Consider the following 276,988-nt stretch of genomic DNA (forward strand, 5'->3'; position numbering starts at 1 on the left):
TGACTATTTTAGATAACTCATCTAAGTGAACTCGTGCAGAATATGTCCTTCTGTGACTGGCTGATTTCATTTAGCATAATGTCTTCCAGGTCCATCCACATTATTGCAAATGGTAGGATTTCCTTCCTTTTTCAAGGCTGAATAATATTCCATTGTATGGATGTACCACATTTCTTTATCCCGTCATCTGTTGATGGACATTTGGGTTGTTTCTATATGTCGGCTATTGTGAATAAATACGTGGTCTTTTGTGTACAGCTTCTTTCACTCAGTATAATGTTTTCAAGGTTCATCCACGTTGTAGCACGTGTCAGTACTTCATTCCTTTTTATTGTTGAATAATATTCCACTGTATGGATGTCCCACATTTTATTTATCCGTGCATCAATGGATGGACATTTAGATTGTTTTTACTTTTTGGTTATCATGAATATTATGCTCCATTTTTTTCTAGATTGCAAACATTTTCTTGGTCCCCCAAGAAGCTCTGACCTTACTCTGAGCCTCAGTTTCCACTTTGTAAAATAAGGGAAAGGGTCCTAACGGCTGCATTAATTTAGCGCCAACTGCATGCCAAGTACCGAGCTCCCAAGGATTCACTCAGTGCCCCTTCTCAACAAACTTGCAGACTTGGAAACAGAGGCCCAGATGGGGGAAGGAATGCCACCAAAGTCACCAACCAACAAGTGCTGGGGGCAGGACCACTCCAGGCTCTTACAGCAGCCACCGCTCAGAGCAAGCGGGCTGGGAGGGCTCAGCAAGGAGGCGATGTGAGGCGCTCGTCATAGGTCCCGACCCACGGGAAGAGCTTGGAAAACGTTAGCTGTTTGGACTCAGAGGGAGGTGACTTCAAATCCCAACCGCTTTTCTGGCTGCGGGAGTGGGGCGGGGTTACAGCTGTTTATCGGGCGTCTGTTCTGTGTGAGGTGCTTCCTGAGTGGGTCCTACATGCACAGTATCTCATAGCACTGTCCCCCGGGGCCCTGGGAAGAGGGACTGTTCATCTCAGGCGGGAAGCTGGCTCGGAAGATTAAGCATCAGCTGAGGGACAGTATGTTAGAGGCAGTGGCCGGGAATCGAACCCCAATCAGATAGACCCCAAGAGCTCTCAGCCGCTGCCTACCCGGTGGCATCTATACTGAACACGTATACTATTTTCCCTGTCATTATTCCATAAATAAAATAGTAAAACAACTATTTGCATAGCATTTGCCTTGTATCAGGTATTACAAGTAATCGAGAGATGATTTAAAGTAGACGGGAGGATGTGTGTTAGATGATATGCAAATACTATGCCATTTTATATAAGGGACTTGAACATCCTCGGATTTCAATATCCGAGGGGGGGGGGTCCTGGAACCAATCCCCCGAGAATACCGAGGGACTGTTGTAATCGGAATCACACATTATAACTACTTCCGTTTCTGTCTTCTTTCGAGCAACGTTGTATTCGTTAGATTCATCCACGTTGTGCAAAGCAGCCGTGTGCCCGTTCTCCTTACCCTGCAGGATCCCATTGGAGCAAGTGGCCAGAATTTATTGATCCATTCTGTTGTTGATGGAGGTTTGAGTTATTTCCAGTTTGGTGCCAGACAGGGGGTGTTCCACATCGACCAACACTTGGTATTGTCAGTATTTATTTTATTTTATTAATTAATTAATTAATTAACTGAGGAAGATTGGCCCTGCACTAACATCTGTTGCCAATCTTCCTCTTTTTTCTTTTTTCTCCCCAAAGCCCCAGTACATAGCTGTGTATCATAGTTGTAGAGTTGTAGCTCTTTTATATGGAATGCTGCCTCAGCATGGCTTGATGAGCGGTAAGTACATTCGAGCCCAGGATCCGAACCTGAGAACCTCGGGCAGCCGAAGTGGAACACGCAAACTCAACCGATGCGTCACCGGCTGGGCCCTCTCAGTCTTTTTAATTTTAGCTGTTCTAGTGGGTGTGTAGTGGTATTTCACTGTGGTTTTGTTTCCCTAATGTTTAAAAATATTGAACATCTTTTCATGAGCTTATTAGCCATTCATATGTCTTCTTTGGTTAAGTGTTTAAGGCTTTTGCCTATTTTTTGTTGGGTTGTTTGTCTTTTAATTAATTATTGAGTTCTTTGTATATCCTAGAGACAAGTTCTTCATAAAATATATGTATTGCAAATATTTTCTTCAGTTTTTCGCTTGATTTTTAATTCTTCTGATGTTGCCTTTTGAAGAGCAGAAGTTTTAAATTTTAACGAAATCCAATTTATTGATTTTTTTTTCTTTTAGGATTAATGCTTTTTGTGTCCTAAGAAATCTTTGCCTTTCCTAAGTGTGCAAATATTTTCTCCTACGGTTTCTTCTAGATGTTTTATAAAGTTTAGCTTTTACATTTAGGTCTAGGCTCCATTTTGAGTTGATTTTTTTCTGTGTGTGTGTGAGGAAGATTAGCCCTGAGCTAACATCTGTTGCCAACCCTCCTCTTTTTGTTGAGGAAGACTGGCCCTGGGCTAACATCCATGCCCGTCTTCCTCTATTATATATGGGACACCTGCCACAGCATGGCTTGACAAGCGGTGCATATGTCTGAGCCCAGGATCCGAACCCATGAACCCCGGGCCGCTGAAGCAGAGCACACGAACTTAACCACTACACCACCAGGCTGGCCTCCATTTTGAGTTGATCTTTGTGCATGGTGTAAGGTAGGGGTTCAAGTTAATTTTTTCTGATGTAGCTATCACATTGAATTACACTGATACCTTTGTAGAAGATCAGTGACCTTATACGTGTGGGTCTGTTTCTGGACTCTGTATTCTGTCCCACTGATCTATATTTACGCCTACACCAATATCACACTATCTTGATTAGTGTAACTTTATAGTAAACCTTAAAATCAGCAAGTTCTCCAATTTTGTTCTCCTTTTACAAAATTACATCAATTCTAAATCCTTAATTTTTCCACACACATTTTAGAATCAAATGGTTAATTTCTACAGAAAACATTTGCTGGGATTTTGATTGGGATTTCATTGTGTCTGATAAATTTGGGGAAAGTTGACTTCTTAACATTACTGAGTCTTCTGATCCAAGAATAAGGTATAACTGTCGATTTATTTAGATTGTCTTTAATTTCTCTTTGCAATATTTTGTAACTTTTAGTGTACAAGTCTTCCATAAATTTTGCTAAATTTATTTCTTAGTATTTTATATTGTAAATTGTGTTGGCTTTTAGACCTCATTTTCCAGTCATTTATTGCTTGTATGTAGAAATTCAACTTTTTTTACTGGCCTTCTATCCTGCATCCTTGATAAATTCACTTCATAGTTCTGGTTTTTGATTTTTTTCTTTTTGTAGATTCCTTAGGATTTCTACATAGACTGTTAGATCTTTTGCAAATAAAGACTGTTTTATTCCTTCCTGTCCAATACATGTGAGTTTTTTTTTTCTTGTCATATTGCACTGGCTGAATCCTTTAGTACAACATTGAATAGAAATATTAAGAACAGATGTCCTGTTTTATTCCCCAGCTTAAAGGGGAAACATTTAGTCTTTCACTATTAAGTATCATGTTAACTGTAGGTTTTTCATAGATGCTCTGTATCAGAATGAAGAAGATCCCTTCTATTCCTAGTTTGATGAGAGTTTTTATGAAGAATAAGTGATGAAATTTGCTTAATGCATTTTCTGCGTATTTTATGGTAATAAAACTATGTTCTTCTTTATTCTGTTGGTAGCATAGATTACTTAGACTGTTTTTGATTGTTAAGACAATGTTGAATTTTTTAGGTTAAACCCAATTGATCATGATGTTTGATCATGATTATATATTGTTTGTTTTGCTAAAATTTTATTATTTTTACATTCATGTCCATGGGGGACATGAAAAGAATTAGACAAAATTCAACACCTTTCATGATGAAAGCCACTCAATAAACTAGGAATAGAAGGGAAATTCCTCAACATGATAAAGGCCATATGTCAAAAAGCCATAGGTAACATCATACACAATGGAGACAGGCTGAAAGTTTTCTCCCTAAGATTAGAATCAAAACAAGGATGTCTGCTCTCACCACTTCTATTCAACATAGTACTGGAAGTTCTAGCCAGAGCAATTAGGCAAGAAAAAGAAATCATGGGAAAGTAAGAAATAAAATTATCTCTGTTCGTAATGACATGATCTTGTATGTAGAAACTCCTAAGGAATCAACAATGACAATAACTCTGTCTGAGCTACAAATGAATTCAGCAGTGTTGCAAGATATAAAATCAACACACGAAAATCAGTTGTATTTCTATATACTAGCAATGAACAATCTGAAAAGGACATTAAGAAAACGAGAATAAAATAATTAGGAGTAAATTTAACCTAATCTCTTTGATAAGAGACAAAGAGAACTAAAAGACACTGAAAACTAAAAAACATTGCTGAAAGAAATTACACAAGACCTGGGCCAGCCTGGTCGTGTAGCAGTTAAGTGCGCGTACTCTGCTGTGGTGGCCCAGGGTTCGCAGGTTCAGATCCCGGGCGTGCACAGACGCACTGCTTCTGCTTGTCAAGCCATGCTGTGGCGGTGTCCCATATAAAGTAGAGGAAGATAGGCAGGATGTTAGCCCAGGGCCAATCTTCCTCAGCAAAAAGAGGAGGACTGGCATCAGATGTTAGCTCGGGTCTAGCTTCCTCACCAAAAAAAAAAAGAAAAGAAAAGAAAAAAGAAATTAAACCAGACCCAAATAAATGGAAAGACATCCATTTGGAAGAATTAATATTAGTAACATGACAGTTCTCCCCAAAGAGATCTACAGATGCAATGCAATGTCTATCAAAATCCCAACAGTGTTTGTTGCAGAAATAGAAAAATCCAATCTAAAACTCATATGGAATTTCAAGGAACCCTGAATAGTCAGAACAATCTTGAAAAAGAAGAGCAAGATGGGAGGACTCACACTTCTTGATTTCAAAACTTACCACAAAGCTACAGTAATCAAAACAGTGCAGTATTGGCATAAGGACAGACATATAGACCAATGGAAAAGAATAGAGAGTTCAGAACTAAGCCCTCACATATATGATGAGAATTTTTTTTTGACAAGGATGCCAAGACCATTCAATGGAGATCAGAAAGTCTTTTCGGCAAATGATGCCAGGAAAATTGGATATCCACATGCAAAAGCATGAAGTTGGACCCTTACCTTACACAATATATAAAAATTAGGATTGGAGACCCAAATTAAGAGCTAAAACTATAAAACTATTAGAAGAAAACATCGCGTAAAATCTTCATGACCCTGGATTTGGCAATGGTTTCTTAAGTATGACGCCAAAATCACAGGCAATCAAAGAAAAAAATAGATAAATTAGACTTTATCTAAATTAAAAACTTTGTGCATCGAAGAACACTATGAAGAGTGAAAAGACAACCGACAGAATGGAAGTAAATATTCACAAATCATACATCTGATCGGGGTCTAATATCCAGCATAGAAAAAGAACCGTAACTCAACAACAAAATAGCAAACAACTCAATTCAAAAATGGGCAAAAGATTCTCATAGACATTTCTCCAAAGAAGATACACAAATGGCCAATAAACCCATGAAAAGATGCACATTAGGGAAATGCAAATAAAAGCACAATGAGATAGCACTTCACTCCCATTAGGGTGGCTGTTATTTAAAAAAAAAAAAGTAAAATAAGTGTTGGCAAGGATGTGGAGAAACTGGAACCCCGTGCATCACTGGTTGGAATGTAAAATGGCACAGCTACTATGGAAAACGGTATGGAGGTTCCTCAAAAAATTGAACATAGAATTACCATATGATCCAGCAACTCCACTTCCAGGTATATACCCCAAAGAATTGAAAGCAAGGACTCAAACAGATATTGGTACACCCATATTCAGAGCAGCATTGCTTGCAATAGCCAAAAGGTGAAATAACCCAAGTGTCCATCGACAGATGAATGGATAAACAAAATGCGGTATGTCCATACAATGGAATATTATTCAGCCTTGAACAGGAAGAAGATTGTGATACATGCTATAACATGGATGAACCTTGAAAACATTATGTTAAGCAAAATAGGCTAGTCACAAAAGGACAAATACTATATGATTCCACTTATATGAGGTAGATAGAGTAGTCAAATTCATAGAGACAGAAAATAGAATAGTATTGCCAGGAGCTGGGGGTAGGAGGGGCTGGGGATTTAACATTTAATGTGTACAGAGTTTCAGTTTGGGATGACGAAAAAGTTCTGGAGATGGATGGTGGTGATGGTTGCACAGCAATGTAAATCAACTTAATGCTACTGAATTCTGCACTTAAAAATGCTTAAGACAGTCAATTTTATGTTATGTATATTTTACCGCAATTTAAAAAAGTTTTAAAACTCTAAGAAACTGAGGGCAAAAAGGAGTTTTTTGACATTCTGAAGCTTGAAGAGTTTATCAGCAGTAGACTTGTGTGCACAACAGGAAATGTTACAGGGAGCCCTTCAGGCAGAAGGAAAAAGATACCAGATGGAAAGCTGGGTCTACGCAAAGGAATGAAGAGCGTCAGAAATGGTAACTCTTTGGGTAAATATACAAGCTCTTTTTCTTACTATTCAAGTCTCTTTAAAAGAAAATTGACTGTTTAAGCAAAAATCATTATGATGTGTTGTGAAGTATATAACATATGTAAAAGTAATATGCATGATCATAGCACAAACGCTGGGAAGGAGGAAATGCAAATGCACCAGCAAGGTTCTTCCACCATATGTGAATTGCTAGTAGACCATTTGAAGATAGTCTGCGATAAGTTAAAGATGAATAACATGAACTCTAGAGCAAACCTAAAATAACAAAGCAAAGAGCTATAGCTAATAAAACTACAAAGAGAAAATGGAATCATAAAAAAATACTTGATTAGTCCAAAAGAAGGTGGAAAAAGAAAATAAAGATCAAATGAGACATTTTTTATTTTTATTTTTTTATAATTTTATTTATTTATTTTTTTTTCCCCAAAGCCCCAGTAGATAGTTGTACGTCATAGTTGCACATCCTTCTAGTTGCTGTATGTGGGACGCGGCCTCAGCATGGCGGGAGAAGCAGTGCGTCGGTGTGCGCCCAGGATCCGAACCTGGGCCGCCAGCAGCGGAGTCCGAGCACTTAACCGCTAAGCCACCGGGCCGGTCCAAATGAGACATTTTAAAAAAATCAAGATGATAGATTTCTGCCTAACCATACTAATAATCACAATGAACCTAAATTAGGTGAACACCCAATAATAAGACAGACATGGGGGCCGGCCCTGTGGCGTAGCGGTTAAGCGCGTGCGCTCTGCTGCTGGGGGCCCTGGTTCGGATCCCGGGCGCGCACCGATGCACCACTTGTCAGGCCATGCTGTGGCAGCATCCCATATAAAGTGGAGGAAGATGGGCACAGATGTTAGCCCAGGGCCAGTCTTACTCAGCAAAAAGGAGGAGGATTGGCATGGATGTTAGCCCAGGGCCAGTCTTCCTCAGCAAAAAAGAGGAGGATTGGCATGGATGTTAGCTCAGGGCTGATCTTCCTCACACACACATACACAAAAGACACAGAAGGTCAGGCTGGACTATCTGTTGTGGATTATATGCTGCCCATAAGAAATGCGCTTTAAATATAAAGATCATATACAAAATTTAACTCAAAATGGAAATTTATATATTTAAATGTTTATATTAGAAAAGAATAGAGTTTAAAGTCAATGATCTAAGCTTCCGCTGTAAGAGGCTAGGACAAGAAGAGCAAATTAAACTCAAAGTAAATAGAAGGAAAGAAATAAACTTAATAATGGACACCAATTATATAGGAAATTGACCCAAAATAAGGAAATTCAGTTTTTTAAAAATTGGGTCCTTGGAAAGGTTAATAAAATCGATAAATTTCTTACTAGATTAAATCAAGAAAGTAAACGAAAAAAATTACTAAATTCTGGAATGAAAGAAGGGACTTCATTGCATTTCCTAAAGAAATTAAAAGAATAAAAATAGAACATTATGAACAATATTATGCCAATGAATTTGGCAACTTAGTTTAAATGGACAAATTCCCTGAAACACCCAAATTACCAAAATTGATACAAGAAGAAATAGGATATCTGAATAGCACTATCACTATTAAAGAAATCAATTCATAATTAAAAAACCTTTCCACAAAGAAAATGTAAGGGCCAGACAGCTTCACAGTTGAATTCTATTAAACATTTTGGAAAGATATCAATCCTACATAAACTTTTTCAGAGCAGAGAGGAGGAAAGAATGCTTACTAACTCATTTAACAAAGCCAACATTACCCTGAATAAAAAAAAAAAAAAACCCATGAGACAAAAGCATTACAATAAAAGAACAGTACCACCTATATCCCTCATGAACATGGATACAAAAGTCCTTAACAAGATATTAACAAATCTGCTACAGCAATATATACAAGGAAAATACCTCTTGACCAAGCGGGATTTATTCCCGATTGCAAGATGGATTTAACCATCATAAATCTATCAATGAAATTCACCACATTAGTGGAATTTTGGAGAAAAATAATATCATTTCAATAAATGAAGAAAACAACTTGACATAGTTCAACACACATTCATGATAAAAATTCTTGGCAAACTAGAAATAGAATGAAATCTCCTCAACTTCGTAAAAGGCATTTACGAAGACTTCCACTAACATTTTACTTGATGGTAAAAGACTGAACACTCTCCCTCTAGGATCAAAAACAGGATAAGGAGGTCCACTGTCACTACCTTTATTCAATATTGTAATGGAGATTCCAGCTGGGGCAATAAGGCGGGAAAAAGGAAATAAAAGGTAACAGATTGGAAAAGAAGAAGTAAAATTCTCTTTATTTGTGGATGACATGATTATGTGCATAGAAAATCCTAAGTAGTCTAACCAAAAAGAAACTAGCACTAATAAGTGTTTTAATAAGGTTGCAAGATACAAGGTCAATATAAGAAATTAATTGTATTTCTAGATACTACTAACAAACAATTGGAAAATAACATTAAAAATATCATTTCCAATAGCATATAAAATACTTATATATAAAGCTAATGAAATAGGTGCAGGATATGGGCACTGAAAACTATAAAACATTGATGAGAGAATTTAATAAAAACCTAAATAAACGGAGAGATAACCATATTCATGAATTGGAAAGCTCACATTGTTAAGATGTCAGTTCTCCTCAAATTCACCTATAGATTCAATGTAATCCAAATCAAAATCCCAGCTATCTTTTTTTGTAGAAATTGACAAGCTGATACTCAAAGTCACATAGAAAGGCAAAGGACCAAGAGTGGCTGAGGGAACTTCAAAAAATAACAATGTTGCAAAGCTAACACTATCTGATTTCAAGATTTATTATACAACTAGAGTAACCAGTGTGTTATTGGTATAAAGACAGACAAATAGATCAGTGGTATAGAATAAAAGGTCCAGAAATAAAACCAATCAAAATCCCAGCAAACTCTTATAGAAAACGACAAGCTGATTCTAAAGGTTGTAAAGAAATTCATGGACTTACAATATCAAAGATGGAGGGCTTGACTATCTGATTTCAAGACTTTCTATAAAGCTACAGTAATCAAGAAAGTGTGATATTGGTGTAAGCATATGTGTCACACAGAACAGAGAGCCCAGAAATAGAGCCACAATTGCTCTTCTATAAATATGTCTACATAATTCTATAGGAAGAAAAGATCATCTTTTCAATAAATGGTGCTGGGAACAACTAGATATTTGCATGAACAAAACTGAAACTAACACAACACACTCAAAAATTATCTCAAAATGAATCATAGACTTAAACGTAAAGGCTAAAAATATAAAACTCCTAGAAAAAAACATAGGAGAAAATCTTCATTAACTTGGAGTAGGCAAAGATTTTTTAGACAAGACACTAAAAGCGCTAACTATAAAAAAAAAAAAAAGATAAATGGGACTTCATCAAAATTAAAAGCTTCTGTTCTTCAAAAGACATAATTAGGAAAATGTAAGCCAAAACCTGGGAGGAAATATTTTCAATATGTATTTTGCAAAAGAAGTTGAATCCAGAATATATAAGTACCCTTACAACTCAATAATCAAAAGATTAAAAAATCCAACTTTAAAATGGGCAAAAGCCTTGAAAGTTTCCAAAAAGAAGACATATGAATGGCCAAGAAACACATGAAGATATTCAACATTTACAATCACCAGGGAAATTCAAATTAATACCACAAAGAGATATCACTACAGATCTTCTAGAAAGGCTAAAATTTTAAAAGACTGACAATACCAAACATTGGCAAAAATGTGGAGCAAGAGAACTCGTACATATTGTTGAAGGGAGTGTAAAATGGTACCCACACTTTGGAAAACAGGTTGGGAGTTTCTTGTCAAATTGAACATACATTTAACCTATGACTCAGAAATCCCTTTTGGGTATTTACCTAAGAGAAATGAAAACATGTGTCTACAAAAAGACTTGACACAAATGTTCACGGAAGCTTTATTCATAATATCAAAACACTGGAAACAACCCAAATGTTCATTAACAGTTAATTGCAGTATATTCATACAATGGATTACCGCTCGTGGATTAAAAGGAATATGCTACATCCATGCAACATGGATGAATCCAAAACCATCATGTGGAAAGAAAGAAGCCAGTCCCAAAAGTGTACAGATGATATGAATTCATTTGTATGAAATTCTAGAATAGGCAAAGCTAATCAGTTGTGATATAAATCAGATCCGTGATGGCCTGGAGGAGTTAAGATTGGCTGGAAAGAGGCTCAAAAGACCTTCTGGGATAATAAATATGTTCTATACCTTGATTTGTATGGTGATTACACAAGTGTATATATTTTTCAGAAGTCAATGAACCGTACACTTACAGTGTACATTTTATTATATGTAAATTATACATAAAAGAACTCATTTGAAGGATTTAACAGCAGACTGCTGATAACAGAAGGGAAGAGCAGTAATCTTGAAGACAGGTTCATAGGAATTACCCACAACAAAGCTCTAAGACAAAAGAATGGTAGGAAAAAACCCACAAAAGATGCACATGAAAGATGTGGGCACCACCAAATGATCTATCACATGTATAACTGGGGTAGCATAAGGAGAGAAGAGAGAGCGTGGGTCCAGAAGCCATTTTTAAGAAGCATTTTTTGAAGAAATTTCCAAAATGAGGGAAGAACATCAACTCAACAGATTAAAGAATCTCAGTGAACCCCAAGTAGTATAAAAAAGGGGGGGGGGACCACTGCCGAGGCATTTCATGGTAGAATTGCTGAAACCAAAGCAAACTGAAAATCATAGCATCCAGAGAGGAAGAGATACACCACTTTCAAGGGGAAAACAAATAAGTGGCCGACTTTTCCACAGAAACTAGGGAGGCTGCCTCAGTTTCCTAGGGCTGCCATAACAAAGTGCAACCAACTACGTGGTTTAAAGCAAGAATTTCTTGTCTCATAGTTCTGAAGGCTAAAAGTCTGAAATCAAGGTGTGAGCAGGGCCCTGCTCTCTCTGAAGCCTGTAGCGAAATCCTTCCTTGCCTCCTTCTGGCTTTCCAACAGCACCAGCCATTCCTTGGCTCACAGCTGCATAATTCCAGTCTCTGCCTCCATCTTCACATGACATTCTCTTGTGTCTCTGTCTCCACATGGCCATCTTCTTATAAGGACACCAGTCATATTGGATTAGAGATGCACCTTATTCCAGTATGACCTCTTCTTATCTAATTACATCTGCAACGACTCTATTCCAAATAAGGTCACATTCTGAGGTATGGGAGACTAGGATTTCTATGTATCTTTTTGTGCGGGACACCATTCAACCCATAATACATGCCAACAGACAATGGAATAACATGTTTAAAGCACTGAATGAAAAAATGAATTGTTAACCTAGAATTCTATACCAGTGGTAAAAGCCTTTAGAAATGGAGATGAACAAAAGGAGAAATAGGTAAGGTGGACTTCATTAAAATTAAAAAGTTTTGTGCTTCAAAAGATAGCACATAGAGGGCCAGCGCCGGTGGCCTAGTGGTTAGCTTTGGCGTGCTCCACTTCGGTGGCCCAGCTTTGGTTCCCGGGGGCAGAGCTACACCACTCGTCTGTCAGTGGCCATGCTGTGGTGGCAGCTCACATACAAAAAAAAAGAGGAGGATTGGCAACAGATGTTAGCTCAGGGTGACTCTTCCTCAGCAAAAAAAAAAAAAAAAAAAGATAACAGGGCTGGCCCCGTGGCTTAGTGGTTAAGTGCACACGCTCCGCTACTGGGGGCCTGGGTTCAGATCCTGGGCGCGCACCGACGCACCGCTTCTCCAGCCATGCTGAGGCCGCGTCCCACACACAGCAACTAGAAGGATGTGCAGCTATGACATACAACTATCTACTGGGGCTTTGGGGGATAAAAAAAGGAGGAGGATTGGCAATAGATGTTAGCTCAGAGCCGGTCTTCCCCCGCAAAAAGAGGAGGATTAGCATGGATGTTAGCTCAGGGATGATCTTCCTCACAAAACAATAAATAAATAAATAAAAAGAAAAAAAAGATAACATATGGAAAGTGAAAAGACAACTCTCGGAATGAAAGAAAATATTTGTAAATCACGGATCAGATAAGAAATTTGTATCTAGAATATACAAAGAACTTTTACAATTCAATAATAAAAAGACAACCCAATTTTAAAGTGGGCAAAAGATCTGAGTAGACATTTCTCAAAGAATATATGGAAGTATCCAAAAAGCACATGAAAAGATGCTCGAGATCATTAGTTTTTAGGAAAATGCAAATGAAAACCACAATGAGATACCACTTCAACCCAGTAGGATGGCTATAATAAAACAGACAGACAAGAACAAGCGTTGGCAAGGATGTAGAGAATTTTGAACTATCATACAGACGAGCCACTCATGAATTCCTAACCTACAGAAACTGAGATATAATAAATGGTTGCTGATGTCTTAAGCCAGTAAATTTTGGGGGTGATTTGTTACGCAGCAATAGATAACTAACACAGTAATCTTAAACACAACTATATCACCAAATATATTAAATGTAAATGAAAATAAACTCTGGAGTGAAAGGAAAATACTGACAGGCTAGATGAAAAACAAGATCCTATTATATACTCTTTATTAGAAACACACTTTAAATATAAAATCATAGATGGATTTAGACTAAAGAAACGGAGAAGATGTACAATGCAGACACTAACCAAAAGTCAAAAAAGCTAGTGTGGCCGTATTAATATCAGAGTCAACTTTAGATAAGTGTATAACAAGAGTGGCCGGCCCAGCGGCACAAGCGGTTAAGTGCGCGCACTCCACTGCGGTGGCCCGGGGTTTTGTGGGTTCAGATCCTGGGCACGCACCGACGCACTGCTTGTCGAGCCATGCTGTGGCGGCGTCACGTATAAAGTAGAGGAAGATGGGCACGGATGTTAGCCCAGGGCCAGTCTTCCTCAGCAAAAAAGAGGAGGATTGGCACCGGATGTTTGCTCAGGGCTGATCTTCCTCACGAAAAAAAAAAAAGGAGTATAACAAGAGTTAAAAAGGGACCGTTCATAATTTAAGATGGGTTAATTAGGAACGTACAATAATCCTAAACATGCATGCACCTAATAACATCCTCAAAAGCGTCAAGCAAAAGTTGACAGAACTAAAAGGAGAAGTAGACAAACCCATAATCACAGTTGGAAATTTTAACATGCTTCATGCAGTAACTGATACAACAAGCAAAAAATATATATATCAGAAAGAATATAGATTTGAACAATACAATTAATCAACTTGAACTAACTGACACATATAGAACACTACATCCAACAACCACAGAATATACATTCTCTTCAAGTGTATATGGCCCGTTTAGATAGCTTCTGGTTTCCAGTTCTACCCGTAGGAGCTTTTGCCACTCAGTCTTAACAACAAGTAAAAAGCTGAACAGAGGTGAGGATACAGGGTAAACCACTGCCTCCAAGATTGGAGAGACAGAGAGCCAAACACAGGCAATTACAACTTTCCAGAGCAGATACTCACCAGCAGACCCTGCTGCAGAACCAGCGCCCAGGTAGGAAAACCGGAACTGTAATTGACGCAGCTCAGTGCGGACAACTCTGAGAGTTAAAAACTCCAGGGGGACCCAGTCATAGGAAGACATCCACAATTTTGTGGTTTACCTCCAGGACCTCAAGCAGGTTCCCACAGTAAATATTAGAGAGAATCCCCTTGTGCTTCTGGCAGGGAAAGTGGGAAAAGGACCATTTTGAAATTCATCAGAGCGTTCTGTTCTTCTTAACAAAGACTGCCCCGAGGAAAGACTAGTTGACCAGAACCTGACCTGCTTGGGTATTATCAGAGCATAACTGACCAGGGTGTGGGGGAAGGGAAATATACAATCCCTACCCACACTAGCACCGGATCCACTTAAAAGAGAGAAAAAAATTAAAAACACTTGTGAAGTTCACAGTCTAGAGGCATAAGCTTACTAAAAGACTGAGACCTAATCATGGGACTACAGAATGCTTCCCACCCCCTACCCCCTACCTCACCACCAGATCACTAAAGGCCTCTTCAGTTTCTCTTCCCCAGTACATCATGTCCAGCTATCAAGAAAAAATTACAAGGCATACCAAAAGGCAAGAAACACAATTCAAAGAGACAGAGCAAGCATCAGAGCCAGACATGGTAGGAGTGTTGGAATTATCAGACCAGGAATTTAAAGCAACTATGATTAAGGGCTCTAATGGATAAAGTAGACAGCAAGCAAGAGAAGATGAGCAAGGCAAGCAGACAGATGGAAAATCTTAAGAAAGAACCAAAGAGAAACACTAGAGATGAAAAACACTGTAATAAAAATGAAGAATGCCTTTGATGGGCTTACTAAGTAGGCACAGCTGAGGAAAGAATCTCTGAGATTGAGGCTATCTCAATAGAAACCTCCAGAACTGAAAAAGCAAAGAGAACAAAGACTGAAAAAAAAAAAAAAAAAGAAGAAGAAGAACAGAATGTCCAAGGACTGTAGGACAACTACAGAAAGTCTAACATGCATAGTGGAAATGCCAGAAGTAAGAGAGAAAGGAACAGAAGAAATATTGGAAACAATGACTGAGAATTTCCCCCAAATTAATGTCAGACACCAAACTACAGATCCAGGAAGCTCAGAGAACACCAAGCAGGATAAATATGAAAAAAAAAAAAAAAAAGACACCTAGGCATATCATATTCAAATCATGAAAAAAATCACAGATAAAGGAAAAGTCCCAAAAGAAGCCAGAGAAAAAAAGACACCTTACCTACAGAGGAACAAAGGTAAGAATTACATCTGACTTCTCTCCAGAAACCATGCAAACAAGAAGAGAGTGAAGTTGAGCATTTTTTCGTATAGTTAAGGACTGTTTGCCTTTGTTTCTCTGTGAACTGTCTGTTTACTTCTTTTACACATTTGAAACATTGAGCTTTTAGTCTTTTTCTTATATATTAAGGAGATAAACGTTTCGTGTGTCATGTAAGTTGTAAACAAAAATTTTCTCTGAGATTGTCACACTTTTACTTTGCTTATGGAATCATCTTTTCTAAAGTAATTTCTAAAGCTGCTTAAGTAGTTTTATTTATAAATTTTATTTTATTGCTGCTCGATTTCCCCCAGCATTTTATTATGAAAATTTTCAAACACATAGAAAAATTGAAAGAAATGTACAGTGAACACTCATGTATCTACCACTTAGATTCTCTTACTAACATTTTACCAGACTCATCTTATCTCTATCTGCTCAATCCCTCCCTCTATCCATCCATGAATTCATCTCACTTTTCAATGCATTACAGGGTAAGTTGCAGACACTTTCCCCAAAGAATTCAGCCTGCGTGTCATTAACCACAGTTCAATATTTGTTAGTGATTCTTTTTGCTGTTGTTTTTAATTTTCGGTATTAGTTAGATTCTCCCACTCCCAAGATGGGAAGGAATTCATTCCTGTGTGCTTCTAGTTGTTGTGTTTCCCTTTTACATGGGGATTTCTGATCCATTTGGAGTTTATGCAGGTGTATGGTGTGACGAATGGATCCAATTATATATACTTAAGGGGTCTCTATTTTTAAAATTATATATATACTTACATAAAAATTATATATTATATAAAATTATGTATATAACATAGATTATATATGTATATGTACTTATAAAAATATATATACACATAAATACACTTAGGAGGGTCTCTATTTTAAAAATTATTTTTATTGCGATATAATTCACATATCATAAAATTCACCCTTTAAATGTGTACAATTCAGTGGTTTTTAGGATATTCACAAAGTTTTGCAACCATCGCCACTACAATTATGTATATAAGTTTTCTTTTTCCCCAAATGGCCATCTAGTTGACTCAGCGCCACATATTAAAAACTCCATCTTCCTGTCAGAGGTTTGAGAGGCTGAGTTGTCACTAAATGTCCAGGTGTTCGGGGGTCCAGTTCTGTTCCATCGCCCGCTTGTCCATCTGTTCTCACGGGTGGCACATCTTTGCTAACATCAACAGCCCCGGCCCAGGACTGGGGGGTGGGAGATGAGAATCAAGCGGCTACGCCTCTTCAACGCCTTTATTTCCCGAATTTCGCATTGTACTTGCTCGCCCACAGAGATGCTAACTTCACTCCCCAGCGACTGAGAGAAAACCAGTTGGGCACGAAAAACACCAGGAAAGTCTGAGAAGGAGAGGTACAAGGGATCAGGATGGGCCCCATCTTTGGGTGCCTCATCTCCTCTCCTGTCTCCCCAGCCCAGGGTGGGGGCCCTCCCCTCCTCTGGATGTCTCCCCCCTTGAGGACTAGTGGACCGGGGCCAGGGAATGTTACATCCGGCTCTCTGCCCATGATTGCCCCGTGAAGGCACCTGCAAAGTGTGGCTGAGGCACCCAGGGGTGTGGGAGGTGAGGCCAAGGGTGTCCAGCGCCTGCCGAGCAAAGTCTTCGGCATTCACTCCCCAGTGAGAGTTTTGGGTCATGTTCGTGGAGACCATGTAGGGGCTCACTGTCTGCAGGAAGGAAGAGGGTAAAGGAGAGAAGTCCCCTCCTATCCCAGCCTACGCTCCCAGGCCCTCTCTGAGGATCCCAGAGGCCCACCCTCTCGCTGCGGTCCCACGTGGGTCTCCGAGCGCCTGCCCCTGAGACCACGCCCCTAGATAGCACGTCCCAAGAGACCAAGCCCCCAGGAGACCAAGCCCTCGGGAGACCACGCCTCCTGCAGACCACGCCCCGGTGACCACGCCCCATAGGCGGCACGCCCCGGGAGGCCACCCCCCAGGTGCCACGCCCCTGGTGGACCACGCCCCCGAGACCACGCCCACCATGCAAACCCAGGGCTCTGAGCGCTGCTCAACTCCAGCTCTTCGGAAGCACTGTACTCTCTCAGACAGGTCGCGGCTGCTAGGAGCCTCCACTGTCCCTTAGCTCCTACCTCCTGTCCGAGCCCCTCCCCTTCTGAGCTGCCACTGTCGCCACGTCCCTTATGAGCCCCGCCCCCGCGGAGTCAGGTACCTGCACGTCGACCCCCTGAGAGAAGTACTCTGCGCCCACCGCCATGGAGAAGCTTCGCACAAAGGCCTGTGGAGGAAGGAGAGGGAGGGTCCCAGGACCCAGAGCCTTCCCTGTGCAGAACACTCCATGGCTCCTAGGCCCCCGGGGCTCGCCGCCCAAGTCCTCACCTTAACACCTGAACGCTTCCGTGTTCTAAGCCCTCCCTCTGTTCCCATACACCCACTCTCCATTCCAGCCAGGCCAGTCTCTGAATTCCCTGACTCCTTCCCACCTCACGTGTTGTCTTGACCCCTAGCCTCCCTTTCTCTTAAAAACAAACAAAAATTCTGGCTTGCCTACTGGATTGTGCCCCAGATGTCTGTTTGACATTTTCATAGCCCCAGACTCAGGTGGCACATCTTACACACACACACACACACACACACACACACAGAGGACTTTTCCCCCATAACTTTCAGTGCCAGAATAAAGGGCTACAGCAGGCATTTCAGCATGGCAGGACAGCCCTCGCCCCAGGTCTGTGGGTCCAGGTACCTTAGTGGCCGCGTACACTGCTAAAAGTGGACAAGGTCTCGCTTCAGATCCTGAAGAGATGTTGATGATGATGCCTTTGCCCCTAGGGGAGAAAGCATTAGTTGGAAGGTGGTCACTGCCAGTGGGAGAGAGGGTCCAGGTGACTCCCCCACCGCCAACCCTTAGCCCAAGCCCTTATCTGAGAAACATCAGGGGGACAGGGAAGAGTTGGAACCGTGGGTGGGACCGCTGGGGAATGGAGAAGGCCTGGGGGTTGGATGGGGAGGATCCAGAGTGGAAGAGAAAGAGATTGACTCTCACCTGGTGACCATTTGGGGCAGGACAATTCCAGTCATCTGTAGAGAAGAGTGGGGAGGACCCATCATTCCCCTTTACAATCCTTTCACCCACCCAGAGACTCCCACCCCCTCCTCAAGTTCACTCCTCTCCCCCTGCCTTCCCTCAGGGAATACTCCCCTAGCGTCTTCTCCACACCAGACCCAGCACTGGGGGATGCTGGGGACCACCCAGAGTAGTCAGAGTTACACTGACCTCGGACCCAGTCCCTCCTAGCCCAGCCTCACCTGGACCACAGACAGTATGTTGCAGTTTATAATATCCAGGAGTCTCTGGAGAAGAAAACGAAACAAATCACTCCTTCCCTTTACCAGCCCTGCCATAACTCCCACCTGTCTTATTTCCTAGCTTAGTTTTCTTTTAACATGGAACACATTTTTTTTAAAGTAGCACCTACTAAAATTTAAAGTGCACACACCCTTTGACCCATCAACTCCACTTCCGCAAATTTATTCTTTTCCAGGATACTCACACATGTGGGAAGCAATATGTCCAGAGATATTCGTTGCAACCCTATTTCTAGTCACACATAATAGGAAACATCCCTAATGCTCATCAATGGCAGAATGACTAAATGAATACAGTGTAGCCAATGGATGGATCGTTGTGCCACAAGTAAAAAGAATGGGTCAGTGATTTATTCTGATTAGAATGATCCACAAGACATATGCCTACTTGTAAAAGGTGAAGTGCAGAATAGTAGACTGCCTGCCATCTGGATTAAAAAATATACATACCTGCTTCCATAAGCATAAAGAAAAAAAAATACCTCGCACATTTTTAATTGGGCGTCACTTTTGGGGAATGGGATTGGACGGTGAAGGGAAATTTTCACCTTCATTTCATAAACTTCTCCCTTTGGATTTTTTTTCTTTTTTCCTGAGAAAGATTCACCCTGAGCTAACATCCATGCCAATCTTCCTCTATTTTGTATGTGGGTCAGCACCACAGCATGGCTGCCAATGAGTGGTGTAGGTCCACGCCCGGGATCCAAACCTGGGTTGCCGAAGCAGAGCCTGCCAAACCTAACCACTAGGCAACAGGGCCAGCCCCCTCAATTTCTTTAACAGATAGAACACTAGTCAGGTATTCTACTTCTTCTTGTATTTGGACGTTTTCTAGGAAATGGCTCAAGTAATCTAAAATTTCAAATTTTTGCCATTAAGTCTCAGTAGGACCTTCTTATATTTTTAATATCTCCAGTGACAGCCTCATTTTCATGTCTGACATTAGTCATCTGTGCCTTCTCTCTCTCTTTTCTTGATCCACGTTATAGAATTTTGTCAATTTTATTAGACTTTCAGCTCAGATTTTTGACTTTCTAAATCCTCTATTTTGAAAGTTTGTATTCTATTGCATTAATTCTTGCTCTTATCCTTCTTATTTCCATCTTTTTGTTCTTTGATGTTCTTTTTCTAACCTCCTCAGATGAGTACTTAAATAACTGATTTTCAACTTTCTTTTTTCAATGCATGCACTTAAGGGCATATATTTTCCTTGCATCCCGCAAATTTTGATGTGTACTCTTTTATTATCATTCAGTTCAAAATATTTCCTAGCTTTTATTGTTATTTGTGACCAAGAGATTTTTCTATAAGTGTATTATTTGATTTCCAAACACGTAGGTGTCTCCCAATTTTTAAAATAATTTATATCTAGCTTAATTTCACTTTGGAAAGAGAACAAACTGTATCATTTGGAGCCTCTGAAATTTGTTGAAAATTGCTTTATGGTCCAGCAAATGATCAATTTTGTGAAATGTTCCATAGGTTCAAGAAAATAATTCATAATCTGCATTTGCTGTGTGTTGTTAAGATTTTCCCTGTGACTTTAGTTTTCAGCATTTTACTCGGACATGCCTGATGTGGTTTTGTTTTTAAACTGCTTGGGGGTCATAGTGATTCTGGAATTTGATTGGTGCTTGATATCTTTTGTCAGGAGTGCACAATATTTAGCTATTAGGATTTTAAACCTCACTTCATCCCCATTTTCCCTCTTCTCTCCTCTGGGACTCCAGTTACACACATTAGGCATTTTCACAAAACCCTACATATCTCTTTTCCCTTTCTATATTTTGTATCCTTTTGCCTTTCCGTGCAAGTGCCAGATATCTACTTCTGTCCTCACTTTCAGTTCACCTATTCTCTTTTCAACTGTGTCTGTTTCATTATTAAATCTATCCATAAAGTTGCTTTTTGATAATCATGTTTTTCAATCCTAGAATTTGCATTTTTAAAATTTCCAGTTTTCTGAGTAAATTCTCAATTATGATTTTTAATATGTTGACTATATTAATCATAGTTATTTCAACAAATATTTGGAAAGAAGAAGGAAAGGATGGCCCATACACAGCAAAAAATAATAATTTCATGGAAACCATCTCTGAGAAAACCCAGACATTGAAATTACTAGTCAACTATGTTTAGTCAACTGTCTTAAATATACTCCATGAACTAAAGGAAACTATAGAAAATGAACTAATAGAAATCAAGAAAGTGGTATATGAACAAAATGAGAATATCAAGCAAGAGAGAGCAATTATAAAAAAGAACCAAACAGGGCCAGCCCTGTGGCTTAGCGGTTAAGTGCGTGCACTCCGCTACTGGCGGCCCAGGGTTCGGATCCCGGGCACGCACTGATGCACCGCTTCTCCGGCCATGCTGAGGCCGTGTCCCACATACAGCAACCAGAAGGATGTGCAACTATGACATACAACTATCTACTGGGGCTTTGGGGAAAAAAACGGAGGAGGATTGGCAATAGATGTCAGCTCAGAGCTGGTCTTCCTCAGCAAAAAGAGGAGGATTAGCATGGATGTTAGCTCAGGGCTGATCTTCCTCACAAAAATAAATAAATAAATACAAATAGCTTAAAAAAAAAAAAAAAGAACCAAACAGAAATTCTGCAGCTGAAAGTTCAATAACTGAAATGAAAAATTTACTAGGGGGGTTCAACAGCATACTTGAGCAAGTGGGAAAAAAGATCAGCATTGTTGAAGATAAGACAAGTGAAAGTATCCAGCCTGAAGAGCAAAAAAGAAAAAAAAGAAGGAGAAAAATGAACAAAGCCTGAGGAATCTGGGGGACATCAAACATACTAGTCTACATGTCACAGAGTCTCTAGAAAGGAGGGAGAAGAGAGAGAAAAGAGAAGAAATAAATTTGAAGAAATAAAGACTGAAAACTTCTCAAATCCAATGAAACATACATACCCAAGAAGCCTAACAAACACCAAGTAGGATAAACTCAAGGAGATCTGCACCATGACACATTATGGTCAAATTCTCAAAACCCAAAGACAACGAGAATTTTGAAAGCAGCAAGAGAGAAGCAACTCATCATGAACAAATGATTCTTAATAGGATTAATAGCTGATTTCACATCAGAAACCATGGAGGCCAGAAAGCAGTGGGATAGCATATTTAAAGTCCTAAAAACAAAAAACCTTTCAACCAAGAATTCTATGTCCAGCAAAACTATCCTTCAAGAATGAGGGAAAAAGTAAGACATTCCTATATAAACAAAGGGTAAGGGATATCATTACCAGTAGACCTGCCCTACAAGAAATGCTAAAGGGAGTCTTTCAGGCTGAAATGCAAAAACACTAGAAAATAATCAAAGCCATAAGAAGAAATAAAGAAACAGATTAAGATAACTACATAGATAAATAGACAAGCCAGCACTATTTTACTTTTGGTTTGTAACGCCTGTTTTCTCTATATGATTTAAAAGGCAAATGTATAAAGCAATCATTATAAATTTATGTTATCTATGTTAATGGACACACAATGTACGAAGATGTGACCTTGTGCATCTTGTACGTGTAATATGACAATAATAGTATAAACGAGGAGGGAAGATATGTATAGGAGCAGAGTGTTTGTATACAACTGAAAATAAGTTGGTATTATTAAAACTAGTTTGTTATAAGTTTAAGATGTTAACTGTAATACCCTAGGTAACCACTAAGAAACTTTAAAAATATACAGAAAAGGAAAGAAGAAGGAAATCAAAATGGTACACTCTAAAAATTCAACTAAATAAAAAAAGTTATCAGGAATAGAGGGGAAAAATATGACATACAGAAAACAAATAGCTGAATGGCAGAGGTAAATCCTTCCTTACCAGTACTTTTTACAAATGGATTAAACCCTTCTATTAAAAGACAGAACTTGGCAGTTTGAATTTAAAAACATCATCTAACTGTATGCTGTCTACAAGGAATTCACTTTGGATACGAAGACATAAAGATATTGAAAATAAGAAGACAGAAAAAGATATCCTGTGCAAATAGTGATGAAAAGAGAGCTGAGGTGGCTATAAATTTGTCAGACAATATAGACATTAAGTTTAAAAAAGATTACAAAAGACAAAGAAAGGCATTATATTTTTAAAAAGTTAAATTCAGCAAGATGATATAACAATTATAAACATATACAGACATAACAACAGAGCCCCAAAATATATGAAGCAAAACACCATATACAAAAAAACTCAAAATGGATCAAAGCTCTAAATATAAGGGCTAAAATTATAAAACTCTTGAAAGAAAATGCAGCAGAAAAGCTTCAAGACATGAGGTTGGCAATGATTTCTTGGATATGACACCAAAAGCACAAGCAACAAAAGAAAAATAGATAAACTGTACTTCATCAAAATTAAAACCTTTTGTACATTAAAAGATACCATCAACAGGGGGCCGGCTCGGTGGCGCAAGCAGTTAAGTGAGCGCGCTCCGCTGCGGTGGCCTGGGGTTCGCTGGTTCGGATCCCGGGCGCGCACCGATGCGCCACTTGTCAAGCCGTGCTGTAGCGGCGTCCCATATAAAGTAGAGGAAGATGGCATGGATGTTAGCCCAGGGCCAGTCTTCCTCAGCAAAAAGGCTCAGGGCCAATCTTCCTCGCACACAAATAAAAGATACAATCAACAGAGTGAAAAGACAACTCACAAAATGGCAGAAAATATTTGCAAATCATACTTTTGATAATGGATTAATATACATATTACATAAAGAACTTCTGCAATTCTTAAATACCAATGGATCAAAGAAAAAAATCACAAAGGAAATTTTAAAAATACTTAGAGACAAATACAAATGAAAGTGAAAACACAGCACAGCAAAACTTAGGGCATGCAGGGAAAGTAGTGCTAAGGGGAAATTTTATAGCTGTAAATGCTTCCATTAAAAAAGAAAAAATAGGGGCTGGCCCCATGGCTTAGTTGTGAAGTGCGCATGCTCCGCTACTGGCGGCCCAGGTTCGGATCCCAGGCGCGCACCAACACACCGCTTCTCCAGCCATGCAGAGGCCGTGTCCCACATACAGCAACTAGAAGGATGTGCAACTATGACACACAACTATCTGCTGGGGTTTTGGAGGAAAAAAAAAGGAGGAGGATTGGCAATAGATGTTAGCTCAGAGCCGGTCTTCCTCAGCAAAAAGAGGAGGATTAGCATGGATGTTAGCTCAGGGCTGATCTTCCTCACAAAAAAAAAAAGAAAAAAAAAGAAAAAATAGGGTGGCATAGTGGTTAAGTTCACGTGCTCTGTTTCGGCAGCCTGGAGTTTGCAGTTTCAGATCCCAGGCATGGACCTATGCATTGTTTATCAAGCCATGCTGTGGCAGTGTCCCACATATAAAGTAGAGGAAGATGGGCACAGATGTTAGCCCAGGGCCAATCTTCCGCAGCAAAGAGAGGAGGATTGGCAACAGATGTTAGCTCAGGGCTAATCTTCCTCACCAAAACAAAAAAGAAAGAAAGAAAGAAAAAATAGCCCAAATCAACAACTTAACTCTATAACTTAAGGAACTAGAAAAAAAAAGAGCAAACTAAACCCATAGTTAACAGAAGAAAATAAATTATAAATATTAGAGCAGGGAAAAATAAAAGAGAGAATAGAGAAATAACAAAGAAAATCAATGAAACCAGAAATTGGTTCTTTGAAAAGATTAACAAAATTGACATTTATCTAGATTGACTAAGAATAAAAGAAAAACACTGAAATTACTAAAATCGGAAATGAAAGTGGGACATTACTACTGATTCTACAGACGCAAAAAAGATTGTAAGAGAGCACTGTGAACAATCGTATGCCAACAAATTGGATAATCTAGATAAAATTCCTAGAAACACAAAACCTACTACAACTAAATCAGAAAGAGATAGAAAACTTGACTAGACCCATAACTAGTAAGGAGATTGAATCAGTAATCAAAAACTTTTCAAGAAAGAAAGTCCCTGGACAGATGGCTTCACTGGCGAATTCTACCAAACACTTAAAGAAGAACTAATGCGAATCCTTCTCAAACTCTTCCAAAAAATTGCAGAGGAGGGAACGTTTCCTAACTTCTATGAGGCCAGCATTGCCTTGATACCAATGCCAGACAAAGACACCACAGGAAAAGAAATCTACAAACCAATATCCCTTATGAACATTGACACAAAAATCCTCAACAAAATACTAGCAGACTGAATTCATCAGCATAGTAAAAGGATTATACACCATGACCAAGTGGGATTCATTCCTGGAATGCAAGGATGGTTCAACATACAAAAATTGATTAATGTACTACAACCCATTAACAGAAAAGGAAAGGAAAAAAGCCACATGGTCATCTCAATTGATGTAGAAAAAGCATTTGACAAAATTCAACACCCTTTCATGATTAAAAGACTCAACAAACCAAGAATAGAAGGAAACTACCTCAACATAAGAAAAATATGAAGAATAAACATGAAAAGCTCACAGCTAATGTCATACTCAATGGTGAAATACTGAAAGCATTTCCTGCTTTCACCATTTCTATTCAGCATAGCATTGGAAGTTCTAGCCAGAGCAATTAGGCGAGAAAAAAAAATCAAAGGCATCTAAATTGGAAAGGAAGAAGCAAAGTTATCTCTGTTTGCAGATGATCTCATATGTAGAAAATCCTAAAGTTTCACAAAAAAATGTGAGAAATAATAAATGAATTCACAAAGCAGAAAGATACAAAATCAACACACAAAAAAATCAGTTGTGTTTCTTTACACTAACAATGAACAATTCAAAAGGGAAGTTATGAAAACAATTCCATTTACCATAACAGCAAAAAGAATAAACATACTTAGGGGCCAGCCCCCTGGTGAAGTGGTTAAGTGTATGCACTCCGCTGCTGGGGGCCCGGGTTCGGATCCCGGGGCACCACTTGTCAGGCCATGTTGTGGCGGCGTCCCATATAAAGTGGAGGAAGATAGGCACAGATGTTAGCCCAGGGCCAGTCTTCCTCAGCAAAAAGAGGAGGATTGGCATGGATGTTAGCTCAGGGCTGATCTTCCTCACACACACAAAAATGAATAAAGACACTTAGGAATTAACTTAACCAAGGAGGAAAGACTCATTCATATACTGAAAACTACAAAACATTACTGAAATATACTAAAGAAGAGACAAATAATTGGAAAGGCATCCCATGTACGTGGATTGGAAGACTTAATATTGCTAACATGTCATTACTACCCAAAATGATCTACAGATTCAATGCAATCTCTATCAAAATGCTAACAGCATTTTTTTTGCAGAAATAGTAAAATTCAACCTAAAATTCATATGGAATCTCAAAGGACCCTGAATATCCAAACAAATCTTGCATCCATCATTTCCACTTCTGGGTATATGCCCAAAAGAACTAAAATCAGGGACAAAAACAGATATTTGTACACCAATGTTCACAGCAGCATTATTCACAATAGCCAAAAAGTGGAAACAACCCAAGTGTCCATCAACAGATGAACGGATAAACAAAATGTGGTGTGTACATACAAAGGAATACTATTCAGCCTTTAAAAAGCAAGGAAATTGTGACACTTGCTACAACAGAGATGAACCTTGAAAATATTATGCTACATGAAATAAGCCAGGCACAAAAGGACAGATACAACATGATTCCACTTACATGATGAGGTACCTAGTGTAGTCAAATTCATAGAGACAGAAAGTAGAATGGTGATTTCCAGCAGCAGGGGATAGGGAGGACTGGGAAGTAATTGTTTAATGGGTACAGAATTTCAGTAGGGGATACTGACAAAGTCCTAGAGATGGATGGTGGCGACGGGTTCACAATAATGTGAATGTACAAAATGCCACTGAATTGTACACTTAAATGTAGTTAAAACGGCAAATTTTATGTTATGTCTATTTGCCACAATTGAAAAATAAAGAAAATAGGGGCTGGCCTGGTGGCACAGCGGTTAAGTTCATGTACTCCAATTTGGCGGTCCCAGGGTTCACAGGTTCGGATCCCCAGCTCAGACCAGTGCACTGCTCATCAAGCCACGCTGTGGCGGCATCTCATATAAAGTAGAGGAAGATGGGCAAGGATGTTAGCCCAGAGCCAATCTTCCACAGCAAAAAGAGGAAGATTGACAATGGTTGTTAGCTCAGGGCTAATCTTCCTCACAAAAAAATAGTAAAGAAAGAAAGAAAAGAAAAGGAATGAAGTTCTTATCCTTGCTACAACATGGATGAAAGTGAAAACATTACGCTGAAATAAGCCAGACACAAAAGGAAAAATATTCTATGATTCCACTTGTATGAAGTATCTAGAATCAGCAAATTCGTAAAGACAGAAAGGAGAAGAGAGGTTACCAGGGGTTGAGAGTAGGGAAGAATGGAGAGTTATTGCTTAATAGGTCCAGAGTTCCTGTTTGGATATTATATAAATCTTATCACTATTTTTTAAAAAATCTATGCTGATATTTCCATTATCTTGGTCACATGTGGACCTATTTACATGATCTATTATTTCTTCTGTTTTCAGTCATGATTTTTTCCTAATATCCCCGGTTATATTTTATTGAGTGCTTGATATTTAATATAAAAAAATTGTGTTGCTAATTGGAGGTTCTGAACTACTTCGTTTTCCTCTAACGATGACATGTTTGGTTTTTTCGCTTCCAGGCAGCTAAACTAGGGGGCGCTAAAATGTCAAGTCATCTTCATCCCAACCGGGACCAAGTTCATTTGAAACACGGTTTCAGTTCCTGTAAAACTTAGTCTATTCTACTTGACCATAACTCCTAGATTATAATTCTTCAGAGTACCAACCTAAAGCCTGGGATATTTTTCAAAGCTTTGAAAAATTACATTATTGAAATGTAATTTTGAAATAATTTGTAAATTTGTAAATTTGAAATAATTACATTATTCGTTGGAGCACCAACAGTATGTTGAAAGCTCTGCATGGCTTCTTAAACTCTCAGCCACCTTGAAGGGAAATGTTGCTCCAAACGTCAAATTCCTCTCTGTTGGATTCTCTCCTCCCTCAAATCTTGGTGCTACAATTCTTCATTGCCTTCCTAGTTCTATGATGTCTCCAAACAGTTATTCTTAAAACTTTGTATCCAGTTTTCCTAATCGTTCTCATTTGCAGGGTTGGTCTCAAACAACTTCCTCTAATACCAGAGGCAGAATACCCAGCTAGCCTCTCTTTAAATTTTATAAAATGAGCATATGCCTTACTTTTGAAATAATAATGTTTAAAATAAAAAATTTTTAAACCATCCTGATCTTCTGTTTTGTCTAATAATAATAGCCAACATTTACAGAGCACACAACTTACGTTTATGTGCATTATTTCATTCCATCATGATAACAGCTCTGTGAGACCAGCAAAAATATTTATTCCCATTTTATAGATATGAAACTGAGGCTCAGACAAATGAAGTTATGTATCCAAAGTCACATAACTGATAGAAAACAGAGCTGAACATTTTACCATCCATGCATCCTCTCTCAGGAGGCTACTGGAGGATACGCTCCAACAAAATGAGGAAGTAAACCAAAAAATGCTATAACATGATAGAGAAAACAGGGGCTTCCTAGGAGAAAGATAAAGGGAGGTCACAGGATTTGCAGCATAGAGGGTAACCAGTCCAGACAGGAGCAGGACAGAGGGATCTTGGAGAGATTTCTTCAGGAAGATGAAATTGCTTGAACTTTTTTATAGTTTTGGATTATAGTTCAGAGTTGAAGTAGCGATAAGTATATAGCAACACAAGCAAATGAAAAATCAAGGCAATGACTAACTCCAGGGAAAATAAAAAGTTGTTAAAGAAAGGAAAAATAATCATAGTCCACTACATGGCTCATCTGTGGACAGTGTTTTCATATGCACAGTAATGTGATTCTGTAGCCACATCTATGAAATCTTATCCTGGGGGATGGGAGGCCTGGGGTGTGTGTTTGTGGTGTCGGCACTAGGTCTATGAATGAGAAATAATCCTCCTCTTCCATTGGAGGTAGTTACCAGATAATGGCTAAAACTGAAAAATCAAGATGTACACTATAAACAGATTATTTAAAAGTATGAGTTATATATTTTGTAAAGTTGAAAGTAGGGGGCCAGCCCCGTGGCTTAGCGGTTAAATGCACCGGCTCTGCTACTGGAGGCCCGGGTTCGGATCCCGGGCGCACACCGATGCACTACTTATTGGGCCATGCTGAGGCGGTGTCCCACATAGAGCAACTACAAGGATGTGCAACTATGACATACAACTATCTACTGGGGCTTTGGGGAGAAAAAAGGGAAAGAAAAAAAAAAGAAGGAGGATTGGCAATAGATGTTAGCTCAGGGCCAGTCTTCCTCAGCAAAAAGAGGAGGATTAGCATGGATGTTAGCTCAGGGCTGATCTTCCTCACACACACACACACACACACACACACAAATATTTTAAAATAATTGAAAGTGATAGTTTCTAGGGCAGTGGTCCTCAGCCAGGTGGGATTCGCTCCTCAGGGGATTTTTGGGCATAGGTGGAGACATTTTTGGTTATCACAGCTGGAGGGCAGATGCTATTGGCATATAGTGGGTAGAGACCACGGATGCTGCTAAACATCCTACATGCGCAGAACAGCACCCATGACAAGGAATCATCAGCCCCAAATGTCAGTAGGGTGAATATTGAGAAACCCCGCTCTGCAGAATAGGAAATGAGAATGGGGTAGGCCGTTTTCTTTAACAACCCTTGTAGAACTATTTGACTCTTTATAACTTTGATTTAACCAAAAAAAAATGAAGAAAATAATTAATTTAACAAAAAAGGTTGGCAGCTGAAATGGAAGTACAACGGACCATGTAACTCTCATCAGAAGCAGTATGGGGCTATATGTACAGGTGATTAAGAGAAAAAACCCCATAGGTTCAAGAATGACCCCGAATAAAAATTTGGAAAACCACACGCTGCAAATGGCAGGCACTGGTTTTCCTATGTGGGTCCCCCTTTCCCACGTGGGTCCCCTTAGTTAGCACCAGGGAACAGGAAAGGGCAGAAGCAGACTCAACTTGAACAGTTGTACCGGTTGGGCACTTCACAAGGGCGCCCCATGGAAGGGGATCGCCTTCACGTCCCAGACATCAGAGATTTGCAGCTTTTAAAACAATTTCCCAGGGCCCGCCCCGTGGCTTAGCGGTTAAGTGCACGCGCTCCGCTGCTGGCGGCCCAGGTTCAGATCCCGGGTGCGCACTGTGCACTGCTTCTCCCGCCATGCTGAGGCCGAGTCCCACATACAGCAACTAGAAGGACGTGCAGCTATGACATACAACTGTCTACTGGGGCTTTGGGAGAAATTAATTAATTAATTAATTAACAAAAAAAAAACAATTTTCCAGCGGAGGCAGCAGAGTGCCTTGTTCTAACAAAGCTAGCGTACTGCGTGAGTTTTCCAACAGAGGGCAGTAGTGGGAGAAAGAGATGCTGGGCAGGCTAACCCTGTCCTCGGTCTCACTCACTTTGGCGACGTTGTCACAGTCGAGCAGTTTCTTCAAGCCTTGTGTATATTGCATGCCCACATTGTTCACTGATAAGAGAGGGGGCAAATTGCGTCACTCCAACAGTCCCAGGGAGACCAGGTGGGGGCAGAGGGAGGGCCACCACAAGAGGGTCGCCGGTCAGGGTGAGCATGGGGCAGTGGAGGGCATGGCTCCCCAGAGCAGGCAAGGGGACTCACCCAGTATTCCGATCTCCAGGTCCTTCAGTCCTGCCTCAATGGCCCCGTAGATCTCCAAGCCCCCGGTGAAGTCGGCCTGGATGATCCGTGTGATCTTTCCATGAAGCCGCTCTGGGAAGGGGGGACAGTGGGAGCCGGCCCTTAGCTGGAACACAGTCCCACATCTGCCTCCACCCCACCCCTGTCCCTGTGCAGCCCAAGCCTCTGCCCCATCCCTTCCCTGGCCCCCGCAGCAGCCAGAGCCCCGCCTCCGCCCTGGCCACGCCCCTGGCCACGCCCCCAACCTAGCTCTGGTCTAGCCCCATCCGCTGTCCCAAACTTTCCTGGCCCAGCCCCCGGGCGCTCACCTATCTCCTTTGCCTCGTGCTCCAGCTTGCTCAGGCTTCTACTGATGAGGACGATGTTCAGACCTCTCCGGGCGAGCTGCAGAGAATTCATTGATTGATTGATTCCACAAATACTTACTGTGCTGACTGCACGTTGCATAGTGTGGTAGGCACTGTAGATGCAGAAGCGAACAAAAGAGAAAAACACTCATGCGTTCTGGGGAAGGAGTATTCTAGGCAGGTGGAACAGTAAATGCAAAGGCCCTTGCACACAGGCTGGCAGCTCGGAGGACAGCGTGGAGTCCCGCGTGCACGGAGGGAAGTGGCTGGTTGTGCAGGAGCCAAGTGAAGTGGACAGGGGACCAGATACAGGGCCTCGAATGCCCCAGTAAAGACTTGGGCTTATTCGCAGTGATATAAGAATCCAATAATTCAAGTGTTTGTTCCTTCCTTCCTCCAAACATTTATTCAAAATGTGTCTACGGAACACTTACTCTTTGCTGGGTGATGCTGGGGACACAAGGTGCCCAAGGCAGACTCAGTCCCATCCCCTCTTCTCCACCGTCCACTCAGCAGCCGGAGGGCTCTTTCTAAAGCATGAACCTGCCCCTGCCTCTCCTGCTCAGAACCTGCCTTGACTCCCCAGGGCCCTTGGGAAAAAAACCATGCTCCTCACCCTGGCTCCAGCCTGAGTCTTCAGCTGAACTTCCTGCCAGCGGCCCTCTATGGGAGTCCAGGCACAGCAGATGGTTCATCTAGCCCCAGGAACACCCCCTGGATTTTCCTGCCTCTGGGCCTTTGCATATACTGTCCTTCTGCCCTGAATGCCCTCCCCCTTGAAACAGAGTTAGCAAATATTTGTGGAATGGGTGCCAAGTAGCATTTTGGTGCATGTCTGACCCTCTCAACCTGCATGTCTGAGGGTGATGTGTTATGTGGAACTGAGTGTCCATCAGCTCTGGGGGGAGGCTGGGCACAAACATCTCAACAACTCTGTGCATCAGAGAGGCTGATGCTGTGAAGGGCATTCATTCATTCAACAAACACTTGCCTAGCGTCTGCTTGTGCCTGGCCCTGTGCCAGGTGGCACTGACAAAGACAGCCCCAGCTCTGCCCTCATGGGGCTCAGAGGGCAGTGGTGGCACAGACCAGTCCCCAGCCAGTGATGACCCAGAGTGGCCATCACTACCCGCCAACTTGCATCTAGACGCAATACGCTCCCTTTCCCCCAGGGTTGCCCTTCTACTCACGCCCTAGCTTTCCCAACATTCTTGCCCACTCAAGGACATTGCTCCAGCTTTTCTCCCATCTTCTCCTGCATCACAACTTCTCCCTCTTCTGGATTATTCCCATCAGCATGCAAACCTGCTGTAATCTCTCCCACCTTCCCTGTCTAGGGGTTGCCCCATTTCTTACTACCTCCCTCTCCCCCTTCACTCAACATTCCTAGAAAGGATTGTCTACACTCGTTCTCCTCCCATACCCTCTCATACCCACTCCAGTCGGGCTCCTGTCCCCTCCATGCCACCCAAACCACTTTGGTCGCCAATAACTTCCATGTGGGTAAACCCAATGCTATGTTCTCAGCACTCCAGCAGCAACTGGCAAAGTGATCACCTTCTCTTCCTGTAAACATTCTTTATCTGGCTTCCAAGACCTCTCCTCCATCCCTGGTGTTCTTTGTACTCTGTCTCATTTCTTGCTCCTCCTCATCTTCTGTACTTCTTGACTTTGGGTGCTCCAGGGAGCGTTTTGGGGTGATTCAGACTGCTCCCCTCCTCTATCTACACCCACTCCCATGGTCTTCTCATCTAGTCTCACGACTTCAAATGGCATCATTATGTTGATGATGCTTAAATTTATATTTCCACCCAGACTTCCCTTCTGAACTCCACAGTGGTATACCCAATTGCAGACTTCTCAACTTGGACACCTAATTGGTATCTCAAACTTAAAATGTCCAAAATTAAACTCCTGCCTGTTTTCCCCAAACCTGGTCCTCCCTCAGTTCAACCCCATCTCGGTAAGGGCAGCTCCATTCTTTCAGGTATTCTGGTCAAAAATCTTGTAGTAATTTATTTTATGAGGCCAGCATTACCCTAATATCAAAAACCAAACAAAGATATTACAAGAAAAGAAACTCATAAACTTACACACAAAACCCTCAACGAAATATTAGTAAATCTAATGGGGGAATATATAAAAAGGACCAAGTGGGGTTTATCCCAGGAATGCAAGGTTGGTTCAACATTCACAAAATCAATCAATATAATTGACCACATAAACAGACTAAAGGAGAAAAACAATATGATTGTTTCAATAGATACTGAAAAATTACTTGACAAAAGCCAACCTTCATTCATGATAAAAAACTCTCAGCAAGCTAGGTATAGAAGGGACCTTCTTAACCTTATAAAGGGCACATAAATAAATAAACAAATAAAACATAAAACCTACAGCTAACATTATATTTAATGGTAAAAGACTGAATGCCTTTCCCCTAAGATCAGGAACACGGCAAGGATCTTCACTCTTCCCGCGCTTTTCAACATCATATCGAAGTTCCTAGCCAGTGCAGTAAGGCAAGAAAAAGAAATAAAAGGTGTATGGATTGAAAACGAAGAAATGATCTCTATTCACAGGTGACATAGAAAATCCCAATAAATCTACAAAAAAATTACAATAAGTAAGAAGAGAGTTTAGCAAGGTTTCAGGTTACAAGGTAAAAACATTGGAGTCACACTCCACATCCAAACTTTCAGTAAGTCTTGTCAGCTCTACCTTCAAAATAACCTAGAATCCAAGTACTTCTCACACCTCTAGTTTTGTCACGCTGGTCTAAATCATCAGCATCTCCTGCTTAGATTTTGCAAGAGCATCTTAGCTGATCTCTCTGCTTCCACCCTCACCCCCTATAGCATCATATCTCCCTTTTGCTCAGAACTCTCCCAGGATCCCATCTCACTCAGTAAATATTAATGTCCCCACAATAACCTACCAGATTCTCCATGATATGCCCTGAAATTGCATCTCTGTTTTCAACTCCTACTCCTCCATTCTCCTTCTCACTCTGATACAATCACAGTGGCCACCTCCCGGCTTCTCCAACAAGCAATGCTCCCTACCTCAGGACCTTTGTACTGGCTGTTTCTTCTCCCTGGAAATCCCTTTATCCACATAACTCCCTCCCTCACCTCCTTAAAGTCTTTTCTCAACATCACCATCTCAGTGACGTCTTCTCTGATCATCCTATATAAAAATCAGAACCCTCACATCCCCAGGGCTCCCTGTTCCCCTTTCTTGATTGATTTTTCTGCTTAACACTTGCCGCGTTTTGACACACTCTGTATTTTATTTGTTAATTTTGTTTACCCTGTCTCCCCTCACTAGAACATAAGCTCTGAGAGGGCAAGGTCTTTTGATTTTTTAAATCTATTTTGTTCACTGCTGTACCCCCAGGACCTGGAAGATGCCTGGCACACAGAGGTGGTCAACAAACATGTTTTGAATGACTGAATCAGGGTGATGTTGGGAGAATGTTGAGGGGCGGTAGAAGCCCATTGTAAACAGCTGCCCCCAGTCTGGGGACCAGAGGGAAGGCTTCCTGGAGGAGAGGACATCCGAGGGAACCAGATAAAGCATGCAATTTTCAGTCTAGCAGGGGAAGCTGACAGCAGGCCAACAGACAGAAGCTCCCCTCACCCCGTAGGCTCCAAGATCTCGTGACTCACCTCGTGTGCGTAGGCCCTGCCGATGCCGCTGGTGGCACCTGTCACCACTACAGACGAGAGGAGGAGGGGCAGGAGGAGGCAGCCTGAGACTTTGCCCCAGCCCACCCTCAGCCTTCCCCAGATCCTTCCCCCTGCCAGGTCCTCCACTCCCTCCTGGCCCTTCTTGTGCCTTTTCTGGGTGCCCCCTTGTCCTGGTCACTGCAGCCTTCACATGCCTTGCTTCCAGGAGTGCCCCCGCCTCTGCCCTGATTGGGGGTCCTCACCTGTCGTCTGTCTCATTCCTGCGGCCCCCACCCCTACCCACCTGGCGCAGAGCCATTGCGCCTCACCTGCCCAGGCTCCATGCGCCCGGAGCCAGGGGGCGCCCCGGCGTGCCTGGGGCAGCAGGTAGACGTACACTGTGTGGCCCACCACCCAAGTCGCCCACAGCAGCAGGCACACGGCGGTAACCACCCCCAGCGTCCTCAGAGGGTCCCACTCCGACTCCATCGCAGCCTGCACCAACAGGTCACCAGACCCAAGGTCAAAACTAGGAAGCTGTCTTCCGGAGCAGCTATTTCAACCCTGGCCTGCCAACTCGGCATAGCCCCGCCCCCACTGCCAGTCAAGCATTCGGTCCCGCCCCTCACTCTAGCCACGCCCCCTGCTTTATTCTAAGCGACGAGCCACGCCCATCAGCCCTAGCATCGCCCCTTATCATCAAATTAGGCCGCATCTGGGCATAATACCAAGGTACCTCTGCAGACCTGACGGTCTTATCTCCGCTCACCCCACAGGGCTGGGCAAAGGGCGCCCACAGACGCCCTTTGTTTGGGTCGCTGAACTCAGCTGCAGGGGGCGCCTGATCTGATAATACCAATCACGAGGAGTTTTGTCAATAACACGGTTTTTCAGAAAAACTTGACCTACAGATTTTCTGCTCAGGCAGAGTACAAGTCAAAGCCCTTACAATGGCCTTACATGACCTTGCTCTTCAGTCCTCCCTTACAAATTATTTCTTTTTTTTTTCACTTGTTCTTAGTGTTTATTATTATTATTTTTATTATTATTATTATGGTAAAATATACACAACCACATTTACCATTTCAACCCTTTTTAAGTGTGCAATTTAGCGACGTAAAGTATGTTCACAATGCTGTGCAACCATTACCGCTATCCATTCCCAGAACTATTCCATCATCCCAAACAGAAACTCTGGATCCATTAAACAATATTTCCCCGTCCTTCCTTCCCTCAACCCCTGGTAACCTCTATCCTACTTTCTTTCTCGATGAATTTGTGTGTTCTAGATGCCTCTTATAAGGGAAACCATACATATTTGTCCTTTAGTGTCTGGCTTATTTCACTTAGCATGTTTTCAACATTCATGCATGTTGCAGCTTGTATCAGAACTTCATTCCCTTTTAAAGCTGAACACTATTCTATTGTCCGGATGTACCATGTGTTGTTTATTCAGTCATCCGTTGATGGACATTTGGTTTGCTTCCACCTTTTGGCTATTGTGACCAATGCTACTATGAACATTCTTGTGCAGGTATCTGTTTGAGTCCTTGCTTTTGATTCCTTTGGGTATATACCTAGAAGTGGAATTGCTGGATCTTGTGGTAATTCTATAGTTAACTTTTTGAAGAACCATCATACGGGTCTCTACATCGGCTGTACCATTTTGCATTCCCGTCAGCAATGCACAAGGGTTGCAATTTCTCTGCATCCTTGCCAACACTGTTATTTTCTGTTGTTTTTTTAGATAACAGCCACCCTAATGGCAGTGAGGTGGTATCTCATTGTGGTTTTGATTTGCATTTTCCTAATGAGCATCTTTTCATGAGTTTATTGGCCATCTGTATATCTTCTTTGGAGAAATGGCTGTTCAAGTCTTTTGCCCATATTTGAATTGGGTTGTTTGCTTTTTTGTCGTTGGGTTGTAGGAGTTCTTATATATTATGGATAGTAATCCTCTATCATATATATGATTTGTGAATATTTTCTTCATTCTGTGGGTTGCCTTTTCACTCTGTTGATAGTGTCATTTGATACACAAAAGTTTTTAATTTTGATAAAGTCCAATTTATCTATTTTTTATCGTTGCCTGTGCTTTTAGTGTTATATCTGTGAAATCCTCACAAAATCCAATGTCATGAAGATTTTCCCCTATGTTTTCTTCTAATAATTTTTTTTAACTTTGATTTTTCTCCTGTCATCACAGTGATTTCTTCTAAGAATTGTGTAGTTTTAGCTCTTACATTAGGTCTTTGATTCATTTTAATTTTTGTACTAAAATAGTAAAATTTTGTATTAAAATGGTATAAAAAGGTAAGGGATCAATTTCATTTTTTTGCATGTGAATATCTAGTGTTCCTAGCACCATTTGCTGAAAAGACCACCCTTTTCCCATTGCAATCTCTTGGCACCCCTGTTGAAAATAACTTACCAAATACCTGAGGGTTTATTTCTAGGCTCTCTATTCTATTCCATTGGTCTCTATGTCTGTTCATATGCCAGTACCATGCTGTTTTGATTACTGTAGCTTTATGGCAAGTTTTGAAATCAGGAAATGTGAGTCCTCCAGCTTTGTTCTTCTTTTTCAAGATTGTTTTGGCTATTCAGGATCCCTTGAGATTCCATATGAATTTTAGGATGTATTTTTCTATTTCTGCAAAAAACACTGTTGGGATTAGATGGGGATTACATTCAATCTGTAGATTGCTTTGGGTAATATTGATATCTTAACAATATTAAGTCTTCCAATCCATGCACATGGGATGTCTTTCTATTTATTTGTATCTTCTTTAATGTCTTTCAGCAATGTTTTATAGTTTTCAGTGTACAAATCTGTCACCTCCTCGGTTAAGTTTATTCCATTTTTTATTATTTTTGATGCTATTGTAAATGAAATTGTTTTCTTAATTTCTTTTTTGGTTTGTTCATTGTTGTTGTATAGAAACACAACTGATTTTTGTGTGTCTATTCTGAATCCTGTAACTTTGTGAACTTGTTTATTAGTTCTAACAGGTTTCTTTGTGTGCTTGTGTACTCTTGAGGATTTTCTACATATAAGATCATATTGTCTGAAAACACAAGAATTCTTCTTCTTCCTTTCCAATTTGGATGCCTTTAATTTCTTCTTCTTGTGTAATTGCTCTGGCTAGAACTTCCAATACTGCCTTAAAAAGAAGTGGTAACGCTGGCATCCTTGTCGTGTTCCTGATCTTAGAGGAAAAGCGTTCAGTCCTTCACCATTGAGTATAATGTCAGCTGTGGGCCTGTCTTATATGGCCTTATTACATTAAGGTAGTTTCCTTCTATTCCTAATTTGTTGAGTGTTTTTATCATGAAAGAGTGTTTAATTTTTCAAATAATTTTTCTGCATCAATTAAGATAATCATGTGTTTTTTCCTTCATTCTGTTAATGTGTTGTATTACATTCATAATTTATAATTTATAAATAATTAACATATGCACTTATCTTTTAAATTCTGTAGAAAATTAAAAGTGGAGTTACCAACCAAGATTACAATAACACTGGCTTTCATATTTGCCAATGTGTTATCTTTGTTAGAGGACTTTGTATCTTTGTACGGCTTCAAGTTACTGTTTAACATTTCAACCTGAAGGACTCACTTTAGCATTTCTTGTAGGGCGGTATAGCGGTAATGAACTTCCTCAATTTTTGTTTCTCAGGGTGATGGTGACCCCTCCGCCCTAGGGGAGAAGAGGGAAGGGTGCTTGGAGAGTGGGTGCTGGCATATGGATTATTTTGAGCTGAGGATACTTGAGAATCAACAAATGTGTGACAGGCTTTCTCTGAACTCTCTCTATGTGCCTAAAAACAAATCTTCCAGAAAAAAGAACTCATTTGTAATAAGTTGCCTCCCAAGGAGTTTCATCAACCAGGGAAGACTGACTCTTATCCCAGGAGAGGAGACTATAAGTTGACACCACACCCAAACATTGACACAAACTATCAAATCGCCTCTCTCTTCTGTTAGGGCCTCGTTTATCTTTCACAAAAATAATTTGCTCTTTATCCAGCCCTGATGGCCTAGCAGTTAAAGTTCAGCACACTCCGCTTCAGCGGCCTGGGTTCGGTTCCTGGTCGTGGAACCACACCACTCATCTGTCAGTTGCCATGCTGTGGCAGTGGCTCACATAGAACTAGAAAGACTTACAATTAGAATATACAACCATGCACTGGGCCTTTGGGGAGGAAAAAAAAAGAGAGAGAGAGGAAGATTGGAAACAGATGTTAGCTCAGGGCAAATCTTTCCCAGCAAAAAACAAACAAAATAAAATGACAATAATAATTATAATAATAAATAAATAAATAGAAGTAATTTGCCCTCTCCTCTCTTTCCCCATTAAGAGGTATATAAGCTCTAAAGTCTCTCTGCTTTTTTGAGTATTCCCTTTTTTTCCTTGTACCCCCATGCATATGAAATTAAAAATTAATAAATTTGGGGGCTGGCACTGTGGCGTAGTGGTTAAGTTTGGCACACTCTGCTTCAGTGGCCCAGGTGATGGGTTTGGATCCTGGGCACAGACCTACACCACTCGTCAGCCACGCTGTGGTGGCAACCCACGTACAAAATAGAGGAAGACTGGCACAGATATTAGCACAGGGCAAATCTTCACCAAAAAAAAATTAATAAATTTGTATGCCTTTTCTCCTTTTAATCTGCCTGTTGTCAGTTTATTTTGTGGACCTAGCCATTGAACATAGGAGGGTAGAAGGGAAGTCCTCCCTCCACTGTGGTTTCTGGTGACAGGGATGGGATATCATTGCTGGAAGGTTCTGCCCACCCTGGAGGCTACAGTGGAGACATCCTGGGGCCTCACAAAGGCAGCAAAAGGTAAGGATCCTTTCCAGTCTCCTGGACCTCTGCGTGGGGGACCAAGCCCAGCAGTATTAGTCTCTACTGTCTTTTCTCTTTCTAAATTTACATTAGCCAGAAGAAACGTTTGTATGAACTAGTCTTTTGGGTATCACAACTCTTGTGATTTTTGTTTTGAGTACTTTTGGTTTTCACTGATCTTTTCCCTCCCAGAGATGGGTCATCATGTTCCTTTGCCTCTGTCCCTTGTGTTGTTTGTCATAAGGAGTGTCACAGGGTAGAACAAAGGCTTAGGTCCTATGAGCCTGTTGTTCAAGCCAGCCTCACAGCCCGGTGAGTTTACAGATCTCCCAGACTGGATTCTATCTGGACAAACTTTGTAGTGGGTCACCCAATAAAAACCAAAACAGATGAGATCTCTCATTCCATCTCCTTTTGTGTCCTGAGAGCTTGTCCAGTGAGAATACTGTTTCTGGTTTCCACCAGCCAAGGGGCGGATGTCGTCAGACTTGCCTCCAGTGGCTAGCTAGCAGGCTAGGAACTGAGATGCAAAGTGACAAGTAGCATTTTCTTTGTCTGACAGTGCCAGCTCTCAGGGGACTTCGTCTTAATAAGGGGTCCCAGTCCAATAAGGGGCTGTGTTGTCTCTCCCCTTGTTGCCTTGTCAGTGCTCAGAAAGTCCCATCCCAGTATCACCTGCCTGCTGTCACACATTATTGGGTCTGTGACTAGAGGTGTCTCATTTCTGTAGGTGATCAGAGACACTTATTTTCACAAACACTATTTTTACCACCTGTGGCAACGAGGATCTTTGCTTTCTTTGGCTAGCTTTGGGAATGGCCTGTAGGATCAGGGGCTACATCTTCTGCACCCTGTTTGGGGATGCCTCTTGTATCCATGGTAAACATTTGTTCTAAGCTAGGAAAATTACCTCTGTGTCTTTCCATGAGAAGGCTTATTGGATTGAGTCGCTATTGGAATGGTATACCTTTGAAGATCCTACTCATCAGTGGCCAGACGAGGGATCCTTTGATTTGGAAAAACATTTGAAAAAGATTTTAGAGAGCTCTCATCCAAAACTCATGTCTTATTGGTACCTAAGATCAAATTGAAAGAAGGATACAAAATGGCATTCTGGTTAGCCTTAGGGACTTTCTCAACAAGTTTAAAAAATAGAAATCAGACTTAGAACAAAAATTCAACAGATTCCTTTAATCCCCAAAACTCCTCTGGCTTCCCCAGAAAATCCCTCAAACACCCAGCTGCCAGCTTAACTTCCCTTTTCCTGCAAGAATTCCAGAAAGTACTCTGGCCTGATCTCCAGGCCCAGGAGACACAGGTTACTTATGTAAATGCTGATAGTGAGGAAGAAAATTTAGCAGAGGCTCTGGGAACACCAGCCTTGTCATCCCTGACGACTCCTCCTACTTCCCAGGGCCCTGTAACTAAAACCCACCAGCTTCAGGCCTTCCCATGCAAGGCACTTTGTGAACGTATCCTGGACCCCGCCGCAAAAAGTTCACGTCCCCTGGACAGCCGCATATCTCTTATTTATTTATTTATTTATTTATTTATTTATTTATTTATTTATTTATTTATGTTGAGGAAGACTGGCTCTGAGCTAACATCTATTGCCAATCCTCCTCCTTTTTTTCTCCCCTCAAAGCCCCAGCAGATAGTTGTATGTCATAGTTGCACATCCTTCTAGTTGCTGTATGTGGGACGCGGCCTCAGCATGGCTGGAGAAGCAGTGCGTCGGTGCGCGCCCGGGATCCGAACCCGGGCCGCCAGTAGCAGAGCGCGCGCACTCAACCGCTAAGCCAGGGGGCTGGCCCCTGCATGTCTTTTAAATTACAAAGCTCTTTTGCTCTCACTTTCAGAAGATCCCACCAAATCTAGAGAAGAGTTAGAAAGATGAGTGGCCATTTATAACCCCGCTCATAGGGATCTTGACTGGCTTTTAAGGAGGGTCCTTCCCACCAATGATTATACTGCAGTTATATGCCAATTCCCACACTGGGGAAACTGGTGGCCAGAAGCCCTCCCCAACCCTCCTGCAAATGACCAGCATGGACAGATTTTTGGGGCCCCCTCCTCCCTGGTCTAACAGGTGGGCGAATCTAGCAAGCAAACCGCACAGGTTAAGTCAGTACAATAAAATCCATGCTGTCCTGTGAAGCAGCCATGCAGGCCATCTTCAGCCCATGTCAAAATGACCTTGCAACCCCACACCTCATGACTGAAGAAGCCAGCTAGAGAAATCAGCAACAGGAAAAGATAAATAACACCTCGCTCCTACATCCCCAGCTGCATTTCTTGGAGGTTAAGGGAATAAACAACAGCCTTGGTCTTTGCCTACCTCCACACGTAGGTACTGTTACTATCTCTGAACTCGTTTGATGTATAACTGTTATTGCGCAAAATTGGGGTTCTCTTGCCTGATGCGCATAAGCAGCGAGATCGACCTGAAGGGAGACAGGGAGTGTGTGCCCTCAGATCTGTCTCCCGGATTCAGGATTTGGGGCAAAGTTTAAGAGATGAGGGAGAACAGGCTGGCACACGAAAACACTGGTGGGACAAGTCTTAACTGGTGGGCTTCAAACATTTATGAGAAGGTTTTAAACCTTTGTGATGAAGTAGGGAAGGAATTTTAACACCGGATCTTCCTGAATGAGGGACCCCCAGCTTCTGATAAGAGTCCGACTTTTGTGTGTGTGTGTGTGTGTGTGTGTGTGTGTGTGTGAGGAAGATCAGCCCTGAGCTAAAATCTGTTGCCAATCCTCCTCTTTTTGCTGAGGAAGACTGGCCCCGGGCTAACATCTGTGCCAATCCTCCTCCACTTTATATGGGACGCTGCCACAGCATGGCCTGACAAGCGGTGCATTGGTGCGCGCCTGGGATCCTAACCCAGGCCGCCAACAGTGGAGCACACGCACTTAACCACTACGCCACAGGGCCAGCCCCTAAGAGTCCGACTTTCAAATTCCAGTCATATCCCCGTCCTTGGGTTCTGGGGGAAGGAGGATCTTTGGTTCCATAGTCATTTCAGGTCACGATTTCTTCTTCTGCACGTGCTCTGGCTGAGTGACTTTGCACATTCTCTGAAAGGCAATTCTCAATCACTCTGTTGATAAGAGATGGGGTCAGCTGAACTGGTCCTGGAGGGCCCACAGTTACATAACCAGGGGATGTTTTCTTATGTTATCTTTAATGTATAATCTAAAGAAAAGCCCAGGTTCACTCTATCCCTTTTTTGACGCATATGAAATCTGATTGTAAGTTTTTTTCCCTCTTCCCTGCACGTGCACTGTTTTGTGAAAGAGATATAAGCTGCACCTCAACCCACACACCTCGGAGCAGCTCTGTAGAGCACTCTGTTGGACTGTTTCCTGGGATTCGAATTCCTCATCTTGATTACAAAATAGACTCATTTAACTAACCTTTGCCCAGAATCTTTATTTCAGTCGACACCAGGAAATGACCCAGGTGGAGGCCGATAGACAAGGCCCGAACGGAGCGATCCTAGAGGCCTTTCCGCCAAAAGTGAACTGGCCCCGGGTGGAATTGTGCACTCAGAAAGTAGGCAAGCACCCCCAAGCCTTTGTGGGACGCATTATACAGGCTTTCCAGACAAGCTGAATCACACCTGGAAGCCCCAGAACATAGAAACCTCTTCACTTCTGCTTTAGTTGGAAATCTTCTCCCTGATATAAAGAGGCAAATCCAAAATAGTGGGGTTGGCTGGGCTGGACAATCTCTCAGCGTTATTACAGAAACTGCTTCTCAATTCTTTGAGAACAGCTTGCGGGAAAGCAGGAGGAAAAAGGAATTAAACTCAACAGTTCTGGCCTTGCAAGTTGAGTCTTCAGAAAAACAGAAGTTGACTCTTGGAGTAATTCAGAGTCCACCCATTTTTCTCGCCAACCGCAGAACCTCAACTGTTGTTTCAAGATGATTGCAGATACTGTGAAGAGCCAAGATATTGGGCAAACCATTGTTCTGTACCTCAAAGAAAGTGTCAATGCAAATAATCAATAACCAATCTAGAGATAGGAAAGATAGAGTCATATTTATTGAGTCAAGCTGAGGACTAGCCCGGAAGTGCAATCTCCACCAGTAAGACGGGACTCTGGAGAAGCGTGGTTTACAGAGTGGTTATATACCATTTCAGAACAAAGAACGTACACCAAACCTGACAGGAATATCATTTTTTTCTCCCCAAAGTCACAAGGTGATGTTTTGGGGCCGTTTAGCATATACACAGCTGGTCAACTTGACCTTGGTTCTCTGGGAAGAAAAGCTTATCTTCCAAGAAGTACTGGTATCAGTGTCAGAGAGAGGGAGAGACATTCATCCCTATCTTTAACGAGTGCATTCTTTGCTTCGGGAAAATGTTTGAAGCAGATGTACTGTGCATGTTTGGTGGGCTGTAAATCAGGCTGCTCCGGGAAAAACAAGTTTTAGGCTGCATCAGATTTAAACCACAATGGCTTCCCCATATACTTCAATAGGTGAACAATTCTTATTATTTTTATTAAAAGGAGAGCTTAAATAACAATCTCCCTAGACCCTAGCCCACTCAGAGGGTCTGTTTTGCCCCTTCTGTGGGGCAATTCCCCACCAAGGACAGAGTCGGTCAACCCTCAGTCACACCCCAGCACCCACCATCAAATTCAAATAGAGGGTCGGGACTGGATTCCTTTTTTTTTTTTTTGCCTGAGGAAGACTGGCCCTGAGCTAAGATCTGTGCCCATCTTCCTCCACTTTATATGGGACGCCGCCACAGCATGGCTGAACAAGCAGTGCGTCGGTGCGTGCCCGGGATCCGAACCAGTGAACCCCGGGCCGCGGCTGTGGAGTGCGCGCACTTAACCGCTTGTGCCACCGGGCCGGCCCCGGGACTGGATTTCTTAAGTGACACTGATGCAACTTTTTCTACCATCGGCTCGGAGGATTCCTCTCTGCCCCTCGCCTCTAATTCCATGCAAGCTGTGGAGTCTCTGGGCGGCCTGTTCTGCTGCCTCCATCTCAGGCCACCCTGACATCCTCAGGCCCTCCCCACACTCACCGTGTCTTTCTAGTTTCTGATTCCTCACCAGCAAATCTTTTAGGTAGAGATGTGTTATGTAAATTTAATGCCATTATACAACATAAGAAAAAGTGCTTTTTTAAATGTCCCTGCCCTCAAACCAAACCTCAAACATCCTACTTTCCCTAATGGAGACCCATCTCGATTTAAATTCCTCTGAAGAGTATCCACCCTTAAAATATGTCCCGATTGGTTTTGGGGCCTCATATGCAAATAGGGCTAGATTGCTACTAAGAGCAGAACCCATATGCGTTGCCTGGGAAAGAAAGAACCTCTCCCATTGGTAGCCCAATTCTCATTCTCTCTCTCTCTCTCTCTCTCTCTCTCTCTCTCTCTCTCTCTCTCTCTCTCTCTCTCTCTCTCTCTCTCACACACACACACACACACACACACACACACATGCGCGTGCACACACACAGGTGTGCTCTTGTTACCTGACCCAAACACAGGTTCTTTACCCGCCACACAAGAGGGGCCAGATAAAACTGGAACGCCAGGCTTATGACAAGGAAAGAGTTTTTATTTCAGGTGACATCAGCCGGGAGATGAGAGCTCTCAAATTTGTCCTGTCTTCCCGAAAGATGGGAGGCACGGGGTTTTAAAGGTTGAGAGGAATGCGACTGCCTGCTGGTTGGTGCTTTCTCACCAGCCTGCCTTTGGCTTTGCGAGGCCACTGGCAGGGAGGAGGATGGTGGGATAGGGGAATCACAGGTGGGGGTGTCCTTGGCTGTCTGTCTCTGTGGTGGAGGGTGGATTCTGGAGCCAGGAAGCTAAGGAGTTGACGTCTGAGAAGCTTTACCTTCTTCATATTCCCTGGATATCAGTTTCCCTGTAACAAACCTCAAGCACTGGTCATTAGCCGAAACTTCAGTGTGAGCCCAGCTTGAGGCCACCTGGGCTTTTAACAATTAGTAACTTCTATTTGCCTTGTGAAGTTCAGGGATACAAAGGTTTAAAAAACGATATTTATATATGAATGTGACTTAGAGAAGCAGGGAGACGGAATGAGTGCATTTGGTTTTAACCCCATCCATGCTGGGTTTAACATAAGGGACCTGAGATCAGGGCCGGCATCACTCTCACAATGCAGAATAGGGAACTGACCTCGCGATGGACATTTCTTTTACACCAGGGTGTTCTTATCTTCGCTTCCTCACCCTGCAATATTCCAATCTCGCCTGTAATAAAAGAAAGGAAGTTTGGCTGAAAAGGGAATCAAATCTACCGGCATGTACAAGATCCAAGAGCTGTAAACTCGTGTAATTCCTCGCCACCCTGCGGTCCCTAACCCAGCCACTATTCACGCTCAGCTCCTGCAGACGGCAGCCTGCTCTACAGGAATCGGCCTCTGCTTAGCTTCCTTTCCCATCCATCATATCCTGATTCGCAATTTCTCTTGGCATTTATGTTTAGAGGGAGGCTGTCAACATGGACTCGCACACGTCAGGGATGTTGCAAGTCTCCCTCGATATTTTCCCAAGTCCTTAAAGCTGACTGAGACTTTAGCCCAGGCCCCACCCTTGTTCAATATATTAATGACCTCTCATTCTGTAACTCGACTAGGCAGGGGCTCTTACAGACTCCTTTGTTTTCCTTAAGGCACTGGCTGAACGAGGCCATAAAGCCTCCAGATCTAAACTTCAGTGGGTGCAAACCACTGTCCCCTACTTAGGACATGAGCTATCTCAGGACACTCAAATACTCACCCCAGGATGCCTTGAATCAATTCTGTCCATCCTTCTACCCCAAACAAAAACGCAGCTGTGTAAATTTCCAGGGGCAACTGGCTACTGCCGCCTGGATTCCTATTTTTGCTGCCCTTGCTAAACCTTTACACGCTCTCCTTCCAGATGCTACTCAGAGCCCACTTCTTGGCCCTCAGAGGTATTAACCTCCTTTGAGACTTTAAGATGAGCATTATCCACACCCCCAGTTCTTGGCTTACCTAATTTTGACAGAGCTTTTCACCTATATCACCATCAAGATGGTGGAATTACTGCAGGTATTCTAGGACAATCTTTTGCCTCTCAGATACGTCCTATGGCATATTTCTCACGTCAATTAGACTCTGTGGCATCCCATGCCTTTGTGCAGTGGCCCCAGCTGCCACCCTAATTGACAAGGCTGGTGCTCCCACATTAGGCTCCCCAGTCACCTCCGTGCTCCCATGCTGTGTCTGCTCTCTTACAGGTTCGTAAGAGATCACCTACGAACAGGCCCTATTAACCCACCGCTCCATCATCTTACGTTGCAGTAACTCTTTCCCTCTGGTTACTCCAGGATCCCTCCTTCACGGTGGAGAGCCCGCTCCATCCACATGACTGCCTTGCAATGGCAGAAATGGTCTCAGAGAGCCAGCCCTGATGGCCTAGCGGTTAAAGTTTGGTGTGCTCCACTTCGACAGCCTGGGTCCACTTCCCAGGTGCAGAACCACACCACTCATGTGTCAGTTGCCATGCTGTGGCAGTGACTCACATAGAAGAACTAGTAGGACTTACAGCTATACACAACTAAGTGCTGGGGCTTTGGGGAGGGGGGAAGAAAAGAGAGGAAGATTGGCAATAGATGTTAGCTCAGGGCAACTCTTTCCCAGCATAAAAAAAAAAAAAAAAGGAATGGTCTCAGAGCCATGAGAGGACCTCTTATACACCCCCCGGACAACCCAGACTCATTGCCGTTGTGTGGCGGCTCCTGTAGATGAGATTTCCAGGGAAACGTAATAACTGGTCGTGCCATCATTTCCCCACATGAAACACTGAGGCATCCTCTTCGCCCACTATAGAGTCAGCCCAAGTGGCTGGGCTCGTAGCTTATACTAGAGCTTGAACACTGGCACGGAAAAAAACTGCCACTATTTCCCCCGACTCTAGATATGCTTTTGGAGTTGGCCAGGCTGCTGGCACAGCCAGAAATCCCGTGGTTTCTTGACCTCTGCCAGGAGCCGTATCTCCAAGGGGACATCATTGCTGCCCTGTCACAGGCTGTTCACCTCCCTGCCAACATTGCCACTGTTCACTGTGGAGTCCACACGGAGGAGACTGACACTGTATCTCTAGGGAAGGACAGGGCTCATGAGGCTGGTAAATCACGCAGCCCATAAAGGACCCCTTATCCTTTCTCCACCCAATGTATAAACCTGCCTTCATCCCTGACCGATATTTTTAACAGTCAGGCAAATGCCCCACAATCTGAAAAACACAAATGATACAAACGGGTGCCAGACACTATCGGGCGGATGATACATTGCGCCCCTGTGGCCCCTTTCCTTTGACCTGTTGGCTTGGACTCATCTCCCATCAGATGGGACCTGCGTGCAGATGGGGGAGAGCGGAGGAACTAAAGGACGATTGGTTCCACCCTGGTACCCACAAAATGTCTTACCAAAGTATCTCCCAAGGCACTGCTTGTGAATCTCACCAAGTCTCTGGAGAACAGCATAGCTCAGGAAATCCTCCAGGGGCCACACCGCCCCTCAGAGCATTCCAAATGGATTCCATAGATTTACTTCCAGCTTAAGGCTATTCCCGCCGTTTGCCGATTGTCTACGTGCTCAGTGGATGGACTGAATGTTATCCAACTAGATGGGTCGACGCCATGACAGCGGGAAAGAAATGAATAACTGAGGCTATCCCTCAGTTGGGCATTCCCCTATGGATTGAATCAGAACAAGGAAGAGCGGAAATAAACAAACAAATAAATACCATAGTCCCCTCTTATCCGTGAGGGATACATTGCAAGACCCCCAGTGGCTGCCTGCACCGCGGATAGTACGGAGCCCTCTATATACAATGTTTTCCTATATGTTCATACTGATGATCAAGTTTAATTTATAAAGTAGGCACAGGGCCGGCGCCGTGGCTTAGCGGTTAGGTGCACGCGCTCCGCTACTGGCGGCCCGGGTTCAGATCCCGGGTGCGCACCAACACACTGCTTCTCTGGCCATGCTGAGGCCGCGTCCCACATGCAGCAACTAGGAGGATGTGCAGCTATGACATACAACTGTCTACTGGGGCTTTGGGGGAACAATAAATAAACAAAAAAAAATATAAAGTAGGCACAGTAAGAGATTAACAACAATAACTAGTAATAAAATAAGACAATTACAACAATATACTGTAATAAAAGTTACTGTAGATATTAGCAACCTCAGCACAAGATTATTTTTTTCCTTATTAAGTTGAGAACTTTGCACTTTTTCACTTAAAGGAAGCACTTTACGGCTTCTTTGCCATATCCGAACTGCCAGCATCACTCCTCTTGTGCGCTGGGGCCATTATTAAGTAAAATAAGGGTTACTTGAACACAAGCACTGTGATACTGTGACAATCGATCTGATAACCGAGATGGCTACTAAGTAACTAATGGGCGGTAACGTGTACAGTGTGGATACACTGGACAGAGGGGTGATTCACATCCGGGGCGGGATGGAGCAGGATGGCTTGAGATTTCATCATGCTATTCAGAATGGCACGCAATTTAAAACTTACATGAACTGTTTATTTGTGGAATTTTCCATTTAATGTTTTCAGACCGTGGTTGACCGTGGATAACCAAAGCCTCGGAAAGCAAAACCATGGATGAAGGCGGGACTACTGTAAATAAATATAAACAAATACAGCAGGAACAAACCACTTGCTTGCAAAAACTCTGGGGTACTCATGATAATTTCATGTCTCCTAACATCCTCAATCTTGACATCCAAAGGAGTTGAGGAAAAATCTGTCAAGAAACTGGACTTTAATGGCCAGAAGCATTACCCTTGGTCCTTATAAAAATCCAGAATACTCCAAAAATCCAGAATACTCCAAATAGGAGACTCAAGTTAACTCCTTCCAAAACAGTTTTTGGTCGCCCTATGTCTACTGGCATCTCTTAACCTTCCGTTCCTGCACTGGGTGAGCATCATGGGGACCCCAGTGAGCAATTTGATGCGATGACAGGCTATATGCAAGAATTAACTGGTGTACTTGGAGCGTGTTGTCGACAGGTCTCCACCGACCAACAAGCCTCATCATCCCTTTCGACCAGGAGACCGGGTGTACCTCAAGGTTTTTAGAAGAAAGCTCGCAGTGTCACCTTGCTGGGAAGGACCTTACAAAGCATTGCTGACCACCTACACTGCCGTCAGAATGAAAGGGACATCCTGCTGGATTCACGCAAGCCACGCCAAACTGGACCTAGATGAGCCCTCCTAGGACGCTTGGAAGACCTTCCTTACAGGTGACGTCAGACGAAGGATTTCCAGAGCAAATTCCCAGGCTCCTGAAGCAGACAATGCCAAGAAGTGACAACTTTCCCCCAAGATCACAGATCAACAACTTCGTCTCCACCTTTTTAATTTTTTCCTTTTCTTCTCCCCTTGAACTCCTCTTCCCAGAGCAGGGGGAAAACAAAACAAAACAAAACGCCTTTGACTTCTTAAATGAAAGTTTCCCCTTTTCTCCTGTTTATTGAAAGGCTGATTGGAAACCGCCCGTCTCAATCTGTCCTGTTCTCTCTCTGATTCTTCGCTGTGGGCTCCCTTTTGTCAACTTAGAAAGCAAATTCACCTGTTTCAAATTCAAAACGAGTTTATTTGGGAATAGCCAAAAGAATTGCAATTCAGGTGCGTGCTGTGACTAAACCATAGGCAAATCCAGAAAACAAAGGAGGGGAGCTGCTTTAATAGAGAAAAAGGGGGAGTAGGGAGGGGCTGCTCTAAAGGAAAGTCCATTGGGGGAAAGTGACAGTTCAGGGCGGCAGCGGCTTCTCATTGGCTGAGCTGCAGTTTTTCATTGGCTGGGCTGCGCCGTTTCTCGTTGGCGGAGCTGTTGCCAAGCGGGGAGAGAAGTCTTCCTTCAGTAGTGACGTAGTTTTACTTCCTCTTGAAGATGCAAACCTTTGTCTCTTCCTGTTTGGTGTAATTGACAGATGTGTGATAGAGCGCGCGAGCTCCCCTACAGGCCTCCCCCACTCCAATTTAGTCAAGGTTTCTTTTATTAATTTCCACACTTTCAAACTGTAAATTGCTCCTATTAACCCTGACTCCTTTTTCAATATGCCAAGGACAAAGCCACCTCAGCTACTAACCGGAATCTTCTCTCCACTACTTTTAATATGTGAAACTTTATGCAAAGTTTCAGACGGGGGAAATATAGGAGATCCAAATCTGCCACACTGGCATGAGGATTATTTCGAGCTGAAGACATTTGAGAACCAAAAAATGTGGGAGAGGCTTTCTCTGAACTCCCCTTATCTGCCTAAAAATAGATCCTCTGAAAAATAAGAATTCAGTTGCCATAAATTGCCTCCCCAGAAATTTTATCAACCAGGGAAGATTGACTCTTATCCCAGGAGAGGAGACTAGAAGTTGACACCATACCCAGACAGACATTGTCACAAACTATCAACTTTCCCATCTTCCCCTGAGGGCCCCTTTATCTTTATAGAAATCATTGTTCTCCCATAGGTGGCCTCTCTCCCTCCCTTTCCCCTATTAAGATGGTATATAAGATCTCAAATCTCACTGCTTTTTGGAGTATTCACTTTTTTTCTGATACCCCTGTGCACATAAAATTGAAAATTAATAAATTTCTATGCCTTTTCTCCTCTTAATTTGTCTGTTGTCAGTTTATTTCGAAGACCCAACCATTGAATCTACGAGGGCAGAAGGAAAGTCCCTCCTCCCCTATAGAAATATCCAGATGTCCCCAACCCCCCAGCACACACATAATTTATGTCACAAACAAAAGATTTAAAAGGTTGCCTGATCAAACACTACTGTATTAACTATTGCAGGCAAGATCTACTGATGGATGCTAAAATCAGTGGGTAAAAGTTTGAAGAGAAACAGTATATTTGTATAGTCTTAAAGTGTCTCTCCCAAGAGATTTTTTTATTACAATGGGAAAAATAGTAACCTCATGCTGAAGAAACCTGGCGGACACCACCTTAAGCAAGTGATCAAGGTGAATATTACCTATAATAGGACATAACATTATGCTCTCCGGCTATAGTGCACTGAGGCGCAAAACATCACTTCTGTGGTACTCTTGACAAAAATGCACACCATTAATCTAATCACAGAGAAACCTCAGACAAACCCAAATTGAGGGATATTCCACATAATAACTGATCAATAGTCTTTAAAAGTGCCAAGGCCATGAAAGGTAAGGAAAGACTGAGGAGCTGTCACAGATCGAAGGAAATTCAGAAGAAAGAATAACTAAATGCTATGTTGGATCTCGAATTGGCTTCTGGGACAGAAAAAGGACAGGAATGGGAAAACTGCTGAATTCAACTAAGATCTGGAGTTTACTCAATGGTATGGGAGCAATGTTAATTTCTTGCCTTCGCTAATTGGAATATAGTTAGGTAAGATGCTAACATTAGGGGAAGCTGGGTGAACGGTTATGCAGGTACCTCGGTACAATTTTTGCAACTTTTCTGTAAGTCTAAAAGTTTCAAAATAACAAGTTCTTCTTTTTTGAAAATAAAGACAACTCGGGGCTGGCCCCGTGGCGTAGCAGTTAAGTGCGCGCGCTCCGCTGCTGGCGGCCCGGGTTCGGATCCCGGGCGCGCACCGACACACCACTTGTCGGGCCATGCTGAGGCGGCGACCCACATAAAGTGGAGGAAGATGGGCACGGATGTTAGCTCAGGGCCAGTCTTCCTCAGCAAAAAAAAAGAGGAGGATGGGCATGGAGATCAGCTCAGGGCTGATCCTCCTCACAAAAAAATAAATAAAAAATAAAGACAGCCTGGTGAAATAAGTGTTAATTTCCTTCACCTGAAAGGCACTTTGAGTGTGCAGAAGGGGAGAGAAAAATACTAAGCTGTGGGGCCCTTGAAGAAGGCTCCCGGAACCTCGCCTGCTTCCACAGGATGGCAGTATCGCCCCCACATGGCTTGAGCCCTGCTTTCTATCAAAAAGCCCTAAGCGAATGTGAGCTCCGTGAGGCAAGGATCTTCATCTGTGTGGTGACCAGTTTCCACAGATGGCCTCCAATGAACTCCTTTTCCCAGGATTCCCACCTTGTGTGTGCCTTCCCGCGTAGAATCTAGCCTTGGTCATGGCCTTGCTTTGGCCCACAGAATGGGACGGAAGTGGCACTGTGTAACTTCCGAGGCTGCTCTTAAAATACCTGCAGTGTCTGCTCTCCATGCACTTGGAACGCCCCCTCCTACAGCCCAGCTGCCACAGGGAGGAGCCACAAGGAGGGGACCGAGGTGCTCTGGTTGATGCCCCAGCGGAGCTCCCAGCCAACAGCCACGGGAGTGAGCCACGTGGGGCATTCAAGTCTAGTCAAGCATCTGGATGACTGCAGCCCCAGCTGTCACCACGTGGAGCAGAACAGCCGAGCTGAGCCCAATAAACCCAGGACAGGCAATAAATGGATGCTGTTGTTTTCATTCACTAAGTTTCAGGGTGTCTTGTCATGCAGATAACCCAAACAGTCTGCTTGTTCACTGTGTTCCCAACACCTAGTACACTGAATAAAATGAATGGCGGCCCTACCTACGTGCTAAGCACTTGAAACATTTATAACAACCCTAGGAGCTGGATAATATTCTTATCCTGATTTAATAGATGTATTAGTCTGCTAGGGCTGTCATAGCAAAATACCACAGACTGGGCAGCTTAAACATAGAAATTTGTTCCTCACGGTTCTGGAGGCTGGAAGTCTGAGATCAAGGTGTCGGCAGGGTTGGTTCCTCCTGAGGCCTCTCTCCTTGGCTTGCAGATGGCCACCTTCTCGCTGGGTCCTCACATGGTCTTTCCTCATGCGTGCACCCCTGGTGTCTCTCTGTGTGTCCAAATTTCCTCTTCTTATGAGGATACCAGTCAGATTGGATCAGAGGCTACCCTCATGGCCTCATTTGAACTTAATCACCTCTTTAAAGGCCCTGTCTCCAAATACAGTCACATTCTGAGGGACTGGGGGCTAGGGCTTCAACACATGAGTTTTGAGAAGACACAAGTCAGTTCATAACACTAGATAAGGAAATTAATGCACAGGGAAGTTCAGTAACTTTCCCAAAGTCACACAGCTCCGAGGTGGCAAAGCTCAGACATGAACCCAAGCAGGCTGCCTCCGGAGGCCATGCTTTGAACCTCGGGGCTCCACCACCTCAAGAAGCAGGAACTGAGTTGCCCTCAGCCAGCATGCATTCTCCCCGCAGACCAGAGCTGGGCAAGGGCTTAGCCAGAGCTAGAGCGAAGAGGGATCTGAGACCAGCTAAGATCACGTTAAGGATCTTGAGATGGGGGATTGCCCTGGATTATCCATATGGGCTCTAAATGTAATCACGAGTGTACTTGTAAGAGGGAAGCAGAGGGAGATTTGACGGAAGGAAGAAGGCGATGTGACAACCTCAGCAGAGACTGAGAGGAAGCTGAAGGTGCTGTGGGCTTTGAAGACAGAGGAAGGAGCCATGAGCCAAGGAATGCAGGCAGCCTCCCGAAGCTGGAAGAGGCAAGGAAATGGATTATCCCCTAGAGCCTCCAGAAGGAAGGCACTCCTGTTGACACCATGATTTAGGACTTCTGACCTCCAGAACTATAAGATAATGAATCTGTGTTAAGTTACTAAGTTTGCAGTAATTTGTGACAGCGACAATAGGAAACCAATACACACCTCTATCCATGCAGGGGCCCAAGCCAGGAGGCTAGGAGTTGTCCCTGACTTATTCCTCCCCTCCCTCACCCACAAGCCGCTCTGTTGACTCCACTTCCTGGACAGCTCTTGGCTCCATCCACTTGTCTCCATACCCCTTCTCCTGGCAAGATTGGAAGGCAGTCCAAGCCGCCATTTTGCCTCACCTGGATCCTTGCACCATCCTCCCAACTGGGTTACCAGCCCCACTCTTCCTCCCATCTGCTCTTCACCTAGTAGCCAAAATGATCATTTCAGCAAATCTGATCGTGTAATTTACTGCTTAAACTCTTTCCAGGACTCCCCATGGTTCTCAGGAGAAAGGAACAGAATTCTTAGGGGGGCTCCATGGCTGGTCTGGCCCCTGCTGACTGCTCCAATCACATTTCACCCCCTGCATCCCGGCTCTCTGCTCTTCAAGCCTCCAGCCTCAGGACCTTTACGCCTGCTGTTCCCTCTGCCCAGGACACCTACCTTCATTTCTTATTTGCATTATGAAATATTTAAGACATGCAAATGCTACAAGGAACAATATGATGAACACCCCCGTCTTGACCAGCCACTTCAAGAGCAAACCACCACCAGTTTAGGTGAAACCTGCTAATTATCCCTCCCTGATAACACCCTTCTCCATTGCCCACTAGAAGCAACCAATATCCTGATTTGGGAGGATTTCATTGCTCCTGCTTTCTATGAAATTTATAGCGCACGTGCTTATAAACCCAACAATCCATGCTGATCATTTGCTTGTTATTTCACTTTACATGAGGGATGACATCCTGCATATACTCTTCTGCAACTGGCTGTCATCTTCTGAATTTATGTTGTGGGGATTTATCCACGTTCATACTGGTACCTTTAGTTAATTCATTTTCACGGCTGTATAGCATTTTAGCCTATCAATATACCAAACTGTATATCTTCATTCTCCTGTTAATGGGCATTTCATTACCAGTGTTTCTATGAACAAAGAGCGTGCGCTGGGTCGTGGGGTGGGTGCCTCTGCAGCTGCACCAGGCGTGGCTAAGTTGCCTCCCCCAGAACTCATGTCAATGTGCATTCTTACCCACAGAGTGTAAACATTCTGTTGTTCCACCCCGACACCAACCATCGGTATTGTTAGACTTTTAAAATGTTGCCAATCTGATAGGCGTGAAACGGCATCTCATTATGGTTTTCATATCATTTCCTGCCATTTAAAACCACCCTGACTACCATTTTTCACCTCTCACATTGGCAGAGATAAACCCCGTTGCTGGTGCTGCGTTGGCCGTGCTGAGGGAAGCAGGCACTTTCCGTGGAGCTGGGGTGGGGGTGGGGCTGTGAGCTGGCACAGGTTGATGCAGGGCAACTGCCAACTCTTCTAATTATTTAGGTATTTTCCTCCATCGCTCTACATAGGAAGCTTATGCCTCTATCTCTTCATTTTCCAGTTGTAGGTCAGAGAGAGGAAGAGGGCTTGAGATGTCACCAACGTACATCCATTCTCTCAATCCCCGTTTCCAGAATGGACCAGTCTGCCCACCCCAGGCCAGTGTCCTCTCTTATCTCCTCCAGACGATGATGCCCCAGGCTTTTTCCAGAACACGGGGGAGGGGGTGCCTCACTTGCTGTTAGGAAAGACTTTCAGTCAACTCTTCTTGCCTCCCCGCTTCCACTGTAGCTGTTTCAAACAACTCCTAAAACTTGGGGGAATTTTGGTGCTTAAACTGGTTGGTTCTCGGCTTTCCCAGCTTCTGTGTTGTGATCCATTTTTCTCAGGACTGCTGAGATCTCCACCGCTCGTCTGTGTGTTTTCCAGCTTCCCAAGTGTTGCTGCTGTGGCATCTTCTTCTGTTCTTTCAAAACTTGTAGGATTTTGCCCTCTAAAAGTCCCTTTTAGAGAAAACTAGAATGAACCTGTGACGTTGGATTGGAATATAAAGAAATACAAAAAATGTTTATGAGGGGGCGGCCATGGGGCGTAGTGGTTAAGTTCGGCATGCTCTGCTTCAGTGGCCTGGGTTCGTGGATTCAGATCCCGGGCAAGGACTCATCAGCCATGCTGTGGCGGCAACCCACATATAAAATAGAGGAAGATGGGCACAGATGTTAGTTCAGGGCTAATCTTCCTCAAGCAAAAAAAGAGGAAGACTGGCCACAGATGTGAGCTCAGAGTGAATCCTCCTCAGCAAAAAAAAAAAAAAAGTTTATGTCTACACAAAACCCTGCACATGGATGTTTATAGCAGCTTTATTCATAACTGCCAAGACTTGGAGGCAACCAAGATGTCCTTCAGCAGGTGAATGGATAAATAAACCAGCACATCCAGTCAATGGGATATTATTCAGTGCTAAAAAGAAACGAGCTATCAAGCTATGAAAAGACATGAGGAAACTTAAATGCATATTATTAAGTGAAGGAAGCCAATCTGAAAAGGCTACGTACTGCATGATTCCAACTATATGACATTCTGGAAAAGGCACAACTGTAGAGATGGTAGAAAGATCAGTGGTTGTGAGTCAGCCCTGATGGCCTAGTGGCTAAAGTTCAGTGTGCTCCACTTCAGTGGCCCAGGTTCGGTTCCCAGGTGCAGAACCACACCCCTCATTGTCAGTGGCCATCCATGCTGTGGCAGCAGCTCACATTTAAAAAAGAGAGAGAGAGAGAGGAATATTGGGAACAGATGTTAGCTCAGGGTGAATCTTCCCCAGCGAAAAAAAAAGATCCGTGGTTGCCTGGAATTCAGGGTGGGGAGGGGAGGGATGAACAGGTGGAGCATAGAAGATTTTTAGGGCAGTAAACCATTCTGTAGGATACGGATAGTTTCGAGTTAATGGTGGCTACATGTCATTATTATACACTACACATTTGTCCAAACTCATAGAATGTACAACAAGAGTGAACTCTAATGTAAACTATGGACTTTGGGTGGTAACGATGTATCAATGTAGGTTCATCAATTGTAACAAATGTCCCACTCTAGTGGAGGATGTTGATGGGGGGGAGACTGTGTGTGTCAGGGGGGCAGGGGGTGTATGAGAATTCTCCATACTTTCCGCTCACCTTTGCGGTGAACCGAAAACAGCTCTAAAAATAAAGTCTATTTAAAATGTGTGTATGGTGTGGGGATTAGATAGATATATATATTTTTTTCCTCGAGGTCTGTGCACTGAGAGGGCCTGGGACTAGCAACATCTCACTGGCAATGAGCACCCCCAGCACCCACATCTTGGCTTCTAAACACCATTTTCCACTAAAAGGAACCAGAGATCCTTGCAGAGGATGGCTGATTCCAAGGCTGAGGCAGAGAAAATATGAGATGAGCCCAGATCATCTTGTGCTGGAGAGCAAGAAAGTGTTCAAAGAGTGGTGGAGAAATGCCAACAGGACACGGAAGCCAGCTTGAATGGGATGCTACTGGCCAAATTGGAGATAATTTGAGCCTCAAAATAATGAGGGTAATATATTATAAACCAATTAATAAAATAGGAATCTGGAGCATCCCTGATGTGACTCCACCATCCCCACAGGGTCTGATGTCTCAGGCGATCATCTACCCAAGGCAACGTGAAAGTGAGGATCCAAAAAAGTCCAAGGCACATCCCCCATCCACTCCCCCACCTACCTGCAGTGATTGCAAAGTACATTCACAAATTCTGACACTTTCATCCATCAAGAGTCAATGTCTCCTCCCCCCTTGAACCGTGGCTGGACTTAGCGACTTGCTAAAGACTGACAGAACACAGAAGAAACGATGCTGCACGACTCCTGAGGGCTTCCGCTTTGTCTGCTGAAATGCGTGTGGAGCCCCGAGCCGCCATGTAAGGAGTCTGATTACTCTGGGGCTGCCATGCTAGGAGGGAGCTCAAGCCACATGAGGAGGCCACATGTACACACTCCAGTCAGCAATCCTAGTCTTCAAGTCATCCCAGCCCAGCCACCAGAGTGAAGTCATGTGGGTCCCTCGATGCCAGTCCTTGCCAGCTGAAGACCTGAGTGACCTCAGTCATCACTACAAGAAGCCAAAGAAACCTCCAGCTGAGACTTGCCGAAATGACTGACCCACACGATCTGTGGGCATAATAAAACAGTTGTTTCAAGCCACTAGGTTTGGGGTCATTTGTCACAAAGAGAGGAATCAGAACACTACGTCAGATCACCTCCTTGTCCCTGGGAATTTCTCAACATTTTACATTTTTTCTCAGATCAAGGCTTTTTTTTTTTTTTTTTTTTGCTTGAGGAAGATTAGCCCTGAGCTAACATCTGTGCCAGTCTTCCTCTATTTTGTATATGGGACACTGTCACAGCATGCGTCATGAATGGTGTAGGGCCATGTCTGGGATCCAAACCCGCAAACCCGGGCTGCTGAAGCAGAGCGTGCTGAACTTAACCACTAGGCCACGGGGCTAGCCCGCCAGGCTTCTTTCTTTCAGTTTCTCCAAGGTTAAATTCGGAGGAGGGAACTAGTAGCCCATGCTAGTTCATCATTTTATCCTTTGGTGTGCTTTGCAGTTTTCGATTGTGAGCTTAAATTTGGTTGATCTTAATCTGCTGTAATTCTGCATGAAGCCAGCTGAGAGTGGATTCCTTGGCTTCGGCCGGAGCCTACTTTCCGTTCATTTCTATGCTTGGGGTTTCCTGGAACACTCCACAAGGGTCAATCCAAACCCCAATCTGGCCTGAAGAAAGGCCTCTGGTCATGAATTCCCTGGGGAAACATTTCCTCCACCCAGAGCCCAAGTCGAGGTGGACGAGTTTCCTAGGTGTGCCCTGATGGTATCAATCAGCTTTTTATCTACCACATTCTTTCACTGAAGGGGTGGCTCTTCAAGGGACCAAGTTTTATGCACGGGCCTCCGCTTCTCTCGACACCCTGGCCCAAGGCCTGGCAGCTGTTAAAATCTAAGGCCTTAGGTCTCTGGTATTGGCAAACGCTGTCAGGGCATCTATGGTTTGAAGTCACCTCTTCAAACCTATGGACCCAGATTTCCCAGGTTCTCTTCTGAGCTCAGCTGTACATTTAACAGGATGCTCTTTGATTTGTGTGTGTGTGTGTGTGTGTGTGTGTGTGTGTGTGTGAGGAAGATCGGCTTTGAGCTAACATCCGCCAATCCTCCTCTTTTTGCTGAGGAAGACTGGCCCTGGCCTAACATCCACGCCCATCTTCCTCCACTTTATACGGGACGCCACCACAGTATGGCCTGACAAGCGGTGTGTCCGTGCGCACCCGGGATCCGAACCGGCGAACCCCAGGCCGCCAGAGTGGAGTGCGCGCACTTAACCGCTTGCACCACCGGGCTGGTCCCGTGCTCCTTGATTTTTAAACCGGTATTTCTGGGTATTTTTCAGAGGCAACCACACTGTAGAAGCACCAGCCTCAGAGTGTCCTTTACAAAAGACACATCTAATGACATTCTTCTCTGCTTACCAGTTGTTCAATAAAGGCCAGGAATCTTTACCTGGTTTAAAAGCCCAGCTTCATCTGGCCCCTGCTGGTACCACACTCAGCGCCCCGTCCAGCCGCTGCCCCATCTCCACTGCTCTTTCCACTGCAGGTGGAGAACAGAAGATGTCACCTTCTTCTGCTACTTCATTAGGCCATGCTCCCTTCTGACTCAGGACCTTTGCACATGCTGTTCCCCCTGCCTGCAACTCTTCTCCACCCCACTCCAGTTTCACCTACTTACACCTTCAGGGCTCGGCTCAAACTCACTCGTCACCTCCTCAGGGAAGCCATGTGACCCACCCCCAACCCCCCAAGATCAGACAGATCTCAGTTACACCTTCACAAAACTCCTGCACTGCTTTATGGCACTAATCACAGTGCCAGGAAAATGATCAAGTTATAATTGTTAAAACTATCCATTGATTGATGAAACTATTTTATTAATGTCTGTCTCCCTCAGTGGACCATCAGCTCTGTCAGGGCCCGGCCTGGTGTGGCACCCCCATTGCCCAGCACAGGACAGGCACAGCACAGGCGCCCCATAAATGCGTGCTGAAACACAAATAAATGCAGGGCCAGGGCAAAAAACTCAGGGCCCTAACTTCCCAGCTACAGCTTCACCTTCAAGAGGCCCGGCACAAAGGAGCCCTCTCTTCGGACCCCTGTTCTCAAAATCACCAACCAACCCACCCTCAGCTGAGGCGAGGAGATAAGAGGAATTGGCCATATCAGTAATGGTTTTAAGTTTTAATGAGTCCGCTATAGAGCGCTCTTCCTCACCTCTCCATCCTGGGGGCTCAGATCTCAGCTTCAGGCTGGGATAACAGAGTGGGGGCGGGAAAGAAATGTGAGTGGGACCAGAAGAGGGAGCAGGTGAGAAGGAGCAGAAAGGAGCTAAGCCCAGACCCTGAGACGAGCCAGGAATCCAAGTCCTTTTAGCATCCAGGGGCCAACACAGTGCATGAACACCATATGTGTGGCCCTCATCTGCAAAGTGGTGTCATCTTGTGTCCCAAGTACCAGGTCAGGGCTCTACTGGGCCCTAAGTGCCTGAAGGGTGCCACCATCGGCCTGGAGAGTCAGGAGGAGGCCCATCCTGTATCTGGAGCTTGGGCAGAAGGTGCCACCTTGGCCTGGAGGATGAGGAGGACACACTAACTTGGGTCTGGAGGGTCTGGAGGAGATGCCCTCTTGGGCCTGGAGAGTCAGGAGGTGGACCCCTGTGGGTCAGTAGGGGCCTCATCTGGGGTCTGACGAAGGACACCAACCGTAGGGGGTCTTCAGAGCCCAGGATCAGGTAGGTAGTACAAACAGGATGGGAAAAGCACAAAGAAGCAAAACTAATCCTAAGGGGACAGCTGGATCCAGGATACCAGATCAGGCCAAGGGACTGGATGGAGCCAAGCCCAGGGAGGAGGACCCAGGAGACGGCAGAGCAAGAACTAGAACCAGGAGACGGAAACAGGGGCCTGGGGAGCAGAAAAAGGGCCCAGCCTCGGGGGACAAAATTCCAGAAGTGGAGCTAGGACCAAAACCGGAGCCCAGGGAGTGAAGGAGGATGCCAGGGAATGTGCAGCAGATTCTGGGGCTCCTGTGGGAAGAGGCAGGAGCAGCCTCTGGGAACAGAAGGCAAACTCAGAAAAGGCAGAGAGCACAGAGCTCCCAGGAGGCAGACAGATCAAAGAGCAGCTAGTTACATAAGGGCTGGAGCCAGGCCTTAGAGACAGGCTCGCAACCAGGGAGCAGCGCCAGGACCAGAAGGAGGAACCAGATGCAAGGGGCAGGGCAGGACTACACACCAGAGGATGAACCCATTACCCACCCGACGCACAGCATCATCCAGGTGGCAGGGTTAGCCCTGAAGGTGACAGCAAGCTGGGAGGCGGCTACACAGGGTACAGAGACAGGTCCCAGAGGCCCCAAGGCCTACCCCCAAGGCGCAGAGTCAGGCGGTGCAGTGGGTCATGGCTAGGCCCGCGGTCCCGGGTCTTGCTCCAGCTCGGTCCCCGGCACGCCGCGGATGTCGGGCAGCAGGCGGCAGCTGGCCACGATGTCCAGGCGCTCGGCCAGCGCGCAGAGGTCCCCCCGCGCCAGGCGCACGCTGTGGGCCGCCGCCAGCCCCGCCGCCTGGGCGGCCGCCAGCCTACCGGCCAGGGCGGCCACGTCGCGGCCCGCGCGCCGGTACACGCCGCTCACCGCGGCCGCCACGTCGTGGTCCAGCCGCGCCTGGCTCTCGGCCAGCCGGAGCTGCAGCAGCGAGCGCGCGGGGGCGGGCGCCGGGACCTCCTCCGCGCCCCAGGCCTCCCCGGCCGTTTCCCGCTGCACGACGAGCGGGGGCAGGTCCCTCGGCGCGGTCGTCGGCTCCGGCTCCGGCTCCGAGTCGGTCTCCGCGGCCTCCCCGGCCACCCGCAGCCCCGTGGGGCGGCCGCGCGTCGGGCCCGAGGGGCCCAGGTACAGCTCCTCCTCCGACGAGGACGCGGAGAGCTCCGAGTCCGTCTCGGCCGCCTCCCCCGGCACCACCGTCTCGGGCCTCCGCGGGGGCCTCCGCCGACGACCCTGGGACGCCATGCGCCGAGCTAGGGGGAAGGGGGGCGGAGGCATGGCATGAGGGGCGAAGCGCGCAGCTGCTGGATTCCCAGCCCCTCCACTGACTACCTCAGCGATGTGGGGCCCTCTGCTTCCCCTGCCTGGGCCTCAGTTTCCTCTTCTGTGCACGGGGCTCATCGTGCCTGCCGGTGATGGTGGGGGCTACTGGCCCCAGCCTCTTCAGTGTACGCACGGGGAAACTGAGGACCAGCTCAATTAAGGCTCCGAGGCGCGACCTCCCAGAGTCCCAAACTGAGCTCTTTCCGCTTCTGCCTCTCGCAGAGGCCACACCCACAACACCGTCCTCCAAGCCGGTGTCAGATCCGGAAGCACACGGGCCCCCTGGCTGCCCAGGAGCCAGTGCCAGGGTCACAGAAAGGGTGACAGTCCGGCTGGACTCTGGGGAGGGCGCACTAGTGGGGGCGAGGGGAAAGCGCTATCCCCGAAGGCCATACCGGGTCACCGAAGCTCCGAGTCCCCGGGATCCGCTACCCAGCAGAAGCGCGGCGTCTTCACCGAGGGAGGTGCAGGGAGGCAGCCCCACCCAATCGGGGAGCAGGGGAGGCGGGCGGGGGCGGCCAATCACGTGTGCCGCTCGGCTACCGACCAGGAAGCAAGCCCTCAGGACCAACTTCGAGGGCGTATGCGAAGAGTCACGTGAATGTAAGGACGGCCAATAGGAAAGTGGCTGGGCGGGCGCTTCCGGGTTGTGCTGCTAAGCGAGCGGACAAATAGGGATTTTATAAAACGAGTTATGTCACGTGTCACCAGCGACTCGGCCAATGGAAATGCTCGAAGACCCGGAAACAGGGAAGAGACGGAGGGGAAAGGCGGAGATGCTGTCACGTGTGGCCAATGAAAGAAGTAGATCCGCCCCCTAATCTCCCGCGTTCACGCGCGCACCGCGTGAGAGGAGGGGGGCGGGACTAGTCTGAAACACCAATGGAAGTGGGAGTAGGCGGGGTCGCGCCTAGGTGCAGGAGGCGGGGCTTACACAGCTGGGCCAATGAGAGCGCGAAGCGCCGGGCGTTCTTTAGGCGCGGGAGGCCGGCGCATGGCGGACGCGGTGCTGTTCGAGTTTCTGCACACGGAGATGGTGGCGGAGCTGTGGGCGCGTGACCCGGACCCCGGCCCCGGGGTGAGCGCCGGGGCTGCGGGGGAGGACGCGCGGGCCGCGGCGGGAAGGCCGGGTCGAGGCCCCGGGGAGCGCGGAACCCTGACCCCGGCGCTGCCTCGCTGGGCGACCTCGGGGGCTGGCGCCGTCCGCTGTGAAGCGGGCTCGCCGCAGGGCCGGCCTCGCGGTCACTTCTAGGACCGAGCGAGACAGCTCGGGGGAAGGCTCTTAGCCCAGGCCTGGCCCAGGGTAAGCGGGCGGTAGTGACAGTTATTACTATTACCGGACGTGTACTGAGGACTTAACTGTCTGGGTTGAATCCCGCCCGCGCCAGTAGGTGTGAGAGCCGATGACTCAATCGCTGTGTGCCTCAGTGTCCCCCTTTGTCAAATGGGATCAGAACAGCACCTAAGACTCAGAGTGAGACATTTATTCATTCAACAAACTTACTGAGCGCCTAGTGTATTCCAGGCACTGTTTCCGTGTCTTCGCGAAGCTTATATTTCAGTAGGAGAGTCAAACAAATAAAAATATACTCTGCTACCAGCTAGAGAGAAGTTCTACAAAGAAAACTTCAGTAGAGTCAGGGAAAGAAAAGAGATGGAGTGGGGGATGGTGGAGAAAAGCCTTTCTAGGAAGAGAATGGAGGAAGCAAACCTCATGGATAAGTGGGGGGCAGAGCATTCCATTCCAGGAAGAGGGAAAAACAGGTGCAAAGCCCTGAGGTAGGGGCATGCTTGGCATTTTGGAAGTCAGCCCTCAGAAAGAATAAATGAGCTCAGACTTGAAAGCACTTCATGCCGTGTCTGGCACATAATGGCCCTCAAAACATGGGAGCTTTTGTTATAAAATCAGTTACCAAGAAGAAAGGGGAAGAAGGAGTAGGTACTTTATAAACAGGGGCTGAGGTCACTTCTTTCTTTATTCTTACATCATCATCTATATGTAAGACATTTTTTTAAAATTTTTATTTATTTTTCCCCCAAAGCCCCAGTAGATAGTTGCATGTCATAGTTGCACAGCCTTCTAGTTGCTGTACGTGGGACGCGGCCTCAGCACCTCCGGAGAAGCGGTGTGTCGGTGCGCGCCCGGGATCCGAACCCGGGCCGCCAGCAGCGGAGCGCGCGCACTTAACCGCTAAGCCACCGGGTCGGCCCTGTAAGACATTTTTATTGGCTTAGGTTTTCTTCCCAAGTTAGGAGCCCTAATGGGGGTGTTGCCTGTTACCGTCTCAACATAGTTTCTTCCTGAGTTCATTCATTCAACAAACTGTAACAAAAAGCTGGAAGGTGCCGGTGGTACTGTAGGCTCTGGGGATTCCTCAGTGAACTGTACAAAAATCCTTGCCCTTCTGGAGCTCCTGTTGCAGTGTGGGAGACAGACAACTGAGATAAATGAGTCAAGTGTATAGACGTCGGGAAAATGCTGGGAGAAAGCTAAAGCATGGAGAGGGAGCGTCTGTTAGGCTGTGTGTTGGGGAGGGGGTTGCGGTGTCTCAGCAGCCCATCCATCCTGGCTTCCTACTCAGAAAGCCAGGAGCCCCTGAAATCTGCCTTTTCTCCTTCCCCTCCAGCTTTCAACCAGGCCCTGCCCGGTCCGCTGTCTAAATAGGTTTCCATCTGTCCCTGCCCCTGCCTTAGCCCAGGTCCCCTCCTCTCTGCCCCTGTACCAGCCTCCTCCCTCATCTCTCAGCTCATTTCACCTGTCACACCTTCACTGCGTTCACACCTATTAATCCTTTGGATCTTGGCTCAAATGCCCTTCCTCAGGGAAGCCTCCTCTGAGGCCCCAGTGGAAGTCAGGCATCCTTGTTACCTTCTCACAGCCCCCTCCCCAGCTTCTCCTTGGTAGCCCTCATCACACTTGATAAGTATGTATCTGAATTATGTATCTGTATGATCCTTTGATCCATATCCGTCTCCCCTGCCAGACTGCGCGCTGTGTGGGCCTGGACCAGGTCTGTGTGGATCACCACATAGTAGGTCCTGTGCACACAGTAGGTCCGGCATGGATTTGTTGAAGATGCAGCCCCTATGCCGTGGAGGGTGGCGGTGGGGACTGGGATTACTGAGTACTGTGACCAGTGATAGCATCTACGTGTATAAGTCTTGCCATGCGCTCTCATGGGTTTCCCACTCCTGGGTTCACTTGATCCTCCTAACAGCCCATAGAAGTCAGCAGGGTGCTCCCCACTTTGTAGATGAAGCAACAGAGGCTTTGATGGAGGGGGTGCTTGCTCTAAAGTGGCAGGGTCAGGAATGTACCCAGGCCTCCCGCTTCTGAGCCTGTGCTATAACCTCCCACAGTGTGTCTTAACTCTACCCCTCTCCAGGAGGATTTCAATGGGTTTCTGTGGTCAAGCCAGCGTGGGAAACACTCGATTGCTGGGTGTGCTCACCCAGGGCTTTTGGCGCACACAAACAGGACTGTGACTGTAGGGCAGTGGCTCTCCTCGGCTGCCCCTGGAATCCGATGCTGAGGGCCAGAGACTCCGCTGGAGCAGAACGGGGAGGACGGGCCTCAGAGAGCTCCCGGTGGCTCCAGGGGCAGCCCGGCATGGGGGCCGTGGCAGCTCCCTCACACGCCTTGACCCGGGGAGCCCCGTTTTTCAGGGGCCTGGTGCGGGAAACAGCTCCGTTGTCTCCCAGTCCTTTCTCTCCCGCTCCTGGCCCCTCCTCCACTCTCTGTTCCTTCTCTTTGGTCCAACAAGTGTCCTGTTTCAACCAAACGCAGGCCTCCTGTTTCTTGGGAACTTATTGTGTCCCCAGCACCATATCTCATCTGATTTAGTCCTCAGAACAGCCTTATGAGGTAAACATTGTCCCACTTCACAGGAGGGACTGAGGCGCCAGACAGGGCGGGCTTTCCCCAGGCCGCACAGCCACCATCAGAGGCAAAATCAGGACCCGGGTGTCTGGCTCCAGAGCTCCTCGAGGACAGGGATGGTGGCCCGTTCATCTTTGTGCCCACGGCACAGGTGCCCAGGAGCCACAGTCATCACTTAGTGATGGCTCTGGTGATCTCCATCTCCTGCCTGGTATGCTGGTTATTCGTGGCTGTTGGATGGATGCTCCTGGATGGTTACAGGTTGAGTGGAAGACTGGCCAGAGCGAAAAGATCCTTTGACCTTTGTTATCAAAGCAATAAAATCTCCTCTGAGAGTAGGAGGCTGTGGTTTCTCCACCTCAGAAGCTGGGAAGATAAAGGGAGCCCATGGGCAAAGGAGTGAATTCCTCTGCCGCATCTAGGCATATAGCGAGCATCATCCACTACTGTGAGCCTGCAGGTGGCCAGGCCTTTGTCCACCAAAGCCCCTGAGCGCCCACGCCAGCCCCTTCTCTCAAGAGGCCCAGGGTGGTGCAGCAGCTGTCACATACAGTCCTTGCGCTCGGGCACGAGCGGGGGAAACCCACCTGTTCCTGGCAGAGTAGACAGTGGGGGCAGAGCCCTAGAGGGGATGCAGTGCATCTGAGGCCAGGGGGCCAGGGGCAGGGTCTCCGTGGGCCGGCCCTGGAACCGGGGCCCTGTCCCAAGGGTGGTGGGAGCCACAGAAGGTGTGAACTGAGATTTTAGCAAGACCTCCCTGGGCACATGAATGAGACTGGATGAGGGCGAGGAAGGGCCCTCCTGCTGCAGGAGCGCAGAGCAGAGGCCAGGGTGGAGAGGGAGGGAGGACTGGGCGGGCTCTGAGACTGTAGGGGAGAAGGGGGGATTCCGGATTCGGGGTTGTTTGGGACCGCCTGGGTGGATGAGGGGGGAGAGTCCAGGGCGACAGGGTGGGGTGGGAGGCGTGCTGGCTCCTCCCTCGCTCATCCTCACTCACCTGTTCACTCTCTGCTTCTTTTGGGTCTTCCAAGGCCATTCGCTTTGGGGAGGCGGAGAACTCGAGGCCCCTCTCCCTGTGCCTAAGGCAGGAACCAGGCCTGCCCCTTCCCCGGTGCCCACCCCGGGCCTGCGCGCAGTGGCTCTGCGGGTGGGGGTTGAACCTCACAGATAAGCAGGGACCAGGCAGGCACACAGCGCCCCCACCCCCGACGCCCTCCTGCTTCAGCCCTGGACGCCCTCTCCCAGTCACTCAGGATGTGTGGGGTGCAGGTCCGGTTTGCTCGTCCTCTCCTCGTCCTCCTCGGAGCCCTGTGGCCCTTCCCAGTCTGGCACTTGAACCCTCCTTGGGCTCTGCACATTTGTTTCCTATCACCTCTGAGCGTTTCTTCTCCTGCATCCTTCCCTATGTGTCTTTTTGACACTCAGATGAATATTAGACTTACTGGATCTCTTAGCGTGTCTTATAACTTTTCTCTCATTTTTTCTACCTCGTGTTTTGTTCCTGACGATCTGGGAGGCTTTATCTACCACACAGATTTGTCCATCTTCAGCTCCCTTGTTAACAGATGTTTATTTTGGCTGCCATATTTTTCATTTCCCAGACTTTCCTCCATCAGCTCGTGTCTTCCTCCTAGCGCTGATGCCATTAGTGCCCGAGGCTGATAAGCCTTCTCCGCGGGGTTCCCCTCTGGCCTGCCTTATCTCGTTTCCTCTTGCTGGGCTGTTGTGTAAACTCAGCTGAGCCCAGAAGTGCTGTGACTCTGGGCTGGGCCTGAGGATTCAGACGGAGGGGAGAGTCCGGCCTTGCCCTCCCAGAGATGATAAAGCCCTCATCCCTGACGAGCTCCTGCAGGGACCCGGGGATGGGCGAGCAGGTGAGGCGTCCCCTCCCCTCCTCCTCCACCCTCTTCCCTGCACCTGCTCATCCTCGCCTCTTCCCTTCCTCCCCCCGCCCTTCTCATGAGTCCATCTCCCCAGCCCCTGTCTTTCTGTTCAGCAGATCTTAACTGGCCCCTGTCAAGGGCTGGTACAGAGGGGCCAGCAGCAACAACAGCTGTGGATCCAGCTGTTGCCAGGTGCCGGTCACACCGCCACAGTGAGGTAGCGACTGCTCTCAGCCCCATTTCACACATGGGGAAACTGAGGCCCGGGGCCATTAGATAGCTTGCCCGAGGTCACACACCTGGGTAGTCAGCAGTGGAGCCAGGATTCAAACCCAGGCCACCTGAAGTTCCCTGAAGGGAAACCTGAGCTTGTGGAAACCTTTCCAGACCCCCCTCAGAGCTCCCCACTGACTCTCGAGCTGTCCCCTCTCAGGGCCGCTGGCCTGGGGTGCCTGCCCTCCCTTGCCCCCTCCCCTGCTTAGCTCCTCTTCCTTCAGACTCCCAGCAGACTCGGCACATCCCGGAGCCCTATCACAGCTCAGCGTGTCTCCCTCCTGGCACTTCGTGATTGTAATGAAACCGTTAATCGCTCCCCTGCTAGGAGGCCCGCTCCATCAGGGCAGGGGCTCTCTGCCTTGTCCCCCCATGGCCCACATCGAGAACATCCAGGCAGCATTTGTCACACGGGGGACATACACCCTCCTTAGCCTGGATGACCGGGGCCCCTTCCGCACCTTTCCCCACTGTCCCCGCAGTGGCCTAAGCTGCATTCTCCCTCCAGCCAGCCCGCTCTCTCCTGCATCCTTGCCCTTGCGCACAGCGTCTGCTTGGAACTCCCCCTCCCTGCTCCCCACCCTCCTGGTGGAGCTGGCCCTGTCTGTCTGCTCTGTGCTGCCCTTGTCCCCCCTTGCAGGTGGGTTGCCATCACCTGGGCCCCGTCACCCCTATCTCGGTCGGGAAGCCCCTAAAGGCCAGCCAGGAGATGTCTGTGGGATGAACGAGGGAGCCCTGGCTTCTCCTTGTCACACTGGGAAGTCCTCAGGGACACAGACGCCCTGGGTCAGAGTGGAGCCTGGCCGTGCCTCCTCCAGGGGCTCTCCTCTAGAAGGGAGGTGACACAGGAGCGGCAGCCACCGGGTGGAGAGGCAGAGAAGGTCCATCAGCCCAGAGAACAGAGCCCCTCCCTCGTGGGGTCCTTCTCCCAGCCCAGGGCTTCATCCCCCGTCCCCCAGGGGGCCCGTCCCCCAGGTTGACAGACCCGAGGCTGTGAATGACAATGACAAGAACACTGCCCGAGCCGACTCAGTGCTTAGCTTGCGTTTACCAACTTCTTTACTCCTCATAGGATCCCTGGGCAATAATGCTGTTAACACGAGGAAGCCACTGCCCCAGTCCCACAGCTGGTGGGTGTCAGGGCTGGCCTGGCTCCAGATCCTGCACTCAGCCACCAGGCATGGGGCCCCTCACTGTCTCACACCCCGAGCTCGTCGCCTGCACATCCTTAGTCATCAGACCCCACCCGGAGCAGCCCCCTCACCCCGTGCAGCCCACCCCACCATGCTTGAGGAAACCAGGACCGCCAGAAAACCGAGGGCGGTCCCAGAGAGCACTGTCACCCAGGCCCGGTCTCGCAGGAGGAGCGTGGAATGGCGGGCGGGGACCCGGGTGCCAGGTGGCCTGGCAGAGGAGAGGGGCGCCTTGCTCTGAAACACCGGCTGCCTCTACTGGGGCCTCCCTGCTCCCGGCAGCCCCCGCCAGGCAGGCCGCCGCCTGTGCCACCTCACTGAGGCTGGGACAGCTGCAGGTGTTGTCTGGCCACCCGCCCACCTGGCCGTCCAGGCTCGGGAGCCGGACCTGCTCGGGTGGAGAGACAGCTCCGCAGCTGAGGGTGTGTGTGGCAGGCTTACCTCACCCCTCTGAGCCCCGGGTGCCGGTGTGAAAGATGGCCTGATTTATGAGGTTGTTAAATTAGATGGGAGTGTGCACAGAGCACGCGGACAGCGTCTGTTCAAATCCCCACCTTCGCTTGTTCAGCATCCGTTTCCCAAGTGCCTCCTGGGGGCCAGGCCCTCTGTGTGCCGAGGGTCAGCCTGGGCCCCACCCTCACCGAGCTGCCTCCCTCCTGGGCTCTGCATCTGCCTCTCTGCTGTCCCACCTCAGTCTGCCAGATCTTCTCCGAGACATACAGCCGCAGGCTGCAGGCCGTGATGTGCCCTGTCGGGCCCTCCCTCCCTCCCTCGGCTCTCTCCAGGTCACCCAAGTGAAAAATACATATGAGTCGGCTCCTCCAGCCCTGCCGTCCGCACTCTTGGGCGTGTGGACAGACACCAAGTGCAGCCCTCCTGCTGTCCCCCTCCCCAGGCCTCAGCCCCTCCCACCGTGGGACCCTGGCCTGCCCCCCAGAATGCCGTCTGGGCCACGCCTTCCCCAAGCGCCCAAGGGAGCATCTCCCTTGGCTGAGCCCGTGTGTCCCTCCCTGGGTTCTTGGCTGAGTTTTAAGGCGTGACGATCATTGTTGACTTTTACAGCCCCCTGCTGGCCAGGCTGGGAGAGTGGGGCCCACGCCTGTGGCCCCTCACCGTGCTTGCTGCCACTTGAGCCTCTGGGGGATCAGAGCGCTTCCTCACAGGGTGTTGTAAGGGTGGAAGTGCTGACGGTACGTGATGGGTGTTATCAGGAGAGAGCTGACAGGCAGGGGTGCAGCTGAGCCTGGGGAAGGTGCCCATTTTTCCTGGAGCAAGAGGGGGCTGGTCCCGAGGGCTGATGGGATAGGAGTGTGGGGATTCAGAGGGTCCAGGAGGAGGCGTGTGAGGGAATGGAGGTGTCACGCGGCAGAGGGGCAAGGCAAGGCCAGCCTGCCACTGCGAAGGCCTGAGCTGTCCTGGTCAGATGGCGCAGGAAGGTGCTCCCTCGCGGGTCTCCTCGCCCCTCAACTGGCAGGGAAGGGCACGTTGGTCTTGTGTCCCCTTTGTAGCCACTACACCAGGTGGCTCCTGGTTGGAGGTGGCTGAGGGTCCCTGAGCCTCTCTTCCTTGACCTTCTAGGGACAGAAGATGAACCTGTCTGTCCTAGAGGGCATGGGCTTCCGTGTGGGCCAGGCCCTGGGTGAGAGGTGAGAGCCGGCCCCTCCTGTCCTTCCCCGGCCCTGCCTGGCTGCAGGTGGGCAGGACCAAGGTTGGGCCCCTTCCTGGGCACGCCTGGGCGAGGAGGGTGGCATTGCTCCATGCAGGAACCTGGCCTGGCTTCCTCTTCTTCCTCACCCGGGGCTCCCCAACCCTGGCCTGGCCGACCCCACAGCATCAGCCTGGCCCAAGTGTCTGCCACTGCCCTGCAGGCTGCCCCGGGAGATGCTGGCCTTCAGGGAGGAGCTGGACGTCCTCAAGTTCCTGTGCAAAGACCTGTGGGTGGCCGTGTTCCAAAAGCAGATGGACAGCCTCCGCACCAATCACCAGGTGTGTGCACACACCCGGCCCCGGCTTCCTGACTGCAGGCAGAGGCTGAAACGCAGGAGAGCCCACAGAGAGGGGTTGCAGCAGGCCCAGCCCACCAGTGGGGCCTGCCCAAAGCTGGGAGGCAGGAACTGGGTATCCCATCGGCAGCCACAGCCCTTCTTGGCACCTCTGTGCATCGTCTGAGGGAAGCCAGGAGGCTACAACGGGGTGTCGAGGCTATTTCCAGAATTTCCACAAGCCTCCCAGGTTGGGGCCCCAGAGTGGGCAGAGGCGCTCTCGTGGCTGCAGCATCTTGCCTCAGCGTGACGCTGCTTGTCGCAGCCTGGGTCAGGTTCCCATTAGACGCCCACGCTGCGCCCAGCCCCACACTGGCCGCTTCTCGGGCCGGGTCTGCAGCTTCTCCCCCGGAAAGTCATGCAGCCAGGGGGGCAGGGCCAACACACTGCGTGGGCAGACACCAGGCCCAGGGTGGGAAGCCCTGGCCCTGCTGCAGCTCTGAAGGATGGGCCCTGACCACAGTGGTTTTGAGGGAGGGGTCCTTCCAGACCTCAGCCCAGCGGGGCGGGGGCGCTGGGTCCTGGCTTCCCCTCCCCCCACGACAAAGGCACAGGCGCCACCCCAGCCCCCTGGGCCACTTCTCTGCCCCAGGGGACCTACGTCCTGCAGGACAACAGCTTCCCCCTCCTCGTCCGGATGGCCTCGGGCCTGCAGTATCTGGAGGAAGCACCCAAGGTATGGGGGTGCTAGGACCCCACCTACACTTCACTCCTGCTATTTACCCAGCCCCCACCCCCAGATGGGCCTCTCCCCCAGCTGAGGGGCCGGCCCACAGCCCACGGCCCGGGGAAAGGGTTGACCCCACTGCGAAGCCCGAAGCCCAGCATGGCCCCAGTCCTGGGTGTCGGCCTCCCTCTTCCACAGTGACCTGTGCCCCCACTTTCCCCCCCCAGTTCCTGGCCTTCACCTGCGGCCTCCTGCGTGGCACCCTCAGCACCTTGGGCGTCAAGAGCCTGGTCACCGCCTCCGTGGCAGCCCTGCCCACCTGTGAGTCGTGGAGGGGGGATTCTGCCCATCCCTTGAGAGAGGCAACAGATCCGGAGCTCTCCTTTCCCTGCTCCCGCGTGCCGGGGAGGTGGGCCCGGGCTGTGGAGCCCCATTTTACAGATGGGGAATTGAGGCCCAGAGAGATTAAGTCACATGCTCAGGCCACACAGCTGGTGCAGCCCATCAGTGCCCCTGGCCCTGTGGTGTCCCCCAGCCTGCTTCCCTGGGGCGAGCCAGTCCAGTAGTTTCAAACGTTCTTCGAATGCGGGTACCCAGGTGAACATAACAGAAGTCATTCTGGTTGAAGCTCTGATGAGGGACTCCAAAGGCGGCTGGGCCCCGTGGAACTTGCACCCCACCTGGCGGGGTGTCCTGCCCTCCACTGCCCCTCCCCCCAGGTGTCTTCCCCTCTGCTGGCCCCCGAGGTCCACTCATGGGGGGACCTGGGGTCCAAGTGGGCAGGCCCTGAGCAGTACGTGCCACAGAAGCCCGTGCTGGGCCCCTCCCCTCGGCCCACATGCTTGGCCCTCGTGCCCTTGGTCACCCACACAGCCCTGGATGCAGGCCAGGCGGGTGGGGAGCATCACCCCCTTGACCAGTGAGGGAACTGAGGCCCAGCCTAAGGGACGAACAGCTCTGAGCTGTTGGGGTGCTTTCTGCCTCTCCCCTCAGGTCCCAGCCTCAGGCTAAAGCCAGCCCTTCTCTTCCAGGTAAGTTCCAGGTGGTGATCCAGAAATCCTGAGGAGCCCCAGGCCCCACTCCCGGCTGAGCCTCACAGCCACCTCTGGCCCAGGGACCCCAGGCCACTGCCTTTGGGGGTGGCCAGAGGGTGCTGGGGATCCCAGGCTCTGGGGGTGACAAGCAAGGCAGGCGCTCCAGCCACTTCAGGGTGTCACACGTGCTCAACAAGTGGGTGTCAGAGGGAGGTGGGGGCATCCATGGGGCAAGGTGGTCCTGGCAGCAGTTGGGGCTGGTGTGGCAGGCTCCCCCCATCGGATCACTCTGCATGGTAGATGCTCAATAAAGGTTCTGTATGTGGAGCCATCTAAAGTGGAATGTGGGGGTCACTCTGAGAGCGCTGGGAGGAGGGGGTGTCTGTGAAGTGACTGTGTCACAGGTCCTGCACGAGGTGGGGGAGCAGAGCACCATGTGGCTGCCCACCCCTTATTCCCTCCCCTCCCGGGCCCCCTCCACGCCCTGGAGCATGCTGCCTCCCACCCTGCACACCTGGCAGGGGGATGGTGGCCCCCGACACCGGCGGCCCCAGCAGTGTCAACAAGTCTGGGGCTGCTCTGTGCCCAGCGGGGCACACAGAACGGACCTCTCTCCAGGGAGAAGGGCGGGGGGCTGCCGGGAGCGAGGATGGACGGAGCGGGGACACGGGCCATACATCCTCGTTCCCCACATACTTATGTACACACTTCACATGCTGGCAGACCCGAGTCCTACCAGAACAGCTGATCGGTCCCTCAGCCTCCCTGCCTCCCCCGCCCCTTTACATTCATAGCATCTGGGGGCATCGTGCACCTGGACTCTGCCCCCTGCTGCCTGACGTGGGTAAGTACTTCCCCCTCAGAGCTGTAAACCAAGACGAGAGTGAGGAAGGGTCTCCTTGCTTAAAACACCCCCACGGTGGCTCCTCACCCTCTGCAGAGTCTGGTGCAGACACCCCATCCGGCCCTGCCTGGGCCTGCCCCTCAGCCCACACAGCTGGTCCGCCTTCCCTGGCCGGCCTCATGTGTTCTCTGCCTGGGCTGCCCGCCCCCGCCTGCTCCCCAGACTCCTGCTCCCTCTCATCTCCGGTAGCCGCCCGGCCTCTGCTGACCGCCACGCCCACTGGAGCGGTTCCTCACTGGTCTCTGCGCCTGCAGCCCTGGGCGGGCTCCTGGACAACCTCCCTCTGCCCTGTGGTGTTTACTTGTTTATGTTCCACACACTTCCTCTTGGGTCCCTCCCGACCCCTCCTCTGGTGGTGGCACTGCCCAGCGCAGAGCCTGGCAGATGTTTCCCGAATGAATTGCAGCCACTCAGCGACACTGTGTGCGGACGGCAGCGGGAGTGGGCGACTGTCCCAGCCCTGCCCTCAAGAAGCTCATGGGACTGTCCTGGAGGTTCCCCCACTCAGACAGACCAGCCCCGCCGAGGGCCGGGGTGGTGGTGGGGTGCTTGGCATGGGGGCACAGTCCCACATTGGTGGAGGACAGGGAGGAGAAGCGGCTTGAAAGCCTGGGGAAGGAGAGACAGGCCTGGCCCCGGGTGGAGGGGGGGACAGAGCTCTGGCTACAGGGTGCTGTGTTTGGCCACCCAGGCGGAACCCCTAGAGGGGTGCCCTGCAGGGCCGGGTGGGTTCCCGTCTCCTGTCCTGAACCCTTGTCCTGGGCACTATTCCGTGGTTGCCTCCCCTATCCCCATCAGGCCAGCCCTCTCCCCGGGCAGTCACAGTTGTCCCCATTGCTCCAGCAGTGCAGAGACAGGACCCTGGGGGGCGAAGGGCCCCCGTGGCATCTAAGGCCCCCCTTGCTCAGCCCCACCCCGCCCTCACCTCTGGAAGAAGGGCTGCAGGGAGCCCTCCACCTGCCCAGCCAGCAGCAGGCAGAGCACCACCCCAGCCTTTCAAAGCCCCCTCTGCTTCCCTGTGACCCGGGTCAGGGACTTCACCTCTCCACACCTCGGTTTCCTCATCTGTAAAGTGGGCATCACACCCACACCACTGGGGTATGGCGAGAAGGACGGGGTTACTGTAGGAAAAGCACGTCCATCGCGTGTGACTCCTGGAAGCCTTTGTCGTGTGTGTATTGTCGTGACATGTGAAGCATTTTGAGCAACCCGGTAAGTGGGTCAGTCAGCCGAGCAGGCGTAGCTGCTGTCGGTGCCCAGTGCCAGCCCTGTGCTCTGTGGACTCCTCCTGACAACCATGAGAGGCAGGTGCCGACACTGGCACCTCGTTGCTCAGCAACGAGGAAGCCAGGGCTCAGACAGGTGAAGTCACTTGCCCAAGATCACACAGCTGGGCCCAGGAGGAACTGGCATCCGAACCCGGGATTGCGTCTTCTCCCGGTCCCAGGCTCTTCATCCGCATCCCAGCCTCCTGCCCTCCCACAGCAGAAGTGCGCCGGGGCTGGCCCCATAGACCCTCTGGCAGGTCCCGCCCCAGGCAGCACGGAGGCCTGCCATCCCCATCCCTTGCCTGGGGTACCGCGTGGAGGCAGCCTCCCAGTCCTTGAGAGCAGACAGCACTGGACAGGGCGGGCAAACCGGTCGGGCGGCTCGGCTCCCAGCTCCGGGGCCTCACCAGTCGGGCCTGCGCTGACAGCAGAGGGCTGGCACAGCAGCTCGGCCGAGGCTGCCATCAGGTACGGGGGACCCAGGCCGGGGGGGAGGGCGGCAGGCAGGGGCCACAAACCTGGCCCTCAGCCCCCACTGAGCCCTGACTCGCACCACCCGAGTTTCCCCTGCCCCTCGGCTTCACCTGTCCCGCCCTCCAGACAGCATCTTTCCTCCGGTCTGCTCTCGGCTATTCGCATTTTAAACCCGGTGCACCCCATCTCGCCCCGAGTTTGCTGAGCCTCTCCCCAAATTGCACCACCTGATTCCATTTGCTCCCCCAGAATTCCCCTCCCACCAACCCCTCATTCAGTTCCTGAATGTCCCCAGCCCTGAAATTTCAGCCACTCCATTGCTCGCTGCCCACCCCCCACCCTCCCCCGCACCCCCACCCTCAGTGCGCTGGTTTCCTCTTTTCAAAAGGCACGCTCCCACTCCCACAGCGCACACCCCCAATACCTAGTCCCCCCTAGTTTCACCCAGCCACCCGCCAGCTCCCACGGTACCCCAGCCCACGTCTGCTCAGCACCCCATTGTCCTGGCTTCTTGGAAACTCCCAGAGGCTCCCAAACAGTCACCCGCCCCTCAGGAATCTCACCCACCCCAAATTAGCCCCCAACCGTTCTCCATCCTCCATCCCTCCCTGTCCCGCCCTCTCGCTTTTACTCCGAAGGCACCTCCGCCCCACCTGGGGGACCAGGACCCCACCTGGCAGACATGGTCTCTCACTGCCGAGGTCACAGGGAGTGGGCTCTCTGCTGCTGGCGCCTGAGGGGCCTGGGCGCCGAGCCCACCCTCTCCCTGCCCCCTCAGCAGGCCCCTGCTGCCATGCAGAAGCGCTACACCGTCCACTTCGCCAAGGGCGCCCTGCCCCCTGGGACCCCCAACGAGTGCTACTTCTTGGACCCAGAGTTGGGGCACCAAAAAGGTAAGGGTTCAGTTTGGGGGGGTCCCGGCAGGGAGAGAGGCCAGTGACTGGGGGCTCGAGTGGAAGGAGACCCTGAGACCCCAGGAAGGAAGCACCACTAGCACCTCCATACAGGCTTCTGCACAAGGGTTGTGGGGGGACCACCCTGGAATGGGGACACCCACTGGCCTGCCCCTCCCCCAGCGTGGGAAGAATTCCCCCTCCCCAAATTGCCAGGTCTGTGGGGACTGCCCCCCAACCTGGGGGAGCAGTGTGGTGGGAAGGAGGAGTGGGAGAGGGAGCCCCCCGACTGAGTGTGTATGAATGAGGCTGTGACTGCTCGGGGTGGGGAGGGGGCAGTCACCTCCCGTTAGAGCCAATTCAGCCTTCTAGGGGTGGGTACCTGTGCCTCCCAAGGCAGCCCCCTTCCCGCCAGCCTGGGGCCAGGGGCCAGGCCCACCCTCCTTCTTCCCACTCCCCACCCTGTCTCCTCTCCACGGCCACCTCCCATCACTCTGGCCTCCTCCGGACCAAGCAGGCCAGCTCCCGATGGATTCCTCTCAGTCTGCCCCACTAGGGACCCCTCGAGGACTGAGGAATTTGGGGTGGCTGGGGCATCGCCCCTCTCCAGCTCCTGCACCTCTTCTCCCACCATGGGAAAGCACAGAGCCCCCCTCTGCCCACGCTCCCTTCTCATTTTCTCTTTGACTATTTGAAGACCTGACCTGGTTCCTGCCAGTGCCCTTCAGGGGTCAGAGACCCAGGCCCAGTCACCCCCACTTCCTTCCTTCCAGGATGCTGTCACCCGAGGTGCCATGACCCAGCGGCCCCTCGAGCCCACAGGCCCTGTCGACCACCCCCCCAGGTGTGCTGGCAGCTGGCTTACCACGGCCACTCGGGGTGTGTCAGGGGCTGTTGCCGGGGCCCCCAGCACCCCATCCTGCAGCAGCAGCGGCAGCCCCAGCCCCCACCTCCCAGCCCCCTGCGGCAGCAGCTCTGCTCCATTCACCAGGCCCAGCAGGGGCCGCCTGCAACCGCCGCTGCCCCCATGGGACCGGCCAGCGCCCCCCAGCTGCCTCCCGCGCCCACCACCTCACTCACCATGGCACCCGCCACAGCCAGCAGCGGTCCAGCCCTGCCCTCCGCAGCCGGCACCCTCCTGGAGCCCAGCGGGCCCTCTGGCGCCCGGCCCCTGCCTGCCCCCGCAGCCTTCAGCCTCTTCACCTCCTACAGCTCCGGTGCTCACCCAGTCTCCCCGGGGGCTCTGTCCCTGCCGCCTCACTTCCCGCCTGGGCCCGGGCCTGCCTTCCTCATCCCTGCCTCTGGGTCCTTGTCTGGGCCGTGATCAGCCCTGACCCTGGGCTGGGTGGCCGCCTCTGCTTCCCTGTGGGAGCTGAGGCTTCCTCCCCAGGCCTGTCCACAGGCCGGGCCCGCAGTCTCCCTCTGCTGACACCCTGGCTCTGCTCGCTCTCTTCCTGGCCCGCCCTCCCTCCCTGGCCCGCTGGGTGGGTGATAAGCGCCAGCTTGCTGGCCAGCTCTGCTGTGGGGGAGACAGGTCAGGAGAGCAGCTGCAGCAGCGGGTAGGGAGCAGCCTGGGGGAGGAAGCGAGCAGCGCAGCGATGGGAGGGACCCACCCACTCATTCATTCATTCATTCGTTCATTCATTCATTCTGGGACTGGGTACTGGACGCCTGCAGTGGGCGCCAGGCTCTGTTGTGGGGGGGCCACAGGGCACAGGCAGACAGATGCCTGCCCTCATGGAGCTCACGTTCAACAGGCAGTGGGGGGAGGCGGGGACAGGAAACAAATACGGAAAGTTTAAGTGTGTCACCCGGTGTTAATCACAGTGGGGAAAATAAAGCAGGAAGGGGGGTAGGGAGCATTAGGGTTTGCAAATTAAATAGGGTCATCAGGTGAGGCCTCATTAAGGCGACAGTTGAGCAAAGATGGGGCGGTTCTCTCGAGTAAGTGGCAGCAGGGTCAGCAAATGCAGACTCTGAGGTGGCCTGTTGAAGGTCGGCAAGGAGGTCGGCATGGCTGCAGCGGAGGGAGTGAGGGGCAGAGGGCCAGATGGGGTCAGATCCTGCGGGGCCTGTGACTGGGGTGAGGTTGGGCTTCTGGGGGAGGCGGGGGCCACGAGGGCCGGGAGCTGATTGGGATCTATCAGGAGAGTGGACTGTGGGAGGCGAGGGCAGGAAGCCGGAGTCCAGGGGAGAGGTGCTGGTGGCCTGACCAGGGAGGCCGCAGTGAAGGCGGGACACGCGGCTGGTTTCTAGGTCTGGTTGGAAGGCAGCAACCGCTGAGCGGGGACTCCGGCTCCAGGTCAGGCCCAGCCTTGTTCTGGAGCCTCTGGGCCACGGAGCCCATTTCACACACACAGAAGTAGAGGCTGGAGCAGGCCAAGTCCGCCAGTGATCAGGCAGCGTGGGGTCAGATCCGCCCTGGCCGCCACCTCAGCCCACCTTGGGCCGGGTCCTCCTCCTGCCCTCCCGGCTGTGCCCCCAGGCCCAGCACTGGCCCTCAGCGAGGGCTGGATCCTGCAGCCCACCATGCCCCAGGAGGCTGGCCTGGCGCCCCCCACACCGGGCTCCAAGTCCAGAGAGTAGAGCTCAGTGGGGGCCTGGGGCAGGGCGCCCTCTGCAGAAGGGATGCGGTAGTGCTTGCACATGGTGCTGGGACTTAAACGAGAATCTGCATGCTAAACAGCCATTCCAGACCAGGGCATTGACTGAGGGCCCGCCCCTGGGCAGACCCTTTGGCACCCACGCTTCCCAGCATCTCTGCACCCCACCTTTCAGAGGAGGGGACTTGGCGTCCCAGAGGCATCGCTCTGCCCGGGTCATGCAGAGCAAGCTGCGGGGAGCAGGAGCAGAAGGAGGGTCTGCCTGGGCTCGGGGCAGGATTACTGACTTGTGGGCATGGGGTCATGGAGAGCGAGAGAGGTCAGGGTAAGGGGTGGATGGGAGCTGGGAGGAGCCCGAGGTCGTCGGGGCCGGTCCACACTGGAGCCAGGCTAGCGGAGCAGGCAGGAGCTGACATGCGCAGCTTTTGAGCATGGAACGTGGTGTTCCAGGCACGTCAGGGCGTCAAGTTCCAAGAAAAGCCTGTGCGACTTTCCCAAGGAAACCACGGGCTGTGGCTGAGCCTGGTGACCTAGGGCCAGGGCAGCCAACTTCCCACAGGCCTCTTGGCAGGAGCCGGGGGGAGCCTCCCAGCCTTTACCTGGCAGATCTGGGCTCAGCTCCCCTGGGGGATCCAGAGAGCACAGCTGGCCCTGGAGGAGGGGCTGCCTGCGGCCACAGAAACCCCCATCTATCCAAGCTTTGACCCTAGTCACCTCTGGGAGTCAGGGAGGGGACAGCTGGTGCGGGGAGGGGCTGAGGGTGGGCGCTCTGGAGGGCAGATGGGAGGAGGGTGGTGCCTGGCCAGCCTCATTGACTCAGTTTCCCCACCTCCACCCCCTCCTCAACCTGGGCCCCCAGATATCCTGACAGAGGATGACGTGTACTGCAGCTGCCTGGCCAAGACCCTCTGCCACGTGCCTGTCCCCGTGACCGTGGGTTTCTACGCCCCCTTCGGCTGCCGCCTGCATATGATGCTGGACAAGATCACTTGTGAGGATCTGCGTGCGTTGGGGGAGGGGGCAGTAAAAGGAACTGGGCCTCTGGTCCCTCCCAGCCCCAGGCTTCCCCAAGGCCCGCTCACCCCAGTCCCGGTGCCCATAAGTCAGCAGTAGCCAGGTCCCTCCCCACACCCACAGCCTCTGCCCCGGGTCCCTGCCCGTTTCCCCTCTGGCCTCCTGGGCTCCAGTCTCACCTCTCTCCGCCAATTCCAAGGAATCTTTCTAAGATGCAGCTCTGGCCCTGTCCTTCCCCTGCTCAAAAGCCTTCTCCATGGCTCCCCAGCACCCTAGGGAGGAAGCCCAGGTTCCTCACTGAGGCTGCCGACTCCTGCCAAGTCCCTGCTGGCCTCTGTGCCCCCCAGACCCCTCTCTTCAGCCCTGGCCCAGGGCCTGGCACCCACAAGACCCCTAACAGAGAGGTTTTCATTGAGGACATGAGCTGAAACCTGGCCGGGTTCCAAAGCTGGGTGGACCTGGCTCAGACCCCAGCCCCAATCGCAGCCAGAGGGGCTGGAGGTGACTCATTTCCATGTGCCCAGCCCTGGGGAGCACCTGCTAAACGAGCCCACGTCTGCCCCTGTGTTGTCACAGAACAAGAAACAGGGTCGTGGGAGGGGAAAGATTTGGCTATAAGGAAAAAGGAAACAGCGTCAGTCAGGAGCTCTTCTGTGCTTGCTGGCTCCCACGCATTCCCACTCATTCACTGCCCTCAGAGCAGGCAGATCTGGCCCCCAGCCTCTCAGGATCCATCCTTCAGACATTTGCCAGCACTTCCTCTCTGCCCAGGGGACACAGGTTAACCAAGACGACCAGGGACCTGCCCTTCCTGGACTCACAGTCCGTCGGGGAAGACAGACCTGTCTCCAGACAGTGACGACCCAGAGTGGGCAGGGCTGGGACAGGGGAGCCCAGAGGGCTCCGGATCCAGCCTGGGGATCAGGGAGGGCTTCCTGGAGGAGGAGCAGTAAGCCAGAAAAATCAGACCAGCACTATGTAGCACCTTGCTGCCCCGCGTTTCTCTTCCTCAGCACCTCGCGTGCATCCTTTAAATTCTTAGAGCCTTCCCTGCCCCTTTCTGTCCCCTCTCCCCGATTTCTGCCCACCCCTGACCCTCGGCCTCGCCCTCAGAGCTCTTCTGGTCCAAGCCCAGCTCCAGCCTCTCCTTGCGCACCCGCCCCGGGCTCCCCGTCTCATACCCAGGCCCTGCCCCGCGCGCGCCGCGCTCACGCGTGCGTCCCCGCGCCCCCCCCCTCCCCGCAGCGCTGATGCAGCAGGAGGCGGCGCAGTGCGAGGCCGAGGAGCTGCAGCGCGTGCAGTGGCGGCCGCGGCCCGTGAGCGGCTGGGGCCTCCCGCAGCTGCTGTGGTACCTGGTGTTCCTGCGGCCCATCATCACCGAGGTGCACCTGCGGCGCAAGAACGTGCAGTTCCTCTTCATCCGCTTCAGCGCCTGGCAGTACGCGGGCACCGACAAGCTGTGGGCCGGCCTGGTGACCACGCTGTGCGAGGGCATCCGCCGCCACTACGGCGCGCTGCCCTTCAGCGTGTACTCGGTGCTGGGCAACAAGCCGGCCACGTCGCCGGGCTTCTACCAGCGCGAGTGGCACTGCCGGCTCCGCGTGTGCCTGGCGCTGCTGGCGCTGCTGGCGGCGCTCTGCCTGGGCGTGGGCCTGCTCTACCTGTCGGTGGGCGCCCGTGGGCTGGGCCGCGGCGGCCCCAGCGGCAGCGTGCTCCGCGCATTGGGCAGCGCGGCCACCACGCTGTCGGGCTCGGGGCTGCTCATGGCCGTGTACTCGGTGGGCAAGCACCTGGTCGTGAGCCAGCGCAAGAAGATCGAGCGGCTGGTGTCGCACGAGAAGTTCGGCAGCCAGCTGGGCTTCATGTGCGAGGTGAAGAAGGAGGTGGAGCTGCTCACCGACTTCCTGTGCTTCCTGGAGATCTACCAGCGGCGCCGGCTGCGCGTCGTGCTCGAGGTCACCGGGCTGGACACGTGCTACCCCGAGCGCGTGGTGGGCGTGCTCAACGCCATGAACACGCTGCTGTCGGACAGCCACGCGCCCTTCATCTTCATCCTGGTGGTGGACCCCAGCATCCTGGCCGCGTGCCTCGAGAGCGCCGGCTCCATGAAGGGCACGGCCGACAACGGCTACCTCTTCCTCAACCGCACCGTCACGCTGCCCTTCTCCGTGCCCATCATGGGCCGCCGCACCAAGCTGCGCTTCCTGCACGACGCCGTGCAGAGCCGCGACGACCTGCTCTACCGCGAGCTGACGCGCAACCTGCGGCCGCCGGGCCGGGGTGCGGGCGGGGGCGGCGAGGGCGCGCAGCTCCTGGAGGTGGAGACGCAGGCGGGGGCCCAGCGCGCGCAGGGCCGCGGGGACGCCGAGGCGGCGCGCCACATCCAGGAGGCACTCTTCTGCCTGCACGACGAGCGCGACTGCCTCTACGAGTACGTGCCCGACAACGTGGTGTCCATGCGGCGCATCGTCAACACCGTGCCCATCACCGTGCGCCTGCTACAGCAGCAGCAGGGCAGCTTCGGCGGCCCCACGCCGCGCCAGGCCGTGGCGTGGGTCGTGCTGGCCAACCAGTGGCCCTGCCGCCTCAGCTGGGTGCTGCAGTGCCTGGAGGACCGGCAGCAGGCCGGGGGCGCGCCCGAGGCCAGCGCGCGCCTCTGGGACGTGTTCTGCGACAACAGCTCCGAGCTGCACACCATGACCAAGGCGTTGCAGAACGTGCTCGACCTGGATGGCGACCCCGAGCTTTTCGAGCGCTTTCTGGGTGCCGACTTCCCTTTCACCGTGGCCGAGGCGCAGAGCCTGCTGCACTGCACGGTCAACCTGGACCACTCCATCCGCCGCCGCATGGGCCTCATCCGGGCTGTCAGCGCGCTCAAGCCGCCCATCCCACCCAAGTCCCTTGCCGGCAACGACCCCCACGCCGCCACTGGAGCCAACAACTCCCCCCAGGCGGCCCCATCAGGCCACACCGCAGGGCACGCCCCTGCGCATGGCAGGGAAGCCGGCCACCCCCGGACCGGGCGCACAGGGGCAAGCCGAGCCCCACGGCCTGAGCGCCCTTCCCCTGGGGGGACTCCACCCCAGGTGGGCCTTGAATGGAGGACTCAGGCAGCAGCAGGAGGCCACAGCTCTGTTCCCCCAAACGAGGGTGTAGGGGGCCAAGGTCCAGTGACTGGAACCTCTGGTGGCCACATTCCCCAGGGGAATTTGTGAGCCGGAGAGAGCTGTTGGCAGCTGCCACCAGGAGCCGGGCCATGTGTCAGTGCCACGTCTGAGAGCCACTCAGAAGGACCAGTGAGGAACTCAGGGTTCAAGTGTAATAAATGAAGGTGTGAAAGCCCCTGAGTGGTCTTCAGGCCCTGTCTTGCAGGCTCAGCGAGGACTGGGAACCAGGCTCCCCGTCCTGGCAAGCCCGTTTCATCCCCAGAGAGTTGCACCGCCTCAGGTGGCATCCCTGGTGGCAGGAGGGGCTGCGGGGGTGGTGGGCGAGGCCACGGGGGTGGGGGAGATGAAGGACAGACGGATGTGCGGGTTGACTCAGGCGATGGAGAGCACCCAGGCCTCGGGGGATCCAGGTCCTTGTCCCCATGCCCTAGCCCGCCCCTCTGTGGGCAGGGCAGGAGCTGGCATTTCCGAGGGTGGTGTCCCCAGTGACCTCAGCAGGCTGCTCCACTCTCGGGTGGCTCCACCCCGGCATAATGGGTTAATTAGGACTCACTGGCACCTCAGGCAGTGAGGCAAGCAGACAAGTCACTGTCCAGAGGATGCCTACCCTACGGGTCACTCCAGGGCTGCCTAAGGGCCCCCTGATGTGCCCTTGGTGAGGACAGGTAAGTGAGGAGGAGGGGGCACATGCAGGATGTACAGAGCTGGAGGGAGAGCCAGGCTGAGCTGGGGCTTCTCCCAGGGCTGCACTCACGGCTCACCACCTTCCCCGTCCACCAGCAGGACAGAGACCTAGGATGGGGTGTCCCTCCTCCCGGCGGCTTCCCATTCCTCACTGCTCAAATCCACACACTCAGGCCCGAGGTGTGCCAGGCCCAGCCCAGGGGGAAAAGGGGGGCCCACACTAAAGATACTCTGTGTGACCCCAGGTCGAGGGCATGACTTCTGAGCCAGGGCCCTGAGGGCTGAGGGGAAAACCCAGAGCGAGCTGAGAGCTCTGCGAAGGCACCCAGCCTCAGGCCACGCCACCTGGTGCGGGTACTGAGCTCACATGCCTTGGCTCCAAGGCTGCGCACAGCACCCCAACGCCCCGGCCATGACTGCTTCACAGGGGATGCAGGGCAGAGCCAACCTGTGACTGGGAGCTGCCAGGACGGAGGCTGGTCTTCAGTCCTGGCGTGGCTGAGCTGGGGGGCTAACCCTGGACCTGCGGGGGGACGTTTTCCAACAGTGGGGAGAGCCCACCCCAAAAGCAGCCCCCACAGAGACACCCTCAGGTCCTCGTGGCACTCTCTGTAGACGTGCTGTTGGAGCCATCGTGCCTTCCCTTGCGCCTCCCTTAAGCCTGTGACTTGGGCTTCTGTTTCTTAGCACCTGGAGTCCACGCTGAAAACAAACTGGCGCCAGGAGTGGGTGCTACCAGACGGGACCAACCGTGGACTTGGCTGGAGGTTAGGAGGGGACTGAGGACTCCCAGCCCCAGGAGGAAGCTGTGGTCCTCATTACGTGGTGCCCAGCCGTGGCCAAACTGTTGCCTGTTTCTCTGACTCTGACCACGGGCCTGCCAAAGCTCGAGTTCTTGGAGACTGTTAAACAACAAAACAAAAGAGGAAGTTGGAGTGGCTGGGGGAGGCCAAGACGCTCCCTGTCCCCCAGCGCTTGCAGCCCCTCGAGAGTGGGGGGCTTCTGCTGGGAAGCTGCACCCAGCTGAGGCCTGGGGCTGGTTCTCACCGACAAAAGGGAGCGGAAATGTGTGTCCCTTCCCACCCTGGCAAGGAGTTACGAGGTCTGCCCTCTGCCCGCTCCTCCTCCCATCTGCCTGCTGGGTGCAGGGACGCCTGAGCCCTAGGGGGTGGCAGAGCTACAGGGGGGAGGGGCCCACTTCGTGGAGAACAGCTGCCTGCCCCCTGAACACCCACGTGCTTGAAAATAAACGTCTCCTGCGTTAGGATGTCGAGATCTCTAAGATCTGGTACAGCATCTAGCCAAGCAATAAGACAGACTCCTTGTGCCTTCACAACAAGCTCCGGCAATGCTTGGGTGGCCGAAGGCAAAGGAAAGAAAATACCTGGCCGAGGGGATCCACCCGTGATCCAGGACCCCTCAGACCTGGAAAACTAGGAGCACGGCAGAGTTGCTGTCTCCTGGGGCTGCTGTAACAAAGGCCCACACACGGGGTGGCTGAGAACAACAGAAGGTTATTCTCTCACACTCCTGGAGGCCAGAAGTCCAAAATCAAGGTGTCGGCAGGGCCGTGCTCCCCCTGAAACCTGCAGGGCAGTCCTTCCCGGCCTCTTCCAGCTTCTGGCGCTCTGCTGGCAGTCTGGCGTCCTGGGCTCGTGGCTGCGTCACTCCCGTCCTCCGCCGTCACAGGATGCTCTGTGTCTTCACATCATCTTCCCCCCCGTGCATGTCTGTCTCTGTGTCCTCATCTCCCCTCTTTACAAGGACACCAGTCATATTGGATCAGGGGCCACCCTCTGACCTCATTTTAACTCGATACCTCTGTAAAGACCCTATTTCCAAAGAAGGTCCCATTCTGAGATCTGTGGGGGTCAGGACTTCATGTATCTGTGTGTGAGTGTAGGGGACACAGTTCAACCCTGAGGGTTGGAAAGGCCTAATTCCTCACCCCATCTAAATTTAGTGCAAGGGCAGGGACAGGCTGGGAGCAGGACCCCAGCCCCTCACAGGCCCCACATGAGGGACAGGTAAGCTGAGCCCCGCCCCACTCCCCCAGCCCAGCCTGTTGACCACCCAGCCTGGAGGTGGAGGCAGAGGGCAAAGGGGATGGGCGAGCAGCCAACACTGCCACCCACAGTCCCCACTGGGGCTGGTTCCTGGGCAACGGCTAAAACTGACCAAAGGCCTACTCAGCTTTGGGGGCTGTTCTGACAGATGCCAGCCTGGCACAGGACTGTGGTTTCTCAGCATCCTGAGACAAACCTCACACTCCCCCATCTCCCAAGAAGGGGGCTGAAGTAAGGGAAGCCTAGGGGAGCCCTGTCCAACCCCACCTCACATGCGGCCACAGCGGGCACCAGCTGGAGGACGCTGCTGCCCACAGGGCAGGACTAGGACACAGGATGGGCCAGGGCGGGTGGCTGATGTGCGTGGCTCCCCGGAACCCCTTGCCCAGACGGGACTCGTAACTGGCTGTCCTGGGAGCAGTTAGGACACGGGTAGCCGCCTGTGACTGAAGAGCAAACCGACCGTGGCTGAAGCAGGAAGGTGTCCACCCCGACGCCCAGGCAGCTGAGGGCAGGCTCCTGGGTCTGTGCAGGAGCCGAGCGGTCCCAGGGCTCCGAGTCAGCGACACTGTCATCCTCACGACCTTTCCACTGCACCTCTGCCCACCCCGGGTCGGCCTCCCACGCAGGAGAAGCGGTGGGTGAAAGGGCCTCGCCCCTTGGGTGGCTCTTGTTTTCTGATTTCCCAGAAATGCCCACAGCCCTCCCGCTGCGCCCTCCAGGGCCGGGGGCGCCCTCCCGCCTGAACGTCTGGGGCCACCGGGACAGGCTGTGTCTGTTCCCGAGCCAGAGGTGACCGGGCAGAGGAATGGCCTTCTGAACCCGAGCGCTGTATCCATCACCCTGAGAACCTAGACCTAAAGCTGGAAGGCGTCTGAGGGTGGTTTCCCTCTGAAAGAAGGCGAGTGTTGACTGGACTGGACGTGAGGCAGCTGTTATCAGATACAAGAGCGCAGACACACACAGAGAAGGGGCTCCTTGGAGAAGGCGGGGATGTGGTGGGAAGACGTGGCTTTTGCCCGCCCAGCCTCCCGGTATTCCTTTGGGGGACGCCTGGTTCATGTCCCAACAGATGCTCTGGAACTGGGAGCTGTCTGGACCCTGGCCGCCCCGCTCCCTGTGCCCCAAACCCCCGCAGGGGCTCCCAGGACCAGCACAAGCAGAGAGCAGGCGAAGGGTGAACTCAGCTCTGGTTTATTAGAAAAGGTGTGAACAGAGTTGCACCGACAGGAGTAGCCCTCCCCACCCCCCCACCACCCCTCCCCCGGCTGTAGTGCCTCTCAGGGCGCAGCCTCAGTGGCCTGGACATCAGGGTCTCCAGATCCCGGCTGCTCCCCACCCGAGCTCCCTGATAGATTTATTGCACTTAAGAAAAAGAAAGCTCTGATCCTCTGCCCCGATCTCCCCCCCGCCACCCTAGCCCCGGCCCGCACCCTGTCGAGGGCTGCTCTGCCAATGTCAACCACCACCGTCCCTCACCGCCCGACCGCACCACGCCTCCTGCCTGGGCCTGTGCCCGGGCCACCGGGGACCATCCCACCACCACCCAGGACTCCTGCCCCGGACAGGCAAGCCTGGCCCGACAGGCCCCTCCGGAAAAGGCGCCTGGCCTGTGGCCAAAGTCCTTGGAGACCTCCTCCCCCTCCTCCAATCCACCCCCCAGCCAGAGTCTTCGAGTGCTGGACACATAGACAGAAGTGCTTAAGTCAGGGCGGGGAGGCCCCTGTAGCTCCTGCACCCCATGTAGTGTTGCTGTGGGGGGTGGGGGTCCCCAGAAAGGCCCCCACACCCCTGGCGTCCCGGGCCTCAGGAAGACTGGGGTGAGGGTGAGCAGATTCTCATGGCTCTGGCCTCAGCTCATCGAAGACCGAAGGGAAAAAAAGAACTTGGGGAGGAGATTGAGGCCCGTCAGAGCCAGGGCTCTATCACAGCCCCCAACCCCCAGCCCGGCCCTCGCTCACCTAAAGTGTCACAGTGTCTCCTGCCCAGATTCCTGACTGGCTTCCAGAAGCAGCTCCTCGAGCTCCTTCTCGTTCTTGGAGCAGCTCAGTTCTGCAAGGGGAGAGCGGGCAGGTGGCCTCCAGTCAGGGCGGTGGGGATCAGGGGCCCAGCCCGTCCCCACCAGCCCTGCTCAAGCCAGACCCCCAGGGCAGCACAGGCCCCGGGGACCACTGAGACCATCAGACTCTAGCTGACAAACCTCACAAGCCCCTCCCCCAGGGAGCACTCCCAGGATCCACAGGAAGCAAGGTGGGGACCGAGAATCATGTCCCATTCATCTTGTCCCTTCAAGGGCCATTTTAAAGATTTTATTTATTTATTTTTCCCCCAAAGCCCCAGTAGATAGCTGTCTGTCGTAGCTGCACATCCTTCTAGTTGCTGTATGTGGGACGCGGCCTCAGCATGGCCAGAGAAGCGGTGCGTTGGTGCGCGCCCGGGATCCGAACCCGGGCCGCCAGCAGCGGAGCGCGCGCACCTAACCGCCAAGCCACGGGGCCGGCCCCAAGGGCCATTTTAAAGAGGGGGAAACAGGCCTAGCCACGGGCAGGTGCTTGCCTGGGCTCACACTCAGCGCCTAGGGGCCCCTTGTCCCCCAGCCTCAGAGCTCTTCTCACCATGTTCCAGGCCACAGCTGCCTGTCTTGGTCTCAGGCCCCGGGGGTGGCTCTGGGGGCAGTGCGAGGGCAAACTCGGGCTTCAGGCCGTTGGGCAGGGGTGGCCCTGGCTGAGGTGGCTCTGCCAGTGGCTGAGGCTCTGATGACCCCAGGTCCCGAGTGTTGACGGCTTCAGCTGGCAGTAGGGCAGGCGAGGGGGGTGGGGAGGATGAGGCAGGGGGAAAGGGCGGAAAAGGAGGGGTGGGTGGGGATGGCGGGGAGGGGGGCACGGGGGGCTCTGCCCTCTCGGGTGGACTCTCCACCCGGGTCACCACAAACACTTTGTGACCCCGGCCTGGGCTGGACACGGAAATGCGCTGCTCGCTGAGGGAGGACGGGCTGCCAGGGGGGCTCCTGTCCCCAGGGCACAGGGAGTCCGTGGGGGGCACCAGGGCGGGGCAGGGGGCCTGCGCCCTCTCCCCATCCTCCTCCCGGTCCTCGCCCTCGGAGTCTGAGTCTGAGTCCGAATCCGGGCCAGGCCCAGGCCCCGGGGCCCCGTTCTCCCGAGCCGGGGCGGGCTGGTCGGCGGGCTCCTCGTGGGACGGGGGCTCGGTGACGGTGATCTCGGGCATGGAGGCTGACTGCTGCAGCCGCTGCTCCTTCTCCTCCCGCTCCCGCGCCAGCACGAAGTTCCGCTTGCAGCCATTCTGGATCTCGGTGAGCAGCGCCTTCTGTGTCTCGATGAAACTCTTCACCTGCGGGCGGGCGGAGCGGCCTGCTAGGGCTCTGGGCGCCCGTCCCTGAGGGGCCCGGGGCTGCCCCCCACCACCCGTGGCAAGCCCGCAGGGAGAGCCCGCTCACCGCCTCTTTCTTGGGCTCTCGGTCGAGGTCCAGGCGCAGCAGGGAGTGGTTCACCTTGAGGGCCAACGACAGTGCCATGAGCCCGCCCGTCTTGATCTCGTTCTCCCGAAGGTCCAGTCTCAGGAGGCGGGGGCTCTCGGCGATGAACTCCGCCACCGCCACCGCGCCTGGGAGGGGGACCGCAGGGGCTGGCCAAGGGCCCATGCCCGCCTGGCCGCCCCCAGCCCGGCCCCTGCCCACCCGCGCCCTACCCTCGCACGTGAGCTTGGTGGAGGCCAGGCCAAGGCGCAGCACGCTGCGGTTGCTGATGAGGCCGTTCTTGAGGTTCCGCACGCCCTCGTTCCCGATGGGGTTGTGGCCCAGGTTCAGCGTCTCCAGGCTCTGAGTGTGCGGCTGGAGGGGCAGCATGTGAGAGTCAGGAAAGGCCCAGAAGGCCAGTCAGAAGAGAGGCCAACCCGCAGGCTCACTGCTCAGCAGTGCCGCCAGGTCAGAGCGCCGGCACGTTCCTGCTCAAGGCCGAAGCCCTCATGCTGTCAGCAGTCTCCCCAGGGCCAGCTGCCCTGTCCACGCCCCAGCCTCCACATGTCCAGCCAGGTCCCACGTCCACAGCCCGGGCCCGCCCCCGCAGCATCCCGAGGACTCGGCACAGGCCCGGCGTGGGCCATTCTTAACCTGGGTGGGAGTCTTTGCACCCTGCAGACTGGCTTTAAACACTGCACTATAAAAACACCTAAGCCTTACTGAAGGCTTCCAGAAATATTAAATCTCTATGCAAAACATTGTCACCGCTACAAAGCACAGTTCTAGGCTACAGTGCTGAATGCAGAGAGACAAGGAAAGAAGGGCTACTCTCCTCAGGGCAGAGACGGCGTGGGGCTGAAGGAAAGACATGAGGGCTGACGACAGCATTTAAAGGTTCCAGAAGCTGCAGGATGAGCACGGCCGGGAGCCGGGTCGGATGGAAGAGGATGGTGTTGAGAGCCAGGCCCGGGGTGCCTCCCTCCCCTCTCCACTGCACTCACCAGTGTCACGCCCAGGAAGGCCATGCCCGTGTGTGTGAGCTGGTTGTTCCACAGCACCAGGGTCGCCAGCCCCTTCCTCTGCTCCTTGAGGCCCTCGCAGATGTAGGCCAGACCTGGGGGAGGCCCATGGCAAGTCCCATCTAGGGTCCAGGCGCCTCCCCAGGGGACACCAGTGTGGGCACAACTGCCCCCTCCCCCCAGCACTCAGAACCTCTGCTCCCCCTCCCGGGGCTCCGCCCTCACCGCAGTCTGCCCTGGCGGCCCAATGCTCTGGCCTGCCGCCTCCTGCAGCCACACCCCTGCCTCAGGCCAAACACGGCTCCCTTGATCCCTGGGATCCCTGGGCGGGGAACATTCCTCCCTGCCACTTCAGATCTTTGCTCAAATGTTGCCCTCTCACGTGACAGCCCTCCGAGCCCACCATCGCTGCTTTATTTTCCTCCAGAGCACCTCTCACCAGAGACACCTGATTAACTTATCTTAGCTTCCTCTCCCTGAGGCAGAGATCTCTGTCCCACAGCTGTGAGCATAGGTGGCAGGTGCTCAGCAAATGTGGGGACTGGGCCTGGCCGCCCGGGGGGAAGGCACTGGCCTCGCTGTCCCACTCTGCCCATCCCCTTTCTTCACTGAGGCCAGGGGACCTGCCCAATAGCGCCCCAGGTCCCAGCGCCCTCCCAGGGTGGAATCCAATTCCTCCGCTGAGGGGCTGGCCTGGTGCCGTAGGGGTTAAGTGCGCACGCTCCACTGCCCGGGGTTCGGATCCTGGGCGCGCAACAACGCACCGCTTGTCACGCCACGCTGTGGCGGCGTCCCAGATAAAGTGGAGGAAGATGGGCACAGCTATTAGCCCAGGGCCAGTCTTCCTCAGCAAAAAGAGGAGGATTGGCGGCAGATGTCAGCTCAGGGCTGATCTTCCTCACAAAAAAAACAAAACAAAAAAAAACCATTCCTGCGCTGACAGGCCCCACTGACAGCTCCCTCTTCTCTTCTTACTCACCTCCTGGCTCACCAGGGCTTCTCCCCAAAGACCCGACATCTAAGCTCCTTCCCACCTCTGGGCCTTGGCACTTGCTCCTCCCTCTGCCTGGATTCTCCCCACAGGCTTCTCACAAGGCTGGCTCTGCTCTCAGCCTCTGCAGGGCTGCCCAGAGGCCCCTCCCAGCACCATCTTACATCGCCACCGGCTGACCCTGTATCCCAACAATCTTGTCTCCTCCAGGGCACTTTTCCCAGAGTGTAATTACTTTATCTGCTCAACACCGCACCTCATCCTGCAGGTCTCCACTGAGCTGTCCCCTCCTCTAGGAAGCCCTCCCTGGCCTCACGGCTGGGTTGCACACCCCCCTGGGCTCCTGCAGCCCAGCCCTGCCCAGTCTGGGTCACCACTGCCTGAGGATGGTCCGTGTCCCCCACTGGGCTGTGAGGCCCATGAGGGCAGGGCTGGGATGGTCTCGGCCACTACCGTGTCTCCAGCACCATGGAGCACCCGGCCGGGACCACAGTGCTGGGGTGGGGTGGGCGGACCCCTCACACACCTGAGTCCAGCACGTGGTTGTTGCGGAGGTCCAGGATCTGCAGGGAGCAGTTGAACTTGAGCAGGTTGCCCAGCTGGGCTGAGTCCTGCAGGCCGTTGAGCTTGTTGTCAGCCAAGTAGAGCTCCCGCAGGTTCATGTTCATCTTCAGGGCCGTGGCTGGGGGAGCAGGGGAGGGGCTGTGACGGGGCAGGCCCCAGGGACCCAGGCAACAGCCCCGGCCCACCAGCGGGCTGCGCGTCACAGCTCAGCCTCCCCCAGGCCTGGGGCTCACCGAGCAGCATGAGGGGCCGGCCCGACAGGCTGGCGTTCTCCAGATGTAGCACGGCCAGACTGCTGCGAATGCGCAGGGCACGGGCCACGAAGGGAGCCGAGTGGTCCAGCAGGGGCGTGTTGCGGGCGTCCAGGTACTGCAGGCAGCTTGTCTTGGGGGTGGGGGCAGGCCGGGTCAGGCTGGCCCCCTCCCTCCCTGAGCAGGGGGGCTCCCATCCCGCGTCCCTGTGGCTGGTGAGGGAAGCCCCAGGCTGGGGTCCCAGGGTGAGCGAGGCAGCACAGGTGACAGCCAAGCTCCCTGACAGCTGTGTGGCAGAGAAGCCCTGCATGGGAGTGCAATGGGGTCGACTACAGCCGCCTCTAAGGGACACGATCCGGGCAGGGGAGGGAGGAAGGAGAGCGTTTGTAGGGAGAGAACGGGCCAGGGCACCTCTGGCCACCGCTTTCCCACCCGCCTGAAGCTGGGGCCCAGCACCCCCAATGGCCCACACTCCTAGGGCTCCTGGAGCCAGGCCCTAAGGGCGCAGTGCCCTGGGAAAGCGCTGGACCCCTCTGTGCCCGAGCCCCCTCCACCCTGGAGCCTGCGGGCAGAGGTGCCCACCTTGCGCATCATGTGGGCGGCGGCTTGCCAGCCCCGCGTGCCGATGTGCTTGTTGAAGGAGATGTTGAGGTGGGTGGCCGACTCGTAGTACTCGATCATGTCGAAGAGTGCAGAGGCTCCCTGGGGGCGAGCAACAGGGCTCGGGCTCAGGTCGAGGCCCGGGGGAGGCCAGGAGGTTGGGCTGAGTGATGGGGGGTTGGGGAGAGCCCTGAGGCTGCTCCAGGACCTCCAGGTTACGGGACCACCCTTCCCCTTTCCTGCTGGAGTCAACCTGCCTTCTCTCACCCCTCCCACTCGTGGTCCTGACCAATGTGCTGTGTGACCAGGACAGGCGTTTGGCGGCCCTGGGTCTGGGCCTCAGTTCTCCAGGACCCCTCTCCCTGGGTTCCTGGTGGTCTCCGAATGTGAGAAGGTGAGGACACCTAGGCCTCCATGGGGAGGCTGCTTTCAGAACATTTCTCAAACTTCCCCCTGCAGACACTGTGATCCCCAGGGGGGGTCCTGGAAAGCCTCCTGGTGGCCCATGCCTCCCTAAGTCTCTCCCTTGCTCACAAAGCCCCTGCCTGTGGGTCTAGGAGACCCTTCTCTGGGCCCCACCCCGGAGCCCCAACATTCCCCCATCCACTCAGGTCACACTGCACGTTATCTCCGTTCTATCCTTCAAGAGGTCCACCCAGTCTTCGTCCTTGGGGCTTCCCTCCCCAAGCGCCCCTCCCCTGCAACCCTCAAAAGGGCCAGGGAGCTCAGAGAGAGAGCATGGCCGTGGCAGGGGCTGCTCACATCTTCGTCCAGGTTCGTCTGCTCCAGATCCACGACCTTGAACTGCAGCCTCTTGAAGACCTCCTCCAGGGCCTCGCAGGCCTTGTAGTCGAGCTTCTCACCTGGGATGAGATGGAGCATGTGCATACCTGTGAGTGTGCTTCTGCGCGTGTGTGCACATGCTCAAGTGTGTGGTGGGGGGTGGGTGGAAACATGGGCTCCAGGCCAAGGGAGGGAGGAAGCGCCCTCGCCCCACCCCCGCCCCTCCCCTCGGCGGCTGCACCCACCTCACCTGGTGGGGGGTACCCACTCCTCTCAGGCCCTGCCCCTGCCCCGCCCAGCTCCTCTTTTGGCAGGACCTACCGCCTCCAGGCAGGCCCAGGCCCACGCTCCCACGCTCCAGGGAGACTCAGCCCTGCCCACAACCCCAGGGCTCCCGGCATCTGTCTAGACACATACCTTTCAGGTCCAGACAGTCAATGCGGTGCCCGAGGTCCGTGAACTCCTAGGAAAGCAGAGTGGACGGGTGGTAAGGCAGGAGGACACCTGCAGTGGCCAGGTTGGACCCCGACAGTGGGGCAGGTGGGGTTCTGACCTGGCTCTGTTATTTCTGAGGTGAGGCAGTGTTCTGGCGTAGGGGTAGGGGCGCAGGCCTCACAGAACAGGGCAGCTCTGCCCTCACAGGCTCTGGGGCCAGGTAGGCCTGGGTGCAGCCCCTCTGCCCAGCTGAATGAAGTGTAGGAGTGGGTCCTGGGCATCTCTGGGGTGGACGTTCCAGGCAGAGGGAACAGCCAGTGCAAAGGCTGTGAGGCAAGTGCTAAGGCCAGAAAGGCTGGGCTGACAGCTTGGGGCCTGAGAGGCCTGAGGGTGACGGCAAGGCATCCAGCATGGCACACAACGTGTGCTCCATAAAGAGGAGCAAAGACATGGATCAGACATCTTCCCAGGCCTCTCCCAGCTCTGAGCCCTACCTCATCCCCCACGGTGCCAGGTCCTATTCTCTGCGCTCCACACACGCCATGGGGTGTGGGCTGGGATGAATCCATGTACAGACAAGAGGCTAAGGCCCGGCCTTGCCTAAGGTCACTCACTAGTAAGGGGCAGGCTGGGTCTGAACCAGGCCAGCAGGCTCCAAGGCCTACACTGTTGGCCCCCACCCTGAGCGGCCATCTTTCCCTGGACGTGGCAACAAGCCCTTCTGGAATACCCCACAGAACCCCTAACCCAGGTGTGCAGAGATGGACAGTGAGCATGACTGCTCACAGCAGCGCTACAGGAGCAACAACCCTAGAAACAAGCAACCTTGGTACATTCTAGAATGACCCATCCAGAGAGAAGGCACTAAGGCAGTGCATTACCAGCACAGCCAGGCTGGGCGGGCACGCCACAGGTACAGTAACACCCTCTTCATATAAAAACAGAAACTACTCTGTGTCTGTGTACCTCTGGGGAGTGACCTGCCCTCTTACAAGCCCACAGGAGAGACCAGAGCATGAAAACCCCATGCTGTCGACAGTGGGCGCTCCTTGGAACCAGGACTTGGGCAAGAAGTGAGAAGTGGATTTGCTTTTCACGTCTGTAGTATTTTAATTTTTAAAAGATTAGAGAATATATATTACTTTTGTAATTTAGACTTTAAGAATAAATATCAGATACATGGCCTGGGGAACAGAATTTCTTCGAGGAGTGCAAGATACTTGAAATTCTTACTTTATATAGTTCTACAGTGTTGAAATCTTCATGAGGAGCCTGACTACTTTCACAACTGAACAGAGGATTTTCAGAGCCGTCATCTGCATGGCCCTGGCGGGGTGGCCAGGCCTCGTGCGCCCTCTCCTGCTCAGGGAGACAGCAGAGGCCCAGCTTCGCCCCGGGGCCCCCCGCCCCCCGCCCGGCGCACCTGCAGCTGCCTGAGCAGTTTGGGGATCTGTCTGCAGTTCAGTTTCTGGCAGGCCTGCTTGTAGGCGCCGACGACCTCATCCACGGTCACGTTCTGGGCTGCAGCACAGAGAGCGGACCCCAGCCCGTGACTCTCCACACCCGGGCCCTTCACCCCCTCCTGCCCCCGGGCCCCAGCCAGCACCCCTCCCCCTCAGCCTCCACGACAAATGCCCCCTCCAACAACCCACTGAGCTCTGGCCTCCCGCCTGCCCAGGCCCCTCGCTGCCGCTGTGACCCTGGAGAAGTGCCCCAGGCACCCCCAAAACAAGGCAGCCCCCCCCGACATCTTCCCCAGCACCTTCACACAAACATCACACAACGAACATCACACGACTGTTCTACTTGTCAGCTGTCTCCCCCACTAGGAGTCCCTGAAAGGCACGGCTGGGGCTGTCTTGGTCACCACCATGTCCCCAACCGCTGTCCAGCCCAGGGCCAGGCCCAGAGCAGGCATTTGATTTGTTTTTTTTGGATGAGAGAATGAATCTGCACTTCGACCCTACAAGGAAGCTGAGCTCAGAGGGGTGAAGCACTTGCCCAAGGCCACACAGCTGGTAAGTAGGGGAGCCCGGATTCGAACTCCGCTCTTGACTGCGATGCCACGTGACCCCGCCCCACTCCAGAAACACCCTCAACAGTGAAACCTTCCCCGGGGCTGGGCCTCCTGTCTCAGGGACACAGCAGCAGTGAGAGGAGACCGGGTGCGGCCCCGGGGCCCCAGGGCAATAGGCAACAGCTCACAGAACCAAGGAAGACATGCAGCCCAGACCCAAGAGCTGCACGGCGCCCGTCCTTGGGGAGCCCAGCGCCCATCACCGTGGGGAGGGCTAGGCTGGCCTCTCTGTCTGCCCAGATTTGTCTTCTTGGGACAGTGCATACAAATGCCGATAAACAGAAAGTCCGTGGCCTCCGGCGGCTGGCTTCTCCCCAGAGCATGAGGGTCTGAGTTCTGGTCCCGTTCCAGCTGAACAGTAACTGTGTGACGCGCTCTCCGGGAGACACATCTGCACTGTTCTCAGTTTTGGCATTTAGATCTTGGATTTTGCCCCAGGGCAACCAGGAGAACGCGAAGGAAAGGCTCTGAGCAGGGGAGGGACAGGGTCAGGCCTGGTATAGAAGGCTCTTGGGGCCAGCAGAGGGAGGGGCACCGGGGGACAGGGAATGGCCAGGAAAGGGCCTTCTGGCAGCCCCTCTCGGCCGACCCTCACCCTGCTGGCCACCCTGGCCTGGTCCTTGGGGGCCAGCAGGAGCCCCCACAGAACTTCTGGGTAAGCATGTCCAGTGGAGCCTCCCTCCAGCCGTCACCCTGGCAGGGGCCCTGCAGCCCTGATCTCATCCAGGCGAGGAGAGAACCGAGGTCCAGGGACGGGAAGCTGCCTCCCTGGGGCCAGGCGGCTGGTGCGGGGCAGAGGTGAACACTCTCCACTGTGCTGGAGGAAAGAGGCCGACAGAGGCCCAGCCTCCCAGAGGTCAGGCCTGGTCCTCTGCCCTCAAGGCCTCCTCGGGCGGAGCTGCAGGCGATCAGCAGCCCACCCGGGTGTCGGCTGCCCACCTGCAGAGCTAGGGAGGGGGCTCTCCAATATAAGCCCGTGTGCCTGGGGGTCCCCAGCTCTGGGGGGACAGGACCTGGCCCTGCCCGTGAGATTCAAGCAGCTGCCTCAGTGAGTCCAACCAAGCAGGGCCAACTGACCCCCAAGGAGTCCAGATGGGGAAAAACGACCTCTTTATTTTCACTAACTGCACTGAAATGAAATTTAGCATTTCCTTCTTATTAACATAGGCAAAAAAAAGAGAGAGAAAAGATAGAGTGTTTAGCAGACCCTGCAACTCTGTCACCAACAGAAACGGCAGGTGTTTTCGTATCCTGTGACAGTGACTGCAGACTGAGTGCCCACTGCTACCGTGAGAGCTGTCGCCATCAGAGCTGCACTATATCCTCTTATTTCATGTGTCAGTGAGGAAGGACGAGCACACACACTAGACTACAACTTAGAAACAAATTTAGCTAACTGTATTTAGACTGGTACCCTTTGTAATCCTATCTTTTGCCTTTAAAAGTCATCACTCTGAGAAAGGGTCCACAGGCTTTATCAGATGGCCAAAGGAGAAAACACCGCTCCCGAGAGACACGCTGGCTTCAGGAAAGGCCCCCAGGCCCAGGATGGGCTGTCCTGGTCACATCAGATGAGGATGAAGTAGGGACTGGGCCCACGTGGGCTGCTATGTACCATTAGTAGCAGTTCTTGGCATCCTAAACAGTCCAAAGGGAACGAGACTCCTAAGCCACCTCTCAAACTTCGATCAGTCCTTCAGGTATTCAGCTCTGACGTCCCTTCCTCCAGGAAGCCCTCCCTGACTGCCCAAGCTGGGCTTCTGAAGTCCCCTGGGATCTGTCAACCCAGCCCTGCCCACTGGGTTGGCTTTTGTTCCTAGAAGCCTCCTGGTGAGCCAAGGCCCAGGTCTCTAACCTGGCCACCTACACACCATCCACGCTGCCATCTGGCCAACCCTTCAGCCAGGTGTCCATGGAGTCTGGACACAGGCACAACCTCACAGAAGGTCACAGCCAGAGGTCAGGGAGGTCACATCCGCCCAGCCCTTCACAGAAGGGGAAACAGAGCCGGGGGGGGGGTGGGTAGACATACTCAGAGAAGGGGAGGGCCCAAGGCCCTGAGCAACCTGGTGACTCCTGGAGACAAGGACAACTGCATCTTGTCACTTTCCTCTGACGCCGAGACACACTTCTGAGGTGGGGGCAGTGCTGGGGAAAGATACTAATGGAACAAGAGCAGGGCTCAGTCCACTGCAGCGCGGGCTCTGCAGCCTGAGTGCACCCCAGCCCTCGATGTCCCCAGCAGCACCCCGAGCCTGGCAGTGGGGACGCAGGAGTGTCAGGTGGCTCGGGAACGACCTGCTAGCAATCATGGTGTACGTGTGTTTCATTAGTGTATTAAGAAAAAAGAACTGTCACATCAAAACCAGCATTTCGCATCAATTATCGCTTGGGAGTGAGATGAAACATATTCAAATAAAAAAAAAAAAGGAACGGATTTAAGAAAGAACAGCGAGAACGCGGCAGTCCGGGTGGTTCAGAGAACTAACAGGCAGCGTTTACACAGCACTTACGCTGCGCCAGGTGCCACCCCGGCTCCAGGACCAGCCCCAACACACACCATTCATCTGTGATGCTGTGACAAAACGATCAAGGGGAGAACGCCGCGGAGGTCTGGGGTCTGGGACCTTGAGAGAGACTGCTCCTCAGACCCCCCAGGAGGCCCCTAGCCTCGGCTCATACACCCTCGGCTTCTCCGGCTTTAACCACACGGGCCGTGGCCACGGCCGCTGCAGCAAACGGGGCTCGAGTCCACGAGCCGCTCCCCCAGCCCACTACGCTGGAGGCCGCCCGGCACCCACAGCTGCGCACCCCCGGGGCGGGGGGAGAGAGGTGGGGCGGGAGGAGAGCTGGGGAAGAGGAAGCCCTGCAGTCTGTGCACTGGACTAGGGATGGGCCGGGGAGTGCAAAGCAAGGAAGACCGAGAAGGGCAGAGGCCCTGAGGCACCGGGCCGAGGTGAGAGGCCCGGGTTGGAGCTCTGGGTCAGGTTCCAAAGGGCACAGCTCCGGCCTGAAGTGACTGGGGCCTGAACCCTGGTGGACCCCCTCTCGTACTCTGTGACCCCACGCAGGGCACCTCGAGTTCTCCCCACCCAAGACGTGGGGTCTCGCCAAGTGGCTAAGGGCTCTGCAGCCACAGTGCCTGGGGTCGAATCCTGTCTCCCAACCGAAACTCTGTGACCCTGAGCAAAGTGTGAACTTCGGGCCTCAGCCACCCTGTCCCTGAAATGGGACTAGTGTGGTAACTCCCAGGGGAACTGTGGTGACTGAGTCAGGACGAGGCCGCCCTCAGATCAGGACTGAGCACACACGCTCACTGAACGAGTTGACTCGTTCAGTGAGCGTGTGCTTGGTGAGGCTGGGGACACGTGTGAGTGCGTGCCTCAGGTCAGGGCTCGACCGTGTTCGCTCTGCTCCCCAGTCTAACGCCCTGCGAGTCTGATATAAGCAGGGGCTGGAGTTGCAGTGGCCGTCAGAGAGGAGGGGGGCGGCGGTATGAGTGGGAGAGAGAAGGTCATGAGCTAGGGTGGGATGTCAGAGGGGATGGCTCAGAATAACTGGACGGAGTTCCAATCCTTCTCCCCAGGAGGCTGAGACACGGTCACGGTGACCTCTCTCCCTCTGAAAGGGACCTCTGCAGGGTCTCAGGAGGTGAGGGACACATGGGCACCCACTAAGTAGCCGCACCATGCCGGATGTGACTCAGCAGGAGACACAAGTGGAGAAAAAGGTGACGCTGATGGCAGGGGTCACCACCTGCAGGGAGGGGAACTGACTCTGTGTAAGGCACAACGCTAGCACTTGCTGTGCACAGAAAGTAGCTTCACGTAGCCAGCTCCGTGACCCTGAGACTGGCATGGTTACATCTCCATTCTATAAGGGGCAGCACGTGCAGAGAGGGCCAACTGTCTGTCCAAGGTCCCCGAGCCAGGAGTGGCAGGGTTGGAACACACACCCAGAGCCGACTCGCTCTGACACTGGAGCTCGGCTTAATTCTCACACGACCCTGACTGCCTGAGGAGGCGGCAGGGCCGGGGCAGAGGCAGGCTGAGGGGAGCCCTGGCCTCCGGGTGGGGCTGAGGGGAGGTGTGCGCTCTGCAGAGGGGTGCTGCTGTGTGGCAGCTGGCAGGCCGGGCCTCCTCGGGGATGAGGCTCTGCAGCTCGCCCCAGCAGCTGGCACGGGTTCCCAGGCACTGGCTGTGGGGCACACAGAGCCTGCACCCCCACCTCTGGCTATGGCCCTACAAAGGGACAGAGAGAAACCCAATGCCAGGCATCAGGTGACAGGCACAGAGACGCACACAGGTGCAAGGGCACCCACGAGATGCAAGGACAGGTTGGGTACCAGGGGACGGCAATGATTCAGGCCATGCCTGCCAGCCTGGAGCTGGCGGCAGAGACAGACACAGTCACCCAAGTGGGAGTCAAAAACCAGGAAGCACCAGTGGGGGGTTGGGGGGAGGGACCAGCTCTCACTGCTGGGGCTTCAACAGACACACACAAATAGAGAGCGGGTAGCGGCCCCTGGGAGGAGGTAGATGTGGACCGGGGCGGCGGGCGGGGGGCGGGAGGTGAGGGGGGACACAGTGGTGTTTGGTGAGGACTCTGCTCTCCCGCATGAGACGGGAGCCACTGGAGCAGGGTTCTGGGTCATTCTGCAGGAATGGGGGTGTCCCTTATCCCATAATCCCCTCCATCAGCTAAGAGCACGTGGCCCTGGCCTCTGGGGCCCGGCCGCTGCAATGGCAGAGCCCACAGCAAGAGGGCGCAGAAGCCCCCACGGCTCCAGCCGTTGCCACCACTCCGCCTGCCACGCCCCTCCTGCCCCCACCCGACAGACAAGAACCGAGTCTCGTGGCAGCTGGGTGACCTGAACCCGGCTCTCGGGGCTCTTTCCTGCAGGCTCCCTGGGCCTGTGCCCCCACGACTGGAGGTCTGCGGAACATCACCCCCTAACCAGGCTGCTTGCACTTGGGCTCACAGTGCGGGGCAGAAGGCTGGCTCAGAGGGGACCCGGCCGGTGCTCAAGACACAGGGAAGCCAGGAGGCTGAAGCCTGCACGCCTGCAGCGGCCCCACAGGTAGACTTCGTGTCAGGTGCACAACCCGTCCCCGCAGTGAGCGATGAATTGGCCATGACGCCAGTGCAAGTACCGACTGCCCACGTCCCCTTCGCCCACCCTGGGTACACCAGCACAGTCCCCACCTCCCTCACGGCGCCATCCCAGCACCCTGGGTGGGACCGTTCACATTACCTCCACTCCCTGCTGTCCTCCCCAAAGCTTGCAGGAGTGACAGACGCTCTGTCCACAGCCCCTGTCACAGTGATTGGCTGAGGACAGGAAGTTGACCCTTGTAGAACCAGCCACAGCCACTCCCAGGGCCTGTGCTGGAACCATCGGGAAAGAAGAGCGCTCTTCCCTGGCTAAGGCGGCCTCCCATTTCCTGAGCTGCTGGCGGCCATCCTGGCACCCACCAGGAGGAGAAAGCCTCCCGAGAACAAAGCTGACTCAGGTAAAGAGAGAGTCCCGATGACGCTGTTTGAGACTCTGGATCCAGCCAGTCCTGAAGCCAAACTATTCAGGACTCCTCAGGCACATAAACCAACAAATTCCCCCTTTCTGCTTCAGCCCCTCTGAGTTGGACTTCTAACCCAGGACAATTCCAACTTAGGTACCATCTGGCTCTTCATTCAGTAAACATGCCCCAGGCCTGCTGCATGCCGAGCTCTGTGTGGGCGCCAAGGGGACAGGGATAGCTCTGAGCTGGTCCCTGCCCTCCAGGGGTTCTTGTCTGGGGAGGGGTATGCAGACGATCCCTAGAAGCCCTAGGGGAGCACTGTGAAGGCTCTGGACTGAGCCGAGACAAGGCGGTCAGGAGGGAGCCCACTCTCAGAGGCCCCTTGTTAGCCCTGTTGATGAACTGGAACCTTCCCTCCCCGCTGGGTGCTGGGCTCTACCCACACCCCAAACTCCTCCCCTTCCCAGAGCGGCCAAGTGCTTCATTGCACCTCAAACTCTCCCCCATCTTATGTAGTACACTCTCTCATTTCAACTCTTGGCTCAGGTGTCCCCTTCTCCAGGAAGCCCTCCCTGATTCCCCGGCTGGGTCAGGCCCCCTCTCTGGGCTCCCCCATCTCAGCCCTGCCCACTTTGAGTTGTCACTGTCTGGAGGCCAGTCTGTCTCCCTTGCTGGACTGGGAGCCCCAGGAAGACAGCCCAGGGTTTCTGGTCCATGATGTGTCCCCAGCACCGCCCAGCATGGGGCCAGGCACAGAAAAGGCACCAAGACAGCGTGAGGGAGTGACCGACAGGCAGAGGGGCTCCCATCTGGCCACTGTGCTAGGGGCATTCTGATGAGAGCGGGGGCGTCTGTGCCCTGGGTAGAAAGACTCCAAGGCCCACTGAACAACGGGGAAGCCTGGAGGGAGGCGAGAGGGAGGCCAGGGCCCAGACCCTGCCAGAAACTACTCACTCTGAAACATGTGCTAAAATTCCGGGCACTCCCTGCCCAGAACAGCGCGAGCTGCTCTTGATCTAACCTGATTCCCTATCAGGCATTTTGCCAGGGGCTTCGCTCCAGAATCGTTAATCCTCGTCACAATGTTACCGAGCAGAGACCTGGAGCCCATGTACACAGGACACTGCTCTAGACACTGAACCATCTCCTAAGGTCACGCAGCTGGGAAGGGCAGAGGGGGTTCACAGCCAGGTTCCCATCTCTTCTTGGTGCCCTGAGCTCCTCAGGCCCCTTGGCTTTAGCCTGGACAGACGGGTTTGGGGGGTTCAGAAATGCAGCCGTCTCTAATATCAGGACAGGGAGGTTGCCAGAGGGGTTCCTCTTTCTCTCTGGAGTTTCCGGGATCTGGAGAGCAGGTCCTGCCCCTCAGCAGAGCCGCCCTCAGGGGTTTCCTCCAGAGGACCTCCCCAGGCGCCAGGGCTGGGCCTGAGAGGTGTGGGTGCGAGGCCAGCCTGCTGCACTCTCACCCCGGAACAGCCCTCTGCCCTCCCCCAAGGTCCCCCATAAGCAGCCACCGACCCCCCACATGCCAGCCCTGTCCCAGAGCCCCCTGCGTGGTCAGGGAGACAAACCAGGAAGCAGTCGCAGAGCAGCATGACGAGGCCATAAGGAGGGTGGGGGCGAACGTGGAGGCGGGGAGGATGGGCAGGCTGGGATCTGCTGGGAAGGGAGCATCTGGAAGAATCTCACAGAGAAGGTCTTGAAGAGAGAGACAGCAGAGGGAAAGGCATCCTCGCAGTGGGAATTTCGTGAACAAAGTACAGGGCGGAGACTGCACCACGCGTCTGGGCAGCGATCGAGCTGAGCTGCAGATCAAGATGGTCTAGGGTGAGAGGAGAGGGGTCGGCGAGGAGGTGGGGGTGCCCACAGAGGGCCTCAATCACAGAGCATGGGATGGGGGTGTCAGCCTAGAGGTGCAGGCGGCAAAGCTTGTATGCAGGACAGGCACGAGGGCAGACCCGGCTCAGGGGCTACAGTAGTCAAGGTCCCACCAGATCCTAATCAAATCTGGACACAAGACCTCAGGGCCTTTGCAGCTCTGCCTAGAGTGCTCTCCTATCCCATATCCCCACAGCTCCCTCTCTCCCTCCCTGCCTGCAGGTCTCCAATGTCACCTCCTCGGAGGCCTTCCCCAACCACTGTCTCTGGCACCACCGGGCACTCAGGCAGTGAGCGTGTGCACATGATGAGCTCACAGATGGGCGTGCTCAGCCCCGAGCAATCGCCTTCCATGCATCTTCATGGGGAGCCCAGGGCCTTCCTGCACTCCCACCATGCTACACATGTCCCTCCCACGGCCTGGGGTGCCCCACAGGTGGGGGTGGGGGCAGGAAAGGGACAGAGCAAGGCAAAGCCTCCTGGGGCCTGACATAGGGAGGAGCCAGAGGGCACCCACAAAGCTTTCTGCGGGGGCCCCACGTTCCCGAGGCCCCACCACCTCGGCAGACTCTGCGGTCCGTCCCTGCAGAGCCACGTGCTTCCCACATGTGGATCCCCCTCCTTCCCACCCAAGGCCTCACCCAGGCCACTGCAGGCACAGAATCAGAGCCCGAGAGGCAGGGGCTGCATAGGCCCAATTCAGCTGTCTTCCCCAGACCAGGCATTTCTCACAGGAGTGTCTCTACTAAAGGGGACTCCAGTTCAATCCTGGGCAGCAGCCATAGAAGGATGCCCCCGGGACACCTCTGTCCACGGCTCCCTCCAAACCCCTCAGGTCCTTGCCGTGAGAACCCTGGGGGATGGCTGTCAGTCTTCACTGTGGCACCAGTCAGTTCTTCCAGGGGTGGGAGGCGCTTGCAGCCTCTAGCCTCCTTCCCGTACTTGGGGAACTCTCTACCATCCGCTGCCCAGCCGGCCACTCCGCCTGTCCTAGGGCTCAGTCCCCCTGCCTGCTGACACCCTCCCCCACATTGCTCTGCTGCGAGTCTTGCGGGGCTCCGCTTCCAGGCATGCAACCAGGAGCCCAGACCTCACACGTGGGGAGGAGGAAAGTCCCTCGGCCCAGAGTGGGGGTTTGAAGCCAGGTCTGTGCTTCTGACCCCATCCCTCCAGCCACTGCCCTGCATTTCCAAACACCGCTCCTTCCCACCCGCTCCCTCCACCCCCAGGATCTCTGTGCACTCAGCAGAGAAGGAGCGGGGAGCGAACTTTATGGAGCCATTTTGTGTCTACTCCCAGACTAAGTGATTTACAAATCTGATTTCATTTACACCCTCAAGAGCCCAGAGAAGTAGAGATGATCGCCCTCAATTTCCAGATGAGGCCTGGAGGTGTGGAGTGACCTGCCCAAGGACACTTTTCCAGCTGAGAGCAGAGGCAGGAATTGATCCCGTCTGCTGTCTCCACATCCCGCATTCTCAGCAACTGGGGAGGCTTCTGGCGTGGGGAGGGGCCCTTCCCTGTGGGAGCTCCTCTAACTCTCCACCCCAACTCCCGGAGACGCCTTCTTTTTTTTTTTTTTTTTTTTTTTATTTTTAAAGATTTTATTTATTTTATTTTTTTCCCCCCAAAGCCCCAGCAGATAGTTGCATGTCACAGCTGCACATCCTTCTAGTTGCTGTATGTGGGACTCGGCCTCAGGATGGACGGAGAAGTGGTGCCTCGATGCGCACCCGGGATCCGAACCCGGGCCGCCAGCATTGCAGCGCGCGCACTTAACCACCAAGCCACAGGGCCGGCCCTTGGAGACGCCTTCTTGAAGTCCATTCCCCAAAGCAGGAAACTGAGGTTCAGAACTCTTAAACGCTCAGTGGTTCTCAGAATAAGAGAAGTACAGATTAAACGAAAGCACGCCGACGTAGCATTTTTCACCTTACAGACCGGCCAACACCCACAAGCTGGACAGCACACGCTGCCGGTGAGACCGGGAAGCAGGCGAACCCTCGAGCGGCTGGTGTACGCGCCAGCTGCCGCAGCCCTTTTTGAGGGCAATTTGGCAATACCAATCAAATTCCAAAATACAAATGCATATACCCTTTGACCCAACCTTTCCACTCCCGGAGCTGCATCTACAGATATACTTGCAAAGGTTCAAAATTATACACCTATAATGTTACTCATTGCAGCACTGTTTGCAAACGCAGAACTGAAACCCACACCAATATCCACACTAGGGGAGCAGTCAATAAAACCCCAGTCCACCCAGGCTCTGGAACTCTCTGCAGCCATAGAGATTGAGGACGCTCTTTCTGAGCCAACAGGGAACAACATCCAAGATATGTTAAATGAAAAAAGCGAGGTGCAGAACACCACTTCTTATGAAATAAAGGGAGAAAATGAAAGCCGGTGCTCGTTGTTAGAAAGCAAACTAACAGAGACGGAGGAGCAAGCGAAGCAGCTGAGGAACCAGGGAGTGAAGGCCGCGGCTGCCGCACCGGGCTTCCCGGCAGCCCCCAAAGCCACGTCCCAGGGTGGTGGCCCCCTTCAAGCGGGGTGCTTCTCCGAGCACCACACACAGCCACCACCGTGTGCGGGGCCACAAGAGAGCATGTTCTTGTCCTGGGCCTGGGGGCGACGACAACAGAGGACAGAAGGTGGCTGGCTTGGGGCCAAGCGTCCTCACCATTTCAGAAGCAACTCAGAAAAATTTATAGGTGAAATAATAGATATCTAGGATTTGCTGTAAAATAATGGGGGTGGGGAAACATGGAGGATAAAGACTGGCCACACAGTGCTCATTACGGAAGCTGGGAAGTGGGTTCACCAGGTTCATTATACCCCTACTTTGTGTATGTCTGAAAGTGTCCATAATAAAGAGTTCAATGGGGAAAGCCACCACCACAGGCAGCCCCTTCGAGTGCCCGAGCTCACTGACACCTCGCAGCACCCCCAGGAAGGGGACACGACGACCAAACCCTCAACGTAAGACAAAGAAAAGGAAGTCCAGAGAGGTAGCATCACCGGAGTGACCATGCACTCCAGGGCCTTCCTCTTGCACTGCTGGGCCACTACGGCCTTTGGAGTTGCCCTCCTAACTGAGACTCCAAAGTCAGCTCCATTGTACTCCCCTGCCAGGAGAAAGCGTCCTTGGACGCCCTCACCCACATCAGTTACAACCCCCGAGGCCTTGGGCTTCCCAGCCCACCACCTAGGGGGGACCCTCTCCCCTGCCAGGCGGGGAGCTCCCCCAGGCCCTGGCACAGATCAGCACACCACCTGTTCCCACAGGGTGCTCTCGGGGACGGCGGCTGGGTGCCAGGAGGCCTGGACATAGAATGAGGACAGTGACGAGGCCCAGACAGAGGGAAGGCCCAAGCAGGGATTTATTTCTATCAGCTCAGCCTGCTCTGAAAAACCTCTGCCTGTGACTCTTCAGGAAAAATGAAGGGACACTGGTCATGAGTTATTCTTCCCGATGAACAATCATTCAGGCTCCCTCCACCCCCACCAGTCTGTCAGTAACTCAGAGGGACCGAGGGAGTACGCAGATCACCACGGGGCTGGAAACTGCAGGGCCGGGAACGCCACCTTCCCCAGCTGGGGGGGGCCGTCCCACTGACACCATGTCGCCAACGGTGCTGCCAAGTACCATCTGTTCCTGAGCCACACCAACGCCAGGGGCCGCTCTAGGACCAACTCCCCTTGAAGGGAGGGGCCGCCACGCCTCACCGCAGCCTGGTCTACAAGCGCCTCTGGCTTTGGCTTTGCCAGGGCGGCCCGCTGCCTGTCCCTGCCCAGGGCGGGGAGGGCTGAGGCAACCTCAGGGGGCACATTTGGGTTTTCCACCTTCGGAACCGCACACCCAGGGCGGGCTGCACACAGGAAACCTGGTGAGGATGTGCAGGAGACTCCAAGCAGATCCCCCCAGAAAGGAAAACTCGCCGCAGTCGCAATCCCTGCCCATGAGAAGAGGCGGGCGCATGAGAAGCTTATAATGACCATGCGGTGGAACACGCCAGGCTCTGCCACTGACCTGGACCCCCCACGGTCTGCCCCTGCACTGAGACTGGAACGGCGACTCCTCACCCCAGGACGAGGCCTGACTCGGCCCTGCCACAGGCACCCCCATCCTCCACAGCTCATGCACGCTTCCCCAGCCACCCCACCCCGGCTCCTAGCTGGTGTGTTCCTGCATCCAGGCTCAGAGAGCTTCCCGCCCCCTCCCCCCTGCTATTCCTAACTTGTCATTCCCGCCTCAGCTCAAACGTCACCTCCTCGGAGAAATAGTCCCTGACCCCTTTTAAAGCAATATACACACATGCGTGCGCGCACACACACTCACACACACAGACACCATTACTCTCCACAACGTGAGGGACACACCCCAATCTGTATCTGTTTACTTGCTCACTCTCTGTCCTAGACCAAGGGCTCCCTGAGTCTAGGGACATGACTGCAATGTCTCAAGTAAATGAACGAATGAGAGGACTTGCTCTGGGAACTGAACCAAGTCTCCCTTCCCTTCTCCCCAGAGAACCACATGACGGAGGGGAAGGAACCACCCTGCGCCCTGGATGGAGGCCCCTCAGCATAGGCCGAGATGGCTGGTCCTTTCCTCTAGGCCCCTGTGGCCCTCCCCAGGCTGCTGAGGGGCCACGGCACCTGCAGCTTCCTGGTGAGAAGAATGTTCTTTCCTGCCCCTTCCTGGGAGGGAGCCATCACGGCCTCGTGGGGCAGGACGGCCAGCTGCAGGGAGCTGGCTGGGCTTATGCAACCAGCCAGGAGCTGGGCCTCCAGGCCTGGGCCCCAGGCAGGGATGTGAGGACATGCCTACTCCAGTGAAGGGCGCAGACGGCAGGTGCCTCGGGCCTGCCCCCCGCCGCCACTGTGACCTTCTAAGCTGCTTGGCCCAACTGAAGACACGTGCCATCAGAAGACGCCTAGGCATTCCAAGTCTCCTGGGCCAGAAGGAAGGAGGCGGATCACACACAACTTACCTCAGGCCCACCATGGAGCCCCCCACACAGGAGGAGCTCGATGAGGCCAGTAGCACTCTTAGATGAAGGGGGAAGTCACGGCCTTAATCCTGGGTCCCCCGGCACACAGAGCGTGCTAAGTCCCCGAGCCCCAGCTATGTGACAGGCAACTTTTAACTCTAAATGATTATTACTAACAATAGCCAACACTTACATAGCACTTTACGGTATATTACCGTATATTACGGTATATTATTTACTGCTTTCAATAACCCTATGAGGTAGGATTTATCATCCTCATTCTTCAAATGGGAGAACTGAGGCAGGGGGGAACTAAGCAGCTTGCCCGAGGTCACAGCATCACAGGGCCAATAAAGGGCAGAGCCGGGATCCAGGCCCGAGCAGTCTGGCTCCCCAGTACCTGCTCTTCACCACGCCTGACCACCTTCTTGTTCACAACTCGTCTGAGGTGCAGAGGCCCCTTCCCCACCCTTTCCAGAAGAGGAAATTGAGGCTGGGGGAGGTGGAGCACTTGCCAAAGACACACGGGCAGGACAGCGAGGACTGCGCAGGCAGGGACTCACCTCAAAGCCCAACTCAGCAGCTGGGGGTAGGGGATGACCCCATCCCCATGGAGCAGGCAGCTGCATTCCACATTCTTACCTAAGCCAGGTACCCAGCTGCCAGCCTCGCCCCCTTATTGTCTATCCCAGCCCTTGGCTCATTTCCTTCCACATCCTTCTGTCAGTCTATATCGGCCCTGCTGGCTGCTGGGCTGACTTGTCTCTCTCACCTCCCCTTCTGGACAGTGAGCCCGTGAGGCGGGGCCAGGTTTGTCTTGGCCACTGCTGTGTCCTCAGCAGAGGACTGCCACAGAGCTCAGCACTGGCTGCCTACCTGCCTGAACCACCAAGAGAACACATCCAATCCTGGGCTGAGTGGAGACTAATGACCCCCACAGAACACACGTGCCCAAGACTGTCCCACTGACTGAGGGCTTTCTGCTGAGATGTGTCTGTGTGTTTGGTGGGGGGAATCCTTTGTGGCCTCCATGAGCCCCAAGCTGGAAGGGGCTCCCCAAAGGGATGGAAGGACTGAGGACGCCAGTGACCTTCCACCTCGTGACTCGAATCCACCTTCTCACCACGTGAACAGTGCCGCATGGTGGTTGAGGGCGTGGCCTTTGGAGTCACACTGTGTGTCTGGCGGTGCCTATTGAGGGAGTCTGCAGAGCCCAGGCCCCCTTCTCTGAGAACTGCTCCCACCTCACCAGAGTGAGCCCAGTCGTCTGGCCCCACTTGACAAGAAGGATGTGGGACCTTCGTGAAGCCTGCAGGAGCCACCTGGGTCAGGGCCTTAGACCGAGCAGTCCTGCCTGGCCACCAGGATGGCCAGGCTTGTCTGGCCCACGACCAGACAGAAAGAGGAACAACACAGGAATGCATGTGGCCTGGAGAGCTGGCACCAGTCCTGGTTCTTGTTGGCTTGCAAAACCCCCGGGGAATTGGCAGAGGCCCCCGTGTCCTTCCAATGAACACCCTCATTTACCTCATGCGGCCCCAAGTGGATTCTGGCCCTGACAACTTAAACAGACCCCACCCAGCACAGGAGAGGGCCCTAATCTCTTTATGGCTGAGTCTCCTAGCTAGAAAATGGAGCCAATGAGACTAAGACACACACACACACAGAGGCTTCTAGAAGCAACCGCTGAGATCACTCGTGTAAAGCACCTGACATGGGGTTGGTGCATGGTAAACAGTAGCTGCTGTCATCACTGGTCTGGCCTGCCGCCTCGGCAACACTGCAGAGGGGGTGCCGGATGAGCACTGGGCAAACAAAGTGGTCAGCTCCCGCCGGGGGCTCCCCGAGCGCCTGCCCCCAGACCAGCTGCTTCCACCTGTCCCCCACCGCCGGGCTCGGAAATACTGTCCACACGCGCTTCTGCTCGCTGGTAGACAAATATTTACCCAGGGCCGGGCGCCAGGGGGTGCGGAAGCACAAACGTGGGGACACAGGAGCACCAACAGGGCAGCAGGAGGAAAGAGCCCTCCTAGAGGCTGTGTGAAGCGGGGGTGCAGGCTCAGGGATGGAGGAGCCCGGCCGGCTGACTCGGCCTCCCCGCTCAGATGTTCCTCAGTCTGCCCATCTGCAGAGGGGAGACCCTGCTCCCGATCTCAGAGCCCTGCCGCGAAGCGTCACGTGCACCGGAGGGAGAGCTCCAGGCAGGCCTGCTGGCCGCCGTCACGCAGCACAGGGCTGGAGGGGCCAGGCTCCCAGGGGTGACTTCCGGGCTCACCACTCACCAGCCAGTGAGCTGGACTTCACCCTCTGCACCCCAGGGTCCTCCGCCGTCTGTGAAACAGGGTGACAATCCCATCTACCTCGTGGGGTGCGACGGACAGAACCAGCAGACGCACGTAGAGCACTCAGTGTGGCACCTGGCCCGCAGCAGGCGCGCTGCAACACCAGCTGCTGTGACACCATGGCCCTGCACAGCCCCAACCGCGGCTCGGGACTGCATGACTCCTGCCTCCTCCACTTTTGTAGGGGTCTGCACAGCCTCCTCGTCCCACTGTCTTCAAGAGAACACCCACACCGTCCAGATCCCAGAGGGCTGGGCGGGCCTCACACTCTCCGAGAGGCGCCCGGCCTGCCCCACGCCCTAGGCCTGCACGCTGTTGGGGGAAGGAGCACTGGGGAGCGACTCCTGTCTAAGCTGCTTAGACAGAAGGCCGTGTCCCCCATCCACCTCAGGGCCAACCCGGGGCCCAGGCACCCTGCGTGCTCAGCCATCTGCGGAAGTGCTGGGCTTTGGGCCAGACGGGCCTGGGGCCCAGGGTGAAGTCCCACAAGTGCTGGATACTGGACTCCATTTCTCCCTCTGAATCCTACCTGCCTCAAGGGCGAGTGTCTCAGCAGGAACTCAAGAGATCCTTCACTGAACACCCGCGCTGGGTCCCACTCCGTGAGGGGTGATGCTGGGGACAGAGTAGCTAAGACAGCTCTGGTCCCTGTCCACACGGGGCTCCTAGTCCAGTGGGGAAGACAGACCTGTCCCTAGACATCCAGAATGGGCAGGGCTAAGGCAGGGGAGCCCAGGAGAGCTCCTAACCTGGTCCGGAGGTCAGGGAGGGCTTCCTAGAGGAGGGGCCACCCAACACCACTGGTCATGCGAGGGCACATGTGAGTCTCATTTACCACCACACCCCGGAACATAACTGCACCTGGTACATGGCACGTGCTCCCGAAGTATCTGCTGAAGGAAAGGAAGCAGCTGGGAAGGAGACCCTGGACAAATGAGCAGGAGTTGGCCAGCTCACGGAGGGGAGAGCCGCTTGAGCGAGTCTGGCATTACCGTGCAAGGCTGCACACATCCACCAGACCCCACCAGCAATCCCACTCTTGGTCAACACCCTGGACAAATCTTTGCTCACACCCCCGGTGACATGTACCAGACGGTTCACAGCTGTACCACTTCGTAATGCTGAAAACTGGAAACATCCCAAACACCCACGACAGCACAACAGACAATCTGAGGCACGGTCATACCACGGAAGGCTCTAGAGCATGTGCATGGAGGAAACTGGGAAATATATGCTGAGATGAAAAGCAAGACCCAGGAGTCCACTCACGACACAATGCCATTTTTATAAAACTCAAGAACAAGCGAAACTAAACACCATACTTTTCAGCATATACACACAGGTGATAAAACTTAAAAACAAACAAACAAACAAAAAAAAGGGCGGCATGCCAATCCCAACCTTCAGGAAAGCAGTCCCAGGGCTCTGCACTCCACCCCCCACCCAGGGGCAGAGGGCGTGAACAGCAGTGTTTCTCATCCCTACACTGGGAGGCAAGCTCCCAGGTCCTCATTAAATCACACCTTAACTCAGGTGTATGTTACACATACAGTCCACATGCTGAGAAGAAAATTTAATAACAATAATTTGAAGAGGGTGGGGGGGAAGAGCGTTGCAGCAGAGGGAAGAGCATGTGCAAAGACTCAGAGGAGAGAGAGCTGACAGTGTTTCTGGGGAACTGAAGGTCACTGTCAGGGTCAAATGAAGCCAACAGGCAAAGGATAGGGCTGGGGGCACCAAGGGGCTGAAAAAACGTCTGCAAGTCACTCAGTGGCTCACTGCTTCCCATCGCTGCCACCCACTAAAGTCCTAGGTAGGCGACGGACCAAGCTTGGGGCAGGGGGCCTCTGAGAAAGTCAGTGCCCATCAATTTGAGGGACAAGCAGCCCTGCTAGAAGCAGGCGGGCTATTTCAGGCTGCCCGCCTCAGGCTTCCGGTCAGGGGCACCAGATGGCCTGCTGCACTCGGAGGCGTTGGGGTAGTTTCAGTTGGGAATTTTAAAATCAAGCCACCGTGAGCTGTTTACTGGTCCAGCAAAGGCTCTGGGGATGGAAAGGGGGTGCCTGGAATTTCCCATTGCCCAACCTGACTTTCCTCATCTGTAGAAGGTGAGTAACACCACTGACCCTCGGGAGGTCTGTTTGGGAACTAAAGGACATGTTTATTCAATCGTTCTTTACCAAACAATCTGGGCTGGGCAGGCAATGGAAAACAAAACAGATCTGATCTCCAGATGGGGGAATAACTGCTAGAAAGGCAGACAAACAAGCACACAAATAAAATGACAAGTTATAAGGAAAAAACGGGGCTGGCCCTGTGGCTTAGTGGTTGGGTGTGCGCGCTCCGCTGCTGGTGGCCCAGGTTCGGATCCCCGGCGCACACCAACGCACGGCTTCTCCGGCCATGCTGAGGCCCCGTCCCACATACAGCAACTAGAAGGAAGTGCAGCTATGACATACAACTATCTACTGGGGCTTTGGGGAAAAAATAAATAAAATTATAAAAAAAAAAAAAAAGGAAAAAACGTAGCAAAAGCGAAGCAATACAAATTTAGACTGGGGGGAGTAGTTAGGAAAGACCTATAGACAAAGGAACATTTCAGCTGAGACCTAAAAGATGAGTACACGTCAGAAATTCACTCATTCCTTCAAATACTTCTCTAGCGCCTCCTCTGTGCCAGGCGCTGTTCTAGATACCAGGGCTGCCGCAGTGAACACAGCAGCCGGACATTACTCCCAAACTGCTGACATGGGAGGAGAGTGGCACAAGCCAGTCAGCAGATGCAAAGAGACAAACGGTAGCCACACACAAGTCGGGGAAACCCTCGGAGACAGAGGAAAGAGCCAGCGCAGAGGCCTGGCATGCGGATGCTTGAGCAAAACCCAGGGATAGAGGCGGGCAGCCTGAGGTGAGGCAGGAGACATGGGCGGGAGCCACAGCCTGCAGGCCCGGAGAATGTTATCCTGCAGAGATCAGGGACCCCCTCGAGGTGACGGCATCGGATACAAAGGGCCCTCACACATGGGGTGTTGACGACGACACACGGCGGCCCTAGCCGTGGGAGGAGCTACAGTCTGGGCTCCTGGGACTCACGGAGCCTCTGCAGACGTGGCAGGCAGGCTGTGTCGTTATTCATTCATTCAAAATAAAAATCAAGGGAATCAACCAAGTGCTGTTGCTCAAGGTGTCCTATGCAGGCACAGATGGTATCTGAGGTGTCAAAGGTTCCTACCCTCTGACCCGGTAAAACCAGCTTCTAAGAATTTCTTCTGAGAAAGCTACTTGTGATGAATACAAGGATTTATGGACAAGGATGATCATCACTGCATTATTTATGCAACTGAAAGCTAGAAAGGACCTAAATGCTCAGCAATGCGGAAAGGGCCAGAACAAATTACAACGGCCCAGTGATATATTTGAACCATGCTTTGTAAAAAATGGGAAAATGAAGTGAAAACACAGGATACTCAACTGTGCACAATATTCCCCCAGTAGTATTTTTTTTCTTCCCTCCCCAAAGCCCCAGTACATAGTTGCATATCCTAGTTGTAAATCCCTCTAGTTCTATGTGAGCCACCGCCACATGGCTACTGACAGACGACTGGTGTAGTTCTGCACCCAGGAACCGAACCCGGGCTGCCGAAGCAGAGCTCGACAAACTTTAACCACTAGGCCATCGGGGTGGCTCTCCCAGTTGTATTACCATCTATCTGTGGTGGGTTATCTAGCCATAGAGAGAGACGGGAAGGAAATGCTCTGGCATTTACACTGACAACACTCTCTGTGGAGAAAATCAGTTCTCAGATAAGAGTCTTGCATCTAGAATATACGTGGAATTCTTATAACTCAATAAGATAAACAACCTAATTTTAAAATGGGTAATGGATCTGAATAGACATGTCTCCAAAGAAGATACACAAGAGCCCAATAAGCACATGAAAAGATGCTTCATATCAGCAGCCATCAGGGAAATGCAGATAAAACCACAATGAGTTACCACTTCATACCCTCCAGGGTGGCTAGAATCAAAAGGACAGACAATGACAAGGATGCGAAGGGACCGGAACCCTCATACAGTGGAGGGGAATGTCAAGCGGGGCAGTCACTTGGGAATATGGTCTGGCAGTTGCTCAAATGGTTAAACAGTCACCATATGACCCAGCAATTTCACTCCTAGAGAAATGAAAACATACACCCACACAAAAATTTGTACATTAATATCCACAGCAGCATTATTCATAACAGTCAGAAAGTGGAAACAACCCAAATGTACATCAACGGATGAATGGATAAATAAAATGTGGTGTGTCCATACAATGGAACATTATTCAGCAATAACAAGGAATGAAGTACAGATACAACACAACGTGGGCAAACTTTGAAAATATTATGCTAAATGAAAGAAGCCAGACACAAAAGGCCACATATTGTATGATTCCATTCATATGAAATGTCCAGAAGCTAAAGAGACAGAAAGCAGATCAGTGGTTGCCTAGGTGAGGGGGTGGAGAGGATAGGGTTAGGGTTGATCACTAGAGGGTACAGGGGTTTTTTGGGGGGTAATGAAAATGTTCTAAAACTGACTGTGATGATAGATGTACAACTCTGAAAACTAATGAATTTTGGTACACTTTAAATGGGTGAAATGTACGTGAGTTACATCTCAATAGAGTTGTTCTAAAAAAAAATTCCAGATGGTGAGATTAACAGGTGATTTTTATTTTCTTCTTTAAACTTTCCAACTTTTTTTTTTCTTTTTACAATGAACATGCCTTACTTTTAAAGTCAGAAAAGCACCAAGGTGGGGATCCTTTCCTTAGTAACAACCATCACCAGCTTCCAGGGCGAGCCCACACCCTTCTCCCCAGCTCCCCTCACCAGCTCCATGAGGGGGAGGAGAGAAGCGAGACTCTCCATGGGGGGCTGGAGATGGAATCTCCCTTTCCCAGAGCCCAAGCCCTTTCTACTTCACACTGCAAGTAGGGGCGGGGAACCCAGGTGCACACCAAGGCAGATCTCTTCACCTGCCCCTCCCCCCTCAAGGATACAGAGGTGGCTGCAAGAGCGGCAGGAGCCCTGTCCTGAGGGCCAGGCCATCCCTCTCCGGCCTCTGCCTCGTCTGTAAAACAAGGAGGTTACCCTGATAACCCACACTCTGGAGAGGGGGAGGGGCCCTGTGCCAGCCCCAGATTCTCTTGGCTGGGTGGCAGGGAGCACAGGCATTGGGACCCAATAGCTGGTGGTGGTGCAACAAGGCAGATGGCCCCGCCTTCCGATGTCTGCTCCACCCACGGGCTCCCCGGCCCAGGACATCTTTCTCCAGGACCAGGCAGGGTCAGGCTGCCGTCAGACATGCGAGCTCTAAGCAGGGCTCCATGAAGAGCAGGGTCTCTAGGCTCTGCCTGCACTCGTCCCACCCTCTCAACTCCACCCTAACGGAGCTGTGCCTGGAACTGTGTGGGGACCCAGGAGTGATCGACGCAGTTGCAGCCCTGCCCTCCCTCGGCTCACAGTCCAGTGGGGGAGACAGAGCCGTCCCCGCAGATTCCGAAGGCTGGGCCCAGGCGCAGCAAGGAAGACGGCCCACAGGGAATGCAGCATTTCCTGGTCACTCTGATCCAAGCGGGGAGACTGGGTCCGGAAGCAAGGATCCCAAGCCCAGGAAAGAAGAGGGTTACAGGACAAGGCATGGGACGAAGGCAGAGGACAGAGGACAGAGGCCGGAGCTGGGTGGCTGGAGCCACTGACATCCTCTACCTCCTCCTGTGACACACCCTGTTTTTGGGGGGACAGAGAATCAGATCACCTGCCACAAAGGTAGAAAGGGAGATCAGTTACTGGAGCCTGGGCTCTCAGCCCCACCCCACGACAGGGGGGCATCCTGGGACCCATTCGGTTCCCTAAATGGTGGGTGACCTATGCAGAGAGACAGGGAAACACACACAGTGGGAAAGGACCTCGGACACCATCTTGCTGCACAGAGAGGGCAGTGCCTTGGCCTACGACCCACAGCAAGTCAACAGCAAAGAGGGGTCTGCACCTGAGACCTGCACTCCACTCCAGGCTGGCTAGCTCAGGAGGCTGCCGGATCCGGCAGGGGGACACCAGAGGCAGACGTGGTGCCCCCTCCTCCCCTCACACTCCCTTTTCTGGACCTGGGCTACATGAGAGCAGGGCCTGTCTAGCAGCCAAGGCCCAGCATCACACGCTGCTTCCTTCTCCACCTACCATACAAGCTCCTGCTCAGAGCCAGGCACAGAGACACGTGGTGTGGGCACCCGGGGATAGGGTGGCACCAAACCCAACCCATGCCCACCCTCACGATGCTCACAGTCTAGGGGCAAGAGAGAATACTGGCAGGCCTGCAGACAGACACATCACTGATCACCTGACGGGGAACCCACATAGAGGGCCAGGAAGGAAGGGTGTGCTGGTACTTGAGGGACGAGCTAGAGCTGTGAGAGCAAGACCTGCACTCCAGGACAGGGTGTGGGGAGCTCCTGGCACGTTCTAGGAACCGAAAGGACACCACTGCGCTTGAACCCAGAGGAGGCATGGGGAGGGGGATCCCAGTGGTGGTCGGCGAGGGTGGCATGGACTCCGATCAGGTGTGAAAGGCAGTGGGGGGAGCGGGTCACAAAGTGTGACTTGAAGCAGGGGAGTAACAAGGTCTGCTTTTTTGAGAACACAGAGGGAACACGGGAGAGCAGTCAGGACTCCTCCACCCGGCACAGGTAGGCAAAGTAGAGACAAAATAAATGTGGGTTCGCGGAGAATGAATGAATGAACGGATGCGTGAACAAATGATCCATCGAACATCTTTGTTCGCTCCTGCTCTCTTCACGGCCCCTGACTGTTCGGAGGCCCCAGCGGCTGCGTCTGGAGGGCTCAGAGGCGCCCAGCCTGGGGCATCGTTAGCAGACCCACTGTGCCCTGAGTCGCTCGGGTACCGAGGTGTGTGCAGTGGTTTGTCTCTCCCGGGGAGCCAGACGGACCAGATGCAGTCCCTCACGGAGCTCCTGGGTCCGGTGGGGGGAGATGGACCCAAACAAATAACAACAGCGTGAGGAGGCCTCCTGGGAACTGGGAGAGAACAGCAGCATCTGTCTAGGGACGAGGGAGGGCCTCGCCAAGGTGGTGACGGCCACCCAGCACAGGAAGGATGAGCAGGAGCTGGTCAGGAAAGGCCGGGCACTGGCCAGGGGCAGGTTGAGCAGCGGGAACCGGCCCCTGTGGCTCAGGAGGGAGGGCCGACATCCGCTCCAGAAGCGCCTCCCACCCGCTCAGGGTGTGGACTTTATCCTGCGGTTGTGAGGGAGCCCCAGAGGACGAGAACCCTGCCTTCTGGTTTGAAGGGTCTCCTCCCCTGACTCTCTGTGTGGCCTTGGCACCACGTGGGCCTCAGCTCCCCCCCAACAGTTGGGAAGATAAAATGAGTAAATGCCTGTGAAGAGTGCGGACTTGGCAAGTGCTCCACAAAAGTGGGCTGTGGTTATCACCACCACCAGCCGGAAGCATGACCCCTCCGCAAGGCCGCTTCCATGGGATTTGCTTTCATCTTCAGGCAGCCCCTCCCTCCCACCCACCAGCAGGAACCAGCCAGTTCAGCTGGGAAGGTGCTCTGCCCTACAGAGAGGGGAGGGCTGCACAGAACACGAGCGGCCCTCCCACTATATCACTGACAGCAGCTGGCAGGAGACTCAGCCTGTGGAGAGACGGAGGGGTGGGTGTGAAGGTGGCACACGAGTCCGACCCCAGTGGGTTCCAAGAGGGGCCCACCCACCCCACCAGGGAGGACAGCCCAGCTGGGATCCAGCAAGACCCGCAGAGCATCAGACTGAAGGGCTCCCAATCCAGGCTCCTGCTGGAAAGGGAGAGGGTGTCAGGCAAGTCACACGAGCAGAGCCGAGCTGTCAGCAGACGCTTCCAAACCACCACCCCCACCTTGAGGCAACAGCTTGGCGCCTGCGGCAGAGAGTAAGGAAGGGGTGACATAACTTTAGAGCGCCTACTGCATACCTCCATCCACCACCAATCCATCCAACGTGAGGGCCTGCGGAGTGCCAGGCAATGTGAGGGGTTCTGGGGACCCGAAGGGGCACCAAACCACAAGGGGCCCTGCCTTCGTGGAACTGCCTTCCAAATGCAGGGCAACATAACGAAGCACGATGGATGTCTGTAATTCCTGTGAGCACCCAGCCTCTGAAGCCTCTCTTCGAATTGGGGACCCCCTCTACCTCTCCCACACTAACTGAGACACCAGACCCCAGCCTCCTGTTGCAGCTCCAGCCCAGGAGCCCCACCTGGGCTCAGCCAGGATGGGGGCCGCCCCAAATCCACGCCAGCTGTGAAAGGCACCACAGGCCACCCTCACACCAGCAGCATCTGGGGCCAGGACAGGGAGCGCCAGCGGCTGCCTGGGAGCAGTGACGGCCAGGACCCAGGGGACTCTCACCAGATCGGCTCGACGCTGGACTCGGGGTGTGCTCCGGGCTCTGAGAGCCTGAGGCCTGGCTCCTCCCAGGGAGTCTGAAAGCTCTGAAATGGACCGCTTGTGTGCCAAAATGGCTTCACACACAGGGAAAACGTGGCACAAAGAGATGTCATGGGATGTGCCCATGTTCACACAGCCAAATTCCCAACCAGGCAGAGAGCTCGCCTAGCCCATCTAGCCCAGGAGAAGGGACTGTCATCTTGCTTTTAGAGAGGAAGGAGCCAGGGCAGGCTCATGGCAGGGACATGACCTCATTCAAGTCCTTCCTGAGTGCCTGTAATAGCTGGTTACTGTTCCAGTCGCTCTCCAAGGATGGAATAATCTAATCCTTGATCCTCACACAAATGGGGACACCGAGGCGGAGAAGCTGTGTGAATCACCTAAGGGCAGAGCTGAGCTGGTAGCAGTGGCTGCAAAGCCCAGGCCCCGTGCTGCCTCTCCTGTCACTACATTCCACAGATATGGAATGGGGCCCACCGGGGGCTCTGTGGTCACCTACTGGAAACCCCTGGGCCAGATGTGTTCTAGAATTCACAATGTCCTGGATTTCAGAAGAGAGGAGACCTATATTACGCTAAGCCCCCAGCAGAGCCTGGGACAGTTTTTAGAGCTTTCTGGAGCAAACTGGGAAGTGTGGGCCCTAAAGGATTTGTGCAGGTGAAGCCACTGCTGAGGTCACACGGGAGAGGTGGCGTGAGCACCCGACTGCACAGCCCAATGCCGCCCACCACCCCACCCATCACCCCAACCAGGGGCAGGATGAACTGACTGCGGAGGAGGGAGGGAGGGAGGGAGGAGCTCAGAGACCCAAGGAGAGAAGGGATGGGGGAAAACTGTACTTCAGAAGCGTTATAGAAAACACCAGCAATGGCAAACCCTTCTGGGGGAGGTTCAGATAAATCTGACAACACAGCAATGAAGTCAAACGTCAGCTATCAGCCAACACAGGGCCACTCGAAGCCAGGAGTCTTACAGGCTCCCGGCCCACGGCCACCTCCCTGGTCTCCTGGCCTCGATCTCACCCACTTCAGGCCACTGTCCCCTCCCCAGAAGGTTCTGTTAAAAACACCAAGCCCCTTCTTAATACCCTCTGCTGGCTTCCTGCTGCCCTGAGACTAACATGGCTTACGAGGCCCCACCCAGGCGGTCTTTCTGGCCTTCTCCAGCCTCACCTTCTCCAGCCTCACCTTGGACCCTCCTGCCTCCACCTCCAGACTCCCAACTCCAGTAAGACTAGCTTTTTTCTGTTCCTCAGATGCACCTCGCTCACTCTGCCCCCAACCCCTGCACACCCTTCCAGTGCTCCTCACCTGGCTAACTCCTGTGATTTCCTTAGGCCTCAGATGGCCCTTCCTCCAGGAAGCCGCCTTTGCCCTGCCCGCCCACCAGTGCACACCCCAGGAGCTCTTCCTAATCAGAGTCCTGGGCACCCTGGTTTGATGAGAATTGTTTACTGTGTGTCTCCCTCACTCCACTGTGACCTCCATGGAGGCAGGGACTGGGCCTGTCTTCTTCCCCCGCCCCTCACACTGGCATGGCCTCGCCACACTGAGTGAATGTCGGGCACGGGGCCACTGAGTCACACACCCAGCCAGGATGTACCAAGCACTACCACGTACCAGACACTGTGCAGCACGGGGAGAACTCAGGCCAAGGGTCAGAACAAGGTCTGTCCTCCATGCTGAGGACAGAGGAGCGGCACGGACCTCCCAGGGCTCTGGAGCTGTCCAAGAACCACAGTGAACCCCTCCTGAGTGCCTGCTGGGCCAGGCCCTTCCCTCGGTCCGTGTCCCATGCCTGCCACAACCCTGCAAGGCCGGAACTGCCGTCTCCATCTTAGAAAGGGTTCTGGCTTATAGGTGAAGAAACTACACGGCACACAGAAGCGACCGCAGCAGCTTGCCGAAGCTCACGGAGCCAGGACACAGGGGCTAAAGAGGGCAGGCTCCAGAGCCAGACGGCCTGGGTTTCCATCCCAGCTCAGTCACTGATGAGTAAGTCACTTCACCTCTCTGTGCCTCTATTTCCTCTTCTGCAAACTGGACAGAATGGCACCCACCTCCTGGGGTGGCCACGACATTTAACTGAGACCAGCCCAGGGAGGGGCACACGGAAGGCAGTGGGTGGTCACTATTAAGGTCATCCAGAGAGCAGGGATTACAACCAGCCCCCCTAGCTCTCCAGCAAGCAGGCTGCCTCCCAACTCGAACTGCTGTCCTTACCTCAAGTCAGACACTTCCATTTGTCCCACCAAGTCTACGAGGTCAACCCCAGCCACCCCTGAACTGAGGTCAGGAAGGCCGTCCTAGGATTGAGTGCTGAATGGCTGAGCTGAATAAGGGGCCCTGAGCAGAAGGACAGCCAAACCTGGCTGTCAGAACTGCCTGGAGAACTTTCTAGAAACACAGATTCCTGGCCCCCATTCCCAGAGGCTGCCTCAGCTCGAGCGAGACCAGCCAGGAGCATCTGGCTCCATGGCTGTTAATACTTCTGGAGCCGGATGCCTATGAGAGACCAACGAGAAGCGCAAGGCCTCGCTCACGAGACACACACACGGCCATCGACTCACTCGGTGACACTGACGGAGTGCCCACTGTGTGCTCTTTCTGGGGGCTCACAATGGAGGCCAAAGGCCGCCTGCAGATCCCTGGGGAAGAGCCCTGTCCTGGCACAGACTGCGTTAACTACTGCGAAAAGCTTTCTCCCGAATGCCACCACAGGGATTCCTCTGAGAAAACGCCTCATTCCTGACATCCGTCCAGCGCCCGAGCCCTCTCGTGTGCCAGCCAGACTGAGGTCACACAGGTAACGCGCACACAGGCTTTGCCCTTGAAGAGGGAAATCCGATGCAAACGCAAATAAAGAGGTGGAGGTGGAAAGAACGAGGGCAGCCTGCGTAAGTGTGAGTGTGCAGAGCGGGCACTCACACCGCAGGACCATCAGCTCGGCCATGTCCGGACCCGGCCGAGGGCTGGAGGGCCGCTCTACAGAGGGGACTCGGGCTCAGCGAGGAGGCGTAACTTGTGCAAGGTCATCGGCCGGCATCCAGAGAGGCCGGGACTAACAATTTGAGTCTGGAATCTTGGTACGCTTGCTGCCTCTCAGGCGGGTGGGCCAAGACAGGCTGATTTCGTTTCAGCTCAGGGAGGCTGGGCAGCTTGCCCACAGTCACCCAGCTTGTAACGATAAGATCAGGCCTGGAGCCCAAGGTCTTCCCCACGCCCAGTCAGGGAGGCTGGGGCGTTGACCTTGGAGGGCCAGCAGGCTTCTGGGGGAGACAGTACAAACACACAACAGACACAGGAGCCACACGAGAGGTGGGGGCTGTGGGCGGGGGCAGAGGCTGGCAATGACAGGCAAACACGGGAGACATCTGCTGAGCACTCACTCTGGCCTCTGTTATCTCACTTAATCCTCACCATCACCCTATGAGGAGGTACTATTGTCAGCTGCATTTCATAGACAGAAAAATCGTGGACAGAGAACAATTGCTCAAAGTCACACGGCAAAGTGCCCACAGTCACACGGCAGAGTCTATGTGCCAACGCCGGCAGCGGGAGGTGAAGTTGGGCCCAGACGGAAATCTGGGCAAAGACATCAAAGCTGCCCGCTGCAACCCCAGTCCCTACTCGCTACTCCCCAGCCACACCACCACTTACACTAAACGGAGCCAACTCTCTCTACCAATGACAGGTGCACTTCTACTTGTCAAACCAGTTTCAAGAACTACATTTTCAGCAGGGGTTTCAATGAGAACAAACAGTAAGGCCTATTTCCAACCTCTGTGATTTAAGAACACCATGGCCACTGCTGCCACTGTCCCCTCCCCCACAAAGCTCAGGTGGACAGAGGTGGCTGCACATTCGAGCCCCTTTCACCCTCCAGACATCTCTGCTTCCAATGAGGCGTTTCCTGGTGGGCAAACCCTGGCCCCCACTCCAGGCCTGACTCTCCGGGCTGGAGGTCAGGGAGTGGGAATGAGTCACTGCCGGGACTGGAGGGAGGGGGAGACAAGCCTCGCAGACTGTGGCCAGTGTCATGTGCTCTCCGACGCCTGCCTTGCAAACCCCACGTCTCCTTCCGACACTGTGTTCCACTGGGACTGGGAAGACGAGCTGGGCCTTGGATCATCCCCACAGTCTGGTCTGGCAGGGTTCCTGGCACAACTCCGGCCTTGGCCCTCAGAAGAGCTGGGACCACGAGGCCTGCCACCACGGGATGGTCCCTCCTAGCTGGTGCCCACTTCCACCCCCAGGGAGAGTGGAGCACACACGAGCCCAGCCTCGAGGTACTGAGAGAGCCTCTTCCACTCACAGTCTCCACCCCGCCTCCTCCCCCAGCTTCACTTCCCTTCCACACGCAACTGGCTTGCGGCGGAGACACTGTCCCGCGGTTCTCGCAGCCGCTCAGACAGCCTGGGTGGTCAGCGGGGCAGGGATCACCGGCCCTGTTTCACAGACGAGGAAACAAACAAGCTCAGCAAGAACAGTGGCTTGTCCGAGGCCACAGCATGCTGCTGCCGGGCTGGCCTGGAGGCCCCCTCGGCTACACAGGTCCCAGGCATGGCCCAGCCTCGCCTCTTCCAGAACGCTGCACGCGGGCCCACCAGCGCTCATTCAACCACTGTCAGTGCGTGTCTTTCGAGGGGCTGAGGAAAGTGGAAACAAGGATGCACAGTGTCTGCCCTCCCATTCCCGCGGGGGAGACACCACCAACACGAAAGCAACATGTAACAGAACATCGGATGGCCACCGGGGCAAGCAGGAAAATAAGCAGGCCCCCGGCGCTATGTGGGATGGGAGCCAGGAAGGTCCCTCTGGGTGCTGGGCAGGTTGAGCCTCTGTAGGCCTGAGACCCTCCCTCACAATCTCCCTCCCCCAGACGGTCTCCCCGCCAGGAATCCCCCAACACCTGACCTCAGGCAGACACCCCCAGAGGCCCCCACCCAGGTGGGCCTCCACTCCAGTCCAGTCCCAGTCCTCCTCCACCCTTGTTCTGGCCACACTCTCCTCCCAGGCCAAGGCTCTGCTGAACGGGCAGCCTGTGCCGGAGCCTGAGAATCCTCTAGCGCTGCCGAGTCCCAGCCCGGGGATGCTCCTGCACCTCCTGACCCACGCAACTTCTCCATCTCTACGACGGAAGAACAGCTTCTGAATGACCGCTCTCCCAATTCAGACCTGCCAACTCCTCCCTCGCCCTTGGCCTTGGGGTCACGTCACCAGCAAGCCCCAGAAAGGACTCCTCCATGACCCTGCCCACTAGGTCCACAGCGCAAATGACAGCCTCTGTGCTTTCCCAAGGCTTACCGACCAACTCCAACAAGTCTCCCGCCCCTCCTCCGAGACCGACCCTTGCCACCCCTCTCTAAACTCCCAGGAATGAGGGACTCCCCCAGCCTGTGAGCTGTCGCCACCTCCACCCTTACCCAGGGCAGACCAATGAGCAACCATCCTCTCAACTCCTCCCAGCCAGACTCTGACGGACCCTCTTTCTTGACATTCTTCCCTCCCCTCAAACTCCTTCACTGCCTCTCCGAGACTGCCCATGAAAAAACCCCAAACAAAAACACAAATCTGCTTGGATCACAGCAGATACTATTTGTGCGGCAGGAACTTACAAGGACTATTTAATCCTAGCCCACAGTAGAAATTAGCACTTCCATTTGCAGAGAAAGAAACAGGAGGCTCAGAGAGGAAAAACAGCTTACTCAAAGCCAAACAGCTGGTTACACACAGCTGTTCCTCTTCTGGGAACCTGCAGATCAGAAACTGTCCCCCACCCCCACCCCGCTAACTCGCCCACTGCCTCCATCACGACCCTCCAGCCCACAATCTCACCATCTTCCCTGCCCCTTGCCCCGTGGCCCACAAACCAACCACCATCTCTGCCCCTCTCCTGGGAGCTTGCGAAAGCAGAAACATCAGGCCCCAGTCCCATGAGCCAACTCCTCTAGACTGGCCCCAAAAATGACCAACATCACCTAACATCACCCCTAAAACGACCAAGGAAACTGCATCTTCATCAAGGCTCGTCCTGGCCAATCACCTTTCAGACAAAATCTTTTTCAGTCCTCTCTTAAACCCATGGCATGGGTATTATCACCCACTCCACAGATGGGAAAACTGAGGCTCAGAGGAGTTAGGTAACCAGCCTGCGGTCATGAAGTGGGTAAACGGGAGTCAGGATTTGAACTGGAGCCTCTGCTCTTCACCACCCTGCTCTGCCTCTCCACGTCTTTCCCCCTTCCTGCTCTGAACTCCATGGACTGGATACCGCGCTATAGCCAGGACCCATTCTGACTCTTCCCTTCCTCAGCCCAAGCCCTGCAACCCAAAAGTGACCACCTAACCCTGGAGCCTGAAGCCCAAGGACTTGGCTGGCTCCCAATATCAAGAATCTTAAATTAACCACTATCTCTTGAACAATAACCAGCCACCCCGGCACTTACGGCGGGCTCCCTGTGTGTTCACCTTCCAGTTACCACATTTCCCACTCTCACTTCAAAGCCACCAATTCCTCCACTGCCCACAGCCTACAACAGTTCCTCCTCTTTCCCCAGGGCCAACGGACCAACTTCTATAAAGCCAGGGCCACTCTGATCCCTCTCTTCGCAGGCTCCAACCCAGCAAGACTGACAGATTTCTCCAGCAGAAAAATGGACTCAACTCTGCTCCATCTCCAGAGAGACTTGCCACCTTCCCAGCCCGACCAGTACAACAGACTCTTGCAGCTGCCCTTTTAGTTCCAACACTGACCTGCCCCTCTCCAGGGGACCTATGATCCAGGGACTTGCTCCTCTCCCACCACCTCAAGCCACCAAACTTCTTCAATGCTCTCACCTTCCAGCAACTCCAATTCCCCAACTCTTAGGAAAAAAAGAGAGAGAGACCTTTCTAGAGCCAGGCCCCAAAGTTCCTCTGCTCCTGAGTGACTGACAATGTTTTGTTTCCCTTTTTCCAGAGAGGAAGAGGAGGCATGAGTGACTTTTCTCCTTCTTAACGCCAAGATCTAAGACCTCCTCTGAGCGTCTCACCTACCCCAAATCGACCACCAACTCTGCTCCTTTTCTGCGAGTGTTTTTTACCCTGACTCCCTTTTCCGAACCCCAGGATCCACCGTCTCCTCTACAGCCACAGTCCGGGTTTATTCCTCTTCCTCGTTTCAGCCAAGAAAGTGACCAACACGACCACCCGTCGCCCCAAGGCTTGGAGACGAGAAACTTAACCTCTTTCCATCCCCATGGGCCCATCAAACTTCTCAACTGCCCTTTCGGGGCCAATGTTGACCCCTTCTTCCTTCCCTGGCTACTTTCTCTATTCTTCTCTAGGGGAACTGTGAACTCGAAGGCTACCGCCCTCCCAAGCCACCAAACTTTCTTTAATTGCTCATCGTTTTAATGTCTAAAACGATCACCTTCAGCGGCCCTCGGGCCGGGGAGGAGAGGGCAGTGGGCATAAACCAACTACTTTTCACCTTCCCAACCCAACAGCCACCCCCTCTCCAACACCCTCTAGCTCTAAACTGACGACTGTCTCCTTAAATCATCATCAGGTGCAACTTATTGAACGCCACCCCTGTGCCGGGCGCTGCACCGACGCCCGGGTCCCCATCCAGCCCGCCCCCGCGCCCCGGCCGCAGCTACCGTGTCTCCAGGGGTCTTTGGGCTCCACCGCTCCGGACACGATATCCTCGTCCGAGGGGAACGTGACGCGCTTGGCCACAGCCTTGAGGCGCCCGTCGGCGGGGGGCGACGCGGGGCTGGGAGACCGGGCCTCGGCGGGGGCCTCCTCGGCGTCGCCGTCCGCGCCCGGCCCGGGCGGCGCCTCCTGCGGCGGGGTCTCCATCGCCGCCGCCGCCGCCACCTCCTCACGGGGGCCCCGGGGACATGCCCCGGGCCCCGGACTTGTCTCTCCGGGCCCGCCCGCCGTCCCGGGGCATGGGCTCCGCCGCCGCTTCAGGCGCCGCCTCCGTTCGCTCTCCTGGTCGTCGTAGTCGTCGCCGCCGGGAGCCCGAGCGCGCCTCCCCCGAGCCCCGCGCGCGCCTGCTCGTTCGCAGCCGCACTTTCGTGAAGGGCCGGCGAGCCCGCCGCGTACTAAGGAGAGCAGAAAATCAATTTAAGCCATTTGCAGGTAGAGGTGTCTCGCAGGTGGTTGAAGGGGGGAACAAAAGGTAGAAAGACCCACGAGAAAAAGAAACGTGCGCAGTGAATCTGCGAGGCCGAAACTGCAGCATGTGAGGGGCGGGGCGAGGTGGACGCCGTCTCCCAGAGCAGCGCGCAGGCGCGAACCCGAGCCGCCCCCACCCCGCCTCCCCACCTCTATCTAAATAACTGATGTTCATGCTCGCACACATTCGTCACGAGCTCAGACGAGGGAGAAGGGAGTGGGGTTGATAGAAATAACGTCTCCTTGGCGGGGCCAGGCCAACTGATAAGGAGAGAGGCAAAGGGATGGAGAACTTGAAAGGAAAGGCGATAGGACCTGTGTTCAATGTATGAGTACAGGTGACGGATGCCCAGAGGGATCCTCTGCCTGGAGGCGAAGCCTATGCCCCCTTGCTAGTTATTCTCTAGCCTTCCATTTGCAGTTTCATCAGTATTTCTCTGTATGTGGATAGCGTCGCATAAAATATAATTTAAATTTAAAAAATAAAATAAATAGGAGCCCATGAGAAGTATCAGAGCCCTGATGAAAAATAAAAAAGTGGGAGAAGGAAGAATTTCCAACAGCAAGAGACGAATCTGCCAACCTAAATACCAGTGGGCAGGTAGATCGCCAAGCCGGGAGCGAACCGGCACGCGCTCAAGCCACGCCCCCAGGGCTCAAGTCAATCGCTTAACATTCGCCTCCGCACTTTCGCTAGCCTTGCCCAACCCATCCAGCAACTTAGGGGGAAGGGCGTGGCTAAAACCAAAAAAGGAGACTTGGGGAGGAGCAAGCGACGTCGTTGCCAAGGCAACTTGAGAGCTAGGCCCGGGACTTGCCAGAGGTGGCCTTGTGAACGGTCTTGGGGAAGCCGAGGCTCTCCGCTTGCCTCATTCAACATCATTGGCCGCCACACTTTCGCGACTGAAGACGGACGAAGCCAATCTCATCTATACTTAGTGGGAGCATCACTTCCACTCTGAAGCTGATGGGACTACCAAGGGGGCAGAAGTTACTTCTTTAAAGCGAATCTGCTGATAGACTACCAGTGGCGGGGATAAGTGACGCGAGTGACATGGAGGGTCACGCCTCACTGGAGCGACATGGAGAAGGGGTGAAGCTTCACGCTGACCCCGAATCCTCAGCCTTTTCTCAGTGTCGCCGCGGCGCAGGGTCCGACCCTTCCCGCATGGGCGGGGCGGCGAACCCGCGGTCTCAGGTGTGCGCGCCACACCACCCAGACGCGGGCGGGGGGAGGAGCCGACGGCGTCACCCAGCACCAGCCACGTCCCTCGCAGTGTCCTCCCCCCACCCGAGAATCCGAGACCAGATCTCCCAGGCCCGGCAGCCAGGTCGCTCCAGCCATTCCCGGAGACTAGGGGCGATCCACTCCCCGCGCCTTTATCCGAGTTCCTCCCAGACCCTGACGTGTCCTCCCCTTCTTGGCCGAGCTCCACCGATCCAGCCCTTGGAGAGCCACCCTTCCACCCCCTAAATCTGGCTCCATCCCTGAGTGGTACGCTTAAAAAAAAACCAGGGGGCGAATTTTCCTAGGAAAATTGGTTCTTGGGCAGGAGGGGAGTATTGAGGAGTATCTTCAGGGTGTCTGAACTTTGCAACTTCTTTAATCAACAGTTAACCACTCTGCGATTTGCCTTGCCTTATTCCCCTCTCCCCCGCCCCACTCTTCAGGAACTGGCAGGAGGCCCATATTTCTGTCGAGCTTAGAGTTCTGCGAGGTAGAGCTTTCCTTTCAACACGATCTGGAACTCCTGGTGCAGAATTTTACTGACTAGACCCTGGAGGTTCCAAGGAGCCGGAGTTGCTTGGAGCTTGGCTCAAAATAACCAAGGAGTTCCGAACTCTATGGGGCCCAGAGTTCTGGGCTCAGGAACATTCGGAGGGCCGGGATCCTGTGGCCAGGCCTCAGGCAGAACATCATAGTGTCTTTACGGCTTGAAGGTGTATGCAATGATGTCACTACAGCGGAGCAGCGCCTCGGCCTGCACACCTATCGGAGTCTGCAGCTGCGAAACGTAGAAGTTGGCCACGTCCAGGTCGGTGGCCCCAAAGTAAGCAGTCACGTGCACGCCCTCGTGCAATGTGAAGCTCACAGGGCGGCCCACCATGGCCAGCAGGCTGCGGAGGTAGCGTTCCCGAAGGGCTGCTCGGGCCCGCTGTTCCTGGGATTCCTGAGATTCTTGAACCATGGGAGACTCCGGGGTTCCAGGAACCTCTGGCTTCAGGGGGGCCCTGCGTCCGCCGGGGGCAAAGCCTCGGCTCCAGCCATCAGGACCCCGGGGGAGCCGGAGCACAGGCACGGGAATGGTCAGCGGAGTCTGCATTGTCCTGGCTGTTGGGTGAAGAAGAGCAGGGAGCCGTTACGTGGGGAGCGTGGGACTGAGGGAGGAGAGAGGACTGGGAGCACAGGCTTGTCTACCGCATCTCAGCTTCACCTGCCGAAACCCCACTCCTGATTCCCCCTCTTCAACTCTGCGCCAGCCCTCTGCCAGTCCCCCCTTCCCAGGAACGGGCACCACGGTTCTCGAGGTCCAGGAGAGCAGGGACTTCTGACTGCCTTCATCACAGCTTCATCCCCAGTCCCTGGCAATAAATATTTGCTGAACGAATAAACCCCAGCCTCTTCTCCTCTCTCACACACTGCCTATCCAATCCATCAAGAAATGCCAGCTTCCAGATAAATTCCTAACCACACAGGGGCCAGCTGGAAAGGGCTCCCACTGGCAAAGTCTGGAACGATTGAACATTAAAATAATGATAGTTACAGACTGAATAAAATAGAAATCCAGGAGTCCACACTAATTATAAATAAATCAATGAATAAGTAAGTAAAGGGGAGAAGGGAAATTCTTCCTTACTGTAGAACGGCAGCTAAAACCATCAATGGATGCTAAAACTTGTGGATGAAGGTCTGATGAGGTCCAGGACATCTACATAGTCTTACAGTACCTCCTCACAAGATATTTATTCATTGTGAAGAGTGAACAGTAACTTTATGGTGGAGAAACCCACCTTAACTTAGGCATCAAAGCCAACGTGTACAGTCATGGGACAAACAGACACCAGGTGCCTCCTGATGGGATGACAGGGCACCGTTTCTGTGGTATTCCTGCCCAAAATGGATTACCTGAATCTAATCATGGGGAAACTCAAATTGAGGGACATTCCACAGGAAAATTACCCTGGGTTCTTCCAAAATATCAAAGTCAGGGGCCAGCCCAGTGGTGCAGTGGTTAAGTTCACGTGCTCCACTTCAGTGGCCCGGGGTTCACAGGTTCGGATCCTGGTTATGGACCTACACACCGCTTATCAAGCCATGCTGTGGCAGCATCCCACATATAAAGTAGAGGAAGATGGGCACGGCTGTTAGCCCAGGGCCAATCCTCCTCAGCAAAAAGAGGACTACTGGCAACAGATTTTAGCTCAGGGCTAATCTTCCTCACCAAAAAAAAAATCGAAGTCATAAAAGACAAAGAAAGGCTGAGGGGGGACATACATATATATTTATTCATTCACAACCTAACACTTCTCACCCTTTCCACTGCCAACATCTTGGTTCAGGAACCATCACTTCGTGCCTCGCCTTCACCCCCTAACCGCCGCCAGTCTGTCCCCACACACAGCCAGAGGACCTGGTAGGACTCGAGTTAGATCGCATGCCTCCCTGCTCAGAGCCCTCCCTGGCTTCCATCCCGCTCAGAGTCAAGGCAAAGTCCTCAGCACAGCTCTCAAGGCCCTGCAGGCTCTGAACCTGCCCTCGTGGCGCACCACGCTGCTCTCTCCACCCCAGACACACTGGCCTCCTCGTGGGTCCTCGAGCTCGCCTGGCACTGCCCCTTCTCAGGCCCTTGCACTTGCTGTTCCCTCTGCCTCTATCTCCTTTCCCTTTCCCTGACCACCCTGTCTTAGAGATCTACCCCTCAGCTCCCGCCACCCACTCGGTCGGCTTCGTCATTCTTTGCAGCACGCTTGTCTCCCAGACATGATTGTGTATATTTACTGTTCTGCTGATGGTCTTTCTCCCCGGCAGGACGCTGCCTCCCCACAGGCACGACCTGGCTTTTTCCCCACTGCTGTATCCCCAGCTCCCGGAACACTGAGTGGCACAGAGACCAGGCTTGGGAAATACTGTTCCTGCACCAATGAACCAAGTGAAGATCGAGCTCCAGGCCTGCTGAGCTGGGTGACCCCATCAAGAGCCAGTTTCCTCTTCATTGTGTGGAGAAATGCCACCAACTGCCACCTCTGCTTGTTATCAGGATTCAACAGGCTCGTGGAGGGCAGGACCTGGGACGTACTAGGTTCTCCATAAAGTTAGTTCCTGTTGTTATTATGAGTACGGCTGTGTGACCTGGGGTGAGTTGCTTAACCAGTCTGTGCCTCGGTTTCCTCATCTGTAAAATGGGGATGCTAAGAGGACCAACCTGACAGGGCTGTCACGGGGACTAAATGACACAACAAATAGACACTGTTGAGCGTATGCCTGGAAGACACTGAACACCACTGCAGTGATGTTGATGGCATATAGGGAAACGCTGGCTTGGTGGGTAGGAGGAGAGAGAGAAGGACCTGTTTCAGGAAGCTGCCTCTCTCCCTTGGGCTCAGTCCCCTCCTCTCTAAAGGGATTAACTGAAGTGACTGACAAGTGTTAGGCACCCAGTCTCCCATGCTGGGATGAGGGGGACTGAGATTGTCTTTTTTCTTGTTAGGCTCTTCCTGTCTTTCCAGCTCCACTGTGAGCTTCTTGCTAGAAAAGTCCCTGCAGGGAGATGGGCCACGGCTGCAAACCAGGGCTTCTCAACCTCGACGCTAGTGACATTGGGGCTGGATCATCCTTTGTCGCGTGTGGGGGCTGTCCTGTGTAGAGCTGCGGGATGTTAGCAGCATCCCCGGCCTCTACCCACTAGATGCTGGTAGCGTCCCCCACCCCCACCCCTCACTGTCACAACCAAAGACGTCTCCGAGAACAGTATGGGAGGAGAATTAGATCTCAGTAAAGCCATTTAAAAAAAAAAAAAAGTCTCCATATATTGCCACGTGTCCCCTGGGGGACAAAATAATATCGTCTCTGGTTGAGAACCACTGATGTGGACAAACAGGTGGAGGGAGGGCAAAGATGGCTGGTGAATGGTGAACATATTCACAGCCTCATCGATCCCCGAAGGGCAGTTTGACAGCATCCAAGAAAACTGCAAATACACAGGTCACTCGGCCCATGAAGACCCCGGGGCCAGAGACTCTGAAAGGTCTACCTTCTGTACCTTCTGAATTCCATACCATGTATTTGTATAACCTATCCAAAATAATTTTAAAATTATAATTTTAAAATGGAAGGGGCACAGGGCCGGCCTGGTGGCATAGCAGTTAAGTTTGTGTGCACTGCTTCGGCGGCCCGGGGTTCGTGGGTTCGGATCCCATGCGCCAATCTACACCACTCATCAGCCATGCTGTGGCGGCGACCCACATATAAAGTAGAGGAAGACTGGCATAGATGTTAGCTTAGGGCTAATCTTCCCCAGCAAAAAAAAAAAAAAAAGGAAGGGGCCTATTGTAACACTTCTATGTCCTTTAACAAATGTTAGATTCCCCCTCAGGACTCTGAACCCCCTCTCCTATCCTTACCATCACTCACTCCCCAGACCTCTTTCTGTCCCCAGCCCAGACCTTTCCCAGCCCCTGTGTAACTAGCTGTCAAGTCCTCCTGATCGGACGCCACCACAGGTGGCCTAAATCGAATCCTTATTAGCAGAATATATGGCAGAGGTCAGCAAATTTCCTCTGTAAAGTGCCCAATCATAAATATTTTAGGCCCCGTGGGCCATAGGGTCTCTGCCACAAATACCCAACTCTTCCATAGTAGCAAGAAAGCAAGTAACCGTGCTCGCTTATTTATTGTGACACTGATGTTTGAACCGTATATAATTTCACATGCCACAAAATTTTTTAAAAGTTTTCCAACCACTTAAAAATGTAAAATCCTCTCGTAGGGCCGGCCCTGTGGCTTGCGGTTAAGTGTGTGTGCTCCGCTGCCGGCGGCCCGGGTTCGGATCCCAGGCGCGCACCAACGCACCGCTTATCAAGCCATGCTGTGGCGGCGTCCCATATAAAGTGGAGGAAGATGGGCACGGATGTTAGCTCAGGGCCAGTGTTCCTCAGCAAAAAGAGGAGGATTGGCATCAGATGTCAGCTCAGGTCTCATCTTCCTCACACAAATAAATAAATATTCTTAAAAAAAAAAAATCCTCTCTTAGCTCATGGGCCATACAAGAACAGGTGGCAGGCCACAGCTCCCACCAGGCAGAGAGGATGGGGGCATGGGCTGGGGAGAGCAGGGGGTCCCAGCCCTTCTGGATCCACTACATGGATCTGGGCAGGTCACTGCCACTCTGCGAGCAGCGTCCTCGCTCTGGGTCCTCATCTGTGACATGAGGCATAAGAAAAGACTCCTAGGGTTGTCGGGAGAATCTTTTGGGGGGGGGGGTTGGTGATCACACAGGCAAAGGACACCCCACAGTGTCCTGGACTCTGACTTTCTCTCCCACACACAGCCAATCCATCAGTAAAGCTTGTCAGCTCCACCTTCGAAGACACATCCAGAATCCGGCAACTCCTCACCACCTCCACTCTGCCCCTTCCTCGGTCCAGCCACCATCACCTTCCATCTGGACTACTGCAATCACCTCTCCCTGGGCCCCAGACCTCCACCTTCACCCTACAGTCTGTTCCCCAGACGGCTATCAGAGGGATCCTGCTAGAACTAAGTCTGATCACGTCCCTCCTCTGCTCAAAGCCCTCCCATGGCTCCCACCTCACCCAGAGCAAAAGCCAAAGTCCTCACAATGGTTACAAGGCCCTATCACCTCTCTGACCTCATCTCCCACCCCTCTACCCTTTGCTCTCTGTTATAAGTCCTTGAACATGCCAAGTACCTTCCTGCCCCAGGGCCTTTGCACTTCCTGTTCTGTCTGGAACCCTCTTCCAGATGGGAGACATATATATATATTTCCAGACACATGGGTCACCTTTTTCCCTCACTTCACTCAGGTTGCTGCTCAAATATCACCTTAGTAGGGAGGGAAGCGGGAGCCTCTCCACCTGCATTATCTTTTGTTCATAGCACGATCTCCTCCTGACAGTATGCACTGACTTGTTCACCTCTGTGCTGTCTGTTCTGCCACAGAATGTAAAGCTTTAAGAGAGGCCAAGTCTGATCACTTATAACTCCACCCCCAGCCCCACTTAGGGCCTGGTCAACAGGGGGATTCCAGAAATATTTGTTGAAGGAATGTAAAGATTCACCCATCCACATTATCAACACACATTATCCGAGTGCCTGCTCGGTGCCAGCCCACGCTGGGTGGCGCTGGGGACACAGCTGTGAGTGAAACTGCCCAGCCCGGCCCGGCCCTCAGGGGCTCACAGTCCAGTGGGTGACACAGACCTGTCTCTAGACAATGATGACCCAGAGTGGGCAGGGCTGGAATGAAGGAGCCGGAGGCTTCAGGAGCCTAGAGGGGACAGGGGCTGCCTGGCCCGGCCTGGGGGGGGCAAGAGGTGGCTTCCAGGAAGGGCACTCAGGGACTATCTCTCTGATAAGGTTACACTGAGCACAGACCTAAATGAAATAAGAAACTGAGCCGTGTGGAGATCTGGGGGAAGAGCATTCCAGACAGCGGGAACAGCAAATGCAAAGCCCATGGAAGCGTGACTTTGAGGCACAGCAAGGAGGCTGGCGTGGAGGTGGGGGCAGGGGCAGATCAAGCAAGGGCCTTGAGGGCCGCAGTGAGAACTTGGGCCTCTACTCAGGGAGAGACGGGAGCCATGGGAGGTTCTGAGCAGAGGAGGGACAGGACCCAACTTCGGTTTTCACAGAATCCTCCGCCTTCCACACAGAGAATGGACTGTGGGGGACAAAGGGGAAGCAAGGAGCCCGTGAGGAAGTCACCGCAGCTGTCCGGGTGGAAGATGGTGGTGCCCGGGACAGGGTGGGGACAGTCGGGGTGGGGAGAAGTTCAGATTAGGGTTGAAGGGTTTTGAAGGCTGAGAGCCCTCACAATTTGCTGAGGGACGGAGGGAAACAGCAGAGCCAGAAGACTCCCCAGGTTTCTGCCTGATGGGGAAGACTACAGTGAATGGGATTATGCGACACATACGTTTCTTTATCTGACCACTACCCCACTAAATGGGATTAAGGGATATACACATTTTCTCATTTATCCGACCACTGCACTTCAAGCTTAGTCCAGGGTCATCAGCCCTGGGGCTCTCCCCAGCCTAGGTTAACACTTGAGCATCTTAAGAGAAACACCCGAATCTTTAGGGTTAGCACTTAATAAAGGACTGATTGAATTAAGCAAGCGGCCACAGAATGATGTTAAATCTCTGGATAAACAAAATTAAGGGTGGGTCAGTGTAGGGCCTTCTTTTCCCCACTAGGGGAAAAAAAACAAAGGGAGATTTGGTCATACCAGTGCGATCCCATTTCTGGAATAGGAAACCAGAACGGGGAGATGCCAAATCACTTACAGAGTTTAAGCTGGCGACCGGCAGGAAAAGGGGGCAAACCCAGGCCAGTCAGACAATGAGCCGAGGCCATCACCCCTGCCCTAAGCAAAGGGCAGATTTTTTTCCAGCCAGCACAGGGGAGCCCTGGCAGGTTTTGGAGCCAAGGTGTGACCAGATAAGACGCTGGTTTGAGAAAGGTCACCTAGGGTGTGCCCAAGAAGGTAAAAGCAAGCATGATCCACTCTCCCTGGTGACCAGGCCCCAGAGCCCTTTTATCCTTTCAGAATCCGAGCCAAGGACTTCCTGCCCTCATGTTTCAGGAAAAACATCCAAACCCACCCCCCACTACTTGAAAAACTAATTAATTAGACTCAAGAGCCCATCATCCCTTGGGTCAACGCCTGGGGCAGATGCCCCCACCTCCCTCCTTGGGCCTCAGTGCTCACTTTCAAGAAAATGGGACCGATCAGCGCAGTGGGCGAGCATTTAGCTGACCCTTCAGTTGCCAGGGGAGGGAACCAGCTGAGTTACCAGTTAACGGGAAGACCCCAGACCTAACTAACCAAGGTGCTGACCTGTCGGCACACACCCCAAGGGCGGCTCCTGTCTGGATGCAATTTACTCAAACGGGGTCAGAACCCCCAGCATAGACCTCTGCCCCCATCCGCCCGCTGGGCCGGTCAGTTTCCCTTCAGTTCCCCCGGCCACCCACCGCTCTCCTTTTCTTATACTAAGTGGGTCCTCCCGGCCCCCAGGCGTCCACTCCCGCTCCGCCCTGGGCTGGACCTTCTTCCCAGCTCCCGGCTCCGGTCAGGTTCCACCCCAGGAAAGGCGGGAGGCTGAGGATCTGCCCTGATTACTATTACCGCCGTCGCTATTATTTTCCCGGGCGGGAGGTCCCTGCTGCGGACGATCGGGGAGCAGAGCCTGCCTCTTCCCGCCGCTCGCGGCCTTGCAAGCCGGTGGGTGTCCCGGGCCGGGAATGGACAGGGGACGCGCTCGCCACCCCCCGCCACCACCTGGCACTCACCGAGGTCCGCGGCGGCCGGCGCCCCACTTCCGCCGGTGCCCCGCTGCACAGGCCCGGGCGGGCCGCGAGCCGCCGCGCCTGGGTTCCGCCGCCGCCGCCCCACGTGGTCGCGGGCGGGCTCGCAGGCTCGGAGGCCGGCGCAGCCCCGGGCACCACGCCGCCGGCCGCTGGGCCGGGCGCCTGGATCGGATCCGCCAGTCCGCGAGGCTGGGGCGTCCGGGATGCCCATTTTGCGGAAGAAGACACTGAGTCTCAGAGAGGGGAGGACTTCCGCCCGGCTGAGCCAAGGGCAGAGCTCGGTCTCTGCATCCCCATCGCCTATACGTGCACACTCCCACTCCTCACCTCCAGGCCGAACCCCACCTCCCCTAGCTGAAGCATTGAGATCGTGCTCGCAGCAGCCATGCACCAGGAGAACAGCAGCTGGGATGGATCAGAGGCCGTGGTTTTGTCCTGCAGCCCCATCTTACAGAGCAGCAAACTGAGGTCCTGAAAGGCAGATGCTCTGGCCTGGGATGCCGTTGGACCTGCTGCTCTGGGCTCAGACAGAATTCACTTCTTCCACACGGTTTCACTACGGCAGGGGCCTCTGCTTCCCACTAGATCGCCAGGACCTAGTGCCTGGCACACAGGCCCTGTGCAAATATCTATTGAAAGATTGTGCATAGCAGGACCTTAATACGTATTTGTTGGCTGAACTATGAACGAGTAGGGAGGGGATCTATTTGAGAACAAGATGGACTCGGCTCCTGGCCTCTCAGAACCTCCATTCCAGGGGGCTGGGAGGGGCAGAATGGGGTATACACGAGTGAACACATCAAGATCCTTCTTGATGAGTGATGTAAAAGGAATAAAATAAGGGCAATGGGATGGCGGGTGGCAGGGTTGGGGGAGATTCTCTAACTGGGTGGTCAGAAGAGGTGGCAGGGAAGAGGACGCCACCTCAGGTAACAGATGGGGAAACGGAGGCCCGGGAGGAACTGGAGACAGATGGAGGTCATGGAGTGTAAATTGTAAGGCCTTCAGCAGGGTGGGGCTACTTTAGATCCGGTGGTCAGGGAGGTCCTCTGCTCTCATGTGGACCATTGAGCTGAGACCTGAATAACAATATGAGGAACCCTCAGGCCTGGAGCAGCACTCCAGGAGATTAGCATGTGAAATTGACTCAGTGCAGGACTGGGGACACATGGGGGAGGACAGACCCTGGCCCAGACCTCAGGGGGCTTGTGTGTGTGGCCGGGGGTGGGTGGAGGGAGAGGACAGTCAACAAGCAGTTCTATATTATGATGTGGTCGGTGTCAGGAAGAGAAGAAAACTTGCAGGGGTTGGAGGGTGGGGCAGGGTGTCGATGCCACTTCAAACGGTGATCAGAGAAAGCTGCTTTGAGGAGGGAAGTTCAAGGAGGCCCGGGTGGAGGGAGGTATGACAGTTGGCTGTTGGGTTTTAATGGCGATTCCAGGTCTAGGAGCAGAATAAGTATATATGATCACACCCCTCCTCTGCACAAAACCTCCAGTCTTGAAATCCAAACGCCTTGAAAGTGGTCAAAAGACCCTCTGGGATTTGACCTCATCTTCTCACGGAACTCAGTCACCCAGCCCTGTACCCACCCGCCTTGTTATTCTTGAATACACAGGCTGGCTGGCTTACTCCCTCACCTCCCACAGGTGGCAACTCCACCTTGCCCTGCCCTGGCATGGGGGGAAAATCGAGAGCCCCCCCACCCCAGTAACCTTGTCCCTTTATAACCCTGCCTAGCTTGTTTGCTCCATGGCACTTGTCAGCCTGGAAGGCACTCTGTATTTCACGTAATCACCTTGTGGAAAGTCTGTCTCCCCAAACGAATAAACTGCGTGAGACCAGGGATTACTGTGTTTTCTTCCCTGCCGTATCCCCCAGCGCTTAGAACAGAACCTGGCACACAGTAGGTGCTCAATAAATGTCTGCCCAGTGAATTTTTATTGTAAAGCATTTAATGGAATAGTCCCGATGACTATTAGGCGCCCAGCTAGAAACGTGGCCCCTACCGTTTTCTCGCTTGGGGGTATGTGTGGCCACCCTGTGCCTCAGTTTCACCAGCCGGAAAACAGGATCAGGAACAGCTGCTACGTGTGGTGGCGTGAACTCGGTGTCGTTAAGGGCTGGTCACTGAGCCAAGGCAGTGGGCCCAGCCTTGATTGAGTTTGGCTGCTGGCGGGGCCCCTGCGGGGCCGCTCGTCCTCTCCCGTGAGGCCCCGCCCCCGGGGGCGGAGCCTGGGCCGGCCCAGCACGTGTAAGAGTTCGCGGCGAGTCGCCGCAGTCACTCACCTGAGCGTCCGGGTCTGAGCGCGCACGGCCCGCGTGTCCTCCGCCCGCCCGCCCGCCAGCCCGCCCGGCCCGTGACCCATGTCCCGCCGCAAGGCCGGCTGCACGCCCCGCCGAGTGGACCCCGCGCCCGCCGCCACCCCAGACGACGAGATGGAGATGCCGGACCTCATCATCGAAGTGAAGCCCGAGCCAGACGCGCGGCCCCTACAGGCCCCGGGGCTGGCGCCCGTCTCCCCGGAGGAAGTGCCCGCGCCGGGGCGCTTCGAGGGCGAACCCCGCCACTCCCCCGGCCCCGTGCCCGCCGGGGGCCCCCTCCACGCCCTCGGCGCGCGGAACCCGTGGGCCCTGTGGACGCCGCTGATCCCGAACCCGCACGGTGAGCGCCCCCTGCCCCTGCCCCGGGCCCCTCCTCCCTCTCCCTCCCCTCTGGCGTGGGACCCCCTCCTCCGGGCACCGACCCCCGCCCCTGCCTTATTTCCCAGGCCGGTCCTGGTCTCCAGGCCCCCTTCTGACCTGCGGGTTTCCCCTCCTCCTCGGAACCCCCAGCCCCCATCGTGGCCCCACCCCACGCTCACCGCCCGCTTCCTCCCTGCAGACCGCCAGCCCTGGACCGACAAACACCCAGATCTGTTGACCTGCGGCCGCTGCCTGCAGACCTTCCCGTTGGAGGCCATCACCGCTTTCATGGACCACAAGAAGCTGGGCTGTCAGCTCATCAGAGGCCCCAGCCCCCGCCAGGGCTCAGGTGAGGCCAGCGGGATGCAGTGCCCCTGTGAAGTTAAAGGGCCCAGCTTCCTGTGGGAGAAGAGGCTGAGCTGGACAGGCGGCGCAGAGAGCACCACTTCCCCTTTCTCGCTCCCCATCGGGTGCAGCCTAGGCGTGGCCAGGGCCTGCCCTGTCCTAGGGCCGCGGGGCGGGGGTGGGGGGGGGTGGGGTGGTGGCGGGCAGGGGCCGGGCAGGGAGGGAGGGCCGCCCACAGGGTGTGGCCAGCCCCAGAAGACTGGTCTGGGGATTTGCCACACACACACCCCCAATCTGGTTTCACTTCTCCTTCCCCTTGGCCAGAAATAACTGGCCAGGTGGCTGGACCAGTGTGGCAGTAGGGGGCACCTCTGGGGAGGGCAGCAGCCTGGGGGAGGGGGAGTGGAGGCCAGCTGGAAGGGGGGTGTTGCCACTCTCTCCCACCTCTTTGTCACTTCTGATTGAGGTGCTGGTGCATTTGCTCAGAGCCAAGGAAGGGGCTTCTGGCCTCCCTCCCTGATGGAATCTCCCAGCCCCATATGCTGGGAAGCCCCGGGTGAACCAGGTCCTGGGTGTCTGGACACCTGGGTTCCTTCTCTTGGGAGAGAATTAAACCCTTCACGTGTGCTAGGCTCATGATCAGCTTTTGCTTAGTGTGGGCTGTGGGGCTCATCCGAACCTAGGAATTTCTAGCCCCTGGCCCCTGTGCTCCTGGGGTTTTTGAGAAATGGAATTATGTTCAGGGCTGGGCCAGGGAGAGGGTCCCTGTGGTGGGAGGGGAGGATGAGCCGTGATTGAATTACCTGCAAAGTTGGAGCAGGGAGGGTGGCCTGTCCCGAGAGGGAGGGACTGTGATGGAATCATTGGAACGAAACACTCCAAGATCCCCAGGGATGCGTGGACTTGGAGAATGTGGGCCCCTCAGCCACTCGGGCTCAGCTAATGTTTACTAAGGGCTCACGTGGACCAAAACTCTCAGCTGTTCTGCATTCAAGGTCACAAGAACCCTGAAAGAGAGAGGACCCCTAGGAGCCCCATAATCTAGCAAATGAGCAAACAGGCTCAGAGACGGGTACTTCTTGCCCAAGGTCACGCAGCTAGGAGCAGGAGGGCGGGTGCTAAGTCAGGCCAGGCTGACCCTCTCCAGCCCCCGCCTCTGCTCTGGATCCTGGTGTCGCATCAGGAAAGCCACCCCCATCCGAGACTGTCTAGCCTTTGAAAAATAGACACAAGTGGACCTAAGGAAGCACCTTACTGATAGCCCCTGGAGGGTCTAGAGAAAACCTCCAGTTTAGAGGGCTGTCAATGTGGGGTCCATGCAGAGGGAGGGGGCCCTAGCTTACTCCCCCCCACCTCTCCCCCATCCTGACCCTGGTCCTCTCTTCTGTAAGGCAGGGAAACGATCATACACAGAACCCACGAGCTCTGGGCCTGGCACAGAAACCCGCTCAGTAATCAAGAGCTGGTTTTATTATCAAACCAACCACCTTTTTTTGAAAACCTGTCTCCCACTCTCCAGGCTTCTGAATCGAAACCCCTGCCCCACCCCTTGCAAGCCGTGTGACCTCAGGGAAATGTGTCTGCCTCAGTTTTCCCATCTGGAAGATGGAGGTCTTATTTCCTGTCTCAATACAAGAGCACTCCCCCATCCCTCACTCTGCTTTCGCTTTTAACTTTTTCTTCAAGATTTACAAGCACACGAAAGGAATCCTCGTGGCCTCATCCCCCACTCCACAGACCTTCCCTGCCGCTCGTCCTGCCACCTGCTTCTCTGACACCGGCTTCCCCCTGCACAGGGTTTCGCCTGTCTGCTCGCGCTGTTTTCGCCCTCGAATGGAGCCTTTCCCACGGGGGTGTCCAGCTGGCAGCTGTGCACTGTGACTGCTGTCACTCTTCCCTGTCCCACTGACACCTGGTTCTTCTCTTCCCTGCAGGAGGCAAGGACCTGAAGGCCTTGAGTTGCCTCCGCTGCGGCAGACAGTTCACGGAGGCCTGGAAGCTGCTACGCCACGCCCAGTGGGACCACGGACTGTCCATCTACCAGACGGAGCCCGAGTCCCCGGAGGCCCCGCTGCTGGGCCTGGCCGAGGTGGCGGCGGCCGTGTCGGCAGTGATGGGGCCAGAAGCCGAGGCCAAGGGCCCCCGCGTGAGCAGCCTTGCCCGACGGAGCCCCACCTGCCCCGTGTGCACCAAGACCCTCAGCTCCTTCAGCAACCTCAAGGTGCACATGCGCTCGCACACGGGCGAGCGGCCCTACGCCTGCGACCAGTGCCCCTACGCCTGCGCCCAGAGCAGCAAGCTCAACCGCCACAAGAAGACCCACCGGCAGCTGCAGCCCCAGAGCCCCTGCAGGGCCGAGGGCAGCGAGGAACAGGCCTCCGCCGCCCCTCCGGAGCCCGCCGTCCACGCGGCCGCCCCGGCCAGCACCCTCCCGTGCAGCGGTGGGGAGGGGGCTGGGGCCGCCGCCACGGCAGGTGTCCAGGAGCCTGGGGCTCCCGGCGGCGGGGCTCAGGCGGGCCCTGGCGGGGATGGTTGGGGAGCTGCCACCAAAGAACAGAGAACTGACCCCGCCAAGAGCCAGAAGACATCACCCAAGAAGGAGTCGAAGCCGGTGGGCAAGAGCCGTGGGCCGGGGGGCAGCTGCGAGTTCTGCGGGAAGCACTTCACCAACAGCAGCAACCTCACGGTGCACCGGCGCTCGCACACGGGCGAGCGGCCCTACGCTTGCCAGCTCTGCCCCTACGCCTGTGCCCAGAGCAGCAAGCTCAACCGCCACCTGCGCATGCACGGCCTGGGGCCCGGCGGCACCCGCTTCGAGTGCCCCCACTGCTGTGTGCCCTTTGGCCTGCGCGCCACCCTGGACAAACACCTGCAGCAGAAGCACCCCGAGGTGGCCGGGGAGGCCTGAGCAGCAGCAATGCCCTCTGCTGCCCCTGCGACTGTCACTTCTGTTGACTGCCTTGTTCTTCTCTCTGCTTCAAGTAAAGCCTCCCTCCCTCCCCCTAGTCACACACGGTTTGGAATCTGGCTTTCTTGGGGTGTCTGAGGTGGGGCGGGAGGCTGGCCTCCTTGGGGTGGACGGCTGGACAGACCGGTTTGGAATGTGGGGGTGAGGGGAAAGGCCAGCCCCCAGTGCCTGGGGCACAGCAAGACTGGCACAGAAAGCCGTGGTCCCGGTTCCCGGAGTGGGCGAGGCCAGGGCAGGGGCCGAGGCGAGGGTTGGGAGAGGCCTGGACCTGTCACCAGAGGCCCCTGGGCAAAGTCCTGGCCCGTCCTCCACATGCTGTGCTGGGCCCTTTTCCCACCGGATTGCACCCCTGCCCTCACGGAGCCACAGCCGGAGCGGTCCTGATCAACAGGAGCCGCCATGTAGACACGCAGACTGCGGGCAGACTTCCCACAGGGCAACGTGGCGCCTGCCCCCTGAACCCAACACGCTCCCTCCCAGCTGGCCCTGCTGTTGGTGGACACCCCCCCACGGACCACACTGAGGCCAGGTGAAGGGAATTAAATAACGTGATTTTATTTCATCCGAGAGAAAACCAGCAGCCTCACAGCTTGAGCCCTCACCCCGTCCCTCATCCCCTGGCCCCCAGGCTTCTGTCTAATGCCGGTAGTGGGGACTTCGGGACCGGGACCTTGAGCGCCTGGGGAGAGAAAGTGGAGGGGTCCCTGAGGGTTGGGCAGGAAGCAGGGTGCCCTGCCCCATGCACTCCTGTGCACATGCACCAACACGCTTGGGGATCACTGGGGCTTCCGCGATCAAAGGATGAGGCCCCCTACAACTGGCGGGGTGCAGGGTGGGGACCTCCCGCCAGAGAACAGCTAACTTCCCAGGGAGCTGGGCTGGCCTGCTTACCTTCGGGAGGAGCTGTATTCTCGACCTGGAAAGAAAGGAGGAGGTGACGACAGAGTGAGTGCCCAGGGCCAGGAGCGGGCCCTGGCCTGGGCGGCTGCTGGTGTCCACAGCTGAGGCTGCACGCGAGCGTCCACCAGTCCACTGCCCGGACAGGCACCCGCGCCCCTCAGCCCATGCCACTGCCCTGGGAACGAGCATTTCTCCTAACGCCTGCAGTTCCCGTGTGACTGAAGCACTCGTGCATGCACACATGTGCACGCGTCTCCAGCCCGGCTCTCCCATCAGGGAGGGTGGGGACACTCACTGTAACGGGGGGAGGGCGAGCGGCTCTGCCGGCTGTACTGGCGTTCCCATTCCTCTCTCTCCTTCTCTCGGCGTTCCCGCTCCCTGCAGGGGAAAAGGGGGAAGGGTGACCACGCAGCGGGGTCCCCTGCCCAGGGCTCATGCTTCCAACATCCTCATCCCAGCAGGAGAGGAGACCTAGCGGGTGGGCGCTGCGGCCACCCAAGCTTGGAGGTGAGGACACAGCGCAGAGCGGGGTCGGAATCCCAGCCTGCCTCTGTGAAAGGCTCGCTGAGCACAGAGGAGAGCTGGACAGTTCGCTCATTTCCCGTCAAACTCGGGCGCAGTCTCAGGGCACAGGGACTTACACGTTACGTGCTTAATTGGCCTTTGTCAAATGACCAGATTTGCAACCCCAGCGGCTACATTTATCGGGCGCCTTCTCTGTGCCTGGCCCTGATCTCGCTGCATCTCCCAACGAGGCTGTCAGGTGGGACAACTAGTCCACCCCGTGTAGCAGATGAGGAAACTGAGCTGAGGCAGGAGAAAGGCCCATGGCTGGGGGCGCCGCGGGCGGCATCAGAACGCGGCCTGACTGACCGCCACGCCGCGTCCCGGGGCGCTGCGCTCCTCCCTCCTGATGGAAGCACACAGCAGCAGACGGGTGTGCGATCAATGATAACACCCCACAGCAGCAGCAGCTCTGGGCATCGAGCCTCCCGCATGCCAGGCCCCACGCTGGGGCCTTAAGGCAGGGCCCTGCAGAGGCGGGTACCTTATTACCTCTGTCTCACAGAGAAAGGAGTCGGGCTCTGAAAGGTTCAGCTGCTGTCCGAGGACCCGCAGCAAGTACGGGGTGGAAGGAAAAATGAGTAACAGATGACACGGCCTGTCACTGACTGACCCCCTCCTGGCCAACACTGAGCACTATGGGCTCCAGTTCCGCCCACAGGCCCTGGGTGGGCCAGGGCCTCACAGGCGCAAATCCCCAAGCTACCCTGGGAGGTTGGCACCGAGAGGGCCACACAGAGGGAGGCAGAGCTGACAGTGGACCCCAAGTCAGTCTGACCCAGGCCCCGAGCTACTCGGCTCTGCAGTGCAGAACGGGGAGGGGAGGAGAGGAGAGGGGGAGGAGAAGGGAGAGAACAGAAGCCCTGACCCCACTGGGCCAGAGCCTGCCCCGGGGCTGCCGGGAGTTCAGTCGTTCCAGAACATTCACGGAGCACCAGCTCAGTGCTCCCGGGGCTCAGCATGGCAGGCGGCCGGCAGCCAGCCCTGCCATCTCCGTGGGGACCCCAACAGTGAACGAGTAAACGACACAGACAGTGCAGGCCAGGGAGGGTCGGTGCTATGAGGAAAATGGAGCGGGCTGGAGGACAGAGCGTGCCGGGTGCTACTCTAGACCAGGTCAGGGAGGCCTGGCGGGAGGAGCAGGCTGGGGAATCTGCGGAAGAGTGTCCTGGGCCCAGAGAACAAAGGCAAGGCGGGTTGAGGCTGGAAGAGCAGGGAAGAGAGAGGAGGCAGGGCCAGCGCGGGGGCGCGCCCTGAGGCAGGCAGGTGCTCGAGGGCTCAGGCAGGCTCCAGCCAGGAGCCCGGTGGGGGGGGCGGGGCAGGCAGCCCTGAGGCAGGCGGCTGTGGCCCCCATACAGGGAGCGGGGGACGGTCTTACTTCATCCGGATCTTGCGGGCCATGGCGCGAAGCTCGTCTTCCCGCTCCTGCGACAGAGACAGAGCCAGAGCCGGCTGTGAGAGCGCACAGCCTGAGGGCCCCACCCGAGCCCCACCCCGCCCACCCTTACCTGGCGCTCGTGCTCCTGCTGTATCATCTTCTCCTGAGCCGCCTTCTTATCCGCCTTGACTGTGGGGAGGGAGGAACATGGTGGCTGAGGGGAGCCCTCGAGAGACCCCCAGACGCAGAAGCTGAGCTCAGAGAGGCCAACCAGACCGCCAAGGCCCTCAGCACAGTGGCCAAAGAGTGGGTGCACAGCCCTCCTCCCCAGGTGCCTTGCGTGCACGCAGGCCTGTCCAGGAGAGCGCAGCCACCCAGGGCCAGGCTGGGAGGAGAGCAGCCGGGAGAAGGGGTCGGGGAGGGGCATACACTGCCTGTTCAGCGCCTTCTGCATCCTCAGCTTCAGCTTCTCCTGCGGCGTCAGCTTGGGCTGGGGAAGGGGAGCAGAGGCGGGAGAGGGGGTGGGTGTCCGGAGCTCCCACCACCCACCTCTCCAAGAGCCTGGGACTTGCGGGGGAACGTGGGAGGAGGGGCAGGCTGCGGACACCCGCCACAAGGGTGTGGGAGGCCCCGGGACAGTTGGAGCCCCAGTGGACAGTGAGGAGGGGAGGGAGACACGGCTCTCGTGGGGCCAGAGCCCGCCCAGCCCCCTCGATCCCCGGGGCTGGGTCTCTCGGCCCACCCGGGGCCCCCCTGCAGGCCCACCGGGCCCAGCTCTCGGGCACTGCTGCTGGCGGGAATTAGACGGGCGAGTTCCAAATTCTTACTGACTTTGGCAGCTCCTGTCTCTTTACCAGCGGCAGGCTCGGTCCTGGGAGAAGAAAAAGGTAGCTGCCACCGTGACCCCATGCAGCCTCAGCACCCCCTCGGACCAGAGAGCCTAGGTCACAAGCCTCAGACAGCCCAAGGAGAGACCACGCCTTCTGGGATCCCTCAGGACAGGGCCGTGTCCGCCTCTGACCACCCAGGGCAGAGCTCTGTCCCCTCAGACCCACTCTCCCAGGTCAGGGCCGTGACCCCAGACCCCCCAGGGTGAAGCTGTGTCCCCGTGAGATCCACTCTCCCAGGTCAGGGCCAATTCCCCTAGACGCCGCAGGGCAGGAATAAGTCCTCTTGCAAAGAGAACAGTGGGGTCGCCCTGCTCAGCTGAGGCCGACAACCCTCTTCCCACATCCTTGCCCCTGCTCACTTTTTCAGCTTCTCGCCCACAGCCGGGGACGCCGCCGGCCTGGTCAGCTTCTCCCTGGGGGGTGATGGCGAGTGACTCTGGCTGCGGCTACGGCTGCGGCTCTGGCTGCGGCTGCGGCTCTGGCTGGGGCTGCGGCTCCGAGTCAGGCTGCGACTGCGGGACGGGCTGAGGGACCAGCTGCTGCGGCTGCGGCTACTGCTGTGGTGCCGGGGGCCCCGGCCGCCCCGCCTGTAGCGGTCCCCTGAGCGGGAGCGGCTCCTGGGGGCACAGGGGACAGGAGTGGGGCCGTGAAGCTCCAGCGCACTCGGTTGCACACCCCTCACCCTCGCTCGGAACCTGCAGGCCTCCTTCAGGGCCCTGTGGTGGGTCCGGGAATGACTCTCCACCCCTCTCCTGCCACTTGCCGCAGGAATCCCCCTGGCCACTCCCTGGCCTCGCTCAGTCCCTCCGCAGAGACCACCCTCTAGATACAACCGCCCTGAGACGGCTCCTGACTCCTCACTCACCAGACACCCATTCACCCCCTTCCCTAGGCGCTGACTTTGGAGAGGGTGGGGCCTGGCTGGTCGGCTCCCCCCTTGACATGCTGTGCCCCGCTCCGGGCACCCAGGAGGCGGAAGCTCATCTTCACCCGCACCACCTCCTCACCTCGCAGGAGTCCAGGGTCTCAACGCCAGTGGGGTCCACCCCCTCGCCCCAGTCCCCACCAGTCTGCAGCAGAGACCCAGCAGGCCCAGCCTGGGACATGCAGCCCCACTGTTTCTCTGCTCAGGACCCCGGGGGTCCGCAGCAAGGGCTCACCACCAGGCCGGCATTCAGGTTGTGACCAGGCCCCCTCACTCCCCCAGCCTTTCTCTTGCCCTCACCCTGGATCGGGCTACAAGGGAATAACCTGGAACCAAATCTGGGCCACACACTGATCCTGTCAGGGCTGTCCCAGGTTTTCACAACATCCAAGTTTGTTGACAATATTGAGAAAATAAGAGCCGTCCTTTAAAAATCCAGACTCTCAACTTCGCTCAAGAAACCAGAAGACTGGGCAACACTGGCCTGCCACCAAGTGGCCAGTGACCCCATCGCGTGCTCCCCAGGGCCCACCTGGCCCCTCTATTTTACCTGCCAGACCCCCTGGGTTGCTGATGTTGGATCCAGGCCACAACGACACAGGTAATGATGCTGACAACACAGCACCTACCAACTGCGGGGCCCTGTGCTAAGCACTCACAAGGGTTTACTTATCAACCTCCAAAGCCACGCAATGGAGGCAATGCTACCTCTGTCTTACAGACGGAGAAATGAGGCCCCGAAGGTTCCTTAGCAGGCCTGGAATTGACACCCAGGCAGCCGCTCTGCGGTCCACGCTGCGTTCCCATGAGCAGCCCTGACCCCCTGGGGAAGAGGCTAGGAAGAATGTCCCAGGCCCTAGACGCTTTATTTCCTCCCCATCTGCAGAGCTCGCCTCAAACCCTGCCTCCTCTGCAAAGGGTGGCCTTGACTTTTCTGTCCCCTGCCAACCCCTACTCGTGAGTGCACGAGACGTCTCCCCATGGAGTGCCCCAGCCCTAAGGCCGGTCTCCCCGCACACCACACGACACCTGGAGCGTCCATGCACCCCCTGCCCCTCGGCCTGGGACCCCCAGTGAGGAGAGCAGCTCAGTCTCCTGCCCCACTGTGCCCCTGAGATGTGACTGTGCCCCACCTCATGTCACCACGCCTGGAGCTCCCTCAGAGCGGGACACCTCCCCTGCCAACCTCGTGCTTCCTCACAAAAGGGCATCGGCCCGCTCTCTTCCCTCGGAGCCTGGTGAGCTGAGATGGAGCCCTGCCCACGTCCAGGTCCCCCACCCCCTGCACACCCGGCCACACACACCTGCTTCTGCGCCGGGGCCCGTAGCCGCCACGCCGGGCAGGCGAGCGCGAGTAGCGGGGTCCGTCCCGGGAGCCCCCGCACGAGTGGCGCCGACCGCCGCTGCGGGACCGAGAGTAGCGCCGGGAGCGGGAGCGGGAGCGGGACCAGGAGCGGGAGCGGGAGCGGGCGTGGCGGCCGGAGCGGTAGTAGCCCCCGCCGCGGCGGGAGCGGGAGCTGGAACGGGAGCTGGAGCGGGAGCTGGTAGTCCTCGAGGCAGAGGAGGAGGAGGAAGAGGAAGAGGAGCGGCGGCTGCAGGCGGGGCACGGGGGGCCGGTCAGTGCCGGCCTGGGCCGAGGCCCCCCACTGCCCCGGGTCCCCCCCACGGTGGCCAGGGCCTAGGGCGGGCAGCGTGAGCGTTACCGACCGGGCGCTGGCATTACGTCCCGGTGCGGGGCCGCCAGGCTGGGGGGGTGCGGGGGGCTTCCCTGTGGCGGCCCCTGATGCGGCTGCGGCAGCCGCGGCTGCGGCGGCCTCCTCGTCGCTGCCCCCAAAACTGGTGATGAACGTGATCTTCTCCTCGCGGCCCGGGGTCGGGGAGCGGGAGCGGGAGCGGGACTCAGAGCTGGATTCGGAGGGTGACCTGCAGATTTGGGCGGGGGGGAGGAGGGGCTCAACCTCGAGCCTGTCTCCCAAAGGACCACAAACACGGCAGAGCGACACACATTCGAACAGTGTGGCCCCGAGCAAGAGCCGACACCAGCACAAATGACAGAGCCCAAGGGCAGCCAGCCAGCCAGCCAGCCAGCGACACAGGGTCTGATTCATGACCATGGGGCCTGTTCAAAATTCCGACGAACGGGACTGACAGAGAACTGTACTGATTTTACGACGCTATTAAAGAGGGATGAGCAGATCTATATACCTAATGTGGAAAAATTTCCTCAATACATATGTCAAGTAGGGGGAAAAAAAGAAAGTTCTAAATATGAAGTGTGGTACAATCCCATTTTTGTAACACAAAACCCTGACACCCCTCACAGCTCCCGTGTCTTGAGCACTAACCTGCGCCACACATCCCACCCAAGGGGATAGGCCTCACCCCACCCTCCCCCAGGAGCCCTGAGGGCAGGCCCCTCCAGCCCATTCTGAAGGGGAACTGGGGTCAGACTGAGGTCTGCCCCCTCTCCAAGCCCCGGCCCAACCCCACCACACCTGGGAGACACACGTGTGCAAGGCTGGGCCATTTCACGCCTGTTATTTCTGGGACTTCAGATTAAAGGGACTTTTGCTGTCTAAGTCACACCTTTCTGCCATGTTTGGTCATTTTTAACACAAGACTGCATTACATTTGAATCAGAAAATTAAAGGAGGTCCACATTTAAAAAAAAAAAGATTGGAAAACAGAAACCTGATTCAGACCCACAGCTGACACCGGGTGCTAAGACCCCAGGACACCGTCACCCGGTCCGTGATCTCAGGGAGGCCTACGGGGCGACCCCTCCACCCCCTCACCACCACCATCAGCTCCCTGGGCCCCTGGAACTCACCGCTTATAGGGGTCGTAGGTGGGGCTGTCTCGGCGGGCATAGCTATGGAGAAGAACAGAACAAGTGGGGCCTGGGATCCGAGCAGGCACGGAAGCACCAGGCGCGGGAGGAGGGGGCTGCCGGCCAGGTTACCGGCCGGCCTTGATCCCTCCACCTGCCCCGCCTCTCATCTGTCCAAAGCCTGAACCCTGGCCCCACCCCACAAACCATGTCCCAGACCCATCCTGACGCTGAGCTACCAAGGACCTCAGCAGCCTTCGTCCTGCTTTGCCTCCAGACCCCAGACCGGAAGCACCCCTCCTTACACTCAAGGCCCTCGGGTCTGCTAAGTGGTCCTGGCTTACTGATGATGACGATGATAAGACTAGAAGAGCTAACAGGTCCGAGATGCTTGCTGTGTGCCAGGCCCTAAGGGCTACACTTGGACGAGCTCAACTGCTCTTCCTGACAACTCTGACGTGGGCACTATGACTATTCACACTTCACAGCTGAGAAAACTGAGGCCCAGAGAGGGGAAGTCACTTGCCCAGGGTCACACAGCTCATAAACGAAGAAGCCAGATTCCAACCCAGGCCATGCGGCCCTGACCCCATGCTTTCACACACTACACTGACTTGTGCCTCCATGGCGAAGAAGACAACGGCAAGAATCAGCGCAACTCCTTAAGGAACAGTTTCCAGACCCCGTACCAAACCCTGAACCTATGGCGGGTTGTTTAAGCCTCACAGCAACCCTCAACTACTCTCCTTGAACAGAGAAGGTGTGGCAAAAAGAGGCCTGGGTTGGCACAGGGCCGCCAGTCTCAGAGGCTGCGGCAGGCTCTCCTCAAGGTTGCTCTCCACCCCACACAGCCTGCCTCATCTGAACGTGCCCAGGTCCTCGCTGTGGACATGGCACACCCCCCTCCCGGGAGGGAACGGTGCCCCTTTTCCAAAGAAGGAGACTGAAGCTCGAGAGAGGACCTCACTTGCCCAAACCCTGACACCAGGAAGTGGTCAAGCAGCAAAACCAGGTCGGAGTGCAGGGCCAGGCCCATGCCTCTCGACTCTGCCCTCAACTCTTCCAGCCCCCAACGCCGGCCCCCTGGCTCCCGGGGAGGCTGGCAATGGCCCGAGTCCAGCAGGGTGACGGAGCAGCTGGCAGGGCACGGTGTCCACATACCCCACAGCCATTCCTCCTCTAACCCTCCCCATTCAACACCCGAGAGGACTCTCTCTGCAAGCCAGACACCTGCCCCCGAAGAATCTTCCTGAGCCCCAGAGTCCTCCACCAGAGCCTGAAAGACTGACGTGGGCAGGGTGGGGCACGGGGGAAGCCGACCTACCTGGGTGGGCTGATCTTGCGGCCTCTCAGCCGCTTCTCCCGGAACTCCCTCCGCTGGCGCCGGGAGCGCCGGCCCTGGAGTGGGGTGGAGACCAGGCCGGTGAGCGGGGTCCTCCCTGAGGCACGCCCCCGCCCCTGCCCCAGCCCAGGCCTCACCGAGTACATGGCCTTCTCCTCCTCAAGGGCCTTGGCATGCTTGATGGCCTCCGCCTCCTCTTTGTCTTTCCGGAGCATCCTGTGGTGGGAGACAAGGGTCACGATGGAGGAGGGGCAGGCCACAGGCAGAGTCGTCGCAGGAGGACCCCATCCTGGGGTCTCTCATCTGTTCAGCACTATTATTGAGCACCTACTGCATGCCGGGTGCTATTTTAGGTACTGGGGACTCAGTATTGAAAAACAAAAATTCCTCACTCTCGTGGGCTTACATTCTGGGTAGCACACAGACAATGACCAATGGAATGTACCATGTGGTAGGCTAGTGAAAACCTCGACGGGAGAGTAAGTCACGGAAGGGGAAGGGAGTGCAGGGCACAGGCAGAGGCTGCTGAGCTGTCAGCAGGGAGGTCAGGGCAGCCACACAGAGAAAGCGACAGCTGGGGAGTGAGCTGCACAGACACGCAGAGCCAACAGCACAGAGTGGCCCAGAGGTCAGATGGGGCCTCGAGCACTTGAGGAGTAAGGAGGCAGTGGAGGCCGGGCGGTGGGGGGCAGAGAACAGGCGGCTAAGACCTTGAGGCCATGGCGAGGACGCTGGCTGCTCCTGAGGGAGGGAGGAGCCACAGAGGGTTCTGAGGAGAGGGTGCTGTGTTCAGAGGTCTGTTAACCAAGACTATTCTATGTGCTCTGCATGGGGCGTGACACAAGGCAGAGGCTCAACCAGCAACTGCGAGTGAATGAGCCAGTAAAGGCAGCCTCTCCACTAGAGGGTGCTGTCCACCAGGCCGGGAACCTGGGCGCTTCCAGGGGTCAGATCCCACAGGTCACACAGAGCTGGGTGGTGGCCTGAGTTTCTGCACAGGCAAAGCAGCTCATAAGTACCCACCCCATGAGCTCGGGAGCCCGTGTGTGTGAAACCCTCCACGCAGGGCCCGGCACACGAGTGCTCAGAGCAGGGTGGCCGTCAGTACTTGGGGGAGGGACAGAGACACCAGGTCCACAGAGCGGGGAGGGGTGCCAGCCAGCAGGCCTCACCTGACGAAGTCGCCATCAGCCATGCCATAGGTCGTGGCCTGTTTGTTGAGGTCGGCCACCTGCTCCTGGTTCAGTTCGTCCACATCCACCTCCACGTCTGCACCAAGAGAAAGGCTGTCAGGGGCCAAAGCTGAGCGAGGACAGGGGAAGAGGGGCAGTGCCCCAGGAGGTGAGGCGGGGGGCGCCCGCCAGACTGAGGCCTCTGCAGGGGGGAATGAGTCAGCTCATCTCGGCATCCCCAGGCCAGCACAGGGCTTGGCCAGAGGCAAGTACAACCAACAGCAGGGGCTGCGGGGTGGGGGGTGGTGTGATGGATGAGGGGCCAGTGAGCGGGCGGTGGGGTAGATGAGCAAGGCGAGTGGAGGGAGCGATGCGAGAGGGAGGAGTGAGTGGGGGACAGACAGAGGAGGTGGATGAAGACCCAGGGTGGGAGGCGGGGGTGTGGACACAGTTGTTTGGGAGCCTGACGAGTGTGAAGAATAAGTGGAGGGGGAGCCGGCCCGGTGGCGTAGCGGTTAAGTGCACGCACTCTGCTGCTGGACTGGAGGCCCGGGTTCGGATCCCGGGCGTACACCGATGCACCACTTGTCAGGCCATGCTGAGGCCACGTCCCATATAAAGTGAAGGAAGATGGGCACGGATGCTAGCCCAGGGCCGGTCTTCCTCAGCAAAAAAAAAAAGAGGAGGATTGACATGGATGGTAGCTCAGGGCCAATCTTCCTCACAAAAAAATAAATAAATAAATGGAGGGCGGGACGGACGCTCTACATATGTATGAATCAGGAGCCAGCTGGCTGCTGAGTGGGAGGCAGGTGGCGGGTGGATGGTTTGATCAATGGGTATTTAGGTAGCAGCAAACTAACAGCAGGGAGGGGATGAGGGATGGCTCTGTAACTGGATGAACACTTGTTTTCCAGAGAGAGAAGGAGGAGAGACAGAGAGCCTGCGCAGGCAGAAGAGCATGGAGCCAGAACCTAGGTGGGGATAGTATCACAAAAGCATTGTCCTAGAAGTGAGAAAGGGGAGAGGGACACAGAGGGAGGCCGGGAGCAGAGGAGCACATGAAGGAGACAGGGAGGACCGCAGGAGGCTGGACTGCCCCGGAGCAGGGGCGGGACGAGACACGGAAACGATGCCCAGGGACTGCGGGGGGGGGGAGGGCAGAGAGGGGACCCCACCGATGTCGGGGATGACCTCATCTTCGTCCGAGTTGCTCTCCTCCTCAGCTGGCGACTCCTCCTCCTCTGGCTTCTCCACCACCTTCTCCACCTCAGCCACCGTGCTGTCCTCGTAGGTGTAGCCAATGGAAGCCTTCTTCTCTGCCAGCCTGGGACGGGGGAGCCCGTGAGCCAGTGCAGTGCCCAGGGGAGAGGAAGGCCGCAGGCAGGACACACCCCACGGCCGAGCCTCGAAGGCCCGCACACGGAGTTCCCCACGCAGCAGCCTCTGGAGTTCCACGGCAGCATGGCGCCCTCACCTCCAGGCTCCCCCCACTCTCCCTCAGCCTAGAACCCTCTGCGGCACCTCCACCGGCTCCTCCCTCTTCCTCCAGGCTCCAATGCCCCCTTTTCCAGGAAGTCCTCCGAGTGGGGTCAAACACCATCCTGAGCTCCCAGCCCCACCCATGTTGGGTCATTACTGTCGGGGACAGGTCTGTCTCCCCCACCAGACTATGAGTCCCAGGAGGGCAGGGCCCAGATTTATCTTGGGTAACGACATGGCCCAGCTTTGCCCAGAACAGAGCGGGGGCCTAGTGTACGTCCACTGCTGAATTAACTTAGTCACATTCCCTGTCCCTGAAAGTGGGGTCTGGGATAAGGACCAGAGTCGCGGATCAAGGACCAAGAAGCTCCCAGTCACGTCCGTGGAAACTTGAGATGGAGGAAAGGAGGAGACACTTAGGATCCCAAAGGGGGAGCCTCAGCAGCAGGAGGAAGGAGTCAGGGCCCCAGGACCACTGCAGAACACGTGGAACAGCGGTGCTCTGGAGGAGGTGAAGGCCGTCCCCAGCAGGGGGAACAGCATGTGCCAAGGCAGAGAGGGAGCACGTCTGGCCAGACCGGGGTGGAGAAGAGAAGCGAGACTGCCCCACTGCTGCTCTTCCGAGATGCAGACGGGGTTCTCCCTGCACCGGAGGCTGCTCCCAGGGGAGGCCCCACATCTCCCAGCCACTCCTCAAGGGACACAGCCTTGAGCAGCCCTCTCCAGAGTGACAGCTGCTGCTGACTGCAAGCTGACCGCCCGCAGGCCCAAGACAAGACTTTACACTTAAGTTCCATCCCCTGTGGTCCGTGGAGCTCCAGGCAGAGGGGACTCCTGCCAGCCCGTCTCAAAGGGGAGCACCCAGGCTCAGAGAGGGCAGGCCTGTCTCCCTGGGGGCCTGCTCTCACGGCACCTCCCACCACTCTCAAGTTGAAAACACACTGTAGAGGGGCCCGCCCCGTGGCTTAGCGGTTAAGTGCGCGTGCTCCGCTGCTGGCGGCCCGGGTTCAGATCCCGGGCGCGCACCGACACACCGCGTCTCCGGCTATGCTGAGGCTGTGTCCCACATACAGCAACTAGAAGGATGTGCAACTATGACACACAACTAGCTACTGGGGCTTTGGGGGAAAAATAAATAAATAAATAAAATAAAATAAAATAAAACACACTGTAGAGGTTTCTCAGAAACCCTTCCCCTCTGGCCACTGTGTCCTCCTCTAACCATTTATTAAGTGAGCGCCTATTGTGAGCCAACACCGGCTCCAGCTTGGGGAGACCACAGTGACAGGACAGACAGGCCATGCCCTAGGGGCTCGCAGTCCTCCTGCCTCACTGAGCCCGCCGTGCCCCAGACCCAACTCACTTCTTCTTCTCGTCCTCACTGGGTCTCTGCAGGCCTCCGTACAGCTCGTCAATGTAGATCTGGTACAGGCACTGCTCCTCCGAGACTGCTCAGGGCAACAGGCATGAGGGTCAGAGTGGGGCGGGGACACTGGGAATTCCGGGGGGGACATGAGAATGCAGTAGGGCAGGAGAGTGGCTGTAACCCAACTGCAGCTGGGGACAGGGTCACCGATTTCCTGACAATCACAAACTGCAGGAGGGCCCTGGCTCCACCACTGACTTGCCATGCAACTCTGGTCACGGGACTTAACCTCTGTGCCTCAGTTTCCTTTTCTGTAGAATGGGACCCCAGTAGAGTGAGCATTTGGTACTCGGGCTCCCAGTGGAAGGAGGCCTTTGGCTGGAGCCTCTGGAACCATACACCTATCCTGAGTGCTGGCCGTCCCCCGGACCCCATGGGCCACCCCACTGTGTGCCTCTCTGGCTCAGTTTCAAGTAAGTGGTTTGGGGCCACCTGGGCTCTCATTCACCCACAACAGCCAACTCAGGGGGCTCAGCAATGTACCAGAGCCCTCCCCAATCCTCCCCTCGTGAGACATGTGCCCCTGACTTGCCGTGGGCCCCTGGGCAAGTCCCCCTCCCTTCGTGAGCCTCCTTTTCTATCTATAGGGCGAGCTGGCTGGGCCAGGTGAGCCCAGAGGTGACACAGCAGGGCCCTCATGCTCCAGCAGCCATTCTGGTTCTGGCCCGCGGCTACAAAGCCCTGGAGGAGAGGGCCCTGCTGACCTGTCTCACACCAGCGGCCTCGCTCTCCCGGCCCCAGGCACACAGGCCTCCTCCCCCACAGGGCTGTTCTCGTGGCCGGGGGTCCTGCGGCATACCTCTCCCCACTGGGGCGCTGCTATGCACCCTTCACTGACCCAGCCTCAGTCTAGCGCCTCAGAGAACAGCGCACAGCCTGTCTGACTGCCTTAGTTGGTACTAACCATCCACTTTTGTGATTACGTGGCTACTGCTCTCTCCCCTCTAGACCCCTGATCCCACAACAGCACCTGACACACCACAGGTGCTCAGGAATTGTGGGGATGAATGGATAAACAGTCAGACAGAACGATGGGCCACTCTGGCTCCATCACCAGGAATCCACGTGGCCTTGGATGAAGGCAAGAACGACAGCATCAGTGATGATGACTCCCCTGATTCTAAGGCCTCACTGATGGCTAGAGTTCTGGCCACCTCTGACTTGAGAGGTGCTAAAACGCCTATCTCAGAAACAAAGAAATGTGGGAATAGTGACCCACAGGGAGGCCTACTGTGCCAGGCTCAGTGCCGGGGTGTTATGCAGCCCTCACTGAACCCTCACCACCACCTTCTCCAGAAGGGCACCGAGACCCACCAGGCTAAGGGACTCATGAGTGGCCCGCTCCCCCTAAACTGCACGGGGAAGCCCTGGGCGGGGGAGTCTCAGAGTCCTCGGCAGGCGAGCCGGAGTTTGGAGCCGTCCGTGAGGAGGCAGCAGTGGTTGAGAACACGGTGCTCCCCCCAAACCCTGAGCCTCAACATCCTCATCTGTAAAATGCGGTATCATCACCCCCAAGCCACTGGGTGGCTGTGCAGATGTAATGAGATAACACAGACAAAAGATCCCAAGTCTGTCGGGGTCCGAGCACCTCCCGGGGCAAGCCCAGAGTGGGGAAGGCCTCTCTGAGCCTCCGTTTTCTCATTTGTGAAGTGGCAATGGAGAAAAATCCAGGACATACATGAACACTTGGCAAATTGTCAAACTCTGTCTAAATATTCACTTAAATATCGTCTTCAGGGCTGACGTTCTGACCCATGCAAGCAGGGGAAAATGCACAGAGGAACAAAGTATGTTCTTGCCATTTTCCCCAAATTTTTAGGAAAAAAGACCATCGAGTCAGAGGGCATGGGCTGTGGACGGGACCGTGGCAGGACCAGTGAGTTCAGCAGACAACTCCCATACCAAGTCCAGAGCTGGAGGCCCTGAGACAGAGAGGTGTGGACGGGGCAAGGCCATGACAGCGCTGGGACAAACGCAGGGTCCCTTAGGAGAAAGCACTGGGGGACACCTTCCTTCCCAAACGTGCCTAGTCTTCCCGTCTCCAGGGACCCCCAAACCCGCCCTCTACCCCGACCACTCACTGCCGGCAAAGTCGTTCTGCACCAGGCCACGGTAGCGCTCGTAGTTACACTTCCGCTCGTCCGACTCCTGCTCTGGGGAGCTTTGGGGAGGGCGAGGTCTTGAGATCAGAGGGAGAGGGCAGATCCCACCCAAGCCAGCAGGAGGGGGATGAGGGACCTGGCTCAGGTTGGAGGTGGGGGGACCCCCACTTGCACGCCTCCTTCCTTGTCAGGCAGGGGCCAGGCGGGGAAGGGCTCGGGAAAGAAGCGGTGCTGCTGGGTCGGACCCCCTCGCCTGGCAACCCCATGGGGAGGCGGCTTACATGGTGGTGAGCAGTGGGGGCGTGTAGTCGGGGATGTGGTCCAGGTGGGCGCGGACGTCGAAGCGGTCAATCATGTTGTTGGTGTCTCCCTGCCAGGGCATCCTGAAGTGGGGAGCAGGGGAGCAAGGAGCTTAGGGTCGCCACTGCCTAGGACACAAAGTGCCCGTTCCCTGCCACCTCAAGCTCGGGAGCCTGGCCCCCCACCCCCATCTGACCCCCATGCCAGGGCCTCCTCCCAACCCCCGCTCAATCCCTTATGCAGCAAGCCCCTGAATCCACATTCAGGGTCCTGGTCTGAATGGAGCCCCGGGAAAACTGAGGCCCTACTTCTCAGAACCAAGCAAGAGTGGGGAACTTGAACCAGGTCCTAGGGGCCACTTGCTCAGCCCCAGTCACATCAAAACATCCCCTCTGACAACCTACTCCCTGCTTCGTCTGGGCCTCTGGCCCCGGCCCCGGCCATTCCCCTCTAAGTCCCCCAACCACCACTGCCCCCTGGGGCCTCCATTTCAACCCCTGCCGGCTCTCCTCAGCCAGTGACTGTCACCTTCCCATGCAGGCCAACCCTTCCTTGCCTGAGTCCCTGAAGGTCTGTCCACACCCCACTCTCAGTCACAGACACCACCCTGCCCCCCCAAATTCAGTCTTACATGTTAACGGGGCTCTCGGCAGCCAGGGCGACTGCTGAATCCAGGTGCACCTTGCAAGCTCGGCCGTGCACCTGCAGGAACTGGGCCGGGTCCTTCTTCTGTAGGGACGGACAGGACGGCGGTCACCACCCAACTGAGCCCCAAGCCTGCCACCCCCCGCACCCCCAAGCTCAGCAGCGACTCACCTCTGATGTCAAGCAGGCCACACTTCAGAGGTAAACCAGCCCATACAGGGGTGGCGGCACTAATGGGGCCACCTAACCTCTGGGAACAAAGCGGTGCCAAGAGGCTCTCCGCCCGCACGGCCAGTACTGACACCTCCCTCCCTAAAACGTTACCCCCAGCTCATCACCCCACCCACCCCAGGGCTGCTCATTCAGAGCCCAGTGTGAACACATTCGCCTGGAGCGGCCTCTGAGACACCAGGCCTGCATAAGCACATGAGAAGATGATCATGTCACTGCTCCTCAGAGAAATACCCGTCAGAACCACCAGACAGCCGTCACACTCAGCAGGACGGCTAAAAGGGAAAGGACAGACAGCACAGAGCACTGACAAGAACGTGGAGAGAGGAGCTTCTTCAAACAGTTAAAGAAATGCCACCTGCCCCAGCAAGTCCACTCCTAGGTCTCTCCCCACAGACCTGAGAGCAGATCCTCCACACTGCACAAACGTTCCCAGCAGCGCTACGCACAAGAGCCCAAGGTGCAGCCACCCAAAGCTCCGACAGTGCACGACAGAGAAACAAAACGCGGTGCCGCCAGACAATGCAATACTGTTTGGCAATAAAAAGGAAGGGAGTACGATCCAGGCCACGACACGGATAAACCCTGAGAACACTATGCGAGGTGAAAGCAGCCAGGCACAGAAGGCCACATGGCGGATGATTCCATTAACGTGAGATGTCCAGAACTAGGAAACCCAGAAACAGAAAGCAGATGAGTGGTTACCCAGGCCTGAGAAGTTGGGGGGCGGGGAGCAAGGGGACTGACTGCTAATGGGTCCAGGGTTTCTTTTTGGGGTCATGAAAATTTTCTAAAATTAGATTGTGGGGACAGTTGCACAACCCTGTGGAAATACTGAAAACCACTGAATCGTACGGTATGTGAATTATATCTCAATAAGGCTGTTTAAAAAAAGGCACCAAGATGGAGACGAATGTCGCCTGAGTCTACGCCCCTCAGGCCTGAGCCCTCGGGGGTCACAATTCCCGGTCACCACAACCGCAGCAGGAGAGGATAAAATCCAGCAGCAGCTGCAGCTCCCACCGCTGAGCTTCCAAGTGCGGGCCCGGGCTGAGCTCCAGGTGCGTGCCACGTCAGGCACCCACAGGAGCCACGAGACGGGCTGCTGGTGCCGTCCACTAAATCCCGGCCAAGCGCCGGCAACGCCTCCCCAGAGTCCACCCCCACCCACCCCGGGTCCACCCAGCACCCCTCTCGCCTGCACCCCTGGCCAGCCTCCTTGCAGCTCCCCGCTGCCCCCGTGCCCTCTGCAGTCCATTCCCCACACAGCGGCTGGGGGTCCTGCTAAAACCTGTGAGGCCACGTCCCTCTCTGCCTTCTCTCCCCACTCTCTCCAGGCACCCCGGCCTCCACGACACGCCTCGAACACGCCGGGCCCGCCCCACGCTCCGCTCAGGACCTCTGCGCTTGCCCTTCCCTTGGCCTGCAACGCTCCTGTGTGTGGCTGCCCCTCACTTATTCCAGACTTCCTTCTGGAAGCCTTCCCTGTCAACTCTATCTAAGTGGCTCCCCCACCCCTCATGTCCTCTCACTCCTTAACCCCACCTGTTTTCCTCAGAGCACACCCCCCCAGTACCTGAGATTACACCTTACACCCACGGACCACCCGTCTCCCACACTGGAACGTAACCTCCGTGAGGCAGAGGGCTCTGCTCTGTTCCCTGTGGTATCCCCGGCACCTAGAACAGGCCTGGCCCGCAGCAGGCGGGCGCTAGGGGACACTGACTGAAGGAAGACAGGGTGACTTCTCACTGACACAGGGGGAGACAGAGCCCCTGCAGGAAAACCCGCCAGCTTCAGGTGTCCGAGAGCCTTCCCTTCCTCACTGTCCCCAAGTCCCACCCCAACCCCAGCCAGCAGATGAGCAGCCGTACCAGCCACCGCCAGGAGCTGAGCGGACACTCAGCAGTGACCACAGCCAATGTGGGGCCCCTGTCCACCCCGCGCCCCCCACGCGCCGGGTGCTGGCCGTCCTCATTCTCATCTCACACCTCTTGAAGAAGCTAGGAGGACACCCCCCAGACCCAGGGGCCGGCCGGGGGCGCTGCTGGAACCCACTCCTCCCCTGCACCTCGCCCGCTGCCTCAGCGCCTCCTCTCAGGCCACACAGCTCCTGCAGCCCAGTGAGGGCCGCTGGCCAAGGCCCCCACCCCTGAGGCTGCTGGAGGCCCAGTGCCCAGCTCCCGCAGCCAGGAGTCATGGGACAGACTGCAAGTGGACTTTGGCCGGCACTGGCCCCACAGAGTGGAAACAGCCCTGGGCTGGGAGCACAAAGCTGAGCCCAGGGCCTGGCTCTGTGGGGAGATTCTGGAGAAGCAACGAACCGCAGTAAACCCCGGCACGAAACTACGTGTTCTATGTACATTTTTTCACTCAAACTTCTCACCCGTGGGAGCAAGGTGCTACTCTTAGCCCCCTGTTCCAGATGAGGAAACTGAGGCTCAGAGGGCCGAGGCCCACTTGCTCGAGATACACCAGCAACAAACAGAACCAGGATCTGAACCCAAACGGGCCTTACTCCAAAATCCACTCCTTTTTTTTTAAGAGTAATATTTTCTTATTATGGTAAAAGACATGAAATTTACTATCTTAATCACTTTCAAGTGTTCATACAGTAGCTTTAACTACGTGCACCTTGTTGTGCAACAGACCTCTAGAACTTTTCCATCTTGCAAAACTGAAACTCTCTGCCCACTGAACAACAGCTCCTCTTTCCCGTCCCCACGGCCCCTGGCAACCCCCGTGCTATTTTCTGTTTCTACCGGCTTGACGACTTCAGATATCTCATATACCTGGAAACCCGCAGAATCTGTCTTTCTGTGACGGCCTCTTTCACTAGGCCTGATGTCCTCACCCTTCCTCCTTGTTACAACACGTGTCAGAATTTCCTTCCCTTTGAAGGCTGACTGACATCCCACCATACGGACATGCCGCGTCTTCTTTATCCATCCCTCAGTCCACTGACATTTAGTTTATTTCCACGTCTTGGCTATTGTGAATAATATTGCAATGAACGTAGGTGTACAATCATCTCTTCAAGATCCCAAATCCATTCTTAACCACTGACTACTCGCCCTCCAAGATCAGACGGGTCAGAAGAGTTCACGGAGTCACTCATTCAGTCAGTCAGCCGTTAAGCAGGCACCTGTGTGTGTCAGGGCCTGTGCTAGGGACACGGCAGTGACTGAGACAGCCAGCCCTGCCCTCACGGCTCACAGTCCAGTGTGGAAGAGAGAGCCGGCACACACAGGGATGACCCTGAGTCAGCAGCACTGGGATGGGGGACCTCAGGGGGATGCCTGTCTCAGCCTGGGGTGCAGAGTTGCCTGGGGCTGCCTGGAGGAAGAGACACCTCAATTGATTTAACCTATCTCCCACTTTCCTATCAACAGGGAATTCTGGTTTTTTACCCAAACCACTGATTAAAGAAGAAAAGTTGACTAGGCCAGGAGCAATGACAGAGTCAGGTCACCTAGGGAGAGAGAGCAGGCACCAAGGACAAATGAGGAGCAGAGAAGCCAGCTCTGTGTGGACACAGCCATTTGGCCACATCTACCTCAGCCTCTTCAACCCTCGCCCCACAGCCTCCTCTCTTGGCCCAAGAATGAGATGAGAGACCCTTGGTTGCAGCCCCGTCCCCTCCTCAAAACAAAGCGGCCATCAGCCCCTGCCCAGCCACTGTGCACAGCTTGGCGGCTCTGATTTGAATGCTGATCACGTCCAGGTCGGGGACAAGGGCTGCTTGTACAGGCCTGCGCCACGAAGCTCCCAAAGACACTGGTTCTCGTTCTTGCAGCCCTTCCCCGTCACCCAGTGAGAGCGGCTGGTCATCAGCACTGCCCCCAAAGGGAGAAGACAGCCTGGGGAGCTACCCCGCTCACAGAGATGAGAGCCTGGAGTCCCAGGCCCTGCGAGTGACCCAACTCCAGCCTTCCCTCCTCGACATCATCCACTGACCTGCATGCACATTCCAGCTCTACCCGGGAATAACTTCAACAACAGTAAGAGCCAGCATTTACTGAGCAAGGGACCGGGGCCGGCCTCCGCTCAGTGGTCTCCGTGCCCAGTTTCACTGAAGACTCCAAGGGCCCTGTGAGGGGGGGCTCTTGCCCCCACCACTGGTGGCAGACCATTAACTGGCAACCAACATCCATTCCCCCGCCTTCGACAGTAACAGGACTCCTAATACATCTGGCACAAAGCCACCCAGAACCAAGTCTACGCCTCAGCCTTCCTCGCAGCTGTATACAGGTGACCAGGGGACCAGTTTCTGGCCAGTGGAAATGAACGCAATTGTCACGGGCAAACATCTAGAAACTTCAACAACTGGCATGAGCACGTTGGCCCCTTTCCCTCCCTTCCTCCTCCCTGCTGGATGGAATGAAGACACAATGGCCAGAGCTTGAGCAGCCCTCCTAGACCTTGAGATGACACTGGGAAGGAAGCCACGTGCAGCTGAACAAGAAAATGGTCCCTGAGCAGCAGGGACCATCTCTGGACTTGTATGTGAAAAGGAAATGACGTTCTCTCTTGTTTAAGCCACTGAGGTTTTAGGTCTCTGTTACTCACAGCCAAACCTCATTCTACATGCCCCATCACTGCACACACAGAAGAAACCAGGCTCAGGTAGACAGCCACTCGCCCAAGGCCACACTGTATCTAAGAGGAAGAGCTGGAATTTGAACCCAGAGCCCCACAACTCCAAACTCTAAGCACCTAACCATTTTGGTATTTTGCTCCCATCTGTGTCACCTTGGACAACTTGCTGCACCTCTCTGAACTTCTATTTCTGCAGCAGAAAGCCCAAGTGAAAAGCTAAAGGAAGTCAAAGGTTGGAGAGTCTGGGTCAGAATGCCAGCGCTGCCCTCTTGCTATGTGACTGTAGGCCAGGACTCGCTGAGCCTCAGTTTGCTCGTCTGTAACATGGAGATAATAAGAAGCACCTCCCAGGCCGGGGTGAGGATGCGATGACGCGGAGAGGCATGTCCAGTGCTTGGCACAGTGGTTAATGCACAAATGCTCAATAGCGTTAGCTGCTATTATCAGCATCACCTCTACCACAGGGATCAACACCAAACCCGCCGGCCTGCTGAAAGGACTAGAAAGAATGTGCCCAAGCAGCGAGCACTGGGCCTGGCACACCACGGGCCCTTATAACAGGCAGCTACTCACTCCGGAGCACTGACTGTGTTCCTGGCCCACCGGTGGGGCCTCACCGATGACCCACACAGACCCAGGCCCCGTCTCTGTGGTCCTGCTGTAGTTATTCTCGCACCACCAGAGACAGCTCTCCCTCCAGCCCAGTGGTCCCTTGCTGGGTGACACAAGAAGGGAGGAGCTCTCAGAGATCCTTCTCCTGGGGTAAGAGCAGCCTCTGTCCCCTGGGTGACTACGGGGACTCAAAGAAATCATGCATCTAAAGCTCTTCTCACATAGCCTGGGCCCTGAGAAACATCAATTAAGATGGTAACTGCTATTGTTAATACTATTTTATTCCTCTATTCTTTCCAACCGTATTTATTGGGCCCAAGCTTGGGACGCAAATGTGACCCAAATACACCTCGCCCCCAGTCTTACAGAGCTGGATGTGTGTGTGTTAAATTCCACAAAGGGGAAGGACAGCATTTATAGGGGGACACCTGAGTATGGGGCCTGAAGGAAGACTTCCCTGAGGATTGAGATCTGACTGATGAGGAGGAGTTAAGCAGGTATGGGAGGAGCTCATGCAAAGGCCGTGTAGCTGGAGAGGGCTATATGATTCTGGGAGGTAAGCATACTCCTATACATCTTTTGGGTTAGAGAAAGTTGCCGTAGGAAGCAAGGAGGCCAGATGGCTTGAGCAAAGGGACGAGGTAGAGAGCAGGGTGGTGTGAGTCTGGAGCCGGGGCAAAAGCCAGACCATGCAGGGCCTTGAAGGCTGTGCTGAGGACCCTGGGCTTTCTCTCAAGGGCACTAGGGAGCCATGGAGGAGCTCTGAGCAACGGAAGGACACGTCAGCTTTGTGCTTTAGAAAGACCTCTCTGGCCCCCTTGAGGAGGGGAGATTGAGGCATGACTGGACACTGGGACAACAGTGCAGGAGTAAACGGGAACATCTATATAAATATCATCTACCCGGAGAACACACCCTAGTAAACGAGTGTCATTGCAAGCTGGGGTCTCACGAACAGGGAGGAGTTAAACAGGTGAGAGGAGACAGTACAGGCACAGTGCCCTGTGGTGGCACAGATGCAAAGAAGGACAACAGAGCCGCCCAGGGACGACGCTGAGATGCTGGTAGAGGCCAGAACATAAGGACCTTTTAGGTCACGGGACAGAGTTCAGTCTTCTCTCCAAAAGCAACGGAAGCATCAAAGCATCAAACAGGAGAGGGAAGCGGTCAGCGTTCACCTAATGAACACCGACGGCACTCCTACAGGGTGCCCAGCCAAACCCCACGACGACTGAGCTCTGCTAGGCACTGTGATCACAGCAATAAGCAAGACAGACAACGTTCTAGAGGCCAGTCTGTCTGGCCTGCTCTGAGTGTGACAATGACCTTCCCCCTTCCTGCTAACACCAGCTCTGCACTCTGAGGCCACACCAAACAACACGGGAGGCTGCGACAAACAGAATGCCTCGGGTGGTCACCAGTGATTATGCTCAAGAAATGAATGAGCAGTCTCCTGAGGAAACAGGGCTCTTGCCTCCGCATATTGCCCAGCCCAGATTTTCCCAGGGTGACCTGGGCCCCACCTTCGGGGGAGCCCCCACCTCCGATGAAAGGCCCGGTACTCACGATCTTTTCATAGTACTCGCGCCTCCGCTCCGCCCTCTTCTTGTAGTCCACCATCATGCCTCGAAGCTTCCGCTCATGCTTCCGAGCCTCGTGCCACATCGTGGTGAGGCCAAGCCTGGGGCCTCCACCTGGGGGACGAGGGGAGGGGAGGGGAGAGTCAGACGGGCTGTAAAAACCATATGGGCAGAACCAAAGTCACCTAACAAGTTGGTGACAGAGCGGATCCTAAATGCCGGCCTCAGGGACGGGAAGTGAGGCTGAGGCTGCAGAACTGCACGCCAGATGCTCAGCAGGATCCCTGACGTCTCTAATTCCGAAAATTCCCCCGGGGGATTCTGGAGTGAGCATCCCCGGGAAAGGAGGCTCCTGGGCTCAAGGAGCTGGAATCCAGGATGAAAAGTTTTGGAATGGATGGAGTGAGCGTTTGAAGATCTGGAGGCAGCTGGGGCCGTCGCTCAAGGGAAGCGGAGGAGCTGAGCGGCTCCCACCCGGGGCCATCCGACGGGGTGGGAATGGGTTGCGGGGGAATGCAAATGAAGGCAAATGGAGGAAGAGGACGAAGGCTTTACGGGAACAGAGTAGTGGCACGTAGGTGGGGGTTGAGGGCAGGTGAAGGGCGCGGAGGGAAAACGACAACGCTTGGGGGAGGAGGGGGAACATGGGGCAGCGCCGCAAAGAAAGACCAGAACGGGGCTGAGGTCCAAAGAACGAATCTGAAGGCGGGGAAGGGAGCACAGGCTGGGGGGAGGCGGAGCTGGCAGGCGGGGGGGTGGGGGGGTGCTGAGTTTAGGGGCCAGGCTTGTGGACAGGGGCGGAGCACGAGGGTTTAGCAGGGCCCGAGGACCGGGTCCGGGCCGGAGGGCTCGGGCTGCTGCTTTAACAAGGGGGCGGGGACCGCGGCAGGCGGCGGGGTCTACGCCGCGAGTTCGGGCCCGCAGCGGCGGCAGGGGCGCGGCCTGAGGCGCGCAGGCCGGAGGGGGTGCGGGGCGCGCGGCCGTCGGGGCCGGGGCCGAGCGGAGGCTCGCAGCAGCCCGGGGAGAGGCAGAGGCACGGACGAAGCCGGGCTGACGCCCCCCCGAAGGCCAGGAGGTCGGGGCCAGCCACCCGCACTCACCGGCTCGTCGCCGCCTCCCACCGCTGCGCCCGCGCGCCGCCCGCACCGGAAGCGGAAGTGGGAGGCCGCGCGAAGGGGGACTGAGCGCGCTTCCGCCGACGCGGGGGGCGTGGCCTGGTGGAGGGGCGTGGCCGGGAGGAGGGAACGGTGGCGCGGAGGAGATTCTGGAGCGTCCGTGCGCGCGGGCCTGCGGTGTTCCCCCAGCGGAGAAGAGACGGGACTCCCAAGGCTCAAAAACTCATCTTTATTAGGAAGACTCTGAACAAACAACCCACCCCCACCGTCAGGCCTGGGGAAGGAGGGCCGCGGCTCTGTACCCTCCTCCCGTCTGTACACTTTTTAGAATCCGTCTGGAGAAGGTGCCCCTCGGTTGTCGGGCGAGGCGGCTTTCACAAGCTGGGGCATGGGCGCCACGCCCCTTCCCCCCCCCTCTCCGGACTCAGTTTTCTCATTTGTAAAATGGGCTCACGGGAAACCCGTGCTACGGAGCTTCTCGCCAGCGCTGAAGATGTCCAAGTGAGAAGGATGAGGAGGTCGGGAGACGGACTGGGGGCGGCCCAAGGGGATGCGGGTGCTGGACATCCCGGCTGGGTCCGCAAGGCCCCTTCCACCTCCCTCCCCACCCAGCGCCTCTCCTCTGCGCCCGCGGGGGCTACGTGGCCTCAGGCCCCGGGGACAGGAGGCCGCCCCCAAAGCTGGCCTCGCGGTACTGGTTGGGGAACATGTTGCTGCCCACGAGGCTGGCAGTGCCCCCGTCCCCGGAGCCCGGGGTCTGGTAGGAGTCCAGCATGAGCGGCTCGGGGCCGGGGGGCTCCCCAACCGCAGCCCCTGCACCCCCGTTGCCCGCAACAGCGCTGGCAAGTGGCGGCGCCGGGGGCAGCATGTCCAGCATGGTGAAGAGCGTGGGGGGGGTGGTTTCGTAGGCAAAGCTGTTGTCGTCCAGGAGGTCCGGCCCGCCGGGGGGCTCCAGGCCGGGGAGGGACACGGTCCCAGGGAAGAAGTCTGCGTCTGGCAGCAGTGCTGACGGTGGTAGGAACGGGCCTGCAGGAAGGAGGAGAGAGAGAAGGAAATATGGGGGACTTTAGGGCCAGCTTCTGGCCAGGTCCTAACTCCTAAGTCCTGCCCCATACTAAATGTGTTATCAGTGTGGTCTCCTTTATAATTTTTTATTTATTTATTTTTTTCCCCCAAAGCCCCAGTAGATAGTTGTATGTCATAGTTGCACATTCTTCTAGTTGCTGTATGTGGGACACCGTCTCAGCATGGCGGGAGAAAGCGGTGCGTCAGTGTGAACCCAGGATCCGAACCCGGGCCGCCAGCAGTGGAGCGCATGCACTTAACCGCTAGGCCATGGGGCCGGCCCCAGTGTGGTCTCCTTTAATCCCAAGAAGAACCTCTGAGTAACGACTATCACCATGCTCATTTAATAAGCAAATTGAGGCAAAATAATTCACAGTCACACACAGCCGGCGAGTTGTGGAACTAGGGTTGAAACCACACTCCTGCAGTGCTGGGGAATCTTCCTCAAGAATGAGGAAGCTCCCCAACCCCAAAAGTGAAATCTCCACACCATCGGAGACCCAAGTGAGAAGTCATGAGTCCACAAATGGGAATGTCAAATGATAAGTGTCATTAGAGGAGAGTGTCTCTTTTTGAGACAAGACAAATCTCATCAGCAAAAGCTGGTGACGTTTATCTCAGAAAGAGACATAGGGCTGCTGGGACTCTATTTCCCAGCCTCTCTTGCAGCTTGATGTGCTCTGAGACTAAGTTCTGCTGGCTGGAATGTGGGCATGATAGCTGGAGCTGCAGCAGCCATTTTGGACCATGAGATGGAAATTGTGAGTTGAAAATGGCAGGATCCTGGGAATCAGAAGATCATGCAACCACCAAACCATCCCCGGACCACCCTACCTCTGGACTGTGTTTATGTGAGAGGAGAAATAAAAATTCTGTCCTGTTGAAGCCCCTGTTCTTTTGTGTTTTGCTGTGAATGCAGTTAAATGTGATCATAACAAATGCAGGTGGCACTCCTGATTTCTGGCAAGTTCCTAACATCTCCTGGGCACTAACTCTGTGCAGCCACTGTGCTAAATAACTGTGTGACATGACCTCACTAACTTCTAGAAAAGACCCTGAGAGGTAGGGTTTCCATCTGACAGATGAATAAACTGAGGCCCAAAGAGATCACACGGTGGCTAAAATGTGGCCTCAGTCTGATTCCAGAGGTCATGCTCCTAACCATTATACTATGGTGCCCAGGCGGCTTTGCCCCAAGGGTGAGAGAGGGGGGCTTTAGACATTGGGAAATTGGGGTGATGGAGGAAGTTGACCAATAGCAGCTGGCTGATGAGGAGGGGCTTCCGGGACTGGGGATTGAAGGTCGGTGAAATGCGCTAGGATTGGTGGTTGCTAGGGGCGGAGCTGTTGGGCAGTGGTTACCCACTGGGGAGGCAGAAAGGACAGGGGGTACTTGAAACCTCCAGGGCAGGGTGGGACTCGCTGGAGTGGTCCAGGCTTGACAGACTCCGAGTGGTTGGTGGCTGGCTGGGAGCTGGGCACCCTGGGGTGGCTGGGGGCAGCATTCTTAGATCTAGTGGTCAGCGGGTGGGGAGTCTTCTGATGGCAACCAGGTAGGGCTGGAGTTCATGGGAACCGGAGGCTGGCATGTGAGTTGAGATGAAGGCAGGGGTAGAAAAGGCCAGAGGGTGGCTGGGATGGAGGCAGGCTCTGAATTTGAGGTTGGCTGGCTCTGACAACTGCCCCCACTTACCCACCATCCACTCCCTGCCCCCTGTGTCACATCCATCATCGCTAACCCATACAGATGCCCAGGTGCGACCCCCCACTCCACCGCGGACCAACTGTGTATCCTTAGACTAGACACTTCGCTTCTCTGGGCTTCACCAGTAAAAAGGGGGCGGAGGGATGACCGCCGGGACCCACCTGGGCCCTGGCTGGGCAGGAAGTGGTCCAGGAAGGCTGGCTTTTTCCTCCTCCGTTTGCTCTCGATGCCGTGGGGGTCTGAGGGAAGGCAGAGATAAGGACTCCGGACCCCGACAGCCCCTCCTCCCCAGCCCAGGGTGAGGCAGGGCCGGGGGTCAATCCTCCCCTCCCAGGGCCCTGGAGAGGGGTGTGGAAAGGGGCAGAGGGGACATACCAGAGCTGTTCAGTTCCCCAAGGACGTCAGGCATCCCCCGTTTCCGCTTCTTGTCTACACCGTAGCTGTCTGTTCAGGAGACACCAGGGACATACAAAGTAATCCATCAATAGTAATAATTAAGAACTATTTTTAGAGACCATTTAGGAAGTTGTTGAGCTGTTCTAGTTCTTGGCCAACCAATGCAAATAGATGTTCACACCATGATCAGAATGAAACCCAAATCCTCTCTAGCAACACTGGCCTCTTTTTGTTCCTAGAACATTCCAGGCACAATCCTGTCTCAGGGCCTTTGCGCTTGCTGTTCCAGCTGCTTCAAACATTCTTCCTCAACTCCCACCACTTCCCTAGAGAACTGCTTAGTCATCCTCCCATCCTCAGCCGTCCCCGCCTCCAGGAAGCCCTCCCTGATCCCTAAGCCTGGGTCAGATGCCCCCTCCAGGCAATCTGAGTCCCCTGAGCAATTCCATCCCAGTCCTGCCCACTCTTGCTGTCACTGTATGGGAATGGGTCTGTCCCTCCACAGGACTGTGAGACTCATGAGGGCAGGGCTGGGGCCATCTCGGTCACTGCTGTGTCCCCAGCACTACCAAACACAAGGCCAGGCATGAACAGGCGTGCTGAGGGGAGAGATGATTAAATACTCCCCAAACGCCATGAGATGGGTGCAATTATTATTTCCATTTTGCACAGGAGGACAATGAGGCTGGGAGAGGCCAAGGTCGCACAGCCAGGAAGCGGCAAAGCCAGGATTTGAACCCCAGTCTGTGCCGCTCCTAGCCTCTTCCCCTTTCCCCTCTGGGTAGCCCCAAGCAAGGCCAAAGTCCTGGTCTCAGGGGCGAGGGTGGCGGGTCACCCAGGGTTGCCGTGGTTACCATGGTCCCGAGGCAGGTACGTGAAGGGCAGAGGCTCGCTGCAGACCCCGTCGGTGAGCCGCTGCAGGAAGACATTGACTGTTACAGGCTCCACGATCTCCAGGTCCTCGTAGGGCGGCGTCTTGAACACGATGGCGATCTGGCGGTGCACGTCGGCCTGGGAGAAGTCAGCCCGGCCTTCCCAGGAGGCCCTGCTGAACACCACCGATATATCCTCTGGCGGGAAACGAAGGACAGACGTCCACTGAGCCAGGACACTGGCCCACTGGGCCCCCATCTCACTCAGCCTCCCCCCAAATCAATACTCCTAAGAATAAAACGAATCATAGCGGCAGCTCGCTTTCTGTTGAGCACATCCTGTGTGCCATTCAGTAAGTGTTTTATATATATTATCTCATTTAATCCTTTTAACAACCAGAAAGGCAGGTAGAATTAATATTCCCACGGTGTCAGGGGTCCCAAAGACCACTGTCAGAGTCAGCGGTTCACTAAGGGGACTCACAAGACTCAGCATATAGTCGCGCTCACTTCCACAAGTCCTCTCCCAGTGGCGTCACACAGGACATGCCAATTCCCCTGGGTGACAAACCGTGACAACTCATGTGAAATGCCGTCTAAGGAGGAAGCTCATTAGACACTCAGCGCCCAGGGTTTTTACTGGGGGCTAGTCACGTGGGCAGCCTCTACCTGGCACATATACAGATTCCAGATGCCCAGAAGGAAAGCAGATGTTCAGCACAAACCACTTGGCTTGTACAAGTAGTTTAGGCACGGGGAGCCACTCTTAGTGGTTAGGGAACGGTGGGGACCCTCCCAAAATCCAAGTGCCTGGAAGCCAGCCAAGGGTCGACCTTGTAAGCAGGGCTTTCAAAGGATGACAGTCTCAGATCTGCTATGTCAACTCTTTTGTACACACCCACTTTAAAGATGGGGTAACTGAGGCTTGGAGGGGTGAAGAGACTTACCCAAGGTCACAGGGCTGGTAGTGGAAGACTCAGGATTCAGTATGTTATTCTCCCTGCTATTTCTTTTTCTTGTCTTATTGCATTGTCTCTCATCACACTAACTCCATACACTGAGGCTTTCTATGTGTCAGACACACACAGATTGCCTCTAAGTCACACAACAACCCTAGGAACAGGGTACCTTTGGGAACTCCGTTACAGAGAGGAGGAAGCAAAGGCACAGAGAAGTGAAGTCACTTGTCCAAGGTCACACAGCGAGCAAGTGGTGGGAATCCAGGTGGGCTAGAGCTCTTCACCGCCAGCTCTACCAGGGCTTGGGGAAGTTACCTGATATCTCTGGGCTGAGTTTCCTCACCTTTACAGAGGGAACATCATGGTACTGACCTCACAGGTTGCTAGGAGGATTAAACGAGGCAACCCAAGTAAAGGGTTTGGAAGAAGGCTTAGTATATAACAGGTGCCGAGTCCGTGTTAAGAAGGATTGTTTCTATCAGCATTATGCAAAGTACTCGCTTCAGGCCTGGAACTCAGACCATCCTCAGCAAATGCTAACTCTTTGTAGGGTACTTCTTGGGTAGCTGGGATCCCATGTCACCCTGCCAGTGGCTCATTTCAGGGATGAAGAAACAGAGGTTCAGGGTGGTGAAGTCACCTGCCCGAGATTGGCCGGTGAATGAATGATGGTGCAGGACTCACGCCCACCTCTCATTATTCACCCACACCTAGAACAGTGTCCTGCCCTGGCCCCAACTCCCTGGTCCCTAACAATCTCCTTGGTATCCCTCAAGTCTCAGCTTAAATATCACCTCCACTGGGAAGCCTTCCCAGATGCCTGGACCATGTCTGGTCTTCCTGTTGTTCAGTCTCAGTACTTTGTCTTCTTCCTTCTTGGCATCACCCACATTCATAACTTCTATCTCTTTCTCTACTTCCCACTGAACTGAGCGCCCTGTGAGGGCAGGGCCTGGGCCTGTCTCTGTCACAGCTGTGTCCCAGCATGAGGAGCCACCCAATAACCACTTGTCCATTCATTCAACATTTCATAAGAACTTCCCACTCCTGGGTACATATGTACAAGAACTGAAGACAGCTGTCAAACAAAAACTCATATATGAATGTTCATAGCAGTACTATTCATAACAGCCAAAAGGCAGAAACAGCCCAAATGCCCATCAGCGGATGAAGGGATACACAAATTGTGGTACATCCATACAATGGACTATTACTCAGCCGTGAAAAGGAATGAAGTACTAACACATGCTACAACATGGATGTACCTCAAAAACATTACGCTGAGTGAAAGAAGCCAGCCACAAAAGGCCACATAGTGTATGACTCCATTTATAGGAAATGTCCAGAACAGGCAAATCCACAGAGACAGAAAACGGATTAGTGGTTGCCAGGGACCAGAGGAGGGGGGACTAGGGAGCGACTGCTTAATGGGTACAGGATTTCTTTTTGCAAGCGATGAAAATGTTCTGAAACTGGAGAATGGTGGTGCACAGCATTATGAATATACTAAATGCCACTGAATTATACACTTTAAAATGGTGGGAAAAAAAAAAGAGTAAACTTTGTAGCCAAAAGAGTATTAGTAAAAGAAAAGAATTTGAAAAACAAAAGTTTTTCCTGAGAACCTCATGCGTGCTTGGCCCTGGACTGGGTGGTTCTGGGGACACAGCTGCTCACCAAGACAGCCCCAGGTCCTGCTCTTATGACCAGTCAGGGAGACAGACGTTAACTATGTAATCACACAACCTGAGAAAAGATGGAGGGGATCCCTGAGGCTCTGACAGGTTCTCCCGCTCTTCTCTTCTCTCACTGCCCTCCTGCCCTATTGGCCTTGCTGTTCCTCCAACAACCAGACCTGCTGCTACCTCAGGGCCTTTGCACTTGCTGTTCCCTCTGCTGGAACACTCTTCCCCAGATGGCCACACAGATCCTTCACGGCTCCAATATCATCTCCTGAGAGGGGCATTCCCTGGCCCCTCTAAGTAAAATTGTGCCCCCCAACCCCCCCAGCCATTCCTCCCTATCCCCTTTCTCAGCATTATTTTTCTCCAAATATTACTTTTTCACCATCTTCTTGAATTGTTTTCCAACTCTCTCTCTCTATTTTTTATTGTTCTTCCCAGAAGAAACGATGAACAGCACAGATCGCCTGGATTCAAATCCTGTCTCTACCTGCCTCGCTGTGTGACCTTGAGCAAGTTACTTAATCTTGCTGTGCCTTGGTTTCCGCATCTGCAAAAGGGGTAAAATAATAATATCTACCTCTTAGAACTCTTAGGCGAATAGATGATCTAATAGATGGTGCATACACAGCACTTATGACAGAGCTTGGCATACAGCAGGAGCAAGGTCAACGTTAGCTCTTTATTACTGTTGGTGGTGATGTTATTTCTAATAGAGTAATGTGATAGAAAATGCAAAGGATACAGAAAAGATAGAGACGGTAAAAGGGAAGGCTCCCTCCTGCCCTCTCTCCAGATGGGAAATCCTGGGCGGAGGGTTTTTTTTTTTTGGTGAGGAAGATTGGCCCTGAGCTAACATCCGTGTCCATCTTCCTCTATTTTGTATGTGGGACGCTGCCACAGCATGGCTTGATGAGCGGTGCGTAGGTCCCCACCTGGGATCTGAACCTGCGAACCCCAGGCCGCTGAAGCAGAGCATGAACTTAATCGCTACGCCACCAGGCCAGCCCCGGAGGGTTTTTCTTTTTTTTAAACCCTATTTGAAGAAGGGACTTTTAAACAGACGTGAAAGAAGTAAAGGAGCTGCGTCTCCCGGCCTGTTTTCTTCATCCGTAGCCCTTGTCACAACTGTCATAAAGCCTTTATTTATGCCACCCCACGATTTTAATATCAGCGCCCCCTGGACAGTGAGCTCGCGAGGGCCAGGACCACCTGGCACCCGTGTGGTCGGCACATTCAGCCCCCCGTCTTCGTGCGTGAATGAGGGAGCGACTCAGGGAGGGAAGGAATGAATCAGCCGTCTCTGTTCGACCCCAAAACCAGATTTCTAGATCCTTCCACTCTGCAGCCTCAGTTGGTCAGCTCCTCCTCACCCTCCTGGGCTCCCCGGCTCCCCTGTGGGCAACCAGACCCCGCCCCGCCTGCCCACCTGCGGCCCCAGGCCCCTCACCTTTCTGCACCTTGTCACACAGCAGGTAGAGCTCCTCGCCACCCGTGCACGGCCCGCTCTCCTTGTTGATTCGGCAGATCCGCAGCTCTGATGTGTTCGTGGACTCTGGGAAGGAGCGAGAGGAAGGGGCATATAAGAAAATACGAGAATTCGGTCATCAAACCCTTTCCAGGTCCCCCGTGGGTGCCCGTCCTGGGACGTGGGGAGGGGGAAATGGAGATCCTCCTGGAACCCGTGGTCCGGGTGGGAAAAGAAGATGCTGAGGCTGGAGGGGTTAAGGGGCAATCGTGAGGCCCCCATGCTGAGGTCTGGTGAGTGTCCAGCCAAAAGGGGGACCCTCAGACCTCAGGGAGAGCCAGCAGGGTCAGGGGTCAGAGACGATTCTTAGACAAGGGTCAATGGCCTGAAATCTGTGGTGGATAGCTGTTGTTTTGCTCATCTGCCAGTCCCGGCTCTTCTTCTGTTAACAGCACCCCAATTTTCCTTCAAGGACCACCCCCCATCTCAGTCCTGGAGACTGGGTAGGGCTGAGCCCACTCCCAGCTCAGCAATGATCATGTGACCCAGACCTGGCCAATCAGAGCATCGCCTCCTTCTGGCCACAGCTGATTGGTCAGAGAAGAGCACATGACCAAAACCTGGCCAATGAGAGACAGCCCTGAGACTTTGAGCAAAAATACTATGTAAGACAAGCTCTCTTTGGGAGTGGGGGAGAGGTGCCAAGCTGGTAGCATAGAAGCCTAGAGCTGCACACATTTTACCCTGCACGGGAGGGCCCTGCCAAGAATGAATAAAGTAGAGGAAGCAGAGCTGAGAGGCAGAAAGAGACAGATCCCTAATGACATCACAGAGGATCTGGATGCAGCCAGACCTGAAGCACTGTGCTACCCCTGGATTTTTTTAGTTAATGGAACAAACATATTCTTCTTTTTTTCCTTATTTGAGTTGGGATTCTATCTCTTGCATCCATAAAAGCCCTGAATAAATTAATATCCCTCCCCATTTTGATGCTTGTGGCTGGCAGTCACTGTAGGCTGGCTAAAATCTAACAGCTGTTCCCAATCCCCTCTTCCATGCCTATACCCCTCTATAGAGGATGAAAAACCTAAATACTTGCTTTCCCAGACTCCCTTGCAACTAGGGGTGGCCATGGGACCAAGTTCTGGCCAATGAAACATAAACAGAGGTCTACTAGGGTGATTCTGAGGAATATATTATTTTCTCTATAAAAGAGAGAGACATTGTTACTCACGCTGCCTCTTCCCTAGGGCTGGCTAGTACAGTTGTACAGGTTGTTCATTCTATAACACTAGGAGGCCCCATTTCCATAGGCTACATAGTAAATGCTGATCCCTGGAATTGGGCAGTGTACAACATGCACACCATACAGAGTGACACTGCCCATCATGCCTTGAACACAGACATGATGTCTGGAGCTGTGGCAGCCATCTCATGACCCTGAGGGAAAAGCCAAGAGAATCACAGAGCTGCTGAAACAGTGCCCTGATTTTGCTGAGTTGAATCACCAAGAACAGACTTAATAACTGAGACAAACAAAAATAAAGAACTTGCTGTTTGCTCACACCATTGTATGTGGGGCTTCCTGGTACCTGCGGCCAAGGACAATCCTAATGGGCACAGCACCCTCGACTCACTCTTGTCATAGACGGGCTCTGAGAGCACAGGGTCCATCCGGCGCATCTGTCCCTGCTGGTCCCTATAAGAGGCCTGGAAGCAGATCCTCACGACGTTCATGTCCACTTCCTGATGGTTCTTCAGGGAGCCGGCTGTGCGAGAGATATGGAAGGCTGAGTGGGGGGAGGGGGTGGAGGCCCTGGTGGGGCATGGAGGGCAGCGAGGGAGGAGATGGTGGGGACTGGAGAAGGCGAGGGGACGGGGGTGTGCAGAGGGGGCGCAGGGTTTGGGAGGACGCGAGGATCAGGCCAGGCACTGGGACTCACCGTTGTAGGGGTCAATGCCCAGCTGAATCTTCCGCTCGATGGCGGCCTCGATCTCCTTCTTCCTCACACACTGGATGCCCAGGTTGTTAAAGCTGGATGGGGGGAGAGCGGGGAAGGGCGGTACTCAGGAGGGGGCCGGCGTAGCCCTAACTCACAGGGGGTTCCAGCACATGCAGCCCCCAGGCTCACAGTCTCAGGGGCTGAGGCGCCCCAGGCCCAGGGGTCCCAGCATTACGAGGGGTCCGGGGTTCAAGCCCCTCAGGGGGTCGAGGATTCTTGCGAGCACCTAGGAACACACCTGCTCTCACCACATGAAAACACTGGCTGACCTCATTCATCATAAGACAACTGCAAATTCACCACCAATGCAAGGCCAATTTTTTAAAACTCATCCAAACAGCAAAGATCCAAGTTTGATAATGACCTCTGCTGGTGAAGTTGTGAAGAATCGAGCGCCCTCGCACACTGCGGGGGGGCTGTAAATGGCTTCAGCAATTATACCTCGGAGGTATACTACGGCAGTAGTCATTCACGCCACAAATATTCCCTACTGTGTGCCAGGCACTGGGCTGGGTGCTGGGGGACACAGCAGGGAACAAAAGAGACAAAATCCCTGTTCTCACGGAGCCGACATTTTCACTACATTTATAAATCAGTAAAAGTATAAATGTAGAGACCTGGAGCCAGCAATTTAATTTCTAAGAGTTTACCCTAGAGAAGAAATGATGTATATGTAAAGCCATTCACTGCAGCACAGTTAGTAATGGAGCCACAAGAGAGTGGCACCATCGTAAGTGCCCATCAATAGGGGACTTGTTCAATGAATTGTGCACATCCACGCACTGGAATACTATACAGCCAATTAAAAGAATAAGGCAGCTCTCAGTGTACTGATAGAAAGATCTCTAAGACGTACTGGAACATAAAAACGAGGTGCAAATGTCTGCTACCATTTATAAGGGGAGAAAAAGATATATGCACAGCATATTTTTAATTGCCTCCAAGAAGGGGCACTGGCAGCTGGAAGACCAAAGATGGAAGGAAATTTACTTTTCACTGTACCTCCTTTCTGAGCCTTTTAATTTTTTATTTATTGAAAACATACAAATTATGAAGCTAGAGAAAGAATGGGCCTTGCAGTTAAGGCAGATCTGGAGTGAATCCAAGCTCAGCCATTGGCTGTCTGTGCTCCTTCACCTCTCTGAACCTCAGTTTCCTCCTCTGCAAAATGGGGATACATATAATGTGTGTGAACGTGAGTGTGGCAGGATTCCAGGCTGAGGGAAGACCCTCCAGCGCCCCGGAGCCTCGGTTTCCCCATCTAGGAAATGCAGTGGGGAGAGTCTGGCTAAGCTGCCTCTTGTCTTAAGGTTTCCCTGGGTGACCCTCAGCCCCTCGCAAACTCCGTGACCAAGGGCAAGGGGTCAGAGGTCAGGGGTCAGGGGTTGGGTACCTGTGCCGGGGGCTGACGTGAGGCCGGAGCCGCACCCTGCAGACGCCGTCGGTGCAGTCCTTCCCCACGAGGCTGTGGGGGTGGACTCGGTGAGGCCAGTCCTTCCACACCAGGCACGCGGTCACCTCCACCTCCCGCAGCCCTCCACAGTCTCGGAGCTGCAGGAAGACAGGGGCTCTGTGGGGGTCCCATTGCAGACACATGCGCCCATCCAGACTCCCCGGGGCCTCCCTTCCAAACTCCTCTCCCCCCAGGAGGATAGAAGGCTGTTTGCTAAGACCCTTCTGGTGGCCTGGGGGCCTCATGACACGACGGCTGCCCCACAGATGTGCTTTCTTTGGCCACTCGACTTTTCAAAATTGGATGTAGGTCGGGTCTCCAAGTATGTCCCCCGGATGACATACTGATGACAAGGGGAGAAAGGCACCTTCCCAGTGGAGAGACCTGGGCAACACCACCTTAACCAGCTGGCCAAATTCAGCATCACTAATCCTGGGCCAGAATGACTCGGGCGCCCCCTATGGGCCGCGCTGGGAAGGACACAACGTCACTTCCCTGATGGCCCCTCCGCAGAGCACCACCTGAATCTCCTCGCCAGGAAGCACCAGACAGGCCCACACTGCGGGTCACCGGGTCAAAATATCAGTGTCGTGAAAGACAGTAAAAAGATGTGTGTCATATTTTCGGTGAAAAGAGAACAAATAACGTATTTTGACCCGGCTGGTTGTTACACAGTGTCTACATATGTAAAAATGCATATAGCTGTCCACTTAAGATTTGATGAAATATACTCAATTTAAAAAAAAAAGGAGAGGGACTAGAGAGTCAGGACAATGAAATGCAACATCTGATCCCTGATTGGATCCTTGATTGAGGAGGAGGAAGCAATGATAAAACCCATTTTTGGGACAACTGGGAAATTTAAGTATGGACAGTACATTAGATGATATTGTTAATTTTCCTAGGAGCTAATTCTTAGGACATACGGGCTGACGTATCTAAAGGTGAAGTCACACGATATTTACAACTCATTTGCAACAAACAACGTGTGTATTTGTGTGTGTGTGTGTGTGTACGTGTGTGCATATGGAGAGAAAGTGACAGATACAGCAAATGTGGTAAACACAGGTGAAGGGTATATAGTAACTTTTTCCCATAATTTTAAAATATGCTGAATTTTCAAGGACTACAATCCCCATACTAATTGAGAGAAGACTAGATTTTGTTTAGAACTGGAATTGTTTGCCACTTTGGAAAATCCCGTCACCAAGAGCAACCCTGGGTGTGTGGCATTTAAGCCACCGAGTCCACCCGCTGGGTCAGGCTGCATTTGCAGCCGCTGCATTAATGAGGTCAAAACTAATTGTTACTGGGCTGGCCCGGCGGCACAGCGGTTAACTGCGCATGCGCTGCTGTGGCGGCCTGGGGTTCGCCGGTTCGGATCCCGGGCGCGCACTGTCGCACCGCTTGTCAAGACATGCTGTGGTGGCGTCCCATATCAAGTAGAGGAAGGTGGGCACGGATGTTAGCTCAGGGCCAGTCTTCCTCAGCAAAAAGAGGAGGATTGGCATCGGATGTTAGCTCAGGGCTGATCTTCCTCACCAAAAAAAAAAAAAAAAAAAACCTGCTACTTTCCTTATGTTTCCCTGGCGCTGTGCCCGAGCATTTACATTCTGAAATACATGTGCTTCTCCATGCTTATTTCTCCTTCATACTCAATTTAGGGCATTATGGATTTGGGGATGATTATGAGTAGAGGGAGGTAATATTGTCTATAAATTTCATTGAGTCAGATAGGGTTTAAATCATTCATTTAACCAGCTCCCCGTTGTAATATTAGGGGATTCTGAAAAGCTCAGAGTCAACAGTCTCAGGATTCATGAAGGCTGCAGGGCTGAAAGCTTTTCATCTTCCAGACGTCACACAAGACCGTGGATAAGACATTAAGCCTTGGAGAAAGTCAGACCTGGTACTAAAACCAGGCTCTGCCACTGGCTGCCTGCGTGATAAACCTCTCTGGTCTCACTGTCCTTATCTGTAAAATGGGTATTATTAAGTACTTGGCACACAGGAGCACTTAGTAAACGGTGGGAATTCCTAGAGAGAACTTGCTGTGTGCCCCTGAGCAAGTGACTTACCCTCTCTGGGCCTCAGTTTCCTCCTCTGAAAGATGAGGATTAAAAATCCTGAATCCAGATTCAGAGACAGGTCATCCCCTATGGTTGGACTTGTACTTTTCTAACTCTCTGAAATCAAAACCAACACTAAGCCAAAATAATTGCCCAGAAAGACTTAGAAATAAAAAGTTGGGGACAATACAGCCTCGAAGAACCATCTCGCAGATAACTCACTAATGACAAAGGGAAAGCTGGACTTTTACAGGAGAGACCAGGCTGTCACTACCTGTTATGGGCTGAATTGCAGCCCCCTAAAATTCATATGTTAAATCCCTAATGCCCAGTCACTCAGAATGTGACTGTACGTGGAGATAGACCTTTTCAAGACGTGACTGAGTTCATGAGGCCATTAGGGTGGGCTCTAATCCAACCTGCATCATGTCCTCATTTGGACCCACAGAGACACCAGACAAGAGCGGACACCGAGGAAAGACCATGTGAGGGCACAGAGAGAAAGTGGCCATCTGCAAGCCACGGAGAGGGGCCACAGAGGAAACCAGCCCGGCGACACCTTGATCTTGGCTTTCCAGCCTCCAGAACTGTGAGAAAGGAGATGTCTGTCTGAGCCACCCCATCTGTGGTATTTTGTTAGGGCAGCCCGAGCAGATGAACACACCACCTTAACCATGGGATCCGACTCAGCGTCACTGATATTGGACAAACTGCCACCCTATGTCCCTTGACGTGAGACATTGAGGAGGCCACAGCATCACCGCTGGGGTATTCCCAACAAGACGCATAACCTGATCTAATCTGGAAACCGCCAGCGAAGCCAGAATGCAAGACATTCTACAGAACACCTGTCCTGGGGCCCGCCCCGTGGCTTAGCGGTTAAGCTCGCACGCTCCGCTACTGGCAGCCCGGGTTCGGATCCCGGGCGCGCACCGACGCACCGCGTCTCCGGCTATGCTGAGGCCACGTCCCACGTACAGCAACTGGAAGGATGTGCAGCTATGACACACAACTATCTACTGGGGCTTTGGGGGAAAAAATAAATAAATAAATAAAATTAAAAAAAAAAAAAAAAGAACACCTGTCCTGTCCTCCGCAAATGTCCACGTCCCCAGACACAAAGACAGTGAGGAACTGACCCAGGTCAAAAGACATGAGAGAGACCTGTCGCAGTCCAGTCGGGCTGCTATGATGAAGACCATGAACTGGGTAGCGTGTGAACAGCAGAAACGTGTTTCTCACAGCTCCGGAGGCTGGGAGTCCGAGATCGGGGGCCAGCATAGCCGGGCTCTGATGAGGGCCCTCTTCCGGCTGCAGACTGCTGAGCTCCCATTGCGTCCTCACGTGGTGGACGGGGCAAGGAGGCTCTCCGAGTCTCTTCTATAAAAGTACTAATGCCATTCATGAGGTCTCTGCCCTGCTGACCTGAGCACCTTCTGAAGGCCCCACCTCCTAATACCATCACCTTTGTTGTTACTGCTGTTGATTCCGACTCCTAGCCACCTGTGGACAGCAGAACAGAACCCTGCCCGGTCTTTCCGTGCCATCCTCTCCCCTTCCTGCGCTATATCAGACAGTGCTCCACTGCCATTCATAGGGTGTTCATGGCCAATTTTTTTGGAAATGGGTGGCCAGGTCCTTCTTCCTAGCCTGTCTGAGTCTGGAAGCTCTGCTGAAACCTGTCCACCTTGGGGGTCCCTGCTGGTATTTGAAATATCAGTGACATAGCTTTCAACATCACAGCAACACGCAGCCACCACAGAATGACCACCGACAGACAGACAGGCGGTGTGGTTCCCTGACCGGGAAATAAATCCTAGCTGCGGCCGTGAGAGCACTGAATCTTAACCACGAGACCACCAGGGCTGGCTACCCTCACCTCGGGGGTTAGGATTTCAACATATGAATTTGCGGGGGACACAGACATTCAGGCCATGGCAAAACCTGACAACTAAGTGTAGCACGTGATCCTGGACTAGATACAAATAAGCAGACAACAAAAACAACAGCTGAAAAGGATATTTTGGGGATGACTGGGATAATTCGAAAATAGACTGAATACTAGATAATATCCTTGTATGAATATGAAGTTTCCAGAGAGTGATAACAGCGTTGTGATTAGACAGGTCCTACATTGTAGGAAAGGCCCTTGTTCTAGAGAAAGACACGACGAAACATCATGTCCCCAACTTACTTTCAAATCCCCCTCCATAAATGACTACATAGAGAGAGAGAGAAATAAAGCAAATGTGGCAGAAGGCGTACGGGTGTTCATTGGGCTATTCTTGTCTATTTTATACAGGTCTAGAATTTTTCAAAAGAAAAAGTTGAGACAAAGTTGAAAAAAATCTCCTATCAAATTGGAAAAACAGGCAAAAAGCTTAAAAATAAATAAGGGGCTATGAAATTGCCCCTCCACGCACCACACTTGCCCCATTCCTGAAAATCCAGTGACAGAATGTACATTTCAAAGTCAACCATTCTTTTAACCAGAATGTCCCGCTGACCGCATGCTACTGTTGGTCACGATGCCTGGAGACAAATCAAATAACAGCACCAACTACAACCATCCAGCTGAGGAAAGCAGGAGGGCATACCGTCTCCCTGGTTTCCTCACTGCGTCCTGTGCTGGCTGGAGCTTCAGCCCCATTTTACAGATGAGGAAACTGAGGCCAACAGAAGCACTGGACTTGCCCCAATTCACACGGCTGGTAAGTGGCAGAGCCAGGTCTCAAACTCCAGGCTTTCTGACATTAAAATCCAAACTTGGGAGGAGGACGAGGTTGTTCTGCTCATCACCCAAATAAAGCCACGAGAACAAATCCCATCGAGGGAGAGGGTGAGGGAAGCAGGAGACCTCACTCAAGGGAGCTCAGACCTGGGGCGGGGGTCAGGGAAGGTGTCCCTGAGGTGGGCTGAAGAGGAGGTGACCAGGCTGCAGGAGGAAGGCACTCCAGGCAGGAGGAACAGCATAGGCAAAGGCCCAGTGGCTAGAGGGGGCGAGTGAGGAGGGGCTGGGTGGGAACAGCAGGAGCCAGACAATGAGAGGTCTTGGAGGCCCAGGGAGGAGCTTGGGCGTCCTCCTGAGGGCACTGGGGAGCAAGGGAGGGTTCTGAGCAGGGGAGAGAGCAGACGTGTCATTTAACGGGACCTCTCGGGCTGCCTTGTGGAGGAAATCTGGAGGGGACTAGAAGCTGGTCACCAGGGAGGAGGCTGGAGGCCGGGGAGCAGCTGGGGCCGGCACCTGGGGCTAGTGGAATGGTTAATACACAATTCAGGTTCAATAAACATTTGGACAAAGATCCAAAAGCACATGAAGGCTCCGTATTGGGGAGGCGCAAGGCACCAGGCCTCTCCAACACCACTGGGAGAAACAGTCTGGGTACGACCCTCATGGAGGGCAATTTGGCAATATCCATCAAATTACCTTTGACTGGCAATTCCACTTCTGGAAGGTACTTGAGTGACACATATGAAGGAAATAATAGATGAACTGAGTGATTCTCTACAGCCCTGCTTATAATAGTAGGAGACTGGAAACAACCTACATGCCCGAGAATAGGAGACTTGCATCATAAATGATCCCACATCCACACAACGGGATATGATGGGGGAGAGAATAAGGCAGCTTCAGGCATGCTGATGTGAGCTGAGCTCCAAGACCTACTCTTAAGTTAAAAAAAGCATGGCGCAGAACAGCATATAGAACACTCCCCTGTACGTACAAAAAGGGGGATAGTATAAATGGATGTATATGTTTGCCTGTATAATCATAAAATACTCCTGGAAGGATACATACAATATTGACAACAACAGGGGAACCTCTGGGGGAACCTGGGGGTAGGGGTGGGGGACTTTCGTTCATTTTAATTAAATTTAAATTCTGTTAATTGAATACGAATGTTTATATTTTTGAACGTTTTGAACCACATCACCTGATTGAAAATTTTAAAACAAAATAAAGATGTATATAGTTAAAAATCTTGGGCCAGCCCTGGTGGCCTGGTGGTTAAGTTCGGCATGCGCCGCTTCGGCAGCCCGGGTTTGCTTCCCAGGTGTGGACCCACACCACTGGTCTGTTAGTTGCCATGCTGTGGCAGCAGCTCACATACAAAAACAAGAGGAAGATTGGCAGCAGATGTTAGCTCAGGGCGAATCTTCCTTAGCAAAAAAAAAAAAAAAAAAAAGAAAAGAAAAGAAAAGAAAAACTTACTCTATCCATTTAGCAATCCCCCCCTAAAGTAATCACCTTTATTTATTTCTGTTTTTCCTTCCAGAGTTTCCTTTTTTTTTTGTCAAGAAGACAGCATTTAAAAAATTTTCTTAAAGTATAATTGACATGCAATATCCTATTAGTTTCAGGCATACATCACAATGACTCAATATTTACATACTCTTCCAGAGTTTCTATACGCACATACTAGCAAATACAAATATAAATCTTGAGGCCAGCCCGGCGGCCTGGTGGTTAGGTAGGCGTGCTCCGCTTCGTCGGCCCAGGGTTCGCAGATTCGGATCGCGGCGCGCACCAGCGCACCACTTGTCAGGCCATGCTGTGGGGGTGTCTCATATAAAGTGGAGGAAGATGGGCACGGATGCTAGCCCAGGGCCACTCTTCCTCAGCAAAAAGAGGAGGATTGGCATTGGATGCTAGCTCAGAGCTGATCTTCCTCACACACACACACAAAATATATATATAAATCTTATCTTTCCCTCTTTTTAACACAAAAAGTAGTATATGCAGGGTCTGTGCCTCCATTTTTTTTTTTTTTTTGCTTCTTAATATGTGTTGGAGCTACTTCCACATCAGTACCTAGAGGATATCTTCATTTAAAAATGTTTCTGTATTAACTGTATGTATCTATATTTATCTGCACACATAGACTTGTTACGGCTGCAGAGGATTCCATGTGTAGGTGTTCATCAATTATTTCCCCCCCCCGTCCCTTACTGATTGACACTGACGTTCCGAATTCTTCACCATACAAACGAGGCTGCCGGGGATAACCTTTTTTGTGTGTGTGTGAGGAAGATTAGCTCTGACCTAACATCTGCTGTCAATCCTTCTCTTTTTGCTGAAGAAGATTGGCCCTGGGCTAACTTCCGTGCCCACCTTCCTCTACTTGATATGGGACGCTGCCACAGCGTGGCTTGACAAGCGGTGCGTTAGTGCGAGTGGGGATCCGAACCTGCGAACCCTCGGGCCGCCGAAGCAAGCGCGCGCGCTTAACCACTACGCCACCAGGCCGGCCCCTGCAGTGGATAACCTTGGACATCCCTCTGTTTGCCCAGATGCAGGCACAGCTATGTGATCAATTTCTAGAAGTGGAATGGCCCGGCCTACGAGTAAGGACGACAATAATAATAACACTAATAATGATTGAGCACTTACCTCCTTGGAGGTCCTTGCCATGTATAGTTAACTCCTTCACTCCTCCCAGCAACCCCAGGCGGCAGGTTATTATGACTACCCCATTTTGTCCAGGAGGAAACTGAGACCCAGAGGGACTGAGTGACCCGCCCAAGGCTGCACAGCTGGTAAATGGCAGAAGCGGGATTTGAACCCAGGCGCTCTCATTCTTAAGGCCTCGCTCGTGAACCAGGAGGCTACCCTGCCTTTACCAGCGATGGTAATTTTGATCAGCACTGCCAAATTGCCAGGAAGAAGGCCTTTCTTTGAACGCCCTTTTCAATTTGCGGCCAGGCGAGAGCATTACCGGTTCCAACAACAGCAACGGCAATAATAATACCCCCCCCATCAAATACACGCACATGAACCCGGGGGCGAGGGCAGCGCCGCGAGCCCCCCGGCCCCAGCCCCGGGCCCCACCTCGATGGCGGGCAGCGTCTTGCTGGCCTCCGTGCTGCTCTCGCCGAGGATGCTGCCGGCCGAGCGGCCCTCGCACTCGTAGCGGAAGCGCATGCCGCGCTGCTTCGGCTGCTCGGTGATGACCAGGTGCGGCCGCGGCCCGGGGCCCGGCGCGGGGGGCACGAGGCGGCCCAGCGGGCAGCCCCAGGGCGGCGGCGTGGCCGGGGGCGCGGGCGCGGCGGGGCCCAGGGTGACGGTGCTCAGGGAGGCCGCCCCGCGGGACACCAGGCGCGGCAGCCCCTCGCCCAGGCCCGGCGGCGCCCCCTCCAGGCCGAAGCCGTTCTCCTTGATGTACTCGTCGATGATCTCTGCGGGAGAAGCAGAAAGTGGGCGCGACGCTGACTCCAAAAGAAAAGCCTTGGGGACCCCCGAGCCCTGGCCCGCCGCGCCTTTTCCAATCCATCCATTTCTTCAAGACATATTTTTTGTGCGCCCAGGGCAGGGGCCTCAGCTCCCAACATAAAAAAGCCCCTGCTCTCCTTCTCGCAAACAGCCCCCCAGCATCCCGCTATTCGTGAAGCCAGAAACCTGGGGCGGCCTGGTCTCCTTCTCCTGCACCCGCTCATCCACTCCCCTGCGTCATAGCTCCCGAATCCACGCCTCCAACACCTCCCATGTGGATAAAGGCCATAGCAGGTGCGGCTGCTTCCATCTTGCCCCGATTAATAATAACAAGACCAATAGCTTGTTATTCATCTCAGAAGGCAGCACCACCAGCCACCTTCCACAAAGTGCTCGAGCTGGCAGGGTGCACGTCTCTGTCAGATGCTCAGGATCCCATATCTGCTGTGTCTGATCCATGAACTTCTGCCTCTACCTCGAATATATATGTACGTTCCCACCGCTTCTCCCCACCCTGGTCCCCCTCCATCGCCTTCCATCTGAACCACTGCTCCTGTTCCCAACCTCACCTCTTCCAGTCTGTTCCCCCCATGCAGCCAGAGGGATCTTACGTCAGACCCTGTCCCCGGACTGCTCAGAAGCCTCCGGTGGCTCCCATCTCCCTTAGAGTCCAAGTCAACGCCCTCCCCAAACTCCATTCATCTCAGAAAAACAAAACCCAAACAAAACCCCACACCTCTGGCCAGGGAGCCTTGCATGGACTGGCCCCCGCTGTCCCAGCCTGCCCCTCGCCGGGCCTCTCTCTCCCGCTCCAGCCTCCTTTCTGTTGCTTTTGCACCCACCCAGCCCGGCCCTCTTCAGGGTGCTGTACCTGCTCCCCCATCTGCCTGTTGCACACTTCCCCCCATTCAACCCATGCTGGCTCCTTCTCAGCCTTCCCGTCTCGACTCAAATGTCGCCTCTTCAGAAAGGCCCAATCTAACGTGTCTTCCCCAGGCCATCTCTCCCTCTTCCTGTTTATTTCCTTAACAGCCCTTAGCCCAAACTAACACGATCTGTTCATTTACTCCTTTTCCTACTGTCTCCACCACTGGCGTATCAGCCCTCGGTTCATGACTGAATCCCCAGTGCCTAGAAGAGTGCCGGGCACGGGACAGGTGTGCAGTGCAGTCCACTGAAGGAACGAACAACAGCCATAGTAACAGTGACACTAAAGGCAGCTGACATATGCCATCTTTGCTAAGTGTCCAGCACTGCTAAGCACCCTGGGAACGTGACTTTGTTAAAATCCCCCAACAGTCCCGAAGTCAAGCTGTGACGGCTCCTCCCCAACAAGGAAGGCCAAGACTCCCCTCTGTGAGCCCCTGGACTCCTCAGCCTCCCCCCCAACCTGCCCTGTGATACTCACCCAATTCATCTGTGGAAGGAAGAGAAAGAGACAGGTGAGATCCAGAAAGTGGTCAAGATTTTCATCTTCTAAGACAGATTCCCCAACCGCATCCCCCGCTGGAACTCTCTCCGCTTCCCCCTTCCTCCAACCCGGGAAACCCGGGGCTCTGACTCGCTGGGGTGCCAACCCCCAACCCCATCTCCCCCTCCTGGGCTGCCCTCCTCTCAGCTCCCAATGTGGGGGCCCCAGGGTCAGGGCACCCCAAAATGCCTCCCCAAAACATTTAGGCCAGAGATTAGGAAGCATTGGTGAGAATCCCAGGAAAAGTCAAGGGTCTTATCACCAGGAAAAAAATGGACGCCCAAGATTCTAGGCAAAATGCGGGCATGTTCCCTTCCCTAAAGCCCACCCTAGACCCCCGGGAGGCCATTGGCTGGTGTCTGAAGATCCATGGAGGCAGATCCTCCACCTCCAGGCAGCCACCCAGTCTGCATCCCGGCCTGGTCCCCAGCAGTGCCTACCTGCCCTCCCGGACTTGCCCCCAGTTCCTGAGGGGGGAGTGCCAGCGGTGCTGGGGAAGCCCCTCATTACCTCCTCAGGGAAGTTCAGCCCTGAAAGGGGCCATGGAGAAATCGAAACCAACCTCCTGTCACTCGGTGGACAGGACAAGGGGAAGCCCAGAGGGAGCACGCAGGCCTTGAGGTCACACAGCAAGGGAGGGCAGGCCGGGGCCAGATGCCCCGCCAGGGTGGCCTGTGCTGGCTGCTGGCTATGGGCTTATTGACGCCGACCTGTCCTGCTGCCAGACCTGTCCTCCTCCTCCACTCTCGGGGAGTGGCTCCTGGCAGCCAGACCTTTGGTCCTGGGAAGGCAGTTCTCCTACACCGCTTATCTCACGCGATCTGTGAAGTCAGCAGGGTGGGGAAGACACCCTCACTTGGTGGATGGGGACATTGAGGCTGGGAGAGATGAAGGGACACCCTGCAGATACTGGCAGGGCCTACCTCAAGTCACTGCAACTTGGAAAAACCGTCTTAGGCCTCTGTGGTGGAGGCCCCGGGGACCCGAAGATGAATTAGACTTGTCTAGGCCCTCAAGGAACTCCCAGGCTGCAGGGGGAAACTGAGGCCCAGGCAGCAGTGGCTGGAGCTTTGGACTGCCTCAGTTCAAACCCTGGCTCGGCTACTTGCCAGCTCTGTGGCCTTAGGCCCATTACTTAAGCTCTTTGAGCCTTGGTTTCTTCGTCTATAAAATGGACACAGTAATAACGCCTCCCTCGTTGGGCTATTGTGGAAATTAAATGAGCTGATAATGGGAAGCACTTAGAAACCGCCACAATAGCAGGCGCTACATAAATGCTACAGTGTTAGGAGACATTTTGTTGACTTGGGTAAACCGCTTCCCCTCTCTAGGCCTCAGTTTGTCTGTCTATAAAATGAGGAGGCTGGAATGAGGAGGTTCAGAGCGTGAGGTGTGGAGTCACAAGGATGGCGGCTTGAATCCCAGCTGTCACTCACTGGCCCATCAAAACGAGGGGAAGTTTCCCTCCCACTCTATCCCATCCCCACCCTGCTATTAGATATCATTGACCCTCAGACTTCTTCATGGCCTTTATCACATTTTATAATCAATCCCACATTTCATTTATTGTTTATGTGTCTGCCTCCACATCCAGGTAGGGAACCCCAGGAAGGCAGAACCACGGCTGTCTCAGTCACTGCTGAGTCCCCAGCACTGCCCAGCACAGGGCCAGGTACACAACAGGCGCTCAATAAATATTTATTGAATGGATGACGTCAGAAATTAGTCTCAATTGAAACCAAAGATCTAAGTCTCAGGCCAGAAAAGTCTCAGCCTTGTTCCTGCCCAGAACCAGCGCCCAGGCAGTACCTGTCCCCAGTGCCATCTCCCACCTTTCACCATCGCCCAGACCTGTCAGAGAACCCGCAGAGCCTCTGCCACAGCCAAGCCAGCACTTCTGGGGCCCACCCCCTAAGATTCTCCCCCGAGAGAGAGGCTCAGACCCAGCCCACTGGGGCCCCTGAGTTTTCATGGTGATGGGACACAATCCTGCCCTCCATAATCCCAGCGGATTTATAAGAGAGAGGATCTTGTCATTTGGCCATGATTCTGCATTTCCCTGGGCAGCACTGAATTTGGGGTGGCACAGGCTGAGGGACCTTAGAGACTAGTGGTTCTCAGCATCTCTTGGGAACTTGCTAGAAATACAAACTCTCAGGGCCCATCCTAGACCTACTGAATCAGAAGCTCCAGAGGTGGGGCCCAACAATCTGTTTTAACAATCTCTCCAGGGGACTCTGATGCACACGAAGGTTTAAGAACCACTGTTATAGCCTGTCTAATAATAATAATTATTATTGTTATTATATCACTAATAGTTAAAATTTATTGAGCCTTTACTGTGTGCCTGACACTGCTTTGAAAGTTTACCTGTATCCTCTCAATCCCCCTAAAAAGGAAGCACTGATATTATGCCCATCTTATAGATGAAGAAAACTGAGGCCCAGAGAGGGGAAGTGACTTGCAGACATTCACACAGGGAGGGGGTGGTGGCATCAGCCTGTAATTATTACCTTCTGTGCTAATATGGTGATTCTTTAAAGAGAACTCCTCTTAGAGCATGAACAGGTGGTTAGTTTACCTGTCCAGCCCCTAATCACCGCCTGGGGCCCCCATCTCAACGGGCAGGGAGGGACACAGGCCGTCAGAGGAAAGCTGAGGTGGACCTAGAGAAACCTCCAAACAGAGGCGTGCCCAACGCCGCCTGTACAGGATTCCCCCGTCCCCCCTCCTAAGCGTGCAGGTGGGCAGGGACCGTGGAGGTCTGCTCACCCGTGGTCCTGGAAACGGCGAGCGAGAGCGAGGAGAGGTCAGCGGGCCCTGCAAGGAGGGAGGCACGTCTCATGAGCTGATGGAGATGCAGCGGGAGGACCAGAGAATCCCCCAAGCCCCATCCCGTTCCCCTCCTGGCTCCGCCCCTTTGAATCAGGCCCCTCCCCCTTATCGCCCACTGAGTCTGGCCTTGCTCCCTTCCCTAACCCATGGACGCGTCCCCTAGTTTGTCATTCACCCCACCTTTCATCACACTCAGGCCTCGCTCCTTCTCCCCCTTAAGATCGGGCCTGGAGGAGCCCTTGTCAACCTGTTAGGAAAGCCCCCACCTCCTTCCTTATCTCAGGGTCAGACCCTACCCCTTCACTTTTTCAGTGTCAAGCCCGTCCCCTTCTCCCTCTCAGACCCTGCCACTTCTCTTCTGAGACCAGCTACCCCGCTTCTTCTCTGAGTCAGGCCCCGCCCTTCTTTTTTCGGAACAGGCCCTCTCCTGTCTCTGCGCCAGAGCCAGGCCCCGCCCCTCCTCCCTCTCGGAGTCTGGCCCCGCCCCCTCTCGCCCTCAGGCCCCGCCCCTTACTCTGAGCCCGACCCCGCTTCCTTCTCTGAGTCAGGCCCCGCCCTCCTCTCGCTCTCAGGGTCAGGCCCCGCCCCTCCTTGGAACCAGGCCCCTCCCTTTTCGCCCTCTCGGAGTCTGGCCACGCCCCCACCCCACAGCCGCGGCTCGCGCTCCGCCTCCTCCTCGTCAGGCCCCGCCCCTCCCCTCTCGGAGTCGGACCCCGCCCCCCTCTTTGCCTCAGGGTCAGGCCCCGCCCCCTTCTCACTCTACAGTGGGACGCCTCTCTCTTACCTTGGGCCGGACCCCGTCCCCGTCCTCTGCCTCCTTCCTTCCCTCTAATACAGTGTCCCCGGAGCCCTCACACTCTCCCGGCAAAACCCCTGGAGTCCTGTAGGAACCATCAGACTCCTCCGGGACCCGCAGACGCCCGCATCTCCAGTCCCGCCCCAGAGTCCTCCTGAACCCGGGCCCCGCTTACCCAAGGCCCCCAGCTCCGCTGGGGGTCTGGCGACGCGGCGACTCGGCATGGCCCGACCGGTGGGGTCGGACGGCCCGGAGGCCGGCCCACACCAAAACACACGCGCGGGCGGGCCGGGCGGCCGGGCGGCACGGTCCGGCGGACGATCGCGGGTCGGGCGAGCGGCTCAGGGGCTGGGGCCGCAGGCCGGGCAGGACGCGCGGCGCCCGGGGCTGCGGGGGGCGCCGGGCCGGGCCGGGCGGGCGGCGGGCGGGGGCGGGGCGGCGGAATTCCCCGGCGCCGCCGGCCTGCGCGCCCATTGGCCCGCACCCCGCCGTGACGTCACGCTAGGGGAACGGGAAAACCCCCACGCGTCACGTGGTCGCGGGGGCGGGGCCGGCCGGGAAGAGGAGGCCGGGCGCACCGGAGGGGCCGGGCGGCGTCGCTGCCCGTTGCTCTGGCGGAGACGACTGAGGCCTGCTGGGGACCACTCACGCCCCACCCAGGGAGCAAGTCGGGAAACTGAGGCCCGCCGCTCAGGTGTGCCGGCGGGATCGAACCTGCTGTTTCTCTGGCTGGAAGGGCACTTCGGGATCAGGGGCTCTATAGCTGCCATTGATAATGATTTTTACGAAACCTCCGTGGTCTCTCTACGCCTCAGTTTCTTCAACTGTAAATTGGGAGTGAACATATTTTAACGTTTAAAGCTAGAATGTCAGTTCTAGGATTCGTCTGTTTTGTTCTTTGCTGTATCCCCAGCGCCTAAAACAGCACCTGGAACACAGTAGGTGCCTAATAAATGTTTGTTGAATGAACGGAGGGATGTTTTATTCCTCCCCATAGCCCCTTCAAGTTTCCTAATAGCGCAGCGCACTTTCAGCTCAGTAACTCGGGCTGGGAATGGGTGAAGCCCCCCGTGTACGTATCCAGCTGTGTGCCTGACCGCTGAGCAGAGGGCTTACCTGGGGGCCTCAGACGCACGTGACAGAACCAGGAGGAGAGACGAGGGACTGAGGCTCAAAGAGGGGCAGCTCTTTGGTCACATCACATTCCTAAGCCTGCCCCGTCCATGAGAATGACTGGGTGACTGTTGGGTTCCAGCTGGGATGCAGGGCACCCTCGGCCCACAGAGCTGGGGTCTGGCGTCCTGTGTCTGCTTGTGTAAAACGTGAGTGTTCCACCTCTTCCCTCCGTGGCCCACGTGGACGCATTGATTCACTCCACATACACCTACAGAGCACCTGCTCTGCCCAGAGCCTGCACTGGGCACTAGGCCACAGCACTCGCCAAGCCAGGCCTGGTACCTGCTCACGGGAGGCAGGATCACGTACAACAGCAGTTCTCAGAGGGTGGCCCCCAGCTCATCAGGTGATGTGGCTGTATGCTCAAGTTGAAGAACTCCTGCCACAGAGCAAAATATCCGGCCCTTTTTTCCTGCAAACGGCCGACAGCAAATTTGTTCCACTTGAGGGTTTCAGGGCCAGACAGCCGCAACACTCGATTCTTCAGCACAAAAGCAGCCAAAGACAGTACAGAAGCTATGAGTGTGGCTGTATTCCAATAAAACATTATTTGATGGATACTGAAATTTGAATTTCACGTAATTTTCATGTGAAATGAAATCTTCTCCTTGAGGTTTGTTTCAACCACTTGAAAATGTAAAAATTACACCAGAACTAGAAAAAGCTGGATTTGGCCTGCGGACTGTAGCCTGCATATAACAAGAACATGGCAAAAGAAGTTATGATTTGAGGGTCCAGAATCAGACAGCCTGGGTTCAAATCCTAGGTCTCCTACTTACCAGCTGTGTGACCTTGGGCAACTGACTTCATCTCTCTGATCCTGTTTCCTCATCTGTAAAATGGGTCTAATGATAGGATGGTTGTGAGAATTAAATAAGATACTAGTAAGAGTTGACACTTGTATGTGGCTCTTACATGTGCTTTGCACTGATCTAAGCATTTCATGTTCTAAATCCTCATGTCACGTGACTTTGTGAGATCTTGGACAAATCACCTAATTTCTCTGGGTTTCTGTTTTCTCTGCTCTTGTGAACATCCGACTTACAGAGTTATTACACACAGAGCTGGGGACACAGCAGGCAAGGGACACAACAGACAACAGCCTGCCATCATGGAACTAAAATCCAGGTGAGGGCAACAGGTGGAAAATAGATAAGCAAATTGATGTCCGGTGGTGATGGCAGGATTAGAGAATAAAGCAGGATATGTGGATCAAGTTGGGAGAGTACTCTTTGGGTTAGGAAGCTCAGGGAGGGTCTGAGATGACATTTGAGCAGAGGGCTGAAATGATGAAAGGATCCATGTGGATATCTAGGGAAGAGTGTTCAAGACAGAGGGAACAGCAAGTGCAAAGGCCCTGAGGTGGGAACATGCATGGCATGTTCAAGGAACAGCAAGGAGGCTAGAGCGGCATGTCTGCTGGGGAAGCAGTGGAGATGATGGTAGTGATAGCTTATAAGGTGACGGGGACATTGAGTAATGCTACATTTAGTGCACGGAGCGAACCACACACAGCACCTAGACTAGAACTTGGCTCATGATAAGTAGCGTCAGTGGCTCCTATTATAAGATCAGGGGCCCACCTGATTCCCTCTGTCCTTTGCAAATGTCAGGCCTCACAACTGTCTGTTGGGTGAATAAGTGAAAGGCCATGTTGGAAACCCTCAGCGCTCAGGATTTGTCCGGCTGTGCCCCATGAGGGCAGGCCTGGGGCTGTCTTGGTCCCTGCTGTGTACCCAGAACCCCCAGCTCAGGGCAACATCCGGGGAGGGGCTCAGGGAGCATCTGTTGACTAACTGCATGTCTGTCACTCCACCAGGAGCTTAATGCGGCCCTGTCAGGGTCCACACTTCTGGATGTGTGCGTGTGTCTGTGCAAGTCGGTTGTACAAACGGGCACTCAGCACACTCCCAGAGCGCCTTCTCTGTGCCAAGGACATGGCAGTGACCAAGACAGCCCTGGCTTTGTCCTCACGGGGCTCAGTCCAGTGGAGAATGACCTGTCTCCAGATGGTGATGACCCACAGCGGGCAGGGCTGGGATGGGGGAGCCCAGGCAGCTGTGAGCGCCGAGGGGGTGGTCAGGGAGGGCTTCCTGAAGGAGTCGACATTGGCGCTGCAACCTGGAGGATACACAGGGTAAGGAGAAGAGCTGAGTGCCTGGGGGCGTGTCCCAGGTAAAGGAAGAGCATGGGCTAGAGCTGGAGGTAAGAGATCACAGCAAGTTCAAGCAGGGGGGGCTGTAGGGGTTAAGAAGTTAGGAGCCCGGGCTCTTCTCCCAAGGGTACTGGGGAGCCACGGTAGGTTCTGAGCAGGGTCAGGTTTGTGCTTTGGAAAGTTCTCTCTAGCTGCTGGATGGAGAGTGAACGGGAGGGGCAGGACTGGGCAGGAGACCAGGGAGGAGGCTGGGTGGGGACCCCAGGGGGTAAGGAGGAGCCTGGACCAGGTGGTCTCAGTGGAAGTGAAGAGGTGAGACTCCCAAGCAATTGTGGGGGACAGCAGATGGGCCCTGCCAAAGGCTTGGGTGTGTGGCTGTGGGAGGAGGAGCCAGGGGTGATGAGGCCAGCGAGCGGAGGGGGCCTGAGAGTCCACGGCCCCGGGTTCCCAGAGCCCAGCAGAGAGCAGGGGAGGGAGTGGAGCAGGTCCGTGGCTGCCTGAGGGGTGCAGGTGCCTGCAGTACCGTGTCACAGATTCCTGTGAGCCTGGCATGGTCCTCAGCCCCAGGCCTCCTGTCCCCGAGGTGTTGATGAGACCACTCCCCCAGAAAGTAAACCTGGGAACGTGGGGTCCCAACCCCTCGGTGTGCAGGGACGCCCAGAGGCCTGTCTCCTCACCTGTAAGGTGGGTGAACAGTCCCAGCACCCGGGTTGTTGGGAAGGCACACGTGCCATGCACTAAGACCCTGGCTGGGTCTCTGACACAGGCAGCCCTGGGGGTGCTGATGACACCCCCTCGGCTACAGAGTGCTATAGCTGGGCACCACTCGAGCGCGGATTCACCCCCGAGCCCCCGCAGCAACCCTGCGAGGAGGCAGGCCCATGCTCCTGCCCTGCCCGGCGGCGACGGCCGGGAGACAGTCAGTGGGCACAGGTGCGTGTGGCCTTGGGGTAAGAGCATGGGCGCAGCAAGGTCCCGGCAAGCAGGCTCCCCGTCTGTCAAGTGGGGTACAGTCATGGAGGCCCCTCAGAAGGCTGCTGGGAGGGGAGAGGGTGAGAAAGGGGCCTGGCCCCGAGGGTCGTGTCCTGCACCTGTGGGTCTCCCTCCAGACCTGGACAGGCACCCACACCTGCTCTCCCACGTGGCAGAGGAAGGAAGGCGTGAGGGGTTGTTGAGTTTAAGTTAAACACCCATATGAATTTATTAAATCCAGACTGTGTTAAAGGGCGGCGGTCTGGGAGGAGGGGGTGGGCGGGGACGAGGGACAAGATGATGGATGCCGTGGGCACCCCGCAGAGGGGCCCCGGCCCCTCCCCCGCCTGGCCCTCCCCCTGGGCAGCGCCACGTCGGCTTCGCCATGATTCCCGATGGTGCTGGGCTGGCGGGGCGAGATGGCTAGAAACACAGAGGAACAGACGGACGGACGGCACCTCCACAAACAACGTGCCCTGGCCTGCCCGGCCCCCACACCAAGCTGGGCCCTGGCCCGAGGGGGCCTCCTACCGTCCCAGCCCCATCTGTCCAGGGAAAGGGCGACAGGAGGGGAGGCGGGGGGGCCAAGGCGGCGGGGGCGGTGGTCACTGGGAGCCGGAGCGGACGAGGAGGACCAGGAGCGGTTAATCCCTTTTCTTGTCCTCTGCTGGCTTTGGAGGAGCCTCCTGGGGCTCGCTGGCAGAGCTGGCCCCCTGGGTGGGCTGGGTGGGCTTGGCGGGCCGGGGCGTGGAGGCCTCCTCCCTGGCGGCGGCGGTGGTTGTGGCGGGGGCAGGGGAGGCTGGGAGGGCCCCTGCTGCTGGCGGGGCATCGGCCACGGGGGCGGCTGCTGGCGGGGCCTCGCCGCTCATGCCAAACTCGTTCACCCGCGTGGGGTCGACGCGGTAGATCCACCGTTGGTAGAGGTAGATGAAGAAGACCACATCTGGGGGTGGGGTGAGGGGGGCAGTGTAAGGGGAGGGGGCCTGCTTGGCCCACCGCTGTGGGGAGGAGTGGTCCTGCAAAGACGGGGCCGAGCCCCCTCAGCCTGAGCCCTAAGGCGGGGCCGGGGCAGCTCCCGCAGACCAGGGCCCTGAATCCTGCCTGTGCCCAGATCTGGGGGGGGGGGCCTCCGCTGACCCACCCGCCTGCCTCCGGGCCTCACCGTCCCGCAGGCAGCCGATCCGGTACATAACGGGCATCTTGATGACAAAGGCGAACAGGTCGTCGATGAAGGTGTTGAGGGCCTTGTAGGTGAGCATGCGCCAGGGCAGGTGGGCCACAGACTTGAGCTTGTAGTTGATGAAGAGCTGGGGTGTCATGGTGATGAAGCCTGCGGTGGTGGTGAAGGAAGACCCTGACCCCGGCCTCTCTGACCGCACTTCCACCCACCCTCCCCTCACCACTCTGCTCTAGCCACAGTGGCCTCCCTGCTACTTCCAATACCCCAGGCCATCCGACCTCAGGGCCTTTGCACTTGCTCTGCCGTCCGTCCGTCACCAGATTTTTCCATGGCTCCCTCCTTGGCATCTTTCAGGCCTCAGTTTACATATCATCCCCTCAGAGAGGTCTCCCTGACCACTTGCTAATGTGTACCCCCTCATCACAGGGTGTAACTCGCCTGTCCGCTTGTTGCTCTGTGGGACCCTCTGAGAATGAGGACTAGAATGCACTGTTCATGGCCTCCCGGAAGCCCTCTCAGAACCCCAGACTGGGCCAGGCACCCCTTCGAGGCTCCTCATGGGCCACCCCTGCCCACCCCAGGCTGTCCCTGTCTGGGGGCAAGTCTGTCTCCCACACTGGGGGCCGTGAGCGCCAGGAGGGCAGGCCAGGCTGACTTGATGATTGCCGAGTTCCCAGCACGGTCTGGCGTGGGGCCAGGGGACATCTGCTGGACGCCTGCTCCCACGGGGGCGCGGGCCGGCAAGGGCCTGCTCACCAAAGGTCAGCAGGAAGCCGTAGAGCATGCTGAGCACCCAGGAGTACCAGCCCTTGTGCTCCAGGTACAGGAGGCTGTAGACAGCGTAGCAGCCCAGGAGCGGGAAGAGGATCCACGACAGGTACCGGAACGCCATCTGCGGGGCACGGGCGGGGCTGGCACCTGGCTCCTCTGCCCCACCTGGCACCCTGCTCCCTGCCCGCACCCACCCACACCTGGTTTGGCAGGCCGGGCCAGGGGAATTTCCAGGTGCCCTGGGAACTCTGGCCACAGCCAGGAAGTATCTATGGCAGGGGGACACTAGAGGGTGTGACAGAGACCATAAAGCATGGGCCTGTCAGTCAGCAGGCAGATGCCCCGGCCCCCTCGCCCATCCCCTGGTCCCCCAAGAGTGTGTGGTGCCTGGAGCCCCTCCCCAGGGCCCTGTGTGGGGGACACTCACATCGTCATACACTTTGGTCGAGGACTCGACATACGTGGACTTGTCTTTGAAGGTTGGGCGGGGGAACAGTCCTGCCACCTTGTGCTCCCGGTCCAGCTGCGGACGGGGAGGCAGGCCGTGGTCAGCTGCCGCGCTGGCTCCCGCCCCCACGCCAATTCCAGCCCTGGCCCTTCCCCACTGTTCCCAGTTCCCCTGCCCTCGTGTGACCTGAAAAATCCCCTGGTGTGAAAATCCCCTTGGTCCTGGGAGTGCGGCAGGCACTGGGAAACCCCCAGGGCTGGCTCCAGGGTCTGACTGGGCCACACGACCCCCTCCCAAACCCCGTGGCCCCCGAAACAGCACGGTGGCCGCCTTACCCGGACGTCCATGACCTTAGTGATCTTCCAGAGGTCGATGAGGACCCCGATGAAGACGCTGACCTGGACCACAAAGTTGGTCTCGTTGTCCAGAATGTAGAGAAGGACCACGAACGACTGGAACACGCCGAAGAAGACAGAGCGCACGGACAGGCCCTCCAGGGACTGCCGGCTGTTCCAGAACTGGATGTCTGTGCGTGGGAGTTGGGGGGAAGCGGGAGGTTGTGGAGCCTCCGGACCGTCCTACAGCCCCCTCGGGCCCCATCCTCCCAGACCCCGGGGCGGTGCTGGGTCTGCCGAGGGGGAGGGTGCACGCTACCCCCTCCCATGAACAGTCTGCTTCACTGGACAGGCAGGACCTCTGCAGTCCTCATGTCAGACCCCCCAGGGCACAGTCCCTACTGGCAGTGATGGTGACGGTGACCACTGCCATGTCCCGGGGGCTCACCACGTGCCAGGTGCTAAGGGCCGGTCGGGGAAGCCACTTCCCTGAGACTGCACAGCCCGGCCTGGCAGAACCTGGACAGACGCTGGGTCTGTGTGACACCAGACCTGGACTGTCCACCCCAGTGTCACGCCACCTCCCGTAGATGCGCTCGGGGCACGAGCAAGGGCCCTGGATGCTGGTCTCCAACCAGAGCCCCTTCCAGTGCCGCCCCAGGACCCGCCGCAGGGCCAGGGCAGCCCCTCTCTGAGCCCTGGAACCCCCAGCGGCCAGATGGGGACACAGCACCGTTTCAGCCTGGCTGGGCTGAGCGCCTCGTGCCTGCAGCCACAGGAGGCCGACCCACCGCAATGGCCGATTGCAGAAGCGAAGCCAGGCCCCGTGACACAGGCCCGCCCTGCGCTCAGTGAGTGAGGGCTGAGAACCCAGCCGTGCACCGGCCTGGGTCTGATTCCCGAGCTCGGCACACTCGGCAGGCTCCCTCCGCCCTGCCAGGCCACCAGACCCTGAGGGCATCTGAAGGGGACACTCACAGAAGCCCCCAGTCCTGACCAGGAAGAAGGGGTGTGGGGACGGGGTTCTGGTGGGGGCGGGTGGATCCGAGGCCCGCCTCAGACCAGGGAGCAAACACGGAGTGTGAAGCTGGGCTCACCCAGGCCCAGGCCCCTGCTGTGTGCCCTTGGGTGAGTGACCACCCGCTCTGTGCCTGCATTTCTCCTCAAGAAAAGGGACCTGAGGCAACCGGCTCACAGTCAGCAGGAGCAGCTGTGAGTGGTGCAGCCCAGGCACAGCGGGGGGTCCGTACAGCACGGCTAACAGACTCCCTCCCTACCGGTGGTGGGCACCACTTACTGTTCCGTTTTGACATTAACTCTCAATCATAGCAATACCATCTTAACAATAATAATAATAGTAACACTCATCACTACGGCCACTTCCAGAAGCTGCAGAGCAGCCAGCCTCCCTTGACTGGGTTCTCTGGGGAAGGGAGGAGTCGTCTGAAAGTGGGTGCCGCAGCCAGCTGCCCGGGCCCAGATCCCAGCTGTGCCACCTGGGAGCTGTGTGACTGCGGGCCAGTTACTGACCTCCCTGAGCCTCCACGTCCTCACCTGGAAGTGGGGAGGTAACAACAGGCTTCCTCAAGGGGCTGGGGCTGTGGGGACTCAACGAGCTAACAGGTGAGGGCGCTCAGAACAGTGCCCGGCGCACGGCCAGTCCCCGTCCAATGCTGGCCATCACCACTGTTGGCCTTTGGAACCTAGGGGCCTTCTGGGGACAGGGCTGTCACCTTCCCACTCAGGTGGGCCCCATCCACTCAACCCCGAGGGGCGTCCCCACCAGGCAGTCTGCTGGGCAGGGTGGTGGGAGCAGCTCTGGGGCTTCCCTGCTCCTGGCTGCGGAGTTCCCCGGCCCTGCTTCCTGGCTGTGCTGTTCTGGCTTCCGACCCAGCAGCAGGCCCGGCCCCTCCCCCAGCGCCACACTCGTGGATGGGAGTTTCTGGGCTGGGAGTTTTGGGGCCATTGCCCTCCCCAGCTCACCACTCCTCTGGGGAGTGGGGCTGAGAGCCCAGGAGCGGGAGGACCTATGGGGAAGGAGGGGAAGTGGGGGGCAGGCCCTATCACCCCACCATGCACCCTCCTGTCCCCAGCCCCTGTGGCCTCTCATAGGCCCGAGGGACCCACCCCTACCATTCTTGAAGGCCAGGAACTCGAAGACGCTGTGGACGATGGACACGATGATGGTGAGCGCCAGTAGGTAAGGGTTGGTCTCTAGGAGGGCAACCTGGGCGGGGTGGTGCGGGGAGATTGCTGTGAGCACCGCGGTGCCCTCACCCGTGGCTGAGCAACGCAGCACCTTCATCAGCCCGCCCCTCTCCTCTTCCCTTGGACCCCTGGAGAACCTGCAGATACTCCCCACGACCTGACCCCTGGGGCTGCTCAGGTCAGGAGACGGGGAGAGAACTGGCCAGGAGAAGAGTGGGTCGGAGATGGGCAGATGGGCACAGAGAGGCGGATGAGTGACGCACAGAGAGGGAGGGAGAGAGAAGAGGGCAGATGGGCGACAGCAAGGTGGGGACAGAGAGATGAAGGGACAGTCAGAGTGATGCAGAGAAACTCAACACCAAAGACGACCCCAGGCAAGCAGGCCGAGTCTAAACATCACGGACGTGGGCACAGGGAGATGGCGACACGGGAAGATACTCAAGGACACAGGGAGAGGGCGCAGACACGTCAGGTCGGAGCCCAGAGTCGGGGAGGCAGGCTGTGGGACAGCAGGTCCAGACCCAGAGGGCCTGGCCGAGCAAACAGAAAAGCCGTGACAGGGAGGACCACAGACGCCTCGGAGCAGGACCCCCAGAGTGAGCCAGGGCCGGAGGCGGGGGGACCTGGGAGGCTGTGAAGCTGTGGGCAGGGGCACATCGGCCGAAGGTCCCCAGGCCGCCAGCCTGGCCCACTCCCCCTTCCGTCCTGCAGCCCAGGAAGCTGCCAGGAAGCGCCCGCCCCCCGCCTCACCTTCACCGAGTCCTGCTCCTCGTCTGACTGCTCGTACAGCTCGTCCCCCAGGAAGTTCCAGGGCGACCTGGTGCTCTGGGCGGCGTAGAGCTGCCAGCGCCAGAGCGAGAGCGGGCAGAAGGAGACGCGCAGCGGCAGGCTGGCCAGGCTCTCGTTGATGGGGTAGTAGTCCTTCTGCAGGTTCCAGTAGTCGTTGAAGTAGATGATGGGGTAGTAGTCTCCGCTCACCGCGTCGAACTTCACGTCTGCGGGCATGTGGGACGGGCACCGCTTAGCCCGGGCAGGAGGCCACGGGGACCCAAGAGAGTGGGAGACCCCTCAGGCCTCGAGGACAAAGGCGGCAAATTCAGAGGTCTGCGGGGAGCTGACGGGGCCCCTCTGACAGAGTGGAGGACAGGGGACATTTCTCAGCGGCACCAGGAAGAGGTGAAGGGCCTCCTGGCCTCAGCGGAGGGGACAGGGTAGAAAGGGCCAGGCAGGGCCCAACTGAAGGCGACAGCTGCGGCTCAGCTCCAGCCCATGGCTGCCCCGTCGGTCACCACATAGCAGGGTTTGGTAAAAGAAGTCAGAAATCTGGGTTTTTAAGTGAGGCTGCCCCAATTTCAGAGTTGGCAACTGATGAATGTTTTTTGAAAACAGCTTGTGGGCTGGACGAGACTTGTCTGCAGACCAGTTCCGGCGCCCGGGTGGTCAGTGCTGGGGTCACCAGGGGGTGTGGTCGGGAGAGGGGGAGAGAAAGGGGCGTGTGTGCGGAGGGGCAGGGCAGGGAGCTCGGGAGGAGTGGAGACTTAGTCAGATCTGGGGGCTGGGGGCAGGAGACGAGGAAATGGCCCGGTTGGGAGCCTGAGGGGCTGGGGGGCTCACACTGGTCCAGGGGAGGAGGCACACTGCCCTTCACCCACGGCGTGTGGTCATCCACGATGTTGATGGTGATGTTGGGGTGCCAGTGGGAGATCACCTCCACGGGCCCATAGTCCTCGGCCCTCTGGGGGGAGACGGGGTTTAGTGGGCCTCAGAGGCACTGCTGGCTTCCTCCTGAAGGCTCTGTGACAGTCGTGACAGCGGAAAAGCAGCCACCACAGCAACCACTGGCCGAGGGCTCACCGTGGCCAGCCCCCACAGACCCCACCACCGTGGGTCCCCTGGCCACGTGACAGAGCAGGAAACCCAGGCCCGCAGATCTGTGTGGGACCATACGCCAGGCTGCAAAGTGGGGCCCCCACCCTCAGGGACCACCCCTCCCGCCTGGAACCACCTGGAGGAGAGAGGCGGGCTCTTGGCGCCCACCACAGGTTCGCACCCCAGCCCGCCCGAGAGGATTCCTACTAGAGCTCCATGATCGGTGCCTCCTCTGTGCCCCGCTGAGCCCAGGCTCCGGGGCCTGGCTGCCTGGCTGTGAATGCCCCCCTGCCACTTCCTGGCTGTGACAATTCAGGCAAGTCTCCTCACTGAACATGGGAATAGTGCGGGGCCCACCCGACAGGGCTGGCGAGAGGCTGCCAGCGTGTGCGTGCACAGCTCGCAGGGCGCCCACTCCATCAGTGCTGGCTGTCACAGCTCCCCCGAATCTCCCTCCAGTAACCCCATTCAGAGAGGGAGACTGAGGCTCAGAGAGGAGAGGCGGCTTGACCAGGCCCCCCGCCCCGCCCAGTGGCGGTGCCAGACAGGAGCCCACTGGGCTGGCCACGGGGTTTTGAATGACCGGACGCCCCCAGGGCCCGACAGGCCTGCTGTGTCTACCTTGATCATTTCTGGGTCGGCTTCCGTCTCTCCTGTCAACAGGTTCTTGGTTTTCTGAAACCGCCGGCGCTTGTACTTGTTGATCACTGCGGGAGGGGAGGCAGGAAAGGGGGTGGACAGGAGACCTGCTGGCACCTCCGGGGTCCAGATGCCAGACCTCTGCCCACCAACAGCTCTCCCACTCTTCTACCCCCAACTGATACTAATGGTAACCAGGAAGCCTGGACTGCCTTCTCCCATCTCATCCAGCCCCAGTCTCCCATCTTTACAGCGACACCAACACCCACCAAACTGCCCAGGCAGAAACCCGAGTCTTCCTTTCCCATTCCATCAGCCCGTCCTGGGGACGCCCCCTCTAGCACACGCCTCGAATCCCAGCGCTCCTCCCACCCCCGGCCAGCCACGGCGACCCCCTCCTGGGTGACCGTAGTCACCTCCCCACTGGCCTCCCGGAGGCTGCTGCTGCCCCCGTGACCTTCTCTCTGCAGGGCAGCCAGCGATCCTTTAAACCAGGTATCTGATCGTGTCATCCCGCTGCTTCGGAACCCCAGGCGGCCCCCGCTGCCCCAAGCAGGGCGCCTGCGCTGCTCCCCATGGCCCCCGACCTCAGCCCTCACCCGTCTCACTCCTCTCTCCAGCCTTGGGCCTTCGGACGTGCTGCTCGTCTCCCTGGCACCATCCACCATGGCTGGAACCTTCCTGGTTGGCTCCTTCTCACCCTCAAGTCCCTGGTGAGATGTCCCTTCTTCCACAGGGCTTCCCCACCCACTCGCTGAAGGAGGCACCCCGTCGTGCTCCTCGTGACCTTTCTACTTCCCTCACAGCACTCCATCACTACCCCACATTCACCTGCCCATTGCTTTGTTTGCTGTCTGTCCCTCAACCAGTCTGCGAACCCCAGGAGGGGCTGGCCCGTACTGGACACTATGTATCTGCTGCGCAGCAGGGACCTCCCCACAGCAGGGGCCCAGTGGCGACTAGAATACATGCCCATGAATGGTGGGCTGCTGACAGTTCTGGAGAAGGCCTAGGGCCACCAACGTGAGAAGTACTTTGGCGCTGTGAAACCCCAGCCAGGAGAGTGGACCTCACCTCCTCTCGCAGAGGCCAGGCAGGCCCTGGTCTCCCTGCCACCCTGCCCCGAACTTTGCCAAGCCTCGCCAGGGGGAAGGGGCTGGTGCTTGCTTATGCTGCCTCTCCCCTCTTCTGCCTGCGCCTGGGCACTTCGCTGTTCCTCACGCTGGGACAGAACGCAGCCTGCCCTCCTGACTTCTCCATGCTGCCCCTGAGGGCCAGGGAGAGAGGGGGAAATGGGAGAGGGAGCCAGTCAGGAGCAGGGGCCCTGGGGTCACATCCTGGTTCCCATAAGCTGAGGGGCGTTGGTGAGCTATGTCACGTCCCTGGACCCGGGTCCCTCCTCTGGAGAATGGGGATGAAAGCCCCACGTCTTCGTGGCAGGACCACTGTGAAGCGGCTCTCTGGCCCACAGAGCCCAGCCAGGCAGTGTCCCTGCACGCCACATTTACACACACCTCCGGGCCTGGAGCCTCCCACCCACTCAGAACCAGGGCTCGGGGCTTCTGGATTCTACGGATGAGCTCACGTTCAAAAACACTTGTGGGAACTGACTTGGGGTTCCAGCCCTGGGCCTGCTGCTCTTACTGTTACCACGAGTCTCGTCCCATCACTCTACCATTGTAACTCATTTCACACCCGGCCCCCACACCCTGGGAGAGCAGTAAACACCCGAGGTCGGGCATCCTGGAGAATAAAGTCCAGGGGGAGGGGCCGGCTCCGTGGCTTAGTGGTTAAGTGCGCGCGCTCTGATGCTGGCGGCCCGGGTTCGGATCCCGGGTGCGCCCGGAGGCACCACTTCTCCGTCCAACGCGAGGCCGAGTCCCACGTACAGCAACTAGAAGGATGTGGACCTGTGACATACAACTATCTACTGGGGCTTTGGGGGGAAAAAAATGAATAAATAAAATCTTTAAAAAAAAAAAAATAAAGTCCAGGGGGACATGCTCCACTGCTGTGCCACACCTGGGAGAGTCCAGGGAGGGGAGGAGCCGTGCCCGGCCGGCCCCGGAGGACCTGGAGGGGGAGGCACAGGAGACAGGCCTTGGCTCAGGTGCAGAATGTTCTGCAACTTTGCAGCATCCAGACAGGATTATACTATGGGATGGACCTGGCTTCCCTGGGGAGGAAAGAGCCCCCTTTTCTCGGAGTTAAAGCTTCTAGAATTGCACCACCCAGTGTGGTCACTGGCACATGAGCCTCTGAGCACTGACAGTGGGGCTGGTCCTGAGGTGTGCTGTGAGTGCAAAACACACACCGGATTTGAAACCCAGTGCAGAGAAGAAAAAGAATGTGCGATGCCTTGTTAATTTCTCATACTGGTTACATGTTGAATGACAAGATGCTGACCTCAGTAAAATTATTACTAACCTTAATTTTATGGTTTCTTTCAGTTTTTTTAATGTGGCCACTAGAAAACTCAAAATGGCTCTGCAGCTGGCACTGTGTCTCTATGGGACAGTGCTGCTCTAGAGAAGTGACGACCGACCCTCTGGGGAGAGAGGGGGCTTTTCTGACCCCACACTCGCATTCTATGCCCTGCAGTTGGCAGGTAGCCAGCTCCCAGTCCCTCCAAGTCCCTGCTCCAAGGGGCCCCAGCTGGGAGGCCTGCATGATCCTGGGAGGCTTCTCAGGTCCACAGCTTAGATTCCATTTTGCAGACCAGGCTGTGTGTCACATTGACCGTGAACATGACCTTATCACACAGCGACACAGATCACCACACACAAAACCACAAAAAGTATTGAAAATACCAGTGTCAACTGGGGGCAAATGGGACACAAGCAAGCAGCCACCCACCTGGGTCACATTCGAGGCCCCAGGCACATCTGACCCAGACCCCTGGCAAATCCCACTTGCGGGGACACATCCAAGGGGACTGCCCCTGCAGGCCACACTCCCTCTATCTGCATCTCTGCAGATCTCGACACACGGAAGCCAGCTGGGCGGAACATTCTGCAGAGCACATTCCACAGACACACTCACTCAGAACAGCGCTCAGGGGGGGCCGGCCCGGTGGCGCAAGTGGTTAAGTGCGTGCCCTCCACTGCGGCAGCCCAGGGTTCACCAGTTCGGATCCCGGGCGCACACCGATGCACTGCTTGGCAAGCCATGCTGTGGCGGCGTCCCATATAAAGTAGAGGAAGATGGGCAGAGATGTTAGCCCAGGGCCAGTCTTCCTTAGCAAAAAAAGAGGAGGATTGGCAGATGTTAGCACAGGGCTGATCTCCTCACAAAAAGAAAAAAGAAAAAAGAACAGTGCTCAGCGAACACAGGGGGACTTTTCCAAATCAGTTTTGGGGGCCGACATAGGGTCACCAACATTTTGTTTCATCCAGTGTAGACAATAAAAAATTATCATCCTTTGAGATATTTTTATACCAAAAGAAGTAGGGAAGACCAGACCCACACGAATAGAAGTACATCTGTTACTGTGCCACACGAAAACAGACGGGGGACCTTAACCAAATCCACAGGCGCAGCAACACAAAAGCGAGGTGGAGCACACGAAATTCACCAGAGGGGAACGGGGCTTTCTGGGGGAGCCGCGTGGCTCCAGATCTGCTGAAACGCAAGTACGGCGAGAGATTCCTACAGCTGCCCATCAGGAGACAGCGGACTTGAGGACAGAGACACCAAGAGCGAGCAAGGAGACACCCACAATGGTTAACCTCCCTGAAAACAAGAAGTCGGACAGGAAAGGAGAAATAAACTACGTTCATTGTGAGGTTCACATGCACATAAGAGCCACATACTCAACACCGAATACTGATCTAGTGAAAATTATATCACTGTATTGGGATTTTCTCCTCCAGAGTGGGAGGAGATAATGTCTAAAACGAAAAACCAAGCAAGTGCAGTATCAAGTCGTTATTGGGAGCCCGGGAGATTAAGCGGCAGAGAAACAGCTAAAGGAACTTGAAGGCAGCTGCTGTGGGGAGCAGGAACTGGGGGAGGAGGGGCAGGTGGACAGGAGACGGATGAGTTTCACTGTCTTGTTGAATTATTTGTATTTTAAACTATATATGTGCAATCAGAGATAAAACTGAAGAAGATGCCCTGGGCGGAGAAAACCTCAGTTTCAGTACGAGGCTGAGTCAGAAGCTGCGAATGGCCAGCCCGGACCCAGGGCTTCTCGGGGGCTCACAGTCCCAGGGGCTTGTCCACCGATCCGGACTCTCCTGGGGGGCACCAAGCACCAGTGGGCAGCCAGCTAGGAGGGGGGGGGGGTCCTTATCCAGTTATGCGGCCCTCGCCACCCTGCCTTTGGCAAGAAAGGGCGCTGCTCAGAGGTGCGCATCTGCGAACCAAGGGCCCACAGCACAGTCACACAGGCCACCTGGGAGCCAGGCACTGTCCCACAAGACACCCCAGGGCGGCGCATTCGTGCAGGGCCTGTTCAGGCGGGCTGGGCCGATTCAGACGTGATTAGAGATCGCACCGGATCAAACAAATCTCAAAAGTCTTCCCGTCTCCCTCTGCTCGTTCAGTCAATCCGCCGTTCATTCCCAAGCCACTCTTGAGCATCCTCTTCTACCAGGCCCAGTACTGTGCACAAGACGCCCCCCCCCCCCCTTTCTGGGAACACGTCTCCTCCCCTTCAAAAGTCTCTTTCTCCACCTGCTCTTTCTAAGCCGATTCCTCTCCTGTCTGCCCATGGGGGGTCCACAGAGACAGGAAGGGTGGGAGGGGCTGGAACCCGGCCTGCCCATCCCGGCCTCCCTGGGCGAGGGCTGCCTGCCGGCCCTTGTGCACGCAGGATTCAAGGCCTGCCACCCCAGCCTGGGGCTCTCAGGCTGCCGGACGCCTGGACGGTGGGTCTGGGCCGCTGGGAGTGACTTACTGCGAGACATGTGGACTGTGGCGAGCCGGCGGTACAGGGCCTTCTGCCGGGGGTCTGGGTGGAAGCCACTCTTGGTGAAGTAGACGTGGATGTAGATGGAGCCGTTCTGCTGGACGCTCTGCAAGGCAGGCCGACCGGGGAGAAGGAAACTGTGAGGCCCTCATGACGCTGCCCCCAGCACCTTCCCCACCCCCAGTTCTCCGGCCGGCCGGGCAGGCAGTGTGGCTGCCTGGTTAAGAGCCAAGCACTGGAGTCAGACAGACTCGGATTCAAATCCAGCCCTGCACACCATGGCTGTGTGAGCTCAGGCTGCACCTGGCTGAGCCTCAGTGCCCACCTGCAGGACCCGATGATCAGCACTGTACCCACGGCAGTGCTGTGAGGACCAGCCAGGAGCCCCCATTGCAGCCACTGAGCACAGTGGGAGCTCAGTAAACATCAGCCACCGTAATTCATGAAACAGCAGGACGACGCAGGCCAGCCTGTGCGGGCACTTCACACGGTACCCACCTGACCCAGCGGCTTCACGTCTGTGTGACCCACGTAAGCTTACGTGCAGGGGTGACAGAACGTGCAGCACCAGGGGACCCGAGCCCAGTGCATGGGCCTCTGTGCAGCTGTGCCTCTCACCGCCCAGGTGCCCCCCTCTGCTGTGCCTCTCACTTCCTGTGTCCTGAGGAGGGGATTATTCTCAGCCCACCTGACACAGACAGGAAACTGCAGCGGGGCGGCCACTTGGCTGAGGCACGGGGCGTACGGCCCCGCCGCATCCGAGCCCCCGGGCTGATCTTCGAGCAGAGCTCGGACTCACCTGGCCGCCCCATGCCCTCCTTCCTGCCTTCTGTTAATCGCGTTTTCTATAGTTTATGTCATTTTGACATCTTGGGGGACCCAGCCGGCCAGGGAAAGCTGGCCCCTCCCAGGGCTCGCCAATTCCTAGAGATAATCAACATAGCACCTGCCTGCCCACATGTATTTATACGCAAACCTACCAACCCCAGTCCACACTGCAGCTGCCCCCTTACCTGACTCTCACCCCAAGCTGCCCTAAATCACCCACGGCAGGTGCCAGACACTAGAGACCCCCTCTCTAGCCCAGAGCCGCCACATTACCCAAGCCAGCCAGTCCGAGGCTGCTTCCTCTGCCTGCCCTTCCCGTGGGAACCCCAACACAGTCTGCGGCCCAGGCTCCCCCGCTCCTTCTGCTCCTGACCGCCCTGCGTGGCGTGCTGCGCCCTCTCCTCCTGGGAAGTGCAGTAAGTTCTTCCTTCAGTGGCATCGGCCTCCCCATGTCGTCCCTCGGTCACCTCCATAAATTAAAACCTCGCAGGGGGCCGGCCCTGTGGCTTAGCAGTTAAGTGCACGTGCTCCGCTACTGGCGGCCCGGGGTTCGGATCCCGGGCGCGCACCGACACACCGCTTCTCTGGCCATGCTGAGGCCGCGTCCCACAGATAGCAACTAGAAGGATGTGCAACTATGACATACAGCTATCTATTGGGGCTTTGGGGGAAAAAAAAAAAAAGGAGGAGGATTGGCAATAGATGTTAGCTCAGAGCCAGTCTTCCTCAGTAAAAAGAGGAGGATTAGCACGGATGTTAGCTCAGGGCTGATCTTCCTCACAAAAAACAAAAAAGAAAAAAACCTCGCAGGTACAATGACACACCCTGGGAGCAGCTCTCACTGCCCAGCTCGCTGCCCCTCGGCCTGCTGGGGTCTGGGGGCTGGGCCTGAAGTCTTGCTGGGAGCTCCCCCTTGCCACGGGTCATCCTACCTGCTTCCATCATCCCAACAGACCAAGACACAGACAGACAGAAAGACACGGTCCCTCCCCACCAGGAGGCTGAGGAGGAGACCTGCTGGAGACATGAATGAGAGGGCAGCCCCAGAGAGGACAACACTCACTGATTCTGCACCTGGCCCCAAGCTGGGCAGAGCTGGGGACACAGCAGTGACCTAGATGGCCCCAGCCTTACCCTCATAGGCTTACAGTCTCGTGGGGGAGAGTGACAAGCCAGAGTGGGCAGGGCTTGGGTGGGGGAGCCTAGAGAGTGCAGCTACCTGAGCCTGACTGTCAGGGAGGGCTTCCTGGAGGAGGCAGGATTTGAACCAGGGGATGCCAGAGTCCAGAGCCAGACAGCCTGGAGTTTGAATCTCTCACTAGCTGTGTGACCTTAGGTAAGTCATTTAACCTCTCTGTACCTCAGTTTCCTCATCAGTCAAACGGAGATAACAGTTCCCACTTCACAGGGTTGCTCGGAGGTTTCCGCCAGTCGGCCCGGCTTGGTGCCCTGCACCTTGTAAGCGCCTAATCAACACCAACTATTATTTATCTTCAAACTGGGCCGCCTGACAAACTAGTGATGCCCAGACACACCAAGGACGATGGTTTAAACCACAGGCTTACACAACCCTGGAGGAAGTCAGGAGGATCCTGGGCCAAAGCCAACCCTACCCACATTTCAGATGGGGGAGGCCAAAGCCCAGAGACCTTAGGGACCTGCCTGTGGTCACACAGCATGTGAACTGAGGGCAGAGCCAGGCCTGGGGCCTGAACTCCAGACTGCAGGAGTGGGAGTGGGTGTGGGTTCAAGGAATGACCCTTCAGGGTGAGTGGCAGCCTCGCGGCCAGAAACCAGGAACTGTGCCCACCTGCGGAATGTCGAGCTCAGCGAAGTGCTCGTAGCAGCCGTCTGAGTTCTCGCCGCTCGTCCAGTCCCCGTACACGAGGTCGTGCTGCTCCCAGAAGAGTGCCGACGTGGCGTTGAAGTCTGTAAAGTGCTCGTGCTCTGAGATGTACACGTGCAGGTTCTGTCGGGAGGGGAAGCAGCAGCTTAGGGCTGCTCGTGAGAGCCTCTGCCGGCTGACGGATACAGAGCAGGTGAAGAGCTGTGCTGGTGGTCTAGCAGCCTCATGAGCGATGTTGTGGGGGAGCAGAGGGGGTGGGGGAGCAGAGCGGGGCAGCTGACAGCAGCTCATACTCCCACCACATCTGTCCTGTCTGAGTCTGTGACGTCTGTGAGCAAAAAACCCTGAAGAATGGCCAGCCTGCCAATCAGCATGTGGGGTCAGGAAGGATCAGGACCGCCCCAAATTATCTTCTTCCCTCCCGGCCTCTTACGGCCAGAGCTCTGCAGGCTCATGGATAAAGCACTGTCAAGAGCTGCGGGAGTGTCAGCCACTGAGAACACAGGGAGGTGGGCAAGCCAGGCCTCTGAGAACTCCCTCCTTCCTCAAGTCCCCATGGCTACCTTTGTCTGCAGCCCTGAAAAAGAACAGCTGAGCAGCGGTCACCCTGCCGACTAGAATTCCATGAAACTGGGAAGCCCAGAGCTGCAGAGAACCGCAAAGGTGGGAGAGGCCTAGACGACCGGGGTCTGTGCACTTGCTGTGGCTGCTCTGGAACCCAGCCCCTCCAGACCCTGCGGCGAGAGTATGCTTCTCCCTCGCTCCTGCCTCTGCCTGGCTCCTGCCCTTCCCAGCCTCTCCTGACTTCGTGCTCTCTCCTTCCCACTCCTTTCCTGCCCCCGCCCCTGCACACCTCCCTGTGCAACTTTTAAAGCCTGAATGTACTTTTGAAATAAAATATGTAAGGACTCTGTTGAGACAGTTCTTGAACAACCGAATGAAACCTCTGATGTCCCTGTTCCCCAGAGAGAGCATCACCACAAAACCAAAAGAATTTACTTTTCCTTCTGGGTGTCGCTTGAGTGACACAGGTTTCAAGGGCTGTGGATGGACCCAGAATTCCTCAACCCCAGACTTGTTCACAGACCACAGTGATCAGGGCCCGGGTCTGCCCCGACCACCCCTGTCACCCCCCAGGCCCTCCCCCACGCCCTCGTCGCCCGTGGCTGGCCTCCCAGCCGGCGGTTACCATTAAAGTGTCTTTGGGGAACAGGTTGCGGCTGGCGACGCGCGGGGCTCCTCCAGGGCCTGCCTGGTCCTGAGGGGCCGGCCCTCGGCGGAACCAGCTGCTGATGGCCCAGATGATGAAGATCCTGAGGAGGGAAGCAGGGCTGGTGGTGAGTCCCCACACCTCTTCTTTCCCACGTGGATGCAGCAGACCTCCTGACTCGGCGCCTGCTGGGGCCTGACCTGGGGCTGGTGACCACGTAGGGAGGGTCCCTGAGGGGGCAGTCGCAGGGCTTGTGAGAGGACAGCCGCCTCCACATGCCATGTCCGGGGAGATGCCCCGGCGTGCCAGTGTGAGGGCCTGGGCTGCCTGGTCTCCGTGCAGAGGCCCCACCCCGAGTCCTCCAGGAGCTCCTACTGGCCACAGGGCTGCAGGGGCGTGGACCCTCGAAACCTCGGACTAGGAACCGAATGCTCCAGTCCCCTGGAATCCCAAAGTGAGAGGAGCCTAAGAATCTGGAATCCCTGTATTTTAGAGACACAGAACTTTAGAGAGAGCAGCATTTTAGAACTTCAACTGAAAACTGGAAAAACAGACAGTAACAGGTTAGCCCCACAGGTTAGTCCCCATTGTTAGTAACAACGGGCTAGGTTATTCAGACCAATGCTGCTGCAGGAAACAACCTGGAAAAGCTTGAGGAGAATTAATACACAAAGAATACCAACACACGCTTTATACATACAATCATACATCTTGATGCAGTAAGAACATATCCTGCTCATATATGTTCTCTTTCACGTGTTTTTAATCGAGTTGATAGAAATGCTAGCCCCAGGGCCACATGAGGTGACCAAAGACCTCCCCTGGGAGCAGCTAAGACCCCACAGGGCTCCCTACCCAGGACGAGGCCGAGCCCTCCCCAGGGGTCACGCACCAGGTGGGCACGGCCAGAGCCCTGAACCTGGTGCGAGGAGACCCTGGATGGACGATGCCCCAGGCAGCCAGCAAAGCAAGTCTTCTCTGGAGGAAAATCGGTGCATCCCAGGCCTGAAATTATTCCTATAAGTAATTTTTCAAGTACAATGACCAACACACAGCCCAAGATAAGGCAGGCGCACAAGGAAACAAGACACTGAGTGAGAACCAGCAGAAACCGAAAGAACATCGGAAACGCTCAGAACCATAGAACTCTGAAGTTTCAGAATTTGTTACAAAACCTGCAAAATGTATATCGAGAGAGCTTCAGAAGTATCTATGCTCCGAATAACATGACAGAAAAAACAGAAATAAAAACAAAACAACAGGGGCCGGCCTGGTGGCATAGCAGTTCAGTGCTCGTGCTCCGCTGCGGCGGCCCGGGGTTCGCAGGTTCGGATCCCGCTTGTCAGGCCATGCTGTGGCGGCGTCCCATATCAAGTGGAGGAAGATGGGCACGGATGTTACCCCAGGGCCAATCTTCCTCAGGAAAAAGAGGAGGACTGGCATGGATGTTAGCTCAGGGCTAATCTTCCTCACAACAAAACAAAACAAAACAACACTATCTTAGTTAAAACAAATATTTTAGAGTCATTTTCTCAGTTCATAAAACTGAATAAACATCTTAGGACTGTAACTGACTTGGAGGCATTTCCAGGATCCACTGTTAAAGAGAAAGGCAAGATGAAGGAAAGTGTACAGAACACGATTCCACTTTCTAACACAGTAATAAACTATGCTAAAAAACAACAAACTTGGCTGGGGGGTGTATGGAATGGGAGTTAGTGTTTAAGGGAGACAGTTTCTGCTGGGAAAGATGAAAAGGTCCTGGAGAGGGACAGCAGTGATGGCTGCAGTCAATGTGAATGTACTTAATGCCACCGAACTGTACACTGAAAAATGGTTAATTTTATGTTACGTATATTTTACCACAATAAAAATCCAAAAAACCCAAACCAACCTGTATATGCACCTTTACACCTATTTATAAAGACACAAAAACAGAGAAAGGTGTGAAATGATACACATCAGACTTTAAAACAAATTCCTTTGGTTTGGGGAGTAGGGGATGGTGTAGGGTAAGCAAAAACAAAACAAAACATCTCCAAAGACAATATTGGCTTAAAAAATCGTGCATGATAAAAACAGCATGCACGGGAACCAACATGTGAAAGGACCACCACGAATACAGTAATGATGAATGATGGGTACCTTCAGGTGATTTTTACCATCTTCTTTATGCTTTTCTTTTTGAATTTCTTTTTAATGAAGAAAATAAAAGCCCCTCCCCCCCCAAACTGTAGCAGACTGCTAGTTGTTTCCCAATATTCATCTCCTCTTTCTTCCTCAATAAGAAAACGAATTTGTAGCTGGACCCTTTGGCCACCCAGAATAAAGACTACAATTCCAGCCTCGCTTATAGCTGAGTGTGGACACATGGTAAAGTTCTGGCCAATAAAATGAAAAAACAAGGTGTTATGCTGGGCTTTTGGGAAGTATCCTTAAAGAGAAAGAGCATCCCTCCTTGATTTCATCTTCCTTCCTGGAATGTGGAAGTGATAGCTGGATCTTCAGCAGCCATTTTTGGCCATGACGACAAAGGGCAAAACCTAGAAATGGTGGAACAAAAAGCAGGAAGGTGTCTGGGTCGCAGAAGACTACAGAAGCCTGATCTGCCTAGGTCCAGACTGGTACATGAGAGAGAAATAAACTTCTCTTGTGTTAATTCAGGTCTCCCAGATACACGCAGCTGTGCAACGATTAAATGAGACAAGTACTTATTAATTACATTTGTGAAAAGCTACACAGCAGAGGGGTTAAGTGCTCAGCCTCGAAGCTGCAGTACCTAGATCTGAAGCCCAGCTCTGCCCTTTACCAACTGTGTGACCTCGGGTGAGACTCTTAACCTCTCAGGCCTCCATTTCCTCAGCAGTTAAAATGTGGAAAATAACACTACCTACCTTGTAGGGTTGTTTACAAGAATTAAACACATGAGATATATATACACACACATGTAATTATATATATATATATATATATATATACTTACACACATATCATCTAGAACGGAGCCTGGTACATACTGCTTCAGAAGTGTTAGCTATTACTGCTGTTATTTTCATCACAGGAGAAAGACATACACAAAACTTCGGAATGGAAAAACCCTGCGAGGGAGTTCTGGTGTAGGTGGGGTCCCTCCCCACCGAGCCCTGAGCCATGCCGAGGGGCAGGATCAGGCACAGAGACTTGTCCCTGCCTGCAGGAGCCACGACGCCCTGGAGTCTGAGGTCTCAGGGGCCACGGCCCAGCTGAGCCGTCTGCCTCCCGAGAAGTCCCCGACGCGCAGGCCGGGGAAGATATGCAAGCAACGACCTCTGGGGGCCCTGCCGCCTCCAGAAGAGGCGCCCATTTCAGTAAATGTGCCAAGGGAGACTGGGGCAGGGGCACCCTGGCTTAGCGTCCCAACCCCTCTGCACTTCTGTGTCCCCACATGTCGAAGGAGACAGGCTAGACGAGACCTCTTAAGGATTCCAGATCCCCAGTCTCCTGAAGAACACCTGTGCGTACCCATACACCCACAGTTTTGTGGACCCTCTGAGGGCTCATGGACACTGCCCTCCATCCATGCATCCCAGGCCAGGAAGCCCTGTCCTGGGCCACCAGGCCTACAGGGACCAGCCCTCACCTAATGCTTTTCAACTTTCTACAGTAAGCAAATAAAAGAGACTTTCAATCCTCCCTCCCACCCCAAACAGGTATTACAGTCATGGGTTCAGAAAAATTTTAAATACATGAAAAGACATATAATGAAGACTCTCCCTCCAACCCCATCCATTTATCTGCCCAGTTCCCATCTCACCCCCCACTCCAGGTAACCACTGGCATAATCTGAGGATGTGCTGAAAACCAGACTCTACCCTCTACCCCCAAAAAAGGCCTTTCTCAGGGGGTTCACAGACCCCTGAAAACAAACCCCGAATCCCATGTTAAGAACCCCAGATGAGATGGTCTGCGGGCCCCACCCCACCCAGCCTGCTGTCTGGTGCTGCCAGTGCTGAGCAGGGAGATTAGCCCTCGCTGTGGCGGTATTAAAAACGTCCATCTGAAGGAAGGTCTCTTATGTACCGATGTAGAACGATTTCTAAGATACGCTGTTAATGAAAAAAACCAAGGTGCGGAACTGTGTGAAACAGGCTACCTCTTATGTAAAAATGAAGGGAAAGATAAAAATAATCTTTATTCATAGCTGCTTAAAGCATGAAAAAAAGAAACTGACATATAAGAAAATTCTAAGCCCTTATTGGACCCAGGGGAGGAGTGGAACAGAGAAGAGCAGGGACAGGGGTCCCACGGTCGAAGCTTGGGGTACACACGAGGAACGCCCGCCAGCGTTCGGGCTCTGCAGTGGGGACTTTCTCTCCTGCACAGCTGTGTGACGCTCTTGGAGGACACCAGGCGGGCGGGTCTGTCCCCCACCAGAATGTGATCGGTGACTGTGTTGGGGATCGTGGGCTATTTTTCAGCTGTTTCTCTTTAGAACATACTTTCTAAGTTTTTTTTTACGTTGAACAACAAAAGCAATCATGGTCAACTTTGACTTTGCGTGGGCTAGTGCCCGCACCCCCCAGTTCACAGAGTCTTATGGAATCCTTCCAACGACCTGTGAGCTGGCAGCTCTCCTATCTCTGAGGTGGAAACTCAGGCACGAGGGGCGGTCACCCGACCAGTCACACAGCTCAAGGGTGGGGGCTGAGAGGTCGGAGCAGGCCTGTGCTCTTACAGTGTTTGATGCCACCCAGCCCCTAAATTTCAGTAGCTGATCCCCTATTTTGGACAAGCAGGTTGTTCCCCACTTTTCTCTATTTTGAACAGCTCTCTCTGTAAGCATCCTTATATAATCCCATTGAAGGGCAATTACAGCTATGTGTTTCTAGGAGAGCCACCAAGACGGGTACTTCTTTATACTCTTCTGTATTGTTTGAAATGTTTTATTTTGTATAATAAGCACATATTATTTATAAGTTTAGGGAAAAAAACTAATACGACAGCACAGAAGAGACGAGTAGCTACCCCGGAAACCACCCTCCCCTTCTTCTCAGCCACAGAACCCTTGCTTTTCACAGGGTGCTCGGTTTCCCGGAATAAAGACCACATTTCCCAGGCTCCCTTGAAGCTGGCCACAGCCGTATGAGGACGTCCTAGCCAAGGGGGTGACTGTTTTAAACAACTCTGCTCTGGAATTCTTTATAGCTGATAGAGGATGGCGTGACTGCCTAACTGCATGGCCTGGTCCCGTGAACATTTTGTTAAAATACCTCTCCAGAAAGAAAAAGAAACACCCACTCGGCAGATGGGTAAACAAAGGCCCAGAGCAGAGATGAGGACAGAACCCAGCCCTGGGTGTATGCCTCTGCCCCACCAGCATCTCCGCAGGGCCTCCGTCAAAGACGGGGCTTCGAGAAGGCAGGCCCTGCGCTCCCACTGCCCAGGAACGGCCAAGTGAATTCACCTGTACAAGGAACACCACCAGCCCGTCACAAAAGGACACACCATGTGACTCACTTATCTGAGGCACCTAGATAGTGGAATTCAGAGACAGAAAGTAGAAGGGTGTTGTTGGGTGCTGGGGAGAGGGTGATGAGGAGCTAGTGTTCAATGGGGACAGAATTCCAGTTTGGGAAGATGAAAAAGTTCTGGAGACGGATGGTGGTGAGACTAAATGGTACACTTAAAAATAGTTCAAGTGGTCAATTTTAGGTAACGTGTATGTTGTGGCTGAATTGTGTCCCCCCTAACTCATATGCTGAGGTCTGAACCCTCGGGACCTTGGTGACCGTATTTAAAGAGGTGACTCAGGGGCCGGCTCCGTGGCTTGGCGGTTAAGTGTGCGCGCTCTGATGCTGGCGGCCCGGGTTCGGATCCCGGGAGCGCCCCGAGGCACCACTTCTCCATCCAACGTGAGGCCGAGTCCCACGTACAGCAACTAGAAGGATGTGAACCTATGACATACAACTATCTACTGGGGCTTTGGGGGGAAAAAACTGAATAAATAAAATCTTTAAAGAGGTGACTCAGGTCATATGGGTGGCCCGAATCCAATGACTGGTGTCGTTATGAGCAGAGACGATCAGGACACAGACACACAGAGGTAAGAGCACGTGAGGACACAGGGAGCAGGCGGCTATCTATCCACAAGCCCAGGGGAAAGATCTCAGGAGACACCAACCCTGCTGACACCCAGATCTCAGACCCCCAGACTCCAGAATTGTGAGAAGACGAATTTCTGTTGTTTAAGCCGCCCGGTCTGTGCTATTTGTTTCAGCTGCCCTAGCAAATCAATGCAGTATATTCTACCACAACAAAACAAAAACCCTGTCATACCAAGAAAAAAGTCTCCACCAACACAGCGACGATGCTCATCCTCAGGGATGTTTCCCTGTCCGCGTCACGCTTTTCTTATCTGAGTTCTCTCCAACGAACCAAACCCAGGCACCGTCTGCTCACCTGAACAGCACGCCTTTGATGACCTGCCAGGCGTTGGGGGCTGGCTGGGGTGGTGGGTTCTGGGGCTGGGTTTCCGCCGGCGGGTCCCTCCCGATGCTGCCATTGCTGGTCACCTGCAGGGGACAGAGGCCACGGTGAGGAGGGAGGATGGGGCCTGAGGCCCCGGGGCTGTCTCAGCAGCACTGTGCGCCCCGGCCCAGCACAGGGGGGGGGGCTTGAACGATAATTGGAGAATGGATCGATAAGAGCACCTAGGAAGGGGGAAGATCACTAAAAGCACCTAGGAAGGGTCTTCTTCCTTCAAGAGGAAAACACTCTGTGAGCGCTGACTCTGTGTTGGGGACACAGGGGTGACCGAGACAGCCCTGTCCTACTCTCCTGGGGCTCACAGTCCAGCGGGGGAGCCAGACACGTCCCCAGAAACGGACGACCCAGAGTGGGCAGGGCTGGGATGTAGGGACCCAGAGGGGGCACCTGGTCCAGCCTGGCGGTCAGGGTGGGCTTCCTGGAGGAGGGGACGTTGGAGTTGAGACCTAAAATACAAGAAGTTGGCCAACACAGAGGAGGCAGTGAGGGAAGCAGCAGGTGCAGAAATGAAAATGACAGACACAGTCTGACTCTGAGGACTGTCCACTGCTCCCTGGGGCCAGACGCGAGGAGGTAGTTACTGGGGACAATGCAGAAGGTGCCGGATTCTGCAAGGCCTGGGTTTACTTTTCCTTGGGCAAACAGTTCCTGAGGCCTTCTCTGTGGCCAGCCCTGTGCGGGGCCCATCCCTCCAGGGGGTCCTGACTCAGCAGGTGAGACAGATACAGAAAGACACAACCAGAGCGTGAGTGTGCGACGAACCAGCACACACCTCCCCAGGGGCCAGAACTGTGAACGTCTCCACTCAGCAACAGGGCACACAGAGGCTCAGGGAGTCCAAGTGCCCTGTCTGGGCTACTCAAGAAGGATGACAGCAGTGAGATGACAGGGGGTGGGCAGGCCGGGGAGTCAGGCAGGGCTTCCCAGAGGAAGACTCTTCGCTCAGAAGCAGAATTTCATGGTGTCAGGTTCGGAAGGCCCCGAGATGGGGAAATTCTCCCAATTTTTCCCACCTCCCTCCTTGCACGTGCTGGCTCCCTGGTGCTCCCAGCTCTGTCCCCTCACCCCTCTGCCTTCAGGAGGCAGGACAGGACTGTCACGGTCCATTAGGCGGGAGCATGGCCCAGCACAGAGCCGGCACGGAGCCAAGGCTCCATAAACACCTGTGGAGTCAACAAATGCTCCCTGAAGGGCCTCCCCGGGCACCAGGCCACCCAGATCCACTCCCCTCTGGGCCTCCACTGCCCAGCACCCTCCCCCCACCAAGCCCCGAGCCCACCCTTCTGCAATGTCTTCTGTCGGCCTCAAACACCCTGGGGAGCAGGGACAGAGGGCCCCCACAGCCAGACGGGGCTGCCACGGAGCTGAGGCCAGTGTCTGTTAAACATGTCACTTGTCACCTTCTGTCCCCTTCACCAGCAAGAGCTCTTTCCTGTCATCCCCCAGAGCGCGGAACAGCACCATGGTAAAAGGTGGGGGCTCTGGGGTCTGGGAGACCTAGGCCGTGGGCCCGGTCCCTCAGTTCCTGGTTGCGAGACCTCGGGCACGTCACCTCCCCTCTCTGACTCTTACTCTCTCTCATCCAAGGGCCAGGTTGTGAAAATACTGGTACATCCTGGACCGAAAACATTTCCTTCGTGTGTTGAAAAGGATATTTCCTGAGCACCTACTGTGCACCAGGCCCTGTGCTAGGCGGTGACAGTGGTGGTGGCCACACAGCTCTGGGCCTGTCCTCCCAGAGCTCGGGGCCTGAGGGAAACACACCTGCAGAACAGTCAACAGGATCATTAAAAATGGTAAACGGGAAAGTGCTCTGAAGGAAATGAGCCAGGGAGATGACGGCCACCAGGGTGGGGGACGGGGACCCACTTAGACCGGGGGGGCGTGGGCCTCCCCGAGGAGCTGTCTGATGTGTGGGTGAAGGGTCGGCTGGGAAAGGCAAAGGTTCAGGGAAGGGGCTGGCCGGGGGGCGGGTGAGGTCAGACAGGCGCAGGGCCCCCTCGTTCAGGGAGCACCAGGGGGCCAAGTAAGGGTTTCCAGCAGCTCTGAGCTGATTCTGGGTCAAGAAACAGAAGCATGAGGCTACGTTGGGATTTGAACCCAGGTCTGGCTGACCCCCAGGTCTGCTGCCTTACCCGCAATAGTGGACAGGCTGGCTGGAAACCCTCCCCGGGAAATGCAAACGAAACCCGCACTGAGATGCCCCTTCAGGAGGACGACCATAATCACAAAGACGGATAATCGCAAGTGTGGGCGAGTGTGTGGAGAAACCGAACGGCTGTACACCGCTGCTGGGAAGAAGGGAGCTGCCGCTTTGAAATGATGACAGATCCTTAAAAAGTTAAATGTGCCCCTGCCATACAAACCAGGAACCCCGCTCGTAGGTCTCTGCCCGGGAGAAATGAGAAGGGACGTCCACACTAAAGCTTATACGCAAATGTTCACAGCAGCGCTATTGGTAATAGCCAGAAGCGACCCAACCATCCTTCGACAAATGAATGAGTGAAGTGTGACGTATCTATGCAATGGGATAGTCCTCAGCAACCAAAAGGAACACTGCCGGGGGCAGAGCGACCGCAAAAGAGACCCAGGAGATGTTCTGAGAGGACGCAGTGTTCTCAGACCGGACCGTGGTGGCGGTAGTGGTTCTGCACGATTGCATAAATGCACCAAAAGCCACTGAACTCTATCCTGACAACAGGTGGACGTTATGGTATTGAAATTATACCTCAATAAAAAGGTAACCTTCCCGTGGCCCCCACTTCCCTTGGAGTAGAGGCAAAGTCCTCACCATGGCCCCTTCCCTGCCTCTTTGCTCTCACCCATCTCCCCTCACTCGCTGGCTCCAGCCACACCGGCCTCCTCGCTGTTCCTTCATCACACCAGGCACCTCCAACCTCAGGGCCTTTGCACTGGCTGTTCTCCTTACCTGAAAGGCTTTTCCCCCATGTATCTGCATGCCTCTCTCCCTCATGTCCTTCAAGTCTTTGTTGAAATGTCACCTCCTCAGAGAGGCCTTCCCAGACTACCCTGCTTAAATTGCAAGCCTTCTCACTTCCTAGCCCCCTTCCCAGCTTTATTTCTATCCATGGCACTTATCGCCATCTGACCCGCTATATACTTTTATCTATCTTGCTCACTGTCTCGGTGTTTCCTTCTCCCCCCACACCCAAGCCCACCCCCAGCCCTCAGCTAGGACATGAGCTCCTAGTGGGCAGGGCCTCTGTTCTGTTCCCAGGTGTACTCCCAGCATCAGCATGGGGCCCAGCACGCAGTGGGACTCAACACAGTGGCTGAAGGACTGGATGGGAGAGCTGTAGGCCCTGTGTCTGAGCCCCAGGCTGGAGGAGGAGCAGGCTGGCTGGAGCATGAGACTGAGGGTCTGTCTGCTCTGTGCCAGGCCCCGGAGGCCGGGGGAGGGTGGCGGTGGCTGGGGACACAGCAGTGACTATAAGTCACAGTTCCTGCTCTTGGACTTGCATGTTCAATCTCACACACGATCCCCAGGAACACCCGCTAAGGGGCCCAGGAAGCAGCAGAGACCATGAGGCTGGGCCCAGGAAGCAGCAGAGCGTGAAGGCAGGCTTTCCAGCATGTCCTCGCTGACGGCCTGGATCCACCACGGCAATTCCCCCTCAGCTCTCAAGATCCATTCAATCCACAAACACTGGGCACTGCCCTGTGCCGGGTCCCGAGTGGTGCTGGGGACACAGAGGTGACCAAGACAGGTCCAGTTTTACCCTCCAGGAGCTCCAGTCCAGTGGAGGAGACACACGGTGGCAGCCCAGAGTGGGCAGGGCTGGGACAGGGGAGCCCAGGGGGCTGTGGGAGCCCTGACCCCGTCTGAGAGGGTCAGAGAGGGCTTCCCAGGGAGGGACATCTGAGATGTCCAGGACTAGTAAGGATCAACCAGATAAAGAAGCGAGACACATGTGCAAAGGCTGGGGGAAGAGATAGCGAGGGACACTTGCAGAAAGAAAGCTTCAGAGCGGCTGAGGCTCCTCTTGGCCAGTGGTTCTCAAGCAGGGGCAATTCTACCCCCAGGAGACATTAAACAATGTCTGGAGACATTTTTGGTTGTCAAAACTGGGGAGGGTGTGTGTGCTACTGACATCCAGTGTGTAGAGGCCAGGGATGCTGGTAAACAGCGTACAGTGCACAGGACAGCCCCCACAACGAAAACTTATCCAACCCAAAATGTCAAGAGTGCCGAGGCTGAGAAATCCTAGTCCGGTGTGAAGAAAAGTCAGACCAAGCAAAGCCTCGGTCTGCTAAAGAATTTGGACTTTATCCTGAAGACAAAGGAGTAAGTCTGGAAAGGTTTTAAGTAGAAATAGGAAAAGAGATGATGGAGAGTCTCTGGAAGCTCAGGGCACCCTGACCTCTAGTCTCTCTGATCACCCCCCACCCAGTAATCAACAAACACTCAGAGAAGGAAAGACTGGGAAGCCTCTGAAGACAGGGACTGAGCCTTCCTTCCAGCACTAACTCAACAAACACTTCCTGAGGCGGCCCCTGGGCCCTGGGTGAAGATGCTGAACCAGGTATGCTGGGCTCTGTCATACGAATCTCATCCTGGTGTCCTCCCCAGGTGATATTATTTGCCCCTCCTCTGGGCTCCCTCAGTCCTTGACACAGACTTTTGTCACCACCCTAGTCATCCAGGATTATAATTCTTTACGTGTCAGTCTTCTCTCCCACTCCACTGAGGGCAGGGACATGGCTGGAGCTGTCTTTGTGGCCCCTCACCTGGCTGGCCCTCCTGCCCAACCGTTCCATTCACCACTGGAGAAGTGAAGGCCCGAAGAGGGGAAGGAACTTGCCCAGGTCACGCAGCAAGTCAGCTCCATCCTCCCCTCCCAGCCTGCGCTCCTCTCCCGGTGCTGCCTCCCACATGTCAGCGACATCCCAGTGGGTGGGTCGACAGCCCCTTGCTGTCACTCCATCGATTCCCTAAACGCCCGAAGGGTGGCTGCCTGAACTAGCATGTTCTGCAGCCTCAGTTTAGTTGAGACAGCAATGGGTCAGAAGTCACCAGCACCTAGACTAATTCCCCCATAGGATTGGTTTATGCCCAAAGCACACCCATCGCTGGCCTGACTACCCTGGGTCAGCGGTGTCTGGTAACTTCTACACGGAACGGATCCCAAACCCAACCTGGGTGACCTTCTGCAAGTGCCTTAGTGTCGCCGTTCCTTGGATTCCCGTCTGTAAAATGGGTCTGTCGGCCTCGACAGCCCGTGCCCTTACCCACGATGATGACCTGACTTCCCCAGAGATAGAAAACTCCCAATTAATCAACGATTGCTCACACCCTAGGCCCTGCGAGCCAAACCATTCTAGGAACAGTCTTGGAGCCTGGAACCGCGGAGTGGAGAACCCAGGGCGCCTGGGTACAAGTCTGCGCCCCTCCACGCCACTTCTCCCGGCTCGAGCACTGAGGGTGGTGGCCGCCCAGCGCGAGCGTGCAGGGACCCGGCGCGCAACAGGGGCCCGCTCCCCGCACTGTCCGGCCTCCCGGGCCGCCCGGCCTCGCCCGGGCCCGGTATTCAAGGTCCCTCTGGGCAAGGAGCCCCCGATGCACAGGATTCTGCGGAAGGGGGCAGGACACGCCCCGTGGGAGGCCCCCCGGGTGGGGAAGAACCCCTCAGGCCCTTCTCGGCCTCCGTACCTGACCGGAGCCGCCTCCTCCGGCCGCCACCACGGCGCTGCCGGCCCCGTCCGTCTCCTGCGCCGCCGCCATCTTCCCGCTCCGGGTCCCCGCCCCCGCCGCCAGCCCCGCCCCGTCCCCGACGGCGCCAGCGTGATCGCGCGAGATTTCACACTTGCCCCGACGCGCCGGCCACCGTACCGGCAAGAGCGCCTCAGCCACGCCTCTCGGGGGAGGTGCTTCCGGCTATGAAAGAGCCAACCCGGCCACCGTAGTCCTCCTCCCTTCCGCAGCTTGCTTGTTTTTGTCTGCTAGAGACGCTGCCTGCTCTGAACTCCCAGGACTTTCTCGGCCAACATATGCGCTTCCTACAGACTCCAGTCCTTCTGTCCGCTCGAATAAGCCCGCCTTATTCAGTTGTATGAGCCGTCTAGGCCGTCTTATTCTCTTTGTCCTGCGGAGTCTTTGAGTCCTTTCCGGTCCATGTTTCTTGAGCTTTCCCGGCCACCGTAACGCTTCGAAACGCTGGTTTAAGCCACGCCCCTCTTGGGTTAAAGGAACCTTCCTGGCCACCGTACCCAGATTCGGAGAGCAGGGCTTTTGGTCAACAGTCTCGGCGTGTGACCCTTGTTCCTGAAGTACCCATTTCTCCTGACCAGTCCATGTAGGTGTTAGTCTTTCTGTGCCTTCAGAATTACTATTTCAGGGTTCTCCCGGCCTCCACACCTCCAAATTGCACTCTGTGAGCGCCTCCCCAAGCCTTCGGGCCGCCTAGTTTAGCGCGCATGCGCGTTCCGCCAGTGGTCTGCTTTCTAGCAAACCTCGCCGCTTTGGACTCGGCTTCGAGCGCTCTAGGAACTCTATCCTTGTTTGTAGCTGTGTGTCTTTCTACAGCTCCCAGCCTGGACACGTGCTGAGAGACCTCTGGCCTGAGGAGGGTGTTATGATCCCGGACAAGTGACGTCTCTCTCTGAGCCGCAGTTTCTTCCTCTTTTATAAAGTAGGCGTTATCACAGAACCCGCTATTCCTCTTCCCCTTTTGCCCCGCCGGGTTTTGGGGAAGACCCAGTGAGATCACGAGTATAAAGCACGTGTCCCCCCGCCTCACGCTTGGTAAGGAATCAATATCGTGCGCCATTATTATGAACTTTTCACAATCCCTGGAAGGGTGAGCAGGTTTTGCATTGGGATATTCTAATTATTTATTATTTTAGTATTTGCTTCCACTTTCCTCTAGGTCTCAGCTCAGTAGTACTATGGTCTCTTCCAGGAAACCTTCCCTGGCCTCCCAGGCTGGGCAGGGCACCGCCTCCCAGTCCTTCTAGTTCCCTGGACTCTGCCGCCCCATCCCTGCCCACTTTGTGTCGTCACTGTCAGTGTTGGGTGTGGTGTGTCCTGCCCTGGGCGGTCATGGTCACTGCTGTGTCTCCAGCACTGCCCACGGGAGGATTGCTGGGTGAAAGGATGAAACTCTCTGAGTGCAGCAAGTGAAAGACTGACTTCTGAGGACCGACACAAGGGCAAGAAGGAACCTTAGAAAACTCGCCCAGTTCCCTTCTGTTACAGATAATAATGGTAGTGATAACGATTCTGTGAAACTGTAAGCTCAAACTTTAGGTCTAGGAATGAAATGAACATACTGATTAAGTCCCCCAGCCGGGGGTCAGATTGAGATTTTGTGGGCCTCTTTTTAAAAAGTACGGGATTACACGTACAAATTTAAATAGAAGACCACAGAAGGGCCGCCCGGTGGCGCAAGCGGTTAAGTGCGCGCGCTCTGCTGTGGCGGGGCAGCCCAGGGTTCGCCGGTTCAGATCCTGGGCGCCCACCAACCACCCGCTTGGCAAGCCATGCTGTGGTGGCGTCCCATATAAAGTAGAGGAAGATGTGCATGGATGTTAGCCCAGGGCTGGTCTTCCTCAGCAAAAAAAAATAAATAAATAAAATCAGCATTCCTTTAAAACAATAAAAAATAAATAAATAGAGGACCACAGAAAGCCCAGGCAAGTGCCGGGCTTTGAAGCTTGATCTTCTCCAGCCTCACAGTAACCCCACCTATGCTCTCAGCTTTCGATACGAAACGCTCCAATCTGTCCTCTTCCTCCGGTATACAGCAGAGTCCATCTGTTGGAGCATGAGAGGCTCTCAGATGGACTGTGACCTTAGACCGGGCCTCTGCAAAGCCCTCCCCCGTGTCTGTTGATTGACCAAATAAATTCTTCCATTCCTACTCACTGGTAAGTGAATCACAGGCCAGACCCTCTCTGCCCTCCACTAGGGGACACCCAAACACTGACCAGAGGCTGTGATTTCAGGTTCTAAGGGAGATGGGGGTTGGGGACCTGAACTTCTGGGTCCTGAGGAGAAGGAATTGGAGGTCCAGACTCCTGAGTCTGAGGGAGGAGAAGTCTGGGGTCCCAGGCTCCTGCGTTCTGGGGGAAGAGTCAGCCGCGGGCTTGGACTTGGGGTGTGGAGGAAAGTGGGCCTGGGCTGGGGGCTTGAGAAAGGAAGGAGGAGTCTGGGAAGAGCCCTGGGATTGGTTGGAAGCAGAACCGGCCTGGGCAGTGGTTTAGTTTGGCCTGAGTCCGTGGGAAACAAGTGGATAGAGCAGGGATTGTTCCTCCAGTGTCCACCCCCCCGCATCACCCCCTGGGTTTGGCAGCCTCGGCTCTTCCCAGGCCCTGGAGACTTGGGGGCATTTCCCACAACCACTCCCCATGGGCTCTGTTTTCTGCTAGACTCTCAGCTGCCCAGCCCCGGGACCTGGGAAAACTGCCCCAAGAGTGCTGAAAGGCTGGCTGGAGGTTAATGCCGAGCACATTAGGAGAAATAGAGGCTCTGAATCCTCTGGGGCTGGCAGCCCTCCTCCTGGGACTTCGGGGCCCGGGATCACCCTCTGCTCCCTCAGGTTCTAGGAGTCCAGGCCCCAGCCCTGTCCTCTCTCAGACCACAGAGCCTCTGCTCTTATTTGCACACTCTGCTTTTTGCTTGCAATCCCCACTGCCCGGATACCGTCTTGCAACCAATAACCAACCCCCAGACCTGGGGGCCAAGTGAGTGTCCCCTCCCCACCCCCCACTCTCCAAGCCCTAACACACTGCATTGTGATGTATCCCCCGTGACCAGCCCAGCCAGGTCCTCTAGAGGGCCCTCCCGGCGCAGAAACTCAGGACCTATCCGAGGTGGCCGCACCCAGGCCTCCACCTCCTCACTTCCTCTCGTCTTCGTTTGCCCGATTGCTGTTGGAAGTTGCCTTCTCCATTGGTTGTCTTGCTCATCTCTGCCTCCCCCCTCCCCCCAGCCTCTCTGTGTGTGGCCTCAGGATGGAGCAGAGCTCCTGGCCCTGAGTAGGAGCAGGAAATGTTATTTCTGTTGCTAACGAGAGCACAGCTCACAAAACATACCACAAAGTTGTAATCACTAAAACTGTCTGGAATTGGGCCAGGACCCGATCAGTAGCTTTTTGAGGGGCCACATGAAGGCAGGACTGTCTGTCTGTTCCCTGCTGTGTCCCCAGGGCCTGGTAGGGTCTCAGTAAATACATGTGGGACAAATGTATGGGGATTTTCCCGGAGCACGGCTTTTGCAGGTCTGTACTCTTGGGTCCTAGCCAACCTGTGCGTTTACTTCCTACACTCAGCAGCGACTTGTGGGCATCAGTCTCCCCTCTGTCACAGGACCGTTGGAGACCTCACGGCGATGGCACATTTAAAGTGTCAGCCCAGGGCCTGGGCACTGCCTGAGGTCACCATAGGTTAGCTGTGTCCATGGTTTGTCATTTTACAGATAAGAAAGCCGGACCTCTGTGAAGGGCGGTCTCTAATTATTGTTATGATTATTCATTGTTATTATCATTATATTATATTATTATGTATAATATATATATAGATATATAATATGAATATATTATTCACCTCTTTATTCCCACTGACCAGGTTAGGGCTGCATACCTATAGTAGGTGCTCAATAAATGTTGGCTAGACTGAATCAGTCCCTCCATCTTGGCCCCTGAGGTCTCAGAAAAGCAACCACATGGAAGAGGATAAACTTGGCATTTTTTCATTGATAAGTCAGGCTACACTTGGGAGTAGGATGCTGAGAGCTGCTAGGAAGACGGGGTGGGTCAGGGGAGCCAAGGGGTTGCTGGGGTCTGGACTCGCCCCTGCCCCACGACCAGGGGCCCAGCTGTCACTGGTCTCCCTTCAGCAGAGAGAGGAGCTGGTCAGTAAGAATCTCTGTGTAAGTGCTCACGGCTGCCGTGCTTTTGCTGTACATGTCCCTGGGGAGAAAGAACACAGGATCTGAGGAGGAGGGGCTGGGGGATGGACCCCTGGGGCTGAGGGAGGAGGGGCTGGGGCCTGGACTCCCGGGGCTGAGGGAGGAGGGGCTGGGGCCTGGACTCCCGGGGCTGAGGGAGGAGGGGCTGAGGGGCCCGGACCCCTGGGTCTGAGGGAGGAGGGCCTGGGGCCTGGAATCCCGGGGCTGAGGGAGGAGGGGCCGGGGCCTGGACTCCCGGGGCTGAGGGAGGAGGGGCTGAGGGGCCCGGACCCCTGGGTCTGAGGGAGGAGGGGCTGGGGCCTGGAATCCCGGGGCTGAGGGAGGAGGGGCTGGGGCCTGGAATCCCGGGGCTGAGGGAGGAGGGGCTGGGGCCTGGAATCCCGGGGCTGAGGGAGGAGGGGCTGGGGCCTGGAATCCCGGGGCTGAGGGAGGAGGGGCTGGGGCCTGGAATCCCGGGGCTGAGGGAGGAGGGGGCTGGAGGCCTGGACTCCTGGGGCTGAGGGAGGAGGGGCTGGGGCCTGGAATCCTGGGTTCTGGATGCAGTAGGAAGTGGGGGCCAGCCCCCTGGTGCCTGCAGGGCGGGTGGTACCTGAGTTTCTCATCCATCGTGGACAGGTATGTCTTCTTGTACAGGTCCTGGGCGGCTGCTTTGGCTGAATCCCAGTAACTGAGGAGTGATTCCTGCACCTGGGTGAGCAGGGTGGTGCTGGCGGCCTCATGTTCCTGGGCCCCCTGGACCTCTGCAGGGGGAGAGAGCGGTAAGAGAGCTGAAGGGCCTGCAGCAGGGGGAGAATGAGGCAGGGAAGGAGAGGAGGGGGCAGGGGTAGGGCCCTGCAAGAACAGGGCTGGGAAGATGCTTGGAGCTTATCCCTCCTCCCAGACCTTCCTCCCCTGCCAACCCCACTCACCGAATCCTAATACCAGGAGGATGAGAAACAGAGCCAGGAGGTATCGGGCGCGCATGGTGTCGGGAGACCTGGAACACTGAGGCGGGTGTGGGGCAGGGCCACTGGAGGCATCTCTTCCTGGGGTCCCCTGCACTCAGGCGTGGAGGGCTGGGCTCCCCTCTTCCCCCCTCCCCGCCTGAGTCAAGTTCCTAATGGGCTGGCTTAGCCTCACTGTCTAACATTCTATGATTCTTTTTTTTTTTTTTGTGAGGAAGATCGGCCCTGAGCTAACATCTGCCAATCCTCCTCCTTTTGCTGAGGAAGACTGGCCCTGAGCTAACATCCGTGCCCATCTTCCTCCACTTTATGTGGGATACAGCCACAGCATGTGTGTCGGTGCGTGCCGGGAATGGGAACCTGGGCCACCAGCAGCGGAGCACGCGCACTTCACCGCTAACCCATGGGGCCGGCCACTCATTCTGTGATTCTACTCCTGATTTAATTCTAACATCCATTCATTCACTCTAGGAGCATTTCTTGAGCACCTGCTGTATGCCAAACACAGTTCTGGGCCCAGCTGTGAACACAGCCGTGGCCCGGCCCTTAGGAAGCTGACGTGAGAGAGAACTACAATGAACAAATATTAAAAGAGTAAAATATAGAGTGTGTCACATGGTGATAAGTGCTCTGGAGGGGGAAGGATGTGAGGAAAGCCACAGCAGAGCGTGGCATTTATGCCAAGACCCAGTTGGTGCAGGGACATGCCATAGACTCAATTAGGAGCCCCCACTTAGACCTGCGTGTTTCCGCTGCACCAGGCCCTGTTCTACCACATTCCCTCAATCCTCCCCCCAACTCTATGGCGGAGGCCCTCTTGGTGACTACGGTGCTCAGCCCCCCGTACGATCATCCACATTTTGTCGATGAGCACCAGCAGTTGGAAGAGGTTGAGATCTGACCCGGGGGGGAGATCAGCACAGGTGAACATTCTCAAATCTAAGGACTGTGATTCCAGCCTGGGAATCGAACATGGGGACTCCTTCAATTTCTGCTTTAGCAATCGTTGCCCTCTCCCCGCTGACACCCCTCCCCCCGATTTCAGCCCCTCTCTTACCGGACTCTGGTGGACTGTCCTCACCCACTCTAAAGGAGAAAGGCTTTATAGCTCTCCGGATCCACCCCCTCCATGGCCGCCACCCCCTCCTCGATGCCTAGGCCAAAGTCCTGGCCAACAGGACCGCGGAGGGGGTGGGGAGGGGGCAGAGAGGGCAGTGACGTCCCCGAGGTCAAGCCACAGGCAGCTCCCACTCTGAAAATTCACTCTTGAGAGAGGCAGGCTGGGTGGGGGGCCGTGGAGAGGTTGGGGGCTCCGGGCACCCACCAGGAGTGGGTCTGGCCTCTCCATCGTGTGAGAAGGGAAGGCAGAGCGCTGAATGAGGGGTCACTGTGGGCACCTACCAACCCTGCCTGCTCTCCAGCCTTCACCCTCTGTCCCCAAGTGAGGAGCCTGTAGTCTCCCGTCCTCCTCAAGCCCACAAAGGTGGGTCTCAGGACTGGGGGAGGGAGGCATACCCCCACCGTGCCCCCCCTTCCCACTATCACTTCCCCTAGTCGTTAACTGCTGGGGGTGGGTGGGTGGCTGGGGTTATCTCCGGCCGCATTGGGGAGGGCCCGGGACAGGGACACAGAGAAGAATTTCTTTATTGTGAACAGTTTAACCCTGGTCCCTGTCCCCGCAGAGGAGCTGGGGACACATGTTGTAGGCCTTGTTCAGGAGGCTCTCCTTGGAGCTGCGGAGCCAGGCCTGGGCGCGGGGACGCAGGTCCCTCAGGTGGTCATCATAGTAGGTCTGCATGAAGTCCCGGAAGGCCGAGGGGCCCCTGTGGGAGAGGGGACATCACAGCTGAGACCCCAGCTACCCCCGAGACTTCGCCCCCGTACACCTGCCTCCCTCTGACCCAGGAGTCTCTGCTCTCTACTCCAACCCGCCACTCCTCTCAGACCCAGGGCACACAGCCCTACCCCCAGCCCCTGCCACTCCCTCGGAATTCAAGAGTCCAGGCCCCGGCCCCTCCTCCCCCAGACCCAGGAGTCCAGGCCCCCAGCCCCCTCTGCACACACTCACCAGAACCACCGCCACCTCTCTCTGGTCTTGGTCACCAGCGGCTCCATGAACTCCTTCACCTTGCCCCGCACCAGGCCCCAGAGACCACTGGCCCGCCCTGGCGGGGGACTTGGGGATCCTGTAGGCACTTCCTGCTGGCATGCTAGGTGAGACCAGAGGGCAACTTGGGTGGGCTGTGACCCCAGAGCCCTTCCTCCTCCGTCTCCCCCGATGCCCACCATCACTCTCTCGGAGGCCTAAGGGCGGCCGGTCCTCTCACCGCTGGCCCCTCCTGTCACCCCTCGGTCTGCCTGTGGTTTTCTCCCTCAGCCTGAACCCCACTTCTCTCTCCCCCCATCCTCCTCCTGATGCCTCCTTCTCTACCTGCTCTTGCACCCCCACTGTGCCCCTCACACTGTGTGAACCACCTCCACAGGCGGTGGAGGGAGGGCACAGGAGGACTTTGTGCCCCCAGTGATGGAGAGTGGCTTAGCTGTGCTGTCCCTTCCTCCTGGTGGGCCAGGGATTCTGCCACGGATCCCACTTCACTTCCTGGCACACACCTGTCTCTCCAGCACCCACCCACCTGGGCACAGCCTCACCTGTGGAGACCAGCTATCACACGGGGACATGTGTACGCGTACAGACAGAGGCACCCGTGTGAACTGTGGTGTGCCCTCGGCCCATGACTGAACCTCTTCAAGACTCAGTTCTCCCTTCTGTGGATTGGGATAATGATAGGCCCCACCTCCTAGGGTTATTGTGAGAATTCAGAGTTAACACCTAGAAGGCACTTGAAATGGTGCTTTGCACATTGTAGGCATTATATAAATGTCAGCATTTTATTTTATTTTATTTTTTTAATTTTATTTATTTATTTTTCCCCCAAAGCCCCAGTAGATAGTTGTTATGTCATAGTTGCACATCCTTCTAGTTGCTGCATGTGGGACGCGGCCTCAGCATGGCTGGAGAAGCGGTGCATCAGTGCATGCCCAGGATCCAAACCTGGACTGCCAGCAGTGAAGCGCGCGCACCCAACCACCAAGCCACGGGGCCGGCCCCCTGTCAGCATTTTAAATGTGTGGGCCTGTCCTGTGGCGCAGTGGTTAAGTTTGCATGCTCCACTTTGGCGGCCTGGGGTTCGCAGATTCAAATCTCAGGCGCGGACCGACGTACAGCTCATCAAGCCATGATGTGGCGGCATCCCACATACAAAATAGAGGAAGATGGGCACAGATGTTAGCTCAGGGCCAATCTTCCTCAGCAAAAAGAGGAGGATTGGCAACAGATGTTAGCTCAAGACCAATCTTCCTCACCAAAAAAAAAATTCTAAATGCACATGCAGAACCCAGACATACATACCAGTACACACAGACACCCTCACACGTGTCCATACACTCAAATCTTTTGCATACATACTCCACAAAGACCCACATGTGCACACAAACACACACTAGTTAACGGACACACATTTAGGACAACTGCATACTCATGCTTACACAAACACAAAGGCATGTATGTGACCACTATCACTTGTGCCAACCCCATGTTACACACTTCACACACACCAGATATGTGCACACATCTGCATACCACAGTGTGTACAAACCCACACAGACAGTCACGTACCCCACGCCACTGTGGAGTCCCCACACCCACCCACCTGCTCCTCCTCACCCACAACCCAGGCCAGGACCAGAACATAGAAGCAGAAGGAGGGCAGAGCCCAGGGCCTGCGTCCAGGGAGCGACATTTCTGGGGGCTCTGTCCCTCTGTGCTCGGCTCTCTGGGCTGAGGGAGGGCGAGGCTTCACGGAGCAGAGCCCTCCCCTGGCTGCCTCCCCACGCCCCTTGGCAGAGACTTCAGAGAGAAGGGCCCAGGTGACGGTGACAATCAGGCCATGCCCGCCCCTGCTGGCCTCCCTCCCTCCTACCCTCCCAGCACCCTCGCCTGACAGGGGAAGACAGAAGGTTCCTGCACTGAACCAGGTTCAAATCCTGGCTCTGCCTCCCATGACAGCCCCTTCTTCTGGCCTCAGTTTCCTCTTCTGTAAAATGGGCCTGCAATCCATCTTTCCTTAATTGAATATAATGACACAAGGAAGCTCTTAACACACAACCTGGCAATGTAGGTGCTCACAGATCATTGCTGTTTATTTCTGTTTCATCTCTAAAATCTCTTGGCTGCTGGGCTACAGGGCCAGACACACACTCACCGCGTGAGCTGGGTAAGTACATTCCCTTCTCTGGGCTTCCACGTTTTCATCTGTAAATGGGGATGGTGATAAGTGTCTGCCTCCCAGAGTCCCTGTGAAGGCTGGGAGAGGCCCTGCGAGGGAAGGCTCCAGGCGCTCACAGTAGGAGGTTGTCCACACCAGGCTTGGGCCCCACCCTAGACGGAAGGAAAATGAGCCTTTTCTCTTGGAGAACCCAGCCATGAGCCAGGGCACCCCGCTTGGCCAGGGAACTGTTGGCTGGATTCCTTGGTCTAGGGTTGCCAGATAAAATACAGGTCACCCAATGACGTTTGAATTTCAATAAATAATAGATTTTTCCTTTTAGTATAAGTATGTTCCATGCAATATTTGAGAATGATACTAAAAATGATTTGTTGTTTATCTGGAATTCAGATCTAACCGGGATCCTGTATTTTTTAAAATTTTTTATTTATTTATTTTTTTGCTGAGGAAGACTGGCCCTGGGCTAACATCTGTGCTCATCTTCCTCCACTTTATATGGGACGCCGCCACAGCATGGCCTGACAAGTGGTGTGTCGGCGTGTGCCCGGGATCGAACCCGGGCCTCCAGCAGCCGAGTGTGCGCACTTAACTGCTATGCCACAAGGCCAGCCCCAGGGAAACTTGTATTTTTATGTGACATTATCTGACAACCCCACCTTGGCCAATACCTAAATGACTAGACAGTACCATCCTGCCCAGAGGCTTCCAGCAGAATGTTGTCCCTCCCAGTGGCCCCAGCACAGGCTCTGACACACAGTAGCGGCTCAGCAAATGTTTCCTGGAGTTCCTCACTAACAGTCATCAGCAAAATAAAACCTCCTAGGGTTTCTGTTTGGGAAGATGAGAAAGTTCCAGAAATAGGTAGTGGTGATGGTTGCACAACATTCTGAATGTACTTAATGTCACTGAACTGTATGCCTAAACATGGTTAAAATGGTAAACTTAACATTATGTGTTTTACCATAATAAGAAAGAGAAAAGGAAAAATCCACCATGCAGTGTGTTATGAGAAGCAGCACTGTGTGGGGTTCAGAGCCTGGCTCCACATCCCTCCGGCTGTGTGACCTGGTGCAAGTTGCTTAACCTCTCTGGGCCTGTTTCTTCGTCCATGAATGGGAGTCACGGACTACTTTCCCTGGGTAAGTAAAAGGAGATTGTTTATGGAAAGTGCTGTGAGCAGCGCCAGATCCACTACAAAGGGCCTTGGTCAATGTCGCCACTGTTGGTTAAGCACACGCTGAGTACGCGCTATGCACCAGGCGCCATGGCAGGGCTTCAGCGCGTTAACTCATTGAATTAACTCACAACAGCCTGATGAAGAGGACATCTTTATCATTCCCATTTGACAGATGAGGAAACTGAGGCTGCCAGGGTGGGGGTGAGACCACTTACCAATGGCTCCTCAACCAGCAAGTGGTGAATTTGAACCGGGCCCTCTCACACTACCTAGCCAAGCCAGGACAACCTCTGCCCCACCTCCCACTGGAATCCTGGAGCGCAAGAGGGAGGTGGGAGCAGGGCCCGGGGTGGGGTGAGCCCTGGGGGAGGTCTCTGACCCCTGCTCCAGCTCCAAGGTCAGCGAGGGCTGTTTGCTTTCGCTGCTTGTGATGTTTGCTCATCTCGGGGCCAGTAACAGGCTGAAGGTCGCTCAGGGTGGGCCTCAAAAACAACTGGCAGTGAGGGGATCGGGGCAGAGAGGTCCCAGGGAGGGAGTGCAGTGTGGACTGGTGGGTCCTGAGACCCCAGTGTGTGTGTCTGGGGGCAGGGAGAATCTCATCCTGAGCCTGCAACCTTGTGTCTGCAAGATCACCAGTCCTGACTGCCAGACCCCAAAGCACTCTCTCTCTCTGTTTTCCTCGACCCCAGGGTCCCTGCCCCAGTCCGCACCCCATCCCCTCACTCCTAAATCCCTGCCCCCACCTCTCTTCTAGTGCCCCTAACCACTCACCTCCCCGGCTGCTCTGGGTCATGGCAGGGAAGTAGGAAGAAAAAGAGGTGGAAATGTCCCCTTCTTTATCTCTTCTTTCTGCCTTCTGTCTGGGAGATCTCCTTTCATTCATTTTTAATGATTGAGCTATTCACATACCATGAAATTCACCCTTTTATTTAATTTTATTTTTTTTTAATTTTTTTAATTTTTATTTTTGTGAGGAAGATCAGCCCTGAGCTAACATCCATGCTAATCCTCCTCTTTTTGCTGAGGAAGACTGGCTCTGAGCTAACATCTATTGCCAATCCTCCTCCTTTTTTTCCCCAAAGCCCCAGTAGATAGTTGTATGTCATAGTTGCACATCCTTCTAGTTGCTGTATGTGAGACGCTGCTTCAGCATGGCCAGAGAAGCGGTGCATCAGTGCGCGCCCGGGATCTGCACCTGGGCCGCCAGTAGCGGAGCGCGAGCACTTAACCGCTAAGCCACGGGGCCGGCCCCACCCTTTTAGTTTTATTTTTTGTTTTTTTGTGAGGAAGATCAGCCCTGAGCTAACATCTGTTGCCGATTCTCCTCTTTTTTGCTGAGGAAGATTGGCCCTGAACTAACATCTGTGCCCATCTTCCTCTATTTTGTATGTGGGACGCCACCACAGCATGGGCTGACAAGCAGTGCGTTGGTGCATGCCTGGGATCCGAACCCCAGGCCACCGCAGCAGAACGCACACACTTAACCGCTGCGCCACTGGGCCGGCCCCAAAATTCACCCCTTTAAAGTGCATGTTTCAATTGTTTTTAGTATATTTGCAAAGCTGTGCAACTATCACCGCCATCTAATTCCAGAACATTCTCATCACCCCAAAAGGAAGCCCCATTCCCATTAGCAGTCACTCCCCATTGCCTTCTCCCCTCAGCAGAGCAACCACTAACCTGCTTTCTGTCTCTATAGATTTCCCTTTTCTGGACATTTCGTATGAATGGAGTCATGCACTTGTGGCCATGAGAGCACAGTGTTTTCATGGTTCATCCATGCTGTAACAGGCATCAGTACTTCATTCTTTTTTATGACTGAATAATATTCCACGGTATGGATGGACATATACATACACCGGATGTACACACACTCTGTGGATTTTTTTATCCATTCATCAGTTAGTGGGCGTTTGGGATGTTTCCACTTTTGGGCTATTATGAATAATACTGCTGTGAACATTTGTGTATAAGTTTTTGTGTGGACATGTTACAGTCCTTTTGGGTAGGTGCTTAGCAGTGGAATTGCTGCATCATATGGTAATCCTGATCACCTTCTTAGGAACTGCTAAACTGTTTTTGAAAGTGGCCGCATTCGTTCATTTTTGTACTGTTTCCCATCCATGTGTTTGTACAATAAACGTTCATGGGTCAAAAAATTCTGTTGCTCGTCACACTCTTCCCCAATTCTCTTTGCGTGATTCTGAACTGTCTTTCAGGTTTCAGGTGCAATGTCCCCTCCTCGGGGAGCCCTCCCTGACCCCGTAGGCTGAGCCAGGTGCCAGCTGGTGTCCTGATCCCTGCCCTCCCCTCTGTGTGTTGTGTGTGCCACAGGTGAGACTGTCTGAATGTGCTGGGCACTCAGGGGTGTGGCAGGGAACAAGATAGCCTCCATGAACTTGACATCCTAACAGAGGGAGACACAGACAGTAAACAAGTAAGCGAATAGATATGTGATATATCAGAGGGTAATAAATACTGAAAAGAAAGGCAGATAAAGAGATAAAGGAGAGCAATATGGGGGGGGGCACGATGCGAGGGGGGATTTTTTTTGTGTGTGTGAGGAAGATCAGTCCTGAGCTAACATCCATGCCAATCCTCCTCTTTTTTGCTGAGGAAGACTGGCCCTGAGCTAATACCCGTGCTGATCTTCCTCCACTTTATTTGGGATGCCGCCACAGCATGGTCTGACAAGCAGTGCGTCGGTGCGCGCCCAGGATCCGAACCTGGGCCACCAGCAGCAGAGCACGCGCACTTCACTGCTACTCCATGGGCCTGGCCCCCAGGAGATATTTTGAACAGAGACCTGGAGGAGATGAGAGTGAACTAGGCAGATATCTGGACACCTGGGGGAAGAACATTCCAGGCAGAGAGAACAGCAAGTGCAAAGGCCCTGAGGTAGGGGCCGGCCCAGCTGTTAGAGGCGCCATGAGGAGGGAGGGGGAGAGGGATAGGGGATGAGGCCACAGAGGTGATGGGGTCAGAGACAGTAGAGCTTGTAGATCTTGGTAGGCTCTTTGGGTTTCCTCTGAGGGTGGAAGGAGGGTTCCGAGCAGAGGAGGGGCGTGATCTGACTTGTTCTAACAGGATGCCCCTGGCTGCTGAGTAGGAAGAGAGAGTAGGAGCTTAGGGGGGTTGAGGGCATTAAGTACAGAGAGTTCTATTTATTTATTTCCTACCTTTGTTCTCCATCCTTACCCCTCTTCCTCTCCCCTCCTTAAGCACTCCTCAGATGTGCTTGGAGTATGGGAGTCATGAAAGATATCAAATACACAAGGTTGTGCCATGTGGGTCTGTTCTAATTCTACATCAGTGACACCACCTAATGGATCTTCTCTGGATTCTTTTCCACTCAACGCTGCATTGTTAGATGTCTCCGTGTTGTTGCGAGAACAACTAGCTCATCCTTTCTGCCGCTCCATGGTGTTCAACATTTTTTTTCATTCCCCTAGTGATGACCCCTAGGTAACTTCCAGCTCCCGTCCCCACAAATAACGTAGCAATGAACATCCTTGTCCATCCCCATATGTTTCTCTGCCCCTGCATTGGGCCAGACGTGGGATCATGGGACACAGGACACACAAATGCTTAATGTCACTGGAAGTGTCTGGTTTCTAGAAGTTTCCAGGTTGCTCCCCATAACAGTGACCCAGGCCACAGTCCTGAGGAGTGTTGCAGCTTCCCAGGGGCCCACGTCCTCACCAACACCTGGCATTTTGCTCTTCTGCTCTCTGCCGAGTGACCGGGAGCTGACTGGTGTCTGTGGTTGTTTTCCTCTCCCTGCCCCTGAGTTGGAGGTTCTCTTCACACGCAGATGTGCACTCTCTGCAGGAGCTGCCCGTCCATCCCCTCTGTCCATGTGACTCTCTTGAGTCTCCAGCCTGAGAGCTTCCTAGGGCTGATAAAAATGACTGAAATATCAATTGACTGACTGCAAAATGCTGGGAAAATGGCCAACTAAAAATTAGTAAGTATTGGATCAAATTGATAAAAAATACATCGTCGTGCCAACCAGCCAACCGCAGTGCAACGCCTCCTCCGATTTCTATCGAGGAATGTGGGTGCACTGTAATATGCCGGATATGATGCCAGCAAGGCCTGGGGCAGGACGTGTGTGCACAGTCGCAGCCGCATGCTCAGCAGGGTGAGGAGGAAAGTGGAGTGAGAAGGTGACCCTGAACTCCTCCTCGGGTTCAAATCCTGGCTCTCCCCACTTTGGGCTTCGTGATGTCCCACACGTGACTTTAGTTTTCTCTGCCTCAGTTTCTTGACCTAATAGGGGCAGTGACTGCATCTCCCTCAGAGGGGTTTTGTGAAAATGCAGTGCTTAGGGTTTTTTTTTCAGGTTTAGTGTAATTAATTATTTTATCAGGTATCACAGTCCCGTGGGAGAGAGAGAGCTCTCTGCAGACAGTGACGACCCAGGGTGGGCAGGGCTGGGATGGAGGTGCTTGAGCCAAGGGGAGGTCAAGGAGGGCTTCCTGGAGGAGGGAACATCAAAGCTGAGACTGTAAGGATGGGGATTGTGTCAGTCTGTAGCTCATGTCCTTCCCTGGCCCTCATCCAGATCCCTTTTCCTGATCCTTTGAAGTGTAATAAACACCTCCTGTGTGCACAGTGATGAGTCAACCCAGTCCCTTCTCTTGGGCAGCCCAGCCAGGGCAGAGCAGAGCAGAGCGACAGCCCCAGGCTGGGGTCCACTCCAGTTCTGTACTTCCTAGCTGTGTGACCTTGCACGAGTGGCTTTGTTACACAACCAGGTTCGCTTTGCCTGCCACATGATTATACGAATCACCAAGACAATGAGTTTGCAAAGAAAAAGGATTTAATCACAAGGCGGCCAAGCGAGGAGGCAGGAGAATCAATCTCAGATCCACTGTCCCGAAAATGGGGACCCAGGGATATTTATGGGGTAGGAGCAGGATGGTCTGAAGTGGGAATAGATGATTGGAGGGGAGGAGAGGTGAGGTAATTGATGATCTGTGCAAGCGTAGTCAAGCTTCGTGCCTCTTCATAAGGACGCGTGTTCACAAAATGGCGGCATTAGCGTGATCTGAGGGTGGAGTCTTTACCCTCTTGACGTCAAAAGGTCACTTCTGGAGAATTTGCAGGCCCAGTTGATGGGTTGGTGGTCTCAACGAGCCTGAACTGGACGAGGGATCTCAGTTCCTGAAAAACCACTCGTAATTACTCTGTGGATAAGATGGGGTCAGTTGAACTGGTCCTGGAGGGCCCGTGGTGACACCTTCACCTCACAGGTCTTGATGCCCTCATGGGAATAATAGGGCCCAGCTCGCAAGGTTCTTGTGAGGATTCTTCTAAGATCGTGAAATTCAAAGTCCTCAGCACAGAGCAAGTAGAGAATGTTCGATACAGGTGAGTCCTTGCCTCTCTTCCCTGAAGGCGCGACCCCCACCCTGTCCCATAGCCCCCCTCCCACAGCAAAGAAGCACTCAGAATTCTCTCTAGCATTTTTATTGCTGGTGGGGGGTGGGGGGAATATGGGGCACATTGTGGGAAATCTTCTGTACAGGTGCCCAGGGTATGGAGAATTTCAGAGCCTTCTTCACGGACACGGCAGCCAGGATGGTAGCCACCCCTCCTGGTGTTTCGTGGAGTGGAGTTTTGGGGTATGCTTATCTTTTGGTACATGCTTGTGTTGTGGTGTAGGCTTGTGTTGTGGTGTAGGCTTGTGATGTAATTTCCTGGTTGGCTTCAATACGGGTGCCCTGTAGGGAGAGGTAGGGGAGAGGTCATTGTGTTTTGCCTCCCCCTAGAATGCCTAATCCCACCCCTGACCTGACTCCCTGATCTTTCCCTTCCCCCAAGACAGTTAGGAGGAGCCCCAGGCTGGGTGGCCCCACTTCTGTGCGTGTTTCTGAGGTGGACCAGAGCCACTTGAATTCGGAACACCTCACCCTGGCCTGGCTTCAAGGCCGCCCTCTCTGGCTCCCAAGACTGCTCTTGCCCTGACCGTCCCCTGCTGATTCAAGGGCACATTGCAGCCTCCCTGCCTTTGCTCAGGCTGTGCCCCTGGCCTAGATGTCACCCTCTCCTTGATTATGTGCAGATCTTCCTGCCTCAGGGCCTTTGCACTCCCCCTCCACAGGGAACATTCTCCCCAAATTCGTAGTCCCAGCTGGTTTTTCTGTCATTCAGATCTCAATTGAAAGTGTTGTCTCTTCAGAGACGATCCAGTCTCCGTGTCTACAAAAGCCCCTCCCTGTCCTTGGTTGTTCACACCCACCCTGTTATTGTCTTCTCAGTGCTCAGCTCCCTCTGGCTCATCTCCTGGAATCCCCTCATTCATGGTCTGTTCCTCCCCCTTCTGCCTCCCCCCAGAATGTCAGCTCCCCATGGGCTGAGACTTCATCTTGTTCATCATGATTATTCCCCACATTGGAACAGGTCCCGGCCCTTAGCAGATGCTCCATGAATATCTGTTCATGAATGGATGCTTTTCTCACTCCTCAGACAGAGCCACTGGGGGTGAAATGATGTATGGAGCATCTGCACTGTGCCCGGCACGACGCAAGTCCTCCAATTTCCTTCCCTCACAACCACCCATTGTACAGATGCAGGCACTGAGGGTCCTGATCACAAGGGAGGAGTGGGTCTTCCCCAGCCTGTGGACACAGGTCTGTCCAAGTCCCCAGCTTGGGTCTTTCACCACCACCCAGGACCATGCTCACAGTGAGCCTGGATGGAGTCAGGGAACCTGTTCCTCAAGTCTGAGCACCCAGAAATGCAGCTGTGTGACCACAGGGCCTTCGTCAGCCTCTCCCAGCCTCAGTTTCCCCAATGTGTTCATTCATACGCCCTAGGCCTCTCATGCCGTGGGAAGGGTCCTGACCAGGTCATTGAAGCAGAGTCGTTCTTCTTCAACTTGTCAGGACTCCCTGATCCTTGTTGCCCAGCGTGTGTGCACTCTCTTTCACGATATCCGGGATGGCATCCAGGATACTGGAGGGCTCTGGGCCCACCTGGGCCAGGGATGGGCCTGTCCACGAATAGGGGTGCAAACATTTCACTGCTGGGAGGCCTCAGGAGGAGATTCCAGGGGTGGGAAAGGAGATCCGTCAATGGGATTCTTGCGGCTCATGGTGTTAGAATGATGGGAGGGGACACCGGAGCACATGGGGCTGGAGCTACTGGGAGTTGCCTTACTCTCACCACTGGACACCTGCCCCTGGCCCCAGCCCCTTTCCAGGCTATAAAAGCAAGACAGCCAATCCTGGAGGGATGAGAGTCAGTATGTCATCAGTTGCTGGGGCTCCACTGGGCAGATTTGCTAGCCCCTGGACCACCCTGTAGAGGTGCCTGAGACCCACTTGGCAGGGGACAGGGGCAGGGGGGTGATCAGTGGACAGTAGGGGAATCAGGGCACAGGAGGGGCCCCAGAGCTCTCAAGGGTCCTCTAAGCCTGGACCCCAGGCCCGTGGCCAGCTTCGCACTCCCCCATCTCAATCTCCCAGAGTCTCCTCTCCTCTTTTACCTTCGCAGACCATCCACAGAGCCACCAGCAGGACCGGGAGGGACAGGAGGAGCCTCATGGCTGGTGGGAGGGGCACTCTGGAGGCAGAGGCAAGGATGGGGGTGATCAGTGAGACCCTTCTCCCTCCCCCAGGTCCCTCCCGGCAAGTCAGCGAGCACCTACCTGGACCAGTGAAGGACAGGACAGGTGAGCACCTGCCCGGACCAGTGAGGGACAGGTGAGCACCTACCTGGACCAGTGAGGGTCAGGACAGGTGAGCACCTACCTGGACCAGTGAGGGACAGGTGAGCACCTGCCTGGACCGGTGAGGGACAAGTGAGGTGAGAGAGCCTGGCCTGGCCTGGGCCTTTATTAGGCTGGGGAGGGGCGGGGCAGGTTGCGGCGCAGGTTGCCTTCCCTCCCCTGGGCCTCCCCTGGGCCTGCCTCCCTGTGTCCTCTCACCTTTTCCATTTGGGCCCCTTGCTGGTGGGGGTGGGTCGGGTCCCTTTGGCCCAAAGCCTCTTGCTGTTCATCGCCTGCACCTCCAAATCTCCCTGACTGTGGGGACCTCAGCCTGCTCCAGCCCCTCCCCCCAGGGGACCCTCCCTCCTGCTGCAGCCCCTTCTCCCAGCCTCAGGGGTCTCAGTCTCTCTCTGGGTGACTCAGGAATCAGTTCACACTGTACCCTCCGCCCCCTCTTCCATGCCGCCCCCTTCTTCACAAGCCTCCTCAGCCCGAACAACTCCCACTCCACACTCTGGGGTCACGCCCCCCACTCCTATCCCCTCCCCGCCACCTCCAATTTCACTCTCAGACTCACCCCTCAAGTCCCACAACTTGCATCTGGGAGCATGCAGCCCTCCCTGGATGCGCTCAGGGGTCTAACCTTCACAGCCCTCACTTTCCCTTCTGGGGAGGGGTCTTCTCAGCCTGTCTAAATCACAAAACCTCAGCTGCAAGGCTCCAGTGTGTGTCCCTCCATCCATCCCACCAGGTCCCCTCTTCCACTGCTCCCCCATCTCCAAGCCTTCAGGGCCCCTGTAAACACTCCATCTGCTCTTCTTCCCCCTCTCAGGCCCCTCCAGGCACGATGACCCCCCATCTCCCCTCCCAGCACCCCATCAGCCTCCCAGGGCTGGGTCCGGTGCTTCCCCCTCTTCTCAGCTGCCTCTGACCGCCAGTGACCCCTGGCAGCTGCGGGTTGGGTCCTGGCCCTGGACTCTAGCTCCGCTGGCCTCCAGCCCCCACAACCACATGTCAGCCTGGAGATGAAAGGGACACACAGTCACTACCCTGGCAGGATTGCAACACCCCTCTGGGCAGCTCAGCACTTCCGCTCCCTGTCAGCCCCCAGCCGCCTTCCCTGACATCTGCTCCCCTCCCTGCCCCGCCCCAAAGGAAGAGAATGACAGCTTGGTTTTTCCAGTCCCATCTTCATCTCAGCTATAGGGGTTTCTTTTTACCCTGGGGAAACTGAGGCTCAGCCAAGAACATTCAGTGGCTCAGAGAGAGGCTAAGTGGGGGGGGGGGGGCTTCTTTATCCCTCTCTTTCCCGGACTTCAGGCTGTGTCTCTGGATCCCTGCTCGGATCAGCCTCCACCCTACAGCACCCCTGCCGGCCTGTGTTCCCCTGAGCTCCTTCCCCAGCCCCTGTTCCCCGGGTAGAGCTGACTGGGGCTGTGGTGAGGGGGACGCCGCTCTCTGCTCAGACTCTCCTCTGTGAGGATTCAGAATTCAGCTTTTCCAGGGAGACACATGGCTGGTGCCCCCTCTCTCCCCAACGCCTTGGGGAACAGGCTGAGAGGGGTGGCCCCAGCTGCAGGGCACACAGGGAGCAGTGGAATGCTGAGCGGGAACCAGGCCCCTGGCCTCTGAGCCCACTGACCCTTCCCCTCCTGACTCAGCTCTGGGTGAGTCATCTGTGGGGGGAGCCACCTCCACGGGGCACTCAAGGCAGGGCCGGGAAGCTCTCGTGGTGCAGAGTGTGCAGGAGCCCAAGCAGGCAGAGCGACGTGGAGAAGGGCAGGCCTGGCCTGTCCCCTGTGGTGGGAACCCTGCTCCCCTCCTCTGAGAACTGAGGGCCTGGGAGAGGAGAGCCCGGGTGCCTCCTGGCTTCAACCCTTGCTTCTCTGAGTGTTAGCTCCACACTTGACCTCCCAGGCCTGACCTCCATGGGGCAGTGCAGACCCTCCCACGGTGTCCTCTCCCTTTTCTCTGCAGCCTGGATCCAGCTCCCAGTACGCTGTCGGGATAGACAAGAGGTCCACATCCCAGCTGGGGGAGAGAAGGAACGAGAATGAGGGCAGAGGACAGGGAAGCACAGCTCAGAGGGAATGGGCTTGCTAACCCCAGAGGGAGGTAGACAGGCAGAGGGCCCAGGGACAAGAGAACGGTGGGGAAGACACACCTGGAGGAAGGAGGGAGAAGAGAAAACAGAAACAAGCAGGGTGGGGGACAAGAGAACCAGGAAGACGGAGAGAGAACAGAGAGAGGTGGAAGAAAACAGAAAGCAGAAAAATGAAGCCCCTTAGGGAGAGCAGGACTGAGACAGAGGCCAGGAGGGGCAGGAGCAGAATCAGCTCAGAAAACAGGGAGAAGGAGAGATGGAAAAAACCACAGTGACTTCACCATGACGGGGGCCTCAGGTCTTTGAGTCACAGCACCTCTCTGAAGCAGGTATTGTGAAGCTGAGATGAGAGGGAAGAGTGTGAGAGACTGAGCCAGCATGAGAGAGGGAGACAGAGAGGAACATGCCAGAGACAGGAGAGCTGAGAAAGAGAATCAGCCAGAGGGAAGGCCGGGAGCTTGAACTGGAAAAACGACGCAAGAAATGAACAGAGACCCCTAAGAGCTGTTGACAGGGACAGAAAGAAGTAACAAATGATGTAGCTATGAACATCCTCGTCCATCTTCCCATATGTTTCTCTGGCCCCTGCATTGGACCATACTTGGGATCACTAGGACACAGTACACACAGATACTTAATATCACTGGAAACAGCCAGGTTTCTCTCCACAACAGTGACCCGGGCCACAGTCCTGAGCAGTGTGTGCAGCTTCCCAGGGGCCCATGTAACCATCATAGAGCAATCCGTGCTGGCCCTATTGTATCCATAACAAAATGTCAAAGTTGTTCTGCAGGGGCAATGAGCAAAAACTACAAGTCATGTAACTGGAGCATGCTCAGTGGATGGAAACCTTCTCCTCAGATGACCTCAAGTCACCTAGAAAAGTTCCGTAACAACGGAACTCAATGTGAAGAGAAAGCTGTGTGGGGATCCTAATAAGCCAGGGGTCCCTTGATTTGTAGCACATGGGACTTAAAAGACTGTTACACTCCCACCCTCCAATCAGATTCCGCCAAGCTAGTGTTCTGCATACCCACTCCCACTCCCAACTTCATAAAAGTCTATTCCCGCTTCAGCTCCAGGAGACAGATTTGAGCCTTGCCTCCTGTCTCCTTGCTGGTGGACCTTGCAATAAAGCTCTTTCTTCTCTCAAAAGCAGGTGCCGTAGTATTGGCTTCTATGGGCATCAGGCAGCAAGCTCTTTCTTGGTAACAAATTTGGCAACAAGGAAGGAACTTCTGTTCTCTTGACCACTTGCCTGAAGCTTGGTTGGCCCTCAACAGGGCACTGGCCCTTATCATTGACCCTGGCCCTCCTTCTTCCAATTGTCCTGGGCACCTGACTCTGGGACCTAGACAATATGCCTATTGCAAAAAGGAAGGCCATTGGAAAAGGGAATGCCCCAGCCATTCTCAGAAGTTGAGAGAGAAAATCAATGTGCCTGACCACCAGATGCCCCAGTTTGCTGACAGTGACCAAGAATGACGGGGCCCAGGAGCCCCTATGGATTCCGCCAGCATCATTGACTTTTCCTACAAGGAACCCTGGGTGACAACTGCTGTGAGAAAAATACTTGTAGACTTTCTGACACTGGAGCTACTTTTTCTGTACTAAACACCAGACAGCCCCCCTTTCCCTCAAGACCATGTCCATTACTGGTGTATCTGGGGAAGTCTCTCATACATATTTCATACAACCACTCAATTGTCACGTAGAAAAAACATATCTATGGCACCGCTTTCTGTATGTGCCTGAGTGCCCTATTCCATCATTGGGACGAGATCTACTAACAGAATGAAATGCCCAAGTGACTTTTTCACCAGAGAAAGTAGACATTAAAGTCTTCCCAGATCACAGCTGCACTCTTCAAGCCACCCTGTTGCAAGTAAGAGAGGAGTCTTAATCAAAAGTCCCTGAAGAAGTTCTACGACTTCTTATCTACAGATAAGAGTAGATGTTCGTGCTGACAAGAGGCTGGGAAGAGCCAAGATGGTTGGTCCAATAGAGGTAAACTTCTGCCCAGACACCAAGACTCCAAATTTGAAGCAATACCCTTTAAAGGGGCATGTGAAAGAGGGTATAAAGCCTCTGAGAGCCAGCTTTCTTAAATGCCAATGAATCTGACTTGGTCACTCCCTATATAGCACTCCCACCCTGCGGGTTCAAACACCTGGGACCAGAGACCAGCGTTTTGTACAGGCTTTGAGAGCCATCCATCAAACTGTAGAGGATATACATCCGGAGGTGCCGAATCCTTACGCTCCACTTGCAGCTTCATCTGGGGACTTTTGTTGTTTACAGTTCTGGACTTAAAGGTGCCTTTTACTGCATTCCTGTAAACCCTGAGTCTCAGGAACTGTTTGCCTTTGAGTGGCACGATCCAGAGACTATTATAAAACAACAATATTGTTGCATGGTCCTCCCACAAGGATTCCAAAATGCCCCCACCATCCTTGGGGAAGCCCTAGCCCAGGACTTAAGGGATCTCCCGTTAAATGAAGAAATCTTACTCCAACATGTGGATGACAACTGATTGCTAGTAAAACTAAGGAAGCTTCAGACCAAAATACAATCATTGCTTTAAACTTCCTGGCAGAATGAGGATATAAAGTCTCCAAGGGGAAGGCACAAATTTCTCAACCAGCTGTAAATTATTTAGGATTTGAGTTATCAAAAGGACAAAGAAACTTATTACAGTAGCGAAGGGAGGCACTGGCTAGGGTGGCTGTCCCCACCACCAGAAGACAATTGCGAGGATTTTTAGGATTGGCTGGCTTTTGTTGTATTTGGATCCTTAATTTTGGACTTATGGCTAAACCCCTAAATGAAGCTCTTAAAGGAAATGACTATGAGCCATTAAACTGGACTGCGGAATGCCATAAGGGGTTTCATGCCATCAAGGAGAAACTTTTAACAGCCCCAGCACTTGCTCTCCTGGACATTAAAAAGCCATTTGATCTTGTTGTATGCAAAAGGCAGGCCGTGAATCTTGGAGTGCTAACTCAGAATTTAGGTGCGCCAGAAGGCCAGTAGCTTATTTTTCAAAACAATTGGACAATATAACTCAGGGTGGCAAATTTGCCTCCAGGCTGTGGCTGTGACCTATGACCTTTTTTGAGAGGCTGGAGAATTTACCCTGGGCCAGCCTACTACTGTGCACACTCCTCACTGTGTGCTGCCTCTACTTGAACAGAAAGGTGGATATTGGCTTACTTCGGGAAGATTGGGCAAATATCAGACCATACTACTGGACAGCCCAAATGTAAAATTGAAGGTGGTATCCACCCTAAACCTAGACACCATGTTTCCCAGTCTGACAGGAGAACCTGTCCATGATTACGTACAAATAATTGAAGAAGTTTATTCTAGTGGACCCGACCTGACTGACAGACATGGAAGTGTTTACTGATGGGAGCAGCTTCATGGACTGTGGACTCTGGAAGGCCAAGTATGCAGTAGTAACTCATCACGAAATCCTAGAAGTGGAAGCACCCCCTCCAGGTACATCTGCCGAGAAGGAAGAGCTCATAGCCCTTGCAAGAGCCCTGCATCTTGGAGCTAAGAGAAAAGTAACCATTTATACTGATTCTAAGTATGTCTTCTGTGTTGTGCATGAACATGGGGTCCATATGGAAAGAGAGGGGTCTACTAACATCAGGAAGAAAGAGATCAAACATGTGGAGGAGATACTGGCCCTATTAGAAAAAGTGGCCATCGTACATTGCCTGGTCCACCAAAAGTCTGACAGTTATATAGCTAAAGGAAATAATTTGGCCGATCAGGCCGCAAGACTGGCAGCCAGAACCAAAAACCCAGATCCTAAGGCCCCAGCACTCATCCTGAGTGTGGATCTGTCCCTTTCGGCCTCAGTATTCAGAAATGGATCTAGACAGAGCAGATGAATGCGGATTTCATGCTGACTCTCGAGACTTAGATGGTGATCATGAGCAAACAACCAAAGAAGGGCTGGATTTATGATGAACAGGGACTAGTGCTTATACCCGAGCACTGAATGGAAGGAATTGTTACTCACCTACGTCAAGGAAACCATTATGGGAGAGATGCAACTTATCATTGGCTGCAAAAGCTTAATGTTGGTCCACAAATGCAAAGGGCCATCCAAAATGTAGTACAAAATTGCCTGATTTGCACCGGAAGCAATTCCTAAACCAGGCCACCGCCAATAATCAAAGGGGTGCAAACCCGAGGGACAGAACCGGGAGATGATTGGCAAACTGACTTTACTGCTCTGCCTGGAGCCATGGAAAATCACAGATATTTGCTGGTATTTGTGGACAGCATCACAGGATGGGTTGAAGCTTTTCCATGCAGGACAGAAAAGGCTTCTGAAGTAACAAAGTCCTTATTAAAAGAAATGATCCCTCCCTTTGGGCTGCCTCTTTCAAATCAAAGTGATAATGGAGGAGCTTTCATAGCCAAGGTAACACAAGAGGTGTCTGGGGCCCTCGGAATACAATGGAAGTTACATGGTTCATGGAGGCTTCAGTCTACAGGAAAAACTGAAAAGGTGAACTACGCTCTAAAGAAAACAGTTGCCAAAATACATCAGGAAACCAAGTTAACATGCGATAAGGTCTTGCCGGTTGCCCTGCTTAGGGTAAGAGTATCCCCTAGAAGTAGGCTTCAATTAGGCTGTTATGAAATGTTATATGGGACACCCTTCCCTAAAACTGAGTATTATTGCAGTCTTGGAAATGATCATATTGTAAAGGAATTAGATACTATAAAGTGTGTCCAGTCTCTAGGTGCTACTTTCTCTGCTGTACATAAATGTGCTTCTAGCCGATTAATGTTCCCACAGATGTTCCCCTGTACTGTATTAGCCAGGGAGATGGGTCTTCCTCCAGACTTGGAAGAATCAACACCCTGAGAATCGACTACAGCCTAACCAGAATGGACCCTATGAAGCCCTTCTGGTTACATATTCTTTGGTTACATTAAAAGGAGTTGACCCTTGGGTGCATCCCTCTCAAATAAAAATTATACCCATTTCTAGTTAGGATTCCCTTCATCCCCTCTATGATCCCCAAACAAGTCACACCCTTCAAGGACAATGGCAAACAGAAGGACCAAAACCCTCCTAACACTGGGTGGCAATAGAGGCCTAAGGGCGACTTTTCCACCCGAGAGTGTTCTTATGAAACTTGAACTGACCTAAAGTAACTTTTTAGGAAAAAAGGAAAAAACAAACCATAAAACCCAGGGGACTGTTGAATCTCCAGATAAAGCAGCAGCTATTCCCGTTCCTGGAACCAGCCTCTGCCTGATCAGGTTGAGGGACCCGGAGCAGCCAACAGCTGAAGGAGACAGCTTACCCGGGATCCCGGCCCCGGCCTGTGTTGATGCAATTTCATTTTACCTTGCTCTCACATACACTAGCCTGCACTGCCTAATTAATCACTGTTACCTCCTCGTTTTAAATCCCGCAAAAGATTATTCAAAATTTTCGGCTTCTCCCTCGGATAAAACTCCGTGGGGACTTGCTCTCTGATGATGAAACCCCGTCATTAACGCATCTTTGCCTGACTCCTTCTGGTACATTGACTGAACCATTTTCTTTGTTGATTCAAATCCGGACTGTAAAATGTCCCCTACTCTTCTTTACTATGGTCTTTTGTTCATCCTGGGCTCTCAAGCTTGGAGAGATAATTCCTTAATAAGAATGTCACAGGTTCTTTCAAAATCAGGAAACCTTACTGACTGTGGGATCTGCCGCCCAAAGCCCTGCTCAGTACCTCATCATAGTGACCCTATAATAACGCCGGTAATCAATTTCTCAAGCATATCTAATTTCACCGTGACCTATGACAAAAAACCTTTAGAAGTAACCTATGGGGTCAGTTGATCGACACGGGATCTCCTGTCCCCTGTTTTTCCCTAACTGAGCCTAAATTTGGTCTTCTTCTTGTGTCCTCAGATGAAAAGAATGACCCTGGCATCTCCTCTTGTCAAGCTTTCAGTCATGGTGCCTCTTGGTCAGGATGTTGTAAAAACCGTACCTATTTTTCCCAGCCTGTGTCCCTCCCATATGTAATATCTAAGTGTTTCAACTGAACTAACAAAAATCGAAACGCTCCACTATGTATAAAGACAAGACAGGAAAAAACACATTTTCAGGGGGCACCCACACCTCTGCCAAGTGCAGGTTAAGTTATTCCTCCAGGACATTGCCACACGCTGACCCCTGGCTTGACCATGTCCTAGATGAGGTCCCCCAAAATGAAAGCCTAAATTTTAATGCTGTGTCTGGTATTCCATGCGCCCCCTCAGGGTCCATCTTTGTCTGTGTGTCCAAACAGTAACCCTGGGCCTGTACATACCTTGATAGCTGACACACAGGAGGTACTTACCTATTAGGATACTGAGTCACTCTTTTCCCTGTGGGTAACTCAAGCAAAGCCCAGCATCGGACTAGTTCTTTAAAATTTTTACTAGAACTAAACGATCTATATGAGATGAGGATTCGATCTGGGGAACACCTGACAAATATTTGCCTGGGGGTCAGCCAAATTCTGCTGGTTATTTCTTTAGATGAATTCTAGTCCCCTGGTGCATTGTGGCAGCTCGTGAACATATGATTAGAAATCTCTCTTTCACCTTAGGAATGATAGCCAGAGAAATGGCCCAAGCCTTAGCCGCCCAGCATAAAACATTAGATTCCTTGGCTAAAGTAGTGTTAGATAACCGAGTTGCTCTGGGTAACATACTAGCTAAGCAAGGAGTTGTTTGTGCTGGAGCAAACTTTTCCTGTTGTGTCTGTATAATACCTCTTCAGGGGTTGAAACTCATATAGATAAAATCAGACAGCAGGCCGCCTGGTTCCAACAAGTGTTGGATCTCTTATGAGATCCAACCCAAGAACCTGGGTTGGATCTCATAAGAAATATCTTCTCATGGATCCCAGTGGGAATAAGGGTCTGTACTTGAAGCGTTACTTTAAGTTGGGTATTGTTATTTTGTGCTTGTTAGGATTTGTATTCCTTCTTGTCAAACTCTGTGTTTGCTGTTGTGTCTCATATCCTGAAACACACACCCTCAAAGCATACGATGACCATTCAACATAAAGACCCAGACCCTGGGACCCCTGGACATTTGCAGCTAAATGCAAAATAATTTCATTCCTCAAAGCCCAAATCTTCACCCCTAAACAGCAGGAAGTAGTTAGAATGGTCATCGCCAATCAGAATGAGGAATGGACAAAGAAAAGGGGGGATTTGTAACCACCACAGACCAATCCATACTGTTCCTATTGTATCCTCTTGTATCCATAATGAAATGTCAAAGTTGTTCTGCAGGGGCAACGAGCAAAATCTGCAAGTCATATAGCTGGAGCGTGCTCAGAGGATGGAAACCTTGTCTTCGGATGACCTCGAGCTGCCTAGGAACCAAAAGTTTCCCAACAATGGAACTCAATGTGCAGAGAAAGCAGTGCGGGAAAGCTAATAAGAAGCGAGGGGTCCCTTGATTTGTAGCACATGGGACTTAAAAGACTGTTACACTCCCACCCTCCAATCAGATTCCGCCAAGCTAGTGTTCTGCATACCCACTCCCACTCCCAACTTCATAAAAGTCTATCCCCGCTTCAGCTCCAGGAGACAGATTTGAGCCTTGCCTCCTGTCTCCTTGCTGGTGGACCTTGCAATAAAGCTCTTTCTTCTCTCCAAAGCCAGTGCCGCACATCAGGCTGCAAGCCCTTGCTCAGTAATACCCACATCCTCACCAACGCCTGGCATTTTCCGCTCTTCTGCTCTCTGCCGGGTGACTGGGTGCTGACTGGTGTCTGTGGTTGTTTTCTTCTCCCTGGCCCTGAGTTGGAGGTTCTCTTCACATGCAGATGCGCACTCTCTCCAGGAACTGCCCGTCCATCACCTCTGTCCCTGTGAGTCTCTTGAGTCTCCAGCCTGAGAGCTTCCCAGGGGCTGATAAAAATGATTGAAATATCAATTGATGGGATGCAAAGTGCTGGAAAATTGGCCAACTAAAATTAGTAACTGTTGTATTAAATCGGTACAGAATAGACCATTATGCCAACCAGCCAACCGCAGTGCAACGCCTCCTATGATTTCTATCTAACGAGGAAGGTGGGTGCATTGTCATATGTGGGGTAAGATGCCAGCGAGGCCTGGGGCAGGACAAGTGTGCACAGTCACAGCCGCATGCTCTGCAGGGTGAGGAAGAAAGTGGGGTGAGAATGTGACCCTGGCACCCCTCCTCGGGTTCAAATCCTGGCTCTCCCCACTTTTGGTTTGTGACTTACACAAGTGACTTTAGCCTTCTGTGCCTCAGTTTCTTCCTCTGTGAAATAGGAGCAGTGACAGCATCTACCTCAGAGGGGTTTTGTGAAAATGTAATGTCTAGAGTTTTTTGGTTTTACTTTGTTTTCTGTCACATTTAGTATAATTAAACATTTCATCAAGTATTATTGAACCCCTGCACCATGCCCAGTCTTGTGCTGGGCTGTGCCTGGGGACACAGTGGTGACAACAGCTCTGGCCCTGTTCTTCTGGGGCTCATAGTCCAGTGGGGAAGACAGACATCCCCAGACAGTGATGACCCATGATGGACAGGGCTCCAACAGCCTGAAAGTCAAGGAGGGCTTCCTGGAGGAGGGGGCATCAAAGCTGAGACTTGGAGGGTGGTGATTGGGCTGGTCTCTAGCTCATGTCCTATCCTGGCCCTCATCCAGATCCCTTCTCCTGATCCATTAAAAGTGTAAACAACACCTCCAGTGTGCATGGTGATGAATCAACCCAGTCCCTTCTCTTGGGCAGCCCAGCCAGGGCAGAGCAGAGCAATAGCCCCAGGCTGGGGTCCACTCCGGTTCTCTACTTCCTGGCTCTGTGATCTTGCACAAGTGACTTCACCTCTCTGGGCCTCAATGCCCTCATGGGATTAAGTGTCTTCAACTTTTGAAGCCTGGTACCTGAGGGTTACTGTAAATATTCAGTAAGAACTTGATTGCTCTTCGACATTGTTCCCAATACAGACACAATTGAAAAGAAGTTAATCTTGTTAATTTGCTGTTTTCTTGTTTAACCTGAGGGGTGACTCAAGGGTCACAAGGATTTAGGAGCTTGTTTTGCAGAAGAAAAAGAATACCTTTAAGCAAGTTAGTGGGGCCGGCCCTGTGGCATAGTGGTTGGGTTCTGTGCTCTGCTTCAGTGGCTGGGAGCTTGCAGGTTCAAATCCCAGGTGTGGACTGATGCACTGCTCATCAAGCCATGCTGTGGCGGTGTCCCACATACAAAACAGATGAAGATGGGCACAGATGTTAGCTCAGCACTATTCTTCCTCACCCAAAAGAGGAAGATTGGCAATAGATGTTAGCTCAGTAATAAGAAGCCAAAAGTAGATAAACTTAGATATGTTTAGCCATAATGTTTCAGTATTTTATCTTATTTGAAAATGACCTAGATACTCAACACATTTTTATCATTTAACTTAACTTAGCAAAACTCTAAAGTTTTAAGTTACCAAAAAGAACTTGGAAGCTGTTCTTTCAAGTATACAGATCATAAAACATAATTATTGTACCCAAAAACTCTTACTCTTTTTCATCTATCTAAATCATTGGTTTCCAACAATTGTGGTTCGATTACCCACAAAAACTTCATGAGACATTAGATAAAATCAGCTATCATTTGGGGGCCGGCCCGGTGGTGCAAGTGGTTAAGTGCGTGTGCTCCGCTGCGGCGGCCCGGGGTTTGCCGGTTCGGATCCCGGGCGTGCACCGACTCACTGCTTGGCAAGCCATGCTGTGGTGGCGTCCCATATAAAGTAGAGGACGATGGGCATGGATGTTAGCCCAGAGCCAGTCTTCCTCAGCAAAAAAAGAGGAGGATTGGCAGATGTTAGCTCAGGGCTGATCTTCCTCACAAAAGAAAAAAAAATCAGCTATCATTTAAAGCTATTATTTTGCTGACGAATTTGTAACAGGTAACGGGAGCTTATTTGACTAGTAAACCCGGCTGCGTGTCAGCATCATATCCAAATACTGACAACTCTGGGGACACGCCTGTTTCAATCAAACCAACAAACTTAAATAAAGCTTTCAGTTAGCAAAGATTAATTTATGTCATGTTAACTTGAAAGACATTCAGGTTAATTTCTATTACGTCTAGAATTTATATAAGCTCTTCCTTTAAGCCAATTGAATAGAGTTCTTCAGAAATTATACCATCCAGAGGTAAAATATCACACATATATAACATACATATAGACACACATACACAGAGTTTCCACAGCTATTGTTTTAAAATTACTGCCGTGAATCAGGTGCAGTAATATAAAGCTCCCTAGTTATGAATCCAAATTTTGTTTTAAGCCTTTTTTACTAATATATGTGGAGAAGACACTCAAGATGCTAGATTTTTGGTGAGGGTGCTCTTATGGCCATCTTTTGGTCTTTCTCCCTTCTTTTTCTTCAGTCTTAGGAATTGGTGATGGGCTAGATAACACTTCCCAGAGAGGTGAGGCAATAATCCTTTCTGAGGTAAAGGAACTGGTTGGAATCTGAACTCCCTCTAGGGCTGCTTTTCCAGTCTTACAAGGATTTTTTTTAATGATAATTGCTCTTGATTTCTCAGAAATTGGATGGTAACTTAAATGACATTATAGGTTGATCTACCTGTCCAACTACATCATAAAGGCACAGAGAAGCCACTCAAGTTTTCTCCAAGATGGAGCGTCTGGGGCATACCCCATCCAATAGAAAGTGTTTCCAATTAGTTAAAATGCACCCAAGGGGTGAGTCTCCAGGGATGCTTGGGGCTTTCCCCATGGCAGTAAAGCCAGTGTCTGACTGACAGCAGGACCGGAGAAGGGTGCAGAGCCCAACTGCAGGCATCAATATAGCTATAAGATCTAGTCAAGTCCCACTCAGCCCCGGCACTTGGTCCCTGAGCCAGCACAAAGCAAGCCAGGGAGGCAAGAGGCACAAGTCTGGAGTGGGCTGCGGGCCAGGACTCCCAATGCTGGGATTGAGAGTTAAGTCCCTCGCAAAAGCTTGTCAAATTTTCAATTTTACAGAAGGTCCAGGTTCTGCTCAGGTCCAGCCTGAACTTAACCCCGGCTTGGTGACAACAGAGGAGGTGACGAACGACACAGACAAAGAAGGAAAAGAGGTGATCAGGTCTCGCCCTCACGGCCTCTTCTCAAGGATTATCAAGATAAGGGTCACACAAACAACAGTTCCTGTGCCGGGACACACAACCCTGGCAGGGTAGTTTAAACCCGAAACCAAAACTGCCAAGAGAGGGCACCCTTCTTGGGGTCGCCAGGGTGATGTGGCCTGGAAACCAGAGAGGAGTTCTCAGGGGTTGAGCCTTTGACTCTTTAAAGATTCCTTTGTTTCTTGGTTCAAAAACTCAAAGGGAGCCCAAAATGGTCACTGTAACTTTAAATTATCTCAGGTTAAGGGCAGGCATGGTGGCACAGCGGTTAAGTGCGTGCGCTCTGCTCCGGTGGCCCGGGGTTTGCAGATTTGGATCCCGGGTGCACACCGATGCACGGCTTGTCAAGCCATGCTGTGGCAGTGTCCCGTATAAAGTAGAGGAAGATGGGCACAGATGTTAGCCCAGGGCAATCTTCCTTAGCAAAAAAGACGAAGATTGGCATCGGATGTTAGCTCAGGGCTGATCTTCCTCATCGATAAATAAATAAATAAATAATCCCAGGTTATCTCGCTAGCTGTTTACAGTTATCTCCATTTTAGGGGGCTTTTCCCAAGGCAGCTGTAACAAACAAGGTAATTTCTAAAGAGAGTTTGTTACAGTCACTGAGAAACTCAGTCCCCAAACAGTCAATTTTAAGCTATTTACCGACACAGACACAGGCACAGAAAAACCAGACACCAGTGAATAGTTCCTAGATTTAGGGTATGAAGTCCAACAACTGTTCCCGCTCTGAGTGCATGCCCAGATGGTCCTATTGGACCCCAGATGGCCCTGCCATAAATGGAAGGACCCCACGTTGCACTGCCATAAGCAGAAGGATCCCAGATGGAGGGGAAAGGAGTTCATGAGCGTCCTTGAGGTCACTTACCCTATTCCAGATTGGGCCCATTGACTCACCAGATGCAGCCATTTCTCTTCCTACCACAATCATCATTAGGAGCCATCTGGCATAAGTATGGGAAAGCAGGAAGGGCAGTTCCCTGAGACAAAGAGAGCCTCAGCAGCCACTAGGGACTCACCCAACAGGTTGCCTGTCTGAGGTCAACTGGCCACGAGCAGGACTTAATGTCCCACCTGGGGTACCAAGTTGTTACCACCCAAGGCGGGTCATCTGCCTGCTGCAAGAGATGTCAATAGTCAAGAGGCAAGGAGGTAGGAGAAAGGACTTTTTATTACAGCTTGCTAGCAAGGGGGAAGATGGCTGGGGGGACTAATGTTCAAAAGAACCATCTTACAGAACAAATGTTACTGCACAAAGGGCATGATCTGCTCACCGCAAGACAAAAACCAATCGTCGAGAGGCAAGATGGTGGCAGTTTATTACAGTTTATTATTACAGGTCAGTTTATTACAGCTTGCTAGCAAGGGAGAAGATGGCCAACTAATGTCTGAAAGAACCATCTTAAGGGGGCACAAAATTTTGAAGTAGTTATATAGGCCAGTGGGTTATAGGGGAGGGGGTTAGGAATGTTGACCCTCTGGTGTTACAGACCGGGAGTCGCCACACCAGATCTTTCAGTTTTCATCGATGATGGCTAACAGCATAGACTACTCTCTATTCAGGTACCATCAAGGTACCATCTTATCACAGCTGGGAGGTACATGCACAAGCCAGGGTCATAAAATCTACAGAGAAGGTAGGTCTCCTGGTGGGTGCATGTCCAGCTGGGTTAGTCAGTCAGAGGTCATTCAAAGTTACAATAGGGTTTCTTTTCTACAATATGGCTTCCCTTATGTCAAGCTTGCATTGAGCTGGTATCAATTCCCCCCTTTTGTTTTTCGTTCCTCAATCTTGGAGGAGGGACATCCTGTTGATGAGGGGCATAGGTTTTTCCCTATCATTGAACCAGTCTCTTAGTAAGACAGTGATGCAGGTGAGCTCCCAAAGTTAGGCCTATATTGTGTAAGCAAGTAACCGGGTATTTAATAAGACAAAAAGAAAAACAAACTTAATGGTGGGAGCAAATTATAAACCAGTTTCTGAGGTGAGAGTCAAGAAGATCTCTAGATATCAGCGTTAAAGAATCTTTTGCAGTTTGAAATGCCTCTGATGATGTCATTGGGTATTCAGGTACCTTTCTGAGTGGCTTACACAGCAACAGACATGAGTCTCTCTTAAGTTTATATCAAGTCCTCCAGCTTCAGTTTGCAAGGCTTCAGGAAAAAAGGCAGCTTCAGTTCTCAGTGATTCCAAGTGAAAATGATGAAGAAAATAAAAATGGTTAGTTTGGAGATTTGTAGCCAGATATTTCAGGAGACTAGAAGAATTCAGGATCCAGTCCTGGATCCTTTGTTTTACATCCTTAAAAGATGTAAAACACAAACCTCAGGGGCCGGCCTGGTGGCACAGCGGTTAAGTGTGCACACTCTGCTGTGGTGGCCCGGGGTTCACAGGTTCGGATCCTGGGTGCACACCATATGCACCGCTTGTCAAGCCACGCTGTGGTAGTGTCCCATATAAAGTGGAGGAAGATGGGCATGGATGTTAGCCCAGGGCCAATATTCCTCAGCAAAAAAAAAGAGGAGGATTGGCATTGGATGTTAGCTCAACGCTGGTCTTCCTCACACACACATACACACATACACACACACACACAAAACCTCAAATATAATTAACAGAGCTAGAATCTAATATCCATGAATGTGTACTATAGTTTCTACTGAAACATAGTTTTTCTCTTTAAAATCACCATCATTTTTACCAAAGATAGCCAATTTAGACTCATTGGTTTGCAAAATAAGTCTAGTTTCAATAAACTTGGCCCAATTATTTACATAAGTGCAGCAAGAATAGCAGTCGATTATACAGACTCTTTCAAGTCTACTTTGCTGGAACTTTTTATAAGGAATCTCAGATTGAACTTTAAAGGCCTCTCGAGGCCTGGAAAGCAAAGCCAAGGACTTTGTCATCAGATTTTCCCTGCAATACCTACAGATTTGGGCGAATTCCTCTCTTCTTTTGAGGTTCCCCAAAATATTGAGATTCCAGGCACCTGTCAGAAAAGTGACCTTCCTTATTTACCCAGTAAGTTTGCTGGGAATGCTGTACACAAGGTACCACTCCAATATTTCCAAGTGGCTTTATTCCATAAAGTCCAATCTTTGTCTCTCAAAAGCTGTCTGGTCATATCTGAGTCTATGCATGTTTCTCTCAAATATGACATTCCAGTCAAAGCTTTGGTAATATAACCAATGCTTTCAATTGTGTCCTGTTATAAGGAGAACAGATTCTTATTGAAATTATGCAAATAACTATATTGCCATGAAAATAACAATATTCACTTACTAAGAGTTTCCAAATTCTGGAGCAATCAGTAGAGAGAAAAAGATAAATGTTTCAATTCTGTTTACAAAAGTATAATTTACTAAATTGCTATAAGTCATAGTTAGCTTAAGAGAAAAGAGAAAAAGTTTTCCTTAAATCTGAAAAACCACGTTTTTAAAATCAGCAATATTTCAAACAAAAGTCATAAAAATTTATAATCATCCTCAGAAGTTAATTTAGTCCTGTGTAATTGATTTTTGATCTTCACCTTCTGTTAGCAGTTTTATGGGGCCATCAGTTTCTCTGTTAGAGTCCTGTAATTTCTTACCCAGTTCAGTTTCATAATCTGATAGTTTGTCAGAAACCTGTATTCCAGAGTAAATGTCAGAGTCCTTTCCATGAACCTCTCTGAAAATGAAAACATTTGCAAAAGCATCAGAGCAAGACAATAACTGTCTGTAAATGCCAAAAGACTTAAAAATGACAATTGACAGATAAACTTGATTAATTTTGTGACACACAACACTTTAAGATAATAACTAGAATTATGACTGATAACTAGGACAGATCAGAATTCTAGGAATGTTATATAATTTTTAAAACACTTATATCAGTAACATTTAACCACATAATACCACCTAAGAAGGTTTATCATCACTTATTTGACAATGCTTCCCATGTAATTTAACATACCAAATAAGCCTAATAAGTTTAGTATCTTCCTCCTTATAGGAAGAGAACAAATTTCTTTGAGAGGTCCCAGGAGCCCTCTGAAAATTCTTAAAGGAAAAAAAATTTTTTTTTCTTCTTCCAGGGCAAAAGAAAGACTTCATTCAGGACTTGAATTTTTTTTTTTTGCCTTTTCATTCTTTTTTTTTTTTTTTTTTAATTGATGTTTTAATGGTTTCTAACATTGTGAAATTTTGGGTTGTACATTTTTGTTTGTCCATCACCACATATATGACTCCCTTCACCCCTTGTGCCCATCCCCCACCCCCACTGCCCTGGTAACCACAGTCCAGTTTTCTCTGTCCATGTGTTGGTTTATATTCCACATATGAGTGAGATCATACAGTGTTTGTCTTTCTCTTTCTGGCTTATTTCGCTTAACATAATACGCTCCAGACCCATCCATGTTGTTGCAAATGGGACGATTTTGTCTTTTTTATGGCTGAGTAGTATTCCATTGTATATATATACCACATTTTCTTAATCCAATCATCAGTCGAGGGACACTTAGGTTGCTTCCACTTCTTGGCTATGGTGAATAATGCGGCAATGAACATAGGGGTGCATAAGCCTCTTTGGATTGTTGATTTCAGGTGCATTGGATAGATTCCCAGTAGTGGGATGGCTGGATCATAGGGCATCTCTATTTTTAATTCTTTGAGGAATCTCCATACCGTTTTCCATAGAGGCTGCACAAATTTGCATTCCCACCAGCTGTGTATGAGGGTTCCTGTTTCTCCACATCCTCTCCAATATTTGTTGTTTTTTGTCTTGGTGATTATAGCCATTCTAACAGGCGTGAGGTGGTATCTTAGTGTTGTTTTGATTTGCATTTCCCTGATGATTAGTGATGTTGAGCATCTTTTCATGTGCCTATTGGCCATCTGTATATCTTCCTTGGAGAAGTGTCTGTTCATTTCCTCTGCCCATTTTTTGATCGGGTTGTTTGTTTTTTTGTTGTTCAGTTGTGTGAGTTCTTTATATATTATGGAGATCAACCCCTTGTCAGATGTATGTTTTGCAAATATTCTCTCCCAGCTGGTTGGTTGTTTGTTCATCTTGATTCTGGTTTCATTTGCAGGACTTGAATATTTTTTGAGTGAGGGAAACTTGTCAAAAATATCAAAAGGTTTTAAAACACTTGATCAAGTAGGAAACAGTGCTCACTGTGAAACAATGCTCAGTTATCCATTCAATCAAAGTGACAACAGAAACAGTCAAGGGCAAATAGAAAGTTAAAACAGTCAAAAAAATATTAATAGAGAGAATTCAGTCTTTTTGAACATAGGAAATTATTTTAACAAAACATAGTTTTTCTGTCTTTTAGGTAGAATTACTCAAAGGTAAAGAAAAACCTTTTTTTAAAGCAAATATATCATTTTGTGTTGTTTGCTATAGCTTTATTTCTTTTTTTTTACTCTTTTTTTTATTGTGAAATTTTTGTTGTACATTATTGTTTATCAGTCACCATATAAATGCATCCCTCCACCTCTTGTGCCCACCCCACAACCCCCTTGCCCTGGTAACCACCAAACAGTTCTATCTGTCCGTGTGTTGGTTTATCTTCCACATATGAGTGAAGTCATGCACTGTTTGTCTTTCTCTTTCTGGCTTATTTCACTTAACATAATACCCTCCAGGTCCATCCATGTTGTTGCAAATGGGACAATTTTGTCTTTTTTTATAGCTGAGTAGTATTCCATGGTATATATATACCAAATCTTCTTTATCCAATCATCAGTCAAGGGACACTTGGGTTGCTTCCGTGTCTTGGCTATAGTGAAGAATGCTGCAATGAACTTAGGGGTGCATAAGCCTCTTCAGATTGTTGATTTCATGTTCATTGGGTAGATACCCAGTAGTGGGATAGCTGGATCATAAGATATTTCTATTTTTATTTTTTTGAGGAATCTCCATACTGTTTTCTATAGAGGCTGCACCAGTTTGCATTCCCACCAGCAGAGGATTAGGATTCCCATTTCTCCACAGCCTCTCCAGCATTTGTTGCTTTTTGTCTTGGTGATTATAGCTATTCTAACGGGTGTAAGATGATATCTCAGTGTTTTGATTTGCATTTCCCTGATTATTAGTGATGTTGAGCATCTTTTCATGTGCCTAGTGGCCATCTGTGTATCTTCTTTGGAGAAGCCTCTGTTCATTTCCTCTGCCCATTTTTTGATTGTGTTGTTTGTTTTTTTTGTTATTCAGTTGCATGAGTTCCTTATATATTATGGAGATTAATCCCTTGTCAGTTATATGATTTGCAAATATTTTTTCCCAGCTGGTGGGTTCCCTATTCATTTTGACCCTGGTTTCATTTGCCTTGTAGAAGCTCTTTAATCTGATGAAGTTCCACTTCTTTATTTTTTCTTTTGTTTCCCTTGTCTGAGTAGACATAGAATTCAAAAAGATCCCTTTATGGATGATGACTAGTAGTGTACTACCTATATTTTCCTCCAGGAGTTTTATAGTTAAAGAAAAACCTTTTATAATCTCTTTCTCAACAGCAGACTAAGAGTTTAAGAAAATTATCTCTTTTAAGAGAAAGAAAACCAAATTTTAATTTTTGTAACCGCTTACTTTTTATGTTAAAACTTATTCAATTAATTAAACTTATTTTGATCTTAGCCAACTTGACCATGCATAAGACTCTTTGTAGGGTTCCTCTTCCACAAACCTTCTATAACTTTCTTTTTACATTCAGAATTTGTCCCATGCCTTCCTTTCTTCCCTTCTGGTACTTTAGGACAAGTTTATCTTTCTTAACAAAACAAACAAAAATATTTCCATTCTTTATACCTTCTTTACTGAAAACATACATCTTTCCTTAAATACAAACATATTTTCCTTAATTTTTAGTAGATTTAATCACATATTAGAATTTTTAACCCTTAGAAACCTTAATTTTTAAGTAAAAACTAAGAAGCAAGCAATTATAAACTTCTTTTACATTAGCTTTCTGTGGCCTGACAAACCTACGAACACTTTTCACAATTTCTGGAAATGTGTTACTTTATAGTACAATCTTAATAAAACACAAGACATGTTTACCAATAGACCCAAAAAATCTTTTAGTTTTTCTGTAATAAGCCAAAAGTCGACAAACATATTTAGCAGTCAACATCTAATATCTTATCTTATTTGAAAATGATCTAGGGCCGGCCCTGTGGCTTGGTGGTTAAGTGCGCGCGCTGCGATGCTGGTGGCCCGGGTTCGGATCCCGGGTGTACATCGAGGCACCACTTCTCCGTCCATCCTGAGGCCGAGTCCCACATACAGCAACTAGAAGGATGTGCAGCTATGACATACAACTATCTACTGGGGCTTTGGGGGGAAAAAATAAAATAAATAAAATCTTTAAAAAAAAAAAAAGAAAATGATCTAAACACTCAATGAATTTTTATCATTTAATTTAATTTAACGTAGCAAAACTTCAAAGTTTCAAGTTACCAAGAGATTTTGGAAGTTATTTTAGGTATATACACTATAACACATAATTATCGTTAAAAGTTCACCCAACACTCATCTTTTTCATGTCTATTTGGTTACTTGTTCCCAGTAATTATTTAGATTGCCTACAAAACTTCAAGAGACATTAGACAAAATTAGCCATTATTTTAAGTTATTATTTTTGCTAACCAGTTTTGTAATAGAGATGGCATCAGCTTATTTGACCTATAAATGTAGAATAAAGGCTGTATGTCTGCATCACACTCAAATACTGACAACTCTGAGGACGTGCCTATTTCAATCAAATCAACAAATTTAAACAAGCTTTCATTTACCAAAGATTATTCCATATCATGTTAACTTGAAAGACATTTGGGTTAGTTGCATTTAGAAATAATTTTTGGAAGCACTTACTTTAAGCCAATCGAATAGAGCTCTTTAGAAACTATACCATCCAGAGGTAAAATATCACACATATAACATACATACAGACACACATACACAGAGACTGCACAGCTATTGTTTTAAAATTACTGCCATGAATCAGGTATAAAGCTGCCTAGTTATGAATCCAAAATTTTTTTTAAGCCTTTTTACTAATATTTATGGAGAAGACACTCAAGATGCTAGATTTTTGGTGTAGGCACTCTTATGGCCATTTTCCTTGCTTTTTTCTTTTTCTTGAGTCCTAGAAATTAGTGATGGGCTAGATATTCCCCAGAGGATTTAAAAGCTCTTTGAGATAAGGGATATGGGCCTCTAGAGCTGCATTTCCAGTCTTACAAGGATTTTTTTTACGGACAATTGCTCTTAATTTCTCAGAAATTGGTTTGTAACTTAAATGACATTATAGGTTGATCTACCTGTCCAACTATATCACAAAGGCACAGAGAAACCACTCAAGCTTTCTCCAAGATGGAGTTTCTGGGTCATATTTGCCTTATCAGTTTTTAACTTCCCAATATCTACAAGCACTTATGGCTTAACTATGGATGCAAGAGGTGTCCCCAAAAGAGAGTGCCAAAGGAGCAGCCCTCACAAGATCCGGAAAGTTCACTCTCCAAAAATAGCCCAAGAAAGCAACGGCTTCTGCTGCACAGGTGGTAACGCATTAACAAACAACAAAGGTTGAGAAGACAAAGGCCCCCAATAGACTGGGACCCCTCCTGACCAAAGAAGTCACAAAGCCAAGCTCTCAAGACATAACACTAGGAAAAAAAACAAACCTTCATCTTATATACACATTAATGGCTTTAGCTATGCTTTGGGTCTCTTGGAGCCAGAATAATACCTCGGAGGGAGGTGCTGTGAGGTTGGGGACTGTGTGTGTTTTTACAGAGTACCTCATCGTTGCACGGACATTTTCTTGAAGTTGGTGGGGGACCTGTGTCATCTACCCTGTTCCGTGATCAACTGATCCTTTCACAGGAGACTTCTTGTGGTGGCCAGCGCCCTAATGGCTCTTAACTGCTTGACCCATGCCCACCAATATTGTGGCTCTTTTGGCTTCCAAGGTGCCCTTAGCAACAGCTTCCAACTTATGCACATACTCCGTAGGCGGGCCCTACGGCAAAGTCTACTGCAGGCCTGCACAGACAACAGGCTTATGGAGATGCCTGCATCTTGCTCTATGGGTTTTCCTTTATGAAAAATAACAAGGAAACAGAGACAATGAAAAATAGCCACCATCTCTGGGAGGAGAAGGATCAGTAAACCAATGAGTACTCAGTAGCTCGTACTAGTTCCTTGTAGCTGGAAGTCACTCAGTTCAGGAGAATGCAGCCTAAGGGGTTACAGGTTAAACGCTTATTGAATTAGCATTTCCCAATGTTTCAGAATTTAGACGCGGCTGGTCATAAGTATATTTATGATGCAGCTAGAATCAGATAGCTAAAATTTCAAGCATCCCCAAAATCAAGACCCTTACAATGAAGGCCCAGCCAAGGCTTTCTTCTAATGGCCAATGTAATTCCCGAGGCTGATGGCAGTTTGGTAGGACTCTTAGCCACAAACAGGAGTGCAACCCACATTTCTGTCTGACTATCTCTGACCGCATAATGGGGTGAATCTATATTTTTGTCAGGCTGTATTTTGGGACCACCTCCACCAACCTGACAATTATCAAGCCAAGGCCTCAGGACACAAAACAAGCTTCGTAAGATTCTGCTGTTTTCTGTAAACATTTACAGCTTCTGGAAGCTTTCTGTCGAAAGGTGGAGCCCTTGAAGCTTTAAAGATTAAAGAGTTTTCTTGTTCCTCAGTTTGGAGGCTCAAAAAGACCCCAAAATGGCCACTGTAATTTTAAATTGTCCTGGCTTACCTTGTCAGCTGTTTACAGTTATCCCCATTTTAGGGGGCTATTCCCAAGGTGGCCACAACAAACAAGGTAATTTCTAAAGAGAGTCTGTTATGATCACCAAGAAACTCAGTCCCCAAACAGCCAATTTTAACAAATAAAACACTCAGACATAGACAAACATGAACAGACACCAAAATCCAATACTCTGGGACTCTAACCCAGAGCTTGGGACTCTCACCTGATCCTTTTAAATGACCGAGCGGCTGTAACCCTTTTGTATTGTCTCCCAGAATCCTAGCCTTGGGACTTCAACCCAGCAAACAAATCTCACCAGTGGGGCCTCTAACCCACTATCTTGATGAGATATTAGACAATTTTAGGCACAGGCGCATTTTAATGATGTCACTCACCCAAAAGACGTCTGATCCTGGAGCTCTTTATGGACACAGACACAGACAGACACAGACAAACCAGACACCAGGGAACGAGTTCCCAGATTCTGGGTGAAGTCCTATATATCTTCCCACTCTGGAGGGCACCCTATTAACCGGATGGTCTCCCTTCTCAAAGAGGGGACCCCAGATGGAGGGGAAGGAAAATTTTTGGTGGTGGACCCCCAAGGTGACTTACCCTACTCCAGATGTGAGCCCATCAACACACCAGATGTAGCCGTTTCTCTTTCCACCATAGGGAGCATTAGGAGGCAGTCGGCGTCAGCATGGGAGAGCAAGTAGGGCAGATCCCGAGACAAAGAGAGCCTCGGCAGCCACTAGGGACTCACCCGACAAGTGGCCTGTCCCAGGTCAGCTGGCCATGAGCAGGGACTTTAAGGTCCCGCCAGAGTTGCCAGATTTTTGTTACCGCACAAAGGGCACCATCTGCTTGCTGCGAGACAAAACCCAATTGTCAACAGGCAAGATGGTGGCAGAGAAAGGACTTTTTACTATAGCTTGCTAGCAAGGGGGAAGATGGCTGACCAATGTCTGAAAGAACCATCTTAAGGGGGCACAAAATCTTACCGCAGTTATATCGGCCGTTGGGTTATTGGGGAGGGGTTAGGAATGTTGACCCTCTGGTGTTACAGACTGGGAGTCACCACACCAGATCTTTCAGTCTCCATTGATGGTGCCTATCAGCACAGACTCTCTGTTCGGGGGTCATCACATTCCAAAGGAACTCAAAAGGACAAAATTACCATCTTATCGCAGCTGGGAGGTACATGCACAAGCCGGGGTCATAAAATCTACAGAGCAGTTAGATCTCCAGGAGGGTGTGTCCAGCTGGGCTAGTTAGTCAGAGGTCATTCAAAGTTACAACAGGGTTTCTTTTCTACAATATGGCTTCCCGTATGTCAACCCTGTATTGAGCCGGTATCAAAACTTGAGATTAAGCGGTTTGGTGTCACTCTCAGGTCTCAATGCCCTCAAGGCATTTATAGATCCCATCTCCCAAGGTTCTTGTGAGGATTCTTTTGAGATTGTGACGTTCTAAGGCCTCAGCACAGAGCAAGTAGAGAACGCTCAATAAGGTGAGACCTTGCCTCTCTTTCCTGAAGGCGCAACCCCCACTCTGTCCCGATAACCCCATCCCCACAGCAAAGAAGCACGCAGAATTCTCTCTAGGATTTTTATTGCTGGTGGGGGGTGGAGGGGATATGACACGTCACATGGGAAGTCTTCGGCACAGAGGCTGAGGATGTGGAGAACTTCAGAGCCTCTGTCTGGGCCTCTGTCTGGGGCACAGCAGGAGAGAAGAGGGGAGGATCTTCCTTGTGTGTAGGGGTAATGGGTGCATCCTTCTCACATGTAGGGGTAACAGGTGCATCCTTCTTGTGCATAGGGATAACAGGTGCATGCTTCTTGTGTGTAGGGGTAACAGGTGCATGCTTCTTGTGCATAGGGATAACAGGTGCATGCTTCTTGTGCGTAGGGGTAACAGGTGCATCCTTCTTGTGCATAGGGATAACAGGTGCATGCTTCTTGTGTGTAGGGGTAACAGGTGCATCCTTCTTGTGCATAGGGGTAACAGGTGCATGCTTCTTGTGCATAGGGGTAACAGGTGCATGCTTCTTGTGCGTAGGGGTAACAGGTGCATCCTTCTTGTGCATAGGGGTAATAGGTGCATGCTTCTTGTGTGGAGGGGTAACAGGTGCATCCTTCTTGTGCATAGGGGTAACAGGTGCATGCTTCTTGTGTGGAGGGGTAACAGGTGCATCCTTCTTGTGCATAGGGGTAACAGGTGCATGCTTCTTGTGTGGAGGGGTAACAGGTGCATCCTTCTTGTGCATAGGGGTAACAGGTGCATGCTTCTTGTGTGGAGGGGTAACAGGTGCATCCTTCTTGTGCATAGGGGTAACAGGTGCATGCTTCTTGTGTGTAGGGGTAACAGGTGCATGCTTCTTGTGTGTAGGGGTAACGGGTTCATCCTTCTTGTGTGTAGGGGTGACAGGTGGATCCTCCTTCTGTGTAGGGGTAACAGGTGGATCCTCCTTGGGTGGAGGGGTAAGGGGCGGATTCTCCTCGTGTCGAGAGGGAATGTGTTCTATTATATCTGGTAGTTTTCCAATCGCCTTTGATGCTGCTTTCCTGTAGGGAGAGATGGGGGAGAGGTCATTGTGTTTTGCCTCCCTCTAAATGCCCAACCTCCACCCCAACCTGACACCCTGATCTTTCCCTTCCCCCAAGAAGATTCAGAGGAGCCCCAAGCTGGGTGGCCCCACTTCTGTGCCTGTTTCCGAGATGGACCAGAGCCCCTGGAAGTCAGAACACCTCACCCTGGCCTGGTTTCAAGGCTGCCCTCTCTGGCTCCCAAGCCTGCTCTTGCCCTGACCATCCCCTGCTGATTCAAGGGCACTTTGCAGCCTCCCTGCCTTTGCCCAGGCTGTGCCCCTGGCCTAGATGTCACCCTCTCCTTGATTATGTGCAGATCTTCCTGCCTCAGGGCCTTTGCATGCCCCCTCCACAAGGAACATTCTCTCCAAATTTCTAGTCCTGGCTGGATTTTCCTATCATTCAGATTCTGATTGAAAATGTTATCTCTTCAGAGAAGACCCAGTCTCCTTGTCTACAAAAGCCCCTCCCCGTCCTTGCTTGTTCACACCCACCCTGTTATTGTCTTCTCAGTGCTCAGCTCCCTCTGGCTCATCTCCTGGAATCCCCTCATTCATGGTCTGTTCCTCCCCCCTCTGACTCCCCCAAGAATGTCGGCTCCCCGTGGGCTGAGACTTTATCTTGTTCATCATGATTATTGCCCACATTGGAACAGGTCCTGGCCCTTAGCAGATGTTCCATGAATATCTGTTCATGAATGGATGCTTTTCTCACTCCTCAGACAGAGTCACTGGGGGTGAAATGATGTATGGAGCATCAGCACTGTGCCCGGCACGACGCAAGTCCTCCAGTTTCCTTCCCCTAGAACCACCCATTGTACAGATGCAGACACTGAGGCTCCTGATCAGAGAGGGAGGAGTGGGTCTTCCCCAGCCTGTGGACACAGGTCTGTCCAAGTCCCCGGCTTGGGTCTTTCACCACCACCCAGGACTATGCTCACAGTGAGCCTGGATGGAGTCAGGGAACCTGTCCCCCGAGTCTGAGCACCCAGAGATACAGCTGTGTGACCACAGGGACCTTGTCAGCCTCTCCCAGCCTCAGTTTCCCCAATGTGTTCATCGATACACCCCTGCCCTCCCATGCCCCGGGAAGAGTCCTGACCAGGTCAATTTAGCAACATCCTTCTTGTTGATCTTGCTGATGGATTTCAGGGTGTTCTTCCCCAGGCTCCTTCCAATCTTCTTCAGCGCACCCGAGATGAAATCGAAGATCCCGGCTGGCTCTGGGTCAGCTTGGGCTGGAGCTGGGCCTGCCCAGCAGATGGGTAGGGGTGCAAACATTTCAGTATTGGGAGGATTTAGGATGAGATTCCAGGGACGGGAAAGGAGATCCCTGGGAATCATGGTGTTAGACTGTGGGGAGGGTAGTGGCGCACCCTGGTGGGACTCAAGCTGCTGGAATTGCCTTACTGTCACCACTAGACACCTCCCCCCACGGACCTTGCCAGGCTGTAAAAGCAAGACAGCCAATCCTGGAGGGGTGAGAGTCAGTACGTCATCAGTTGCTAGGGCTCCACCGGGCAGATTTCCCACCCACTAGACTGCCTTTTAGAGATCCTGAGACCCAGCAGGCGGGGTGGGGGGTGGGGGTGATCGGTGGAAAGTAGGGGAACCAGGTTACAGGAGGGGCCCCAGAGCTCTCAAGGGTCCTCTAAGCCTGGACCCCAGGCCCGTGGCCAGCTTCCCACTCCCCCATCTCAATCTCCCAGAGTCTCCTCTCCTCTTTTACCTTCGCAGACCATCCACAGAGCCACCAGCAGGACCGGGAGGGACAGGAGGAGCCTCATGGCTGGTGGGAGGGCACTCTGGAGGCAGAGGCAAGGATGGGGGTGATCAGTGAGACCCTTCTCCCTCCCCCAGGTCCCTCCCGGCAAGTCAATGAGCACCTACCTGGACCAGTGAGGGACAGGACAGGTGAGCACCTGCCTGGACCAATGATGGACAGAACAGGTGAGCACCTACCTGGACCAGTGAGGGACAGGTGAGCACCTGCCTGGACCAGTGAGGGACAGGTGAGGTGAGGGAGCCTGGCTGGCCTGGGCCTTTATTAGGCTGGGGAGGGGTGGGGCAGGTTGCCTTCCCTCCCCTGGGCCTCCCCTGGGCCTGCCTCCCCGTGTCCTCTCACCTTTTCCATTTGGGCACCTTGCTGGTGGGGGTGGGTCGGGTCCCTTTGGCCCAAAGCCTCTTGCTGTTCATCACCCGCACCTCCAAATCTCCCTGACTGTGGGGACCTCAGCCTGCTCCAGCCCTTCCCCCCAGGGGACAGTCCCCACCCTCCCCTCCTGCTGCAGCCCCTTCCCCCAGCCTCAGTGGGCTCTCAGTCTCTCTCTGGGTGACTCAGGAATCAGTTCACAGTGTACCCCCAGGCCCCTCTTCCTTCCTCGCCCCCTTCTTCACAAGCCTCTTCAGCCTGAAAGGGAGGAAGACTAATCTCTACCCACTCTGGGTCCTTTCTGGCTGGGCTACAAATTAAATTGACATGAGACAGATTAACAGGAGAAAATCAAACAAAGCTTTATCACATGTATACATGAGAGAGACCCAGGAGAACCTGGGTAATGACAAAATGGCGGAGGTTCTCCTCTTCAATACTATCTTCAGCTAAAGACAAAGGAGGATGTTGGGGGGTGGTCAGCTATGGGAGATCACCAGAAAAGCACAGTAACCAAGAGTAAGGCTAATATGCAGATTTAAGTCCTCCCCTTCCACACTGATAAGAGTTTCTACAGATGAGGTCATCCCCCCTTCTTCCCGGTACAGAGAGGGAGATACCTTTACAAATGGAGATTTCCCTTATAAAGGTAAATGTCTCTTACAAAGGGTAACTTCTACTTTTACTTGGTTTTCAGAGCTTTGATAAGAATGGGTTTAGCAAGGACCATCCCAGTCTATCTATACCCAGAGACATCTATGGTGATGGCCTGTCCTGGGGACAGGCCTTGTATCTTAAATTCTTTTAGGCAGTTAGTAGAGGGGGAGGTCCAAGTTTCTTTCTGAGTCTTCTGAGCCTTTATTGTCTTCGTCTCGAAATAATCCTTATACCAGAGTGGCACATCTTGGGGCAGCCTTCCCTGGACCCCATCAAGCCCAAACAACTCCCACTCCACACTCTGGCGTCACACAGTCTGCCCCCGACTCCTACTACCACCACAGCACCTCCAATCTCACTCTCAGACTTGCTCCTCAAGTCCCACAACTTGCATCTGGGAGCATGCAGCCCTCCCTGGATGCTCCCTGGGGTCTCCACAGCCCCCACTCTCCCTTTCGGGGAGGGGTCTTTTCAGCCTGTCTGTACTGCAAAACCTCAGCTGCAAGGCTCCCAGTGTGTGCCCCTCCGTCCATTCTCCCAGGTCCCCTCTTCCCTTGCTCCCCCATCTCCAAGGCTTCAGGGCCCCTGTAAACACTCCATCTGCTTTTCTTCCCCCTCTCAAGCCCCTCCAGGCACCAAACACCCTCCATTTCCCTCCCAGCACCCCATCAGCCTCCCAGGGCTGGATCCAGTGCTTCCCCCACTTCTCAGCTGCCTCTGACCGCCAGTGACCCCTGGCAGCTGCGGGTTGGGTCCCGGCACCAGACTCTAGCTTGGCTGGCCTCCAGCCCCCACAACCACGAGTCAGCCTGGAGATGAAAGCGACACACAGTCACTATCCTGGCAGGATTGCAACACCCCTCTGGCCAGCTCAGCACTTGTGGTCCCTGTCAGCCCCCAGCTGCCTTCCCTGACATCTGCTTCCCTGGTGAGCCAGCCCCCCCAGACACCCACCTGACTGTCTGCCCCTCCTGCCCCGCCCCAAAGGAAGAGAATGACAACTTGGTTTTTCCAGTCCCATCCTCATCTCAGCTATAGGGGTTTCTGTTTACCCTGGGGAAACTGAGGCACAGCCTAGACCATTCAATGGCTCAGTGAGTGGCTAAGTGGGATGCGGGCCTTTTGTCCCTCCCCTTCCTGGACTTCAGGCTGTGTCTCTGGACCCCTGCTCGGATCAGCCTCCACCCCCCAGCACCCCTGCCAGCCTGTGTTCCCCTGAGCTCCTTCCCCAGCCCCTGTTCCTCGGGTAGAGCTGACTGGGGCTGTGGCGAGTGGGGACACCGCTCTCTGCTCAGACTCTCCTCTGTGAGGATTCAGAATTCAGCTCTTCCAGGGAGACACATGGCTGGTGTCCCCTCTCTCCCTGACGCCTGGGGGAACAGGCTGAGAGGGGTGGCCCCAGCCCCAGGGCACACAGGGAACAGTGGAATGCTGAGCGGGGACCAGGCCCCTGGCCTCTGAGCCCTCTGACCCTTCCCCTCCTGACTCAGCTCTGGGTGAGTCATCTGTTGGGGGGAGCCGCCTCCACTGGGCACTCAAGGCGGGGCTGGGAAGCTCTCGTGGTGCAGAGTGTGCAGGAGCCCAAGCAGGCAGAGGGACGTGGAGAAGGGCAGGCCTGGCCTGTCCCCTGTGGTGGGAACCCTGCTCCCTTCCTCTGAGAACTGAGGGCGTGGAAGAGGAGAGCCTTGGTGGCTCGCGGCTTCAACCCTTTGATAAATAAATGGCAAGCAATAGGATATATTGGAGCATATGAGGAAGCCAATTGGTGTAAAACTAATTCGGCTTGACCTTGTTTTTCCAAAAGGTCCTGTGGCCTTTGAACTTGCATTGTATATCTGCTTTAAGCATTTACCATGTCCCAAAGACAAGAACAAATGCCCTTAAGATAAGGATGCAACTTCCCCCACATTGGCATTTCCTAAGCATGAGCATTTCTCCCTAGGCTAGGATTTGATTGCTGTGCTCATCCTGTGACCACCCGACTTGAGACAGGAGACCTGGTACCTGCTGTGCCCATCAGTCGCTGTGCCGACAGGGCAATCTCATGACTGTTGTAAAAGGGACATTGCAATCATATGTGATACATGCTCTTTGACGGTATACAACCACTCTGTACACCCCTCTTCTTTGATGCCCTTCCTTCTTTGGGGAAGGGAGGCCCTGGGCTATATGGTCCTCAAATTTGGCTCATAATAAACTCACCCCATTTTGATTTATGGATTATTTGCATCTATACCTTGCTTCTCTGAGTGTTAACTCTCATCTCGATCCCCCAGTCCTGACCTCCATGGGGCAGTGCAGCCCCTCCCAGGGTGTCCTATCCCTTCCCTCTGCGGCCTGGACCCAGCTCCCAGTAGCCTTGTCGGGATAGACAATAGGTCCACATCCCAGCCAGAGGAGAGAAGGAAGGAGAATGAGAACAGAGGACAGGGAGGCACAGCTCAGAGGGAAGGGACTTGCTAACCCAGCAGGAGGGAGACAGGCAGAGGGCCCAAGGACAAGAGAATGGTGGGGAAGACACACCTGGAGGAAGGAGCGAGAAGGGAAAAAGGAAACAAGCAGGGCGGGGGGCAAGAAAAACCAGAGGAGGGAGAGAGCACAGAGAGAGGTGAAAGAAGACAGAAAGCAGAAAAATGAAGCCCCTTAGGGAGAGCAGGACTGAGACAGAGGCCAGGAGGGGCAGGAGCAGAATCAGCTCAAACAGGGAGAACGAGAGTGGGAAAAAACCACAGTGGCTTCACCATGACGGTGGCCTCAGGTCTTTGAGTTACAGCACCTTTCTGAAGCAGGTGTCAGCAGGTGAAGGTGGGCAAACCGAGGCCGGGAGAGGTTGCTTTTTTGCCCAGGGGTGGATTTGTTGTAGGACTTGTTTCCTGGAGACAGAATGGAAACAGAGGCAGAGAAGCGAGAGTGAAGAGTAATGAGCAGAGACACTGGAAAAAGGGAAGGCTCAGAACGGGGACAGAAGGAAGCAGAGACTGAGAGATGTAAGAGAAAGCAGCAGACACACATGGGCAGAGGGGACAGGAGACGGAACTGTGTGGCCCCTGTGGGGCGGGAAAGAGAAGCCGAGGCTTGAGCCGTGAGAAATCAGACACGCACACCCAGCAGCTGCCGTAAAGCTCCATGCATCTTTATTAATCCAGGGCCCACCAGGAGGACAGCCGGGGTAGGGAGGGCGTCTCCTGCAGGCTGGGGGGAGGCAGGGGGCGTGGCGCAGGAGCGGGGGCAGGGCGCTCACTGCTTCTCACTGGGCACAGAGGTGGGCACGGCGCCCACGGCCAACTGCACCTTCTCCACCAGCTCGGCCCACTTTTGCTGCATGTCTTGCACGAGGGGCTCGAACCAGCTCTTGAGGCGGCCCTGGAAGGCCTCGGCCTGCAGGCGCACCTGGTTGGCCTGCTCCTCCACCTTGGCCCGCACCTCCTGCACCTGCTCACGCACCTCGTCCAGGCGGTCCCCCACCGGGAAGCCCGCCTTCTCCAGCCGCCCGCGCAGCCGCTGGGCCCAGGCCTCGGCCCGCTCCTGCAGCGGCTTGCTGACCAGGGTGTGCACGGTGGCGGCCTGCTCCGCCAGCGGCCCCAGGTGCTCGCGGAGCGTGTTCACGCTGCGCTCGGCGCCCTCCCAGATCCCGGCCTGGTACACCGCCAGGCGCCGCTGCAGGTCCTCGGCGTCGCGGAGCAGCCTCTTGCGCATCTTGCGCAGGTGGGCGCTCAGGCGCCCCCGCAGCTCCTCGGTGCTCTGGCCCACCATGGCCTGCAGCTCGCCGCGGTACTGCGCCAGGCGGCTGCGCACCTCCTCCATGTCCGCCCCCAGCCGGGCCTGGGCCGCCTGCAGCTCCTTGGACACGCGGGCCTTCGTCTCCTCGGTCACGGGGCCCAGCTGCTCCTCCAGCTCCGACTGGCAAGCCTTCACCTCCTTCATGGTGTCGTCCATCAGCGCCCTGGGGGCCGAGAGGGCGGAGCGTGTGCGTGGAGAGGGAGAAAGACCCGGCGGTGGAGGGCAAGATGGGGACAGAGAGACCCCGAGAGGGAGAGACGGGAGAGGAGGAAGGGCCAAGACGGAAGCAGAGATGGGAGGGAGGAGTGTGAGCGACCAAGCTAGCGTGATGGAGGGAGACAGAATCAGAGAGAGGGAAGGCCAGGGGCTCGAATGGAAAAAGGAAGCAAGAAATGAACAGAGACCACTAAGAGTTGGTGACAGGGACAGAAAGAAACCCAGACCAGTGGGGGCTGAGTCCAGAAGGAACTGCCCACCAGGAGGGTCAGGGGCCAGGGGGGGACACTCACGTCAGTTCCTCGGTGACCTGGCTGCTCAGCAGCTGCTCCTGCACCTGCTCGGACAGCGTCTGCACCCAGCGCAGATAGTTCCAGAAGCGGCCCAAGGCCTGCTCCCAGGGCTGGCTGGCCTGCCACGTGGCCCACTCCTTCCCCAGCTGCACCTCGGGCCCCGGCTCCACGTCGGCCCCGCATCCTGCGCAGAGCAAGTTCCCGGGGATCAGGGCTGTTTGCCCGCTCCAGGCACACAGTACCTGGTATACAGTAGGTGCTCCACAAATGCTCATGCGCTTCTCCAGCGCACGAGTGGGCAAGGAGCGGGTGGAGGGACGCCCGGCCTATTTAATCACTTGACATGCATTTATTGAGGGGATCTGTCTGTGCTTCACGTAGGGCCATGCTGGGGTGATGGAGTATTAAAATAATCCCAGCTGACACTTATCTAATGCTCATTACCTGCCTCACAACAATGCATTAGAAACTGTGATAACTCCCATTTTAAGGATGGGGAAACTGAGGCCCAAAGAGAGGAAAATGGCGGCTCAGAGTCAGTGAATGTCAGAAGAGGCCTCAGACCTGGGCCTCCCCTCAAGGGGGCGACAGACCAGCAGAAGAGGGGACCCAGGGACGGAAGGGGGGCAGGGAGTCCACGGGAGGACGGGAGGGGGAGCGGCAGGGAGCCTGAGCATGCCCCGGCCCCATACCTGCCAGGAGCGTAACCACCAACGCAGCCCACAGAACCTTCATCTTGCCGTCTGCGATTGGTCAACCTGCGGGAGGGAGACAC

The 276,988-nt window shown here is 53.7% G+C and overlaps 14 protein-coding genes and 2 long non-coding RNA genes across 31 annotated transcripts in view; 3 read left to right on the plus strand and 13 right to left on the minus strand.

Annotated features, from left to right (window-relative positions):
- Positions 1–16,219: 16,219 nt before the first annotated feature.
- On the minus strand, positions 16,220–34,936 carry LOC101407377 (very-long-chain 3-oxoacyl-CoA reductase-like). Its single transcript, XM_004440372.3, has 11 exons — positions 34,775–34,936; positions 34,446–34,492; positions 30,736–30,811; positions 30,389–30,499; positions 30,171–30,238; positions 18,634–18,678; positions 18,371–18,405; positions 18,071–18,152; positions 17,537–17,602; positions 16,894–17,034; positions 16,220–16,706 (listed from the first exon to the last, which is right to left on the minus strand). The coding sequence occupies exons 1-11, from the start codon at positions 34,932–34,934 to the stop codon at positions 16,602–16,604; spliced, it is 936 nt and encodes a 311-aa protein (XP_004440429.1). The 5' UTR covers positions 34,935–34,936; the 3' UTR covers positions 16,220–16,601.
- Positions 34,937–44,879: 9,943 nt separating this feature from the next.
- Positions 44,880–59,686, minus strand: LOC147912859 (uncharacterized). The gene is made up of 3 exons (XR_015549485.1): positions 59,443–59,686; positions 47,748–48,014; positions 44,880–45,544 (listed from the first exon to the last, which is right to left on the minus strand). It is a non-coding gene; the product is annotated as an uncharacterized LOC147912859 (long non-coding RNA).
- A 475-nt stretch (positions 59,687–60,161) lies between these two features.
- On the minus strand, positions 60,162–62,616 carry BLOC1S3 (biogenesis of lysosomal organelles complex 1 subunit 3). Of its 2 annotated transcripts, none has more exons than XM_087421564.1 (2): positions 62,471–62,616; positions 60,162–62,005 (listed from the first exon to the last, which is right to left on the minus strand). In XM_087421564.1, the coding sequence occupies exon 2, from the start codon at positions 61,995–61,997 to the stop codon at positions 61,398–61,400; it is 600 nt and encodes a 199-aa protein (XP_087277690.1). In that variant the 5' UTR covers positions 61,998–62,005; positions 62,471–62,616; the 3' UTR covers positions 60,162–61,397. The 2 variants fall into 2 exon arrangements, with proteins under 2 accessions (XP_087277690.1, XP_087277691.1); XM_087421565.1 differs by having other exon boundaries at positions 62,085–62,616.
- Positions 62,617–63,046: 430 nt separating this feature from the next.
- Positions 63,047–75,683, plus strand: TRAPPC6A (trafficking protein particle complex subunit 6A). Of its 4 annotated transcripts, XM_087421567.1 has the most exons (7): positions 63,047–63,153; positions 70,883–70,950; positions 71,173–71,290; positions 71,939–72,022; positions 72,241–72,334; positions 73,007–73,044; positions 73,771–75,683. In XM_087421567.1, exons 1-7 carry the CDS (start codon positions 63,070–63,072, stop codon positions 74,554–74,556), a joined length of 1,272 nt encoding a protein of 423 aa, XP_087277693.1. In that variant the 5' UTR covers positions 63,047–63,069; the 3' UTR covers positions 74,557–75,683. The 4 variants fall into 4 exon arrangements, with proteins under 4 accessions (XP_087277693.1, XP_087277694.1, XP_004440205.2 ...); XM_087421568.1 differs by lacking the exon at positions 73,771–75,683 and having other exon boundaries at positions 73,007–73,384; XM_004440148.3 differs by lacking the exons at positions 73,007–73,044; positions 73,771–75,683 and adding an exon at positions 73,045–73,384.
- Positions 75,684–75,697: 14 nt separating this feature from the next.
- Positions 75,698–83,332, plus strand: NKPD1 (NTPase KAP family P-loop domain containing 1). Its single transcript, XM_014795194.2, is given in 5 exon segments — positions 75,698–76,586; positions 77,360–77,803; positions 80,049–80,180; positions 81,449–83,206; positions 83,209–83,332. Coding segments are annotated over 5 exon segments (2,595 nt in total). The 5' UTR covers positions 75,698–76,375; the 3' UTR covers positions 83,259–83,332.
- A 4,052-nt stretch (positions 83,333–87,384) lies between these two features.
- On the minus strand, positions 87,385–127,598 carry PPP1R37 (protein phosphatase 1 regulatory subunit 37). 2 transcript variants are annotated; one of them, XM_004440146.3, is made up of 13 exons: positions 127,188–127,598; positions 95,662–95,759; positions 94,221–94,266; positions 93,783–93,883; positions 93,003–93,122; positions 92,403–92,553; positions 92,132–92,287; positions 90,597–90,709; positions 89,826–89,967; positions 89,575–89,741; positions 88,736–89,468; positions 88,082–88,172; positions 87,385–88,005 (listed from the first exon to the last, which is right to left on the minus strand). In XM_004440146.3, exons 1-12 carry the CDS (start codon positions 127,387–127,389, stop codon positions 88,090–88,092), a joined length of 2,112 nt encoding a protein of 703 aa, XP_004440203.1. In that variant the 5' UTR covers positions 127,390–127,598; the 3' UTR covers positions 87,385–88,005; positions 88,082–88,089. The 2 variants fall into 2 exon arrangements, with proteins under 2 accessions (XP_004440203.1, XP_087277696.1); XM_087421570.1 differs by lacking the exons at positions 87,385–88,005; positions 88,082–88,172 and having other exon boundaries at positions 88,766–89,468; positions 89,575–89,628.
- A 1,698-nt stretch (positions 127,599–129,296) lies between these two features.
- GEMIN7 (gem nuclear organelle associated protein 7) lies at positions 129,297–140,315 on the minus strand. 7 transcript variants are annotated; one of them, XM_087421573.1, is made up of 3 exons: positions 137,082–137,116; positions 134,733–134,876; positions 129,297–130,042 (listed from the first exon to the last, which is right to left on the minus strand). In XM_087421573.1, exon 3 carries the CDS (start codon positions 130,032–130,034, stop codon positions 129,639–129,641), a length of 396 nt encoding a protein of 131 aa, XP_087277699.1. In that variant the 5' UTR covers positions 130,035–130,042; positions 134,733–134,876; positions 137,082–137,116; the 3' UTR covers positions 129,297–129,638. The 7 variants fall into 7 exon arrangements, with proteins under 7 accessions (XP_087277699.1, XP_014650683.1, XP_014650682.1 ...); XM_014795197.2 differs by lacking the exons at positions 134,733–134,876; positions 137,082–137,116 and adding an exon at positions 140,188–140,315; XM_014795196.2 differs by lacking the exons at positions 134,733–134,876; positions 137,082–137,116 and adding an exon at positions 140,128–140,207.
- ZNF296 (zinc finger protein 296) lies at positions 139,529–143,302 on the plus strand. Its single transcript, XM_004440144.3, has 3 exons — positions 139,529–139,928; positions 140,148–140,297; positions 142,228–143,302. Exons 1-3 carry the CDS (start codon positions 139,631–139,633, stop codon positions 143,199–143,201), a joined length of 1,422 nt encoding a protein of 473 aa, XP_004440201.1. The 5' UTR covers positions 139,529–139,630; the 3' UTR covers positions 143,202–143,302.
- A 489-nt stretch (positions 143,303–143,791) lies between these two features.
- Positions 143,792–167,385, minus strand: CLASRP (CLK4 associating serine/arginine rich protein). Of its 2 annotated transcripts, XM_004440142.2 has the most exons (21): positions 167,340–167,385; positions 166,226–166,353; positions 159,204–159,301; positions 158,554–158,655; positions 158,252–158,331; positions 156,108–156,192; positions 154,441–154,589; positions 153,263–153,359; positions 152,228–152,306; positions 152,073–152,146; positions 150,749–150,790; positions 149,626–149,841; positions 149,223–149,510; positions 147,353–147,610; positions 146,935–146,974; positions 146,533–146,593; positions 146,234–146,292; positions 146,104–146,150; positions 144,457–144,539; positions 144,153–144,177; positions 143,792–143,940 (listed from the first exon to the last, which is right to left on the minus strand). In XM_004440142.2, the coding sequence occupies exons 2-21, from the start codon at positions 166,322–166,324 to the stop codon at positions 143,898–143,900; spliced, it is 2,025 nt and encodes a 674-aa protein (XP_004440199.1). In that variant the 5' UTR covers positions 166,325–166,353; positions 167,340–167,385; the 3' UTR covers positions 143,792–143,897. The 2 variants fall into 2 exon arrangements, 1 of the variants encoding a protein (XP_004440199.1); XR_001392584.2 differs by lacking the exons at positions 143,792–143,940; positions 144,153–144,177 and having other exon boundaries at positions 146,931–146,974.
- A 161-nt stretch (positions 167,386–167,546) lies between these two features.
- RELB (RELB proto-oncogene, NF-kB subunit) lies at positions 167,547–192,726 on the minus strand. Its single transcript, XM_087421578.1, has 11 exons — positions 192,515–192,726; positions 191,481–191,528; positions 186,857–187,203; positions 178,898–179,055; positions 177,445–177,536; positions 177,139–177,270; positions 175,484–175,588; positions 171,375–171,590; positions 170,500–170,568; positions 170,286–170,363; positions 167,547–168,380 (listed from the first exon to the last, which is right to left on the minus strand). Exons 1-11 carry the CDS (start codon positions 192,561–192,563, stop codon positions 167,992–167,994), a joined length of 1,683 nt encoding a protein of 560 aa, XP_087277704.1. The 5' UTR covers positions 192,564–192,726; the 3' UTR covers positions 167,547–167,991.
- A 4,286-nt stretch (positions 192,727–197,012) lies between these two features.
- On the minus strand, positions 197,013–225,171 carry CLPTM1 (CLPTM1 regulator of GABA type A receptor forward trafficking). Its single transcript, XM_004440140.3, has 14 exons — positions 225,085–225,171; positions 219,327–219,439; positions 212,868–212,991; positions 211,643–211,801; positions 208,993–209,110; positions 204,075–204,160; positions 203,199–203,319; positions 202,335–202,579; positions 201,510–201,603; positions 199,377–199,567; positions 199,021–199,116; positions 198,579–198,714; positions 197,805–197,972; positions 197,013–197,585 (listed from the first exon to the last, which is right to left on the minus strand). The coding sequence occupies exons 1-14, from the start codon at positions 225,154–225,156 to the stop codon at positions 197,287–197,289; spliced, it is 2,022 nt and encodes a 673-aa protein (XP_004440197.1). The 5' UTR covers positions 225,157–225,171; the 3' UTR covers positions 197,013–197,286.
- Positions 225,172–229,101: 3,930 nt separating this feature from the next.
- Positions 229,102–230,394, minus strand: APOC2 (apolipoprotein C2). The gene is made up of 3 exons (XM_004440139.3): positions 230,250–230,394; positions 229,931–230,081; positions 229,102–229,342 (listed from the first exon to the last, which is right to left on the minus strand). Exons 1-3 carry the CDS (start codon positions 230,302–230,304, stop codon positions 229,252–229,254), a joined length of 297 nt encoding a protein of 98 aa, XP_004440196.1. The 5' UTR covers positions 230,305–230,394; the 3' UTR covers positions 229,102–229,251.
- A 1,520-nt stretch (positions 230,395–231,914) lies between these two features.
- APOC4 (apolipoprotein C4) lies at positions 231,915–234,124 on the minus strand. Its single transcript, XM_004440138.3, has 3 exons — positions 234,010–234,124; positions 232,354–232,495; positions 231,915–232,108 (listed from the first exon to the last, which is right to left on the minus strand). The coding sequence occupies exons 1-3, from the start codon at positions 234,083–234,085 to the stop codon at positions 231,943–231,945; spliced, it is 384 nt and encodes a 127-aa protein (XP_004440195.1). The 5' UTR covers positions 234,086–234,124; the 3' UTR covers positions 231,915–231,942.
- Positions 234,125–240,561: 6,437 nt separating this feature from the next.
- On the minus strand, positions 240,562–260,040 carry LOC147912860 (uncharacterized). Of its 2 annotated transcripts, XR_015549487.1 has the most exons (7): positions 259,698–260,040; positions 258,840–258,944; positions 254,690–254,814; positions 253,311–253,509; positions 243,244–243,320; positions 242,602–242,748; positions 240,562–241,477 (listed from the first exon to the last, which is right to left on the minus strand). It is a non-coding gene; the product is annotated as an uncharacterized LOC147912860 (long non-coding RNA). The 2 variants fall into 2 exon arrangements; XR_015549486.1 differs by lacking the exon at positions 259,698–260,040 and having other exon boundaries at positions 258,840–259,093.
- Positions 260,041–267,494: 7,454 nt separating this feature from the next.
- Positions 267,495–271,113, minus strand: APOC1 (apolipoprotein C1). 2 transcript variants are annotated; one of them, XM_087421579.1, is made up of 4 exons: positions 271,078–271,113; positions 270,845–270,920; positions 270,218–270,365; positions 267,495–269,092 (listed from the first exon to the last, which is right to left on the minus strand). In XM_087421579.1, the coding sequence occupies exons 2-4, from the start codon at positions 270,900–270,902 to the stop codon at positions 268,135–268,137; spliced, it is 1,164 nt and encodes a 387-aa protein (XP_087277705.1). In that variant the 5' UTR covers positions 270,903–270,920; positions 271,078–271,113; the 3' UTR covers positions 267,495–268,134. The 2 variants fall into 2 exon arrangements, with proteins under 2 accessions (XP_087277705.1, XP_087277706.1); XM_087421580.1 differs by lacking the exon at positions 271,078–271,113 and adding an exon at positions 271,006–271,071.
- A 3,923-nt stretch (positions 271,114–275,036) lies between these two features.
- Positions 275,037–276,988, minus strand: part of APOE (apolipoprotein E) — a 2,818-nt gene continuing 866 nt past the window's right edge. For both annotated transcript variants that reach the window (XM_014795256.2, XM_087421582.1), the window contains exons 2-4: positions 276,906–276,971; positions 276,214–276,397; positions 275,037–275,867 (exon numbers count right to left, since the gene is read on the minus strand). In XM_014795256.2, coding sequence (XP_014650742.1) covers positions 275,162–275,867; positions 276,214–276,397; positions 276,906–276,948 — 933 coding nt within the window. In that variant the 5' untranslated portion in view covers positions 276,949–276,971 and the 3' untranslated portion in view covers positions 275,037–275,161. The remainder of the gene's footprint in view (positions 275,868–276,213; positions 276,398–276,905; positions 276,972–276,988) is intronic.

This window comes from Ceratotherium simum, chromosome 33 (assembly GCF_057802395.1).
Source record: "Ceratotherium simum simum isolate JZ-2026a chromosome 33, ASM5780239v1, whole genome shotgun sequence".
NCBI classification, from domain to species: Eukaryota; Metazoa; Chordata; class Mammalia; order Perissodactyla; family Rhinocerotidae; genus Ceratotherium; species Ceratotherium simum.

Coding starts and splice junctions, on each gene's coding strand:
- GEMIN7 (XM_014795197.2), bottom strand. CDS start 130,034: ATGCAGACTCCGCTGACCATTCCCGTGCCTGTGCTCCGGCTCCCCCGG.
- LOC101407377 (XM_004440372.3), bottom strand. CDS start 34,934: ATGGAGTCGGAGTGGGACCCTCTGAGGACGCTGGGGGTGGTTACCGCC. Junction 18,406..18,633: donor ACATACTGTCTGTGGTCCAG/GTGAGGCTGGGC, acceptor TCTTCTCTACAG/ATGACTGGAATTGTCCTGCC. Junction 17,603..18,070: donor CAGTGTACGCGGCCACTAAG/GTACCTGGACCC, acceptor CTTCCTCCACAG/GCCTTTGTGCGAAGCTTCTC.
- PPP1R37 (XM_004440146.3), bottom strand. CDS start 127,389: ATGGAGACCCCGCCGCAGGAGGCGCCGCCCGGGCCGGGCGCGGACGGC. Junction 95,760..127,187: donor CAAAGACCCCTGGAGACACG/GTAGCTGCGGCC, acceptor TCTGTGCTGCAG/CCCAGAACGTGACCGTGGAT. Junction 89,469..89,574: donor GAGAGCCCAAGAAAGAGGCG/GTGAGCGGGCTC, acceptor GCCCGCCCGCAG/GTGAAGAGTTTCATCGAGAC.
- BLOC1S3 (XM_087421564.1), bottom strand. CDS start 61,997: ATGGCGTCCCAGGGTCGTCGGCGGAGGCCCCCGCGGAGGCCCGAGACG.
- RELB (XM_087421578.1), bottom strand. CDS start 192,563: ATGCCGAGTCGCCGCGTCGCCAGACCCCCAGCGGAGCTGGGGGCCTTG. Junction 177,537..178,897: donor CACGTCAGCCCCCGGCACAG/GTACCCAACCCC, acceptor CCCCCCATCCAG/CTTTAACAACCTGGGCATCC. Junction 171,591..175,483: donor GTGTGACAAGGTGCAGAAAG/GTGAGGGGCCTG, acceptor GTTTCCCGCCAG/AGGATATATCGGTGGTGTTC.
- ZNF296 (XM_004440144.3), top strand. CDS start 139,631: ATGTCCCGCCGCAAGGCCGGCTGCACGCCCCGCCGAGTGGACCCCGCG. Junction 139,929..140,147: donor GCTGATCCCGAACCCGCACG/GTGAGCGCCCCC, acceptor TCCTCCCTGCAG/ACCGCCAGCCCTGGACCGAC. Junction 140,298..142,227: donor CAGCCCCCGCCAGGGCTCAG/GTGAGGCCAGCG, acceptor TCTTCCCTGCAG/GAGGCAAGGACCTGAAGGCC.
- APOC2 (XM_004440139.3), bottom strand. CDS start 230,304: ATGCGCGCCCGATACCTCCTGGCTCTGTTTCTCATCCTCCTGGTATTA. Junction 230,082..230,249: donor CCTCCTGGTATTAGGATTCG/GTGAGTGGGGTT, acceptor CTCCCCCTGCAG/AGGTCCAGGGGGCCCAGGAA. Junction 229,343..229,930: donor ACGATGGATGAGAAACTCAG/GTACCACCCGCC, acceptor CTTTCTCCCCAG/GGACATGTACAGCAAAAGCA.
- TRAPPC6A (XM_087421567.1), top strand. CDS start 63,070: ATGGCGGACGCGGTGCTGTTCGAGTTTCTGCACACGGAGATGGTGGCG. Junction 71,291..71,938: donor GCCTCCGCACCAATCACCAG/GTGTGTGCACAC, acceptor TCTCTGCCCCAG/GGGACCTACGTCCTGCAGGA. Junction 73,045..73,770: donor AGCCAGCCCTTCTCTTCCAG/GTAAGTTCCAGG, acceptor ACATGCTGGCAG/ACCCGAGTCCTACCAGAACA.
- APOC4 (XM_004440138.3), bottom strand. CDS start 234,085: ATGTCGCTCCCTGGACGCAGGCCCTGGGCTCTGCCCTCCTTCTGCTTC. Junction 232,496..234,009: donor GGTCCTGGCCTGGGTTGTGG/GTGAGGAGGAGC, acceptor GGTCTCACCTAG/CATGCCAGCAGGAAGTGCCT. Junction 232,109..232,353: donor GAGAGGTGGCGGTGGTTCTG/GTGAGTGTGTGC, acceptor CCTCTCCCACAG/GGGCCCCTCGGCCTTCCGGG.
- CLPTM1 (XM_004440140.3), bottom strand. CDS start 225,156: ATGGCGGCGGCGCAGGAGACGGACGGGGCCGGCAGCGCCGTGGTGGCG. Junction 211,802..212,867: donor TCCCCAAAGACACTTTAATG/GTAACCGCCGGC, acceptor CCCTCCCGACAG/AACCTGCACGTGTACATCTC. Junction 199,568..201,509: donor GTTCCTGGCCTTCAAGAATG/GTAGGGGTGGGT, acceptor TCCCACGCACAG/ACATCCAGTTCTGGAACAGC.
- CLASRP (XM_004440142.2), bottom strand. CDS start 166,324: ATGTGGCACGAGGCTCGGAAGCATGAGCGGAAGCTTCGAGGCATGATG. Junction 146,975..147,352: donor GTGGGCGAGAAGCTGAAAAA/GTGAGCAGGGGC, acceptor TTCTTCTCCCAG/GACCGAGCCTGCCGCTGGTA. Junction 144,178..144,456: donor CTCGCCCTCCCCCCGTTACA/GTGAGTGTCCCC, acceptor CTTTCTTTCCAG/GTCGAGAATACAGCTCCTCC.
- APOC1 (XM_087421579.1), bottom strand. CDS start 270,902: ATGAGGCTCCTCCTGTCCCTCCCGGTCCTGCTGGTGGCTCTGTGGATG. Junction 270,366..270,844: donor TCTGTGGATGGTCTGCGAAG/GTAAAAGAGGAG, acceptor TCTGCTGGGCAG/GCCCAGCTCCAGCCCAAGCT. Junction 269,093..270,217: donor GATGTTGCTAAATTGACCTG/GTCAGGACTCTT, acceptor CTCTCCCTACAG/GAAAGCAGCATCAAAGGCGA.